Source organism: Enhydra lutris, unplaced genomic scaffold, assembly GCF_002288905.1.
Source record: "Enhydra lutris kenyoni isolate GAN:26980312 unplaced genomic scaffold, ASM228890v2 scaffoldscaffold30, whole genome shotgun sequence".
Classification (NCBI taxonomy): domain Eukaryota; kingdom Metazoa; phylum Chordata; class Mammalia; order Carnivora; family Mustelidae; genus Enhydra; species Enhydra lutris.
In genome coordinates this window covers 18,197,442-18,472,752 of record NW_019154114.1, presented here as the reverse complement: position 1 = coordinate 18,472,752, position 275,311 = coordinate 18,197,442, and the positions used below count along the sequence as shown (strand labels likewise).

Genomic DNA, 275,311 nt, shown 5'->3' with positions numbered 1-275,311 from the left:
TCGGAAAGCTGCAAAGCCCTGAGTTGTGTCCGTAGTGTCCTTCTACAGAAGGTTAACGTTGGAAATGGCTTTCTAGTTACATTTTGAAATGGTTTCATGCGCTATTAACCACTTTGTGGAGGCATGAATTTTCCCAGGGTACCGTTTTTGCCATGGGGACTGATGGCCTGCGAAGGGAAATGGGAACCTGGAGGCTGCAATGTCCCATAAAACCTGGGTTTCATGACCACGGAGAAGATTAAGCTCCTGGGAGCCTCACTGTTCATCTCAAGCGGCGGGGGCTAGGTGGGGGGGCCGGGGGGGGCTTTTAATCTCCAGGTGAAAGCTGCGATTCAAAGGGTGATAACAAGCAATCCTGTTCCAAATGGTCTAGAAAGGAAACACAGCCTGCCTTGATGACTCGTCTTTCTCTTTTTTCTTTTCTTTTTCTTTTTTTTTTTTTAATTCACCCTCTCATTGGAGGCATCTGATGAGGACTTAGTATAATTAAAGTGGTGGCAAGGGCCGGAAGATAAAACAGCTATTTGAGGGAGGGAATTTCTCCAGCTGAGCTTAAAGGATCAATGAAATCCCTGGGCTGAGATATCAAATCATTAGCACCTCCCTAATCCCAAAGCAGCTCAATGCTGCCAGGGAGTGTGGAGAAGGGGCACGGAGACCCTAGGGCTGGTGCTAACCCAGGGAGGTAGTCTGGGAGTGCAGACAAGGCAGGTGGGCCCCTGGGGTCAAAGTCCCAAAGCGTCTGTCTGTCCGGCCCTGGTGAACTCTGGGTGCCATGCCCATTGAACACGCTTACTGAGCCAAAGGTGCTCTGAGGCCAGATCCTTTCCCTATTTTGCCTGATTGTACATATCTCAGAAGGCCTCAGACCCCAAATCCCAGCCCCTGTCTTCTGACAGTGCATAAATGCCTGAGTTCACTTACCAGCTCCAAAATCCTGAAAGTGGTACCAGTCCCTCTGGTCGCTGTTTCCTCATCTGCAAAAAGAAAAAAAAATAATAAACCCCCATCCTACGCTAGCTGAGTGTACTCGTGAGCACGATGGCAAATCCCCGGTCTATGGCAGAGCTCGTCAGGCGTCATCTCTCTCCCTTAATCTTTCATCTGAATGGTGCCGTGTTTTATTTCTCTAAATTCACAGCAGGGGGAGAGCTTGGAGGTTAAAGGAGACTGGCTCTGCAGATTCATTCTTCCAAACCTTTCCAACGTGAACAATTTCTACCTCTCTCTACTCAAGCTGACATGGGGCCCATGCATACCAGAACAGCCATATAGGTGGTTAAACTATTGAACTCTTTCCATATCCATTAGCAAATATTCCATCCCCCTCCACCCCCAAGTGCCCCCCGACTCTAGGCTCCAGGAACCCACCCCTTGGACTCCCCCATGGAAACAGAAGGGCTCACCCTGGACAGAAGGAGCCTCTTCTGGGACCCTAGAGCCCACTGGATCCACTGAATTTTCAGTGCCGTGCTGTTGGGCTCACCATACTGTCAACGGGAATATGGGCTTGACCGTCACCACGTAGAGAATGGAAACTAACTGGGGGGCCGTCCTGGAGGGAACCAGCTTGAAGTCAGTCTTCCAAGGAGAGCCAGGACCTAAATACAGGAGCTACTGGACATGAGGTGGGAACATGCAGGGTGTTGTGGGAACCTATTAAATGCATCCCATGCCCTGCTCGTGGTGCCCACCGACCTTCACCTGGTCTAAATACTGACTCTGCCATTTACAAGCTACGTCACCAACAGCAAATGACTTAAGCCCTTTGGTGTTAAGTTCCTTATTTGTAACAAAACCAAACCCGGAGCTTTAATACGTCAGTACCACTGGCATTTGGACCCACATACTCCTTGTGCTACAGGCTGTGCTGCGCGTGTAGGACCTTCAGGAGCCTCCTGGACCTCCACGCACTGGGCATCCCCAGCGCACACCCCACCCTTCGGTCAGGACCATCAAAACTGACCCCAGGCGTTGGCTAATATCCCCTTGAGCCAAAACCATCCCCGACGGACAGTTCCTAGTTTATTAAGGTTATTCTGAACGTTAACAGTTTAGGGCCCAACAGAGAGGGTCCGATATACAGCTGGCGGCGGTCGCTCCCTCGTTCGTCAGTGAAGACCGGATTTGCCCTCAAAGAACCGTGGCTTGTGCCGGACGGCCGCTCGGTTCTCTTTCACACGAAAGGTCAAACGTTAGCAGTTCAGGGCTGCGTGGTGGCTCTGCTCCACTCCCCCATCCCTAACCTTCGACTTCGTCTTCAGGAACCAAGGTGACAGCTGCAAACAACAGTACGGAAAGAGGAAGAAAGGAGAAAGGGACAGGCAGAGGGCACTTGCCTGCTGGCTAGCTCTTAAAATAGATCCTCAGGTGTCGCCATGTTGACCTTCGACTGACATCCGATTGGCCAGAACTTGGTTACATGGCCACAGGTAGCTGCAAGGGAGGCTGGGAAACGTAGTTTTTATTCCACACGGCCACGTGCCCAGCAGACATTGCATTACTGGGCAAGAAGAGAGAATTGGCTGCCAGAGGTCAAGAAATCCTCGGGGCCTGCTGCACTCAGGAAGCTGATTAAAGCTAAAGGCTGTCAGCGCCACCAGGCCATGAGGGCGATATAATCCTTGCAACATCTGGTCCATTACATTCAATAAACCACAAGACAAGAAATATTGGCACAGCCCACGGGAAATCAACACACAGGCTACTGGTCTTTAAAAAGAAATATTGAGAAATGTGGTGGAGCCTGCACCCTTTGTAACCTACTCCCTCCCCTCACCCACCACCATGTTCCATGTGAACTGGAGGTGAGAGGGAGGGAACGTGGTACGCCGGCCCAGGACCTGCTAACATTTGACCTTCCACATGAAAGAGGTCTCTCCCTCTTCCCCTTATGTTGACCCTTTAAAAATGTCCCCTGTCCCACTCGTTAGGATGCTACTGTTTTTTTTTTTTAAAGCGAAAAACAGAAAATAAGAAGGGTTAGTGGGCACGTGGAGGAATTGGAACCCTGTGCGTGGCTGGAAGTAACCTCAAATGGGCCGGCTGCTATGGAAAACGGTAGCGCAGTTCCTCAAAAAATTAAAAATGGAACTATCACGTGATCCGGGAATCCCCCTTCTAGGTCCATCTCCAAAAGACCTGAAAGCAGGAACATGCACTGCTGTTTGCACACTGTGTTCATAGCCATGTTTCCCAGAGCAGCCAGAAGGTGCAAATAGCCCAGGTGGCCAGTGATAGATGAACAGAGAAACAACACGTGGCCTATAGGTACAGTGGGACACCAGTCGCCCTAAAAAAAGGCGAGAAATTCTGACTCCTGCTACGACATCGATAAACCTTGAGGCCATGACGTGAAGTGAAATAAGCCAGTCACAAAAAGACAAATCCTGTATAATTACACTCATAAGAGGTACCCAGAGTCATCAGATTCATAGAGACAGAAGGTAGAACAGTGGCTGCCAGGGGCTGGGGAATTTAACGGGGACAGAGTTTCAATTTTGCAAGTGAAAAAGCCTGGAGATGGATGGGGATGATGGTTGCACAACCCTGTGAATGCACCTAATGCCAAAGAACCACACGCTTAAAAATGGTGAAAATGGGGGCGCCTGGGTGGCTCAGTGGGTTAAAGCCTCTGTTTTCGGCTCAGGTCATGATCTCAGGGTCCTGGGATCAAGCCCCACATTGTGCTCTCTGCTTAGCAAGGAGCCTGCTTCCTCCTCTCTCTCTCTCTGCCTACTTGTGATCTCTGTCTGTCAAATAAATAAATAAGATCTTTTTAAAAAATGGTGAAAATGGTAAATTTTACATTATGCATATTTCTATTTATGTAGTTTGTAAATATGTATTTATAAATATATTTTATATGATTTTTTTAAAGCACCCCAAAGAACTCTGAAACTCATCAGCAGTAATGTAAAAATACCCGGTAACAGACTGGAGTGGGAGACCCTGGCCAGATCCAACAAGGTTGGAGGCGTCGGCACAAATCGCGGCAATGCGGGTGTCTGAGGAAGATTTAGGGGCACCAGGACCTTTCAGCGTCCCCGAAACACTCTGCACAGAAGCAGACCTGCAGAATGATGTCATCAACCACACTGAGCCCAGGAGCTAAAAACAGATGAACTGTTTCTAGAACAGGGACCTTTCTCATCTCCCCCTCGGCGCTCTTAAGGCTATAAAGTGGGTCTTCATGTTGAAATAAACAATGTTAAAACAAAAGCTCACCAGTCCTCAGGGTGATCTTGCCTGGACATGATGCTGGCCTGGAGATGTGGCTGTGGCAGAGACCACAGATACGGGCTGATTCGGAACCCGATGCTCAGACAGCTTTGTTTGGGACGTCAGGTCTTTCAATTTTCATTTGATTTAGCTGCCAGCATTTAAAAATGCAAAACTGCACATAAAAATCTGCCTCCAGTTCTCCTGAACAAACGAGAAAATCTGGCATGATAGAGCCTACTCTTCCATGTGGCAGCTCCGAGTGGTGGCGACCTGTTCAGCTGGGACTCACCCTCCTCCGTTTACCACAATCCCCACCCCTCCCTATCGCCTCCCAGTCTCCCACAGCCCATCTGTGTTTGTGACCAGCCCCTTCCCCACTGCTGAGGTTTTTGCCAACTATATGAGAGGTAACACGAATGGCAGACTCTAAGAATGTCTTATATAGACAAGAAACTTACAGATAATCTCAATTAAATCCATTTTATAGATGGGGAGATTGGAGACTAAAGAAGATAAACAAGGTGCCCAGGATTTCAGAGTCCACGATGAGCCACGCTGAAATGAGAAATCAGGTCTCTGGGATCCCATTCCTTATTTCTAGCTGTTTTCATGACTTTAAAACGCACGTGTGTGCAAGCATGTGGGCACACAAGCCAGTGCCCTTGGCAACAGTAGCAGCCACTGAGTGTTTACTGATCACCTGTTAGGAACTCAGGAGGCACCCATCAGGCCTCCCCCTACTACATCACTACCATCCTGAGGGGAAGACGGGGAGACGGAAGCTTAGCCTGGGAGTGAAGAGTCCTTCCTGAAGCCATACCTCCCGCAGGGGCTCAGTGGTGGTTTCTGTATGGGTCTGTCCAATTATCAGTTGCTAATCCTACCCCATTCAGAGACAGTTACCATCTCACCCTCTAAGAATTACATCAACCCCAGGAGTTTAATAGCTTCCAGGCTGGAAGACAATCCGGCTTGATGATTCTGAGCTCAGATGGGAATCTAGCTTCTCTGTGTACCCAGGATCAGAATTGGGCTGTGGGAAACCATTCGGTTGCCTCCTTATGGGGCTGCTATCATCATTTGACTCCATAACTAATAGCTTACGTTCTACCCAAAACAATAGTAAGTCTTCCATGCAAATCCTTAAGTGTCCCCATCAACATCCTGGGATATATCATGAATAGGAGAAGCCAGAGTCACGGCAACCCTCACTGGACACTTTCTGCAGTAACGAATGTATTTCTCCTATTGAACTGGCCTCAGAGCAAACGGGACCTTCGAACTTGGGTTCCATTTTTCTATTTTAGTCTTTTGAAGCTGTGTGACCTGGAGCCAGGCACTCAACCTCTCTGGGCCCGGACATCCTCATCTATCAGACTGGAGTGCTACCACCGTAACAGAGACCTGCTGAATCAGATAAGACTGAAACACCTCGTGCAAGTCTGTAAATTATAAAGCATCCTGCAAATGTCAGCTGCGACTCATCTCTCCTCAAGCATGAAGAGCGTGCTGCCAGTGTTTGACAATTTGGACCTCCTGGTTTTTAATCTAGGTTTATTCTGTCTCCAGTTCCAGGGCTTTTCCTTAAATAATTAATTTATCTTCATACTTTGATCTTCAAAGCTCTCAACACCTGCGGTCGGCGTGAGACAGTGCAACTTAACACAATTACATTCCTGCTACAGCTAAATTAATTCCCACCCTTGCGGCTTGGGAAACAGCCTCCGAAGGTAGCAAAATGATTACTGACCCTCTGGAAGGGAGCTCCGTCCAAATGACCGAGAGGACGGGCCGGACCTGGGGTTCAAGACTTAAGGAAGTGCCACTCCTCTGCCCTTTAGCCTCCTCAGCCAATGCCCCCAGGTGGACACCCTGCAGCACCTGGGCGGGCTGGGGAGGGCGTGGCTGCGGGGCACTAGGGGCGGGGCTGTGCGTGGGGCGGGGCGAGGGCAGGAGCAGGGCTGGGGATGGGGCGCGGGCTGGGGGCGGGGTTGGGCATTCCTGGGGAGCTCCAGCCGTGGGCTGAGCTGGAACCTTCCATTCTCGCTCTCCCCCTTGCCTGTTTAGCCACCGGAGAGGGCCCTGCCCAAGGGCATTCTGTGACATCATGTGCCTTTTGGTTGGAGGGCCCACAGCGTGCACCAGGAGCAAAGGAGGGCCTGGAGGGAGTTACTATGACATGTGACTCAGAGGTGACAAAGGACAGCCTGGAGTGCCAGGGAGAATAGGATATCTGGAGAGGGGGCCAACCTTCCCAGCCCCAAAGGGCCAGCAGTATGCTCATTTCTGTGCTTTCTCTGTTTTCCATGGTGAACATCAAGTCTAGTTCCAGGGTGTTCTGAAGGCCCCTTTGGGAAGGTGGTCTCACCACTGCCATTTTCAGCCACAAGAAAAGAAACCGTCAAGTCCTCTGCACCCATCAGCTGGCTCTAATCCTCACCTTTACTTGCAAAAAATAGACAAAAGCAAACACACAAATTCACCTTTTAAAACCTAAAAAAAAAAAAAAGGCATTTGCAAATTAATTTTGCTATGTTATGTTTACAAGGATGGAGCAGTATAGCGAGATATTTAAGGGCAAGGACTCAGGTGTCAGACCTGCCGCCACCCTGTGTGACCTCAGACAAGTTGCTCAACCTCTCTGAGCATGTTTCCTCATCTCTGAGATCATATCTCACAGCTGTTGGGAGGGCTGAGATCGTGACGAAAGGTGTGCAGCAAGCCCTCGAGCCTTTATTATGAAGTAGGTGTGTGCACATGGGTCTGAAGATATGCATGACAAGATGGGAATGGATTCTTTTCAGACAGGAGGGTGTGTATCTGGATTTTTTTACATAGCCATATTCTGTACAAATATATGAAAACAACATATGCTCGCTGTAGAAAATGTGGGAAATTACTTGGAAGAAAATAAACCTTATTTCCTGTAACCTCCACCACCGTCTCTCGAAGGGAGAGATGGGGGGCCGTTAAGTATCCTCATCATTAACCATGTAAGCCCTACATGGGATGCAGGAAAATGAACAAAAATTGTCCTTTCCTTCGGATTCCGGTCCTAGCATCTAAGCACGATCCCCTGGAGATGGAGGTCAAGGGTTTCCCCCACTCCATTCATTTCCCTCTGTAGATGCGCCTATCCAGGGCTTACTGTACCCCATCCCATGTCAGCCCCGGGCCGGGGGCATAACTGGCAGGCTTCCAGCTAGGGCCCAACTTTCCACTCCGCAACAGCACTAGATTTGAGTCTGACAGACCCAGGCCAGGCCAGCCCAGCCCCCGACAGACACAGTGCTGTGGGGGTCTCAGTCTCCCCTCGTGCTGGCGGAGGGGACCATCAGCCAGCCCTACTTCTGCACCACCAGACTTGCTCTAAATCAGCAACTGATGATGCTGTCTGTCCCTCCTATTTATTTAGCCTTGAAGGGCATTGAATGCAAACGCCAAAATTTCTGCTGACAGCAAGGCAAGTCGAAGAAACGTTTCCTTTTAGGGTAATAAATGTTTCTGTGTTCTAGCAGAGAACAAAGCCTTTGCACTTTTTAAAAAATCAGGTCAATTATTCTTTTGCTTTTAGCTTCTTAATCTTGCCTGATTGAGTGCTTCCTCTAGAATACTGAGGATCCTTAGGACAACTCACTTTTCTGGTGACCTTCTCCCTCCCTTCTAAGGAAAATCACTGCCCTAGATTTTTCAAAATCTTCATGAAAGCAGAATGTCTGGAGCAAATAGCCCTTAAAAGATGTGAAGGCAAATTATGAGATTTTTCCAGCAATACGGTGGGGTTTATGCTTCTGATAAAACATATGTACACACCCACACAAAATGCTGTTGTCAGGACATTAGAAATGATTACAACTCTATTTTCTTTCTGCTTTTTTTTTTTTAAGATTTATTTATTTATTTGACAGAGATCACAAGTAGGCAGAGATGCAGGCAGAGAGAGAGAGAGGAAGGGAAGCAGGCTCCTCGCTGAGCAGAGAGCCTGATGCGGGGCTCGATCCCAGGACCCTGAGATCATGCCCTGAGTCGAAGGCAGAGGCTTTAACCCACTGAGCCATCCAGGCACCCCCTTTTTCTGCTTTTAAAGGATTCTGGGTAATTCTATGGTTGTTTCCCTTTATTTTCTTGTGTAATTGTACAACCTTCCATCAGTCATCTCTTTACAAAGTTATTATGAATAATACCACCAAGGATAATGTCTAACCTTTGTTGCTCCCCTTCTGTTGGACACTATGTTTAGTGCTCTGGGTTCATTGTCTTGTGTATTCCTTACAATAATCCTCATTTGGAGGCAGGTACCATTGGGCTGTCCTTAACCCCATTTTATAGATGAGAAAACTGAGTTTCAGAGAGTCAAAGTAGCTCTCCCAAGCTTACAAAGTTGGGAATGGAAAGAACCGATCTATGAACACACGCCCTCTGATTCTAGAGCCAGCACACTGAATCCCCGCATGGTTCTTGAGCTTTGTGTAAAAAAGGGAAGAATTGTATATGCACCAACAAGGGAGAATTCATGTCTAAACCTTCTGTCCAGAGAGAACCACTTAGCGCCTTGATGATATTCTTCTATTTCATTTTTCCTTGGTTTTCTTCACTTACCAAATGCAGTATGAGCTTTCTCTCCCATCAGCACAGGCATGCTGTCTGCTGTGTGTGGAGGACCACGGGCCGATGTTACTGGAAGCTCCACGCCCCTCCCAAGATTGGAGGAACCAAGAAAAAAGGCATCAACAGAAATGACCAAAGAGGAAGGACATTGTAAAGGAGCCATAGTAGCCTTGACAGGACCACAAACTCTTTGACACTCCTCCCATTGGCAGGGGAGTTGTGGCTCCTCCCCAGTATGCAAGCCGGCTTCCGACTTCTTGGACCCAGAGAGCAGAGCAGACATGACACCCTGTGACTTTAAGGTTGGGTCATAAAAGACCATGGAGCTCCCACCTGGCTCCCAGGAGCACTGAGCCACCATGTTGGAGAAATCCAGCCACCCAATGCGACCACACAAGCAGGCCGAGCCCAGCCTTCTGCCAACCCCGCCATCTTGGAAGTGGCTCCTCCAGCCCCAGATGCTGGAGTCACCCCAGCTTCAGTCTTCCAGCAGAGGCCCTAGCCATCAAGGAGCTACAAGAATCTCTTCTTGTACCCTGCCCAAATTCCTGTTCCATTGTGAGGACCTATTTAGCCAGAGCAACTCCATCTTGGTTAAAAGCCATTTTGCTGTTTGTGCAGTAAAACTTAAACTGACCCTGCCCCCCAAGAGAAACTTACTTAGAAGCAAGTCTGGAAAACCAGTAAAATATGGTCGGCCAGTTCCTAATAACAGAGCCCAGAATACAAGGACGAGTCAGGCCAGGTGGAGACATCCAGCCAGTAAAAAGCACACATACGATCTCCCTGACCACCAAAGAATGTAAACCCCGCCTTTCGCGCGCCAAACTTGAGCGCCAATTCTGACCAGAGTAATAGGTTAGTTCAAACAGCTGTTAGAGGGTAAATTGTAATTCAATTAGCCACCTGCGTGTGGCCTAACATGACTATGCAAAGTTACAATCTCATTGGCCACCTCTGTGTGGCCAGGCTTTTGCTCTATAAAAGGTGACCTGTAAGCTGGGGGTGGTCGCTCTCTTAGGAGTCGGCCCTGGCCTGTCAGTCTGACTTCTAATACTTGGCATAAAGTAACGCTTTAAATAACTTTCACCTTGTCTCAGTCTCATTCCTTTGATAACGGACCCAACACCATGATTCTTCTTTCCGTCCGTATTAAGCGGGTTCAGGGTGGTTTGTTTAACAATAGACTCCTGGGCCAGAATTTGGTACCTGGACATGGGGAGTGACCCGAGCAAGCCTTGGGCTGCCGTCAGGGATTGGTCCGTTTGTCTCTGAGGCATCACAAGTGTCACGAGACTAAAAATGCCTCAGAAATACCAACGGCCCCATTGGCCTTCCCCACCTGGGCCTCCAGGAACAGGCTTGGCTAGGAACGGGCATGAAAATGTTATTTATTTATTTATTTATTTATTTTAGATTTTTTTATTTATTTGAGACAGAGAGACACAGCGAGAGAGGGAACACAAGCAGGGGGAGTGGGAGAAGGAGAAGCAGGCTTCCCATCGAGCACGGACCCTGATGCGGGGCTCAAACCCAGGACTGTGAGATCATGACCTGAGCCTAAGGCAGGCACTTAATGACTGAACCACCCAGGAGACCCAAAATGTTATTTTTAAAAAGTTTTTTTTTTTTAAATAAATGTCTCACACCGATATAGAATGAACATGAGCCTATTGTGTTCATGACAGAGGGAGAGGGGTGGGGGGGTCAAGGAGCACCTGAGGCCCCCCCCCAGCTTACAGGCACCCAGAAATGGGGGGAAGGGACTGAGTGAGACACAGAACCAGGGAGGGTCCTGCAGAGAGGGCAGGGGAAGCACAGCCTTTGGTTTCCTTTGCCAACAGACAGAAGTCACTGTCACCCCGGCCAGATGCGAGCTCGCCACTGAACACGCTCCCTTCAAAATCGGGACCTGATGAATAGTAAAAGGAGTTGAACAAAGGCATGATTCCTTGGAGGCTGAAATATAAATAACTCTCTGCCAGTGGGGCCGGTGTCACATTGAAAGGACACGCAGGCATCCGTTTGCCTTATTTTCTAGTTTTTCTCATCACTTTCCTGTTGAGAATCCTGGCAGCGGAGCCTTTTACCACCTTGTCCGCACACTGCCAGGTGGCTCCAGACCCTAGCACCTTCCTTAGGACATCCTGACCTTGGACAGGAGCCACAGGCCCAGAGACTTGGGCTCCCAATGCCTCCAGTCTGCCCCTGCCTCCCCTTCCTGCATTAGGCGCCTCTAACCCCCAAGGACCCGGGGACCCTCACTCTTCTCCCAGACCTAGTAAGAGATGGATGATTCTGGAGACAAAGCACCCAAAAGCGGAGAAAAAGCCAACTGCTATTAATAGGGGTAATGTATCCATTTGTTCATTGGTCAATTTCACAGCCAAAATAGTTCATTACATTTACAAACATTGTGTCACTTTATTGTTTCATTTTGAAGCAGACTGTCTGCAGCAGGTGCAGAGGGGCGGGAGGAAATGAATTCCTGAAGCCCAATAATACACATGTTGCCGCATCTTTGCAAAACAGAGCACTTGGGGGCGCCTGGGTGGCTCAGTGGGTTAAGCCGCTGCCTTCGGCTCAGGTCATGATCTCAGGGTCCTGGGATCGAGTCCCGCATCGGGCTCTCTGCTCAGCAGGGAGCCTGCTTCCCTCTCTCTCTCTCTCTCTCTGCCTGCCTCTCTGTCTACTTGTGATCTCTGTCAAATAAATAAATAAAATCTTAAAAAAAAAAAAAACAGAGCACTTGGACGTGGGCTGAGGGTGCAGCACAAGGTCGGATGTCACCTGAGATGAGACCTCCAAAGGCAAGACCGCTCAGCAACAGGCGTTTCTCCCTCCCTGTGCCCATCCCAGAGCCTCCCAGTGCCAAGAGTGCAGGAAGGCCTTGGGCCTCAACAGTCCCATTTCCTGCCATATGGCATTTTCACATCCTGTCACCTTCATCCCTGGACAGACCTTCGCCCGCCGAACGGTGTGTCCCAGGTGCTCCCCCCTCCAAATCCACGGTGAGCAGAGAGGGGACTGTCCCTAAGGGGGCATCCAGGAGGCTGCTGTGCAGGCACAGATGTTGCCTGGGCTGGGGAATGGAAAGGAGGGGGTGAGGAGGAGGGGACCCTCTAAGACCCCTTTCACCCTTTACAGGAAATCATTCATGACCTGAAACATGCTGTGACCCTGTGGGGTTTCACTGGCTGGTCCACAGACTCTCGGCCAGGCTGCTCTCAAGCGTCCCTAGGAAATCCTACCAGGAGGTCCTTCAAGGGGTCATTGTCACCTCCTCACGCTCCTTCAAGCCCTGCACCCCACCTTCCTCCCGTCCACATACAGACCCCACCTCTGCTCCTTCTGAACCATGCCCACCTCCCTCCCACTGCCTCCGTCCTGCCAGTCCTTACCTTCCCCGTCACACAGTCTTTCCCTGGCCTTGAGACCCCCAACCCGCCCTCCGTGTATCTGCCCTTAGGGGACATCATACTGGAACATTTTCTTCCAGAGTTCTTTTGAAGACTCTGTAATGTCTTTGGAATAAGATCCAATGCCCAGGGATGCCTGGATGGCTCAGTTGGTTGAGCGGCTGCCTTCGGCTCAGGTCATGATCCTGGCGTCCTGGGATCGAGTCCTTGCTCGGCAGGGAGCCTGCTTCTCTTACCGTCTCTGCCTACCACTCTGCCTGCCTGTGCTCTCTCTCTCTCTCTCTGACAAATAAATAAATAAAATCTTAAAAAAAAAAAAAATCCGAGTGCCCAGCCCATCATTCAAAGCCATTCTCCCTCTGATCCCTATTTCTTGTTCTAACCTAATCTTCGTATGTCCCTCCTTGCTGGGCACCCACCCAACTGCCCAGACATGCCTCTCCCTGTACACTTCAGCCCTCAATCTGGCACTCCCCCCAGCCCCCAAGAGGTCGGTGTCAGTGTCACGGAGCTCAAACTCCTACTCATACTTCTACCTCCAGCCCCAATGCCCCTGCCTGCAGAAACCTGCCTTGGATTCTCTCAGAATCAATCTCAAATTTCCTTGTACTCCCAAAACCCAAGTAAGTTGTGTCTGTCTCCCTGACATGCAGTCCTTAAGGCTGAGACTGTGTCTTACCCACCTCCCCTCCTCAGGATCCCTTATCTTCCACCTAGGGCTGAACTCGAATGGGCGGGAATATTGGCGAGAGCTGAAGGCCTCAAGAGGGTATGTGTGGACATCTCCGGGGCACCAGCCAACCGTCCTGATTGAAACACACATGAAACGTCACTTCATTTTACAGTCACCGGTATCTATTCTATGGGGTCAGTGTTAGCCTAAGAAGGTTTCATAGGGCGCCTGGGTGGCTCAGTGTGTTAAGCCTCTGCCTTTGGTTCAGGTCATGATCCCAGGGTTCTGGGATCGAGCCCCGAATCGGGCTCTCTGCTCAGCGGGGAACCTGCTTCCTCCTCTCTCTCTGCCTGCCTCTCTGCCTACTTGTGATCTCTGTCTGGCAAATAAATAAATAAAATCTTAAAAAAAAAAAAGTTTCAAAATGATACCCGAAGATTGACAATGGTTTAAGTGAATAGGATCAAAATGCACGATCTGAGTAAACTTAAGGCCTCATGGCGCATTTCTTTCTCAACCTTGGACCCCTCTCCTGGCCTCTGCCCTTCCGAGGCAGGGACACAGCCCCAGAAAAGTCATTCCGGGTGGAATGTGAAATGATAATGAGTTCTCCTAGAGCGGTTCGCACTAGACCGACCAGGTATGGAGTCCCGGATGCCAAGGGAAGTTTCCTTAACTTCTTCCAGCCTTGGTGTTCCCATCTCTGCAATGGGAGAATGATGATCTGCCCGGTCTCTGGGCTGTTAGAAGGTGAGGATGTGTATGTGGTTCAGTGTGGGGTACACAGAAAGGGTTTGGGGGTCAACGGCGGTGACGATGCTCTGCTCATTCTCGGCGCTCTAGCCTTGCCCTGTCTGAGCCTGGAAGGACATACCACCAGTCAAGCTAACTCTCGGCCGTGAAAATCGTGTCCGTGAGTGCCAAGAGCTCACATTTCAGAAACACAGAAATCTGATGATGGACAGGACATCAGCTGACATTAGGGAATTGTTCATTATTGTTAGTGGCGTTTGATGTGATAATGGTTTTGTGGTTCCATAGAAAATTACCTCTATTTTTCTGGATGTCTGTGCTGAAAAATTCAGGGTGAAATGTCACAGTGTCTAGTTTACTTGGAAACGCTTCAGGAAAAAAAAACCGTGCATTCATACATAAAGTCGACATGATAAAATGCTAGTAATTACGAGCCGGGACAGGACCCCTCTTGCAAATTATCCACCTGTGTGAAAGATGTGGTAACAAAAAGCGATCAGCACCTTGGCGGGGGTGGGGGGCTGAGGCCCCAGCTCTCCTTCCACTCTGTAACCTTGAAATACAGTGTTCCGGCTCGGGCGGGGGTGGTGGGGGGGTGGGTGGGGAGGCGGCAACCGCTCCTCCACCAGGAAGACCTCAGTGGCCAGAGCTCAGCAGCCTAGGGGGCATGCCCGGGTAGCAACAGCCCACAGCTTCCACAAACTTCCCCAGGACAGACTCATTCTCCAAAAGAGCTTGCAGCTTTTGCTGAGGATAATCATATCTTAAGCACATCTTTTAAACTCCTCCCTTCCGGAAAAGATACAGGGAGGTGGACGGTGGTACCGCTGACCTTCCCTGCTGACTTGTCTCCATCCCCAGGATATCCGGATTCCAGGAGTGAGGGAGGGAGGGAGGCCAGGGCAGGACGGTCCAGGTAAAGGAGCTGGCGGTAGCCCGGCCCCTTTCAAAGCCATTCTCTGTGACAGCCTGGTCATAACAGGGAGCCCGAGGCTGAATCCAGCCTGTCCACATGTCTCACCGGGTCCTCCACAGCCATGGGTGCTCAAAACAAAAACAAAACCAGGTTTTCCATTTAAACACAGTACACGTACTAGAGTGTCCGCGTCTCTTGCACAAATTCAACTCAATGTGTACTCATCCCCCGGGGGAAATGGATCAGGGGACACGAACAGCCCTCGGGACCCGCCTCACACCCCCAGAGATCATTGTGCGGACGCGGATCACCATAGGTTAGTTCTGCCCATTCTCGAATTTTCCATCAATAGAGTCATAGCTGGCCCTGCTCTTCCTGTGTCTTTCACACAATGTAATGACTATGAGATTCTTCGAGGGGTTGCCAAGGCTAGTAGTGTGTGCGTTCTCGCTGGGGTCTGGTATTCTGGTGTGGGAACCCACGCTTTACTTCCTCCTGGGGGTCGGCGTTGCGATCTGTGTCTGCTGCTAACGGGGTCGGGACCAGCCTTCCAGCTAGGCGTGCAGGTTTCTTGTGGGTATTTACTCCCGGGACAGGAACTGCTGGGTCGTCCCACAGGTGCGTGTTCAGCTGTGTGGTGGTTTATCAGCCTCTGAGTCGGCTGGTACCATTTAGAATTTGAGAGACTTAGCGTCAAAATCAGAATTGCAGCTCTTCTTTCAAAACGTAAAGATAGGGGTGCCTGGGTGGCTCAGTGGGTTAAAGCCTCTGCCTTTGGCTCAGGTCATGATCTCAGGGTCCTAGGATCGAGCCCCACATCGGGCTCTCTGCTTGGCAAGGAGCCTGCTTCCCTCTCTCTCTCTCTCTCTGCCTGCCTCTCTGCCTGCTTGTGATCTTTCTATGTCAAATAAGTAAAATCTTTTAAAAAAAGAAAAAAAAAACGTAAAGATACTTAGCACTGGGGCGCCTGGGTGGCTCAGTGGGGTAAGCCTCTGCCTTCGGCTCGGGTCGTGATCTCAGGGTCCTGGGATCGAGCCCCGCATCGGGCTCTCTGCTCAGTGGGGAGCCTGCTTCTCCCCCTTCCCCTGCTCATGCTTGTGTTCCCTCTCTCTCTGTCAAACACCTAAATAAAAATATTTTTAAAAAATAAATCAACACACGCTGTCGATCTAAAAAATTAAACAGTACAAAGTGATCTAGAGAGAAAAGGAATCTCCTCTCCTTCTCACCCTTTCTCCAGACTCTCAGTTTCCCTCCCCAGCAGCAATCCCAGTTTCCAGGCTTCTACCCGTTTGTGAGTAATACATATTCTACGCACACGCGCGGACCCCTTGTCTATTTTTACACAAACCAGCGCCTTCAGTAGGATCTGTTCTGCACCTTCCACTTTATGCATCTCGCAGGTCGGCTCACAGAGACCCCCGGGTTCTTTGTAACGTCAGCAGAGCTCTCTCTTGCCTTCACCAGCACCAACTACCTAACCAGTCTCTTAACGGGGGATGTTTTGGTCCTTTCCAATCCTTTACTACCATGAGCAATGCTGTAACCAATATCTTCATGCGCCTCTGTTTGCACGCACCTCTCTGCCGTATAAATTGTTGCTGTAGGTCACACGGCACCTGCATTTCTTATTTTGATCAAGAGTGCCAAACTGCCCTTGACGACGCTTATACCGATTCATTCTGCCTCTAGCAGCACCTGAGTGAGCACAAGTGCGTTCTGGAAAACGCACACCTGGTCGTGTCGCTCCTGACGTCAAGCACGCTTTCCCACCCCGGGCTACATGATTAAATCCCAGCGGGGAGCTTTCAAACCATCCTGTAAGTACGGCCCTGAACACTGACGATCAGATTTCACTGATCTGGATGTGAGTCAGTGGCCGGAGTTTAAGACGACCCCATCTTAATCCCCAGGAACCTGCAGATACGTGACTGACGTGGCACAAGGAACTTTAGCACAAGCGATTAAGTTAAGGACCTTAAAATCCAGAGATGATCCTGGATTAGCCAGTGCGCTCAATGTAATCACAAGGGTCCCTATCAGAGGGAGGCGGGAGGGTCAGAGAGGGAGACTTGAGGACAGAAGCAGAGGTCTGAGTGAGGCGACCACCAGCCGAGGAATGTGGGCAGCCCCTGGGGCTGGAGATGGATTCTCCCCCATTGCCCCCCTCCCTGGCAGGAATACGGTTCTGACAAGACATTGATTTTAGCCCCTGAAGACCCATATTGGACTTCTGGCCTTCAGAACTTCAAGATGATACATTTGTGTTATTTTAAGCCACAGTGCTTCTCTTTTCCGTTACAGCAGCCCTGGGAGACTCACTCACATGGGGTCATGGTGGGCCATCCCTTATCAGAAAAAAAATTGGCAGGTCGCAGTCCTTCAGAAGAGAGAGAGGATGGGCTGCCAGAGGCTGTCCTGTATCCAAAAGCTGGAGGATGTTGGAAAGGCCGAGGCCAGCCTACCTTCCCTATTCCACAGAAGGGAGGAACAAGGCAGGGAGAAGGCAGTGGCATTAAGTTAGAAGGTGATTAGAAATTGACTAAGCCACAGGGAAGGACTCCACAAGTGCTCTGGAAGCAGGGGCTGGTGGGCTTGGATATCAGGCTAAAGTCAAAGGTCCTCTTTGTCCACTTTGTCCTCAGGGCAAAGTGACAGCCCTGAGAGATGGCACTGGGGCTGTGGAAGGAGCACTGGACTATGAGTCCTAGCTGAGCCTGGCTATGCCATGGACTGGCTATGAGAGCTCAAACATTATCCCCTTGTCCTCCCTAGGAGACTTCAGGGGCCTGTACTGAATCAATCTGTCTCCATTTTTCTTTAAAAACAAACAAACAAAAAAACCTATTTAACATCAGTTTTTTTCCAACTCCTGTCTTCAAACAAAATCTTTCTTATGTGACATAGACATAAGTTAATACTCATAATAACAGCAAGAGCTTAAATGAGATTTCCTTCATGCTAGGCACTCTTGTGAACATCATAAGTGAAAATTCGTTTGTTCAGTTCTCACAACAAATCAGTAGGGGGGCTACCATTTTCATTTCAAAGATGAGGAAATTGAAGCACAGAGAGGTTAAGAAACTTACTCAAGTTCACCCAGGAGGGAAGTGTTAAGTTCTTGATTTGGAGGTGCCTGGGTGCCTCAGTCAGTTAAGCATCCGACTCTTGATTTTGGCTCAGGTCATGATCTCAGGGTTGTGTGATCGAGCCCCGTGTCTGACGATGCATTGGGCGTGGAGCCTGCTTAAGATTCTCTCGCTCCCTCTCCTCCCTCTCTCTCTCTTTCAAAATAATAATAATAATAATAATAATGAATACAATAAAAAGATTCTTGATTGGAACCCACCCACTCCAGACGCAAAGAGAGCTGAGAGGCTGGGGGCAATAAGCCAGAGGTTAAGGTGAGATCAATTGAGAGAGGAGGGGAAAAAACCAGCATGAACTGGAAAGATCACTTTGGAGTCTGATTTATGAGAAGTATGGGGGCAGCCCTGGAGTCCGAGAGAATTGGAGAGTCAGGGGAAGGGCGTAGAGCGTGTCTATCACTAACAGGTGCCCGGGAGCCTCCCTGAGTGGACGGAGTGTGAAGACTGGGCCATGGGGGGCCCAGGGATTTTTGGAATCACACTTAGACACACTCACTATGGGAAACCAGTCAGAAAGGAGCGGCCACATTGAAGAAGAGAGTCTCTCCCCCGTGTCCTACCCTTTGTCACCCTCACTCCAGGCCCTGTAGTCATTGCTGCAGAACGCCTGGGTTTCACACAATGCAATGTGAAAGCTACTACCCTCGACCACCTGTCTTTCTCTGGCCCCTCTGTTCCTGCCTGGCTTTATCCCCATGGCCCAGGCCGTGGAGAGCCCACTGAGGCCACCAGCTGCTGCCACCCCCCAGGTAGCTGTGAAAGGCCCACGCTTGGACCATCTCCACTCCCAAACCCTGGCATCAGAGCTCAAAGTCTCTGCCATGCGCAGATTCCAACTAGCAAGGTGACCTTGAGCAAACCTCTGGCCTGGACCTCCGGGCCTCATCTGCAAAACGGAATGGATGATAACTCACCTTCGGAAGCCAAGAGACCAGGCCCCAGAACCTCTTAAGAAAATTAAGTAGAGCCGAGGTACATCGAGCACCTACAGGGGAAGACGGCTCTGCACCAACACGGCTATGACTGTCCTCATCTGACCAGTGAGAAAACTGAGGCCCAGAGAGGTGAAGGGACTGACCAAGGACACACAGCAAGGTGGTGCAGAGCCGAGGCTAGGACCCAGGTCTCGAAACGGCGCCTCTTCCTCTTCACCAGCCGGGAAGCCGGACCCACAACAGGATCTCTCTGAACCCTTCTCATTCCCATACGTTTTCCAAACAAGGAAACTGAGGCTCAGAGGCACCAAGGGACCTGCCCAAGGTCACAGAGCCATTCACATGGGAGCAGGGGATGCGGGGGTGTGTGCCTCCACACTCACCCCTCCCCTCCTCCTCCGGAGCTCCCACCCAGCCCACTTGGTGGCTGGGCTTCTTGGACTGAGCCTATCCCCAGGCTGGTGAGAAGCAGGAGAGTTCCTCTGGCAGCCTTTCCCTGAGCACCTTCCCATCATCAGCACCCCCCACCCGGGGAGCTTCCAGGGTGCGGGGACAGGTAGCTGCAGACCTCCCGGTCCCAACTTGCCCTCTGCTCCCTCCGAGGGAGGCTCCTCCTTGGAGGGGAGGGAAGGACGCTCTCCTCACCTCCCAGGCAGTTGGCAGAGCCCGGCGGCTGCTGCTGCTCCCCGCAGCCTGGTGATGGAGAGATTATTTCTGAGCCATTCCCATTCCCCCCCACCCCCGCCCCCGCCTCTCTTGCTGGACCACGCCGGCTGTCCCTGTGGGGCTCTGAGCGCAGAGCCCAGCCCGCTGGCTCCCTCCCAGCACGAACCCCGCGGACTCTCACCTCTCCCGGGGAGAAGGGGCTTCCGGGTCCTTGTAAAAACCCCAGCCCGCTGCCCCAGGGCTGTTCCGCAGCTGCTGGAGAGAGATGCGGAATGAATGTACTTTCAGGAAGAGGCAAGGGAAGAGAGCTTGGAAACTAACTCTGCCAGAAACTGCCGTGTTTGGAATTTTTCTTTTCTTCTGCTGCATCTCCACCGCGAGCCCATCTCTCCCCTGGCCACCGAGACGCGGGCTCCCCCGGCCCGGCAGAGAAACAGCTGGAAAAGGGCTCCCTGAGACAGGAGGGTGAGTCAAACTTCGGGGGGAAGAAGTTCTAGTTTGCTGCAGGGCTGGGGGCTTGCGGGCCACTGTGAACAGCCTTGTCCGAAGGGCTGCTTTGAACGAGTACACTCCCTGAGCTCTGGACAGAGCTTTGAGTGTCGGTCGTTGGAGGGGGGCAGTGGATCGCAAAGTTGGGTTTGTGCAGTGAATGCAGACAGGGCAGAAGGATTTGCAGGGGCGGGGGGGCGGGAGAAGCGGTGTTCTAGAAGGAGCCCCGGGGCTGGGAGAGAGTCCTGGGTTGGACTCAGATTTGCCGTGTGACCTTGGATGAATCACTTCAGCTCCCTGGGTCTGGGGTTTGCTCTGGGAAGATGAGAACACTCAGGAAGGTCTCCCCAGATTTCAGAAGAGTGTTTGGTCTGCAGGCGGTTCCTCTTCCTCTGGCCATACGTTGTAAAGGAAGGAATGCATATGCGGAGTAACAGAACGCTGTGTGGTGAGCAAGTGTGAAACGCATGGGCTGTGATTCAACTCCTCGCTGCCTGCCGGAATCCAGCGGGCTCGGAATTGAGAAGAACTTTGATTTCCATTCAGCGGCCGAGTTCCTCCCTGGATCAGAGTGCCGATCGGCATGTAAGGTTATAGATGCCTTGGAAACAGCTCTGGCTGGAATGAAGAGTGTAGGAAGTGGTTGCAGGGTGACGAGGTTGCAGGGTGCCCAGGAGGACAAGGCTGGGGAGATGGTTTTTTAAATGCATGGGTTCAATCTAAACCTCGTATCCACAGTCAAGGGCCTCAAATAGTTCTGAAGTGGAGAGAGCATTAGAGGCCCCTTCACGGTGCAGATAATACGACCGAGGCCCAGAGAGGGGCAGTCGCTGGCTCGAGGTTACACAACAAGGGTGGCTGAGGCAAGCGCCCCGGAACACGGAGGAGGGCCAAGTCCTCCAAAGGAGGAAGGAAATACAATCACTGTGGTGGGGCGCCTGGGTGGCTCAGTGGGTTAAGCCTCTGCCTTCAGCTCAGGTCATGATCTCAGGGTCCTGGGATCGAGCCCCACATTGGGCTCTCTGCTCAGCGGGGAGCCTGCTTCCCCTTCTCTCTCTGCCTCTGCCTCTCTGCCTACTTGTGATCTCTCTCTCTGTCAAATAAATAGTCTTTTAAAAAGAGAAAAAAAAAAAAAAGATCACTGTGGAGCTGCTCCTGAGAGGCAGAGCTGTGCCAAACACCGTCACATTCTTTGTTGCTTAACCTCTCTGGGCCTCCGTTTCCTCATCTGTGAAATGGGGATGCTACTGTTTCCCTTGTGGAGGTGCTGGGGTGAGTTAGTATACAGGAAGCATGTGGATCGGTGCCTGGCACCTCAGAAGCATCTAGAAGTGTTCCGAATAAACGCTTCATGTGTATTACCACACGTAACCCTCCCCGTGCCCAGTGAGGTGGGTCGTCAGACTACCCCAGCCCCTGTACGGATGAGGCAAAGGGCTTAGAGGGGCTGAGTAGCCCACCTGTGCCCACCGTCCCTAAAGGGATCAGAACCTGGCCATGAACCCGAGACTCTGCCACGGGTAAGCTCTCTTTTACCAGCTGTACCTTCTAAGAGTGGTACAAGTCTTGTCCTTGGCATGAATGAAGCTGAGATCAGAGAGGTTAAGCCACAGGCCCAAGACCACAGAGCCTGGGAGTGGCACAGCTCTGACCAGGGAAGGGATGCTGTCATCTCCTTCCGGTCACAGGTAGACACCGGGTGCCTAATGGGTGCTCAGGAAGTCTGAGTTGGGTGGAAGATGGGAAAAAGGACAGATGCATTAGCAGCGTGCTGTCAAGGACCTGGCCCGAGGCTGATTTCTCCCCGTTGTCTTGCCTCCCTCCCTCCCCCGGGTGCAGGCCATCTCCGGCGATGCCCACCCCCTTCCGAGCCAGGGGCCTGCCTCCCGGACACCTGCGCCGGCTCCTGCCCGGCCGCCTGCCGCGGCCCGCCGCCAAGGGGCTGTACTACCGGAGGGCTCGCAGGGTGGGCGCCCTGGACGCGTCCCCGGCCGCCGACCTGAAGAAGGAGATCCTGGTCAACGTCGGGGGCAGGCGGTACGTGCTCCCCTGGAGCACCCTGGACGAGTTCCCGCTGAGCCGCCTGAGCAGGCTCCGGCTGTGCCGCAGCCACGAGGAGATCGCGCAGCTCTGCGACGACTACGACGAGGACAACCAGGAGTTCTTCTTCGACCGCAGCCCCAGCGCCTTCGGCATGATCGTGAGCTTCCTGGCGGCCGGCAGGCTGGCGCTGCTGCGGGAGACGTGCGTGCTGTCCTTCCGGGAGGAGCTGGCCTACTGGGGCATCGAGGAGGCGCGCCTGGAGAAGTGCTGCCTGCGCGAGCTGCTGCGCAGGCTGGAGGAGCTGGCCGAGCTGCGGCAGCAGGAGACGCTGCACCTGCGGCGGGAGGCGCGGCGCCCCGCGGGGGACCCCTCGCGCTGGGGGGTCTTCATGCACTGGCTGCGCGAGACAGTGGAAAACCCGCGCTCGGGGCTCCCGGGCAAGGTCTTCGCTTGTCTGTCCATCCTCTTCGTGGCCACCACCGCGGTCAGCCTGTGCGTCAGCACCATGCCCGAGCTGAGGGCGGAGGAGGACAAGGTGAGTGGTCCCTCACTGCGCCCCCCACGCCCACCCTGGGCCCCCGAGACTTAGGGCCCGCGTAAAACAACAGAGAAAGAGATTGTTGTCTAGCGAGCACTGGATGCATTTTTAGGTCTGTGCAGTTGTGAACATTTTTAATTTTAATTTTTTTTTGTGGGGGGTGGGGGGGGAGGCCTTGGGGCCCACAAAGGTCATGAAGTGGCTCTGCCTCTAGTGGACTTGGTATTCACAAAACTACCCCTGCCTGCTGTTGTGGGCCGCTCCCAGCTCTGTGCCCGCAGGCAAACTGCTTCACCTCTCTGAACCTGTTTCTTCCTCGGTAAAATGGGTAACATCGGGGTGAGGGTTCACACACGGGGTGCACTCATTTCGTGTTTATTGAGCAGCTACTCTGTGCCATGCCCTGTTCCTGGCCCGAATCCCTGCCTTCTTGAGCCAACCTTTTCATGGGCATCCCGGGGGACTTCAGCTTGGAGTTAGAGAGCAAAAATACAGACGAGGGCCAAGATTCCTGCTGGTTGCTTGGTTCCTGAGCCCCTGTCAGTCTCACTGCATGGGGGAACTCAGAGAAGAGTTAACTTCTAAGTGACTGCCCCAGGAGGCAACAGCAGAAAGGTGTTCTTGCCCACTCCTGCACTCTTTTTCCAGGAAGTTGTGGGAGACCCCCAGGGGCCACAGAGTCTGAGAAATGAGATAAGAGCTTAATATTTCATTGGGACGTTTACTGGAGAGTTTTGAACTGAGAATTGGATTTGTTTCCTGATTGAAACTGTTGCTCCTATCCTGCTCTACATTCCTCCATAGCTCCCCATTACCCTAATTATGGAATTTACAATGTGGCAGACTGAGGGAGCTGATAAAGAGAACACATATATAAGATAATGCATCCTTCATATGGCCCATAATCGTTGTCAGCCCACAGAAGTTCCCTTCCCTTAAAGGTATATCCCAGGGCAATATGGTAGGATCAGAGAACTTTCCAGAAAGAAAGGACTTAGATAGAGAACCTACCCCTTACATAGGGTAGGCTCTCAATAAATATTTAGTAAATAAAATGTATATCATGCAACCTATAAATGTTTTGTCCTAAAGCAAACCCAGCAAAACCTTTCCACTTTCAAATAGCTTTTTTTCCCCAAGGGAGAGGACTGTAGCTCCAAACAGAGACATTGTTTTATCCTTTAGCACCGAATCATGTGATTTAAGAGTCTTGTTCGCAGAAATATTTACACTTGGATACTACAGTAAAAAATTAGGACCAAATAAATAGCTTCCGTCCCCCGCCCCCAGGAGGATGCCCTTGATCCGAGCTGCTGAGAAAGGACCCCTCAATTTCCATAAACCTGTACCTCAGGGATTTCCTGGAAGCCAGGATTTAGACTGTGCAGAGGGACAAGGTCTTCTCAAAGCCTAATGCTTTGCAGATTACCCAAGGTCTAAACCCAGGCTTGGTTGGTGGGGAACTCAGGAGATCAAATCAGAGGTCACCAGGAGACCGGCAGGACCAGCAGCCCCAAGTTTGAGCCCAGGAGCTGGGCTGCTGTTTGCTCCTGGGATAAAAGGGCTGATGCCCACCCCCAGGATACATCTCTCCGTTTTCACCTTGCGGAAACCACCTTCGTGTGAGCTTGCTGCCTGGAGAGAGGCTAAGAGGTGCTACCCTCCAAAAATTGTATTTCCCTGTTTAGATGGTAATTTAGAGAAGCAGGAGGCTGGGAGGCGGTCTTTGTTTTTTCAAAACTGTGCCTTCCATTTACATAAAAAGACAATGTTCTCTCCGGCACCAAGTGTGTCCAATAATTCGTATTTGCCCTCAGGGATGTTCAGCTGGCCAGATGCTTCTGGGGGCAGGCCCAGCCAGGAGACCTGGGGGCTACGTCAGCCTGGAGGGCCCAGCAGCGTCTGCTCAGATGAATTAATGCCGCGTGGGTGGACAGACATGCCAGGGCTGGGACCCACAGACCTCCTCCGTCAGACACAGTGCCGTGCTGGGTGGAAGAGGCAGCTTTCCTTTGGTTTTTTTCTCCTACCTTCTTCCAGCGACCTCCCATGCGGTAAACTTGGCACTTGGGGAGAAGGGTCTGCACTGGAGGTTGGTAAAGTAAAACGGAGGAGTGGGGAGGTGGTGTGGACAAGAAGGACCGTGCCAAATGCTTAAGCACCTGCCAGGTGCTTCCAGCCTTTTCTGGTTTCCTCAGAAGAGCTTGTCCCCCAAGGGAAGAAAGAACTGATGCTTATTATGTGTCCTTCACGAGGCTGGCATTTGACCGATGGACTTAGTCCTTGCAACAGCTTGGGAAATGGGTACTACTACTGCCCCCATTTTACAGGCGAGGAAACTGAGGCTTGGCCAAGTTTTATCCCTTCACAAAGCTCACTGTTGGTTATGCAGTAGAGCCCGGATTTGAGCTCACGTACCAGTTGGTTCTAAAACCTGACTCCTTAGGACAGCACCAGCTTTCAGTGCTGGGCTTTTGGGGGGACCGGCTTCCGTCACCTGGCGTGGTGTGTGCAGCCTCTGTCCTTCTTAGGGCCCAGTAATAGTCCCCGGTCTCTACATCCATTATGTTTATCCCATCTTGCAGGGCGGTGTGCTGCCGTTTCCGTGTTTTCCTCTGCCTGCGTCCTCTGTCATGACCCTCACCCCTGCCATTCGTTCCCAGCACCTTTCCCACGTGGCCCCAGCCTGGCTGGGCAGCTCTGCCAGTCAGGGCGCTCCCCTCTCTCTGGGGGAGGCCGAAGGTCACTGCCGCTTGAATTGAACACCTGCTCCGTCTCTCTTGACCTCTCCCTCCGTCTCTGCTCCTCCCCAGGACCTCAAAATCTCTAGCTCCCTAGGGCAGAGTTAAAATCCCAGCACCGCCTCTCCGTGGCTCTGCCCTCCGCCCTCCGCCCTCCGCTGAGCCCCTCTCTTGCTCTGGGCCTCCGTTTCCTCACCTTACTCAGAAGCTGATGCTAAGGACCGAAAATTCCCATCCAGCATGCCCTGCCAGCACGAAGCCACCACCGGCCATGTTCACACACCCTTAGGGCCTCCGCTCACGCCCCTCCAACCCCTCCACCTGCTCTCTGCTTTGCTCATCAGCCTCTCCCGGCTCCGTGGAACCCAGACGGCAGTGGCAGGGCCGGCAGCCAGTGGCTCAGGTGTCTCTGTTGCGTTCTTCATTCATTCATTCTTGCATTCCGCAGACCTTTCCCAAGGGCCTCCTCTGCGCCAGACACCCCACGGGGGCCAGGACAGGCAGAAACCGCTCTCCACCTGCCGGCTCAGCCTTCACTCCTCCCTCCTCCACTTTAGATTCTAGTCCTGCCCCAGAGGTTTGCTGGGGCCGATTGGGGACCTCGCTGTGGGAGATGCACACTGATTACAGCTGCGCAAAGCGTTTTCCCTCCTGTCTGTCTGTGGTTTCAGCATCTCGCCAAGGCCCCGGGGAAGGGAGGCACAGGCAGATTTTTTAAAGATCAGGTGGAACTCATGGGCCCCTCGCTGGAGCATTGCCCTCCTTGTGTGGGTACGGCATGCCACCCTCGGGGGGTACAGTTTCAGGAAAAGCCTCACACTAGAGCCAGCCTGTCCTCCCCTGCCCCTTTCTTGGATCTTGAATCAGCTCCATAAAGAGCTGTCAGGCTCCCGGGAGCTTCCCTGTGTTGGGTGACATTTGATGATTGTTCTAGGGAATTCTTCTTAACCTGGTTTTTCAGTTTGGGGTTTTTTTTCCGCCTTCCAGCTTAGACTCCCTATATGCGGGCCAGCAGGAAGTAGTCCCCGTCTCCTGGACAGGACCCACTTTTCTTGACTCACGGTAGTTCTCCTGTTCTTCCTGCTTCGTCATGCTTCACTGTCTCCGTGTCCAACCCCTCCTGCCTACACTTCCAGAGCCTCTGTGTCCCAGGGCTGGGGAGCGGGGCGGCTGGGAGGGAGAGGATGGAGAGGGCCAGGAAGGGGCAGGACGGAGGGGAGAGAGGGCAGAGACGACCGGCTCCTGGGGAAAAGGAGAAGCCGGGAAGAGGAATGAGTCAGCAGGGCCAGGAGGCAGTCTGGACCAGAGGCCACTTGGATTGAACACCTGCTCTGTCTCTCTTGACCTCTCCCTCCCTCTCTGGGCATGAATTCACAGGCAGCAAAGAGAAGGCCCGAGCTGCTGAGTGGTTGGAGACCAGCACTGAGCTACCAGGCCATGGGAAGTGGCCAATTGGGTCCCTATTTCCAAGGTCCCAGGGTGTGAGAAAAGCTCCAAGGTCAAGACCTTGACCCCAAGTCTCTCCCAGATGGTGTTTCCGGAACTGGCCCTTCTTGTACCTGTAGCATCCATGGGACAGCCTGCCCATATGGGCCCCCGGGGCCAGTGGCCTTGCCCTCGGAAAGCCCTGTCCGTCCTCTGACCCTGGAGCCTTTATGAGTCACTCCACTCCCAAGCTTTGAGGAAAGGGTTGGGACAAAGTTGTGGGACCCCTCAGTGCCTCACCCAGCTGACCTGGTCAGCTCGGGCTTGGGCCCTAGCTTCTTATTAATGTATAATTCACATCCTAATAGGCACCCTTTTAAAGTGCTCACATCCATGGTTTTAGTGTACATTTGTGCGACCATCATTTCTGTCCCAGAGCATTTTCATCCTCCCACAAAGCAACTCTGCTCCCACTTCTAGGTGCTCCCCATTCTCCCCCATCCTTCCAGCCCCTGAAACCATCCATGTACTTCTGTCCCCACAGGTTGCCTTCTCTGGACATTCCCTATAAATGGAACCATGTGGCATCTGGCTTTTGGGGTCTGGCTTCTTTCATGGAGCAGAAGGTTGTCAAGGCTCACCCAGGCTCTAGCGCCTGTCAGGCCTTCCTTTTTAGGGCTGAGTAATATCCCATCATGTAGATAGAGCTCATTTTGGTCCTTCATTCATCAGCTGATGGGGATTTCCATTGATTCTGCTTTTGGCCGCTGGGAATGACGCAGCTGTGGACGTTCACGGACAAGTTTTTGGGTGGATGGATCTTTTCAGGCCCTCCTGGTATATACCCAAGTGTAGAATCATTGGGTCATATGGCCAACGTGTGTTTGACTTTAAAAAATGTTTTTTAAAGATTTATTTTATTGGGGAGGGCGGTTAGAGAGAGAGGACAAGAGAGTCATACGCAGACTCCGTGCCGAGACCATGACCTGAAGCTGAAACCCAGAGTCGGGCACTTAACCGACCACGCCACCCAGGCGCCCAACACATGTTCAGTTTGGGGAGAACCACCAACCTGTTTTCCTCAGCAGCTGCGCCATTTCCATTCCCACCAGAATGGTGGAGGTCACCGACACAGGACTTTCTGTCTTTACACTCCCGGCCTTCCCGGGGAGTGCGGAGTGGCAACTGATTTCTGACCCTGATTCATTTTTTTAAACTTTTCATGGTGGAAAATGCCGGGCATTCACAACATGAATGGAATAGTGTTGAACTTCTGAGGACCCATGACTCCATTTCCACAATGAGTCACTCTTGCTCTTTCTCGCCCGACTCCCTCCCCACCCCGATCACTTATTATTACTGTCGTTCATTTCTGTTTCATTTTACAGTGCGACAGGGGAAATGTACACACAATGAAATGCACAGATCTTAACTGGACAGCGGAACCACTTAGGCACCCGCGTCACCCACACCCTTGTTTGATGTAGGAAACTCCCATTCCCCCAGAAAGCTCTCTCATGTTCCTTCATGGCGGATCCCTACCCCACCCAGAGGTGGCCACTGTGACGGGGATTTGGTTCACCATCTCGAATGTCACACAGATGGAAACACAGAGCACATCTCCTGCGTCGGGCTGTTGTAGCCCCGCGTGCCATGTGGGAGCCCCACTGTGTGGCGTTGCTCACCCTCTGGTCCTCGTAGACCTGACTGGCGTCCTTCGCTGTGTATGAAGGAGTCAGAGCAGACCTCTTTCTGCCGGGACAAGACCCACCAGGAGGGGTGACACCGGTCCCTGTTTGCACAGGACCGAGGGGCTCTGGTGACTGGGACTTTACTTTCTGTACTCAAAGCAGGAAAGATGTGGGCAAACCAGAATTAGTTGTTCACCCTACCAACAAAATACCACCAGAAGCGTCCATTTTTAATTTCCCTCCTATTCTCCTCCAACCATGGCTGGCCTGGGAATTCTTTCCTGGGCTGGGGCCTCATCCATCCCTGCTGCGAACGGGGCATCTCTCTCGGAGGACCAGCACTGGGAGCGTGGCTGCAGGATTTGAGCGAGTGGTGCACGGTGGTGATGCGGGAGAGGGATTGCAGCAGTGCCGGGAGGAGGCCAGCAAGCCAGGCAGGAGGGACGTGGGTCGTGGGTTGTGCATGCCTTGAATAGCCAAATCCCCACTCGGAGGCACAGGGAGGACACACAGAGCCCTCCCTACCTCTCAGAGATCACTTTCTTGAGCTACTGGGTCACTGGTCTCCAAAGGTTATCCCCAGGCTACCAGGAATCCTTAAGCCAAGGGGGAAACTCCCAGAATGTCAGTGACAAGAGTGGCCTAGTAGGGACAGTCTGGCCCAGAGTCTGAAAAACCTCCAGGTGCCTTGGAGCCAGCCAGAAGGCTTGCCAAAATGCAGATTCCTTGGATTTTTTGATGAGAGCCCAACACTCTGCATTTGTAACAAGCACTCTGGGAGATTCTATGCGGGGTGTACCGAATCAGCTTTGAGAAATACAGGTTCTTGGGGCGCCTGGGTGGCTCAGTGGGTTAAGCCGCTGCCTTCGGCTCAGGTCATGATCCCAGGTCCTGGGTTCGAGCCCCACATTGGGCTTTCTGCTCAGCAGGGAGCCTGCTTCCTCCTCTCTCTCTGCTTGCTTCTCTGCCTACTTGTGATTTCTCTCTGTCAAATAAATAAATAGAGTCTTTAAAAAAAAAAAGAAAGAAAGAAATACAGGTTCTGTATTAGAAATACCTAATAGAAATACCTCTTCATTAGAAACTGAAGCACAGAGAGGGACAGTGACTGCTGCAAGGTCACACAGCAAGGATACAGCAGGAGTGGGAAGTCAGGGTCCAAAACTCCTGAGCACTTCCGGATGCTGAACCAAAACCCCAGGTGGTCGTGGCAAAGAGCTCTCATGTGTTGCAGAAGTTCCTCCCCTTCCTGTAAAATCCAGCAAGAGGAGAAGGGTATTGTCGCCCTTACCCTGACCAGTCAGACTCTGTCTGTAACCAGTGGATGAGTCTGCAGAGTAAGTGGAAGTGTGGGATTTGAAGCGGAGTCACAGACACAGACAGGCACGTTGAGATGGGGGTAGAACACCTGTTTCTCTTCCTCCAGCGGCCAGACATAAAGAGCATTTCATTTCAGTTCAGTATTCCCGTGGGCCCAGGCACGGGAAATAATTTCTTTTTCCACTTCAGAGGTTTTTAATCCAAAGAAAGTGGCAGTTGTCAACATCTTGCTTTTCAATCAGGCAACTGGCTTTGGTCATTCATTCACTCATCCATCGTGTGTGTGTGTATAATATTTGGAGTCAAGTTCTCAACCCTGGCTTTGGATTAGAACCATCATCTATGGGACTTCTGGAAAATTCTACTGCTCAGATTCAAACCTTGATCAACTAAATTAGAATTCTGAGGTCCTGGCCCAGATATTGGGGGTTTTTCAAAGCCCCCAGATGATTCTAATGTGCAGCCAAAGCTGAGAACTACTGCATTAGACCAGAGCTTCTCGAATTCGATGTGCACTTGAATCACTAGGGAGTCTTGTTAAGATCCAAATTCTTGTTCCTTAGGGATGGGGTACAGCCCAAGATTCTGTGTTTCTTAGATCTCAGGAGAGTCTGATGCTTTGGGTTCAAGGACCACACTTTGAGGGGCACAGGGGCTAGGGGAATTTTCTGTTGGGAGCCAAGCAGGGAGCATCAACAACGCCAACAGAGAATCCACAGCAGCCCTCCTCTAGCTGTGGTCCCTGGAGGGAAACAGACCCTGTGTGAACAAGTGTGGTCACACATCACAGCACTGTCCCAGGGACCCGGGAGCCCTCTCTGCCTTACCAGCCCCCACGCTCCCAGAAAGGACATCTGCTTCTCTATTACTTTTCCCCCAGACCCTAGGAGCCTGGCACAGGTGAGCCCTCCATGCTTTATTATTGGATGAATGAGTGAGGGAGGGCAGGAAGGAAGTTACAAAGTTACAAAGTAGCATACAGTGGCTAAGAGGCCATCAGCTCTGCATGTGAACTCAGGGAAGTCATTTTACTGCTGGGAACGATGTCCTGGGCACGAAATGGGGTCACATCGCCTGCTCACAGCATCACTGGGAGGCGTAAGTGACAGCGAGCAGGAACAGTACACAAAAGGGGCTTATATTAGTGAAGGCGAAGGTTGGCTGCTGTAACAAAGAGGCCCCAAGATAGAACGACTCACCCACTCTTGACTTCAGCTCAGGTTGTGATCTCAGGGGTGGGAGATGGAACCCTGTTGCAGACTCTGCATTGGATGTGGAGTCTCCTTCTGCCCCTCCCCCCGGAATAACCAACAACAAAAAAACAAAATAGATGTTGATTTCTCTTGCAAAGAGGGATCAAGTTGAGTTGGCAGCTCTTACCTGAGACCCAGGATCGTTTCCACCTTCCCGCTCCATCCTCCCGGGGGGCGTTGGTCCAGTCTGTAGGTTCTAAGCTGGGTTGCTGGGTCATGGGGGTGTCCGAGCAGACAGTGAAGAAGCAAGTGCAGGAACTCACGCCAGCATCCCAAGTCCAGGAACTTGGGGGTGGATTCTTAGTTATTTGCCTACACACCTCGCTGCCAGGGAGACTGGAAAGGGTGGTCCCTGGCTGAGCTAATGGGCCATAACTCGAGAGCTCTATAAGAAGGGGATTTGGGGGGACCGGTGAGAGTCTGCGGCACACAGAGCTCAATCGCAATGCATAGATAGTAGATAATAGATAATAGATAATATACAAATATAGAGAAAGCCCATGTAGTATATATAGAATAGATAGAATCCCTATTGATACAGATGGATATTGATGTGTGATGTTAATATCACTAGGGACCCCCGGAGTGGCTTCTGGGTGTGGCTACCCCCTCCCCCCCCCCCCCCCCCCCCCCCCCCCCCCCCCCCCCCGCCTTACCCAGCGCTGCGGCCCACCACTCTCCTCCTGCCTCTTGTCGCCTCCCCAGGGTGAGTGCTCGCAGAAGTGCTACTACATTTTCATTGTGGAGACGGTCTGCGTGGCCTGGTTCTCCCTGGAGTTCTGTCTGCGCTTCGTGCAGGCCCGGGACAAGTGCCAGTTCTTCCAGGGGCCCCTGAACATCATCGACATCCTGGCCATCTCCCCGTACTACGTGTCGCTGGCCGTGTCCGGCGAGCCCCGGGAGGACGGCGAGCGGCCCGGCGGGGGCTCGTACCTGGAGAAGGTGGGGCTGGCGCTCCGCGTGCTGCGGGCCCTGCGCATCCTCTACGTCATGCGGCTGGCGCGCCACTCGCTGGGGCTGCAGACGCTGGGCCTCACGGTGCGCCGCTGCACGCGCGAGTTCGGCCTCCTCCTCCTCTTCCTCTGCGTGGCCGTGACCCTCTTCTCCCCGCTGGTCTACGTGGCGGAGAACGAGTCCGGCCGGGTCCTGGAGTTCACCAGCATCCCGGCCTCCTACTGGTGGGCCGTCATCTCCATGACGACGGTGGGCTACGGGGACATGGTCCCGCGCAGCGTGCCGGGCCAGATGGTGGCCCTCAGCAGCATCCTGAGTGGGATCCTCATCATGGCCTTCCCGGCCACGTCCATCTTCCACACCTTCTCGCACTCCTACCTGGAGCTCAAGAAGGAGCAGGAGCGGCTCCGCGCGCGCCTCCGCCACCTGCAAACGGCCGCCTCCGCCAGCGAACACGAGCTTCTGAGTGACGTGGACGACCCGACCCCCGAGGGACCCGCCTTGCCCGCCAAATACGTTTAACTCAAAACCCGTGGTGAAAAGGGCAGGACCCGCAAACCACCACCCACGGGGCTGGAGAACACCACGGTGTAGACCACCCGCTGGGACGTTTCTAGGGCCCCAGGGGCACTTCCCAAGCTAGGAGGGGCTCGAGGCCGCCGGTGTTTGCTTGTTGGGATTCTTGACCCCACTGGCCACCACGGTTCCTGCTGACCTTACTGAGGCTCCTTGCTTTTTCCTCTCTCTGTGCCCATCACCCAGCACATCCACTCTTTCTGTTAGCTCAGCCGTCCTCCACTCTTCTTCCTCCCCTGAGGTCTCCCGCACCCCAGGCTGGGGTCCAGACACCCATAAAACTGAGCCTACAGAACTCCATTCCTCCCCGAGACTCTCTTTCCAGGGCCACCCTACCACCAGGAGCTGGAGGGGTGAGTCACTGCAAACCCTTCTGATCAGATCTCCCCACCCACATATCATGGGTTCCAACAGAGATCGGTATGTCCTCTTTCCACTCCCCATGGCCAATGGCATTTTCCTAATGCCGTTCCCTCCTCCCTAGCTCTGGAAGCTCTCAGCCAAGAAGGCAGAACTGACCTCTGTGTTAAACCCCACATCGGGAGCCCATGCCCATTCCTCCTAATGGGCCTGGGACCTGGGCAGGATTGCCCCTTGCCAGCACAACCGGCCCTCCTTGGCCAACTGGACTCTTGGTAGGAAACATTCTCCAGTTATCCAGTTCTTAGCCTTGACTGAGGCTAACCCTTGCAGGGCACTGCATCGGCCCTTGAGAGAACCGTTCCTGCGGATGGCTTCTCCAGCCCTGCCAAGACCTTGGCTTTCCGCCCTCAGCTAAGCCACCGCGGATGCAGGAGAGCTTCAATGCCGACGTGGGGGCGGCCTTGGGGTCTGCCCCTTGCTGCCTCTACAGACCAGTCCCTTGTCGCCAGAGGGTAATTCCTCCACTGACACTGAAATAGGTTTGTCTAGTATCTGTTGGTTCATGGACAGATTCAGCCCTTTGCCACCAATGAGGAAGCAGGTGCAGGACCAAGTTGTTCAAGATAAAGGCAGTGAGACCAGAGCAATGACTCCTGAGATGGAGACCCATGAGGAGGGATGTTTGGGGAGCTGAAGCTGGAAAGGAGGTAGGGATGGGAAGGTGGTGGGCTGTGCGGGCTGAGTGGAGGATCTGGGCATTCTGGTGGATGCTGGAAGACGCAGTGATGTGACCGGACTACAGATGATGCCTCCCTCAGCATACAGGGACACCAGCGTGAGGCAGAGACTGGGCAGCTCAGACAGGCTACAAGGGGCTCCCCCCTCGTATTACTAGAAATCCAGTACAGGAGGTGGCCTGGGTCACAGGTGCTGAGGCAGTCAGGGATGGGCAGATCTGATGTGGTTTGTTTGTGAGCATGTCAGCGTTTCATCCCTGGGGACCGCTTGCCCACTCTTCTTTCATTCCACCAGTATTTAGCACAGGCCTGCTAAGTGCCAGGTTCATGCCTCCCTCGGACTATAATACCAGGCAGCGTGCCAGCAGCTCTGGCCCCGGGGAGCAGCCCGTACCAGTGTCTAGCCGCAAGCTCGCCTTACCTTATGGGCAGCCCTCGTTCCCTTTCACTCCCCTGGGGACCCTCCCAGCCGAGGGGGGGGGGTACATGTCTCCATCCCCCAGCCCCCAAAATCAACAGACTGACCCCAGTCCTTCCCACGCTGACGTTTCACCAAGGAAGCTCTTTGCACAGTGGCCCGGTGGTCACACGCAAGGGAAGCCCTTACCCCTTATAAAATTCCCACTCCGTGCCACCTGCCCCGGGAAGTGAATAGCAGAGTCACTCTGAGCTTCGGTTGCTCGGGACCTACCACTCAGGCCCAGATTTTCACTCTCTGTGTGCCCTTGGCTCCTTTCCTTCTGTCAAGTGTGGGGCTTTGGCTAGTCGGTGATTTTCTGGCTGGGGCTCCAGCAAGACCTTCGGGGCTGCTCTGTGGGTAGAGGGCTCTGCACCGTAAGGTAAAACCTTTGCAAGCAATGCTTTTGAAAAGAATGTGAGAATTTCTAGACACTCTCCCACCTCCAGTCAGGGTCCCTTGGACAGAAGTGGAGATCTCACCCCAGAACCAAGGAACAAGCCTCGACGGCCAGTGGAAGACCCCACACCTGGCCCTCCCTCTTCTGATTGGAGGCCTTTTTCCCGTGCTGCGTGCCTGGTGCAACAATTCCTCGTTGCAGCTCTGCCCATCCTGTGATGGCTTCCGCCCAAGCATCTGCTTTCCCCTCTGGTTCACATCCCAGCCATCTGAACAACAGCAAGCCAGGACTGGAAGAAGCCTAGGTGAGCCCAGAGCCAATGTTATGAGACAATTGTGTCTTAATACACATCCGGTGGAAATTCTACCAAATAGAAGAGAAAAACTGGAATTGATTGCTTGAGTATGGGGCTTAATTAAACACTCAATTTTTTTTTCTTCTTCTGGATAATAGCCGCAGGGACTGGTCTAAGTAGAATTTGTCTAGCTGGCTTTCCAAACTTCATGCTGATTGGATAGGATAGGGACGACAAGCGAGTTGCCAGGCAGTCTCTTCATACCCATTGGCTGAAAGGAGTCTTGCCAGTCCCTGGAAGGTTTGTTTTCTCTGAGGTCCATGGGCAGGACTGCATCCAAAAGTCGAAATTTTCCAGCCGAAGGCAAAGAGTAAAGGACCCTTTGCTTCAAGCAATTTCATGTCGTGTCATGGAGGTGGCTCCCACAGACAACTTTATTATCGTTGTTGTTATTATTAAAGTGCAGTTGACACACAATGTTACGTTAGTTTCAGGTGTAAAACATAGTGATTGGACAAGTCTATACATTATGCTGTGCTCACCACAATTGTGGCTAACATCTGGATAACTTTTTTTTTTTTTTTAAGATTTTGTTTATTTATTTGACAGAGAGAGATCACAAGTAGGCAGAGAGGCAGGCAGAGAGAGGGGGGAAGCACGCTCCCTGCTGAGCAGAGAGCCTGACATGGGGCTTGATCTCAGGACCCTGAGATCATGACCTGAGCCGAAGGCAGAGGCTTAACCCTCTGAGCTACCCAGGTGCCCCATCTGGATAACTTTTAAGTGTTGGTTCACCATCTCTCTAAGCAGAGTTGAGCCCAAGAAGTGACTTGGGGATGGATGGTGCAAATGGGGGCTCCACCCGCTGACTCTAGTCTGATGGGTTACGGGATTTGAGAACTGGGTAACTGGACAGCTCATCAGAATACCAACTAAGCCAAGAGTTTCCATGAAGAGATTCTTGAACCTGGAGGTTATATGCGTCTCAAAGTGCCCAGCTTCGAAAAGAGGTCCAGCAATTTTTATCAGATCCTTAAAGGAATCCGTGGCCCCCTAAGAGAATAATAATTTATGTAATAAATCACCTCTCATATTTTAAGATGGGGGGACCAAGACTCAGAGAGGGAAAGCCACCTGCCCAAGGTCACACCGCCAGTTTACTTAGTTAGATCCAAGCATCTTGATTTCCCCAGAACACTCAGCTTCTAGGCTCATCTGAAACAGTTCTCAAAGAAAATATTCAAGACGACAGGATAACAAGAATATTACTTTGCCCTGATACCCTGAACACAGTAAGCAGACTTGTCTCGGGGTATCTCTGGCACCAGCTGTCACCATTCCTTTGTCATATGACAGTGGACAAGGAGACTGATTTCACTGGCGCTTCCTTTTCTCACTGATCCCATGGAGAGGCTGGACCCGATGGCTATTAAAGTCCCTCTGGGCTTGGACAGTATGTGATTCTGGGAAGCAGAGTTCACTGCTACAGTCTATGCCACGGAGGGGCAGGTAAGAAACCAGAAGAGAGGTCCAAAAAAATAAAATAAAATAAAATAAAAAAAATAAAAAACCGTGGTCCCTGACTATCCACAGAGCTGCTCCCTTAGCAAACATCATTAAGTCATTTCAGTTTGAATAGAAATTCACTGAGATCTCTGTCTACCAGCTGCCAGCCCCCTTCCTAGCCACCCATCTGGGATCCCCGACCCCACCAGAGGTCCGCAGGAGCCAGGCTAAGTCAGCGGCTGAGTCTGCCTCTCACCCAGGGGCACTGAACCTGCCCGCTCTTCCTCATATTGCTATGCTAACAGTGGGCCCCACTTACAGCATGACTCCTAGTCACCAGGCAACTGCTTTTTGTTTTTTGTTTTTTTAACATTTTATTTGGGAAACGTCAAACAAAAAAAAAAAAGTCGGGAGAACAAAAACAGCGCATACATACGATTACCTGAATACACTTTTTTTTTTTTTAACACATTTTGCCATTTGCTTTATCACTTACTGTTTATTATTATTATTATATATAAATAGTAGATTTTTCTGATCATTTGAGAGTAAGTTGACTACATCATGGTCCTTTTGGAGCTTTAGAATGGAGGGGCGCCCCAGTGGCTCGGTCAGTAAAGCGTCCTACCCTTGGTTCCGGTTCAGGTCGTGACATCGGAGTTGGGATTCCAGGGCCCTGGGACGGTGTTCAGCAGGGAGTCTGCTCCAGGATTCTCTACCTCTGCCCTTCCCACTGCTCATGCTCAATCTCTCTCTCAAATAAATAAATCTTAAAGAAAAAATCAGTAACTTTAGAATGTAGCCCTAGAAGGTATGTCAGAAAAATATCAGCCCAAGAATTCTTAGCAGCGAGTTTCCAAGAGGGCCTGGGAGTCTCCGGAGAGGATAGGTAACAAAGCATGTACCGTACGTGTGTTTCAGAGTGTCAGCTGTCAGCTGATTTCTTTAGATTCTCAACGGAATTCGTGATTCACCTAAAAAATGAAAGGAGAGGAAGCTCTAAGTTAAATTACCTCCTTCGTTTTACGGGGGAGTGCCAAGGAGACCCTGGAATATTTCAGGGAGGATTGGGGGGGGTCTCTCTCCTAAGAACAAGGATCTTCTCTTACAAAACCACACAGTACAGTCATCAACATCCCTACATTTAACATTGATGCAATATTTTAGTCTAATCTACTGTCTGTTCCAGTCTTGTCAGTTGACCTAATAATATCCTTTATGGCTTTCCGTTGTCAGGAGAGGCTGGAGAAGGCATTTCTGCAGCTGACCTCCTGAGTCTCTCATAGTCTGGACTGTTTCCACAGCCTTCTGTGAGGTTTCTGACCCCGAAATTTTGGACAAATTGAACCCTTCCTTTTTAATAGAAAGGCCCGTGGATTCTTTGAGCTAAAGAACCGTTTCACAAGTGTGGACGTGAGGGCTCAGGGAAGGGATGCGACGTGGCAAGTCACACAGCCTCAGTCGGCAAAGTCAGGGCTGGGGGCCTGGTGCCCTCAGCTCAGTGCCCCCCTGGTCCTGGGCTGGCACCCCATCCAGCATTTGACATCAAGCCAAGGGGCACCTCAGGAACAGAATGTCAGTTCAAAATAAAACAAAGGGGGGGCACCTGGGTGGCTCAGTGGGTTAAAGCCTCTGCCTTCGGCTCAGGTCATGATCCCAGGGTCCTGGGATCGAGCACCGCATCGGGCTCTCTGCTCAGCAGGGAGCCTGCTTCCCCCGCTCTCTCTCTCTGCCTGCCTCTCTGCCTAATTGTGATCTCTGTCTATCAAATAAATAAATAAAATCTTTAAAAATAAATAAATAAATAAATAAATAAATAAATAAATAAAACAAAGGGCTGTCCTCGAGAGCCCTGTGGCTTCCTGGTCATCCCAGGGCCCCTGGCTGAGGCTGTCCTCACCCAGCCCCGCTCCCGACGACACAAGAAAAATGTGACGTGACTTTCATAACTCACCTTTGCTCTACGCAGGACAAAACCAAGGGTGACTGGGAACAGAATGAATCTAGGTGCCTCACGCTAAAATTAGCCTATCTTGCTGTTCCAGAGGCTTCCACTGTACTTGGCCAGTGACCAGCTTAAAATCAGATCCTCTGAGAAGCTCAGCATTGTCACCTGGCTCCTTCCTAACCAGGCTTCGGGGCTCCCCTGTCCCCTGCAACTGCGAGAGAAACATTAAACAATGTTACAGTGTGATGTTGTGGCCTCTCTGCTGTATTGGGGCGGGTCTAGTCACGGAGCCCCTGGGTGAAGGGTGGCAGGGGTCAGGGGTCACCGCCAAGACCATTGAGAAGCTGGGAAGGACAACAGCTGGGTTCTGGGGCAGTATTTCTTATGTGTCTGCCATGTCCCGAGTGTTGTTCTAGAACATCGGAGAGGGAGGTTAGCACAACAGGTGCTGGTGTGGTCCTGAGTGGAGGGAAGGCAGGGAAGTAGGAAGTCAGAGTCCAGAAGGAAATGAACAGGACAAATGCAGCTTCTGGTAAGTCCTGGGAAGGAAAAGGGCAGCGTCCTGACACCAGTGATGTGGGGGCCCATGGGCGCCAAATGGGGACAGGCTTCTGAGGAGGTCTGACTCGGTTCTCCCAGATCTTTGGGTTCTCCCAGAAGCAAATCTTGATTCAGGGATTTAAATGCCGATGGTTTATTTGGGGCACGATCCTGACAAACACTGGCTGGAGAGAGAGAAGTGAGACAGAGAAGGGACAGCAGCCCAGGGTGTGGGATCAAGACCACAGGTGACTGGAGTTCAAGCTCATACATACTCCAGTTCTCTGGGCAACGCTGGACCCAGGAAAACACCAAGCACTTATTGTATGGAGGTCAATTTCCCTCCCATTCAGACTCCCGTTCCAGGATCCCCACAGGTACGCTGGAACGCTTCCTAGGGAACACCCATAAATACAGTTAGGATGGGCGCCTGGTGGCTCAGGTGGCTAAGCGTCCGGCTCTTGACTTCAGCTCAGGTCATGATCTCAGGGTTATGAGATCAAGCCCCTTGTTGGGCTCTATGCTGGGCGTGAGGTCTACTTGGGAATCTTTCCCTCCCTCTCCCTCTGCCCGTCCCCATCCCCCTCACTCTTGTGCACTCTCTCTTGCTCTCTATCATCTTAAAAAAAAAATCAGTTAGGAATGTTTCACTTCCAAATACAGTAAACCCTACTCAGACTTCCTTTAACAAGCAAGCAAACAAAAGGAGACTTACTGGCTCTGAAACTGAAAATCTAGGTGGAGTCAGGTATGGTTTGTTCCAGGTGTTCGACCTCTGTCATGAGTATCAAACAAGCTCAGATTCTCTGCATCCTCCCTCTGCCTCTCTGGGTGTGTCACCTTCACCCCCAGGCTCGCCTCATGGCCACAAGGTGGCTGCCCAAGCTCCAAGCCTCACACCCTCACTCCCCAAACCCATGGGAGAAAAAAGACTTTTGCTCCCCAGAATCCCAAGCATGTGGTTTCATTGAGTCTTACTGGCTGAGCCCCTTACGGCCACACTCCTGAAACAACCACTGTGGCTATGCTGATTGGTTTATGTGAGTTGAGGCTCACCCTGGAGCAGAAGATAGGCTCACCCAAGATAGTCCCACCCAAGCCCCATGGCTAAGAATGGGGAGGGTGAGTTTCCCCAGAAGAAAACCAGGGCACCCTTCCAAAAGAGGCAGAAGGAGGTGCTGGGCAGCAACCTCATCATTCAGGACAATCACAGCTCTGGGGGGTGTTGGCTGTATGCCACTTTCTGCCCCATCACTTCATGCACTGCTGGATGCTTATAACTCCCTCTGAGGAAGGTGCTAATGTCCCCATTTTACAGACAAAGCAACCAAGGCACAGGGAAGTTAGATGACTATCCCAAGGAAGACAGTAAGGGCAGAATTGACACTCAAACCCAGGTCTGCGGCTCCCGGGCCTGTCCCAGTGTTACCCACCATGCCAACATGCACCTTGAGGCTGTCCTTTCCCTTCTGGGAGGGCCCTGGGTCAGGGGCTGCCAGGGGCTTGCTGACATCTGGTTCCTCTCCCATGTTTCCGGCTTCCCTGCCTGTAAGGGAGCCACGGCCAAGGTTCTGGTCAGTGGAATGTGTTGGAAGGAGTGTGTGCTACTTCCCCTCCTGCCCCTCACTCCACAGGCCCTGCAGATTCAGACGAATATTCTAAGGTCTAAGGCAGGGGTTAATAAACTACATCGGCCCCCCCTCTTGCTTTTGTAAATAAAGTTTTATTGAAACACAGCCTGGCCTGTTCCTTGTCTGCAGTACTTTGGAGGCTGTGGCGGCAGAGTCAAGCACAAGGTGGAAATAGTGACTTTCTGGCTCTCTGTAGAAAGTTTGCTGGCTCTGCCCTGAGGGGTGGGGCCAGGAGACAGAAGCAGCGGTCCCCTGTACCAGGCAGTTGTACCAGCAAGAGAAGAGCTTCTTCCGAGTAACCCACTGAAACAGCAGGGCTCCTTGTCCCAGCATTCGGTCCACCCTGGACCCTGTGCCCTGCACCTGGACCCTGTGCCCTGCAGAAGCTTCTAAAGGTGTCCTCAGGCCAGACATCCACCCCAGACTCTGACTGCTGGCCCTAGTGGGGAAGGGAGCTTGTGTCTCCAGCCACGCTGGCTGCCTCTGGTGACCCACCACTCTGGGGGCAAGAACTTGCATGCAAAGTGCATCAGCCAATCCCCTGGGGAAAAACCCACGCCAACCTGGTCACCCAGAGCTCTGTCTTCTCAACCGGTATCGACGCTAGGCAATGAAATATTTTCACTCCTGATGCCCCCAGAACAGTTGCTCAGTCCTGGACCCATATCTTAGAGCCGCCCTCCTCTGGCCCGGGTCCCCTCTACCTACAGGAATGGCCTGGCAGCCAACGTGGGCATCCCCTCCTTCCCAGAGTCTGAGGCCTTCCCCTCACCCTTCCAAGCACCCTCGGCCCCAACCTGTGGGCCAGCCTCTGCACAGCCCCAGGGACAACCAGGTCCCAGACGTGCCAGAGTCCCGGGTCCCAGCCACCCCTGCCTACAGCAAGGCGTGGCGTGTAACTGCAATTGGACCCATGGGCACGGGAGCACAGGGGATGCCAGGAAAGCTGACTCAAGTCTTACGAGGGGAGGCTGCCCTCCCCTGAGGTCAGGATGGGGGACAGCCATTGGAGGACCTGTCACCTCCTTTCTGCTGAGAAGAATGAGCTCTGCTGAAAGCCCAAGGGAGTGGCTGTCTTTGTCACAGCATCTCAGGGCGTAAGTGGGGTTTTTAACCTGCCATCACACCACCGGGCTGGGGGGCGGGGCGGCTCTCACTAACGTTTCTCTGGCTTTTATTCACCCTCTGCAGGGCAGGGGGGAAAGGGCCACAACACAATGGAAAAATATCAAAATGTCATCTAAGACCCTATTTGAGAACGGGTCTCCATTCTCTCCCTGGAGCCAGCTCCTGTAAAGAGGACATCCTGTATAATCCATTCACTTCCCATTCAACACTTGTCCGTCAGGCACCTTCTCTGTGGGAGAGCCCCCACCCCTACACAGCCCCCCACCCCCGCAAGGAGATGGGGAGAAACAGACCAGGGGCCAGCTCCAGGAGCTGGGAGCAGACAGGCCTGACAACAGCCACTGCCTGAAGACCGCCAGGACCCAGGAACACCACTGCTCAGCCCCCTTCCCCGATTCACCACTGCCACCCCCCAGGAGACACGTCTGTGACTAACTCATTTGCCAGATGGGGATACTGAGGCTTGGGGAGGTGGAGCGGCCCCTGGGCCTCCAGGTCCGCCCTTGGGCTCCATGGTGAAGTCCATACCCATGGCGCAAGGGGGTGCTCAGGAAGGGTTTCTGGGGAGCACAGAGTGGCAGGAAGGAAGGAGGGGATGGCCCAGGCTTCCTGGAGGAGGCGGCCTTGTGACTCTTGCCCAGCTAGATGACATCACCTTGCAATTTATATATGCCAATGCCAGCAAAAACTATAGCCGCCTGCCCCGCAGGGGATTAGGCCAAGAAGACATTTACAGCCTCTCGTTTCAAAAGCAGTCTTCATCATTGTCCTTCAGCAGAAATTAGCTGAGTCAAAGGAACTGAGCAGGTTCTGTGTAATGAGGACTGTCTTGGGAGGAAGGATTGGACAGGCAGATTTATGTAAATATTCCTTACTTGGCAGAACACAGCAGAGTTAATGTCACTGTGAATAACTTGTTTACCCAGTGATTATGTGATGAATGAATATCAAAATCTCGCCGCAGACAACCGGTCTGGGAACGGCTCTTGTCACCACTGCGGCACAAATTATCTCCCAGGGACAACGACATGCAATAAATGGGCTAATTAATAGGTTTGGGTGTTTGAACAATCCTCTTGTCCCTGAAAAAAAAAAAAAACAACCAAGAGAAATCATAATTTCAAAGTTGGCTTGAGAAGTTTCTTACAGAGAAACTATACGTGAGCGTAAGTTACCCAGCGGTTGACTCAGATAAGACCAGCAGCCCTGGGGCGCATGGGTAGCTCAGTGGGTTAAGCCTCTGCCTTCGGCTCAGGGCTCAGGTCATGGTCTCAGGGTCCTGGAATCGAGCCCCGCATCTGGCTCTCTGCTCAGCAGGGAGCCTGCTTCCCCCTCTCTCTCTGCCTGCCTCTGCCTACTTGTGATCTCTCTCACTCTGTCAAATAAACAAATAAAATCTTAAAAACAAACAAACAAACAAACAAACCAGCAGCCCTGAGTGGGCCTTGGAGACCCTCCTTCTGGGTTCAAACTTCCCTCCCCCTAATCCTCCATCTGCCCTGCCAGTCTCCGGGGCATTCCTGAGCCCCTGCCCAGGGGCAGCTCCTCCTCTCTCCTCCCCCTCCCTCCCACTTCCCCTCCCTTCCCCCCTCTGCCTCCCTTCCTCTTCCCCTCCCTTCCCTCCTCCTCCCTTCCCCCATCTCTCCCTCCAGCTGGCCCCTCTCTCCCTGCCATCCATCCCCCAAGTACTGCGGCCAGAGCACCTTCTCCCAATGGCAAACGCCGCTCTCCCACCTCCCACCGTCCAGTTCTCATTTTCTAAAAGTTGTTGGGAGTTTTGTCCAAGGTCCCCAAGGGAGCAAATCCAGCAGCAGCAGCAGGAGCAGCCCCAGGGGTGGAAGGGCTGGGAAGGCCGCTCCACCCTGACCACCCACGTGTTCCTCTAGAAGTTACGCTCCCCAAGGAGGAGCATCCTTCCCTGTGAAATGGGGCCACGCTGGTGCCCACGGGGCTAGTCAGCAGCGGTACACGGAGCCATGACCGCGGCCCTCAAACCCCTCAGCGTGTCCTTCACCACCGCCTCCCTCCTCTTCCACCTTCCCCCTCCTTGGCAGTGGCCTTGGCTGAAGAGGAGGGAGCCCGGCCCCGCAGACAAGCAGAGGGAAGGCACAGGCCTGAAGGTGGGCAGGAAGCACTAGCTGTGATGTGGGAAACCAAGGCAGAAGACACATTATTACATTTCCTTACTCCCTACAGCCCACGGACAAGTCCTTGAGACAGGCAGAGGGACATTCCTTTAGGGACTCAACTGCCTCAATGTTGATATTTTGCTAAGGGCAGAAGGCAACCCTAGCCCCACCCCCTCCCACCCAGGATCCTCTAAGTCTACTTTAACATATCAAAATGCCTTTAGAAAGGCCCACCGATATACATCTGCAGGGTCTCATGACTCAGGTTTTATTAGACGGTAATAAATGGCCTTTTCCCATCAATAGCCCAAGGCCCTGGAAACCTTGCTTCTAAAATTCCCTGAGACTGATGCTATCCCTAACCCCCTCCCAACCTGAAAGTTTATCATGGGCCAGTCCTCATGACCCCGGGGCAGCTCTTTCTGCCCCCGGGCCCTGTCCCCGGGCTTTAATAAAACCACTTTTTGGCACCAAAGACATCTCAAGAATTCTTTCTGGGCCATAGGGCTCCAAATCTTAATGCTCTTTCTTGCATCAGCTCGAGGAGAACAGACCACCCAGGCAGGCCTTCTGATTATTTCTCTAGATGAATCAACTCATGTTCAAGTGGCTGGCCACGGCCATACACACCTGGGGGCACAGAGGTGGCGTGGGCAGAGGGGGTACCCTCCCAGGCTCCAGATCAGCACTGGCCTGCCCCTGAACGTTGACCCAGCTTCCCAAGGCCCACCTAGAGGAGCAGTCCGTAGTTCTCAATCTTAAGATGCTGGCGGTGGGGGGGGTTGTTGTGCAGGTAGCCTTGGGCCGCAGGGCATGGGACTGGGGGGCTGGCAGGATTTCAGCCACCCGTGGGCCCTGGGCTCCTGCTCCATGGACACCGCCCGGGCTGGTGGGGTGCCCAGGCATGCAGACATATGCAGTGTGTGTCCCTGTGCTAGTGTGAGTGGTCTCCCCACCCAAGACCCTCAGGGTGCCTGACAGCCCTGCTGATGGACGGCAGCCCCCTGGAGGAGCAGGAAGGCTATGCAAGAGCCGCCCGGGGAGGCAAGTGGCCTCAGGCAGACCCTTGAGTTACCCAGGGAGCAGCTGGAGAGGCACAGAAGGAGGATGGGGACCCCACTCTGTAGGGATCCCTCTGTCAGCTCCCCAGGGCCGCAGTAACGAAGGACCACAAACTTGGTGCCTTAAAACAGACATTTTAGAGTGGTTTAGAGATAGATAGAGATAGAGCTAGAGCTAGAGCTAGAGCTAGAGATAGAGTGGTTTAGGTGGTTTAGAGATAAAGGAAATTTCTAAAGGCATTTTGATATGTTAAAGTAGACTTAGAGGATCCTGGGTGGGAGGGGGTGGGCTAGGGTTGCCTTCTGCCCTTAGCAAAGTATGATCTAGGAGGCTTTTAAGTCCCTAGAGGAATGTCCCTCTGCCTGTCTCAAGGACACGTCTGTGGGCTGTAGGAAGTAAGAAAGTGTTATAATTTGTCTTTTGCCTTGGGTTCCCACATCACTGGAAAAGGAAGGGAGGCAGGAGCCCCCTTCACACCCAAGAAGGAATGCTCCCACACTCACTGTGCAGCCCAGCCCCAGGACGCACAGGGCCACGCCCTCACAGTGTGGCCAGTGACACAATAAAGTCATTCTGTGTTTTTAAAAAAGCACACTCCCCAAATGGTGTCACTTAGACTGAGTTCCCAAATCAGGGTTTAATATATAATCTAACTGCAGTTTCAAGGTTCCCAGAAAGGTAGTCTCAACCGGTCCATCAGGGATTTTCCAGCCGGGGCCAATGAGGCTGCCACCTGGGTCCTCCCCAAAGAAAGATGAGTGGATCTGCGTGATAAGACATTTTGCTTTTTCCCCTAGAAAGCTCTGTGCCCAGAACAGTTATTTTTTATTTTATTTTTTTGCCAAGAACTTTTTGCCGCTACCTTCCTAGAAAAACTTGCCGTCCTCTCCGGATCCTTCGATCACCACTCTGCTGGCTACATGGAGCTGCCCCACTCGTGAACCCTTCTACAGAAGGCTGCAGGTCCCCCGCCCCCCGCAACTAAGAGCCAAAGATATGCAGAAGCACCAAAAACTGCTCTTTATTTCAGTCCGAATATGCAACAGCCCCTACCCCCACCATGTAGGCCCCTCCCTGCAACCCCAACTTTACCCTGTGCATGTCCCATCCCCCCATGTGCCTCCCCACCCCTCTCCAGAAGCGACCCTCCTTCCGCAGGATCCAGCTCGGCCCAGGAGATGGGTTTCAGCCTCTGAATTTGCCCACCAGTGGTTTCGAGGGCCAAGCCCCCAGGCCCTGCTGGTCCAGGAGGAGGGACAGCTGCCTGCGAGCATCCTGGTAGGGTCCGGCCTAGGACAGGACAGGAGGAAGGTGGAGAGCACGTGCTTGCTGGGGGTGCAGGACAGAGCGGGCTGGAGGGGAGGCAAGGTGCTGACCTTGGCTGCCTCGTAGGTCTTCAAGGCCAGGAGGTGGGACTTCCCGAGAGCTCTGGCAGCCTGGCGGAAGGCCCGGAGAAAGGCTGCCTTGCAGAGGCGGGAGGGGGGCCCGAGGCCAGCACTGGAGATGGAGAGAGAAGCCTGGAGACAGAGCTAACACACCACACCACGCTGCTCATGCCATCTCCCTTCTCGCCGTGCAGGTTTTCTTTTTTTGGGGGGGGGGGTTTCATGGGTGTCAGAGGGTGGGTGATAGAAGCGCCAGCCCAGGTCACAGGTCACAGAGCTAGGATTAGAACCCAAGCTGGTCTCCCGATGCAGGCTTCTGACCCATGGGCAGGGAGACACGGGCCCCTCACCAGCATGCCACCCACAGGCCTTTCTTACTCGGCCTTCACACGCCCAGTGGCCACGTCCACGACCTCGACATCGGTGTCCCCCAGGCTCCAGTTGAGGCTCAGGCAATGGCAGGTGTTGGGGGTAGGATCCAAGGGGGCCACAGGGGGCCCCGCAAACAGGTGCAACGTGGTACGGGCGTAGGGGGGTGGCAGGCAGGGCCCCAAGACCCTGTCTAGGTCGGGCCGAGTGTGGATGGCCCTGCTCAGAGTTGGGGGGTCGTGGCAGGGGTCAGCTGGGGGGGAGCAGAGGGGCACAAGAAAAGGTCTCAGTTACCACCGCCCTGTCCCATACCCCCCGCAGATGCCACCTTCCACCCTCCCCCCAGCCGCACAGGGCCCTCACCCAGGACCAGGCTGGTGGCATAGAGGGGAGGCAGAAAGTGGGCGAGGAGGGCACCACCGAGGCCCAGCACAGCCCAGCGAGCCAGCTTGTCACTGGCCGAGAGGCAGCCCACATGGGTGTCCCGGAGCGCAGGGGCCACGTAGCACACAGGCTTCAGCTCCCCGCGGACGTGGGCCTGCAGGCGGGAGGGCGGGCTCTGCAGGAGGCTGCCCTCGGAGCTCGGTGGGAGGCTGCAGAGGTGGCAGAGGGAGCAAAGGCCCAGGACGCGAGAATGAGGGCTGCTCCTCTGGCACCCCCATACCGCCTGTCCCACGAGGAACCCCCACGTACTAGACGTCATGAGCAGCTCCCTTGGGGGTGTTGCTGACATAGAGATGCAGGAAGATCCGGGGCTTGAGGGCAAAGGGGGGCCCAGACCCAGGCTGGGGTGTCAGCACCGACCGTTCCTTGCCCTTGGGGCCACCCTGGGTCACCAACAGGAGCTGGCGGAACAAGAACCTGGGGGTGGGGAGGAGACAGGCGGAGGAGCGGTTCGGGCTGCGGGGTCCTGTGTGCCCCCCAGGGCCTGCAGCCAAGTGTCCCCCCGGCCTACCCCTCACCTGAGCAGCGCCCTGCGAGCCACGACCAGCCCGTGGCAGTCGTGGAGCTGCCGCCCGGAGAAGTCTAGCCAGCGGGCACAGCTACTGCTGCCTGTGCCCAGCGCCACCAGGTCATAGATCTCCTTGGCGTGGCCCCTGGCGCCTGGGACCTCTGTAAGGGAAGGGGGCAGAGCCATGCTGGAAAAGGCCAGGGGTCCATGGTGTAGAGGGGGGCGTGGGAGGGGTCCCAAAGTAGGGGCAGGGCAAGCCCTACCTCTCTCCAAGATGATGGCAGCCACAGTCCCCTTACAGGCCCTGTACGGTGAGGTCTGGTCCACCAGACGGTCAAAGCCAGCGCTGACCACGGCCGCACAGCGCTGCTCGTGGGTCAGGATGTTCTCTGCACAGTGGGGAGAGGGTGGAGGTGGGGACCCCGTAGACTGTACCCCTCCCTTCACACCAGGGCTTGGGACAACAGGGGCCCACCTACCTACACTCAGAGGGGTGACTGGAGGCTTGCTGGGGGTCTTTGGAGGCTCTGGAACAAAGACAAGGGGATCGGTTATCATGCATACCAGGGCCGGCCTGCCTGCCTGTCCTTTGTCCTACTGGAAGCCAAGAAGTTTCCTTGGTGGGAATGGCGGGGGGAATCATCTTCCAGCAACCCCAAATTCCTGGGCTGCCCCTCCAGCACTCCCTGCAACCCCTGGGTGGACAGCGGTCAGCTCACAGCACCCCCTCCCCAGCTCCCTGCAGGCGAGGTCCTGATGCCCAGATGGTCTCTGCGACAACCCAGCCCTGCACGTGCTCCCACTTGGGTCACCTTTCCGGCTTACCTGGGCTCCCCAGCTGACTCCGGATGTAGTGGAGGGCAGAGAGCGCCGCCTGCTGCCTGGCCTCGGACTTGCTGCCGGCATTGCCCGCGGGGCAGAGCAGCCCACCCAGCTCGGCGTGCACAGAGAAGGGAAGGCATGGGTCTGTGGAAGGAGGGGACCCTGAAGCAGCACCCTGCGCTCCGTCCCCGTCAGGGGCTCCCCCGAGCCCCAAACCCTCTCAGCCTGCTTCTCCTTACCCCACCCCTACGTGCACCGCCAAACTACAGTGGGCCATCAGGCAATTTCGCCATAAAAGAAAATCAGGAGAAACCAGAAGGATATTCATCAGAAAGGACACAATGACCCGTGAGAAATGAATGACAAAGCTAAAATGATGATCACAAAATACAAAATGCTTGAACGCATATCAAAACGTGTAGTGTGGGTTCATGGTAACACGGCACAACGAAGGAGTTTCACTTCGTGGACTGGACCGGAGGTCTTGTCTTCAAACCCTCTCGGTTCACACACAGTCTTACCCGTCTCCTTGCCTGACAGTGCACTTTTGCTTTTTTCGCTAAAATTTCTTTCTCTGTTAAGAAAGGAATCAGTTTCCGAATACGGAACTGCATATTTGGGACAGAGCTCTAGAGTACCGTGTTGTGGGAGCATCTACACTGTCATTACCTCGGGCAAATTGTCCCCCTTGTGTGGACAGTCCAGAATTCTCTGGGAAACGGGGCTTCAGACTCTGCATGGACCTCCGGGAGGGCTGCGATTTAGACAATATTAGAATGGGAATTCTGTCAGTGGAGAAATGAAACCCAACTGGCAACCGATTTGGTGAAACCAAACTGTCCCACAAAACTGTCAATCCGTTTTTTTAATCTTTCATGGCAAAACTGCCTTATGGCCAATGAGTTAAGAGGTGAAAAGGCTCGTGGCAAAGACGTGTGGCAAAGACGTCAAGAGCAAAGTTGCTTATGGCCAGAGTCCAGAGAACCCACCCCTCCCAGCACACACCGCTCTGTGACTCTCCTCGGTTGAAAGGTTCATCGACCAAATGCTCTCGTGTCCAGTGAAAGTGCGTGAGCCTATTTTGCTTCGTGGTTCTCGTTGGACTCACTGCTAACGTGTCTCCCAAAAGGACTGCCCTTCGAGAAGGGAGCCGGCATCTCAGCACTCCTCGCTAGCACCAGGATTTACTCCCTTTACAAGGGCATCCAGAATGCCAACAAGCAGGTGCAGGACCATCAGGGAAGTCCCTGGTGCCAGATTCACCACGGAGGGGAGAGTGAAGACCCCTGAGGGGCGTCCCCCCACTCCCGAGGCCCTCCCAGCTAATACCGCCAGTGGCAGGACAGACAGATCCCAGGCCTCCCGGGGATGCAGCCAAGGACGCGAGGTTACTGAGCACGCCCCCTGCCCCAAATCATAATCTGAACCGAGTCCCAAGGAAATAAACCCAAGTGGAGGGGCTTTCTACAAACCACCAGCCTTTACTCTCAAGAATATCAGTGTCCTGCACACAAAGGTGGGCCAAGGAACTGTGTCACGTGACAGAAGATTAGAGACGCGTGCAGCTACAGAACAGCTCATCCTTTGAGTTGGGGGGAGAGACAGAAGGAAGGGGAGAAATAAACTCCCTGCTGAGCAGGAAGCCCTATGCAGAGTTCCATCCCAGGACCCTGGGATCGTGACCTGAGCTGAGGGCAGATGCCCAACCAACTGAGCCATCCAGGTGCCCCGCCAACACACCTTTGGTTTAGAAACCAACCAGTCCAGGGGCACCCAGGTGGCTCTGTTGGTTGGCTGTCCAGCTCTTGATTTTGGCTCGGGACGCGGTCTCTGGGTCACGCAACTGAGTCCTTCATTGGGCTCCGAGCTCAGTGGGGGCGTCTGCTTCCCCTCTCCCTCTACCCCTACCCTGCTTGTGCATAAGCTTACTCTCAAAAAGAAAAAAAAAAAAAAAATCTTAAATAGGAAAAGAAACCAACCAATCCAGACCATCAATCCTAGATCACTGCAAGGCAGGTAATGGGCAAGTAGGGACACCCTCCTAACACCAAAACATACTCAATGACTTGCCTTACACAATCGTACGCTTACCCAGCATACTTACCCTGCCTCAACCATTCCTTCCCCAGAAACCCCAACAAAGGCTCTGCATTTTTCTCTACGAGCCCTTCTGCCTCCCGCCCAATCCCGGTTCTGTCCCCTGTGACCCTCTGTGGTGAGCCGTGCCACCTGTTCCTAGGGATCTGTCCTTAATTCTTCCACCATGACAATCCTCTCCATGCCTGCTCTCTTACCATCCCTAATTAAAACATGTTCCAGGGGTGCCTGGGTGGCTCAGTGGGTTAAGCCGCTAACTTCGGCTCAGGTCATGATCTCAGGGTCCTGGGATCAAGTCCCGCTTCGGGCTCTCTGCTCAGCGGGGAGCCTGCTTCCCTCTCTCTCTCTCTCTCTCTCTCTCTCTCTGCCTGCCTCTCTGCCTACTTGTGATCTCTGTCTGTCAAATAAATAAATAAAATCTTTAAAAGAAAAATGTTCCAGGTCCATTTTTAATACAGTCCCTTTTTTTGAGCTATTCATTTGGGGTTCTACTAGGCAGTCTTACCAGGTGCCCCGCAGCTGGACAGAATCTCTTACCTCCTTAGAAACTGGGAATGCTCTGCTTTAAGGTTGGGAACCTGAATGTGGGACCTGTGTGTGTCTGAGTGAGAGGTGGGGGGACACACGGAGGAAGAGGACATGCTATGGGTCACATCTCCTCCCGCTGCTGCCATTACCAAACCGTGCTTGTGAGGTCTATCGGTCAGGAGCTGGCCTTCACTAGGGTCGCTCCGGTGTTGCCATGGAAACTCTAATTGCATATAATTGGCCCTCAAAAAATCCCCGGGCTGAAGGGGTGGGTACTTAACCTTTCCAAGCTTCAGAGTGGTTATCCCTTCCCAGGCTGTGGCCTCTTGGGTCAGATGGCACAGGGCGGCTCCCAGCAGGTCGGCCTCAGCCCCCGGCTCAGGCCCAGCTCACAGTCCCTCCGACTTCATCTGAGGTTAGCCCAGGAAGCCCCGCGGTCCCAGGCCACCGGGCCTCACCTGCTGTCTGGTCCTCTCGGAAGATCAGGGAGACGCCCAGACTGGCTGCATACTGCGCGAGCGAGGCCACGGCCTGGCCCTGCGGCGGGTCCTTGAGCTGCAGGCCCAGCTGCCTGGCCGCCGTCGGGAGGTCCCCGGCAGGCCCTGCAGGCGGGACAGAGACCCTCGGGGACGTCCCCATCTGTTCCCCCAACTCTTCCCGGGCCCTGGCTGCCCCCAGATCCCCGAGTCCGGCCCCCTCCCCGGGCCCACCGTCCCCCGCTGCCGAGGCCTGGGGCTGCCCGCCCCCTTCGTCGTTCTCCGCGTTAGGGGTGACAGCGGGCTCCCAGGGATCTTGGCCCAGGCTGGCCGTGGGCCGCCAGGGTCTGGGCCTGGGGTTGATTTGTAACGACGCCGCCAGACGGGGCTTCCTGCGGCCACCGTCCTCCGCGCCTGAAGCGGTGCTGGATGCTGAAGCCATGGCCGGACGCGGGGACCAGAAAGGACTGCGGGACCAATCTCACGCTGCCTGCGCCCTTTTACACGTGCCCCTGCGTGCGGCTCAGCGCGAGGAGCACGTGGCTCAGCGGCCAGAGCAAGACAAGCTCCGCCTCTCCTTCACAGCTGGCCAATGAGGGCCTGCAGAGCTAGGTGGGACACTGTGCCCAGCCAATTGGAAGGCCAGTTTCCTAAGTAGCGGCTGCCGGGAGGTGGAGCGCAGATTGAGCGGGCTCCTGGCTAACCCCCACTTCCGGGGTGGGGTTTCAGGCCAGGAAGTGGGGAGGGGAGGAAGGCGGCCGCTCCCATGTCCGGCTTCTCCAGACTGGGATGGTCCTGGAAATGAAGACCTGGGAAGGGATTTGGGGGTGCGGGTCTGGCTCCGCCTTGTTCTCGCCCCGGGACGCCCCAAAATGCGCCCATCCTACCAGCCCACCCCCAACCGCTAAGCTTCGGCGGGGGGGGGGGGGCGGGGGGGGCGGTGAATGTCTGTGTTTGATACAGGCAGGTGTTCTCGACCGAAGCGGCCCCACAGCACCTTCAGGATCTACATTTAAAAAGTGTCCACTGCAGGCCTTCCTGAAGCCCAGATTATCCATTTAGCAGCCCCCCGCCCGGTTCTGTTGTTGTGCAGCAGGCATTTTAAGTTGGCTTATAGGAAACACCACAGAACGGCAGTTCTTTAAGATGAGGGACTAGGAACGAAGGGAAAATAAAAACAAGATGAGGTTAGGGGTGAAGACAATCACGTATGGCCTGTTATGATGCAGTACACAACGGTTCCAAGGGGCCACACCTTTCACGGAGTCCTACAGGAGCCAACAAACGGGAAAATACGACCCGTTACTCCATTCACAGTCCGTGAGGTTTGTCGCTGTTGCTGCCACCGCCGCCGCTGCTGGCGATCGCTCCCTTCGGATCTGACGACGCTCACCAGGAAGCGTGGCCTGATAGGAGCAGGTGGGGGAACCAGGAATATCTGACTTGGGAAGAGCGGGGCAGGGTGGAGTCACCTTCTCAAACGTTTCAAGGAATGGCATCAGGAAGAACAATTCTGGTTTCGGAGATAGCTCAGAGAGTAGAAGCAGGCCTCAGCAGACAGAGGGACGTCACAGCAGGTGCTCAGAAATGGAATGGCAGCTGCTTACAACCACGAAGAGACATGGACGGCGTTACTGAGCTCGGAAGCATCACCCACAGGAAACTGCATGGACAAACGGGCAAGAGTCATACCAGAGACTGTAACCCCACAGCAAGGAATTACTGTTAAATTCAAAACATGGGTGAATCTCCCAGGCATTTGAGCAAAAGGAACCAGGCTAAAAAGGGCACCTTCCCCATGATTATGTTGATAGACATTCCTTGAGGTGGCAAAATTAATCTATGATGATAAAAGTCAGAGTCATGGTTACCACTTGAAGGGGGTGTTGACTGGGAAGTAGCGCCAGGGAATTCTCAAGTGGCAGAAATGTTCTCTGTCTTGATCTGGGTGGTGGTTATTGGGGGGCACATGTATGTAAAAACTTGATAAGCTGGACACTTAAGACTTGTGCAGTTTACTGCACGGTAAGCGTATGTCAATTTAAAAAAAAAAAGGAAGAGCTTGTTTAGGGGAAGAAAAGAAGGAAGGAAGAAATGGAATTGGCCTCGCAATGCAGAAGCTAGATGGGTATGTCCTAAGAGGGATACAGAATAGTGGTGTGATAGGTAAAATAACAGTCCGCCAAAGATGTCCGTGTCCTCGTTCCCACTGCCTAGGATTCTGTTACATCATATGCCAAGAGGAGCATTATGGTTACCAAAGGAACTAGAGTTTCTAATCAGCTGAGTTTAGGATAGGAAGACTGGGCACACTTGGCTGACTCAGTGCCTGCAGCATGTGACTCAGGATCTCAGGGTTGTGAGTTCGAGCCCCACATTGGGTGGAGAGATTACTTAAAAGTAAAATCTTTAAAAAAGGTAGGGGGGGACTGCTTTAGGCTAATCAATCGCCAGGGTCCTTAAACAGGGAAGAGGGAGACAAAGGCAGAATCGGAAAGTTGGCATCTTGAGAAAGACTCAACTGGCCGTTGTTGCTGTGAAGATGGAAGGGGGCCATGAGTCAAGGAATGCAGGCAGCTTTTAGAAGACAGGACAGACAAGAAGGCAGATTCTCCCGAGAGCCTACAGAGAGAAATATAGCTCTGCTAAAATCTGTTTTAGCTCAGTGAGACCTATTTTCAGGCTTCTGACCTCTAAACCTGTACAATATTACATTGTTGTTGTTATTTTTAAGATTTATTGATTTCAGAGACAGAGAGTGGGGGGTTGGGTAGAGGGAGAGAGAGAATCTCAAGCAGACTTCCCACTGTGTGCAGAGCCTGAGATGGTGACCTGAGCCAACCAAGCACCCCCAATATTATGTTGTCTTAGGCCACTGGGCTCCTGGCAATCTGTTACAGCAGATGACTTTTTTTTTTATATAATATAAATGGCTAATATAAATGGCTTTCATTTTTTTTGGTATATATAACCTCAAAACAATTTTGAAAAACTATACACGCCCAAGTTTTTAGTTGCAAGTTTAAATAGTTACAAAAGCAGCAATTTCTAGTTTATTATGTATTACAATCATCTTTCCAATGTGTTTCCACCAAAACCATGGAGATGCAAGCTTCACTTATTCCATTTATGAAAAACACTCTCCAAATGACCTCATTGGCAAAGCCTACCCTTCTAATCAAACCAATCGGCTAAAACAGAATCAGTGTCTATCAAAAACAGTCTGACTTCATTTTTTTCAGTTTAAATAAAAGTGTTGGCATTTTCTCAGAAGAACCATCTCATTTCATTCCAATAATTCCCTTCCAATAACTCTAGTACTTACCAAGCATCCACTCTCCCAGGTGTTTTGGGGTATGGCAGTGACCAGCCCAGAAGAATTCCTGACCTCATAGGGTGACTTCTACATTCTAAGACAACTGAGAAGGTGCATTGAGAAGTTTCAGTGTGATAAAGCATCAGATTTTTTTTAAAAAAACTGCTTTACTGAAATATACCTCATGTACAGAAAAGTGTACAGATCATTTGGTGAATTTTCACACCCTGAACACATCCATGTAACCAGCACTGAGATGAACGCAGTCTTGTCAGCTCCCAGAAGGCCCCCTTCTGCATCTTTCCATCACTACTTCTTACTGAACCCACTTTTCTCAGTCTAGTGGGGACTCTCTCCTGTAGGAACTCTGCTTTTTGGAATTTCCTGCTCATTCAGCACCCAGCTCAGGCAATACTCCACAGTGTGGAAAGGCAAGTGTCTGATCTCAAACACCTCCCAGATTAAAAACTGTACAGAAGGATGCTGGGAATTTGGAAATTGATTTAAAAATTTTTTTAAATTTTTAAATAAACATATAATGTATCATTAGCCCCAGGGATACAGGTCTGTGAATCGCCAGGTTTACACACTTCACAGCACTCACCATAGCACATACCCCCCCGATGTCCATAAATAACCCCAGCACCCTCTCCCTACCCCTCTCCCTCCGGCAACCCTCAGTTTGTTTTGTGAGATTAAGAGTCTCTTATGGTTTGTCTCCCTCCTGATCCCATCTTGTTTCGTTTATTCTTTTCCTACCCCCCAAGCCTCCCCACGTTGCATCTCCACTTCCTCATATCAGGGAGATCATATGACAGTTGTCTTTCTCCGATTGACAGCATAATACCCTCTAGTTCCATCCATGTTGTTTCAAATGGCAAGATTTCATTTCTTTTGGTGGCTGCGTAGTATTCCATTGTATATATACCACATCTTTTTTATCCATTCATCTGTTGATGGACATCTAGGTTCTTTCCATAGTTTGGCTATTGTGGACATTGCTGCTATAAACATTCGGGTGCACATGCCCCTTCGGATCACTAAGTTTGTATCTTTACGGTAAATACCCAGTAGTGCAATTGCTGGTAGCTTTATTTTCAACTTTTTGAAGAACCTCCGTGCTGTTTTCCAGCTTGCATTCCCACCAACAGTGTAGGAGGGTTCCCCTTTCTCCGCATCCTCACCAGCATCTGTCATTTCCTGACTTGTTAATTTTAGCCATTCTGACTGGTGTGAGGTGGTATCTCATTGTGGTTTTGATTTGTATTTCCCTGATGCTGAGTGATGTGGAGCACTTTTTCATGTGTCTGTTGACCATCTAGATGTCTTCTTTGCAGAAATGTCTGTTCATGTCCTCTGCCCATTTCTTGATTGGATTATTTGTTCTTTGGGTGTTGAGTTTGCTAAGCTCTTTATAGATTTTGGATACTAGCCCTTTATCTGATATGTCATTTGCAAATATATCTTCTCCCATTCTGTCAGTTGTCTTTTGGTTTTGTTAACTGTTTCCTTTGCTGTGCAATTGGAAATTGATTTTTAAAAAATAACGTTTCTCAAAGTGGGGTGCCTGGACCAGCAGCATCAGTATCACCTGGGAACTCATTAGAAATGCAAATTCTTGGGCGCCTGGGTGGCTCAGTGGGTTAAGCCGCTGCCTTCGGCTCGGGTCATGATCTCAGGGTCCTGGGATCGAGTCCCGCATCGGGCTCTCTGCTCGGCAGGGAGCCTGCTTCCCTTCCTCTCTCTCTGCCTGCCTCTCTGCCTACTTGTGATCTCTGTCTGTCAAATAAATAAATAAAATCTTTAAAAAAAAAAAAAAAGAAATGCAAATTCTTGAATCACATCCCAGACCTACTGAACAGGAAATTCTGGGAGTGGGTCCCAGCAAACTAGCTTAATAAGCCCTTCAGGGGATTCTGTTGCATGCTTGAGTTTGAGAGCTATTGGGTTAAGATAATGGTAAGATTTTTGATTGCATATTTGTTCCTAAAAGCGTGTACTCCTGACAAGCACACTCAGCATCACCTGGGAATTTAGCAACGCAAATCAACAGGTCCCACCCCTTCCAGAAAGTCTTTTATACCCCATGCAGGTGATGCAATGAAAGCTAGAATTTGAGAAGCAATGCCTAGAGCCATACTTGCTTGACCATTGGGAGAGACTCTTGCACTCCAGGGTTTCCCGCACCCCTAGTTGTAAAGCCTGCTTCATAAGATATGAGGCCAATTAATTGGATTTTTACTCACTAATACAGTGCCTGGCTCATATTGGTGCTCAGTGTTTTCTGAATGAATTCGTTTAATACTCAAGAACAAGGCTGAGAAACAGGAAGTAGAGCAGACATAGGATTTGAACCCGCGTCAGACAGGCCTCAAGAGCACGCAGACTTCACTTCGCGGGACTATACTACTGCGCAAGGTTGCGGCTTCAAGCCCATTCCCCCTCCATCCAACAGGTGGCGCTCTAGGGCGCCCGCTGAGGGTACGCTAGGAGGCGGGACTTCCTATCTCCGAGTGAGCACTTCCGGTCCTGCCCGGAAGACCGTTAATTTGCCCTGTTCCATCCCCGGCCCTGGAGTCGGGGTGTAGTTGGCTAGCTCCCTCGTGGCTCGTGGCTCGTGGGTCGGCCGAGCGTCCCGTGGAGTTCCCAGTCCCCGACGAGCACCGCGGGGCCCGGGCCACGTAAGCGCGCGCGCCGTGGGGACGGCAGGGAGGGGGAGCCCCCAGGCGGGAGCGGAGCTCGGGCTTGGCCTGTGCGCGGGTCCGCGGGCTCCACGCTGTGTGACTTTGGCACGGGTCGCCCCACAGCTGGTTTATACACTGGTTTATACACCGCTGCACGGTGGGTCCTCAGCTCCTGCCTCACGCAGCGGGAGGCCCCCACAAGTGCAAAGCGTGGCGGCAGCTGTCGGGCACGCAGCGGTCCCCGCGGGTCCCCTGCGGTGGTCGGAGGTGAGGGCGGGAAGTGAGTCTGCTTCGCGGAGGGGCTTTTCGGGGGTCGGGAGCTCCACCGGCGCCCTCTGCCTGCCGGGCTTGGTTTGAGGCTCACTCACTTCTGGGTTTTTCCATTCGATGTGTAAGTACTGGTTGTTACTGTGGCGCAAACACCGAGGTGCTGGGAAGAGAAGAAGCCCCTTCCCCATGGGGACTGTTAGAGCCGTTTGGAGTCTCTCAGTATCGAATCGCACGCTGCCGTGCGTGCTCTGGGGGAAGGCGAAGGTGCTGGGGCGAGAACCCGCGGGAAGCCTGCTGTCTGGAAATCTGAAGGATGGGTAGGATTTTGTAGGTGGGTGGGAAGGGTGCTGGCATTCATTCGGAACCGAGAGAGGGTTTGCAGTGAAAAGTGTGATGAGGCAATCCCGGAGGAGGTCAGTGGGACTGGAGCCCAGGCCCAAGAGGGGAGGCGGAGGTGAGCTGGAGACGGGCGCACGCGGGTTGTCGGGGGTGCGGCCGCCGCCGGGTGGCGTGGGTGCTCCCGCGCTGCAATCGGGACCGGGCAGAAGGATTCACGGAGCGCCTCCTTGGTTCGTGCCACCGCCCTCTCCTGTTCCGTTATGGGAAAGAGTGAGGGCAGCAGTCCAACTTCAGAACTCAGGAATGAATCAGATACAGCCCCTGCCCTGGGAGAGCGCTCAGTCTCAGCGAAGAGATGAGGTTATACATAGAGACCGCCGTTAGGGTGAGGCTGGTGTGCCATGAGTTACGCATGTCCGTTCATTTGAGAAGTAGTTATTGGCTTTTACTGTGTGACGGGTGTCCTGCGTGGTGCTGACAGTACGTGGATGTACGGAATGAAATGATAAGTTTAGGGGCGCCTGGGTGGCTCAGTGGGTTAAAGCCTCTGCCTTCGGCTCCGGTCATGATCCCAGGGTCCTGGGATCGAGCCCAACATCGGGCTCTCTGCTCGGCAGGGAGCCTGCTTCCTCCTCTTATCTCTCTCTGCCTGCCTCTCTGCCTACTTGTGATCTCTGTCAGGTAAATAAATAAAATCTTTAAACAAAATTTAAGTTTATTTATCATAATAGATTGATAAAATGCAGTGGCAGTTCCCAGGGAAAGAGATTTTTGGTTTCCAACACTAATGCTAATGCTTGCTTCCTGTGGATGCATGGGAGCGGAGTGGTTCAGAACTTGGACTTTGAATTGGATGGGGGACCAAGCTGTTGGCCTTGGGGGGTTTGCTGTTCCCTGAGCTTCAGTTTCCAGAACTCCGAAACAGAGGCAACAGACAAATAAAACGGGTAGTCCGTCTCTGGCACCTGCTGGTGTTCAGGAAGTGACCATTGCTGTTACTTTTGTGGTTAATAAAAGAAGAGGGATGGCGCGGCTGCTTATTTTTCTTGAGCAGTTTGAATCTGGCACAACCCTTTGATGTAAATTTATTCTATTTTGTTTTCCTTTGACATAAATTTATTGTTATTCAACACAGGGTCAGTTGCATTTCCCACAAGGTACTATACTTGAACATGGGAAGACAGAGGAAGAAGACTCTGTCCTGGTTTGGAGGGAACTTGAGTTGCTCTTGGGGAGAGCAGCCTGGGGTGGAGGGTGCATCATTTCCCCACCAGTGGTTGTAATAGGGTAGCTACAAGCAGAGCTGAAAGCTACAATAGAAGCTGCCCCACACCACATCCCCTTCCATGCTCCTCCTCATTCATTCTGTTGGCTTCCCAGCTGTTTCTCACACACTTTTCTGCCCCAGGACTTTTGTACTTGCTGTTCATTCTGGCAGGACCCCTCGTTTCAGTTGTCTGCACCGTTCTTTTCTTCCTTAGGTTCAGGCTGTGCCAAATGTCCCCTTCTGAGTGAGGCTTTCCCTGGCTGCCGCTGCCTATCACATTGCCATCCCCTGCCTCCTGGTTGGCTGGTTTTATTTATTTATTTATTTATTTTTTAAAGATTTTATTTATTTGACAGAGATCACGATTTGGCAGAGAGGCAGGCAGAGAGAGAGAGAGAGGAGGAAGCAGGCTCCCTGCTGAGCAGAGAGCCTGATATGGGGCTCTATCCCAGGACTCTGGGATCATGACCTGAGCTGAAGGCAGAGGCTTTAACCTACTGAGCCACCCAGCCGCCCCTGGCTGGTTGGTTTTAATTGAGTACTTATTAGTATCTGGCAGTAGGCTGTGTATTTATTTATTCTTTATTATCTTTCTGAAATAAAATTCAAAATATAGCCCTGTTAGGGCAGTTCTTCCTCTCCCAGGAGCCCTGGAAGGCATGCTCAGGTTCAAGTCTCCGAGAAGATGTGCTGTGTGGTTCTTGTTTTCCAGGATGGACTTCCCCAGCTCCCTTCGACCCACGCTGTTCGTGGCTGGCCCCCTTGGTCTGAGTAATGTCCCTGACTTGTCCTTCATGTGTAGCTGGAGAGACGCCCTGATGCTGCCGGAGTCCCTGCCCGAGAACTCTGAGGTGAAGATCCGGGGGAGAGCCCTGGCTGTGGCCCCTCACTCCAGAGCACAGGCTGCTGCCTCTTCCTCGGTTTTCCTTTCCTGCCTTTGCTCAGCAGATGCTCACTATTGAGCCCCTGCAGTGCACGCGGAGAAGGGGGGGCCTCATTAGGCCTTGGAAATCCAGCATGAGTCAGAGGTATCCCTTGCCCTTAGGGGACTTAGGGTTAGGTCCAGTAGGACAAGCAACCAAAGGATAATATCTTCACCCCGTGTGACAAGAGCACTGCCCAAAACCCAGAGTGTGCTCATGGAGCAGCGTGGGGAGAAAGTGGTGAGGAGACAGGAGGGGAGAGAGACCTCCCCAGACAGGAGGGACAAGCGGCTTTCCCTGGAGGCCTAAGCCATCTGGCTCCCAACTTGGAGACAGGCTGCTTAAGGATGATGCCCGGCAGAGGGGAGGGTCCCCGATGAAGAAGGGTTTAATGTCCATTCGGTCCCCTCTGGGAGCCCAGCTCGCTGCCTCCTGTACCCGAGTGTCGGAGCTGAGTGGCCTTGGACGAGCCCAGCGCTGGGGAGAGCAGAGTGGCCTGTGGGCTCCCCTCAGTCAGTAACCATGAGGTCTCCTGAGTGGACGTGAGAATCAGGCGGTTCTGGGGCCAGCCAGTGATGGCACAGGGCTGGGGGGCGCTGCAGCTCAGAGGTAGGGACAGGCGCCAGGCTCCCAGCCCCTTCTCTTAACCAGTTGTTTCCTGGAGCGAGCCTCCCGGTGCCTCCATTTCTTCACCAGTAAAGCGGTGATGACTGTTGTACCGATGAGTTGGTAAGATATGTGCTTACACATTAAAAGTAAATGAAGAGGCACCTGGCTGGCTTAGTCGGTAGAAGATGCAACTCTTGACATCAGGGTCGTGAGTCAAGCCCCACGTTGGGCGTGGAGCCTACTTAAAGTAAAAATTTTTAAAAAATAAAAATAAATAAAAAAATTTTAAAAATTAAAATTAAAAAACAAAATTTTTTTAAAAGTGTGCACCCAGCCTGGGGCTGTGTTCACTGTGTTCCTTTCGGGCTTGTGTTTCCTCAGAATGGGGCGCCACACATGGCCACGCAGCTGCTCTGGGAGCCAGAGACCCCTGGACCCCTTCCTCTGCTGCCTCCTGGTCCTGGTAAGTGTCTTGGTTCCTGGGGCTCCTTTCAAGCTGTTCCCTGTATCCCTTCTGTCCCCCGCCTCCCCCCCCCCAAAGGCCTTCCCTCCCTGCTGGTGATCTTCGGTCACCTAGGACACCTGCCCCCACCTGTGAGCCCTCTCCGGTTCCTGAACAAACCCCTTCTCTGCCTCATTCTTCCGTCAGATCCCTGGGACCCTGGGGTGACTGCCCAGGACCTGCTTTTCCGGGGAGGCTTCACGTTCCGAAGGAAGCCCCAAGCCGTGCTGGACGTTACGGAACAGGTGGGTAGCCCCACAGCGGGCAGTGCTGGGTGGTGGGGGCTGTGCGTGGTGACCCAGCCCCCCTTCCCGCAGCTCAGCCGCTTCCTGTGGGACCATGGGGACATAGCCTTTGCACCCCTGGGGAAGCTGATGCTGGAGAATTTCAAACTGGAGGGAGCACGGGTGAGTAACCCCTGCCCAGCCAGGAGAGGGGGCGCCCCACTTCTTGTCAGGGTAACCTCGGGTGTGCGAGCTTGACAAGGCCTTTCCACACAGAGCCGTTCTAAGAAGAAGACAGTGGTCAGTGTGAAGAGCCTACTCCAGGACCTCGGTGGACACCAGCCCTGGGGGCAAGTGGCTAGTGAGAAAGGACGGGCTGGGAGGCCTAGCTGGGGTGATATGGAAGCAGCCAAGGGGGTCCAGGTTCCCCTCACAGTTGTTTCCTCTGCCCCATGTGGTCAGGGGCTCCAGTTCCTCGCACCAAACTCTAAATGGAAGAGGGAATTCAATTTATGAGCTGCAGGTATGGCTGCATCTAGGTGTTGGAATAACATTACTAAGGCTCTCTTTCTCTTTTCCTTCACTTGGCTTTGCTTGGCTCAATTCCTGGACGAACTATTCCTAAGTGGCAGTGAGATGGCTTATGACTTCAAGGAAGAAGCTAGTGTTTTTCTTGAGGCACTACCCAAACCCCTGGGAAAGGTGTGGTTGGCGTGGCCTGGGTGTCTGGCTCCTCCATGAGCCGATCACTGTGGCCAGGGGTGACCTAGGACCACTTTTGCAGCAGGGAATAAGGTGGAATCATTTCCCAAAGGAAGAAATTCTAGGTTAACTAAAACAAACAAATAAACGCACCTGCTGGCCTGGCCTCTCTCCGGATGGGACCCAGTCCTCCTCTTGGTCACTGTTGCCGCCTGATCCTCCTGCCATTGCCTCGTCCCCAGCTGCCCCTGGGCTTTCCTCAGCTACCGACAGCGCCGCTTCTCCATCCTCGGGGGCCCTGTCCTGGGCAAGTCAGTGGCCAGCCTCCTCGGGAAGCTGCTGCACGAGGAGCTGGCCGTGCGGTGGGAGCAGCTGCTCCTGGACGACGCGTTCACCGGGGGCGCTTTGGCCTGGGTGCCCGGGAGGACGCCCCAGGTGGGACAGTTGGTCTATCCGGCGGGAGGTGCTCTAGACAAGCTCTGTATCCTTTCTCAGGCGGGTGATGACGAGGTAGAGGCGGCTCTCTCTGGCGGAGGGGGTGCTCTCGGCCTGGTCCCGGAGACTGGCAGGATATTGGGGGACTTGCAGTGACCAGAGCTCATATACCTATCCTTAGCCAGAGGCCCAGGTTTCCAAGAGGTCAGTCTGACCTCAGGCAGTGATGCTCAGGCTCTCGGGGACCCTGGCCACATCCAGCTCCGAGGACCTGTCCGGCAGGTGGTGACCCGCACTGTGCAAGGGGAAAGTGAGTCCTTTGGACACCTCCCTCCCCGCCTGCCTCCCTCCCTCGCTGACTTGCTCCCTTATTCTGACCTTGTCCGTCCCTCAGCCCTGCTGGCTGTCCGCTCGGACTACCACTGCGCCCTGTGGAAGGTCAGCAAGCAGGGGCAGCCCGCCCCTCTCCAGGTGCTGCAGGCCGGGAAGGGGGCCACTGGGATCAGCCTCAGGTGAGGGGCTCGGCTGGGGTGGTGTGCACGGAGCTGGTGTAGGTAAAGGTTGGGGGCGCCAGCTGATCCTCCTTGTGCCCTACAGCCCGCACCTGCCCGGGGAGCTGGCCGTCTGCAGCCGTTCCGGAGCCGTCTGTCTGTGGACCCCCCAGGGCGGGTAATGCCCCTTTCCCGTGAAAACCCTCCACCGCAACACACAGCTCCCCCCGGACCACAGCCCGTGCTCCCTGTGCAATGTGTTCTGGACCCTGGGCCCCTCCGTGTCAGCCCATCACCCCACCCATGGCTGGCCTGTCTCCCCAAGGCTGCAGCAAGTCTACAAGGACCCTGAGACCCTTGTGTTCTGTGACCCTTCTCCCTGGCGCTGGGCAGACTTCACCGCTCATCCCCGGGTGCTGACTGTGGGGGACCGCACAGGAGTGAAAATTATTGACACTCAGGTGAGCGGAGGGGACCGGCACAGGCGCAGCTGTGGGGCAGAGCAGATATGGGGAGGGCTGGGGCCAGCATCTTCCCTAGAGAGCATGAAGAGTGGCAGGGCCATGAACCTTGCCCGCCCGGGGCGGGGACTGGTCGGAGTCTTGCCACAGCCCCAAGCTGCGGGAGGGCTGACCTGAGTTTCTCCCCCAGGGCCCACCCGGCTGTGGTCTGTTGCTTTTTCGTGGGGGCGCAGAGGCATCATGCCAGAAAGGAGAACGTGTCCTGCTGACCCAGTACCTGGGGGCGTGCAGCCCCGAGCCCCTGCTTCCTACACTCCATCTCATCTGTACGCAGGTGAGCCACACCTGCCCCCCGCGGCCCGGCGCACGGTGTCCGGGAGGACAGCTCCGGCAAAACAGGGATCGTGAGACTGTTGAGTCTGTGGCTGGCATGTGCTAACAGGCGGGTGGGAATGGCCTTGTGGGGAGGCCCCACGGTGCAGGAGGAAAGGCACGGGGTGTCAGGGGAGTAGTCTGTGCTATGTGGCACAGTTTCCCTGTGTGTTCAGGAGAAGGGGAGGTGGTCTGAGGGGCTGCCCCCCACCCACCCACCAGGACTCCAGGCTGTTAACCGGCGCGTCTGGAGCACAGGTCCCAGGGTTGGACGGCTTCAGGGAAGGCCTGGTAGCAGTCTGTGTGACAAGACTGCGCCTTTCCTGAGAGTCACTCCCGTGTGGCACTCCAAGTGATATGCCGGGGAGCTTCCCCCGTGTGGTGCTACTCGGTAGGGACGGGGTAGGGGGGCATCAGGGCGGTCACGCTGCTGGGACAACTCCGGGCCTTGAACTCCTCTTGAGAGCCACACGGAGCTGCTTGTCCCATCACACGCTTTCTCCTGCCTCGGACACGGCCCTCTGGGGTGTGCGGTCTTCACACTCAGGCACACACACAAACACACCCGACACACACACACGCACACGTGCACCCATCCCCATCGCCTTCCTTGGCTGCTGTTCCACCCCCCGCCCCGCAGTTGCGTTCCTCCCCCTTGCTCACGGCCCCCCTCAGTCCCAGTCGCCTTGTGCATAGCCTCCCCCCACAAGCCCCACTCATCCCCATTGTAGTGTCCTTCGGTCTGGCCTTGTCCCTCCCCCCAACGTCTCCCCATCACGTCCCTCCCCTGCCCTGTCTCATCCCCCTCTGTCAGGTTCTCCCTCGGTCACGCTTCTCATTTCCTATCGGCCCCCAGTTTTCGCTCTACCTGGTGGATGAGCGCCTCCCCTTGGTGCCCATGCTGAAGTGGAACCATGACCTCCCCTCGGCTCCCCTGTGGGCCCAGCTGCTGCCCCCGCCACGGCCCGGCTGCCCACGGCCGCTGCTCCTGGGCGCCCAGCACGGGCACCTGCGGCTGCTGCACCTTACAGGTAGGAGTCTGGGCTGGGGCAGGAGGCGGGCGGGACGATGGGCAGGGCCTCAGCTGTCTGGCTTTCCTCCAGGAGAGGGGGCCTCTGCACCCAGGCTGGCGGGGCCCCCCCAGTCTCTCCCTTCCAGCAGCGACTCCCTCTCCGCGTTTCCCCTGCTGGAGCCCAAGAGTCAGTGGCGGCTGCAGGAGCGTCTGAAAGCGCCGACCATCGGTGCGCTGGGGCCAGGGAGTGCATCTGGGAGTGGGGGGCATGGGGGCGCCCTGCTGGGCCTTGGCGTCACTGTCCCTCTCATGTCCAGGTCTGGCTGCCACCATCCCTTTCCCGGCTTCCGAGCCAGTCCTGTCGCTCTTCCAACTCTCGGCAGCCGGGGATGTCTTCCACCAGCGCCTCTGCCTCCAGGCAGACCCCGGGGCTACCCTCCATGCCCCCACGGCTTCCTGGACTCCCCAGGCCACTGCGTGCTGCAGCCGATGGCTGAAGGCCCTGCTGGCGGTGCCCCCACCTCCCCCTGTGTGGGCGGCACCCACCTTTTCCCACCGCCGTCTGCTGGGCTGCATGGAGCAGAGGACGGGGGAGCGCAAGGGGCCAGAGGGTCTCCGAGCGGCCATGGCTGGAGGGAGGCTGCTGCAGCAGAGGGACCTGGGCCCACTCCCCTCTGTGGAGCCGCCCCCTGCCCCCGAGCCGGGCCCTGAGGACGAGCTCAGCGCACGTTTGGAGGCGGCCTGGGAAGGCCAGATGGCCGTCTGGTGGGACAGGCAGCGGGGCCTGAGCTCTGGGCCCGGCAGGCAGCCCAAGCGGCACAAGCGCCGGACTCAACTGTCCAGCACTTTCTCCTCGCTCAGCGGCCGCCTGGACCTCTCAGATGCCACCAGCCCCCCTCGTAGCCCAGACCGGGCATCCCCCGAAGCCAAGCCTCGACCACCGGTGACCCCGCCCTCCCATGAGTCGACTCAGAAGCTGTGGGCTCGGGGTGTCCCCTCGGAGCGGCAGCAGACTCTCCGCGACTACATGGCGAAGCTGCCGCTCGGAGGGGACAGCCCGCGTGGGGTCTGCTCGCCCCTCTCCCAGAGCCCCAGCCTCCGGGCCACCCCCTCCAGGTCGCAGACCCCCCAGGAAGGCACAGCCGAGCTGCCGCCGCGAAGGGCCACCCTGAGAGGTGCTGCTGTGTCCTCCTCCCAGACCTCCAGCCTCCGGGCCACCCCCTCCAGGCAGCGGGCACCCGTCCCCTCTGGCTCTCAGCCCCAGCGGAAGAAGCCACGCATGGGCTTCTGAGGACCCCAGGGGAGCTGCTCCCCCTCCGGGGAGCCCTTCATCCCAGACCTGCTGTGCCTTCTGTGGTTGGAAGCTGGGAAGTGGGAAAAGAGAACAGTCCCCGGGGCACAGGCCTTCCTATTTCAGAGCAACGGGAACAGCAGGATAGTTGTTTCCTCTCCTTACACTTTTGCTAGAAGATCATTCCGGAGGCATGTTGAGTCGGTCCTTGTGGTCCTGTCCTGAAGGGCCGTGTCGTGGGGATTCCCTCCAGGAGACGGTGGGCCGCGCTGCCCAGGAGCTGGGGCTGTTGCCCCCTGCCCCCAAGACACCAGGGTCACGGAAGGGCGCCTGCTCCTCGCCGCGCTCGCGGGGAGCTGCTGGGCGGCCGCTCAGTCTGTGTCAGTTAAGCGGCGTCCGCTGTGATCAGACGTTTCACGGAGGGAGACACTTGGAACCCACGTTTAGGACCTGAATAAGCCTGGCAGCGGCCCCCACATCCCTTCCTCTGAAGCGTGTGGCTCTGTGGAAGGCTTTGCTCCCCTGTGGGGAAACCCGCCCTCAGAATGTCCCAAGACACCAGCGTTTGCTCTAGATTTCTCCTCGCACGTGTGAGTGCTGCTTTTCTCAGGGAACCTGGTGGAAGGAGTCGCACAGGACTCATGCGCATGTGAAACAACCCAGTAACACGGGGACTCACGCGGATACTAAAATGTCTGTAATGCTCGGTTACACAACTTCTGCCCCAGAGACCCTGGGACGTCGCGTTCTGCTTTGAGCACAGGAACACAGTGGTGCACGCTTGCATGGGGTCAGCAGATGGGGGGGTGCGCCGAGTGCTCTCAGGAACTGTGACTCTTTGGAAGGAAGGGGAGCCCAGCCAAGGGGGGTGACCTGCACCCATAGGGGGGCCTTTAGCTGTGGGCTCACTGTCCCCATTAGTCTAGGGACGGAAGGGCCACCTTGGGGTTCAGTCCAAGCCAAATTCAATGTCCTCCCGGTCTTCTCCCGCCTCGGGCTCAGCGAGCTCTGTCTCAGCCTGCACCTCGTTCTCCTCCGTGACCTCACCTGAGGAGGCAGGAGAGAAGGTAGCTGTGTTCTCGGGACCTGTGCTCGCCCTCGAGTCAGGCACCGACCCTGGCTGCCGGCTAGTGACGCGTTAGAACCGCCTGGGCTCAGCAGAGGCCCAGCGACAGAACTCCACACTGCCCTGCCCCGTTTGCCCATTACGTGTGAGCGCTACCCCACGTTCCCCATGTGCCTCTCCCTGGCCATGTGCCTGGGCCTCTAGTTCCTGGCCAGGCCGACTGGTCAGCTGGTGACTTGTCCCACCCAGCCGGGTGCTCTGGCCACCCTTCCCCACCAGCACCACCCCTCTCAGCATTCACCTGTACCCGCAGGCCAGCGGTCCCCCTCATTTTGTCCCACACTCCCTGTCATGTCACCAGAGCCTGCCCACCCTCAGAAGCCTGGGTCTGGAGAGGCTGAGGATCGGGTGGTGTGGACGGGGGGTGAAAACCCGGGTTCTCCAGACCCGCGTGGTGATTGGCAGCCCTGGTCAGGCCGACCAGAAGCAGGTCGGCTGTGCGGCTTCTCTGGCCGGGCCAGCAGCAGCCGTGGGCAGGGACACGATCCACAGTGGCCTCCGCGGTCTGTGGTGAGCGGCCTCCAGCCCAGCAGCTGCTCCCCCCACCAGGGTGGGTAGCAGGGGGCGTGGGCCCCTGTGGTCTTGAAGTTAGGGTGGCATTACCTGGGGGCGAGGCTGGAAGTAGGTCACTGTCCCTGTCCTCGCTGGGAGTGGGTGGTGGGGCGTCCTGATGGCAGGTTGGGGGCATTGCTGGCCGGCCTGAAGCTTGCTCGCCGGGGAGTTCCTGGATCAGCGGGCGTGGGGCCTTGGTGTCTCCTGTTGGTGTGTCCGAGTCCCTCTTGGCTGCTGCTTCACATATGGCGGTGAAGGGCGTCGCAGCCTTCCTCCACGTGTCCCTGGGGATGGCGAATATGTTTGAAAGGGCATCAGAGGTGTCTTCCGGCACTGGGAGTGAGGAGTGGTCCAGTTCAGGGTCACTGTCATCACTCAAGCTCGAGATGGCTGTGATCTTTGGAAAGCACATCTGTTAAGAAAGAGTGAAAATTGCTGCTTTCAGGATAGTCGCTATGAAATGTCCAGTGCCAGCGCTGCTTTTTTACTGACCGTAAAATACTCTTGTCACGTACAAGAAAGGCCTGAGGGAGCCCCACCCTCCACCCTTGGGACTTGAGGACACAGGACCGATGCCCCGTGGCCCCCTGTCTCCAAGCCCCTGAAGGGGTGGTGAGCCCTCCAGCAGGGCTCCTCTCCAGCCCTTCGTCGGGGCCAGCCACGCCATCATGCTCCTGGGGCCCTGAGTCAGCTGCACTCGGAGCTTGGGCCTTGGGCTGCCATACGCTCCACGAGGACATAGCCTCCTGGGAGAGGAGTTCCCCATGGGAACTGTGGGCTGGTGTGAACTTCCTCCCTTGGTGACGAGCTCCTGCCCAGAGATGGTGTCTCACCCTGTCCTTGCACCCAGGCCCTGACAGTGCCCATCCGTGCAGAACCACCCCTCCCAGTTCTGTCTCGTCCACTCCCCTTCCCTGTCACTACGGGGCAGGCACCCCGGAAACTAACACCAGCCACCTCAGGACAGAAAAGTTTTCCCCGGTGAGCACATACGAGGAGTTATTAAAAAATCAGTGCCAGTAGGTGTGTTCAGGAAGACCCAGGTGCTTCATCTGGGAGCGGGCAGCTCTGCACCTGCTTGGCAGAGGCAGACCCTGGGGTGCAGAGGTGTGGGGGCACCTGACGTGCATGGAGCTGCGCTTTCTAACAGGACCAGAGTGACAGTGACATTGGGCTGATGGTGGGGACACGGGGCTGATGACCTCATCATCCTGGCCCTCCAGAGGCTCGCCTGTGTCCACATCTTCCAAGTCAGGCAGGTCCTGGAAGAACAAATAAACTGTCAGCCAGCGGCAGGCACAAGGTCCCACGAGCCAGGGTCGTGTGCCAGTGGAGTGCGCAGGAGGGGCGGGAAGGGGCCGGAGCCCTCTGGTGAGCCGAGCACACTCAGCGCGGGTGTCCGGACTGTGGCGATGGAGGAGGTCGGGAGCAATGCCTTGGTCATCAAAGACTCCACCAGCACACCGTTGGGGAGACAACGGTGCCCAAACCACAGGCGTTTCCTAGGCCTCTGCGTGGCATCATGTGAGTGTGGTCCAGGCCTCCCCAGACGGGGTGGGGAGTGGTTGTGCTGTGACTGTGCGATTGTATCTTCCTCCACAGCTGCCACGCCAGCACGCGGGGTGGGCAGTGCATTAATTAATTATTATTAATTAGGCAGAGCGTTGCGCAGTTAGAGGGAGGACCTGTGGAGCCCCCTGCCCTGCTTGGTGTTCCTGCCCAACCGCAGTTTGGCCGTGCAGCCTTGGGCAACTCGCTTCACCTGTTTCTCAGTCTCCTCATCTGTGAAATGGGGATGATGATGGTACCTATCGCCTCTTAGAGTTACCGGAAGGTTCAGTCCATCAGGACCTGATCCGTCTAGAACAGTGCCAGGCAGAATAAGAACCATGAATTCTGTGGGTCCTCCCAGACATAGCTGGTTCGCTTGCCCCAGTGTTGTTTCTTAACGATACGCGTGTGGGTTCCGCAACTGGAAACCCGCTCTGAGCTCTGACAGTGTCTGTGTCTCCGGAACCACATGGAATTGCGCACTTTACCAGGGGAGTGGGTGGGGGTGGCAAGGCTGCGGGCGTCTTTCTGGGGGGCCCCTAGTGAGCCCTGGCTGCCCGCGGCCGTGAGGCTGAGGGGTGACAAATGTCTCCCCACTAGTCACACCCCACCCCCCCAGTACGCTTCCTGGGGGTCATGAGGAAATGTGTGAACTCCCATGGTACCTGCTCCTGCGACCGGTCCCAAGGCGGGAAAAGCTGGGAGGAGGGGTGTTCCCAAGGAAGCCTGGCGGCAGGAGGCCAGGCACTTGGTGGCGGAGGGAGGAGACCCTGCTGACAAGTGTCACGTTCTCAGCAATTGTGCAGAAAGCTCGCTGCACAGAGTTGCTTCGCTGTGTGACTTCGGGGAAAACAAGCTTTGTAGGGGGCTAGAGGGGAGACATTTGGCCCGGCACCTCTCGATCTCGAACGTGCACATGTATGAACCCGGGGGGATCGTGTTACAAGGCCGGTCTGGCCGGAGCGTCTGCAGTGCGTTCTGGCCAGCTCGGGAAGGTCGGCCCCGGGGCCACAGAACACTTCGCTTAGCGACCACTTGAGGGGTTGCCGGACCGGTACCAGCTGCGGAGCCCAGCCCTCTCTCCGGACGCTGCGCACGTACGTCCACGCAGAGCTCCTCCTCCGCCTCCCGTCTGATGGTCTCCAGATCTTCGTCTCCGCCCAGCTCTGTGCCTGCTGCACCCCCGGCGGCCGCGGTCTGGGGGTCTGGTTCTAAGGACAAGAACACAGGGTTACTCACCTTGGGGCGAGTTTTACGCGCAGTGGTCAGGCTGACAAGCTGAAGGGCGGAGGGAGGCCAGCCCCCAGCACAGAAGCCGCGAGAATCCAGGTTAGGACAGGGTTCTGTCTAAAGAGAAAGCAGAGGGGGAGGAGCGAGCCACCCTCCGGCTGGAACTTGGCCATGACTCCAAGATCAAAGTACAGCCAGGGAGCAGGTGTGGGAAAAGGCCTGATTGGTAGGTGAGGAGATAAAGGCCACCTGGGGAGGTGGAGGGGCAGGGGGCTGGAGAGTCCGGGGTCAAGGCCCTGCCCAGGAGGGGCTGCCCTGCAGCGGCCGAAGTGTCCGGGAGGCCCACTAAAGAATGAAAGGGTGGGGCGCCTGGGTGGCTCAGTCGGTTAAGTGTCTGCCTTCAGCTCAGGTGGTGATCCCAGTATTCTGGGATCAGGCTCCGCTTAGCGGGGAGTCTCTCCTTCCCGCTTGTGCTCTTGCAATCTCTGCCTCTCAGATAAATAAAACCATCAGAAAAATGAGCACAGGGTTGCCGGCGAACATGGAGTTGGGATGGGTTCCTCTCCCCACTCCAGGCTTCCAATTTTTGAGGTCCCCAAGGCCCTGTCCTGGGGTTCTGTTCTCCCTGCGGCTTCCGTCATTAGAGATCTATGGCCCAACTTTGCTCATCACAGGTAGGTCCAGTGTGTGCAGTTTGGCTCCGAGAGCCCCCAAGGGCTTCTGAGGCTGCTGTTGTGGGTGACCCCCTGCTGGGACCTCTAGACCTTCCCTCGCTAGGCCCAGCGGTCTGTCTCCACAGGCCATCCCCATGGCTTCTCCGATTCAGTGCTTTTAATCACTGCCCCAGTCTGCTTCGCCTCTGCCAGCCCTTCCTCCTGCACCCCTTGTCCTTGTCTTGCTCATGGCGCCGCGGTCCCCAGCTTCCCAGCCACTGGAAGATTATCAAGGCAGCGGCTGGGTCTCTTTGTTCCCCCCAAACCATCTGCAAGTTACTTCACTCCTCTGGGCCTCTGTTTCCACTCCCATAAGATGGGGGGGCCACACGAGAGCACCCCCATGCATGTCGGGTGAACAGAGCTGGCTGTCTTTCGTCTGCACTGCGGCCAACCAGCTCCTCTTCAGTTGTGCCCTCCACCCCTTCCAGACGGCAAAGGCTGGGGTCCCTCTCGGGCCACTCTGCTCCCATGCCAGCTGCAGCTCCCAAGCGAAGGCTCCGGGGGGGGGGGGGCAGGCGTGCAGGGGAGTGCACGGCGACACCTGCCCTGCAGCACGTGGTCAGGCCCCGCCACTGCGCCTTTTAAACAATACAGCCCGGCCTGTCTCTCTCCGTGGGAAGCCGGAGGGAAAACAGGACGCTTTCGGTAGACATTCTCTTCCAGGAACAAGGATGACCAGGCCCCGGGGCGGTTAGCAGCCCCATGCAGCGAAGCCTCGTGAGGGTACAGAGCAGCCCACGAGTGTTTCCAAAGGAAAAAGTCATTCAGAACAAGTCGTGCTTCTCAGAGATGCATTCCAGCCTCATGGTGGAGTCTGGAGAGCTTGAGATGAGCACCTGCAGGGGTGAGCCCAGCACCAGGGAGCACCGTTCTCTTCCCGTGACTGTGGCCGTGACCATTCACATGGGACATTGGCTCCTGCGGTGCCCGTGGGCTGGGCCTGCCCTACGAGCTTACTCGCCCCTCCTGGGGCTTCCTCCTTTCCTCCCACCGCCTCTCGCTCCCCTGGCCAGGATCCCTGGGGAATTGCTGGGGCTCATCCCTGGCACAACAGTGTCCCTGAGCTCCTGACAGGGTTGGGTCCATCCCTTCCTACATATGTCCCCTTCCTGATGTACATTTTTTTCTCTCCCACGCACAGCCTGTGCAAGAGCGGACTACAAGATCAGTTTTTCAGATGCTAATGAAGAAAAGGATGCGGCTCTAAATCCCTGTGGATAGTGTGGGGCACTATCTGGAGGTGGGGAGAGGGCAGGGCTCTGTTGGGTTAATTATTGAGGATGGTCTGCTCTGTCCAGATTCTCTGGCTGGAAAGAGAATTCAGCCATGCTGGCACCCTGGGGGTGTGGTATAGCCCTTGCCCCTCTGGCTGGTGTCCTTGGTGGTCAGCAGACAGCGTTACTCCTAGGTCTCTCCCAGACAGTGGGGAGCCTTCCTTCTGGGAACCTGTGTTTTGGGCCAGCCCAGCCAAACTCCTCAAACAGACCCCACATGCTGCTCAGGGGACAAAACGTTCCCCATCTCTCAAGATCCTATGGCTGGGCACGCTCCAGGTCCGGCTCACAGCATCCCGGGCAAGTGCTGGGTTTACACGTTAGTCAGCGGGACCCAAGGAGCGTGGCTGACCCTGCCAGGGGGCCTGCATTGCCTAGATCTACATCACCCCCTACGGCGGCCACGAAGCCACGGAGGGCTGGCTCCCGGGCACTAGACATGTCACCTGTGCTCCCGAGGCACTGAAGTTCTTATTTGGTTTTTTATTTTTAATTCATTTACACTTCACACCTGAAGCAGTGAAAAACAACTCCCTCTCCCTCGAACCACTGAACCTTGAACCATCGGCCCTGAGATATCAAATATGCTCTGGGCTTTGAGGACATGGGGCTGATCAAAGTATCTCACAGAGAATTTTACATTGAGTCACGTGAATATATTTCAGATCTATCAGGTTCGATTAAAACAGAATGTCGGTGTTTCACCCAACATTCTTTTTTACTCTGTTGACTAGAAAATGCGGTTCTGGCCCCACTGTATTTCCATCAGCAGTGCTGCGCTAGCAAATGAGACAAGTCTACTTTATCCTAAAGGCACAGTCGTTGAAAACCGTCCCCCAGGTGCACGTGGCCCTCAGCTCCTTACCTTTGCAGGCAGCTCCGGGGATGGCCGGCCTCACGGCCTCCTCCAGGTGTGGCCCCACTGGCTCCCGGCCTTCTGTCTCCCTGCTGACCTCCACCAGCAGCTCCTCCCCAAGATTCGATTTCTCCGGGAAGAGCTCATCCTTGGCCTCAAAGCTCTCCCTGACAAATAGCTCCATTTTCTGCCGCCTCTCCCCCTCCTCACGAGGCTCCTCCTTCCCTGGCACGCTGCCATCCACAAGCTTGCTCTCCTCTGGCTCCAGCTCGTCCCCTGAACAGGAGAAGTCCAAGAGTGAGCCACAGAACGGCCTGGGGGGGCAAGGGGGGTCTGGATGTCTCTTGGGGACATGCTGTGAGCTGCTGGGGGTGAGCTCAGGGGACTGTCAGGGACGCAGCGAAGGCATCTGTCAAAGTGCATGCTGAGCGTGGAGGAAGCAGAGCTCAGTGTCCTCGGTGGAGTGGGTGGCGCTCAGCACAGCTGTCTAGTGGCATGTGACACGCCTCAAGAGCACGCTGAGGGCTCTTAGGAGATGCACCGAAGCACTGGGCTTACCAGCCTTGATGTCTACCTTGACTTTGAAATGGCTCTGCAGAACGGGTGTGTGTGTGTGTGTGTGTGTGTGTGTGTGAGAGAGAGAGAGAGAGAGAGAGAGAGAGAAAATGTTGAACACCATCCATTCTAAGCAGGCACAATACAAGCTTTTCTGAAACTCTGAAAAATACCAAAATGAAAAGCTTGGACCAGGAAAACTGCTTTAGGAGAAGGTCTGCTTTATGGAAAATACATTATGCTAATTTGAAACAATAGGCAGAAAACAATAGAGTTATGCCATTGTTCTACAAAATCCATAAACGTTACATGCGTGGGGAAAAGCCGGGAAGTGCTCATGCGAAATCCTGAGTGGTTCTTGCTGCAATTATTACTGGTGCTTTCTTGTTTCCTATGTGTGGTTGGGTTCACGTTTTGTAATTAGGTGAGAAACAGTCAATTTCATTTAAAAACACGCATGGAGACTCCAGTTCCTCTACTGGGTACAGGATGAGGAAGAGGGTGCTTACTTATTAAGGTGGCCTGAGGACCGTCCCTAGGATCCTGCACTAGGCTTGGACCAGCGCAGACCCAGGATTCACTCTCTCCCTAGAAGCCTTTAACAAACACTGACAAATGCATCGGGTGTGGGCAGGTGACTCTGAGCCCTGGATTTGGGGCAATAGATTGGGGAGACGGGGGGTTCATTTACCATAACCTGGGAGCAGACAGATTCGTGAAACTGGGTGAGAGAGGGCAAGGCCGGGAAACAGGTTCTGAGATCCTGGAATAGACCAACCAGGGCCGAGAACATCTCCCAGCCCGCCGTGATCCTGCCAAGGGAGGAATCGGGGGATACCGAACCTTTCGAGGGTTTGGCAGGCTTCATACAACTGCCCAGACTGTTGGCTCTAGTCCGAGCTAATCAGAGGGAGCACGGTCTGTGCCACAGAGAAGGCATGCTGCCACCATTCCGAGTTCACAGAACTGAATGGTCGCGGTGGGCCATTACAAGGGACGAAGTTCGGATCACGCAGTCACCTGGAGGCACCCCAAAGCACCAGGCCAGGCGAGAGGAGCCAGACGCAAAGGTCACGTCTTACGGGAGTGCCATGTATACGTATACGAAGCACCCAGAAACGCAGGTGGTGGTCATCAGGGGCTGGTGGTGGACAGCATTGTGGTGATGGGGAGGCGTTACTGCTCACCGGCACAGGGTTTTATTCTTGGATGACGACAATGTTTTGGAAATAGACAGAGGTGCTGGGTGCCCCACACTGTGATCATACCAAATGCCCCGTCGGAAGGGTCAATTTTATGTTATGTGAATTTCACGTCAATGGAAAGAAAGGTCCGGGGCCTCCGTGTTTTTCCACGGTGATTCTCCGGAACCCGGGCTGCAGCTCCCTCCCTGGCCCCCCAGCACTGGGGCCACCTTGCCCCCACATGAGCCACCAAGCTGATGCCACTAGCATCCCCCCTTCATGCCCTACCACCTCCTGTCACCTGCCATGACAAGGCTGGTTTTCAGGGCCCTTCTAGATGTGATGTCGCCCAACACAGCTAACCTTATTTGATTTCCCAGTTTCCAACTGAATTCCAAGCACAGGCATCTGACTGTCCTCTGCAGCTCCCCAGGGGAGGCGTGGGCTCCTCAGGGGAGCGGAACCCCATGCTCTCCCTGTGGGCATCTGTGACAATGTCTGCATGCGAGAAAGCACGTGGGCCTGACATGTGGGTGCCAAAACCTATTTCTTTACTCCACTCCCAGCAGACAAATGGTGGATTTAAGGAAGCAGTAGTACGAATGTAAATCTTAATAACCACGTGACTGAGATTCGGAAAGCACAGACTGAGCCCTTGGTCTAGATGCTGGCTGGTGGTGTTGCTGTCCGTGGCCCTACCTGGGGTCAGCAGGAAATCAGTACACCGCCACACGGCTTTCATAAGAATTCACGATGTTCCTTTGCGGTAGACGAAATAATGGCCCCACAAAGGCATCGGCGTGCTAATCCCAGAACATGTCATTATGTGACCTCATGTAGTAAAAGGGACTTGGCAGATGAGATTAGGACCCTGAGATGGGGCGATGATCCTAGATTATTGCAGTGGGCTCGGTGTCACCACACCTTAAGAGAGGGGGGGTGGGAGGGGGCAGGGTGTCAGAGCTAGAGAGAGACTTGAAGGTCCTGCCTAGGAAGGCAGGGGAGGGGTCACAGGCCCAGGGATGAGGGCTCCTCTGGAAGCTGGAAAAGACTGAAGAACAGATTCCCCCTGGAGTTTCCAGAAGGAATGCAGCCCTGCCTGCACTTTGATTGTAGCCCCGTGAGACCCGCCATCAGACTTATGAGCTACACAGCTGTGATGATAAAATGGGTTGTTTTTCAAGTCCCTAAATTTACGGTAATTTCTTAGCATAGTCCAAGAACAGTAATATATTGCTTATTTGGGAAAACGGAGGCTATTTTAACACAACTGAGCTTCCATCCCTGAAAGTGGATTGAAACTGTCCGTTCATGCTAGGGCCCTTCCCCGCCCTTGGCAGGTGAGTGAGGCCGCAGGCACGTGGATCCGAACATGTGTATGAATCCAAGGTCAGAAATGAATCCCCAAGATGAAAGACCAAGTTCCCCAGCCCAGACTTGTAGTCTAAAGGGAGCCCTGGGTGCTGCTCCCATCCCACACTCGTACCTTCCTCCCAGCCGGCTTTCTGCCGCCTTCTCTCTTCCGCCCGCCGCTTGATCATCGCCAGCGCCTCGATGCTGTCCTCGATCTTCTTCCGCTCTCGGCTCTCCCACTGCTGTCTCTCCTCTTTCTCAGCGGCAAGCCCACCCCTGGCCCAGGCCTCCGCACAAGCTCTGTGGAGGAGGACAACCAAGAAACAGAAAGTGGGGAGATCTGAATCTTCACTGGTCGAAAGTAAATTCAAAACAGACTGTCTCACCAAACATGCTCATTTCCCCCAAACCAAACTGAAGGCACGCAGGACACGTGGCCACAAGGATACCAGTTCCTACTGCACATGTCTGTCCTTGGTGGTTTCCAGAGCCTTCTCCATGGGATGCCAACAGCACCAGCGATAAAAGGAAAAATAGAGAAGTCGGCCTCCATCAAAATTAAAAATGTTTGAGGGGTGCCTGAGTGACTCAGTGGGTTAAGCCTCTGCCCTCGGCTCAGGTCATGATCTCAGGGTCCTGGGATCGAGCACCACATCGGGCTCTCTTTTCAGTGGGGAGTCTGCTCCCCCCTCTCTCTCTACCTGCCTCTCTGCCTACTTGTGATCTCTCTCTCTGTGTCAAATAAATAAATATAATCTTTTTTTTAAAGATTTTATTTATTTATTTGGCAGACAGAGCATGTGGTATGAGTCCGCCAATATGAAGCATTCAGAATAGGAAAAATCCCCTAAAGACGGGGACTGGCAGAGGGAAGAATGAGGACTATCAGCTAACAAGTAAAGGTTATTCTTTGGGGGCAATAAAAATATTGTAGAATTGATGCGGTCTTAGTTGCCCAACTCTGCGAATGTACTAGAGACCGTTGAGTCACACACTTGAAGTGGGAGAACCGGTCCAGGGGCTGGGGATACAGCAGGGAACATAAGAGGTGACAATACCCGCTGCCTTTTTATGGGGACAGACAGACCCTAAAGGAGGAAACGAGTATGTGAGAGGCTGATGTATCCTAAGAAGCGAAATCTGGTTAAAGAGACACCAGGTGGGAAAGGTGCTCCTGAGATAGGGGCTGGGTCAGGGAGGGCTTCCTGAGGTGACGGGGGAGGGGACACACACAAACACCTGTGAGGAGCTCCCCAGGCAGGGAGAACAGTGAGTGGCTGGCGTGGGACCGCTAGGGATGGGAGGAATGAAGAGTCAAACCCAGGGGAGCCCGACCCCTGAACCGAGTGGCTCTACACACGGGGGCCAGTTTCTGTCCCCCTGGATGAGGCTCAGAGTCCTTAGTCGCAGCCACTCCCACTGGCTCACTCCTTCTGACCCCGCCTGTGCTTCTCAAATCTCACCTGTTACTCACAAGCACCCTGAGGTCATATTGTCCCCACTTTCCAGATGAGGAAGTGAGGCTGGGGAGATTAGCGAGCCCGTCTGAGGGGACAGAGCTCAGGGCTGCAGGGCTGGGCTCCAAAATCCTCACCCAGCCTCTGCTTGGTGTCTCCCCACTGTTGCCCCCAGGGCTGGGTGCCGCGGAACTGGGTGCGCCTCCTCTCTGCCGCCCTGACTTCCCAGAAGCAGGTGGTCTTGTTTTCTGACATGGTTGGCGTACAGGCTCTCCCTTCTCTTTGAGATATTTGTTACTTTAACTTTATGAATTCAAAAACATATTAGCAGCTGCATGGTTTCTGAAATGCTGTGTGCTTTGAAATTCAAACTGCCCTTCCCTTCGAGCAGCCCATGTTACTGAGGTTTTATTCTAAGGCGGAAGGAATAGTGACCTAAATTAAAAACGTAGGTATTGGGGCGCCTGGGTGGCTCAGTGGGTTAAGCCGCTGCCTTCGGCTCGGGTCATGATCTCGGGGTCCTGGGATCGAGCCCCGCATCGGGCTCTCTGCTGTCTAGGGGAGCCTGCTTCCTCCTCTCTCTCTGCCTGCCTCTCTGCCTGCTTGTGATCTCTCTGTCAAATAAATAAATAAAATCTTTAAAAAACAACAACAACAACAACAACAACAAAACGTAGATATTAAAGTAGCAACAACACACAGGGCAGTCTGTGCTCAATATTCTTAACATAAAAAAAGAGCTCCTACGAACCAATAACAAAAGGACTTCCAAAAGGATACTGAGAGGAAGTTACAAATGGAGGACTCCCAGAGGAAGAGATCCGCCTGCCCGACAAACACAGTAAGAGCGCCGGACCTCATTAGTTACCCCCAAAATAAGAGGAGACGCAATCTCTACTGATCAGTTCACCCGGTGAAGATTTCTTTTACACGGCTCTATTGGGTGAAGTCATGAGCGGTTACAAACTTTCTAGAAAACAGTTAGAAAATATTTACAAGCACCTTTAACAAGGCTCAAACCACAGTCTTTAATCCAATAATACGACTCTTAGAATCCCACCCTATGGAAATCAACATGGAGGTCAGAGACTTCTGTGCAAGGATGGTTAGCAGAGGATTATGAAGAAAAAAAATCTGTGCTCAGAAGTAGGGAATTTCTTGTTATGAACCATGATGTAACCCTGAAACTTGTTTCCAAAGAATATGTATTGATGTGTGAAAATGCTCACAAGTCAGAAACGTGTACAAGTTCACTCTTAAGTGTGCTCAACGATGCCATATAAAAATGTGGGAAAAAAAAAAAGGCTTCTCTCCTCCTTACCTGTCCTTGGGGAAAACTGGTCTGTCATCCAGGTACGTTAAATGTTTTAGTCGAACGGTGACGGTCTTTCGATAATTAGCGATGTGCCTGATAACGGGGTTTCCCATCAAATTCAGGACGCGCTGGAAGCACAGGCAGAACCAGACTGATTAGTAAACCATGGGTGTGATTCAAAGAGCTTACATGTGCTGCACTCTGAGAATCCATAAATACAACACCTGTGCCCCCGTCCCCTCCTGAGGACTTTATTAGGGAAGCCAGAAGGTTGTCCTTGCTTTCATGCCGTCAGGCCCGTCCTGATCATGGAGCAGCCCTTTCTTGTATTTGAATTCCAGACCTGAAATCTCAAGTGTCCTTCCAGAACAATCTTGGAAAACACATCCGAAGGCCTGTCCAACTCAGCGAGGACATTATTTTGCTCACCCAAGCTCTTTTGCTGACAGTAACCTCAGGCTGATTGATTGATTTCTCTCCTTCCCAGCCAGCACCGATTTTAAGAAAGCGTACACAGCAGCAGGGTGGGCGGGGGGTGGGGGGTGGGGGCAGGACGGGAAGCATGGATAGGGAAAGGATGGAGGGTGCCTGCTCGCCAGGCTCATGCATCTGCTGGATGTCTTTGGGACCCGTGTGGCATCACCTGTCCTTAAACCAATTTCTAACCCCCACACCTCAGACTGTGGCTGCATGTGAAGAAAGGGACTTTGGGCACCTGGGTGGCTCAGTTGGTTAAGCGACTGCCTTTGGCTCGGGTCATGATCCCGGCGTCCCGGGGTTGAGTCCCACATGCGGCTCCCGGCTCCATGGGGAGTCTGCTTCTCCCTCTGACCTTCTCCCCTCTCATGCTCTCTCTCACTCTCTCTCCCTCAAATAAATAAATAAAATCTTAAAAAAAAAAAAAGAAAGGGCCTTTAAAGGGGTGAATCAGATTATATGCGGTCCTTAGGGTAGGCCCTAGTCCAGCCTGATGGGTGTCCTTAGAACAGGGGACTGGGACACAGACACATAGAGGAGACAATGGGAGGACATGGGACATCAGGGGAGGCCTCGGGAGAAACCACTACCCCCCACCCCCTGACACTGGTCCTGGACCACTCCTACCCTCTAGAATCAGGAGAAAGTAAATTTCTCCAATAATAACAATTCTCCAAATAAACAATTTCTCCAAAATAACAATTTCTCCAAATAAACATATAAATTTGTTTAAGCCACCCAGTCTCTGGTACTTCATTACAGCAGTTAAACGAAAAGAAAATAAAAAAGTATTATATGATACAGCTTTATTTGATGGCTGTGTGCTGGCAATTCTAACTAGTCCTGCTCGATGATCTACTAGAAAGTTGTTCCCGAACTATGATTTCCCTGCTATTTTTCTTAAAATGGACTCATTTTTTCCTTACATAGTATGGACTCTGATCAGTAAACAGTGAACTCGGGGTTTTGCGGTTCTATTTTTAATACGTTCCCCTGAGCACGTGGCAATACCAGCACACGGGAAAGCAAGGAAGCCATCAAGGGGCCCACAGGACGGGGTTGGCCACAGGTCGGAGGATGGGACTGTTTAAATATCCAAAATTAAAATGACAGCAAGGGTTACATCCTATCAAATACGGCAGACATAAACCCGTGAGTTCATGACGACACCATGGAAGGAAAAACCGTCCCTTGTCACCATTCGTGGTTGCTAGGGCTTGGCTCCTTTCTCTGAAAATCCATGAATGAACAAGAAAGAACCAAGACTTCATCATGGCCCTTTCTGTATGAACTATATACTGGGGAACCACTAGGAGATGAGGGAGTTCCTCATGCGAGAAGCGCTCCAGCTAATAAAAGAGGCAGGAACAGGAGGGCTGGACCGTGGCCACTGCGTGGCTCCTGAAGGAAGGGCTCACGCTCCGAGAGTGGAGATGGAGGGAGGGGGCTCTATCTTGGCTGCAGCAGGGGGGCGACCCTGGAGCCCCATCTGGCTGTGTTCGAGTTACAAACGAGGGAGGCAGGCAGACTTCACAGGCCCTGTGAGGGGGCGCAGCGACCCCCCTCCCAGGAAAGCCCTGAAATGAACATGCCTCAGCTCCGCCGGCATCGCCTGAGAAATACGGGTCTGAGCAGAACGGGCTACGGGACGCCACGGGGAGTCCATCAACCAAATCCAGAGTGTGGCAGAGTTCTGAGAAAGGAACTGGATTCCTTGACAGATTAAGGGGAGGGGGACCCATCAGGAAAAGAAGTGCTTATGGGTCGAGATCTGTGAGCGGAATGACACAGTATCTGGCACGCACGGTACTCCAGCTAAAGACCCCGAGAGCACAGGCGGGATGAAGGACGAAGGGGAGAGAGGAGGGGAGCGGAAGGCCTCTAGAGATCGGGTCTCTAAAGAATGCACATTTTACCAAATCAGGCATGCTCTCCAGGATGCTCAGGATTTCCGGATCGCTCAGCTTATTGTGGGAAAGGTCAAGGACGCAGAGTTTCAAGCACTCCTTTAGATGCTGAATGTCTTCCACGGTCTCCAAGTGATTGTGGGCCATCTGGAGCGTGTTCAGGACCGGCAGACAGGCTACAAGGTGAGGTCAGTGGAAGTGAGCAATGGGGATCTACACACCTTTCAGAAGCCCCTCTCGCCCCCCCGGGGGGGAAGCGGTGGGCACAAGGGCATCCAGACCCCTTGCGTGGCATCTTACAGAGGTTTTCAATGGTCTTAATGTAATTGTTGCTCAGGTTAAGAGCATCCAGTTTCTGCAGAGGTTCTAAGTTCTCGATTTTATGCAGCAAATTCACTTGCAAGAAGAGGCAGCGCAGTTCGGTCTGGGCGTCCAGGTTCTCGATCTTCCGTATCCCGTTGCACTCCAGCCAGAGGCAGCGCAGCCCCGTGTACTCCTCCAGGTTCTCGATGCGATCAAAACCTAGGGAGGAGGAGTGGGGCGTCGGATTCGCTCCTCCACGCACGCACACGCGAGGCTCGGGGTCACTCTTGTGCTTGGCTGACTACCAGCCCTCCAGCCACACCTCCTTCCTCTAGTGACCCCACTGCTGCTTTTCTTTGGGGACCTGCCTTGGGCTCAGGTCGGTCATGACCCTGGGGTCCTGGGATCGAGCCCCAGGTCAGGCTCCCCCAGGTCTGCTGATACTGCCCCCCTGCCCATACACACGCACCATGGCTCCCTGGGCGGCCAATCAGAGTCACAGCAATCATTCTGCACTGGTCACACTTAGCCAAGCAAGGCCAACTTGGATGAACTCTGGGAGGTTTCGCTGACTCCAGTGGAGAGAGGGAGTCTTTCTGCTGGAATTGCCAGCTCCGCCGGGTGGAGCCTAGTGCTGCAGCGGCTACCTTCCCTTCTCGGCTGGGAGTAGGTGGAGGTGAGGGGCCACCTGCCTCAAATGATGCAAAGGAAAGCAGGGCCAAGCCCGGGAAAGAGACAGCCCGGAGGCTATGCCATGAGCATGGGGTCTGGCTAAGACCCAAGCGAGGACAAACTGTGGGGCTTTCCCTCTTTTTATTTTTCAGATTTTATTTATTTGACAGAGAGAGAGAGAGAGAGAGCACAAGCAGGGGGAGTGGCAGAAGGAGAGGGAGAAGCAGGATCCCTGCTGAGCAGGGATCCAGACCTGGGGGGGCCCCACCTGGGGCTCGATCCCAGGATCCCTGGGGTCAGGACCAACCTGCCCCCAAGGCAGACACTTGACCACTGAGCAATCCAGGTGCCCTCCAGCTGTGGGTTTTGTTTTATTTTTCAGTTTTAGGAGCCAAATTTAAGGTTAGGAAAACAAATGCTCTTTGCTTTGGTAACTCACCGTCAGTCTGTAATTCAGGATTCATCTATTACCAAAGCCTTCGAAAAGTTATTTTGTTGTCTGAAAAAGTTTTAATTAAAAAGTTACAGTATTGGGGCGCCTGGGTGGCTCAGTGGGTTAAGCCTCTGCCTTCGGCTCAGGTCATGATCTCAGGGTTCTGGGATTGAGTCCCGCAGCGGGCTCTCTGCTCAGCAGGGAGCCTGCTTCCTCCTCTCTCTCTCTCTGCCTGTCTCTCTGCCTGGTTGTGATCTCTGTCTGTCAAATAAATAAATAAAATCTTAAAAAAAAAAGTTACAGTATCCCTTGTGAGCCAGAATGACCCAGCTAAGCCACTCTCCGGGTCCTGGTCCTCAGAAACAGTACCAGATAATGAATCTGTTTCAGGTTACTAGCTTTGGGGACGATCTGGTCTGTGACAGCACAAGATTATATGGGCACATGTCCTTCCTAGTTTTCTACCTTCTTTCCACTTTGTCTGACCCGTGAGATCCTCTTCTTCCTACCTGTTAAATATTGGGTCCCCTGGGGTCCGCCCTGCTGTCATTTCAGGCACTGCGACACCTCCACGTTGGGTGCAGAATTTCGGAGGGGGCCGCGTGGAGGTGAGGAGACCAGTTAGGAGTCATTGCATTCCTCGCATTTCTTTAAGGCGTGTGTGCTGCCGGTGTCCTTCGTGGGCCTCACTGTGGCTGCCCCATCCCCCAGGACACCCAAGGCATCTTGGCCATCTGCGTCTCCGGATCTCCAGCACTGAGCACAGAGGATCTTGGTGAATGTGCAGTGACTGAATGAGGACCACACCTAGGGAGCAGGTCGGCCACCCTGCACGCAGAGGCAGCGGAAGCTGTCTCTCCTGTTCATCTTTGCTGGAACTAGCCGGGTCTGCGAACCCCAGATGAGGTTTACATGTGACCCTGCACGCCAAGCCTGGGTCCCCCTGGATGCCACTGGTCATGCTTCTCCGATCTGGGAGGCGCCGACCACTCTCTTCTTTCAAGACGCGTCCCCCCAAGCCCAATGTCCACCACTAGATTGCTGGCTTGAAAAAGGTGTAGGTCCTTCGGAAAATAAAAATTAAGGATATCAACATGCTCCCTTGCTATCCGCAGAGTCGGTGGCCCCCTTTATAAACTCCAGTCAGGGAAGACATGTCAAGGAAAGATGATTGTTTTTCTACAAATCTTCACTCAACTCTGAAATTTCTACTTCAGTGGATTTTGAAAACTCCAGAGGATCCCAGCAAGAAATTTTGTTGACGTCTAGAGCCTTCGCCCTGACACAACATACCTCTACTGGTCCTTACCTTTAAAGTGTAAATACAGTGTATCATTCAGTGCTGGGGTAATATAAAGCTTGTGTTGCTTGCAGAGTCTTTGCAGAAAACTTTTAGTCATTCTGTTAAGTGAACAAGAAATTGATTGCAATTTGTCAGTTGTGAAATATATTCCAAAACTTCTCTACACACCCATTTCTTCCTTAAATTTCAAAATAGCCTGCATGACTGATAACTTTTTTTTTTTTTTTGCCTGATAAACTATTTTAAATTCTTTTTTTGCATGCCTTTCAGGGCCTCATCCAATATCATTACTTTCAGCATTCTTAAAAATTGCAATGTATGTTCTAATAAAAATACTTTTAATAGTGTCATCAAGAACTACTGATGTTTCTCTCTCCAGGCCTGGCATTAAAGTTTAATAGCTTGTGGTTAGCTGTGTCAGAGAGGCAGAGCTGCTCTGACTCTGATACTGATTCTCAGACACTAGGGCAACTGTTTGATCTCTGGGAGCCTCAATTTCCTTGTCTATAGGAAGAGGTGAGGATACTACCTGCCTTCCTCGGTAAATGTGTGCTGTACTCGGCAGCAGCGTACCTGGGGCCACAGTCTTCCTTGTCATCTCTCTGGTGTGTGAAGTGACTGTCCGACCTGCTGTCACCGCTCTGTTTCTGCTCACTTGGGTACGACGTGGCAGAAGGACCCACACATATTTCCTTCGGATCATTAATTTCTATAAAAGAAGAGATTTGCTCTACAGAGATGAAGGGATGTATAGAAAGTTTGCCCATTTTCAACTTGATTAATAAATGTCTGCTTTTAGTATGGACCGGGAGTACTCTTGAAGCGTGGGGCAGTGTGTAAAGCATTGGTAAGGACCGTGGAAATGTCGGTTCTGCGCAGGTCCTCTCTGAACCCTCAGGTACTTGGGGGCACCTGGGTGGCTCATTCATTAAGCGCCTGCCTTCAGCTCGGGTCGTAGTCCCAGAGTCCTGGGATCGGGCCCCACATCGGGCTCCCTGCTCTGTTGGGAGGCCTGCTTCTCCCTCTCCCATTCCCACTGCTTGTGTTTCCTCTCTCGCTGTCTATCAAATAGATAGATCAATCAATCAATCAATCAATAAATATAAAAAATAAAATCTCGGGTACAGGGGCACAAGGACACGTGTACAAAGATATTCATCATTGCATCACTTTTAACAGCCAAAGACTGTCAACAGTGCAAACGTCTCCCCATTGTGACTGGTTAAACAGTGGGTTAGGATTCTGCCTTGGAGAAGAATGCATCAGAGCTACATTAATAAATGCAGAAATTCTCAGAAACATGTATGAGATGATAAAGCAAGTTTCATAATGAGCACAGGTACCTTTTATGTAAGTTAAAAACATACAAACCAATGCGTTATGTGTTGTTTAAGGACATATTATATATATATATATATATATATGTATGGGGGGAGAGCATGTGCAGGAGGGAGGGGGAGAGAAAGAGAGAGAGAGAGATATATAGATAGAGAGAGAGAGAGAGAGATGATTTAAAGAATCCACACAAAATTCCAAAGAAGAGAAGGGAAAAGGGAATGGGACTGAGAATTGGATCCAGAGGAGGGCAAAAGGAGCACCAACTTTATCTGAAATGTCTTATTTCTTCAATTAAAAAAAAAGACTTGGGGCACCTGGGTGGCTCAGTGGGTTGAGCTTCTGCCTTTGGCTTGGGTCATGATCCCAGGGTCCTGGGATGGAGCCCTGCATGGGGCTCCCTACTCAGCGGGGAGCCTGCTTCCCCCACACCCCAGGGCTGCCTGCCTCTCTGCCTACTTGTGATCCTTGTCTGTCAAATAAATAAAATCTAAAAAAAAAAAAGACTTAAAAATGATAAAATGTTCATCATTTTCAATTCTTAGTGATGACACATGGTGGTTGTTAAAATGTTCCCTCTTCCTTTTTAAAAGCGCCCAAAAGAAAAGCCACGGGAGAAGAAAGAAAAGTGGTGAAAATATCTTTGGTAAAAAGAGAAAGAGCACATTCAAAGTCACTTAGTTTTGTTTAAAGGTCAATCAAAATCAGCCAGTTCAAATGCACTTAATTTCTAAGAGCCGCTGGCTGCTGGGCGCTGTGTTCCTGTGGTCTATTGAACCAGACTAAATGCTCTGTGTGTGGGAGTGTGTCTTATACTCTTCCATTTCCCACTGCACACAATGCCCAGCCACAAGAGGCACCAGATAAGTGTCTGTGAAATAAATGAAGAGGAGGGACTCAATATACATCATGATTATCTGAATATGAGAACTAGCCTTGCTTAATTGCCCACTGTAACCCAGAAGCCTAACTGTAATGATCTCTGCCTATGGATGAGTAGGCCGCAGGCAGAGAGGTTAAACTCTGGGGTGACAGCCATAAAGCTGGCGAGTTGTGGAGCTGTAATCTGGATCCAGCGGGAGTGGCTCCAAAGCCTGTCTCTTTCCAGAGAGCTACATGGCTTCCCTACAGCTCTTCATACAGGGCGTGCCTGGATAGTTAAAGCTATGTTTGTTGAACCGGTTCAAAAAATGAAACACAGGGCGCCTGGGTGGCTCAGTGGGTTAAGCCTCTGCCCTCGGCTCAGGTCATGATCTCAGGGTCCTGGGATTGAGCCCCACATTGGGCTCTCTGCTCAGCAGGGAGCCTGCTTCCTCCTCTCTCTCTGCCTGCCTCTCTGCCTGCTTGTGATCTCTGTCAAATAAATAAAATCTTAAAAAAATAAATATTTAAAAAGTGAAACACAGATCAAGTAGTTTATCTAGTTGTTAAACAAGTTCCTTTAGGGCCTCAAAGTGGGAGCAGAGGCTGAAGTGTGTCTGGGAGACTGGTGAGGCGTCACCCAGTGACCCCAGAACCACCAGCTCCTCGTTCCCGCTCCACGGTGGGTCAGGCACTGGACCGGGCACTGCGGACTCAGCCAGGACGTCCTGCCCCAGCGCCTTTGCTCTTACAGGGAGATTGCAATGGAGGGATACATTCAAAACACGCCACGGGTGGGCGACGGGGAGACTGGCGTGCTGGGAAGGGCCCGCGCTTTGGGTCGGACTCTCCAGCGGGGTCTGTTCTACCGTGGACCGCACGAGGGGGACGTCTTTGGAGCAAGCTCCGGGACCGCTGCGGGTCTCGGTGACTTCGCCACACGAAGTAGGGGAGGAGCGCGCACCGCTGGGGGCAGGAGCACGGCTCCGGAGGTGTGGGCGCTCCTGCTGTCATGACTACCGTTACCGTCGGCTGACAAGGGTAGGGGTGGCTCTGGGTCAGCCCACCGCCCCCCTCGGCTCCCTCGGGCCGGCGGTCTGCACCTTCCTTGCGGCCCCGCGGGCCCGCGTCCCCGTGGTCTCCCGCCGACTCCTCCACGCCCGGCTCCTGCGCGCAGCCCTGCTCCCGCGGCCCGTCCACCACGGGCTCCGAGGCCTCGGGGTGCATGCTTACTCCGGATACACCGGACACCCGGTTCCGCGGGGTCGCGACCGCCCCCGGCCGGGTCGGGGAGCTCTGCTTTCCTTCCCCGCCGACCACTAGCGCCCTAGTCGTTGGCAGCCCAACGCTTGCCTGGTCTCCACGGCAACCGCCGCGCACGCGCACTCGGGGGAGGGCGCGCGTCGGGACGCCAGGGGCGGGCCACGCAACGGCTCCGCCCCCGGCGCGTGCGCGGGTCACGTGGGGCGCGGCCCGCTGCAACTGCGGCGGCGGTGGTGGTGACTGGGGTGTTGCTGGTGACGAGGGCGGCGGCCGCGCGGCTCTGGCGGGACCGGCTCCGAGACTGCGCTGCCTCTGCAGGTACCACGCCCCCACCTCACCCCGCTTCTCCCCGCGCCCGGCCCGGGGACCCGGGCCCACTTGCTGTCCCTCGGCCCGTGCCTCCCGGTGCGCCCCGCCACGCCCCCCGGGACCGTACCCCTCGGCGCCATCGGCACCCCGGACCCCCGGACCCCCTTCGTCTCTCCGTCCCCTCGGACCCCCGCCTCGGCACCCCTCCTTCCAGACTCGCCCCCCAGCCCCACGGCGCCCCTTCCCGGCTCCATCCCGGAGTCGCACCCCCGGAGGACCCTCTGTCCTGGGTCCGCCCCCTCCCCCAGGACTCGGCAGACCCGGGGCTCCACCCACCCGAGCGCGGCCCCTCTGCCGCAGACCCCAGCCCGGGGCTCCCTGCGAGGCTCCGAGACTCACCCCTTTCCGTGCTTCTTTATTCTCATTTCTGGAGGACTTGGTTGGAGTGGCATTTGTTGTCGTCTTTGTTCTGAATTAGGAGTAATTCGGAATCAGGGCGCTCTGGAAGGAAGGGCACCCGTGGCTCCCGAAGCGCGGGGGTTTGCTGGCGTTTGCTGGGCGCTGCCGGCTGCTGGAGAGGAAGGCTTGGGAGATGGATGAAGCCGTCCCCTGGTTCAGAGGAAGGTGCAGCCCGGCGGACCCAAGCAAGCCCTGGAGCCCTGGCGGTGATGCCCGCAGGATTCCCGCCCGGGGGTCTCACAATGGGGCGGCTAGCCAGGCCTCTGGACTTCGGTAGACCTCGATCCGAATTCCCGTGGGGGCTGGGTATGTCACTTGCATCTCTGTCGGCCTCAGTTTCCCCATCTGTAAACGGGTGATTGTAACTCAGCCACTTAAGGTTGGTGAGAGAACAGTGAGGTGTGAGGGACAGAGCTCTTTGCTTAGGGGCGTCTGGGTGTTTCAGTCGGTTAAATTGGCTGCCTGCAGATACGGTCATGATTCGGGGGTCCTGGGATCAGGCAGAGAGCCTGCTTCTCCCTCCCCTTTGCTGCTTCCCCTGGTCGTGCTCTCTCTTGCTCTATCTCAAATCTTTAAAAAACAAAAAAAAACCCAGTCCTTTGCTTAAAGCCAGCTCTGAGTTCTAACCCTGACCAGTGCTAGCTCACCTTGAACGCGAAGTTAGAGGAGCTAATAGCTAAGGTTTACTGAGCATTGAAGTTTGGGGACTGTTCTGTGTTTTACGTGTATGACTTCGTTTAATTCTTAAAATCTGAGGCTGGAACTCTTATCTCCGTGTTTCGGTAACATCGGGTAACGTAAGGAAAACGCGGAGGTGAAGTAACTTCAGCTTCATCCAGCACAGCTCTTGGGAGGGGGAGAGCCTTGATCCGACTCCAGGAAATCTATTTTCAGAGTCTGTGGTTTAGTCACTACAGTAACGTTCTAGGAGCAAAGAGTTCAACAAATCAGTATTTTTTAAGTAGATTTTAAAAATTGGCAGAAAATTCATAGGACATAAAATTCATTCCCTTAGCCATTTTAAAAGTGTGTTCTTCATAGCAGAGCATTCACTATGTGCCACAGCCTCCACTGTTTAATTCCAGAACATTCCCAGCATCTTCGAAAAAAATCCTACCCCTGTTAGCAGTCACTCCCCGTTCCTGCTGTGCCTTTGCTCTGGCCACCCTGATCTATTCTCTGTCTCTGGATTTGCCTTATCTGGACAGTTCATATAGATAATCAGACGGTATTTGGTCTTTCGCTGAGCGTGGTGTTTCTGGGGTCTGTGTTTTCGGGGTCTGTTTCAGCGGCACGCCCCGCTTCCTTCTTTTTATTGCTGTCTGATACTCCATTATGCGGACAGATCGCCTTTTGTTTACCTATTTGCCTGTTGATAGACATTTGGGTTATTCCCCTGTGTTATCTATTGGGAACGGAGCTGCTTACGGTAGGCTCTACAAGTTTTTTGTGTAAGTTATCTTGGGTGGATACCTAGGAATGGATGCCATTGTTATTTTAATTCCAAATGGAGCCCTGAAACCCAGGCCTATTGGATCTCGGATGAGAACTCCCATTTCTGCCCTTTCTGCCGAGCTCCCCATGAATTCAGGTTAGTGGTATCCCAAAAGTGGGCAAAGGAAAGAAAGGAAATTCCAGAATGTCATGATACACCAATAGTAACTTTGTGAGAGTACTGACACAAAGGTTGAGAAGCTCCTTACATTTTTTTTCTCCTCAAGAGTGAAATCTGAGCTTTGAACCCAAAGCTGTGTTTGCTTCTATTTATTAAACAGATGTTTTATACAGATTTATACCAGCTGCTGAGGAGGAATATTAATGGTGGGGGCGATCCCAGCCTCACACCACCACCGAGCCCTCGCAGGAGGGTTAAAGGCGTAAACCTGCAAAGCAAAATTGTGAAAAATTCGAGGAAAAGGTACTGGAAAATGCCTTTATGTCCTGGGACTAAGAGGGGATTTCTTACCTGAAACCCGACAAAGCACAAAGCATACGGGAAAAAGATTGATCTGTTTGCCGTACGATCAAGGTGTTAGTTCATCAAAAGCACTATAATGCGAGCAAACATAGAGAACCAGTATCTAGAACGTAGAGGGAGAAGGGAGACAACACAGTGGAAGGGCAAAAGCTAGGAACAGGCTCACAGATAGCAGAGAAGCTTCATAAAGATGCAGTCAACCTTATCAGTCACGAGGAAATGAAAGTTAAAGCCAGAGTGTCCCCCCCCCCCTTTCAAGGCCACCCTGGGGGCGGAAGGTGAACCTACTGGTGCAGCCCGTTGAGGAGGGACACTGTGAACTAACGCTGGCTGACTGTGCCGTGGGGATTGGCCCAGCAGCTGGAGCAGTGCCTGCCAGAATGCAGCGGGGCCCCGTGGCCCGGCAGCGTGACTCCGGTATGTCCCTTCAACGGACTTGGGCACCTGTGCGTTCGGCACCTCTCTTCCTAACTGTAGAGTAAAAGCCAGAAAAACTCCATCCCAGATGCCCGTCAGTGATAGAATGGCCGTGTGAATCCCCGTGCGCTTGTCCCGTGACCCTTGTGCACGGGGAAAGTATATCACAGGGACGAGACTCGAAGACAGCGTTGAGTGAAAAAACGTCACCAGAAATACACACGCTGTGATTCCTTTAGAGAAAGTTCCAAACCAGACAAAACAGAACACTTTTCTTTCAGAAAAGTTGCTGGGGTAACCGTACCACTATTTTTTTTTTTTTAGGGCAAGGGAACCGGGAGGTCAGAATCGAGGAGGGTGGTAACCCTCCTGGGGGGCCCAGAAGGTGATGGTAGGATCAGGGGAGAAGTTATGGGGCTTCTGAGTGGGGTGGCCTCGCGGGTGTTTGGTTATTCTTTGAAGTATGTGTAATAGGTTTTACAACTTCCCTGCGTATTTTTCAGTTTTTTCAAGTGGCAGCAAAATTAGTTTTGGATACACCTGCCCTTGAGAAGCTTGTGCTCTGGCTGGGGAACCAAGAGACAAGGGAAACAGCCGAACGGAACCCGGAGTGGTGAGGGGCCTTGTGGGTGAGACCGGGAGATGGGAACTCGGGGTCTCGGTGCAGTGGCCAAAGGAGGAGCGGGAAGCGGCACAGGGCTCCCCTTCACCCCACGCCTGGCGTGCGCTGGCGCTTATCGGTGAGCACTGGCACCGAGTGGAGGGTTGAGCTGGTCTTGGGAGGACAGACAGGATTTGAGTGTCTCCAGCAAGATAGATGCAGACTCCGGGTGAGAGAAGTAAGATCTCTGTGAAAAACCTTAACGAGAAATAAGCCCCCAGCCCTGGAGCCTTATTGAAAAGCCGGACGGTGGTGGCTGTGGGTGAGGGTGGGAAGGACCACCTCAGGCCTGCCCCACTCGGGGGAAGATCATAGGAATCTCTGAGGCTGTTCGTGGCTCCTGCGAACACGAGAAGCTTTTGGTTTAATGGATGTGCAGGATTTGCACCTTGTCTCTGTGCTATCCTAAAGACGAGACGGACGGTCTCCCTGTCCTTCCATCCATCGATCCGTCTTAATTTCCTATTGTTGCTATAACAAATTACCACAAACTTCTCACCGTTTTGGAGGTCAGAAGTCTGGCATCCGTCTCAGGCTAACACCAGGATGTCAGCAAGGCTGTGTCACTCCCAGAGGCTCTGGGGAGAACCTCTTTCCTGCCTTTGCCAGATGCTAGAGGTGCCTGCGTTCTAGAGGGTAACCCCTCTCCCCGTCATCAAGTCCAGTGGCCTCCTGTCTTTAATCCTGCCTGTCTCCTTGACCTCTGCTTCTTGATCCCATCTCCTTCTTGATTCCATCCCCTCAGACTTTGACCTGCCTCCTTCCTCCAAGGCCACGTGTGATCACAGTGGTCCCCACCCGGATCATCCAGGATCAGCTCTTCCTTTTAAGGTCCTTAGCTTAATCATATCTGCCAAGGCCTCTTTGCCACGTAAGGTGGGGCATTCGTGAGGTGCTGCGAGGATTAGGGCGTGGCCAGCTCCCAGGGCCACTGTCGGTGCCCCACGCTGCCTTTGGTGGGGCTTTCACGGTCTTCTCCCATCATGCTAGCTTGTTTCCGTGAAAGCATCTGGCCCGTCTGTCTGATGGCCTTTTACCATCAGGCCTCATTTGTTTAGGTAACTTGGTGATGTCAGTGGTGGAGCCCACTCGTGCCCCAGAACTCTTGCTTCATGAAGGTTTCATATGAGGTTTGCCGGCTCTTGTCACTGCTGGGGCTGAGCCCGCTAAACTCTGGGTCAGGAGAATGTTACATGTCACAGCAGGGCTTTGTTCTGTTCTGTTTTTAAATTTTACTTATTTTATTATCTCTACACCCAGCATAGGGCTTGAACGTGTGACTGGGAGATCAAGAGTCGCCTGTTCTACTGACTGAGCCAGCCAGGCACCCCCATAGCCGTCCTCTGAAGACGTGACTTTGCCCCTTGGAGTTTTGACTGTAATTATCCCATGACCCTTTTGTGTTTGCACTGTTTCCTTTAGGGTTTGTTTTAGGACCCTCTGGGAGCAATTTTAGGTTTACCTTAAAACAGAGAGAAAGGTACAGAGATGGCCCGCATACCCCTGATCCCACACACGCGGAGCATTCCCCCACTGTCGAGGTCACTCACCAGAATGGTGCCTTTTTTTTTTTTTTTAAAGTCAGGGAGGAACCTGCACGGACACGTCACCATCACCCGAAGTTCGTAGTTTACCTGGACGACCTTCACGTGTTTGATGCGTCAGCGCTGATGATTGTTGCCCTGTAGACGTGGAAAGTGCCTCAGACGATAGGGAATTGCTCTTTTCCTATTTGGGGGACAGCTCTCTTTTCCTCCACCTGTTTTTCTCCTACTTGGTTCACTGATGACTGAGTTTTCTGTAGCGGCGGGAAAACAAAGCTTTAGAACTTCTACAGGCAGATTGGGTGGGGGCCGGGGTTTTACTGTGGTGCAGTGCTGCTTTCTAAATAATGGGCTTCCCGACATTTTAGCCTGGTGCCTGTCTGCCGAGAAGTGGCCTGGTCAAACCCTCATAGCAGGGTAAATGCAGCGAGGTATCTTGGTAGGGTTCTGGGCTTAAATGCGTAATGAACTCCTTTAACCTGGATTTCTGTGAGATTTCCTGGATATTAGTGGCTTTGGGGGAAGTCTTGATTTCTTCTTTCATTAGGAAGACATTATTTTCCATCATGTACTCAAGGGTGGGGAGAAGACTGAGAGGATGTCTGGAATGTCTACATCCTGTCGTTTTCCATTTACGCTCCATCAGGTTGTGAGCAAATGTAGGAGAAGGCCTGGTCTGTCTGAGAAGCAGCACGAGTCTTCACAAAGCCATGTGGTCTCTGTTCAGCCTTGCCTTGTCCCCTTCTGGAAGGAAGAGGGTCCCAGACCCTTCACTTCCTGCCCGCATCCGCACAGCCGCCCCCCCCTGCTGCCAGCCACCTTTTACGACAAACCCGATTGGCTCCCTGCTTTGGCAGAAGGGACTTAACTCAGAGAGTCAGTCTACACGCTTCTGTTTGGCACAAAGACCTTTCACAATCTGGCCTTCCCTTCCAGCTGCCTTGGCACCCTTGGGTGCACTTCCTGTGCTGGGAGCCTGTTGAATTTGTCACTGTTTCCTGGCAGGCTGGTCCTTTTGTAGTGCTGTGCCCTTGGCCCCTCTCTGCTCATGAGGGTCTGGAAGCCCAGCAGTGCCCTCACCACTGTGCCCTGAGTCGCGCTGTTTATCTTGGTGAATTCTGCCTACACAGGTTATTTTTTGTAAGTAAATGGGGTGTTTGAATATGTCAGTCTTCTGTGAGTTTGGTGGCTGTGAGTCAGGTCTCCATCTTGAGCCATGTCTGGGGAGTGAGGAGATGGCATGCTGTCCCCCAAGGCTGTAGACCCGGCCTAGAACACTGGCAGCCCTCGGATTCTCCGTGATGGAAAACAGAGGTAGCCGTGACAGTCTGTTTAAGGTGCTTGCCTGCGGTGGAACTGCGATGTTGAATATCGTTCTGATCCCCCTGCGACAGGACGGCTGGAGGGGAGTGTGACTGGCAGAGCCAGGAAGCCAGGCCCCGCCAGGTCCAAGGCCCTTGAGACCGCTGTTCTCCATGTCTCTGAAATGGGTGCACCTTTCTGTTGCACCTGAGTAGGGGGTCGCTGGCGGGTTTTGCACGTGGGGTTTTCTTTCTGTAGGGGGGACTTTGGTGGTCCCCTTGCCAGCTGACGAATGAGAAAGTGCGCAGGCTGAGAGCTGAGCTAGAGTCCCGTAGTGTGGCTTCATGTAGTGGTCGCCTTGCCGTGGGCTACCTGTGGTGGAAGGGGCTGGAAGCACAGGGAGGAGTAAGGTTTGGCCTCAGCCCTGGAGCAGCCCAGCGTGCTGGGGGGGCTTCAGAAACAGAGTGTAGAAGGCAGCGTCCAGGGTGGGAAGAAGGGGCCAGAGGTTCCTTTCCTCTGTGCATTCTGAAAGTGCTAGAAGGGGCTGCTGCACATACCGAGGGACACGTCTTCCCGCCACCTCTGCCAGCTGATGAGACAGTGCGGGATGCCTGGGCTCCCGCGGCCAGCCGGAATCCACCAGGAATGTGGCATTGTGGGGCCGCAGCCCTGTGGGAGCCCAGGGGCCCTGCAGGCAGAGCCGTGGAAGGCGGCTCGCCAAGAGAGCCGTGAGGCAGGCCGGCCCCAGGAGTGAGGATGGCCCGGTCTGTTCCCCCTCCCCGCCCCACCTGCTCCCGGGCTTTGTGTCCTGAGCTCCCAGTGTCTATGCAGAGCACCACCTCCCTCCCAGCTGTTGGAACTGGTTTCGTTCCATTTGATGAACTGTTCCTTAAGAGAGAAGGTGCGGGAAAAGCGGGCGCGTTCCAGCTGAGGCTTTCTTCAGACGCCGTTGGTGTCTTCCTTTTTCTGCTGTGAGGAAGGGCTTTGCCGTCTGCACAGGGGATTCGTGGCATAAGAATTTGTGTTTCCTTAATTTTGAAAAACTTTGGCTTATGTTTCTATCAAGCTTTCTCAGCTGAGGCGTGAGGGCGAAAGAAAGGACTTTGTTTCAGGTCGGTGTTTGTTCACAGGTTGGCCTGAAGACTCCAGCTTCCTCCTGAACACCCAGAACCGGCAGAGGGAAGGTCAGAGAAAACCAAGGTGGGTCAGGACCCCAGCAGAAGAATCAGGAATCGTCTGTGTGTCAGGCCCCTTTTGATTGTTTTTCCTTCCAAATGTTCAGACTCTTGGAAAGAATTGTGTTTGAGGGGGAAGAAGTGCCCCTTCCACAGCTTGCCATCAGCATGAGGCCGTGACGTGAGCTGTGTCTGACCTGCTCCTGTTTAGCGAGACCCTTGTAGACCCTGCAGTTACCTTCCCCACAAGGACGGCTTTGCTGGCAGCCCCGTAGATCTTCATACACGGGGTGTAAATTTTCATTGAAAACGGTATTTCAGTAGCTTAAATATACACCCGTAATTTTTTTTTTAAAGATTTATTTATTTATTTATTAGAGAGAGAGTAGGAGCAGGGAGGAGAGGCAGAGGGAGAAGCAGACTCCCCACTGAGCAGGAGCCCGACGCAGGACTCAATCCCAGGACCCGGAGATCACGACCTGAGCCGAAGGCAGAGGCTTAACCGACTGAGCCACCCAGGTGCCCCCACCCACCTGTTATTAGGAGAACAGATTGAATATTCTAAGAATCCAGATTTTTTTGTTGTAGTTTTGTTATTCTTAATTTTATTACACTGTATTGGAAAAGGACTAGTACCCACAAATACTATATTTTTTTGCTTTTACTTTCCTTGTGGCTTCGTATTAGATTAGTTACAGCAGAAGGCACGTGCACACTTCGAAGGTATTATTTCAGGAACTCCCCAAAGTGAAGGTTTAACATGGGATTTCGTTTTTCTGTCCTTTCTTGGAAGAAATTACTGTTTTGGTCATTTGTTTGGAGGCTGCTGCCGTTGCAGACACGTTGGGAGCATGCCAGGTCAAGGGCATGCCCAGGCTGCCGGCTCCCTCCGCAGGGACTTGCTGTGTACTGAGCTGCAGAGCAAGGGCCCTTGAGAAGGGTCACACGACATTCCTCCTCCTCTCTAGTGGCTGGAAGCTTGGAGGGGCATTCCTGCACCGCAGGAAGAGAATGGACGTATTTGAGACATGATGCTAACTGGGAATGTATTTCCGGGGGTCTGGGAGCAGCCCTCCCAGTGTTGTTGCCTTCTGTAGGGCGGACTGATCAGGACAAGAAGGGCCTCTTCAGCCCACACTCCGTTGATGCTGATAACTTCAGACCTCAGAAAATCTCAGCCAGTGTGGTCCTTGAAGACAAATTACCCCAAAGGAGCATTTAATTGTTGTTATATTATTACATATTTGGCTTGTGGCGTTCATAAAGTTTACAGTGTTTTCTTTGCCTGATCAGTCTTGGCATTCTTGTGGGGGGTACGTCTCTGTGAGCAGAACAGACAGGAACTGAGATGGCCCAACTTCCATTGTTCTCTCTGCCATTTGGGGAAAACATTTCTTTAAAGTCATGCGACGTCAACTCAGTTAGTAATATGGTAGCCGTGTGCCTCTTCTGGCTTGAGCAATTGTGTCCTTGTTGTGGGGCATTTGGGAATCCTACTGCCTGCTCCTGTCTCCAGTTTTCTGTCCCGATTCCATGTGTCCTTTCTTGGTTTGTAATTTGGATTACACTTTGATGTATATATTCCTGTGTGTATATATATACATTCACATACCCCTCTCTGTGGTCAACAGGTTTTCCATTATCTTAGGCCTTTTATCGCAGGACGCTGCTGCTCTTAGAATGTGTTCCATTTCAGTGGCTGGTTGGTTTTCTCCTGCTTTGCGCATTTTCACTCTGCAGAACCTCTTCCGGCCTGCATCGCACTTCTGTGGCGCCTTCCCTCATTCTTCCTTCAGCTTAGGCCTATTTTTGCTGCTATCGTTGGGAATTCTCTTAGTTTCACGATTTTTTTTTCTGTTTCAAGGGGACTTTGAAGAGAGGCCATTCCCAGAAGTGTTACGTATATATTTTGGATTAAAGTCAACTTTTCCTTCATGTAATAAATAAATCTTTGAGTTCGTGCGTATCAGAGCTCCCCATAATGTAATTGCAGGCTCTTGTGATCCCTTCGCTATCTCGTCCCTCGCGGACAGCACGCAGCTGGATCCCGCCTCAGTGGTTCCCAGGTCTGGGCTAGGACCCAAGTTCATGAGCTGTGGTGGCACCAGGCCTTTGCCTCTGCAGGGTCGTCTCCCACCACAGGGACACATAAAGCCATTCATATGGCATTTAAAATAGTTTCGTTAAGTGTCCTTCTGTTCTCCTGGGCACAGTTTAACTCACACTTGAATCCTTTGCATCAGTCATGGTCCATGGAACGTAGTAGGCGCTTTGTAAATGTTGGCCGCGTGGGTACGTACAGGAGTCGTACGGGACTCTTTCCTTAGCTGTAAGGTGCAGGGCAGAGATGGGGTGCCCGTGACAGCAGTAAGACGGAGGAGTGCTCGCTTTCTTCTTGTTTCAGAAAACCCATTCCTCGGGGTGCTTGGGTGGCTCAGTCGATGAAGCGTCTGCCTTCAGCTCAGGTCATGATCCCGGGGTCCTGGGATCGAGCCCTGCGTCGGGCTCCCTGTTCAGCCGGGGAGTCTGGTTCTCCCTCTCCCACTCCTCATGCTTGTGTTCCCTCTCTCGCTGTGTCTCTGTCAAAGAAATAAATAAAATCTTTAAAAAAAAGAAAGAAAAAGAAAAGCAATTCCTCAAGCTTGGGGAGTATTTCTTTGTAAATCAACGTTTATGCATATTACGTATACATAACATGATTTATGTGAAAGTTCACTGCAGGTTAGTTTTACCTCAAACGGACTGTGAGCTCTTTTTGGCCAAGGCGCCGTCTTGGTGCTGCTGCTCCTCCGGCTTTGTCTCCACGTGGGCGGGCGGCCCTCCGCGGGCTGATGATGGAGGAGCAGACACGTAAACACACCTCTGAGCTGTTACAGGAACTGGAAGTCTGTGTCTGTCACTGCCGGGCGAGGAGCTTTTTTAGGGCACAGAGCATATTGTGTTTATCTCTGTATCTACAACACGCCCCGTGGTGCCTGGGTATTCGTAGGAATCTCAAAGCTCTCGGTAGTTACACGTTGACTGATCTCCTTGGAAGGAAAGGACTTCCGGAGCTGCAGATGGTAAAGAGACTATACATTGAGCAGGTCCCTGGGGTACGTGCATTTGAACGCTACCGTTCATCGAGTGCCTCACTGATAAGCTCTGACGTCCTTGGATGTCTGTCTTCATTCCGACTCCGTGTGTTCCTTTGACACAATTAAGCAAAGAACACCTCTCTCTTTCCCCTTCCCTGCAGGCCGCCATGGCTGCTGTTGACAGCTTCTACCTCTTGTATAGGGAGATCGCCAGGTCCTGCAATTGCTACATGGAAGCTCTGGCCTTGGTCGGAGCCTGGTACACGGCTAGGAAAAGCATCACGGTCATCTGTGATTTCTACAGTCTGGTCAGACTGCATTTCATCCCGCGCCTGGTGAGCAGAGCAGATCTGATCAAGCAGTACGGAAGATGGGCAGTCGTGAGTGGTAAGGAAGGAGATGCGGTCGTGGCCCGCTTTCAGAACACAGTCATCTCTCCTGTTGAGGCTGCGTTCTCAATGGGGTGCCTTATTCGAGGAGTCACTGAATTCACCATGATGTGTTCTTGGGAACACAGCTCTGTCGTGATGCCGGTCACTGTTTCTTAGCGCCCTCCTCTTAGAATGATGTTTGTCCTTCTTGCTCTGTCCTCCTGTTCCTGGTCCTGCCTTAGCCCACCTTCGCTCCCTTTTGAGATTGTCCTTAGAAATTGTCACCGTCCGTTCCCTTATTTTAAATTTCATTTTGATTTATCATTATTTCCCAGGAAGGTACCTCCCTAGCACTCATGTAAGCCAGATACAAGTTTGAAAACCATTTCCTGCTGTGTCTCCACCCAGCTCGGTGAACGTGAAGCTCCCTCCCCTGCTTGTCAGGGTGTCTGCGAGAGTGTTTGACCAAAGGTGTCAGTGATACGTGGATGCGACACTGTACCTGACACAGTGATCCGTGTGAGAACTGGGTTTATTTCTAGTGTGACCCTTTCTCAGCTGAAACCCAGAAACAGGAGATTTAAGGTTTGCTCTGAAGGTCCCACTGTGAGATGAGCCCACTCACCTTCCCTGGCCTGTACCGCAGGTGCGACCGATGGGATCGGAAGAGCCTATGCAGAGGAGCTGGCAAGCCGGGGCCTCAACATTGTCCTGATCAGCCGCAGCCGAGAGGAGCTGCAGACGGTGGCGAAAGACATAGCCGACACCCACAGCGTGGAAACCGAGGCCATAGTTGCGGACTTCAGCAGCGGCCGCGACATCTACGACCCAATTCGAGAAGCTCTGAAAGACAAAGACATCGGCATCTTGGTGAATAACGTAGGCGTGTTTTATCCCTACCCCCAGTATTTTACTCAGGTCTCCGAGGACAAACTCTGGGACATCATCAATGTGAACATTGCTGCGGCTAGTTTGATGGTCCATATAGTGCTACCAGGGATGGTGGAGAGAAAGAAGGGTGCTGTTGTCACCATCTCTTCCGGCTCCTGCTGCAAGCCGACGCCCCAGCTGGCTGCTTATTCTGCTTCTAAGGTAATGTATTCCCGATTGGAAGCGAAGTCATAAAGCAGGAGGACATTGCTTATGTGGTTCGGTCCAGTGTGCGGAGCTCTTTGTGTCCAGCTCGTGTCTATTTCTGCTGTACTTTTACCTGACATGGTAATAATTGCAAGGCTGTTCTCTTCCGAATTTTCTTCCACGTCCCCCCCCCCAGCCCCCGCCCCTTAAGTCTTTACCCCTGCTCTGTCTCAACAGGCTTATTTAGACCACTTCAGCAGAGCCCTGCAGTATGAGTACGCTTCTAAAGGCATCTTTGTACAGAGTCTCATCCCCTTCTACGTGGCAACCAACGTGACCACACCTGGCAGCTTTCTGCACAAGTGCCCGTGGCTGGCGCCTTCGCCCAAAGTGTACGCGCACCATGCCGTTTCTACCCTTGGCATCTCGAAAAGGACCCCAGGATACTGGTCCCATTCTATCCAGGTAACAGAACGCGCTCAACTCTTACAGTTAGGCTAATGCGGCCTCAGCCTTTCGGAATGATACGTGGCAATCTGATCGGAGCCCGCTGCTGGAATGGGGGAATTGCACGTTCTGATTCTTAAACCTGACACTCATAGTGGTTCTGGTGAAGTCCCTCAAATTCTCCGTGCTGCTCTTACTGATAGTTTGATTTGTGTGGCCCCGTAGAGATGGAAGAATGCTGCTTTACTCTAGGAAGTGGCAGGAGTGTATATTACTCAGGATTCATGGGGGCTCTTTGCATAAAGATTATTAAATTTGCCATCCATAGATAAGAAAAGCAGCAGTTAGTTTTTCCTTTTATCGAAAGATTTGGCTGAAAGTTTCTTAGTAAGAAGGAGCTCGATTTATTCACTCCTCTGTTAATGTTTAGCCCATAAGGAGTTCGCTGGAGGAAGTTTGATGTGCCAGACACACCGTGTAAAGAAATGTCTGTGCTCATCCTGATCAGTCTTCCATGTTAGGGCCTGAGTGAAGAGGGCAAGCGGGCCTGTGTTGGCTCTAGGAGCTGGAGAATGCTCAGTGTCTTGCATGAAGGCAGTTTTGGGAGCCCTTCAGGGAGCTGTGGACGGCAGTGGGCAGGTGAGGGGGGAGGGCTGGGGAACCGCATGCTCTGTAAACAAGGCTGTGGGCTGCGGCAGGCAGGTGGACTGGGATGGAGGAAGCAGCTGTATTTGTTAATCCGTTTACAGCAGCGGAGACGTGGCTGGGAGCAAGTGCTGGCGGGAAGGGGATGTGCAGGGGAATGGCCTGAAGATAGGGGAGAGAAGTTGTGCTTCCCGGCAGCGCAGGCAGGACCCAGAGCACATGGAGGGGGTGACAGGGAAGCCACAGTGGCGAGCAGGGGCTGTCGTCTGCTGACTCCCGGGAGGTGGGGGCTTGCGGAGCGAGGAGGTTTGAAGTGAGAGTGTCGGGGGGGTGGGGTGGAGAGCAGGGCGCTGCTCCTGTGCCAGTGACCCTTTCGGGAGCTCCTGCCGGGATGGGCTCTAGACTGGTTTCATAGCCTTTTACTGATGTGGATCGGTGCTCAGTCTGTGTCAGTGGTTCTTTGTGATGAGCTTGCTCAGAGGTCGTGGGGAGGAGCCCTCACTCCTTCCTGGGCCCCAGCCCTTACGGATGTCTGCACAACCCCGTTCCCATGCAGGAGCTGTATGAGTTGGCCTTTTGTACTTCCTTGGGATACATGGAGTTAGACGATGGCATCTTCTCTGTGTTGTGCGAGTTGACTTAACGATTTGTGAGAGAAAACAGAAAAAAATGCTTTGGACTTAAAGCAGCTATAAAGCAGTTGGATGTCTTGGCTTTAATTGTTAACCATTTATCAGTGTTGTTTTGGGAGCCTTTCTTCCCATTTTCAGAATTGCATGAGGCCGAGTTTTCAGCTCTGGAACATAGAGTAAGGCTGACAGAAAAGCCTGTGGCCTTCTGTTTGGGTTACTTGACGTGGAGGCCAGAAACACGTGCGTATGTGTTAGGTTGATAAGCCATTAACTTGACAACTTGACCAGTCTTGCTTATAACTCCGGGGGCTGTGTTCCTGGTGTAGGAAGACAGAGAAAGCCACAGGGACTGGCAAGAGGGCTGGGGGCAGCTGAGCTCTAGACTGGCCTGCAGTCTGCTCTGAATTCCTACCCACTTTAGTTAGGCATATCTGTTCCCATGTAGTGTGTCTGTGTTGCTCTTGGAGAAAGACGATGTGGCATTTAGAGGAGAGGGGAGCTACTTGGCCTTGAGAAGGCCCTGGGGATGCAGGTCCAGGAGAGGCAGGCCAGCAGCTGAGGTCCAGGCCCTCCTGCACAGCCCAGGTTCCCATGCCAGCGGCCAGCCAGGAAGGGAGCCTCAAACCACATACCGGCACTGTAGCTTTGTCTCCACCTTTGGAATAACTCTGGCTTGAGGATCCAGCCCAAGTTCTTGGGGATCTTTTCCTTCCTTCCCATCCCCATTTCTTACCTAGGTCCTTCCTTCCCATCCCAGTCTCTGGGAGACGTTAAAGCATTGGCATTTTCATTGCCAGTGCAGATTTCCATCCGGTTGTCCATGTGTATCGGCCATTGACGTCCTCTTCTGGCTCTGGGTCCCCACAGGGGCTGTCAGTTACTGTGGGCTTTTGTCGCAGGGGAGGACAGCTCCTTTCTTTGGCCTGGACTGGTGAGTCAGGTCTCTGAACATGCACAGAGCCTTCCAGAGACAAAGACCCAGCCCTCCCTCTGCTCTCCACTCTCACTCACTCCCCCTCTAAACAAGTGGATGAGTCAGCCCTTTAGTTTCTAATCTGTCAGTACACAGAGGATGTAGTTCTCTCCTCTTCCATTAGCTCTTTCCATCCTGCTCCCTGGGGTGCTAAGACCCCATTAGGATCAGGCAGAAGTGGTGTGCCAGCGGTGGCTCCAGGCGTAGCCCTGTAGGAACCTGGCAGGGTGTGTCCTGCTGCTGGTCCCCCGTGACAGACAGTGGCCATGTTGAGCGGAAATCAAGAACAAACAGATTTCTGGTTGTTGATACCTTCTCCACTAAATAAATGCTGAAAAAAATGCGTGGTAGTCTCCCCTTATCAGTGCGGATATGTTCCACGGCGCCCAGTGGCCGCCTGGAGCCGTAGGTAGTGTTGGACCCTATAAGGACTGCTTTTCCCTGTTCGGGCAGACCTGTGGTAAAGTCTACTGTATCAGTGAGGCACAGTGAGAGGTTAACACCGATTCCTGGTAATAAGATAGAGCAGTCACAATGGTGTCCTGTAATCAAAGCTACGTGAATGTGGTCTCTCTGGAAATACCTGTACAGTACGTGGCCTTCTTGTTGAGATGAACGTGAGATGATCAGATGCCTGCGTGATGACAGGGAGTAAGGGGACGTCGCGTTAGGCGGCTGTTGACAGGGTGCTGGGTCAGGAGGATCATCTGCTTCTGGACCACAGTTGACCTTGGCCGTGGGTAACTGAAACTGTGGAAAGCAAAACCAGGACAGCGGGGGCACCGGTGTACTCGGAAGAGGCGGTCCAGCTCTGCAGTCTGTCCCAGGTGCCTGTGCGTTTGAGTACGTCCCTACTTCAGGGTGCTCCTAAGCGACCCGGAGCTGACTTCTTTTATCTCCTTACACTTAGAATCTTTCGCTTTAAAATAGCAGCTCCAAGGAAGGTACCCCGGTATTTTCCTCACAAAATCCTGGCTCTTTAACGAGGTCCAGAGAGATGTTAGTCATGTCCCCAGAATGTTTCCCGTGGCTCCTGGCCAGATACAGATATAGGGCTCCTGTCTCCGAGGAGGTCAGCGGAGCTTCTCTGGAATCCGTGGTGGCCGGCTGCGGCTGGCCCTGATCCTGGGACCTCGTCCAGTTCAGTGCGGCTTCCCTGGGTCTGGGGTGACCTCTGTTATTTTATTTCTGTTCAAGGCTAGCATTTTAGCGCTTGCCAGTGGCCTGTTCATCTCCCTTCTTTCCTTTTTTTTTTTTTTTTTAAAGTAAGCTCTATGCGCATTATGGGGCTTGAACTCACAACCCCAAGATCCAGTGTTGTACGCTGCAACGACTGAGTCAGGCCGCCCATTCATCTCCCTTCCTTTCCGTGCAAGCAGAGCTCGTGCTCAGCTCCGTCTTGGGCAGACCTGGCAGCACAGTGCAGGGCTCCCCGCGTCGGCGCTGTTGGCCTTTGGTGTCGGACAATCCCTCGTGGGGAGGCTCTCCTGGGCACTCTAGAATGTTCAGCAGCGTTCCCGACCTCTGCCCACTGAATGCCAGTAGCAGCAGCATCCACGTGTGATAACCAGGAACGTCTCTGGACGTTGCCATATGTTCCCCTGGGGGCGGGGGTGGGGGAAGGGCCCTGCAGAGAAGCCTCGGAGCGGAGCTCCGTCAGCAGGACCGTCTCCCTGCGTGCCCAGGCCGTCCCCATCACGTCTCAGGACCGCAGCCCAGCATCCCAGCGTTTTTTATTTCTTTTTGTCACACCGTTTTTGACTAATTTCAGCCCAGTGTGCCCCTCACAGCCCAGTTTTCTCACAGTGCACTGATCACGGATGCATTGATCCATTTCACCTGCCTTTTATTCCCGGAGTGGTTTTTGTCATTCTTAACCAAGTGGATATGTTACTGGTACCTGCTTAAGTAAGGATGGGATTGTAGTGCTGCGCCTGAGTTTGTCCCCCTCATTGGAGAGGGGTGGGCGGGCGGTGGTCCTGTTTCCTGTACTTCCATGGGTTCTAGCATGGGTTCTTAGGCCAAAGTAGGTGCTTGGTATAAGAGCACCTGAGGACTTTTTCTTTTTTCTTTTTTTGTATTTAATTCGGTGGTATTTGTTGCATTGAGTCATACATTGACAGTTAAGGTCTGTGCTTTGGGTTCTAACCTTCTAACCTTTTTCTCTTTCATTTTTAGTTTCTTTTTGCACAGTATATGCCTGAATGGCTCTGGGTGTGGGGAGCAAATGTTCTCAATCGTTCTTTACGTAAGGAGGCCTTATCCTGCCAAGCGTGAAACTGCCTGATGGTTTGGGAATTTTCGCCACCTCCTGGGAACCTGCAGTGTTCTGATGTTTGGAAGAACACACTTAATTTGTCTTCAGTATTTTCTTCTATCACTGGTTATGTAGCATACTGTGGACTCATCATTTGCAAAGCACACATAATACTTTTAGAGAACGCTGTGGAAAAACCACGAGGGCCACATCACGTGGATGGCACAGGGCACACAGTGACTGAGGCACAAGAACGTTATCGAGGGAACCTAAATTGTGATGCTTTTTTTTTTTCCTCTACACTCTCTCCAAGCCGTGTGATTTATGTTGTTCTAGGAGCTACAGCAATCTGTTACTGAAATATATAGGACTTGTTAGCTCTCGAACTTTCAAATGTTGTTTATGGGAAATTATTTCTGTAGATGAATTCCACTATTGTTTTTTGAATGTTCATCAGGAAAGAGTATTTAAAAGTGTTATTTTATAAGTAAGATTGCTAATTAGTAGTAATTAGCAGTAGAAATCCACGTGTGTCCTATTGTATAGCTCTGTTTGACTCTGTGTATGAAAATGCTGCTCTTCAAGCGATATTCCACTAGAGAACTGTGTGTGTGTATGTTCTGTACATCTGGGCAAGTTCATTTATGGGGCAGTTATTGTAAAAAAGATGTCTTGCTAAGGTGGCTTAATGTGGAACCTTACGGGGTCTTGAAATTCTAGCTTATTCCTCTTCATACTAAACATGCCTACCTGATTTTGGGCTATAAGTTTGCCGTGTGTAATATTATACATTCTGTTGGTTGTTGTTTTTTTTAATCTCCTGTGGAATTAATTCATCCTTAGAATCGAACCTACGATGGTCGACCCTTGGTCATCTCTTGATTTATAATTGTTGTGGTTAAGTGGTGATTTCTCAGCCTGTGACCCATTTTATAACTGAAATTTAGCCCTTCAGAGCTTGTTATATCTGGTTTTCATACACTTTTCTATGTAATATTCTCTTATAGTAGCGTTATGGGAGTAAACATCAGTTACTTAGGGAATAGTGGTTAAAATATGGACTAATGATGTGTGTGATATGATGTATGTGTTAAAATAAGTTAGAAACGCATTCTTGGTTTGTGTAACAAATCTACGCATTACAGTGAATGCTTTTGTTGGTGTGAAGATCATTGTGTGCAACCCTCCCACGATAGGGGTTAGCTTTGATACCTACTGTGAAATAAATGTTTTTGGCTCAGACCTCACAAAGCCAGACATTTTTGGGGACCGCTCTCTAGTGCTTCAGCCATGATAAATCACCATATGACTGTGACACCGATGCAGAAACTAGTAAATTGGCTGAAATCAGGAATTGTTGGAATTGTCTTCTTCTGAGTATAGTATTCCATTAGGAGTTAGACCTGGGCATGCCTTTATGGCACACCCACGATTTTGCCACTGCCATTGCCTCAGTATTTCCCGATCTCACTTGGGACTCAGAAGCTCAGTGGTTGAGTTCAGAAGCTCTTGCATGTATAGACCAGGCCCTCATGACACAAAAGAAGACCTTTCAGATGTGAAAACTTGCTAGCAGTGTTATGCAGCACAGAAGGTGTTGATGGAGTCTACTTGGAGGCCTGCCTTTTGTCACATTCGGCAATTTCCCCTCCCCTCATAGTCAACCTATGGTCATTAAGACTAGAGAAAATTTGACTTCCTGCCACATCGACCTGAATTGTAATTGACATGTAGAAAGCAGCTGCAGCTGTACCTGTTCAAGCACCGTGGTTCCCCCCAGGAGTTACGGGGCTCAGCCGTGTCTTCTACTTATAAGTGATGTAGGGAGTCACTGCCACATGATGAGAATAAGTAAATCATGTCGGTGATGTTTGCAGATTCTCTGCTTGGCAGGACATGTGCAAAAGCTGTTGGGTGCAAAGCTAGTGAAAGATCAAAACCAAGAATCTTCCTTAGGTTTCCTCTGATAATACACCTTTTCCCAGAACCCATTTGAGAATCATCATTGGGCCACTGGAGATGGGGTTTCTTACTAAGAATATGGGAAATCAAGAACCTTTAAAACAATCTGCGAACTGAAAATTTAACAGTAAAAACTGCTGCTTCTGCTTCCTGCAGAAGAGGTCTTGTTCCATGTGTCTGTATTTGGGACGAGAGAGATTTTTTCCCCATAGAAACAATTACTTTAAAATTACTGAAAAGTTAATCAATGAACACCTGCGGTAGTAATTCATTAAAAGCTTGTAATTCAGCAAGAAACTTGTGCCCAACATGTGTCTGTTAAGTCTTTCGAAACGACTAACTGGATTTCTTGATCTCATTCCCCTGATAGGTTGAGTAGATGAAAGTAGATCTTGATCATTGACTTCAGCACCCTGTACATCGCTGCTGGTGTTCCATGAGCCATTTTACCTCATGGTGGGGATGAAAGGTTGATTGTGGTGGGTTGGAGGAAGAGTGGAAAGGGAGTCAGCAAAGAGAGAGCTCTTTGGAGGAGTCTTTCTGTTTTAATCTCCATTACTCAGAATCTTACTGCATTTCGCACCCAGGGGCTTTGGGCGGTGTCGTCAGTCTGGACACCGCGTGCCCTCTTCAACCAAGTCCAGTCTGTCTGTGTGTCTCTCACTACTGGCTCAGCTGTTATTCTTTCAAATAGTACTTAGTTTGAATAAAGATTTACCTTCCCATGGAATTTGCAAATTCTTTATTATACACATAAAGCATACAGTGATTTCAGAACCTGGAGTGGTGGAAGACCGACAGACCAGGATCCTGTGGCTCTCATCCTTTCTTTGGATTTCCAAACCCCCGTTGCTCATCCCACACCCCTTCAGTTTAAAGGGTCCTGGGGGCTGGCCGCAGTGTGCTTTTCCCAGCTTTGGGGCTTCACTATCCCATGACAAGGGTGTTTGCAGCTCACTAGCCTACGTCAGTCCGTGACAGTTGGGTTGTGTATTCAGTGGCACAGTGACTTCAAGGCCTGTTAAAACAACCGTGGCTTAGACCAATTTACCCCACATTATAACACCACAGTTGAGTTTAAGATCCAAGTGTATTACATGGTGGCAGCAGGCACTGCTTAACTTCGAGGATTTACCATGCCAGAGAGACCAGAATTCTCTGAAGTCCCCAACATCGGCGCGATCTCAGAATGGGGAGAACTTCATCAGGAGCCAACGGGTCTAAATGTACCGAACGCTTGTTTCATTAAACCCTCACCCTGGGAGTGGGTACGAATACCGCTTTCGGGTAGGGCAGGTGAGGTAGAAGAGCCGCGCTGCGACTTGCCGGAGATGAAAGCCAGTGAGTGACGGGGTGCTAACCCAGTGTGAAGCCGGTCTGGTTAGAGAACGACCCAGGGAACACCGAGTGCCCCGCGGTGCTGTCAGGCCGGCGCCCCTCTGCGTTACCGCGGGGCTGCGGGGAGTTCGGTGTTACTCGGCCGTGCAGCACATCACCTTCCAACAGCACGACCAAAATCACGCTTCCTGCCCCCCACCCGTGCCCAGCGCCAAGCGCGGCCCCTCCTACACGTGGGCGGAGGAGGGCCTGCGATCCGTCTGGGGGAGGCCAGCGTTTCCGAGTCGAGCGCACCGAGCCTCGTTTCGTCCACTAGGGTAGCCGCCGGGCATCAGGGTCCCGGCCACGCGCGGAATGGGGCGGAGCAAGCGCGGTTGCGGCGGGGGTTTCGCCTTCCAGTGCGGGTCCCCGGGCCGGAGCCGGCCGCGTCGGGCAAATGGGCAGAGGCCTGCAGAGGGTCATGCCTGGGGGTGCCGTGCCGCCCGAGCCCGGCCCCGGCCCCCGTCGGGCCCCAAGGACAGGGCGCTGCGCTCGGAGCTCTCGGGAGTTTACGGCAAACGTTGGCGGCTCCGCCAGGACCGTCATCCGTGGGCCCGGGCCGCGCGCGGCCGCCTTCGATCCCAAAGCCCAGGGCCCACCCCCCACCTCCCACCAGCGCAGCCACGGACCTGGGCGGAAGGCTCGCCACACCCCTTTTCCCCCTCCTGCCCCGCCCGGTCCCGGGCCGCAGGTGTCGCGAGACCTTCGTCCGTCAGCCAGCCTCGGGCCCGGCGGCCGGAGCGCGCACGCAGGCCGGCGCCGGGCACGCAGGGGACGCACGGCCGGCGGGGCTGGCGCTCCCGGCGCTCTCCGCCGTCCGTCTCCCCGCCCCGGTCGCGCAGTCTCGCGAGACTTGGGAGTAAACAGCCCCGAATGGAGATGCGAGGCGTGTTCGCCGCGGAGGCGCCGTTATCCCGGGCCCGCAGGACCCGAGCCTGAGGCGGCCGCAGGTAGGTTCGGTGGCGGCTCGCTGCCCGGAGCGCCGCTCCCCGACCCGCCGGCCTGTGCAGCCCCCCGCGCACCCGAGGCTGAGGGTGTGCGCCGGCGGCGGCCGGGGCCTCCCTGCGCCCCTGGACCCTCCGGGAGCCGCACCGGAGCGCGGGGCGGGGGACGGGACGTTTTCCCGCACCCGCGACAGCCGGTGCGGGGCCCTGTCTCCGGGCTCTCGCGGGGTGCTAGCTTGCTCAGCCTCACCGTTTCCTCCCGTGAGATAAACTTGAGCGCAGTGAAGCCGCGCGCCCGGCGCACCCACGGTTCCGGGCCGGCTCCCGCAGGGGCCGCGATCACGTTTCCAGCGACCTCGGTTCTTCGCGAGCCCGGGTCTGAGCTCACTGCCCAGCGTGCCGATTTTCAGGAGTGCAGTGCGGGAAGCTGCTGGGCAAGGTGGGCCCGAGAGACTCCTGCCTTGCCCTGTCATGTCTTTGCTCCCCACGACCGGGATAGTGTATGACAGATTTTCCACATCATTTTTATTAAGATGCTTACCCTTCGTTTTGGTGAGAGCCCCTGGGAATGGTGGCCAGTTTGTCTGTGCAAATTAAGTTAAATACTTTAGGTTCTGAGCGACGCTTCCAAGTGAAGCAGAGTGGCTGGGATCGCAGAGCTGAACTCCGTAGAATCTGTCTTCCTGGGGCCCTTCATTAGCCTCAGCTGTGCTGTAAGCAGCCCACCTGCAGGGTCTCCGTTTGCATTTGTCTCGGAGTGAGGAGCTTGCGCAACTGATTCTTGCCATTTTTTTTTTTTTTTTAATTTACAGCACACGTTCTCTCACTATTTTATAATTAAAATTTTTTTTTAAATTAACATATAATGTATTATTAGCCCCAGGGGTACTGTCTGTGAATCACCAGGTTTACAAACTTCACAGCACTCACCATAGCACATACCTTCCCCAGTGTCCATAACCCCACTCTCTCTCTATTTTAAGTGGGAGCTTTGTTCAGGTCAAATTTACATACCATAAAATTCACCTCTTTTAAGTGTACTTATTCAGTGACCGCCCTCCAACCCCCCCCCCCCCCCGACCCCTGCATAAATGCCGGAGTTGTGCGGTCCTCACCACAACGCACTTTTAGAACATTTTCGTCACCCCTGAAAGATCCCGGTGCCCGTGTTCAGTCACTACCCATTTCTGACCCTAGCCCCAGGTAATCACTAATCTGCTCTCTAACTCCCTGGACTTGTCTCTCTTGAATATTTCACTGAGGTGGGATCATCTGTGGCCTTTGTGTCTGGGAGTGGCCTCAGTCAGTGGGACTCGTGCCCGTTAGGCCTCTGCATTGCACTCCGCGTGCATCTCTCATATTCAAGAGGTGGTTGTATCCGTGAAAAAAGAGAAATTCTCATTTAGTGCTTGCAGAACCTTCGAAACACCTGGGGCCCCGTGGGATCAAGCTGGAGCTCTTCTGGTTAAGTTTTTAGCATTCCCTTCAAATTCACATGTTGTTTGATTCTGTCTTCTATCATTCTCAGGGTGGATAGTTACTGCTCTGTCCTGCCCACTGCCTCTTCGGTGTGGCAGCCACAGTTAAGCGTCACAGATGGAATAACAGAAGCTAGGAGGGGGATCACGCAGGTGAACTGCGCCTGGGCTTCCACCTGTGTCCCGTGTGGGGTTTTTAGGGGGAGATTTGCAACTGCCTCTTTGCACCAGGAGAGAGTTGAGATACTATTTGTATTTCATTGGAAAAACGACAACTCTCCAACCCTTCGTGATCTGAAATCTTAATTAGGGATGGGAAGCTAGACCTTGCATTTGGTGGTTGGGTGGGGTGCTTGGTATCCTTCAGCATCTCGCCTGAGACAGGCCAAGGAGGTGGTAAAAACAGGTCGATTTTTCCTCCTCCGTGGCCTAATCAGTTTTGACATGCTGCAGAGATCTGGATTACCTGGAGTTACTAATCCTGATGGTGTCTTTGCTTTAGGAAATGAGTTTCAAGTAAAATGAGAGTACTGGCTTTGGAGGTGCCTGCCTCCTGCGGCTCGCTAGTACTGGATGACTGAAGGATCCGCAGAATAAGGAGATGGGCTCAGCACCTGTGGAAGAATAAAGGACAGTGTAGACAAGCACCTCTTCATCCTGGCATTGTTGACTCTTTGGGCCAAATTGCTTGTTTTGTCCCCTTACGAAAGCTAATGGACAGAATGTGCCAGAAGGAATGGTTCAGTCAGCCTGAAGAACACACCTTTATTTCAAGATAGTGCTGTCTGGCATCGTTTGAATGTTAGCTGGTTAAATAATGGTAGTACAGCCAAGGACGCAGTTAGTTATGAAAGTGGTACTTCTACAGCCAAAGTTGAACTGAGCTGAATACTACTCTTTTGTGGCCTAAACACAATTCCGTTTTCTCTGGAGCTATTTCAGTAAAGGTTCATTAGAAAAAGCTGGTGTGTCTGCGTAACTAGATGACTGTCAGGTGATACCAGTGATTTCCTCTGCCCTGAATTGTGTTCTTATGTGCAAAGAAATGATTTCAGATATACTTTAGCCATACCCAGAATTATAATCTGAGTGATGCTCTTTTGTAATGCAAAGTTGAAGCACCTGAGCTGCAGGGAATGTTAGCTGTCAGACCAGTGGTTTGCCCAGGTAACACATTTCCTCTCCTTGGTCTCGTTTTTGCTCATAGCTCGTTAAATCATCTTCCTGGCATGTATTGTTCGAACTGTTTATTTTCCATTTAGTATTTGATGTCAAATATGTTTTGGATTACACCTGTCTTAGAGGCATACTTACTAACAGAAAATCCATAATTGTGCAAATACCATCTTACAGGGCGTACCTTTGTTTGGAAAGATCACCAGGTCACCTACGTAAAGAATTTATAGGAATTAAATCCAGTAAACCGTGGATCCAGTAACAGCTCTAAGCATGCCCTCTGAGTAGGTGATACAGCCCATGATAAGCCTGTTCAGAATGAATGAGCAAAAAGCTTGGCCTGGAGCTCTAGGGTAGACACAGACAGATTTTTTAACACAACTCCTAGGAAATGGATCCCTTTTAAGCTCTGTGTGTATAGATAAAACCAAATCTTTGGGTGCCTGGCTGGCTCAGTTAGTGGAGGGTGTGACTCACTCTCAGGGTCATGAATTTGAGCCCCATGTTAGGCATCTTAGAGATTACTTAAAGATAAACAATTTATAAAAAAAAAACACCTAACCTTTATTTTGAATCTCTGTGCTGCTGACTTAACCAGAAAATTTGTTTTTCTATAAAATTTATTTTAAAAGCTTTAGTAAAGTACCTAAGTAGTTATTTTACCTAATTATGGAAGTGTAACAGCCTCTTTGTAAAATTGTAAATACTAGAACTAAGACCCTGACTCCTTGGACTGCTGGCATGGACAGGGAGGACCATGTTACCCTGTGGCAGAGATCTTCTCCTGTTCCTTTTCTCCTGTGCATATAGATACATTATTTAAAAATAGAAATTTGGGTCATTGTGAGCTGTTTTACTTAATATTGCATTACCCTTCCCCCATATTCTTTGGGAAGTATATTCGAGACCTGTGGCTGTGCTAACAAATTTCTACAAACTTTGTGTTTTAAAACAACACCAGTTTATTATCTTACGGTTCTGGAGGTCAGTTGTCCACAATCAGTGTCGCTGGGCTGATGTTAGGGTGTCGGGAGGGCTTCAGTCCTTCTGGAGGCTCCAGGAGAGATTGTTTCCTTCCCTTTTTGGGTTTCTAGGGGCACCTGCGGTCCTTAGCTCCTGGCCTCTTCCTACCTCAGCCTCCGGTTTCCATCATCTCTTCTGCTGTCGGCGGAAAAGTAGCTTATAAAGACTCTTGCAATTACATTGGTCCTGCTTGGATAATCCAGAATGCACTTCCTGTTTTAAGATCCTTAGTTTAATCATACGTGCAGAATCTCTTTGGCCGTATAAAGTAACATTTATGGGTTCTGGGGATGAGGATGTGGATAGCTTTGGGGACCGTTATGCAGCCTTCCAGAGGAACGTCATTTGCCGTTGCTGCACAGCATTCCAGAGTCCCGGTTAATTAATCAGTTAGCTGGTCTCCTGTTGCACATTTGGATACTCTCTAGCTTTTCCTGGTTGTAATCTTTGAGTGTAAATCATTGTATGCTTTCAGATTCACACTTCTGTGGAATGAATTTCTAGGGGAGATTTTATTTAGTTTTATTCTTTAAAAAAATTTTTTTAAAAGATTTTATTTATTTATTTGACAGATCACAAGCAGGCGGAGAGGCAGGCAGAGAGAAAGGGGGAAGCAGGCTCCCCCCCGCTGAGCAGAGAGTCCGACAGGGGGCTCGATCCCAGGACCCCAAGATCATGACCTGAGCCGAAGGCAGAGGTCCTACCCACTTAGCCACCCAGGCACCCCTTTTAAAAAGATTTTAAAGAGAGAGTATGTGCATGCGTGCACTTTTGAGCTGAGGGGGGGAGCAGAGGGAGACGGAGAGAGTATCAAGCAGACTTGGCCTGAGTGCGGAGCCCCACGCAGAGCTTGGTCCTGTGACCCTGAGATCTGGACCAGCATTGAAACCAAGAGTCGGACACTCAACCAAGTGTGCCACCAGAGCGCCTTTGCAGGGGAGGTTTTAGAAAAGCAGGGTAACCTACCTTCTAAGAGGGTGGCCTCCATGCCAGGCTAGTCGAGTTCCAGCCTGGCTTTCCCACTCACTGCCACTTGGCTCTAGGCACAGTGATGAGCCACTGTGGGCGCCTCCGTGCTCTCATCTGGAAGCGGGGGGTTAGTAACAGGTTGTGAGGGTTGCTTAGGATAGTGTCTGCTGCAGAATAAATGCACTGTGAGTTAAGTTTTTTTTGTTTTTGTTTTTTTTTAAAGATTTTTTTTTTTTTTAATTTATTTGACAGAGAGAGATCACAAGCAGTCAGAGAGGCAGGCAGAGAGAGAGGAGGAAGCAGGCTCCCTGCTGAGCAGAGAGCCCGATGCAGGGCTCGATCCCAGGACCCTGAGACCACGACCTGAGCCGAAGGCAGTGGCTTAACCCACTGAGCCCACCCAGGCGCCCCTGAGTTAAGTTTTTATCGTTATTTCTGGATTTATTAGGAAAGGGTTTTTCATTGTTAAGGCTTTTTTTTTTTTTTTTTAAGATTTTATTTATTTATTTGACAGAGATCACAAGCAGGCAGAGAGGCAGACAGAGAGAGGGAGAAACAGGCTCCCTGCTGAGCAGAGAGCCCGATGTGAGGCTCGATCCCAGGACCCTGAGATCATGACCTGACCGAAGGCAGAGGCTTTAGCCCACTGAGCCACCCAGGCGCCCCCCATTGTTAAGGCTTTTAATACATATTGGTAAATGTTCTAAAAGGTAACAGTTTTGTTTTTTTTTTTTTTACGTTCACTCACAACATATGAGAGTCCTCCTTTTATTGGCTTGACTTCTTTTTTTTTTTTTTTAAAGATTTTATTTATTTATTTGTCAGAGAGAGAGAGGGAGAGAGAGCGAGCACAGGCAGACAGAATGGCAGGCAGAGGCAGAGGGAGAAGCAGGCTCCCTGCAGAGCAAGGAGCCCTATGTGGGACTCGATCCCAGGACGCTGGGATCATGACCTGAGCCAAAGGCAGCTGCTTAACCAACTGAGCCACCCAGGCGTCCCGGCTTGACTTCTTAAACATGATTTGTGTTTTATCCTGGTGTCTCAGTTTATGTCTCTGACAATGTTACTTGATTTTTATGAACAAACAAAACAAATAGTGACTGATAAGTTCAGGGAACTGTTGGTTACCAGAGCGGGGAGGGGTTGGGGGGCAGGAGAAATAGGTGAAGGGGAGTGGGAGGTACGGACCTGCGGTTATAAGTAAGTCGGATGTCAGGCACAGCCTGCACTGCAGTAACTCCGTGTGTGATAGGTGCTAGCCAGACTTCGGGGGATCACTTCCAGTGTGTGAGAATATCAGAGCACTAACTGATGAGCCCTGAAAAGTACTAGGATAGTCTGTGTCAATTACACTTCAGTTTTCAAGAAGTTTCTTGATCTAATGTAAATAGTGGGAACACTGGAGTCAGGTTTTTTTTTTTTTTTTAAGATTTTATTTATTTATTTGACAGACAGAGATCACAAGCAGGCAGAGAGGGAGAGGAGGAAGCAGGCTCCCTGCAGAGCAGAGAGCCCGATGTGGGGCTCGGTCCCAGGACCCCGGGATCACGACCTGAGCTGAAAGCAGAAGCTTTAACCCACTGAGCCACTGGAGTCAGTTTTAACAAATTTACTTTGCTATGAAACTTTTCAGGGGTTCTTTCAATTTGTTAGAAGGGGAATGAGTTTGAGTTTCCCTTTGACTAGCTCGGTCGCATCCGTTGGGCTGTTAGGATGGCATTCCGTGTGGTGGTTGACGCGCGCGAGTCTGTCTGACGTGGTGTGCAGTCTGCTCGTGCAGTGGGCGGCTCAGACGGAGTACCAGAAGAGAGCCTAAATTGCCCTCTCCACCTTTTTAAAATTTAATACTCCCATCCTTCTCATTGATTCCTATCAGCTGAGACTAAATATAAGACTTCTTTTTCTTCTTCTTCTTCTTCTTTTTTTTTTTTTTTTTTGCATATTTTGGAAACAATTTCAATCTACCAGAAAGGTTCCAAGAACAGCACCGAGCCTTTTCCCTCTCTGAACCATTTGTAAAAGCAAGTTGCAGACCTGATACCCATTATCCCCAGATACTCCACGGGGCATTTCCTGCACACACAGTCCTGACGCAATCAAAGCGAAGCCTTCATGTGCAGGAAATGAGTCCCGATACCCCCCCCACTGTGTCGTCCCAGGCGGGCCCCCGTCCAGGTTTGCCAGCTGTTCCGAGAGTGCCTTCACGGCCGAGGGACCTAGTTGAGAACCTCAGGTTTAGTTACCAGTCAAGTCTCCTGAGTCTCCTTCAATCTACAGCTGTGTCTCAGCATTCCTTGGCTCTCCTTACCTTCCTTGGTAATTTTGAGAATTCCAGGCGTTGGCTTTGAAGACTGTCCTTGGTTGGCTTCTGCTCCTTCTTCCTGATGTGACTCAGGTTGTGCGTCTTTGGCAGGACCCGCCCAGGCGGTGCCGGCCTCTTCAGTCACTGGCTCCATGTACCTGGGTCCGTTTGTACCCTGGCTGGCCAAGTTGGTGAAGCTTCTCTGCTGTAGGAGAAGCAGCTTGTCCCTTTGGAAATCAGGATGTTGGGAGGCATGCTGGGACTCTGTGAATACCTCATTCTTCAGGCTTCCAGCTTGCTTATAAATGTTACTGTGGATGCTTGTTTTGTATTTTCTGCAGTGGCTTAACATCTGTTACTTTCATTGTTTATTTTGATGCTCCGGCTGTCCCTCGCTGGCCTCTCTGGTCCTCAGACACACTCCCGTTACTCTCGGAGCGCTTCCTCACTCCATGGCCCACAATGTTCCAGACTCCGATGGCCACTCGCCTGGAATCAGGAGCCTGGTTTCTTGCAATGGAGAATGACATTTAGAAAACCAGTTCTGGGGGGCCTGGGTGGTGCCGTCAGTGTCTGACTCTTGGTTTCGGCTCAGGTCTGACCTTGGGGTCACAGGATGGAGCACCAACGTGGGGATCTGTAGTCAGCACAGTGTCTACTTGAGTTTCTCTCCTCCTCTCCTCCTCTCTCCTCGTGCGAGTGTGTTCTCTCTCCCTCTCTCAAATAAATGAATCTTAAAAAGAGAAAAAGAAAAGGAAACCAGTTCTGGGTACTACTAGATGGGCTCCCTCCTGTTGGGCTGCCACTTTTCCCATGCCCTTGCATAGACAGAGCTAGGGAATGTACACACACACACACATACTCACATATGTTCATTTCCACGTCTGTCTGTCCGTGTAATGAGAACCCAGAGTACACACCGGTGCTTCAGCTTCAGTCTGATCCTGTGTGGGTCTTTCAGGTTTTTCCCTTATTCGTACCTGTGCCTTTCTTCTCTGCCAGTAGAAAGCTGCTTCCCATTATCTGTAAATATTTATTTGATCAGATGAGTTTCCCACTTTCACGGCCATCACCCCAGTCAGGCTCCGACCCCCTCTCCTGGTGCCTCTGCCCCGCACACCTTCCTTGTCTCTCAAGACGCCATCCCCCCCCCCCCCCCCCCCCCTCCGGCCACCAGGCCACCATGGCTCTCCATCAGCATCTCACCTTCTTGCCCTCGGCAGGATTATGCAGAAAGGAAGAAAAGGAAGGACAGAACTCTTGTTAAAAAGTGTGTCTTTTCCTGCGTATGTATGTCTGCGCCTGTGTTTATGTGCCGCGTAGCTGCTGCCATGCTTGTGGCTAGGCGGTGAGGCCAGCTCGGGGATGGTGCTCCGTAGGTTTGCCTCGCGTCGTGAGAGCCGGTGGGATGACTGCTCGTCGGCACAGGAGAGTCCATGTTTCGGATGCGGGAGCTGCGGTCTGCGCCCTTGATGCCCCTGTGGGACAGTGTGTGGGGAACAGGCCAGCAGTGCGGTGGCAGGCCCTGCAACCTCGGGGCCGGTGGCATTGTTTGCCAGCCTCTGTGCCCCTGGTGGCAGTTTTGTTTTCTTAAAAGCAAATTTATATTTTGAAGCCCTCTTATTCTGGGATTGGGAAACCCCAGAAACCTCAGTATCTGTTGTCAGAATTTGTTTTTTTAAAGACTTTTTATTTATTTGACAGAGAGGTCACAAGCAGGCAGAGAGGCAGGCAGAGAGAGGGAAGGAAGCAGGCTCCCCACCGAGCAGGGAGCTCAACGTGGGGCTCGATCCCAGGACCCTGAGACCAGGACCTGGGCCGAAGGCAGAGGCTCAACCCGCTGAGCCACCCAGGCGCCCCTGTTGTCAGAATTTTTTAGGAGCCATGGGTCTTTGACAAGAATGTCTTCTTAGAACCTAGGTTTTCGCTCACCTTGAAAGAATGAAGGCGGGTCAGCCATATCCAAACCGAAGAGAGGTGTGTCCTTGTCTCGCTGCTTCCAGCCTGAGCCCCTTGGCACTGTTCCGCCCGAGGGCGTCTTCCTGCTGTGGTGGCTTTGGAGTTAGGGGCGGGCAGCTGTTCACCCTTTTGCGTGTGGCCCTTTCAGCTGGCCAAGATGAGTCATGGAAATCCTCTCCCACAGATTTTGGGGTTTTTTCCACCTCCCTGTTCCTTTCTACCTGGAGCCACGCCTTCCCGGCGCTCATGCTTCCCCTGATTTCCACATGGTCAGAGCTCAGCGCCTGCCGTCTTCCCCAGACCAGCTTTCCCGGCACCTTCTCCATCTCCGCCAGGAGCAGATGCCCGCCTGTGCTTGGACGGAAGACCTCCGTGTTGTCCTCGGCTCCTCGGGTGCGCACCCCCAATCTGGCTGTCCGCGGATGGTCTCACTGCGGTCGCCTCCGTCACGTGCCCCCCTTCATTGCTCCTTCTGCCCCGGCCTGAGCCAGCGTCATCATGGGAGTCGTCCAGTCCTGTGTCTGCCTGTGCCCGGCTCCTTACAGAAGCCAGAGTGAACCAGTTCACGGGCGGACCAGCTGGGGTGGCTTCTCTGCTCAGATCCTGCTTTCCCTCCCGTTCGGAATGAAAGCTGAGGTCCTTTCTCTGACCTACAGGGCCCTCCCCGGTTTGTCTCCCCATCAGTCCCATCTCCCGTTTTGTCTGATTTCCGCCTCCTCTCCCTGCTGCAGCCACGCTGGCCACTTCGCTTTCCTTACACAAAGCAGGCATGTTCCTTGCCTCGGGCCTTTGGGCTCGCCGTGCCCAGTGCCGCCAGTACTCTGCGCAGCTGGCCTGGCCAGCTTCCTGCTTCCGCTGGGTCCTTCCTCAGAGGCCCCCTCCCAGGCTGGCACGTGCACGCGTGCGCGTGCGCGCGCGCGCGCACACACACACACACACACACACACACACACACACACTCTGGGTCAGCGCCGTGAGCTCGGAGGCTTGGGTTGGGTTTTGTTGGCTGCTGTGTCCCTGCCGCCTGCTCAGTGGCTCTGTGACTCGCACCTTAAAGGAGCCGGGTGGGTGAGCGGAGCTGCTCAGCAGCCCCAGCCGGCTCTGCGCACCCCAGTCCCGTTGCTTCCTGCCTGAGCTGCTCAGAGGCCGCATCCGCTTGCCCTGCCTGCTTCCCACCGTCTTTCCGCGCTCAGACTGGCACGCTGTGGCCTCTTTCCTCGTGCGATGACTCGCTGATCCTTTGCACATCCCGTGTTTCTCTGGTCTGTGACGTAGCTTCGCTCAGGCTGCTCCCCTTCTCCCTCCTCATTTCCATGCTTGCGGCTCTGCTGGCTCAGGTTCTGCCAGGTGCCCCCCAGCTCGTCCGCAGGAGCTCCTGTGTCACCCAGAGGAGCTCTTGGTGCAGCATCCTGGCCCTGTGCGGCCTCCTCTCCGGTGTCTTCCTGCTCTTTGTTTAGCTGTTTGCGCTCATTGTCAGCCACTTTGCCGGATCCCACCTTGATCTTGGTAAGCACGGTATACGATTGTGGAATTTAATTGCATAGATTAAGGTAGAACATCTTATTAAGATATTGCGGTGTCTTATTTTCGAAAACCTAGAAAGTTTTCTCTTTGGGAGAGAGCTGATTATCTTAGGGATTTTTTTTTTTAAAGATTTTGTTTATTTATTTGAGAGAGAGACAGTGAGAGAGAGCATGAGCGAGGAGAAGGTCAGAGAGAGAAGCAGACTCCCCGTGGAGCTGGGAGCCCGATTTGGGACTCGATCCCGGGACTCCGGGATCACGACCTGAGCCGAAGGCAGTCGTCCAACCAACTGAGCCACCCAGGCGTCCCATCTTAGGGATTTTTAAAGTTTAAAACCCCTCAAACCTTTTCTTCCTGTTTCTTTGTCTTGTGAAGTCGGTCTCCTGGCCCAATTGTGGGATGCCAGCCGTTGCTTCCACACGGGCTGCGCTGTGCAGTATCTGTCTATTGTGTAAATTAAGAGTAGGTTTAATGGCATTTGATCTGACACAATTAGATAAGATGGGCTTACTAGTGTCACTCACTAATACTTGTTACGTGTAGCCCAGGTATGTCGTAGATTCTTCAGCTCGAGGCAGGAGAGATCAAGAGATTTATTTTTATAATTTTTTTTTTTTAAGATTTTCATTTATTTGACAGAGCACAAGTAGGCAGAGAGGCAGGCAGAGAGAGAGAGGAGGAAGAGGCAGGCTCCCTGCCGAGCAGAGAGCCCGATGTGAGGCTCGATCCCAGGACCCTGGGATCATGACCTGAGCCGAAGGCAGAGGCTTTAACCACTGAGCCACCCAGGCGCCCCAGAGATTTATTTTTTAAAAACTTCCCTTCATTGAGAGACCTATTTAAATCGTTTGCACTGTAAGTTCATGTAACATGACATGAGAAGTCTCACCGGTGCTGAGCTCTGTCTTCACTGACCACTCGTCCTGTAACAGACGCATGTGCCTCCTGTGGCTCTGTGCCGTGTTGGGCCATTGCTGCAGATACCAAGTATAAGCCGAAAAAATTGGGGCTCGCTCCCAAGCGGATGGCCACGAAGTATGTTGGAGTGGCTTTTTCGGCGTCCCCTGTTGCCTTTCTTTACCCTTTCTGTTCTGATCTTTGGTGTTAATTACTTTGTTCTTGTGGTTGGCATTTTTATTGTTGTTCTTCGTGTTGATGCGGAAATAACTTCTAGAATTTCGTTTTCGTCTGATGAGCTTCCTTCACCCGCCTTAGCCTTTAGTGCCGGAGAAGGCTCTTCAGGGTTGTGCGGTCCTCCAGCGGTGAAGTCCTAGAGAGTAGCCTACAGGCTGTTTTAGAAACTCTAACCGTGAGTGTTTTCCTGTGAATAGATGCACGATGAATAATTCCAGAAGCCACAAAGTCCTCGTTACTCCAAAGTACCCGTTGCTGCCAGAAGAAAGGGTTTTAATTCCGTGCCTCTGTTTAAAGAAGGCTGACTCCTGGTCCCGAGTGTTTTCTTTTTAGAAACAAGTTAGCAGTATAAGGCCTGTCCTGTTCAATTGATTGTGTTCCCCTTGCTGGGTTGTTTATGTTTCTGGTAGGATCAGTGCAACAGATCTTTCTGGACGTGCTGCAGCCGGCATCGTTTTCTTTCTTATTTTTTTCTTAATTGCCGGTCTGTTTTTCATTGTGAAGAATGATCATTTTTCTGCCTTTCAGATACTTGAAAGGTATCTGTGCCCGTGTGTAATTTAACACTCAGATAACACTTTCTTTGGCAGCGGTGTACCTCACGACATTTTCTCTTGTATTACTTCCGAGAAAGAGGTAACCTGGTTTTACAACCTATCTGGCAGGTTAGATCCCTTTAAGGTGAGGCTTCATGTAAAATACACTGGATGACTGCGTGAATCCTTCTGTGCCCTCTTCATGAAATTGGCAGGAGGGGCGCCTGGGTGGCTCAGTGGGTTAAAGCCTCTGCCTTCAGCTCAGGTCATGATCCCAGGGTCCTGGGATCGAGCCCCGCATCAGGCTCTCTGCTCAGCAGAAGGCCTGCTTCTCCCTCTCTCTCTGCCTGCCTGTCTGCCTACTTGTGATCTGTGTCTGTCAAATAAATAAATAAAATCTTAAAAAAAAAAAAAGTTTTAAAATTGGCAGGAAATATTTCAAAATCTGAAAGGTAATAATAGTTCGAATAATTTTAAAACATAGTTTCTCTGAAAGAAAGTGGTAAGGATTTGACTTGGATGCAAATTAGTTTGTCCTTAGGAATTATTTTATGGTAGAAGGTGAGGATGTATCTACCAAGCTCTTGCCGGAAGAGCTGGCAAAATGTATGGGGAATTAAACTGCTGTTCCTGCGTGCCTGGGTGGCTCCGTCCGTTCAGTGTCCAACTCTCTCAGCTCAAGTCTTGATCCCAGGGTCATGAGTTCAAGCCCCACGTTGGGCTTCACGCTCTGTGTGGAGCCTACTTATGAAATAAATAAAATGCTGTGGGGGAAGAGCCCTGGAGACAGAGGGTTGCACAGGGTGAGACCGGAGAGTCTGAGGTGGAGGCAGAGCGGAGGGACGATGTGGGACCGAGATCCCCTCTCAGGCTGCGAGGGGCTCAGCGTTCCTGGCATTGTTTGTTATGCTCAGTTTGCTCGTTTTTCTCGTTTGTTTTAACCTTTCTGAGTTTTGAAGCTGCCTTAAAACTTTTTTTCCCCCCGAGAGAAGTGAGGAGTGACTCAAGAAATGATAAGGTGTTCAGTGCCCGAGCCCTCCCTGTCTGCTCTCCTCCCTGCGTGTCTCTGTGGCGCTCTGGCCTGGGTGCGTGTGGGACTGACTCCGCCCGCTTGCTCTGTTCCGTTCCGTTCCGCAGGCCGCCCAGAGCTGCCGGAGTGACTGCTCGCCGCGCCGGACTGTGCTTCTGTGCTGCAGATGGAGGGGAGGACTCAGTTGTCTGGGCCGGAGTGAGAGGAGCCTGAGGCCCAAGATGGAGAAGAAACGAAGAAAGAAATGAAAGCCTCTTTCCAGGCCAAACCACAAAAGGCCATGAAATTTAACTTCTTTTTATGTTGGACAAGACTGTAAAATGGCTGATCAATAATGTTTCAGCTTTTTGCCGAAACAAAAATTAACTTATAATCAAGGAAGAAAAAAGTGTGATTTGAATTTATGTGATTTTACGACCATATTCACTTTTGACCATGAAGCTTGTGAACATCTGGCTGCTTCTGCTCGTGGTTTTGCTCTGCGGGAGGAAACATCTGGGGGACAGGTTGGAGAAGAAGTCTTTCGAAAAGGCCCCGTGCCCTGGCTGTTCCCACCTGACGTTGAAGGTGGAATTCTCCTCAACGGTTGTGGAATATGGTAATGATACTATTTTAGTCCCCTCCCCATTTAAAAAAAAAAAACTTAACTCTAAATAATTAGCTTTTGCCAAAAAAGTCATTTCCCTCTTTTCTATGATTTGACATGAGGTGAGTGCACAGTACTTAGATGTTCTCTCTGCTGAAGTTGGCTTTCCCGGGATACATTGGCACTGGGAATTTCTTCCCTAAAACCTGACTCTGCGGAACAGGTGCCATTGTAGCCGCTGAGGGTGGGGAGTTGGGAGATGCCAAATGCTCAGGAAAATAAAACCGAGCCTTTCCTTCCGAATCCCTTTCTCCTGTTTGAAAAAGTTACACGCGTTTCTTTGCCATATATTCAGAATTCTCTTGATCTTTGCTTTTTGAAAAACAGCACAGGGATCTGATATTAAGGGGTGGATTCTGTGATCGGGGGCTCATACAGATCGCTTGACCTCAGAGCCTGGAGGACTGCTCTGTAGGGCATTTAGACCAGTCTTGGTTTACTGCTCCTCCTACTGTCAGTTTTAGGATCTGTAGGTTTTCTTTTGCCAGGGAACTCTGAGAGTAGGTGCACTCTTACGTAACAATACAGGGACATAAATTCTTATTTTTATTTGTGGTCATTGATTTCAGAATACATCGTGGCTTTCAATGGATACTTTACAGCCAAAGCTAGAAATTCTTTTATTTCAAGTGCCCTGAAGAGCAGTGAAATAGACAACTGGAGAATCATTCCTCGAAACAACCCATCCAGTGACTACCCTAGTGATTTTGAGGTGATTCAGATCAAAGAGAAACAGAAAGCGGGGCTGCTGACCCTTGAAGACCATCCCAACATCAAACGGGTGACGCCCCAGCGCAAAGTCTTCCGTTCGCTCAAGTACGCGGAGTGTGAGTACCGTGGGCTTGGGCTCCGCGCGGCCGCATCTGCTGCGGCCCGTGCTCAGCTGCGGCGCGGGGACAGAGTGTGCGTGTCCTGTGGGCCGGCCAGAGTGGTCCAGGAAGGCCCCGAGTCCCTTCATCCAGTTTCGTCCGTGGTGAACATTTTCTTGCCAGGCATCTGAAACACTAGAAACAGATGTCCTGCTGTTTGGTGGGAAAAAAATCTGCAGGTTTGCAGGAGGACGATGGTGATGCTCGTGTCGGCCGGTGCCCAGCCGGAGCCTGGAGTCCCCTGCGCCCCGTACATCCCCAAGTGAAAGGCGTGTCTTCGGGTCTCCCTCTTGGTTGCGCTGTGCTTGTCAGTGTGTGTTTTTAGTTTTAAGGCGTCTCGGAAAACACCCTTTCCGTGGGGTTCGTTTTGTTTTTCTGAGAGCCTTCTCTCCACGCACGGCGGCGCGGCCTGTTTCAGTCGCAGGCTGCGCAGGGGTGAGGACGGAGGGAACTTGATGATTCTCCTTTCAGCCCCAGGGCTTATTCTGTCCCGCTTCTATACAGCTTGGGCTCGTCAGGGTAGAGCTTACCCTTAAATAATAAATTACATATTTATTACTTAACATTTTCTGAAGCATATTTACTACCAAAAAAAGGGCTTTTTTCCCATTTGTGATAAAGTAGGGTAACAGATTGCCAGCTCTGTTATCATTTACTGTCATTTATTTCCCTGGAGGAAAGAGAAGGAAAGTTCTCTTTTTCTCCCTTTGTCTGTCAGGTAGTAGGCATGAGAGCCTGAGGTTCAGGAAGGGACAGGGGGAAGCCGCGTGAATTTGCATAGTGGGACAAGCCAGCTCTCGGGCGCCCCAGAGGTCAGCTGTCCGGCTTCCTCAGCGCTTTGTGCCAGGCCAGATGTTGTGTGATGCTTTTTCTCTTTGAAAAGCAGTAGCCTCAGAGCAATCCAGTAAGTAAAAGCAAACCAGACCTTGTCCACTTAGCCAGATAAGTGGCTTACATGAGCTTTTCTGTTTTACTTTTTTACCATAAAGAGCCCCAGGACATTGTAAGAAGCACGGAAATGCCTGACTTTAGCAGAGCAGTCCTGGCCTCTCAGGGCCGGGTTCCTTTCTCTGCTTCTCCGCCATGATTGTCAGACACAGAGCTTGACGCCCCCTGAGGCCGTGCTGCGCTGCTGGCAGTCCCAGTCGGCCTTGTCGCCATCTGCTGCCTCGCGTGGTGAGCCGCTTTCCTGTGGGCTCCAGCTTTTCCTGTCCAAAAATGGGAGATAATGCTACCTACCTCCAAGGGTTCTCACGAAGATGAAATAAAATAGTGCAAGTGTGAGAGCTTAGCAGAGTTTTTAGGATGTAAATAGACGTTAAATACTGCTTGTTTCTCTGGCTGTGTTGTGAGCAGGCTCTGCTTTATTTTAGCTGGAGCCTGTCCCACCCTGGCTCCCGTCCCTGGCCCTATCCATGGGCTGGAAGACAGAGCCAACCTGTTTGCCGCAAGACAGTGTTTAAAGATATTTTCAAGATATCTGTGGTGTCCTTGATGGATTCTCCTCTCCAGATCCTTCAGCTTGTCCCTCACCTGACACGGGTTCAATCCCTCTTACCATTTTAACTGCTTTCCTTCCAGTACTCTCCAGGCTCTCTGAATTGCTCTTACAGAGCCAAGTTCATTACTCAGGTGTAGTCTGGTCCGCCTCATGCCGACAGAGCAGATCCTCGTGTGCTATCAACACCCGTCTTCCGTCAACACCTCCAGTATTGTCCCCCACTGTTGACTTTTTTTTTTATTAGACAGAGAGAGTTCATAAATAGGCAGAGGCAGGCAGAGGGAGAGAGGAGGAAGCAGGCTCCCCACCGAGCAGAGAACCCGACATGGGGCTTGATCCCAGGACCCCAAGACCATGACCTGAGCGAAGGCAGAGGCTCAACCCACTGAGCCACTCAGGCGCCCCCCCCCCACCCCTCCACACTGTTGACTTAAAGAGCAGAGTCAACACGGCGAGTTCAGTGCAGAATAATTTCAGTTGGTCTGTGCAAATAATTACTTAATGGAGTTGACACAACTACATGTTTTCCCAGGTCCCTGTACCCTTTCGTGGGGAGCCTGGTAAGACTGGACGGCACGGTAGGCATTAGCTCTAGAGACACAATGTCAGTCGCAGCAGCATAGCTGTGTTCTGCTGAAAGCCGATCTGAGATGCAGGTTTTCGCATGATAGCACGGTCCTGAAAGGTAAGGACCCCTCCTGTGGCGGTTCTTTTGCTTTTTTCTTCCATTTTTTCACCAAGTAGGGTCCTTACAGATAGCGGAACCCGTGGACTCAGTGCCACGGGGCGGGTGCTGATGCGCACAGGGCTGGTTCGCCTGCAGGATCGAGAGGAGACACGGTTCGTCGCCTTGCGAACCCCCAACTCCTTTTCTAGCGCATCTGCTTTGGAACGGGGACACTGTAGGCGGCGTGTTGAGAGTAGCGAGCAGTGCGCGGTTGGCAGAAGGTCCCGCTGCTGTCAGACCAGAGACAGGTGTGGTGGCTTAACACGGGCCCCTCCTCCTGTGCCAGGAGCCCAGTGCTGAGAAGCTTCGCCATCGCGGGGGGCCGTTCGCTTCCTTGTTGTTTTGTTGTTGTCGTCGTTGTCTTCAACCCTTCTGGCCCAGGGAGAGCAAGTTGCACGAAAGCTCGGGAATTTCTGGGTCCTTCAGCTGCAGCCACGGCTGGCTATTTGTTTCAACGCAGCGGTTTGCCAGTCTGCCTTCCGCCAGTTAGAAAAGGCCAAGTAGAGGACTCTTGGGGAACAATGATGTCAGCTAAGTGATGTCCTGTGGGTGTGACTGCATGGAGAAAGCCCTCTGGTGGGGGTAGAGGACTCCCCCTCTGGTCACCTGGGCTTTCAGGGCTGGTCGCCGCCCTTCTCAGAGTGGGTGTTCTCCCCACCGGCTCGGGCTGTCCCCGTGCCGCTCCGCGTCTCATCTCTCTCTCTCCTTGGCTCTAGCTGACCCCGTCGCACCCTGTAACGAAACCCGGTGGAGCCAGAAGTGGCAGTCGTCGCGCCCGCTGCGAAGAGCCAGTCTCTCCCTGGGCTCTGGGTTTTGGCACGCTACAGGGAGACACTCGAGTAGACGGCTGCTGAGAGCCATCCCGCGCCAGGTCGCCCAGACCCTGCAGGCGGACGTGCTCTGGCAGATGGGCTACACAGGTGTGTGCTGTTCGCCCGGGACCCGAGTGGGGCTGGTGGCCAGCGCGCCCTCCGTCTCAGGCACCTGGCGCAGCCACAGCCTCGGGCCTCGGCCCTTCCACTGTGTGTGGAGTCACACACGTCCGGCAGCCCTGCCTTTGACCTCTGCTGTGCTGGGCATCTGGCTCTGCCTTTTTAGGTCGTTGAATCCTCTGTTCCTTCGGTGTGTTTCTGTACCATTTCTGAGGTTGGGGGTAGATGGTGGAGCATTTCTCTCCTGTTGACGTGCAGGTGAACGCACAGCAGCTGTTCAGGGAATGAGATCCAGTGCAAACATGGTTATTGTGAAGGGATAACATGAAAATGAACTTATCCCTTGAGAGTGGAGCTCTGTGCAGAGTGGCTGAGTTATAGTCCGTGCACCCGTTGCTTAGTTTCAAAGCAAGAGATGGCATTAGTGACCATATCCTAGGAAATAGAACAGCCACTACAGTATTTCTCCCGTGCATCACGGCAGAAAATCGCTGTCATAACTAACTGTGAAGGTTTGAACCCCCGCTCAAATGGAAGCCCCCTCTAGCTCCCCTTCCCCCCCCATCTCAGCTGGTCTTGGCGTCCTCACCTGTGTCCTCTAGCCTTGGAGACCCTGACCTCTCCCTTGATTCCCCCAGCCCCTGCCCTGCAGTGGATCTGAGACCGTTTAACTCTTCAGGCCTGGTGGACTGGAGTTTCAGTAAAACGATTGTCACCTCGTGGTTTTATCTCTTCAGGATGAGAACTCTTCACAAAGCAAATTCTCTAAACAGAAAAGTGTTTTCTGTCCCCCCAAACCAAGTGGTTTTTGAGGTCATGTGCATTATTTAAATGTAAGCAGTATGTTTTGCTAGTTCTCTCAGTGTAATTGATGGTTTAACATAGTATGGACATGTCAGCACAGCTCTCACACCAGAAAGACCCCACCTCTATGACACCTGTTAGCTGTTAAACAATACGAGTGTCTTAGGTTTTTCTACCTGTTTTCTAGAATTTCCTCATCTGGCAATATCAGTCTTAACACTGGTGCATGTACCTTTTGGCCCGTATCTGAAATAGGCTCCTTGTTATAGCGAGGTGTACCGCGTAGTGGTTTTCCTTACTGTGCCCTCAGCCCCGCGTGTCGCTGGCAGCCCCGTGTGCAGAGGGGGTTAATGAGCAGTGTCTGAGGGGAGGCACGGGAATCGTCTCCTGTCCCCCGAGGGTGTGCTCTTACTTGGTGCCCCTCGTTCCATAGTGCCTCTCTAAGGAGATGAGGGGAGGGAGACCCGGGGAAGTCATCAGAAGCAGAGACTTCTGCTTCCTTCGTGTGGAGGACTGAGCCCTGGTGACAGTGGAGGGATGGGCCAAGAGATTTCCCCTGAAACCTCGAGTCTCACTTAGCAGCACGTGATGGCATCTCTCCCAGTCTCCCCTTCTCGTCTTGGCTCAGCCAGGGCCCATGGGGCACCTGACCTAATGCGCAGACGTTGGGTGGTCTCTGGCTTCTGTGACAGGTCCCAAGGAGGAACATGCGTGTTTTTTAAAAATTATTTTTATTAACATATAATGTATTATTTGCCTCAGGGGTACAGGTCTGTGCATCCTCAGGCTCACACAATTCACAGCACTCACCATAGCACGCACCCTCCCCAGTGTCCATCACCCAGTCACCCTCAGGACTGTTTTTTATAGACAAGATCCACAAAGGTGATTTTTCTAAACATGATTGTGCTTGGTTGTATTTTTCGGAATAAGGTGCTAACGTAAGGGTTGCTGTTTTTGACACTGGGCTGAGTGAGAAGCACCCCCACTTCAAAAATGTGAAGGAGAGAACCAACTGGACCAATGAGCGGACGCTGGATGACGGTGGGTGGCACTGCTGTGGTGTGACCTGGTCTCTGACCCTTGCTCCTGTCCCCGGTTGTATGGGTTAAGAGTGCGGTTTTCTGGATGCCTGTGACGACACAGTCGTGGGTAGCCGTTACCGAGACAGACCCATGTTGTTCATGTGCCTTTGGGCAGAAGTTTGTCGGACTGTCCTGGGACGTCAGGAAGTAGTGTCGGAGGCAAGAGGGCTGCCTGGTGGAGGCGCACGGACCTCCCAGTTTGGGTGGCGGTGGGGGTGCGAGGCCCAGAATCGGGGCAGCCAGGGCGTGGGCCCCGGCTGGGGGAGCATTCCGGGGCAGTGCAGCCTCTTCGTCTGCGGCTCAGAGAAGGGCGTCTTTTGAGTTGGTGGCCTTTTTCAGCTGGGTTTCACACCCAGTATCAGCCGTGTTCTGGGACTTTTCTCCTTGTGGTCTGCAGGGCTGGGCCACGGCACCTTCGTGGCAGGTGTGATAGCCAGCATGCGGGAGTGCCAAGGCTTTGCTCCAGATGCGGAACTCCATATTTTCAGGGTCTTTACCAATAACCAGGTAGGTGTTTTGAGGACCCCCAAGGCTTACGGAGTTGACATCAGAACATAAATGAAACTTGGGGGAACCTGTTCATTTAGAAGCAGCACACCTCCTCGATGCTGAGCTGCTTCTGGCATCCTGCATGTGCCACACTGTCCCTCCGTAGCCCCTGTGTGGCTTCGCCCCTTCGCTGCCCACCCCCCTTCATTGGCCTCACTTGGATCCTGAAGACCCCACCCCAAGGGCACTGAACAGGAGGGACTCCCTGTGTCTCCTTCCTTCCTGTTCTCCGGGCCTGCCCGGGGCTCCTGCGCCCCCACGTCATGGACACGGTTCTGGTGCTTTCACACGAGGGAGGAATCACGAGTTGGTGTGGTTGTTGCCCCTCCTGGGCTGTGACGGGCTCGAGGCTGCCTCTGTACCATTTGGTGTCACGTTGGGTCCTGTGGGGTCCCGGCGCTGTCCCTGTGCTTTTCAGAACTAGTCATAGAAAAGGGGAGGACCCTGTTCCTTATTTTTTAAATTTAATTTTGTACAGATTGTGCACAGTTCAGAAATATCTAAAGACAATGCAGGGAAAATTCCCGCAATGCTGTCCCTGTCCAGCAGGGGCTTACCTTACTTCCTCGTGTCTCCCATGTGATGGTTTCTTAATTTCTTGTACTCCCGCCTCCTGTGTTTGCCTATATGAGCAAATATAAACCGGTCTTATTTATGAAAGCCTTTAAGAAACATAATTCTTAAATATTGCATTAATCCCATTTCTACTGTAAGTTTAATTGTATTTTTTATAAAAATGTCTTGAGTGGTGGTACACAAGGCGATTCAGCTCTGTCCGAGAAATAATTCTGTGAGGTAACTTTGATTGATGCCGTTTCCCCTCCAGTCTGGTTAGGAATGAGGAACATTAGACGAGTCCATTAAACTGTGTAGAAATGCTCAGACGAAAGGGACGTATCTTGTGATAAGTCCTTTCAAGGAGGCACTGAGAGCTGTGGGGTTCAGCTCACCCTGGAAGGTGTACTGGAGGGTGAGGCGCTGGACGGCTGGCTGGGAGAGCGCGGCCGCCCCCACAGCACAGCTGTCCCTGGAGTCCGGCTGCCGGGACCTAGAATTTCCGGTGTCTGCTTCACATTTTGGAGCATCATTTGTTCTTGGTTTTCGTTTCTGACATTGAAGTTAATACGTCATGCTGCTTAAGGGTCTGTAGGGACACTTCGAAACAAACTCTGTTGTCGCCCTTGGAGACTTCCACTAAAACCCCTAAAGTCGTGTCTGGCGGTTGACTAGGTGTCCTACACCTCCTGGTTCCTGGACGCCTTCAATTACGCCATCCTGAAGAAGATGGATGTGCTGAACCTCAGCATCGGCGGCCCCGACTTCATGGACCACCCCTTCGTCGACAAGGTTGGTTGTGTCCCCGCATGAAGGACGGTGGTGCCTGGTGACAGCTTCTGCTCTGAGCGCTTTATCTCTGGTGCGCTGGTGGCCTGTCACCCACAGTGTGCCTGCCTCGTGAGGACGGCGGGTGGTGGCGCGAGCTTTGGCAACTTGCAGTGGGAGCGGCACACCTGCCGGCTCGGTTCCTTCTCCGAACGGCGCGTTCCTGAGCCTGCCCGGAGAGCGGGCTCTGCTCTGTGTGGCGGAAGGCCCCGTGCCCTGGGTCTCGTCAGCGCTCACGCACGTGCTGGTTGGCAAACGTCCATGTCCATGGGGGTCTAGAGTTACATTTTTAAGGTCAGCCTTCTTCCTTGAGGAGGACAGTTTGGACAGTTGTGTGCTGATCGAGACTGGCCTGCTTACTAAATAAATGTCTGCTAATCCCGTAGGTGTGGGAGTTAACGGCTAACAACGTGATAATGGTTTCTGCTATTGGCAATGACGGGCCTCTTTATGGGTAAGTACTCCCCCAGCGATGACTTGGAGGTGTTTCCCCCGAAAGAACTCCAGATCTGTTGTTCGTCTGTCTCTGTTTTTTCCTTTTTGTATCTGTCTCGAACTGTATCACGGGGACGTTCCCTGCACAACCGGCCAGGCTGTGAAATGAGCCAGTGCCCACCGCCTCCTGGGTCAGCTCAGGCTGGCCTCTTTTTGTTTAATTTTTTATTTATTATTTTCTTGTTTGCTGTTAGCAGTTTGGAGTCCTGCAGTTTTTACTCTACTTTTTTTTTCCTAAAATCAGTCAGGGAAGTAAACCTGCTAGAAACTAGTGGATTGCACGGTATTTATGGAGACCTGCTCTGTGCAAAGCCCGGGCATGAGAAGGTAGACGGGACGAGGGGCCTGTCGTCTTGGGAAGGACCGGGCGCAGCCGCCACAGAGCTGGCGGAGAGGGAGAGTGTGGGTCGCGATGCAGACCCGGCCAGCGTCTGCGGGTTGACGAGTGGGGTCACACGGAGGGAGGCAGAGAGAACACTGTCCCAGAAATGCCCCTTTGTGCTGGGTCGCTGTGAACTAACGCAGCGTGAGATGCGGAACATCGGTCACTGTGGTCCAGGCCCTGAGTTCTTGTCGAGTCTTTCACATCCGGCTCCTATTTTCCTGCAGGCGACACGTGTAAGTCCTCTCTCGTGCTGAAATACCGGCCTCCTTGTGGGTCGTCCTCCCGTGTGCGGTTTGGTGCCGTGACGGGGTGAGGTGGCCATGGGGGCGGAAGAAAACAGAGTGCGCCCACTGCTCTGCAGCCCAGTGGGGAGAGGCGAGCGTGTGTGCGCGTGCGTGTGCCCTCCCAGTCGCTCCCTGCACCGTGCGCCGACACCTCCGGGCGTGCACGCCGGGGTCCCGAGGACTGGCGCACTGACGCGAGGGGCCCCGGGCGCAGGGCCCGGCTCTGGGAGATGATTGTTGGTACAGGTCAGGGGCTGTACGTGCCGGCAGCCGTGGTTCCAGCCTGATTGTTGTTGGTGGTCCTGTCTCCTTGGAAGGGCCCCCGGTCCTGGTTTGCTGTGTCGCCTGCCATGTGTGTCCGGCTCCACTGTGGGACGCCCCGGTACTGCGTAGTCCCCTCCGGTTGTCTCGTTGCCCCTATCGTGTTTCTCTCCTCGGCCGCTTCTCCCATTTCTGGTCCCCCTCACTCCAGAGTCCCCAGACTGTCCATCCGCTTTCCAGCCTGTCTCCCTGCCTGGACAGTGTAAGGTCACTACTGTGGGAAGAGCGCAGGCCGTGGGGCCCTCTCGTCGCTGGGCCTCGGCCTCTCTGTCCGTCGCGGTGGGCGTGAGGCCACCCTGGGTGGCTCTTGCGAGGGGCGCTTGTGAGGGACACCTTCGACCTGCAGGGAAGGCTCTGCCAATACTGAGCCCTTGGAAGTGGTGGCTGGTCTTGTTCCTTGTTTTCTGTTCTTCTCAGACACGTTCTGGCAATTTTCTTATTTAAGACTCTGCTGTAGGTCATCATTGCCTAATCAGATACACTTTTCTGTTGTTTTTTAAGGTCCTCACTACTCTATCCTGGAACTGGCAAATCTTTCCTGTGAAGGCTCGCATAGTAAATACTTGAGGGTTTGCAGGCCGTGCGGAGCTCACTGTCAGCGCCCACCCGCCCCTGTAACGGGAAAGCGGCCCTGGATGTGTGTGGACGAGTGGGCGTGGCTGTTCCAGGGAAACGTGACGCGCACGGACAGACGGTGGGCCCGCTCGGGTCTGCAGCCCCGGTCGGGGAACTGGAGCCTGCAGGTGCTAGGTCTGCTCAGCCCCCCGGGCCCCCTGCGCACTCCCCAGGCCTGGTCCCCTCCTGGGTCTCCCTGCAGTAGCCCCATTCATCTGCCCCCATCACCTGTTCTTGCAGCTCAGCCTCCTCGCTTGTCTTTCCGTCTGTCCGCACCCCTCTCGCCAGCTCTGCACGCGCCATCTGACTGCTCTGCCCCACGCTGGTCACTCTTCTGAAATCCTGTGACTTCGGTGGGCTGTCATACTCTTACAGGCCAAGAGTTGTGCATTTCCCGTGTATCAGAGGAGCACCCTGGAAAGGGCCCTGCGTCAGACTCCCGTGTCACTTGTGGAGCCGCATGGGGCTCGTGCTGGGAAAGGCCCGGGCCCGCGCTGTGATGCTTTCCTGCTTGGGCGTCGGGGCGCTCGGCGGAGGACGGGGCTGTGCTCAGAGAGCTGTTGTCTGTCACAGGCGGGGCTCTGCCCGCGCCTCTGCAAGTAATGCATCCCCACAGATGCCCCGCCTGCCAGCCCCCCTCGGTGTCCTGCACCCTTGGCACACTTGGACTTCATTTTTGTCACAAGCCAATAAAAAAATCCCCGTTGGGGCCTCTGAGCAACCCGCTGGGAGCATGTCAGTGGTCGGTGGCCGGTGAGCTAAGAAGGCCATGCCGGGATTGAGTCCTGGTGCTTCATAATAGTTGGGTGAAAGCACATGCCCCGGAGTCTTGCTTCTAGAACCCCTTCCGCCCCTGCGAGTCACTTGTGGTTATTGAATTGTCACAGTTCCGGTTTGGGTGATGGAGCTGTAGCAGGTTAAGTTCAGAAATGGAGTTTCACGCATTAAAACTGGTACTTTCCAGCAGTTCGCTTTTATCTTAACCTCTTGTCTTTAGAATTAAAACCTTTTGTTGTGATTCGCTCCACTGTGATTCCTGCGCAGATCCAGCCCACTTGAGGTATCGAGGAGAATCGCATGGTCCTTCTTTATGTCCGCGCCGTGAGGGGTCCCGAGGAGGGTGGAGGGGTCGGTCCTCTGTCTGCCCTGAGGCAGGCCAGTTGAGAACCCTGACTTCATGGCGGTGGCAGGTGCCAGTGTGTGGCTGTCGCTGCTTCCCAGAGAAGTGTGCGATCTCGTGGGGGCGGCGGGCGTGCCCTGGGCGCGGTGTGCGAGTGATATGAGAGCATGTGAGCGGGTGACTGTCGTGGGCTCATGGACTCTTGCCATTCGGAGAGAGGACTCTGGGCCTGGAAGCACGATGGAGAAGAGTGTCTTGGGAGAAAACGAGGAGGTGCTCCACGTACGAGATAACAGCCTTAGCCCGGTGTGTGGGCAGCAGAGAGCGTGGCCTTTGGACAGCTATGAGGAGCCATATGAGAACCTAATGCCATCTCGGGTTTCTCTGGGAGTATTGGCCCTTACCTGAATTACCCTTTTTTTTTTTTTTTTTTTTTAAAGATTTTATTTATGAGAGAGAGACGGGGAGCTGGGTGAGGAGCCATGGGAGAGGAGCTGACTGTGCTCAGTGCAGAGTCTGACCCGGGGCTCGATCTCGGGACCCTGCGATCCTGACCTGAGCCGAAATCACTAGTCACATGCTTAGTCGATGGAGCCACCCAGGCACCCCCTGAATTACTCATGTAAACTGACTTCTCTTCCCTTGTGTTTTTGTGCCTTGCTCTAGCACGCTGAACAACCCTGCTGACCAGATGGATGTGATTGGAGTGGGCGGCATTGACTTTGAGGACAACATCGCCCGCTTCTCTTCGAGGGGCATGACTACCTGGGTAGGCTTTTCTTCACTAGCAGGATGTGCTGCACAGGACGTGTGTGTCCGAGCTGTGGGTGTGCATATAGGTGTGCCTGTGGAGGAGAGCTGGGGAGGGGCCGGGGCTGCGGGGGCTCGCCTGGCCACCAGGATGAGCGATCGGGCGCCATGGACATCTGCCGTCTCATCGTGGCGCACAGGTGAAGGTGAGCAGTCCTTCCTCCATGCTGGGGAAGAGGATATTTCTTGTCTTAGGAGGCCGGAGCGGCCAGTGAGAACAGCTCTTCCTCAGCTCTGCTGCCCTGGAGATAGTCCTGTTTAGCTGGAGTAGCGCCAGCACATTCATCATTTGGGCTCCTTGGGGTTCATGGTGCCGCTGAGTCGTCCTCCTTCACCCCCAGAGCGGAGCTGCTCGTGGGTAGCGCTCGGGTACTCCCGTCTGCCCCTCCTGGTGCTCTGATTCACGGTTCGTGTCCTTGGCCTTCACCAGGGCCTTGTGCTGTGGCGGCATTTTGAGCTGCTTGGTCTGGAAGGCACCTTCACGCGGTGCCCCACGCTGAGTCTGCATCCCATACCTAGTCATGTTTGAGAGCCGGGAAATACTCGCTCAGTTCAGACTGGCGTGCTTCTTTCTGACACAGTGTAAGATCTTGTCAATCTCGTTTTGCCTCAGTTTCCGGGACACTTAAGAGAGTACTCTGTTGGGGGCGCCTGGGTGGCTCAGCGGGCTAATAAGCCTCTGCCTTCAGCCCAGGTCATGATCTCAGGGTCCTGGGATCGAGCCCCGCATCGGGCTCTCTGCTCAGCGGGGAGCCTGCTTCCTCCTCTCTCTCTGCCTGCCTCTCTGCCTGCTTGTGATCTCTGTCAAGTAAATAAAAATTTTTAAAAAAGAGCGAGAACTCAGTCAAAATCTTGTTGCTCGTGCAGTTACGTTTATCATTCTGGGTGTTTTCTTTCCCCTCTGCTGACAGACGGACTGAAATCTCTAGCTGTGTCGTGTTATCCTTTCCTTGTAAAGAAACACTTTTCCTTAATTTTTAATTCTAATTTTCTGATATTTTTAATGTAATTCTAACGCATAAATTCCTTAGAGCAATCTCCAGGTTCTGGTCTTTTAGATACTCACTTTCAGTTGCTTTGTGGCATTACTCTTATACTGGCTATTATAAAGCACACCCCAAATAATTTCATTTTCTATATGGCCATTTTAGCGTGAGTTCTAGCGTGGTGAATTTCAGATAAAACCAGTGCATGGCTAAGGTTACGTCGTGTGGAAATACCCGTGTCCTCCCCGAACTGCGGTAGCCGCGTGCCAGCGCTGTGTTTTGGGGGTAACCAAGCTTCTCTCCTCCGTAGGAACTCCCGGGAGGCTATGGCCGCGTGAAGCCCGATATCGTCACCTATGGTGCTGGAGTGAGGGGCTCCGGTGTGAAGGGGGGCTGCCGGGCCCTGTCAGGGACCAGCGTGGCTTCTCCGGTGGTCGCCGGCGCCGTCACCTTGCTGGTGAGGTGAGTGCCACTCAGCAGAGAGGATGTGGTGCCCGCGGACCGGGACCTGGGTCCTGCTTGTCCCCAATCAGGCAGGAGGGTCGAGGAGCGTGCCGGGAACCTCGCTCCCTCCCTCTGCGCGCCTCCACCCCGTCTCGTGTGCGGGGGATTTGCGTGCGTGAGCACATGCTGACTCTGGCTGGAAAGCACTATGTGAGGGGACAGTACCTGCCACGGTTCCAGTGTCTGCTTTTGTTCCAGTTGGTTTATGGTAAATACCTAAAAAAAAAAAAAAAAAAAAAAAAAAAGATTTATTTATTTGAGTTGGGGGGAGAGGCAGAGGGAGAGGAAAAGAGAGAATCCTAAGCAGGTTCCATGCTTGGCACAGAGCCTGACCCGGGCCTTGTTCTCAGGACCCTGTGATGATGACCTGAGCCGAAATCAAGGGGCAGGGGCTTAACCGGCTGAGCCACCCAGAGGCCCCTTAAAGAGTCCGTTGTTTAAGGGGTGCTTTCAGCTTGGGTCATGATCTCAGGGTCCTGCATTGAGCCGCGTGTCCTCAGGCTCCCTGCTCCGCGGGGAGTCTGCTCCTCCCCCTGACCACCCCCCAATTCATGCGTGTGCGCGCGCTCTCTTTCTGTCTCAAATAAAGCTTTTTAAATAAAAAGCGGTTATAGTTCACAGCAATATTGAGGAAGGTGTGGGATTCGCCATGGACCCTGTGCCTCCATTTTATTTTGTTTAACATGCCGATTTTGTGCTATAGTTGTTAAGTCCAAGCAAGTGTGTATATCAGGCAGGGCACAAAAAGTCTGATGTTTTCCTTCCTTTCCTTAGGGAGTCCCCTTTCTTCATTTCCTTAGGGAGTCCCCTTTTTTCATTTCCTTAGGGAGTCCCCTTTTCGTGTGCTCTCTTAGCCGCGGAGCTGTGGTCAGGTTGCGGGACGGACCGTCTCAGTGTAATTTATCAGTCCGTCTCATTGAATCCCTTGTACGCTTGGAACAGAGCTTGGTGACTGGCCCTTACTTCTGCAGAGAGTGAGGTTGGAGGATGTTCTCAGAGGCATTTGGCCAGAAGTGACGCTCACGGGCTGTGACTTAGTTGGATGGGCCGTGTGCCTCAGTCCGAAGGTTACAGAGAGGTCTTCGGAGTTCGTGCTCGTTTGGTGTTTTCCCCCAAATCGCTCTCTACTGGGGTGAGGTGTCGGTTGAGCTTTTGTGTTGGGCTCACATAAACTCGTGTAGTGGAAAGTTAATGTAGTCCGTGTTAATTTTAAAAGTAAGAGGGAAATGATAGTAGATGTTTTTATATCTGAAGTTCTTTTTTAAAGCAAGTAAGTTTATGTTGATTTTAGCTTCTGAGGCCTGGGCTGTTTTTTAATTAGTAATCTTTGATAAAGGTAGCTGTCTATCTCTGTCCTCCTTTTCCCATCCTTCCCTTAGTGTTCAGAGCCATAGTCTTGAAAATACAGACCCTGGCTGGGGTGGTCTCTGGAGAAGAACCCTGTCTTTTTTCTTCCATTAGTTTTCCTTACCCCATGTTCTGTGTGGAGAGGCGGCGGCGAGGGCCCGCAGAACGTGGAGTCGCCTGGCGCACACAGGCTTTCATACTCGGGAGCAGGGGGGAGCACGCTCGACTAGGGTTCAGCTACGCTCTTGCTTACAGGGCACAGAGACCCTGGCTCCTTCCCCACCGACTGTGACTGTGGGCCGGGCTGAGGTTCAGCTGCACTCCTGAGCCCAGTGGACCTCTCCCCATTGGGCGAGCGGGGAGGAGAGGAGGCTTTCGTTTCCAGGAGCTTCTCTAAGTACAGCTGCTTCCAGTGTCATGGAAGGCTTTGACCTTCCTGTCTCCCTGCAGCTCAGAAGTGCGCCCAGGGCGAGTCTGCTCGCCTCCAGCCTGGCAGCCCTCCTGAGGAGGCCGGGCCTGGCCTTTGGTCTGGCCTGTCGGCGCGGGGGTGGGCGTGTGCGGCTGTGGCCAAGCTCCTGGTGGCTCTTCTGGTCTCAGTCCCGCTGGACCACCTCGGCCTCCCCTGACACTGGATGGCCCACCCAGACGAGTGGAAACCCCGCGCACCCTTCCAAGACCAGCCACACTCATAGATACTCGGGACCTGTGCAGAGTCTGTGTCTCTTTTTCATTTTCTGGGTTTTGTTCCCCACGTTGAGGGGTTGACACTTGCATTTATGATTTGTGAGCACAGAGAAACTGCGTGTTTGTGCTGGCATTCTCCAGCGCCGATGGCACCTGCGCATCCCGGGCCTCCTGGCCAGGTAGAGCCGTGTGTTCGTTTGTCCGGTGCGTTCTGATGGGGCTGCGGCCCAGGCGTGTGCGTGCTGTTGGCCCTTCCCCGCAGGGAGGCGGCGCAGCAGGTGGAGGCCGTGGGGGTCACTTGGCCCTGTGGCTCTCGCCTGTCCCAACGGGAGGTCCTCCGCGGCCCCGTCTGGTGTCCGCTCCTTCCGCTGCAGGGTGCTGTCGCGGCTGGTCCACTTCCTTCTGCCAGCCGGCTTCCCTGCCCCTCAGGAGCCAGGCGCTCTGACCTCTTCTGCCTCCTGCCGCCTCTGCGGTCTGTTGAGTCACGTCACTAGGAAAATAAGTGTTTCTAATAGACTCAGTACAAACAGGCAGAAGCTCCCTGAGTCACGTGGCTAAGAAGTCGTCCTGAGACAGGTGCAAAAATGGCACGTTCCTTCTAAGCCTGCTTGGGCTTGACCGGAGCAGCCCCCGGGAGATGTGACGCCAGATCGGAGGTCACAGGTCTGCGCGTCCACAGGGATAGTCCAATTTTCCTCCTTCCACCGAGAGGTAATGAGCAAATCCGTGATTTTCTCTCCAGCACAGTGCAGAAGCGTGAACTGGTGAACCCGGCCAGCATGAAGCAGGCGCTCATTGCGTCCGCCCGGAGGCTTCCTGGTGTGAATATGTTTGAGCAGGGCCATGGCAAGCTGGATCTCCTCAGGGCCTATCAGATCCTCAACAGCTACAAGCCGCAGGCCAGGTTGGTACGCTTCCTCTACATCGGCCTCCCTCCCGCCCTGGCCTCTGAGGGTGGTGCCCCCACTCCCTGCACGGGATCCTGGCCTCGGGGCCGGAGCTGGACACTGATCGCACTGCGCTGGACCCTCGGGGAGGGCGGACGCCGCTGCTGAGGGGACGATGCCGCCAAAGTGCGGTTCAGCTCACGTTTCGCTGCTTGGAACACACGTAGCTTAAGATACTGATTTGGTTTCTTTATACTCTTTTTTTTTTTTTTTGGTTAAAGATTTATTTTGGAGAGAGTCCTCAAGCAGACTCCCTGCTAAGCACGGAGCCCAGCGTAGGGCTCGATTCCAGGACCCTGAGAGCATGACCTGAACTGAAATCAAGAGTCGGTCGCTTAACTGACTGAGCCATGCAAGGCACCCCAGAACTTTCTTTTAAAATAATCTTAGGTTTGCAGAAATTTGCAAAGGTAGTGTCGCTGTTGTCACTTATCCTTTACCCAGCTTCCCCGATGCCAGCACCTTTGCTGACAGTACTTGAACGCTTGGAGCCAGCCAGGGAGCCCTGACACTCTGCTGTGATGAAGCCATAGGCTAGGCTCACAGGCACCCGGGCCCCGGTGCGCTGTGTCCATCTGGCCGGGATTCAGGCCTGAGCTCTTGCCCTGCCTTACCAGTCCCTCCAGCCTTTTGTAGCTCATCTGTCTTTTGCTACGTGACCACGACTCGTTTGGGAGTGCTGGTTACTTACATAGTGGGCAGTAAGTAGACTGACTCTCGATGTGAGTTTACCTGATGTTTTCTCATGGTTAGTTTGAGGTTATGTATTTTTAGTCAGAGTTGGTTTTGTTTTTTATTTTGAAATTTTTATTTGAAATAATTAGATTTACAGTGAAGTCACAAAGAGTACGTTGAGGACTACAGCTTAGGGAACGCGGTGCCAGTCTCAAAGCCTGGAAATTTAACACTGCTTTGTTACCATGGGCTTATCTCCAGACTCTACTCATGTCACCCGCTGTGTGTCCCATCCTTTTCCGGGTCCAGGATGCAGCCACCATCCTGCAGTACACCGGGTGGGCCCATATGTCTGGTCTCCTGCGAGGACACTTCCTCAGTTCCTGTTCCTCTTACGGCTGGTGGTGTCCATTCACCTCGTGTGATTGAGGTGGTGCGTCCCTCTGTGTCCTCCAGGAGGCAGGCACCGAGGAGGAGGGCATGTCTGTGAGATCAGCTACAGGGAAGGGACCTAGGAAGGACAATGGGAAGGAGACAGGAAGAGTCTGAGGGCTGCCACGGCACAGGTCCCAGAGTGTGTCCACTGATGAGGAGCTCTTGAACCAGAGTGGCCCATTTGAGGAGCCTGTGTCTCGGGCTGGGACTGCTCTGGTTCCCCCCATGCTCAGCTTTGGCCGGGGGGCAGCAGGGGGCGGCTTGCCCCAGCACAGACATGGCAGAGGGTCCATTGGCCGTGCTCCTGCAGCAGATCTGAGCAGCAGGGCTCCTGGCTCCATAGGTGGCACCTGCCAGGTCCCTCCCCCGTCCCCTGTGATTGCTAAGTGTATTGTGTGGGCGCACTTGGAGATGATCCTGTTTCTTCTCTTTTTCTGTTTTTTTTTTTTTTTTTTTTTTTTAATTTCTTTTAAAAAAATTTTTATTTGCGGCAGCGAGAGAGTGAGTGAGCATAAGCAGAGGGGAGGAACAGAGGGAGATGGAGAAGGAGGCTCTGCTCTGGACAGGGAGCCTGATGCCGGGCTTGATCCTAGGAGCCTGGGATCATGACCTGAGCCAGAGGCAGATGCTGAACTGACTGAGCCACGCAGGCGCCCGGAGATCCTGTTTCTAACGTCTTTTGACTCACGGGTTCCACATCCATTGCTGGTTCTTGCCTGTAACAGTGTTAATTTAGAGGTTGCGCTCTGCTGACTTTGTTTCTCTCGTTCCTCCTGTGTTTATTAGTTGAAATTCTCTAAGGAAGAGCTGTCCCTTTTCTCTCCTGTATTTGCTTACCCACTGGTTTATATCAGAGAGGGCATGGGGGGGTTTGTTTTCCTCTGGATTGGAGCCATCGATACCATTGTTGATTTTGTTGCTCGGATCGTCCCAGATTTGGGACCCGTTGGAGGCTCCTTCTAGTTGGCTGCTGTCTCTTTGCGGCGCTCCTCACTTGTGTTTTGAACACGTTCTCACTGTTGCAGCCCGGGCTGAGCACCCGTTTCCAGCCCCGGCCGGGGTGTTCCTTGTTTCCGCTCGCAGCCCCACCCTGCCATGGGAGGGGGTGTCCGGAAGCAGCGCCCCGCAGCAGTGCGCCCCCGGCCGCTGGGCTTGTGGCTTTGCCGGCCCTTGTAGCAGACGGCTGGGCAGTGCGTGCTCATGGTGTCCACACTGGTGTCTGTCTGTCTGTCGCTGTGGGTAGGAGCTCACGGATCCATCGCTCCCCGGCCCCGCCCAGGCGGCGGTTCTCCGGCGCGTCTCTCCTTACGGGGGCCGCGCTTCTCCCCCGCGCCGGCACGGAGCGTTCGCCTGCTCGCTCAGTCCTCACGGTCTGTGCCGCAGAGTTCTGGAATGGCTGCGCCCTCCCGTCATGAAACACAGCTGTCCTGACTGGAGTGCAGGGTCTCTGTCTCTTCGGCTGTGTGGCACGTGGCCCTGCTGTGCCCCCGAGGACTCCAGCCGCCTCTGTGGTGCTTCCTGGTGCTTCGCTGCTCATCCCACCCCTCCCTCCCGCTCAGTTTTGATCCAGTTGGTTAGTTTGTGTCTCTTTGTGGATCCCCCCACGTCGAGGTGCACAGGGGAGCCCCCCCCGCCCCGTTCCTGCTCCCACTCCCCCATCTCTCCACCCGGTCCCCACCCACCCCGTGTGGGTACCAGTCTCATTAGTTTGGGTTTATCCTTCTTGTGTTTCTTTTTGCACAAATGAGCAGATACACGTGTACGTTCCTCCCTTTTCCTCTGTTAAGAACAACATCACTGCACATGTTTTTTTGCTTTTTGTTTTTTTCACTTAACAGCATCCTGGAAATCACTCCGTGTCAGCTCGCCGAGACCGGGCCTTGTCTCTTCAGCTGCTTCCTTCTCTGTGGGCGTTCGGATGACTCGCGGCGCGTGCTGATGGCCTGCCGCAGGGAGCGCCGCCGCGCCCGCGCACTGTAGCTGCACAGGGGGGCTGTCCTCGGGAGGGGCAGAGCCGGGGGGGCTGGGTCCACGGTAAGACAGTGCGGGGGTTTGTTAGGTCCCGCCCTGCCCCCGCTGCAGAAGGGTTGTGCCTGGCGGCGGGCCTCAGCCACAGGCGCGTGCGGGCCTGCTTCCCGGAGCCCCCGCCGCAGGACGCCCTCCGTGCTTAACTAGCGGCCGGTCTGATAGTCTGATGGGGGACAGAGCGGCACTCAGCGCTGCTTTCATCCGTGTCTGGTTCTGAGTGAGGTGGCGCACTTCGTACTGAAGGGCTGTTTTTATCCCTTTCTTGGGAAGGATCTGCTTATTCTTTGATTTTCTGTGTGGTTTTGTTCCTCAGTTTTGAAGACTTCTTTACAGAGCAGGGTCACTGAGCCTCTGTCAGCGATACGCGCTGCAGATCTTTCTCTCCGTGTGTCGGTTTTTTGACTTGCTGTGAAGTGTTTGTTGTGTTCAGTGTGTTTCTCCAGTAGCCACATTTGTTAGGTTCTTGCTGGTGTTGCCAGCCTGGATTTTGAGTCACAGAAAGCTTTTCTCTGCACGAAAGTACAAGGAATTCACCCACGTTTTCTTCTAATTTGTGTTTGCGTCCTTCTGTATCCTCAAGTTTCTCTGGTGTGTGGAGTTTATTCTTGTGTCCATGTGAAACCGGGATCTTACTGTGTCTTTGCCACACGGCCACCCATCTGTGAGCTCCCGTTCCAAAACGTCTGTCTTTGCCCCAGGGATGCGACGTGCTGTCCTTCGAGACTCTGGGTCCTGGGTATTCCCTGGGGGTGGTTCTGTGCCAGCCAGGGCCTCCAGAGTTCCAGAATCGTGGAAGGAAAGAGGTGCTTCCCGCTCACCGTGCCACACACGAGCAGTCTGGGCAGGCCGGCCTGGTGGCCTCTGAGCATAGGGAGTGTTGCGAAGTAGGTCCCTGGGTGTCAGCCCAGGGCGGCCCTATGAGCAGCTGTCTCTGGCTCGGGTCCCCACACAGATGTGCTTCTGCAGCTCTAGTGCCTTTTTGTCCTTTTCTGACCCAGTGTTCTTTGTTTCAGCCTGAGCCCCAGCTACATCGATCTGACCGAGTGTCCCTACATGTGGCCGTACTGCTCCCAGCCCATCTACTACGGAGGGATGCCAACGATCGTCAACGTCACCGTCCTGAATGGCATGGGCGTCACGGGAAGGATTGTGGATAAGGTGGCACCGCTCTCGGGCTTGTAGCGAACCCAGACATGGCCCAGCCTTTGTGCCTTGTCTCCCTCTCTCGCCTGTTAAAGCAGGGCAGGTTTCCTCCTGTCCTGGGTGCTAGGGTGTGGAAGCGGTGACTTCTTTTCTCCTGAGTCTGAAACTGATAAGCTCAGAATAAATTCATGGAGCCAACTTGGTACTTTTTGACTTTGGCATCTCAAACTTGGCTCCTGAATGGACTAATTATATTTGATTCTTCATTATATGATTTCCCACCTGTAATTAAATGGCCACCTGTCATTACTGTGTTCTTGAGTGAGCACGAATGGGCCCTCTAGTTGAAAAGGGGTGTTCTTGTTTTTAGTCTTGTTTTTGTAATTTTTCTTTTACCTCCCGCATAAGCGTTATCATGATAGTAAAGGACTAGGAAAAGAGAGCAGGGAAATCACTTCCAGCCCCCCAGCACACTAACCTGACCACTGTTTTCAAATTATTATTTTCCAGCCTTTATCTCAGGTATGTGTTTTTGTTCTCTGTAAGGCCCAAGTTTTGTCTCATCTTCTCTGTTCTCATTATGTTGTCAGATGTAACTCCGCACAGCCTCGGGGCCCTTGCTCACACCTATTTGATATCACAGAGCTGTGCTAAATCATAATTTACCTACTGTCGTTTTTTTTTTTTTTAACCCAAAACCCTTCTTTTAGCCTTCAGGGAATAAGCTGTTCTTTTCAAGATAATTGTGATGAGCGTACAAAAATGGGCGTTTACAGTGCAGGTTTACATAATCCAGACATTAAATTAAAAGAGATTTCTACTTTGTTGTCCGTAAAAGACAAAACAGAACTCTCTTCACTCTCAGGCCTCGTCCTCTGTTGGCGGAGTATTTCCACTGAGCACGGATCCGAGTGTCCTTCCTTGGGGTGTGATTTGAAATATCGTCACCAGAGCTCAGAAACTTGCCAACGGTTTCCGTATCACACTTCTTCACAGTATGAATTCTTGATGTCACATCTGTCCACACGCAGAGGCTGCACCTGTGACTGCTTAGTGTCACGTTAGCTGCCTGGGCCCTGTGGGAAATGGCCTGCATCCGGGGCTTGGACAGCTGGGGGTTTCCGGCTGTAAATGTCTCACTGAGCATCTTTGCATACGCGGTTTCCTTTTCTTCTGAAATACGTTTCTGACGGGAACTCCCTGGAGTGGAATCCCGAGTCAGAGAGCGTGGACATTACTGTGGCCCTTGGTACACTCTACTGAACTCTTGCCAGGGGTTAGGTCCGTGCACGCTGCTGTCAGCAGACCTGCCAGCACTCTGCAGAGGGCTCCATTGTCTGCACGGGCCGGGACAGCTCTTAATTTTAATTCCATGAGGCTGTTAAAAATCGAAATAAAATCCACATACCATAAAATGAAGCCTTTTAAATCAAGTGATTCAGGAGCTCCTAGTATATTCACAACTATTGATGTTCTGTAATTCCTGAACGTTCTCATCGCCGGAAAAGGAAAAGCCCCGTTAGCAGTCGCTCCCCATTCTCCCTCCTCCCAGCCCTGGGCAGCTCCTGAGGGCCTTTTGTCTCTGCAGCTGCTGCTTGTGGACAGCCCGTACACATGGGGTCACACCCGGTGTGGCCCGTCGTGACTGGCCTTTCGCGCAGCATCTTTGTGGTTCATCTGTGTTCTAGGTCGTCGGTGCTTCGTTCCTCTTCGGAGCTGAGTGATAGCTGTTGTGTGGTTGGGCCACGTTTGTGTATGCATCAGTTGGTGGACGTTTGGTTTGTTTGAAGGTGGTTCATCTTTTAACTTTAAATTCAGAGGGGAGGAAAGGCATGTTTTGCTTCTGAGGTCTTCTCCGGTTATCTGGGAGGTGGCGGTCTCCAGGTTGGTTCCCCGGTTATATGGCCCCTTGTGTGAGGTAGCTTTTCATTCCCGTGACCTGTTCTTCCTGCTGGAATTCAGGGTTTTTCTGTCGATCTGAACCTCTCTCTGTCCTAGAAGAATTAACCATTGTTGCGTTATACGTAACAGTTTCTCCCAGATGAGTGTCTTTCTCTTTGACGCTAGTGGTAGTGTTATTTACATAGTTCTTTTTGGTTTCGTACAAGTTCCACACTTTGCTATTGCTTGAATTTTCATCTTTCATAATTTCTCGTTTCAAAAATTAGAAACTTTTTTCTCCACAGTAGGACAAAAATCTTGATTTTATTTTGTATTACTATTCCTTTTATGCTTGTAAGATGCTTACTTTTCTCTTCACTGTTGAATTCATTTGATACATGTCATAAGAGATAAAAACTAACTTTTTTCTGTTGTTAACCAGTGATCCCTGGAGCATTTGTCACAAATCCCTTTCCTTCCTCAATGTTTGTGGTGCCGTATCCTACAAACACCATCTTTTTCAGATTTTTTTTTTTTTTAAATATGCTGACTTGGGAGAATATTACTCTCTGACTTGTGAGGGAAATGAGTAATTTAGGTTGGTTTGAAATACTGGTCCATTTCGTAGGAGCGAGTCTCTGTTTCTTCCAGATGCCTCCTCACATGGTCCCCTCTGCCTGGCCACAGGCCCCCTCTCCCTCCGGGCACCCTGCAGAGACCTGCCTGCCCGGCCACTGGCTGTGTGGTCTGAGTTTGGACAGTCAATCCACACCATTTTAGTATTTTCTTACTTTATATTGCTGTGATTTTTAAAGCATACAAATAATTAAAAATTGTTCTCAAATTGGAGAGTTTTTGTTTATTTATGTTCTTTATCAGATAAAAGTTCTTTGCCAAACCATTGTCTTTTTTTTTTTTTTAAGCTTGGCAAAAAATCCTCTTTACCATCGGAGACTGTCCAAATTAGTTGTTTCTAGACTGTTCTAATGGATGCTGTTCCAGACTTGAGCTAGTCTGCTCCGGTTGTAGGTAGTTTAGGATCGGAACATAAGTGTCCTTCGGCGCTGCTGAGAGGAGCAGGGGTCTGAGGCCGAGATGGGGAAGGCTGCAGGTGAGCGTCTCACTGAAGCCTCTGCATGGTTCTCTCTGCAGCCTGACTGGCAGCCCTACTTACCGCAGAATGGCGACAACATAGAAGTTGCTTTCTCATACTCCTCCGTGTTATGGCCGTGGTCCGGCTACCTGGCCATCTCTATCTCTGTCACCAAGAAGGCAGCTTCGTGGGAGGGCGTTGCGCAGGGCCACGTCACGGTCACCGTGGCTTCACCGGCGGAGGGGGGGGGGGGCGCGGGGGGGGGGGGGGGGCCTGCCCTTGACCTTCCACCGGCTCCTGCCAGGAAGTGGGGGGTGGTGCTGGGAGGTGCAGGCCGAGTGCCTGGGGTCTGGGATTTGAAGCCGGCTGACGGGTGTGATGAGGCTTGCAGGCCGTGGTCGGGGCTGCCCGGGCCTGTGCAGCAGCTGGAGTTTCAGAGCCCACTCAGCAGTGAGTAGGGCTGCCTCCATGGTCTTGTGAGCCACAGCAGATCAGAGTATCTCATGCAGGAGTTCAAGTTCAGAATGATTGCACAAATACTCGTGCTCTACAGGGGGCTGTGGGGCCAAACCCGTGTAGTCCGGTAGGTTTTAGAAACAAGGGGCCTTGGGGCACCTGGGTGGCTCAGTGGGTTAAAGCCTCTGCCTTCGGCTCAGGTCATGATCTCAGGGTCCTGGGATCGAGCCCCGCATTGGGCTCTCTGCTCGGCGGGGAGCCTGCTTCCCCCTCTCTCTCTGCCTCTCTGCCTACTTGTGATCTCTCTCTCTCTCTCTCTCTGTCAAATAAATAAATAGATGTCTTTAAAAAAAAAAAAAGAAAAGAAACAAGGGGCCTTAAATCTTACATCTTAAATTCTGAAAGGAAGGATTTAATGGGATGAACTGTGACATGTGAATATTTCTTCCCACATTTGTCATTAGGAATGCTTGTGTTCAAATTATTTGCATAAATTGATACCTAGAAGTGATTTTTTTAAACCCAGAAGCCTGACAGTTTCTTCTGAGCAAAAGGGGCAGTTTGAATGCCTGTTACTTATTTCAGTCGAAAAATGGCGCAGAACAGACTTCCACCGTGAAGCTCCCGATTAAGGTGAAGATCATTCCCGCTCCTCCGCGGAGCAAGAGAGTTCTCTGGGACCAGTACCACAACCTCCGCTACCCACCCGGCTACTTCCCCAGGGATAACCTGAGGATGAAGAATGACCCTCTGGACTGGTGAGCAGCCACCAGCTGTCATGCTTACCTCCTGTCTTCCCACAACAGGCGAGCCTGACCTTAGCCCCCCCCACCCCCCGAGCTCGTCCTCAGTTGCTGTCTTTCCTTACTCCGCCGGGTCAGTCAGCACGCTTTCTCAGTCCTGCCTTCTCAGCGTGTCCCCGAGTCCTGCCCGGCCGGCTGCTGTGCCTCTGCTCCCCGCCCCGTCCGCACCCAGGTCATTGTCCTTGCCTGCCTGGACGGCAGCCTCCTGGCCAGTCTCACTCTTCCCCTAAAGTCCGTTCCCCATGCAGCAGCCCTGGTAATCTTAAAAAGCAGGGATTCGAGCACTCTTGGCCTCAAACTCTCCAGACTCGTTCACATGCCAGACTCCCTGCTATGTCTTGCTCCACTGTCCAGACCCTGCCCCATGCCAGCCCTCGGCCAGCCCTCCAGGGCAGCTGGCTTGGCTTCCTTGTGGCCCGTACGCCAGGCCCACGGTGGCTCTCTGTAAGTACTGGAGTTTGGACTTAATGCTGGAAGTGGGGGAGGAGGGAGCCTTGAAAGATGGGGGCAGGGCACTCACAGGTGTGATGGGCTTTTCATGAAGATGTCTCTGGAAGGCTCGGCCCAGAGGTGGGGGCGCAGGAGTGGTGAGAAGTTGGTGGGCCAAGGTAGGGGCCACGTCATAGAGAAGATGGGTTCGTGCTGTGGGTGAGCTGGCTCTGGAGGGCTCAGGGAGGCCCCGGAGCTTCCATGGGGCGCTTGGCTCGGGGCTTATGGAGAGGGCACAGTGGGAACACGAGTGAGCTCTGGGCAAAGGGATGGGGAGGTGATCCACATTGGTGCTGCCCAGTTAATGTCACTAGGCTCTGCGTTCCCGTGCCGGTCTGGCGGTGGCTCTCCATGCTTGCCGCCGCCAGCATGACGCGTCAGGGCACTTGGCAGAGCAGCTCTTCGGTCAGTCCGAGCTCATGCCATATACGAGATTGCCTGGTACCACCCGCTTCACGTGCCAGCCCAGAGCGCACTGGTCTGCGGAGGCTGAGCTCCGTGTGGTCGGCGGGAGCCCCCAGGCCCCTCTGGCGGCGAGCCGCGGGGTGTGAGGCGCCCGGCGTGGGAAGCCAGCTGTGTGGCCGGCTAAGCCCTTGTCACCAGCAGGGACGGGGCCATCTAGTGCGGGGCGTGTTGTCTTTCAGGAACGGCGACCACATCCACACCAACTTCAGGGACATGTACCAGCACTTGAGGAGCATGGGCTACTTCGTCGAAGTCCTCGGCTCCCCTTTCACGTGCTTTGACGCGAGTCAGTATGGTGAGTCGCCGCGGGCGCCGGCCCCGTGTCCTTCCCACTGGGTCGCGGTGTGGGGAAGGACGGACTGCGGGCTGAGCGAGAGGGGGCGGGTGCGGGGCCTGCCGTCCTCGGGGAGGCTGCAGCTGGACTCTGCGGCAGAGTGACATGCCTTCCCTCCGGCGGTGACAGTGGTAACCTTTGGGGAAAGGGGACACTGGCAAACTCGGGACAAGGATATTTGTGTGTTTTATGTATTCATTTTAATTGAAAGAAATTAGTGCTGAATTTTGCTGCTTCTCCATCGAGTGACATCTGTGTACCTGGGCGTCACACACGAAGGAGGCCAGCGTTGTTAGTAGGTGACTGTGCTTTGAACCCTTGTCCTCTGTTTTTAACCCCTTTTAGTGGGGTATGGGGGCTTCAGACCAAAATATTAGAAGCTGGAGCTTGAGACGCGGACGCCAGGGAAATGAGTGTGTTTCTGAAGCCACGAGTCCCACGGTTCAGAGGCACAGAGTCTCACCACCCGCAATCCGTCCCTCAGGAACTCTGCTTATGGTGGACAGCGAGGAGGAGTACTTCCCTGAGGAGGTCGCCAAGCTGAGACGGGACGTGGACAATGGCCTTTCACTCATTGTCTTCAGTGATTGGTACAACACGTCTGTCATGAGGAAAGTCAAGTTTTACGACGAAAACACAAGGTACTGATGGGAGTTGGTATTTGATAAGAAATTTGGCCTTTTGAGGATTAAATTCTGTCCAGCATGTACTTAAGAGGACTGGTCTGAAGGCAGTCCTTCCGTGGCCAGAGACAGGCTCAGACGCGGGGCTGGAGCAGGCTCCCCGGCCCCCACAGCGATGCTGCTGAGATTAGTTACCGATCAGGTATTCCCAGTGTTTTATGAATGTTTCATTAGAACAGGTTTTTCTTCAGAGTCTGTGACTTCAGCTTTAAAGACTTCTTTCTCATCTCTTCACGAACCCGCTTGTGGTCCACGCTCTGGAGTGGTGTGTTTGTGCACACGTGGTGCGTGGCGTCCAGTGCGTTTAACTTTCATTTACTCTGTGCACTGGCTGAAGCGTTTATGTTCCATTGTCGCTCAAGCCCAGACGGGGGGTTTCAGCTGAAACCTTAGTGTGCCCAGGCTGGATCCTGGCAGCTACATTTAGTCTCATCATGAAAAGACCGAGAGTGAGTGAGTGAGTGAGTGTGTGTGTGTGTGTGTGTGTGGTGGGAGAGTGGTTGCAACCCCTCACAGCCCGAGCCCCCTGTTTGTTCCCTAGGCAGTGGTGGATGCCGGACACTGGAGGGGCGAATGTCCCCGCTCTGAACGAACTTCTCTCCGTCTGGAACATGGGGTTCAGCGATGGCCTATACGAAGGGGATTTTACTTTAGCAAACCATGACAGTAAGGTTTCGTTTGTTCTTTAAAAGGGGCCATGATCTCAGGGTGCGAGAGCATAAGCCACATGTCTTTGAAGACACGGTTTCAGAGGGAGAGGACGGTGTGATTCCTGAAGAAGGAGGGTCTGTAGGCAGAACGGGTCAGTGTCTTCAAAGAGGACATCTGCAGTAAAGCTGTCACTTTATCCAGATTCTTCAAATGCGAGTCTTGTCTGCAGGCCTTCCTGATCTTGGTGCCACTGGTCAGGTTCTTGACCTCACTGACGTCTGTTCCTGGAGAGGGAAGCCCTCAGGGGTCCCTGATTTATAAAATTCTGTTCAGGAAATCACTTTGCATGTCTCTCTGAAGAGGTTTCCCCGCAGGTTAGTTTTGGTAACTTGTCTCTAGAACAGTATCCTAAGCATTACTGTTACCCCCCGCTCGTCCTGACTGAATGCCTGGACTTCCGAATTCTAGCCCGAGACCTCATGTTAGTAGCATTTTTTTCAGCTTGAATTTGGGGGTTAAACCTGTTGTTTAAATGTGAACAGGCGGTAGCAGCAGCCTCTTAGAATTAAAAACAATGTTCGAAAAACCGTCTGATAGAAAGACTGCATTTGAGGTGAACGTGTAGCTGTTGATAAAGTGTGCGCGTCCCTACCTTCTCGTAACTCTGGATACCGCTCTCTCCCCAGTGTATTACGCATCAGGGTGCAGCATCGCTAAGTTTCCAGAAGATGGCATAGTGATAACACAGACTTTTAAAGACCAAGGTAAGGAATGCTATTTTAGTTTCCTTTTTTTTTTTTTTTAAATAAGCACTTTATTTGCATAAAACTCACACTGACTTTAAAAAAAAATTTTTTTTTCCCACATTTACTCTTTTGAGTTGTATAATTCTGTGGCTTTCGTATTCACAGAGATGTATAGGCATCGCTCTTACCTGCTTCTAGAACATTTTCGTTATCCTATATCTCTTAGCAGTTTTGTGTTTTTAAAAAGCTTATTGTAATATTTTTTGTATGCTACCTGCTTTAGGCAGGATTTCCGGATGGTGGCTCTGGGGGCTGCAGAGATTGTGAATTTGAACAGTTGTGGGCAGTGATCATTGCAAGATAAATAGAACTCCTTCAGGAGGGCAGTTGAATATGTGTGACTTTTTTTTTTTTTTTTAAAGATTTTATTTATTTGTCAGGGAGAGAGAGTGAGCACAGGCAGACAGAATGGCAGGCAGAGGCAGAGGGAGAAGCAGGCTCCCTGCCGAGCAAGGAGCCCGATGCGGGACTCGATCCCAGGACGCTGGGATCATGACTTGAGCCGAAGGCAGCCGCTTAACCAACTGAGCCACCCAGGCGTCCCTATGTGTGACTTTTTAACAACCTTCAAAGTTGCTTAAAATTTGTTACTATTTGTGAATTGTTCTGTCTCTGTGATTGCCAGATCACTAAAATTTTAGAAAACTGCTGACCATGTTTTAAAGTTCTTAGCTGTGTGAAGAATATTAATTACAGAGTCATCTTTTAAAATTCTCTTAAAAATTTGAAGGGCAGCGGGACGCTTGGCTGGCTCAGCCGGGGGAGCAGCGGGTCTTGATCTGGGGCTCGGGAGTTCCAGCTCCACGCTGGATGTAGAGATGACTTAAAATCTTAAGAAGAAGGGGAAAACAAGGAATTTGAAGGAAAGAAAGTTCTTCCCTTGCAGTTTTGCTGCTAATGAATGTCGCTATTACCTATAATTAGAAGTTAGGGACAGTTTCTTTGGTTAAAAGTGACAAGGAAGCAGGATTTCCCTGTCCTCCGTTTGCATTTGTACAGTAGAATGTATTTTTTAATTACCTAGAGTGATTTTCCTCCCTTCATCAAGGCAAGGTCAGTCAGTAAATAGATCTGTGTTCATAAGATTTCTACTTTAACTTCAGGCACGTCAATGATTCTGTGTTCCCAGTTGCTAGGCAGAGTTTACCATGGGCTGGTGATTCTTTTTGGAATCTGTTTCTCCCAGGGCAGCGTGGTTTCTGGTGCGGGCGTGAGTAGTGGTCACGTTGCTGGCTTGTCGCTGCCTGGTTCGGGGGTGGGAGGGTGGGGGGAATCACTGTAGATTTCAGGGTGTGTGTTTTGCTGTTCTGGTGGTGAAAATAAAAATTAATTACCTTGAAGTGCTTTCTAAGGGGCTTTTTATTTCCAAGTAGCCTGTAAGTTGAATAATCTTTTGGGTACGAAATAAGAATGTGGAAATCTGGGTTATACCGAATCAGGGGGGACCCTTTGTCAGAAAGAAACCTCTGACTTACCACGAGGCCGCATGGCAACGCAGTATGCACTTGCCCCGTTTCATCTGTTTTCCTGCTCTGTCTTTCCCTCCAGAAAGGGAAGAGAATCTTGTTTTCTCTTCCAGTTAGTTCCTTGTGGGATTATCCACAGAGACCAAGATATGTCATATTTTTATAGCCACAGACTGGTTTTAGGTGTTACCAGCACAGTAAACACCACGCAGAAGGTGTGCGTCTGTGCGGTGCAGAGGGACGTTTTGGCTTCAGGGCTAGCCTTGTAGGGTGTGCAGTGAGGTCCCGGGCACTTGCTGCCCATGGCACTGATGCGTTTTTGACTTCTTGGTTCGTTGGCCACTGTAAACTGTGAAATCTGATTGGGCAGAGGTAAGAAGGCTCTGCTGTTGGAACATTTGTAATTGTGGGGCGGATATAACAAGTGCCTTCAATCTGAATTTAAAATAGGTGGGCATCTGTTCTAAAAATCAGTTATATTTGGCCTTGCTTTTAATAATAAAATGCAAAACCTAAGGATATGTAACGGAAGCCACAGAGATGCCTCTGTGTGCCAAGAGCTGCCTGGCCAGCGACCCCTTGTGAATGCAGCCCCAGGATGTAGGCCTTTCGTCAGAATCAGAGGGGACATAAATGTGTGTTTTCAGGATTACGAATACTGTGTTCCACCGTTTCAAGTGAAGATGTGAGAGAATGGCAGGGAAATGTGTATACACATAGAAGTGAGTTTCGCTGAAACCAAATTAGTGGCACTAAAGATGTTTTTCTGTTGTAAAAGTTTGCACTGTTGAGATTGAATATGAGATTTTGCTATGATTTTTTTCTTTTTCATTCTTTATTTTCTTCGTTGTGTGGATTAAATGTCAAGTAGCGATTGGAAAATCATTTCATTCTTCAGCAACAAAAAAATAATTCATTCCTCAGCATTTTTGTTTTTGTTGTGATATTATTTTAGGATTGGAGGTTTTGAAGCAGGAGACAGCAGTTGTTGAAAACGTGCCCATTTTGGGACTCTATCAGATTCCCACTGAGGGCGGAGGCCGCATCGTGCTGTACGGAGACTCCAACTGCCTGGACGACAGTCACCGACAGAAGGGTGAGGACCGGGGGTGCGGCCGCGAAGCAGCATGGGCTTCCCAACTGGTGGCCAAACCTTTTGTCCCCCTGGGCCCTGTAAAGGCACCGATAAGGGGCTGGGAGATCTGGGGGCATGCACACCTGGTGTGGCCGGGCAGCTCCCAGCTGCCTTGGTGATGGGGCTCGCTCGCTGGGTGTCTGAGTCTAGACACGCAGAGTAAGCCAGACCCGCGTGTGTAGGCCCTGCTGCCTTCCCTGCCGCGCTGCTGTCCTCGGGAGGACGGACGCTGGGACCGTCGTGTGTCCGCGGAGAGGCTCTCTGCCTGGCTCTGCCCTTCCCACCTGCTGCGCCCCCCTCTGGAGTCTGTACGTCCCAGGCGCTGCACGTGTGGTGCCCTTCCCAGGTCGGACCCACTCTTCTGGGAGGGCCAGCGCCCAGCTCTCCTCCCAGACTTGGGATTTGGCTGTTGGGAGCCTTCATTAGTGGGGGGGCGTTCGGTACCCTCCTCAGTTGGGGGAGCTAGCGAGGGGGGCCTGGTCCTTGGCGTTCGTCAGCTTTTTCTGTATCTGTGCATCCTCCACATTGGGGGTTTCGTGCCCGGACGCAGACTGTTTATTTCTCGCTGGGAAGGAGGAAACGGGAGGTGAAAGTGTTGCGTGTCTTGGCCCGGTGAGGTGCCGACACAGCCAGGTCTGAAGCTCGCCTTCGGGCTCCCTGGACGATGGGGCTGGGGAGGGGGCCGGAGCCTCACGTTTGCAAATAAGAGCCCGGCCGGAGCAGAGGGCCAAGCCCCTGGAGCGTGAGCTGGTGTGCGTGCATCTCTGAGTGAAGTTGAACTTAACTGATTCCTAGCGTTTTGTGTAAATCCTTAGAATATGGTTGCTCTTTTTAAAAAAGGTTAAGGTCACAGTTGAAAGAAGATTAATGTTCTATTTCCATAAAGATTTCCTTTTAAGACTGGAGATCTCCTGGTAAGAGTCTTTATTAAAATTTTAAATGCCTGAGAGGACTGTCCTGGTTCGAAGTCTGCCAGCGGCCGCACTTCACACACACAGCCAGAGCGCCCTTGAGGGAGTGAAGCTCTTGCTAGCCTCGCCTGTTGGCGGCCTGTCCAGCCCCTCCCTGCTGGTGGCACCGGGTCTGCGGTGGCAGGCGTGGGCCTAACCTGCATGGAGGCAGCGGGGCCCGGTTTACAGACACCGCAGCATCTCTGTGTCCTGACCCAAGGACCCTCGTGTGGGTCTGTGATGAGCCGTCGGCTGCAGCCCAGCGCCTGGACTCCCTGCTGGGTCCCTCAGAATGACTGTTTCCTGTTCCCCTGTGTTGTGTGTGGGGTCCAGCGGCCCAGATTACTAGACTCAGCCCTTGTGTTGACCTTGAACTCACTTCCAGTGGCGTGCACACGGTGGTCCCGGCTCACCCCCCAAAGTGTAGATCCCGATAGTTCCCCCAGGACAGCCTCTGGGAACTGGCAGCAGCTTTGGTGCGGGTCCGGCCGTCCCTGGGTGGGATTTCTGTCCTCATGGCGAGGGGCCCAGAGCCAGGTGGCACTCGGGCAGCCTGTCCAGCCCAGTGCCCAGTGGCCCTGACCCGCGTGAGCCCCGGGGCTAGGAGTGAAGCCCACGGTCAGGTCCTGTCCGTCGTGCTGGTGTTTGTGGGCTGGCGCTGACCGCAGAAGGTGTGGGCTTCTCAGGAATAGGTGATCTCCTCTCGTCCTGTTTCTCCTCACTTGGGGGGCTTTTAATTTCCTATAGGCATTCCTTGAAAACACTCTAATCCCTAAACGACATGCCCATTGAACCCACAGACTGCTTTTGGCTCCTCGATGCACTCCTTCAGTACACGTCTTACGGGGTGACCCCTCCCAGCCTCAGTCATTCCGGGAACCGGCAGCGCCCTCCCCGCGGAGCCGGCTCGGCCACTCCAGAGAGGATGGAAGGTGAGTGCGTGTGGGCCATTGCGCCTGCGAGAAAGAGCCTGGTGGCGAGCCCCCGGCTGTCGCCAGCGTTCGCAGGCAGGCTGTTGTGGGATTAGAAAGGACGCGAACTCCGAGGTTCTCGTGCTTCCCCAAGTTAGCATGTATCATGCCCTCTCCCAGATGGAGCCGTGGCTCCTGGGGTTCTGTGGGAAGAAAGGCCAGCGTTTCTGAGCACTCACTGAGTGCCAGGTACACGGATCACCTGCCCCAGGCCTCTCAGAGCTCTGGGAGAATAGATGAAGAGACAGGAGTTGAGAGATGTAACTGGTCGAGGTCACTGGCTGGTGAGCCATGGCAACCTGTGGCTTTGCCCACTGTGTGTCGGGCATGGCTGGCCTGTGTGTGCACCAGGCCAGAGTGTTCAGGTCCTCACCGCTGGGACCACCAGAAGCGTAGCGTGAGCTGCAGATAAAATTGTAAATCTTCCAGTGGCCGCGCTAAAAAAGTAAAAGGAAAAGGGTGAAATTCATTTTAGTGAAGTTCTTTGGCCCAGTACACCAAAACCATTGGAATGTGACACGCCATTTCAGGTGCTCAGTACCCACACACACGGCTACAGTACTGGACAGCACAGGTCTGAGAAATAGGAGAAATTCTGAAATTTAAAGATGCGCATTTTTTTTTTGTTTTGCCTGAGAAGTAAACACTCCAAAAGAGAAAGCTTTTCTTCCAGAAGCATATCTACAGGTGTGTGGAAGTGTGGTCAGTAAAGGTCGCCCGGCCACGGCCTTGCGTGTGGCGTGGCCACTTGAAAGGGACTGGCCCTTCTGCTCTATTCACTTGCTGTGAGCAGTGAGCATGCGTCCCCCGGGGGCACTGGTCAGCGTCTGGGAGCCAGGTTGCCAGGGTACGTGGTGGGCCTGTTGGCAGGCAGACAGACAGGCTAAGGCCCCTCACTTGTCTCCTGGCGTCTTCCTAACAATCATGGTTTTGTGTCGCTGGTGTTGCTGCCGCCCCAGGGAACCACCTGCACCGGTACTCCAAGGTCCTTGAGGCCCGTTTGGGAGGCCCAGAGCCTCGGGCTCTGCCGGCCTGTCCGCACCTGTCGTGGGCCAAGCCACAGCCTCTAAACGAGACGGCTCCCAGGTTAGTGCCTTCCTCTGCTTTTCCACTCCTTCTGCGGGGTTTGTGATTCATTACTCTTTTTTTGTAAGAGAGGATGGAATTTTACTGACATCATTATCGAATCATCCGATCTTCTAGCTTGCCATTTTGTGATGTTATTTAATTGGTGAGCCCCCATATCGACCTTTACAGTTACGCTGTCTGGTGGTGTCCTGCCTAAGGAAGTGCTTTGGGTAATTAGCATTGTGTTAGGTTTGCTTGATTCTTACTTAAAAAGCTGAGGTCTGACAGTGCTGTCACTTGAACAGAAGCTCTGACTTTTCTGGTTTGGGGTTCGGGAGGCGAGTGCTCCCTGTTTGTGGTGCGGATTCTGAAATGCTGACAGGTTCTTCTGTCAGTCCAGGGGGCCGAGACTGCTCAGGGGAGGTGTGCGTTCCTGCTTGTGGCCTGGCCTGGAGTGCGTGTCTGCGCCCTTCCCCCAGTCCCTGTCGCCCTGCGTGTGTGGTGCCCAGATGCTGCGGGTCTGCCTGCTGCTTTGTCTTACGGACGCCATCGACTCCTTTCTCTGCTCCCTTCGCTTTCAGAAGCCACAGCGAGAGTTCCTCCTGCTGTTTCTCTCTGGGCACCGCAGCCGCTGAGCACTGCTTCCCTTGTTTTCTCCCCCTCACTCCTCCTCCCTGTTTCTGGACAGAAGAATGGGGGCTTGTCCTGATTTGGGGTCCTGGCACAGTGAGGCGGGGCCTGTGTCCCAGGACAGCTGGGGGCGGTCCTCCCACGCCTCTCCTTCGCGCAGTGCTGCGGGCAGCCGTCCGCCTCACCGGCAGCACGGCTCCTGCCTCCTGGCCGCCGGGGCTCCCCCTACCAAGCTGCCCACTTAGCTTGGGTCTTGGTGTGTACAGGCTTTGGTGGGCGGGGGCTGGGGGTGGCAGGGGACAGAGGCCCACCATCGACGCGGTGAGCCACTGGGGGGAAGAAGCCCGGACGTCGTGAACAGACTGCTCAGTGCACCAGTCACGGGCCGTGTGTCCTCTGGAGAACATGCTCGGCAGAAGACAGTGGATTGTGCAGTGTTCACGTCATCTTCTCATCAGCTGTTTCTGCCGGAGACTTTAATTACAGAGTAGTTTTCCATTCTAGTTAATATCTCGTCATTTAAAAATTTCTGATAAGATCTCATTTTTACATCCATTTTTTCATAACCTCCCATTATCGTAGCATTCAGGCCACACTTCGTTCCAGCTGTCATCGGCAGTTCCTAGTCGGGGCAGCCTGTGTTGGCCGGAATTGCCAAAGCCCCGTTTCTCCCCCCAGTGCTGCTGGGGACTCAGAAGCAGATAAGGCTGTCCTGCGTCCTTAGGCGCGCCCACGTCGGGCCTCTGGCCGCCACCAGCCAGTTGTCAAGGACGCCGTGCAACGCCCGGGATTGGCGTCCGCCAGCACTCACGGGAATTGCTTCTTAACTGCCCGTCAGGCTCCCCCTTATCTCACATGAAACATTTTGCTGAAAATTATTTTCAGTCCCCAGAGATCTACATCTGGGTCTCAGTTCTGGAGCTGAGAGATCTGAGACCACATCAGACGGCTCTGGACAGCCCTGGAAAGGCCTGGTGTCCGTCAGTCCGGTGCTGAGCACAAGTTTCTGTCTGTTTCTGAAATGACCCCTTTCTGAGTTTCGTTGTTGGGCACTGGGTGTCCTTACTTAGAGCGGTTGCAGGAAGGTCACACCGGAGAGGAACCTGTGGGCCCAGTGACCCCTCTGTCCTTGGTTGGAAGACTACAACGCAGTGAGCTGTTTTCCACCATTGTTAACTAGAAGGTGCCATCTCCGGATAATTACATTCCAGAGCCGAGTCTCCCGTCAGAATTACAGCACAGCCCGCATCTGTTCAGCCACAGGGTCGTATCTGGCCTGGATTCCATAACTTGACCTCATCAGTTTGATTTTCAGAGGATGGAACCTGAACGGTAAAGTCGAGTCCTGCGAGGCAGGATAGGTTGTCGTGCCCACCGGCATTTTCCAAGCAGCTGCCCAGCTGCAGGTAGCTGAGGAGCTTCTGCCTTTCCTGCGCATAAAGCCCCTTCCCGGACCCGGGCACCCCTGGCGCCCCTTCCCCCAGGTGTCCAGAGAGTGGAGTATCTTTGCCTCAGTCGGCCGAAGTAGAAGGCCAGCGACCCGCTTCCAGAAGAGTGAGAAGCAGAAAAACGGGGAGTTCGTAACCAGCAGACACACTGTATTCCTTTCTCCCGAGTCGGCCAGAGCCGCCTCCACGTGGCCCACTGACCGCGCGCTGCTCTTATCTGGGCGCCCCCACCCCCGCCGGCTTGCTGCTGCTCTGTGCAGCGTGTCAGCCTCTCTGTGCGTCAGGTGTGACCCCAAAATGTTGCTGGGTCTCAGCATCAGGAACCAGACTAGCGGTGCATCTACCATAGTGAGGCCATTGTGTTTACAGAGTGGACACGTCGCCCTTCTTCCTCGTCCTGGCCCAGCGGGCAAGGCCAGCGTGTATTCCCACAGTTGGCTCTTCTTGATGGCTCCACCGTTGTGTGTCTGCCTCATTCTCCCTTGTGGTGACATCTTTGAGGACAGAGGCTGGCTGGTTCCCAGCACCCATGGAGCCTCCTAGGCCGCACTGGTCTGGGTTCCTCGGAAAGCAGGCTCTGCTGGCTGGGCTGCCCCGTGGCAGAGACGTCCACGCACCTTCCCGCCAACCCCGCCAGCTCCTGCCAACCTGGAGCCCTGGCTTCAGACTCCTTTCAGAGGTTCGTGGGTGGTTTCATCTCCCACTGCGCGGCCATGTGTCCAGTTTAAGCAGAGGCAGACCGTTTGGGGCCTATTAGGAACCCAGGAGGACATGTACAGATTCGATTTGACATTTCTGTCTTGGGACCTGGGAGCTGTCACTAGTGTGCTACGCACTTGGGCTTAGGTCGGTGTCGGTGGGACATGGCTTCATCTTTCTCCTTAAATCACTTTTTACTTCTCAGGTGTTGGCTAAGCTTCATAAGCTAGTGCGATTGCTTATTTTCACTCTGTTTTGATCCGTTTTCATGAAGTAATCTTTGGAAACACCAGAAGCTGCTCTCCATTGACCTGGACAAAGTGGTGTTACCCAACTTCCGATCGAACCGCCCTCAAGTGAGGCCATTGTCTCCCGGAGAGAGCGGTGCCTGGGACATTCCTGGAGGTCAGTTCTTAGGGGCTTCGGTGTGCTAGACCCTACTCGCTTTGTTCCGGTTCTCCCCAACCCCCTCATGGCGGGCCTGGTAGGCCTGCCTTCACCTTCCTGGGAGCATCTGGTCTATGCTTTGTTTTTTTGTTTTTTTGTTTTTTTTTAGAAGATTTTATTTATTTATTTGACAGAGAAAGATCACAAGTAGGCAGAGAGAGAGAGAAGCAGGCTCCCCTCTGAGGAAAGAGCCTGATGTGGGGCTCGATCCCGGGACCCTGAGATCATGACCTGAGCCGAAGGCAGCGGCTTAACCCACTGAGCCACCCAGGCTCCCCCATGCCTTCTCTGTGGTGTGAATCAGCACGGCCAGAAGTGGGCCTAAGAGATTACATACTGTGTTCCCTTCAGAACTTTCTACCGTGATTTTCAAATTCAGAAGGACAAAGTACTTTTGTGATAGCCAGGTGTTACACCTGAAATTCTTCTGTAGAGTAATTTGCACACTCTTGTCAAAGTTCTGTAGGCCAATGTGTCTGATGCGGGGAACACCTCTGTCCTGGGGTGGTTTGGGTCCCAGCCAGTGGATGAGCCACCCTGGCTTCTAAACCCTCAGCCTAGAGGTCTCCGCTGATTCTCCGTTCTGGCCCACCTGGGCTGGACGCTCTCCTGAAAGCGTGTTTCTGTCCCTCAGCTGATCGGATTGTGCCCCCTCATCCCAAATGACAGAATATCCCCTCCACGGGCAGTGGCTTTTGGCCTGACTAGACCGTTTGGGACAGGTCATCTTTTACCTGGAGCCACCAGGATCCAGTCATTCTGGCAAAGCGTGGGCAGCAGTTTTTTTTCTGGAGAGCTCTGTGCTCTTCCGAGAGGTTACAGCTCCCCGTGGGATTCCTGGTTCCAGGAACGGGCGCCACGGCCATGTGTTCTGACCCCGGGGCCTTGTGTGGTGACGCCCACCTCCTGAGGGCCTCGCCTGCAGTCCGGTGGTTGTACCGATGGTGGTTCGTTCTGGAACCAGGCGTCCTCCAGGTGCCACTCTTGACTTCTGACCGCATGTCCCGTCTGTGGTCGGCTTTCCCAGGAGGGTCGGGGTGTGGCCAGCCATCCTTCCGCCCTGCCCAGCCTCCCTCCTCGTCCTCCCACTCAGCTAGTCCGACACCAGCAGCTCGTCTCCTGCCCAGCGTCCAGACTCCTCCATCTTCCCATGCACTTAGGGAAACCGGAAGCAGCTCTTCGCACCCCTTTGTGTAGGTTGTGTGTGACAGAAGAAGGCCCAGTCCTGGGCTCCCGTCTAAGGTGGGCATAGGGAGAGGAAGGAGCAAAAACCTCACCTAAGGACACCTCTGCCCACTCCACCCCTCCACTCCCAAAGCGGCTAATCTGAGAATCTCTCATTTGTTCTCTGCACATGACCCGCGTCCCTTCACCTAAGGTTTCAAAATTCGTTTGCCCCGTGAGCCTCACTGCTGCATTTCGTTTCTTTTCTGATGCGTCTGCCTCCGCGGCAGAGAGGCGGTGGCCGGACGCTCGGGTGCCCCTGACCGTTGCCGCTGTGCTCTTGCAGGGATCATGCCCGGTCGCTACAACCAGGAGGTGGGCCAGACCATCCCCGTGTTTGCCTTCCTGGGAGCCATGGTGGTCCTGGCCTTCTTCGTGGTACAAATCAACAAGGCCAGGAGCCGGCCGAAGCGCAGGAAGCCCAGGGTGAAGCGCCCCCAGCTCGTGCAGCAGGCCCACCCGCCGAAGACCCCCTCCGTGTGACCCCAGACCTGCTGGCCCTGAGAGCCAAAGAGAGCCTTCGAGGACGGCCGTGAGGGGCAGCCCGCCAGGAAGGGTTCACATCTCCAGCTGCGGTCGAGTACAGTCTGTCCTCAGCGGGCCTCCCGGGGCCTGCGGGAGGGGCTGGCGGGTCAGCCTCAGGGGAGACCACCCAGAGGGCCTCGGGCACGCTGGCTGGAGGCTCCCGACCCACAGGGGTGCGCCGCCTTACACCAGCGGAAGCTCTGACCAAGCTGAACTGTGCTCATCAAAGGCTATTTTCTATATTTATTGTTGGGAAAAGTCACTTTAAAGACTTGAGCTATTTGGAAGCAAAGCTATTTTTTTTGTCAGTGGAATGCGGTTTTTTTACTATGACATCATGAGAAATAACACAGATTCCGTGATCTCCTTTTTGATGAAAGGACAGACTGAGATTTGAAGGAAATTTGCACAGATCTGTGAAACATAGATCTTCGCTTTATTTTTCTAAGTCTCGACTGCCATCATGTTTTGTAATTCGGGGTCTTGATTTCACCATTGTCGGTGAAGAAAATTTTCAATAAATATGCATTACCTGTATGAAGCTGAAAAGAAGGTGTAACAGGCTCTTCTTCCATCCGCCCCAGTTCTCCCTGATGACCGCCTGGAGCAGGGTCCCCGTCAGCCTGCTGGGCGGCAGGGGGAGGTGGGGTGGAGAGTGTGGTTTGAGCTCTAATTCACGTCCCATAAAATTCTCCGACGTGTCCCATTCAGTGGTTTTTAGGATATTCACAAGGTTGTGTAATTATCACCCTTGTGATTCCAGAACTACTTCTTCACCCCAAAACAGACTGTCCCATCAAGAAGTCTAGCTGTGTCCGTTCCCTTCCAGCCCACGGCAGCTCCTCCTGTGCCCGGATATATCTGGCCTGAACATTTCACACGCGTGGAATCACGTGATGTGTGGCCCGTTTTTTCTGCGTAGCACGTTTGTAAGACGCGCTCGTGTGGTGGCTTGGCCAGCACGGCCCGGGCACCGGCGTGGCGTGCGGATGGGCTCGCCTTGTATATCCATTCCTCCATCGGTGGACGCTGGGACTCTTACTTTTTGGCTCCTAGGAGAACTGATGCGAAGAGTGAGTACAAGTTTTTGCGTGGACATTAGTTTTCATCTCTGTTGGGCGTAAATAGCCAGGAGTAAGATCTTAGAGCACCACGTTTACCTTTCTGAGGAACTGCTAAGCTTTTCTTGTCCAAAGCGAGGGTGCCATTTTGAGTTCCCAGGAGCGGGCTCCAAGGGTCCCAGCCTCTCCGTGCCCTCACCCAGGCCCCTGACCGCCCCGTCCTTCTAGCACAACATGGGTGTCAAGTGCTGTCTTCGTTGTGGTTGGGATTTGCGTTTTCCTAAAGACGAACGATGTTGAACATCTTTTCCTGTTTGTGGGCTGTCTGTATGTCTTCTCTGGAGACGTGTCTGTCTGGAGTTAGTTTGTAATTGGGTTTTCCTTATCACAGCGTAAGACTTGTTTTTGTATTCTAGGTGCAGGTTCCTTATCAGGTATGTGAATTGCAAATGTTTTTTCTCGTTCTGTTAGTTGGCTTTTCACTTTCCTGATTGTCTCCTTTGAAGCGTGAAAGTGTCTAATTTTGATGAAGGCCATTTTATCTCTCAGGTGCCATTCATAGGAAACCATGGCCTCATCCAAGGGAGCCCATTAATACTTAACCCCTGCCCGTCCAGTCTGTTTCCGTATGCCAACTAGCTGACCTCAGCCTTCGTGTCACAGGTGAGGACAGACTGACCCTAGGGGCAGAGACCCGAGGGATCAGAGTGCTGCTGAGGTCCTGGGAAGAAGAAGGCCCAGGCCACGGGATGAGGGAGAAGTCATTAAGGCCCACCTCTCCCTGCGACAGGCCATCCTCAGAGGTCATGTTCGTGACTTTGCAGGCATCCCTTAGGTCCCCACAGAGCTCTCTGTGCCCCAAGCAGCTCGGAGGACGTCAGCACTTGGCATATGGTAGCCCTGTGGTCGTCAGGTGGGCCGCGCGTCCGAGGGTAGCTTGGGTGTGTCAGAGCCCAGGGCTCGGGCACCGTCTGTTGTGGGGCCTTCTGGTCTCACTGCCTGTCCCCCACAGGTGTGGACAGCTCACCACCTGCTCCTCAGCACTGCGGAAGTCGGGGTCCCAGCCTGTGCTCCTGCACAGGCCCAGGCAGGTCCTGGGAGTGAGGAGACCGGCTGGGCACAGGACCGCAGGCTGTGGGAGCTGGGACTGGCTGGAATGCCCAGACCTTGCCTCGGGGACAGCACGTCTTTAGATTATTCCAGAAAAGCCTGAAACCCGGAGTATGATGGTGAGTGACGGAATTAGAGACATTTTATGTGACTTAGGTTGTCTCTCCAGCTCTGCTGTGGAGTTCCTCTAACACAGTACGCCATGTGATTGTGGAACGAAGTGCTAGACCGCAGAGTCCATGCCTGCTGAAAGCCGGGGGTGTGCCTGTTTGTCTGCAGACTTGGGCATCTCCTCCCTGGTAGACCTCCCCTGTCCCTGCCTGCTGGGAGACTCCCTCACCTGGCCCTCCAGGTCGGTGTCCACGTGTGTCCCTTGCCTTCGGGACTGGCTCTCCTGTTTAGGCGGGGTGGACTGTGCCAGCCGGGGTGCACACGTGTATGGCTTAGGCTTGGGCGTAGGGTCTGTAGGGTTGCAGAGTTGGGACAGGACGAGAATTGGAGAGTTGTTAGTGTAGCAGGATTTTTAGGGACCTGTGGTTACTGTGGCTCCGTGACGGGAAACCGCATGGGGGGTGATGTAGCAGGGTGAAGTTCACTAGCGGCCGTGTGAAGATCCTAGTGGGCCTCTGAGGACGGGGCAGCTTCACAGCCATCCTGGAGGCCTGGGGGTGGGTAGGGGTGTGCCCAGGAGCTGGCAGCCTGTGCTGTGATTTGCCCGCACGAAGGTGTCGTGTTAAGAGAGGCATAACGTAGGAGAAAAGAGGTGGATCCTCTCCTGTGTGCTAGCCCGAGGGCCGCCGGCAGGAGCTGTGCGGCAGACTGACCGCACCCAGCAGACTCTGTGCACTGAGTCTCCGTGCACGGCTGGGGTCGGGGTGGGGGACAGTAGCTGTCCCAGAGCCGCACCTCTGGTGCAGGCAGGATTGGAACTGAGCCTGAGTGCCTCACTTTCGGGACAGTGACATGCTAGGAGGATGACTGGACGCGGAGGCCTTGGACAGAACCGTGGGAGGATGGAGGGGACAGTGGAGTGGGTGAGGCTGAGCTGAGAGGTCTTCAGTGGGGGGCACTTCCTCAGAAGGGGAGAAGGTCTCCGAAGAGAACCGGTGGATGCTGGGGTCTGGGAAACAGATGCCCTCTCCCAGAAGAGACCCCTGGTCAGCGGTTGCACCGGCATATTCTGGAGAGGATGTCCCCATCCCAGGGTGGGCCAACTCCCTGCTTATAGGGGATTCTTTTTTGCCCTGGTGTGAGCTCTCATCATCCTAGAGCACAACTACATCTTTAAAAAAAAAAAACAAAATAGGGCAGTCAACCCACCACAACCACAGGTACATCCCTGGGGTCCCTGCGGGGCCAGGTTGGGCATGGAGATTGGGCCCCAAAGCTTGTCCCTAGTGCTGCTCTCTCGGGAGCCAGGCAGGGGTCCTGTCGGCAGAAACCCGGAAGGTGCTGAAGGGAGGCGAGCTGGAAACAGGTATGGCTGGGTGCCCCGTCACCACCCTCAGCCCTGCCTGTGTAAGAGGACATGAGGGTCTGAGGTCTTCTTGAATGTGCCCGTGTACATCCTCTGCCTCCATAGGCGGGGGCCCCATGCACGGTGCCCCAGTGGTGAGTGCACGCACCTTGTCTGCACAGCGCCTCCCACCCACCTGGCGTTGGCCCGGGTCTTGTTTGTGTGATGCCACCTGGATGTCCCAGCCACCTGTGATGCTCTCACATCCATTTCCCAGGTGAGAAAACCAAGGTGAGACCGGAGTTCCAGCCCATCTCTGGCCTGGGTCTGGACCCCTCAACGCCAGGCTTCCCTTTTCCCCATGGCAGGAAGGATGCCCACTTACTGGTAGTAATGGGGATCCCACTTAGATTTGCTGGACACAGAATGGAGTTGAGGACCCATCGATAGATGAGATAGAAGTTTCTAGAGAAATAGTAAGATTCCTGATTTTTTTTTTCTTTTTCACGGTTGGTACTGCCTTCATAAGCGGGTGGTGACGCACAGGATGCTGGTTTCATTTGCTGGTGACAGGGCACTACAGGTGACTAGCTTAGACATACACATTCCCGGGCCTGGCCCCAGGCTTACTAAGTTATAGGCTCTTTGGGAAGAGCTTTGAAATCTGTTTTCAGAGCTCCCCAAGGTAAACAAGGACCATACAGCCCAGCTACTCCACTGCTAGGCGTAGACCCAGCACATTGAAAACAGGTGTTTGAGCAGAATCTGTAGGTGACCGTTCACAGCCACACTGTTCACAGTAGCCAAAAGCTGAAAACTACCCAGACGTGTGTGTCCTCAGATGAGCGGATGAGCAGAAAGTGACACATCCAGACACTGGGGCATTTGTCAGCCACTAGAGGATGAAGTTCTGGTCATGAACCTGGAAAATGTCCTGCCGAGGGCAGGAAGCCAGACACAGAAGGCCACAGAATGTGTGCTCGCGTGTATGTGCAATGTCCCGGATAGACCGCTGAGAGACAGACAGCTGGCTAGTGTGCTGGGCAGGGATGGCTAGTGACCGCTGACAGACAAAGAGCTTTCCTTTGGGAGATGAAATGCTCTGGAAACGACGTGGCGGCAGTGGTTGCACAATATTGTGAATGTGCTATACGTCCCTGGACTCTGCTTTTCAGGGGCTAAAAATGGTGGGTTTTATGTTACAGGATTTATACCCAAAGCCCCAGATCTCCCCAGGTGTGGGGGCAGGGCGAGGAGGAGGGGCCCGGGGTCAGGACCCAGGTGACAGAGCCTGCTGAGGCCGGGCGCCGTCCTCACCGTTCTGCCATCCGCCTGCTCTCTGGCTGCTGAAACAGCCTCCGCCTTTGGGTGCGAGGGTACAATGCCCTCCGTCGCCCAGAGCTGGGTTCTGGGCCCTAACTTGGGCACCAGCCTCTCATTAGAAGGAGGGCACAGCAGCACTTGGCATGGCCCATGCCCTTGGGCTCTGTATCACCCGGAGGCCCAGTCTCTGCCCTGCAGTTGAGTGTGGGCTGGGGCAGGTGGGGGGTCCACAGACCTCCAGCCTCTCTGAGGGGCCCAACCATCAGAACCCAGGGTGCTGGCTGAACCCATTTCGTGTTGAACTGTGACAAGTCTCTGCGAAGTTGGCGCTGAAAACATACATACTCTCTACTTCTGGTGGTTGGAAAGCCAGAATCAGCCTCTTGGGCTGAAATCAGGTGTGGGTGGCGCTGGTTCTGTTCGGAGGCCCCCCCGGGGGAGAACCTGTCTCAGGCCTTTTCCAGCCACTAGAGGGGCCTGTGTTCCTCCCCCTTCTCCACCTTCAAAGTCCTGACCCCGCTTTCTCCCCTCTGACCTCTGACCCCTCCTGTGTCCCTGTGGTAAGGATGCTGGGAGGATATTGAGGGCCTGCCCGGCTCATGCAGGACACTCGTGCCATCCCAAGGTCCTTCATTGTCACCGGCAGAGCCCCTTTTGCTGTGTCCGTCCCTGCATTCACAGGTCTGGGGTCCGGACGAGGACATCTTCACAGGCCGCCACTCGGACAAGCGCGCTGGGTCCCTCTGTCCCCAAGCTGTGGTGAGTTTGCGTAGGAGAACTTTGGGCCCGTGGTTAGCTGCTGTGGATGGGGCTGCCCGTGACAGGCCACGGCTCCTGGTTTGCCCCAGGCGGCTTCTGCTAAGCTGCCTGAGGCCCCGGGGAAGCCGTGGGAAACGGGGGGCCGTGGGCCCAGGAGTACAGGTGAGGCAGGGTCCTTGCCTGCCCAGAACCGTGCGCCTCCTCCACAGTGTCAGCGGCTCTCGGAGCTTTGTGGAGATCCGGAGGCCTGCACTGCCCCTGCACCCCGTCACCTGAAGCTCTGGGGGTGAGTCTGGCTCTCGTTCCTCCAGAAGCATTCCTCCACGATTCTTGGGCAGCCAGTGTTCAGAACACTGTTCTGGAAGCTCAGAATCAGACCGAGGGAAAGACACAAACCAGTAACAGAGTCTGACATGCGCTATTCCAAATGACACCCGCTGCTCACTTCTGTGCCAAGAGCACGTTCTCCTGATCCTGCCAACAGCCCTGTAGGGCGGAAACCGTTGTGATCCTATTTCCCAAGTGCTCCCAGCGAGGCCCAGGCCTAGACCAGACCACAGAGCCAGTGCACAAGGGGAGCCGAGGACTGGCTCCTGGGACCTGCCCTCATTCATGTTCCAGAACTTTCTAACGGGTGGGTGAGCACAGAGGTCTGGGGAAACAAGATCTTTCTCCCTGTAGTTCTGAACCTGTCAGACCCATACTCTGTGGAGAAGGGAAGGAGCTGGACCCTGAAGAAGAACCGTTGATGACAGGTGCTCCCCTGTTGGGATGACACGGAAGGGGGTTGGTCCCGCGTCCCTGCAGGCACTGGGCCGACCACCCCCTACCTGGTCCACCGAGGCCCAGTGTGCACGCTACCTGAGCCGCCCGCCCACACGGATGGGGCACCCAGGGCGCGTCCAGGCAGCCTGGAAAGGTCACACGGCCCTGGGAGGCCGGCAGGGAGTGCATATCAAAGCCTCTCAGAACTAAGAGGTTTTCCTCACTGAGTGGAATTTCACAGCCCAGTGGCCAATTTCTAAGTCATGCACGTTAATGGGCAGCTAATGAGGTGTCCAGGCAGGGACCTGGAGGGGCCCCTGGCTCCAGAGCCCAGATTAAGAAGAACAAAGCCAGCCGCTGGTGAGGCTCTTGATCTCCTGTCACTGCCTCGGGCTGGATGTGGGGGTGGATGTGGGGGGAGCCGGTCAGAGCTGTGCAGCTTTTCAGCCTTCATCCTGGGCTTGGTCTGTGCCCTCCAGCTGCCTGGGCTGCTGTCCGGGCTCCACCTGCCACCCCCAGGTGCCACTCCTCAGGGGGCCGACCTCACTGCGTTCCTGGAAAACCTCTGCAAGGAAGAGGTGAGGTTTCAATGTCCAGTACAGCCAGAAAGGCCTTTCCTAGGTATCTGATCCGGCTCTCTAACCTGGGGGGCCACAGAATTTGGAGGCCTTCTCCAGGACCCCTGGCTGAGCCTTCACGGGGCCTCCCCTGCTCCCTTCGCTAAGGGCGCACAGCCTTGTCACCTTCCTCCCGGGAGCTCCTCCAGATGCCCCAGCTGCTGGAGCCTTGAGGACACTCCCCCTCCCTTTGGACCGTGGCTTTTTGTCTAGTCTTGGTATCCTCGCAGGTAGCCCTGTCCTCCAGAGTGGAGACCTCTTTCCCCCATGACTCGCTCTGAGTCAGTGTTTGTTGAATGACTGACAGAATGACTGAGAACACACTCAGGTGCCAGATAGGGGGGGAGCCGGGTGCTCAGTAGCGCGCCCTAGAGCTCGTGGGTGTGACACGGCATGGAAAAGCGGGGGTCTCTTCAGGGGCGGTGAAGGTAAGGATCTGCAGATGAGGCCATCTTGGCTGGGGTGGCCTGGGAGGATGGAGCCTGGAACCCCGAGGAGCTGGACGAGACAGGAGGGGTCCCCCCCCGGAGCCTTCGGAGGGAGCGTGGCCCTGCCGATAGCTGGCTTCAGGCTTCCAGCACCCGAACTGTGAGAGAACGAAGCTCCGTTGGTTTTAGCCCCCCATTTCATTGCAGTTTGTCAGGACAGCCTCGGAGACTCCTCCATGGGGGAAGTCAAGACCTCTGCTTCTCTTCGGACGTCTGTCCATCCTGCCATCTGTCATGCACACAATCACTTCTTCACTTGGGACCCCAGGGCTGGGCTCTGCTGGTCGGGCAGGCCGTGGGGGGGAATGCAGGTTTGGGGATAATAGACCCGGGCCTGAGTCCCAGGCCTGTCACTTGCCAGTGGTCTTGTGCTGAGCCCAAGGCCTGCCCCGCGTGGAGCACAATGGTGACATCTCCTTGGGATTCGACGTGCGGGCTCAGACACCTGGCACCAGCTGCGGGCCCAGGCTCCCAGCCCTGCTTAGCTGGTGGCAGCCCGAGTGCCACGCGAGATGTCCAGCTGGGCACTCCTGGGCCACCCGCCCAGACCCCTTTCCCTGTCCCTGCTAACAGGCTGGCCACCCGGCAGCCCCGTGTTTACTGAGCATGCTCTGTGTGGAGCCTGCAAAGGTATAATCAATCTGCTGGTGACACGGGATTGAGACCGTTCGAAACCACACGGAGGAAAACGCTTGGCACCGATCTTGTGTCCGCCAGGTGAGGACTGATCAGGCGAGGCCCTGGGGCCCTGGAGATGTTTAACTTAAAGCCACAGCCCTCGAGAGGCGGTCCTGGGACCAGCTCCGTGGGCATCAATGGGGAACTGGGTAGAAATGCAGATTCCCAGACCCAGTGAATCAGAAACGCTGGGTTGTGATACAGTCCTCCATCTGTGTCGTAACATGCCCTCAGGGGGACCTGAAGCTGGGTGGCGGGAACGAGCTGGTTCACATTGGAATTTGAGGTGTGACGTTCGTGGACCTGTGTTTTCCAGAACGTACAGTTTTCTGTGCTCTGTCTGCCATCTTCACTGACAGGGTCTCACGTTGGAGACGCGGTGTCTGCCAGAGTGTGGTCCGGACCACTGCGCCTGCCCTGGACCACAACACCCGCCCCACCCCCTGGAGCCTGTGAGTCATGAGGGATCTTGGCTCCTCCCGAGGTACTGAGAATTAGACTCTGCCTTTAACGAGACTGCAGGTGATGCGTGTGCACGGTCGTTTCAGGGGTATCTCGAGGAAGCACCTGCTGGCTGCCCGGGGCCTTTGCACGCGCTTGAGTCCATAGCGGCCCCTCAGCCCACTGCAAGCGGCAAGGTGGGCAGACAGACCCCTTCGCAGATGGGAAACTAGGCTCGGAGAGATCACACGCTCCTAGCAAGTGCAGACACTGAGCTCCAGGCTCTCCCTGGTCCCACTTCCTCAGACTGGGGTCCTGGAGAGGGACCCTTTGCCCAGGTCAGTGGGGGAGATGAGGTTCAGGCCTGCCCCTTGAGCGCACCGGGCTGCACTCCCTCTGACCCTCAGGCCACCAGAAAAGATCCGCCTCCTGGGAGGGGCCTTCACCCCAGTGGGGGAGGGGAGGGAGTCTTAAGACCCCTCCTCAGGCTGGGAGTCTCAGAAGCTGCAAGCTCTTGGGACAGATGGCTCTGACCTCTCGTCCTTGTGCCAGTAGGGGTGGGGACGTGACCCCAACACATGCTTTCTAAGGCTCCCTTAATTACTGATTGCTTTACCATCCCTTGGCAGAGCTAGAATCTTCCTTCTTCCACCCGCAGGGCCCAGGAAATGCAGCTGTACCGCCGGAGCAAGCCTGAGCTCTGTCCGTGATGGCTGAGGACCATGTGACCTTGAAGTCTGGGTTTGGGGGTAAAGGTGAGGGGCTGGGGCAGGCAGGGAGGAGTGGAGGCTGGCAGAGCAGGGCGAGGGGCTGGGTCTGCTCTCGGGCTTTGGTGGGAGGGCCCGAGTGATGATGAAGGCTGGGCAGTCGAGGGTAGGAGGGGTGAGGACCAAGGCCGTGGGGCCAGCCAGGGAACAGGTAACTTAACGGGGCAGCATGAGGTAGACCGTGGCATGGGGACATGGGGGCAGATGCATTTCTCTGACTGGTTTGGGGAGCAGGACGTGTCACTGCTGGGAAGGCAGTGTGAAGACTGCCTCTCTCCCCACCCCGCTGCTGCTTCTAGCCATGGAGGGAGCCACAGGCAGCCGCCCAGGCCTCCTGGAGAAGCCAGTTCCCACGGCCGCCAGCCCCACTCTGTCCTCGCTGGGTGCCGTCTTCATCCTCCTGAAGTCTGCGCTGGGGGCCGGCCTGCTCAGCTTCCCCTGGGCCTTCTACAAGGCGGGTGGGGTGACCCCTGCCTTCTTGGTGGAGCTGGTAAGCCCCTGCAGAGCATTTTGGGGGTTCTCCTGGGGAGTGAGCCAGCCGGGATCCTCGGCATGGCTTCTGGAGCACTGGCCTAGAATCCGACACCTTTGAGGCTGGCCCCTCTCTCTGCTGCTTGGGGAGGGGATCATCCTGCTGTAGGCTCCGGGGGAGAAGGCCCCTGGTCTGCTGCGGGTGGGGAGGTGGAGGCCGTGGGAAGCCGGTCGCTCTCCGGCACCTGCAGCGAGTAGAGCCGCCAGGCGGCTGTAAGGCGCCATGTCTACGGCCTCACCTGGCGCGTCGGTGGCGCTCCCCTGCTGGGTGCCGCTCGGTAATGGAAGTGGGATCCCGCGGGCAGTCGGGTCACACGTAGGATGCTGTGAGCCCCTCACACCCACATGCCGCCAGGCCCGGGCCGCTGCCGTGTCGCGGAGATCCAGCCCGAGCTCCTTCCCCACAAAGCCGGGGGCTGAACGTCCGTCATGGAGAAGGGCTGCTAATAGCACAGCTTCATTTTATTTGCAAGGACAACCCCCCCACCCCGCCCTGAGCTGATAGCGAGCGCCGGGAGTCTCGTGGTAAGCTCTCCCACAGACGTTATCCCACGTGCTTCTTCACGGCAACCAGCTGATAACGGCCGCGGGGCCTCTGAAGTCCTGGAAAGTGTTCTGTCCTGCCCGTGTAGGGTAACCGGTGCCATCCCCGGCGCCGGCCGAGGGCCTGTCCTGCTGTGGGCTCCCTGCAGCCGTGCAGGCTCTGTCCCCTGGAAGCTCGTTCCAAGAGGGGACACAGAGCGATGCAGGAAGGGAAATAATACTGTGTGGGGCGGTGGTCTTGCTCGAAGGGTCATGTGACAGAGGGTGGGATGACGCAGCGCACAGTGGTCAGAGAAGGCCTCCCGGCAGAGGTGGTGGTAAGCGGAGCCCCAGCAGAAACGGAAGAGCATGTCCAGGTGCCTGTGAGGGGAAACCTGCTGTGTTTGGACGTGTGATGGCGAAAGACCACCTTCAGAACGATGAAGAGGCCTGACGTCCAGCCGTAGGGAGAACAGTGAAGCGGGGGGTCAGGACGGTTGTGGCCAGTGCCCTGTGAGCAGGGCTGCGGGGTCCCCCTCATCACACTCTGTGCCGTCTGCCGGGTGCCTCGCTGAGCTGGAGGTGTCGATTGGGCAGTTCTGGGGGGGCCGGAGGGTGTGCATTTCGGAGGCGCTTCCAGGGGCCAGGGCTCCTGCTGGTGACTCGCACTTGGGGCGGGATGGTCTAAAGATGCCTGAGCGGACCTGAGTCCGAGACCTGAGGGGATGTCGAGCGCGAGTAAACGCAAAGTCCCAACAAGTAAGGAATGAGGCTGGTGGTCCCCCACGCCCACCTCCAGGCAGCAGCCTCCCCCACTTCTCCTGGCCAGTGAGCCGCCATCTCCCCTCATGAGCGTTTGGACACCCCACGGCTGAGAGCTTACTGGCGCGAGGCTCTAGGTCTCTAGATACGGGTCAGCCTTGGAGCTTTCACGAAATGTAACGAACCTGGACCCTCTCTGGGGCCTCAGGGAGGCAGGCCCGGGCTCAGGGTAAGGGCTCTGCTGTCCCGCCGTGTGGAGGCTCAGGGTCACTGTTGCGGGGTGCCCTATCCCACATGCAAGCGGTCCCTCGCTGCTTGGCAGAGAGGCGCTCCCGGGCAGAGGCTCCGTCTGACCCCACCGACCCCCCTTCCAAGTGCCGGCCGCTTGCTGGGCGTGTTTCTGGGGCTAAACGATAGGCAGAAGAGACAGTCCCCGCCTTCGTGGGGCTCAGAGTGTGGTGGGTAAAGAAGGCTGAGGACCCCGGGAGACGTGGACACTCGTAAATATCTGTGTCCTCAGGCCGCTGGACCAACCACAGGACCACAAACGGGGCTTAAAACAAAAGAAATTCTTTCTCAGGGTCCCAGACACCAAAAGTCTAGATCCGGTGTGGGCAGGGCCATGCTCCGTCTTCCTGTCTCTTCCAGCAGTGGCGGCAGGGGTGAGGGGGAGAGGGGGCACGTCCCTCCAATCTCTGCCGCACCGTCCTATGGCCTCCTTTCTCGGGAGTCCTGCTGCTTGTCCCGTAGCATGAACAGTGTCTGAAGACAGACACTCCAGCTTCCCTCCGGCATTGTGGCTGTGTCTCCCTACTCCTGTAGCGCTCTCCTTCCTGGGAACGTGGAAACCAGTCCCGCTTGGGGACAGGTAGCCTTAAACTGGAGCAAGCAGGGCCTGTGTGCCTCTCTGGGGGTGGGGGTGGGGATGGGCGGATGGGGACCCAGCAGCAGCACCGCGGTGGAGAACAGTTTGGCACATTTTTGCAGAGTTAGACCCACACGTTCTCTGGGATCTAGCAGCCCTCCTAGCTGTGTATCCAGGAGAACGAAGGCTACATCCTTCAGGTGGCCTCTTTCCCAGTAGCCCAGGAGGGAGAACCACCCTGAAGCCTGTCCTCAGGGCCTGCATGGACTGATCGTGTTCTATGCAGGGGATGAAGTCGCACTCAGAAATGGGGGTGAGCTGCTGGTGCCCCCAGGAGGCTGGGGCATCTCGTGCATGTCGCTCCAGCTGGGAGAAGCCAGGCGTGAGGAGAGGTTTCTTGGGATGGGACAGAGCAGAACAGTACGGGAAGGGGCAGGAGAAAGCTCCAGGCTATGGTAGCATGTTCTGTCAGGATGGGCATGGGTGGCACACGTGCATTTGTTGGACCTTGGCCAATGATACGTATTTGTGACCTGCAACCCATGGAATTTTATGAGAGGGATTTAGACTCTCAGGGTTTCCGATGCCTCTTTTGCTCAACTGGGACTAGGAAGCATGAGACTTACATACTGCCAGAGAGCACACGGCTGTTCCTGCTTCGTAGCTCCGGTCTTGGGGCAGAGGAGGGCCTGGTGGCCCGTCGGGGAGAGTTCGCTGGGCGGCAGGTGGCCTCTGTGGGTGACAGGCCCTGTGGAGAGGGGCGTCCGAGTTCAAGGGACATCGGGCTTGGGCAGGAAGCTGGGGATGCACCCGGGCCCCTTGGTCCTGCCCTGCAGGTCTCCCTGGTCTTCCTCATCAGCGGGCTGGTCATCCTGGGCTACGCTGCTTCCGTCAGCGGCCAGGCCACCTACCAGGGCGTGGTTGGAGACCTGTGCGGCCCCACCATTGGGAAGCTGTGTGAGGCCTGCTTCATTGTCAACCTGCTCATGATCTCTGTGGCCTTCCTCAGGGTGATTGGGGACCAGCTGGAGAAGCGTAAGTACTGGCATTGGAGTTGGGGGGGTTCCCCAGGGCTTCCAGTTGATGAGCGGGATGTAGGTGCTGGGCAGGGCCCTGGGGGGGGCAGCAGTGGCCAAGGCCACCTCTAAGCTCGTCCCATTGTGGCAGAAGGAGACCCGGAGTAGTAGTTACGGGCACACTGAGGGTCACGGAGCGAGAGGGGCTGTGCTGGACGTTTGGCGGGGACAACCCCATGCATGGCGGGGGGAGCCGAGCCAGCTGCAGAGAAGCCCCTTTGAAGAGAGAGTTCGGGGGCCTCCAAGACTGAGCCCAGACCCCTTTGGCGTGTCATCCCCCATCGGCCATTTCCCTGCAAACACCGCAGGAGCTGTCCTCCGCCCCCCGAAGCACCACTAGGTTCTCCTCATTGTTCCACTCGGCACACTTGCTGACGTCCGCTGTGGTTTTTTCCTTGACCCGTGGGAGGCTTGGACTCCTGTGGTTCAGTGTCCAGTTCCTCGGGAGTCTCCTGGACGCCCTCTTGGTTTCTGCCTTCGTGTGCCCTGTCGGAGGACGCACTGCGCATGGCTTCCGTCTTGGGTGTTGGAGGCTTGCGTTGGGTGCCCCGCGGTCCGTCTCGGTGGGCACCCCACGCGCTCCCAAGGGCCATGCCTTCTGCTGTTGGGCGCTGTGTTCGGGGACACGCGGCTCGAGGTGGCCCGCGGCTTTGGTCTGGTCCTCCGTAGCCTCACTGTTTGTTTGTTTTCCAAAGCTCGTCATTCTCTCAGTTCCTGGAAGAGGGCAGTTAAAGTCTGCTGTGATTGTAGGCTTGTCTGTTTGCCCTTTTAGAGACTTTGTTTATTTAGAGAGAGCGTGAGTTGGGGGAGAGGCAGGGAGAGGAGAGGGAGACTCTCAAGCCTGGGTGGCGAGCTCCATCTCACAACTCTGAGACGTGACCTGAGCCGAAATCAGGAGTCAGACATGTACTGGACGGGGCCACCCATGCGCCCCATTTGCCTTTTTAATTCTGTCCATTCTTGCCTCCTGGTGTTGGAAGCTCTGTTACCAGGCTCACACCCATGAGCCATCCCCCTCTGTTACCACGAAATACCCCCCCCCTTTTTTTTAAAGATTTTATTTATTTATTTGACAGAGATCACAAGTAGGCAGAGAAGCAGGCAGAGAGAGCAGCCCCAAGTGGGCCACGGGACACCTATGGTTGGTGGGCGCTGGGGGTGGGGTAGGGTGGGGGGAGTCTGTCCCCTCGCCCTTAACTCGGAGTGGGCTCCCAGACACCTCGGCGCAGTAGTGTGGCCGATGGGATGTGGCCAGTTCCAGACCTAGCGTTTGAGGACGGGTAGTTTCCACTGGGTCTTGCGGAGCCCCTGGCTGCCCCAATCTAGACCGCTGGAGGGTTCTTGTGGAGAGACCCTGGGGTTGCAGGGAGGCCCAGTGGAGCCCAGGTACTCCCGCAGGCCCCCAGTGTGGGCCTATCAGGGGTCCTCTAGCCCAGCCCTCTGCTCAGCCAGGTGCCCCCAGCTGGCCCACATGGAGCCGATTGGGGCACCTCAGCTCTGCCCTAATTCTCCTCCGGTGTCTGGTGTGCAAGAAAGTGGTCACTTTGGGCTGCTTGGCTTGGTCTCCCAGTTCTGGGTCCAGAAGGCCATTCCAGGCCCCCACCCCACACACCCACTGGGCTTCTGCACAAACCAAAACATGTTCGCAAGAACTTGAGGGCCGGGTGGCTTGAGGGCGGGCCATTTTGCCTTTGATTTGTTGCTGGATCCCAGCACTTAGGGCAGTGTCTGGCTGGCTTCCTTCCCGCGTGGTGGCACGGGATGGGGTCCCCATCCTCTCCCTTTAGGCTCACAGCTGACTTAGTGTCCGTGGCCAAGCCCTCCCAGACCTGGAGCAGGGAGCCTCATGGCCGAAGCCACTGGCGGAGGGCGTGCAGCGCTCTTAGTGGGCCCTGTCCCCCTGCCCGCCAGTGTGCGACTTCCTGCTGCCCAGCGCCCCGCCGGCCCTGCAGCCCTGGTACACCGAGCAGCGCTTCACCCTGCCCCTGCTCTCCGCACTGGTCATCCTGCCGCTGTCCGCCCCACGGGAGATCGGGTTCCAGAAATACACGAGGTACGGGCCTGCAGACATTTCCTGGCGGGCAGGGGTCTGGGGGGGCTTCTTTCTGCCTGGGGTTAGGGGAGCTGGCAGCCTCGGTCCCGCCATTTGGACAAGAGAAAAGGGCTGGAAAAGTGCACAAGTAATGTGTACGCGTGGTGGAAAACAGAAGAACGAGAACGCTGTCGGTGCGGACGTGACCTGCGGCCGAGCTCTTGTTCTTTGGTTAAGAACGGAGAGACCCCAGACACACTTCTGATTCCATCTGACGCTCTGAGGCTTTATATACACACTCGAGAAGATAGAGTCCGGCAGAAGAGTTCGTCTGAGTGCACAGTCTGCCCTTGCCTGCTGTGCGTGACGATAGACGTTTCGCTTTGGAACTAGAACCGAGAAGCAGCCGTCTTCCCCCGTCCCCATGGCACAGAGAGGAAAGCAAAGCTGATAGCAGCGAGGACTTGGCCCAGCACCTTGCTAGCGTGGGCAGAGCTGGCACTCGGCCCCCACTCTGTGCGGGAGCCCAGGCTCTAGCTGGCAGGGCTGGTGGGCCCAGCACGGAGGCCCCTGACGCTGCGCCTCTGACGCCGCGCCTCTGTCAGCATCCTAGGCTCCCTGGCCGCCTGCTACCTGGCCCTGGTCATCATGGTGCAGTACTACCTCGGGCCCCCAGGCCTCGTCCATGAGCCCCACCCTGCAGCGAGGTGAGTTTGGGAGGTGGGGTGTAGCCTCATGGCTCCCGGGGGTGCTGCACTGGGATCCTTGGAAGAGGGACCCAGAGTCCCCGCACCTCCCTGTGAAATCCTTCATGTCTCTGATGCAGCAGAGCCCTGCCGAGTCCCCTGTCCTCCTTCAGGATGGACTTTGGCAAGTAAGGGCCAGGGACAGGTGGAGGGACACATACACACACTGAACGCCCCACCCACCTGGGGCCCCAGGGCTGTTGTAGACAGACATCCCCCACGGCACAGAGGCAGCAGAGCTGGCCGGCAAGGCTTGGGTTCCTGGCGGAGGGAACAGGAGTGCGTGCAGGCTGGCGTGGCCGGACTGGCCTTAGGAAGGCCGGGACTCGGTGGAGGGGTGTCCTTTGGGGCTGCCACGCTGTGGTGAGGACTTCAGTTTGGGCCAGGAAGCCCATGCAGGAGTTTGAGCACAGCAGGGCTTGAAGTCAGTTCTTGTGGCCGGGCCTGCGCTGTGGGGATGTGACCAGGACAGTCACCAGGGCCGTGTGCCTAGAAGGTCCCTGCACTTGGTTTCATAAGTTCTGCTCTTGCCGCCCTGAGAGCCTCCGATCGACAAGAGGCTAGCACGTGCAGTTTGCACCAGGCTTCACGAATTACGGGGCCCCTCCTGGCCCCTGGATTCGAAGTGGCACATCAGGAGGAGAAGAGGGCAGGACGACTCTGAGCTTTGAGCTTGAGCTCTGGGAAGGGTGCTATTTCCTGGGCTGGAGAAGACAGGAGCAGGTGGCTGGGGGAGGAGGTCACATGGGGACATATTACGTTGGAGGCAGCTCTGAGACCGCTAATGAAGGCGTCAGGTGGCCAGTTGGACCCATGTGTGTGGAGGTCGGAGAGGGGGGTCTGGACTGGAGAGGGAAACGTGGTTATTGTTGGCCCAGAAGTGGCATTCGAGGCCACCGGGCTGGGTTGAGACGTGCCCCTGAGCCGGTGGCGCTCAGTCCGGGACCAGGAGGTCAGAGGGCAGAGCCTGTGGAAGGGGAGCGAGAAGGCGAAGCAGGAGGACGGGTTCGCCTCCTGGGGTGCTGGGCCGAGCAGGAATGCCTCTCGGAATCTGCAAGTCCAGAGGTCAGGTGCGGCCGGGCCTGCTCCCTCTAGCACCTCTGGGCGGTTCCTTCCTGCCCCGTGCAGCTTCCGGTGGCCCCAGCCATCCTTGGCCTCCCTTGGCACGTGGGCGCCTCCCTCCCATCTCCGGCCCTGTCCTCGCAGGACCTTCTCCCCTTGTCTGTTTCCCCTTCCGGTAAGGACACCAGTCTGTCGATGAGCCCCCCTGCTCCGGTGGGACCTCGTCTAAGCTTAGCCAGTTACATGTACAAAACCCAACTCTAAATGAGTCTTTGTTGCGAGGTTCCCAGGGGATGTAAATCTGGGGAGATGTTATTCAACCCAGGATAGTGGAGGCTAGAAGGTGCATCTCAGAAGTCAGTGAACAAAATTTCAAGAAGGCCAGGGTGATTGCTGCCAGATCCTGCTGCTGGGTCACGTGGGACTGAGCCCTGCCATTGGATTTAGCTATGGAGGCTGCTGGTGATGGGACGAGCTCCATCAGGGCGGGAGAAGGGGGTGAGTGCCCAGGGGGATTGGGTCCAGGGGAGAGGGAGAGAGGCAGGGAAGAACGTTCTTCTGAGGAGGGGAGGACTGGAATGGGCAGGAGCTGCTGGGGGACCAAGGCCAGCAGGTGTTGCTTGTGCCTCTGTGTCATCCAAGGTGCCAGAGGCTCACACCCAGAGCTTCTTCTCAAAGGAAGCTAGGGGGCCCTTGTCTGGGGACCCCGGAGAGGGCTGGGCCTGGAGGTTCTGCCTTGTGCACACCTCCGCTCTTGTAGGCAGCGTGGGTGGCGGTCCGGCCGTCCTCGCACTGCTGGATCCGGGGGTGCTGCCTGCGCCCCCGCCCCTAATCCTGGTGGGAGCAGGAGGCCTCAGCAGAAGTTGGGAATTCCTTCGAGCCCCGTCCTCCCCGAGTTCTGCGTGCACACAGAATGGCAAGCAAACAGACGTCAGTGCAGGTAGACCTAGAAGGTGTAGCATTGAACACGCCTCGTTTTCCTGGTGATTAAGAATCTGTCTCCTAGGCTTTAGGTACGTTTTCCTGCGATCGTTGAAAACTCCTCCTCAAGTTGAGCCTGTTTCGAGTTGTGCTTTTTGTGGTGAACACTTGTCCGCATCCCTTTGTAGGCCCTCCTCCTGGACCTCCGTGTTCAGTGTCTTCCCGACCATCTGCTTCGGATTCCAGGTAATGTCTGCGGGCGTGTGGAGGCATTGCCGGCGACGTCCTGCTCCCTCCCGAGAGTGTGGGCCTGTCAGGAAAGGTTAAGGCCTTGCCGGGGGACGAGACGGGCTGTCTCTCTGGGAGACCGCGCGTGTCGGTGGGCATCTGGGCTCAGTGAAGTATGTGTTGTCATTGAACTCGGGAACCTGGGCCTGCCAGCGCTAGCAGCACATTTGTCGGGTGTGGGGTGGTGTGGGGATCCGGAATTTGTTCCGTCCGCTGTAGAATTCTCACAGGACTGGCGCTGTGACTGGAGACCTAGAGCCGCCTGCTTCTAGAGCACACGTCATGCAGGGCGATCCTGCCCCGGAAGGCTTGCAGCGGGGAGGGCTGGACGGCATCCCGGTGGCCGTGGGGTGGGGTGCACGGGGCATAGACAGAATCTCGGACCGGGTGTCACGGAGAGAGGATGGCTTGTGTGTGCAGAATCCGGCGGAGGGCCTTCAGAGGTAGCCCTGCCTGGGGCAGGTTCAGAGACAGCTTTTCCACGCACCGATGCCTGAAAGTGACCTTGAAGCACAGGTGGGAGGCCGCCAGGTGAAGGGGAGGGCAGCTGGAGAGATCGGCCCCATGAGCCCGGGAGGGCAGAGGATCTCAGGCGAGGTGGGAGAGCGGCAGGGGGCGAGCCAGGCTCCCCACGCGGTGCTGGAGGGGTGCGGTGGAGGGCACGGCCCCACTCCCTGCCTTCTGGTCCTTCTCGGGTCTTCCAGTCTCTCAGCGGGCGGCAGCGGACTCCGTTCCTTGAGTGTTTATTTTAGGAAAGATGTGCCTCCCTCCTAAAAACAGCCCCTCCCTCCCCAGCACACCAGCGCCACCAAAGCCACCCCAGAGTAGAATCCTGCTCGCAAGGGCAGGGGGTCTGGCCGCGTCTCTCTCAGCCAGCTCCTGCTTCTCTCCTTCGTCTTGCCTTTTCTTTGAGAACCATGTTTGGAAAAAAAAAAAAGTCCTGGAACATTTCCATTTATCTTCCTTATAAATCCATCGATAGATCGCTTCTGGGGCTTAGCAAGCCGCTCGCAGGAATTTCTCACTTTTCTTCTTGCGCATCCAATATTTTGAAAGATGGAAGCGATGATTTTGCTGTCAGTGGTCTTTCTGGCTGTGGTTCGCATCCCTCCCTCCTGTGCCCAGGCACCATGTGGTGTGGCAGGCTCGCGCTGCGGGGGCGGCCTTCCAGATGCTTACACGGGGTGCCCCCCTCACCTTTGCCTCGGCTCCTCAACCGGTTCTCCTAGCAACCGGGGCCCGGGCTGCGGTTTCCAGGGACACGGGATGCAGTGATGGGGGGCTGGGAGAAGATGTGCATTGCAGGGTCGGGGTGCGGGTGGGGCTCAGGCCCAGGCAGGGCTGCCAGCATCTGGGCTTGGAGCTTCCGGGGACCTGGGGGGTGGGGGCAGAGCAGCTGGAGGTGGGGATGGTCGGAGGTAGGCTGAGGGGGCAGCCAGGCGGAGGGGCGTGGCAGGAAGGGAGCTCTGACCTGGTCAGACAGCTCTCCTCCCCCCACACTGAGCAGTGGGGCTCCGCGTCCAGCCTGCACAGAGTCCGAGGGCCCGCATGGGGCAGTCGGGCTACAGCCTCTGCTCCCAGCCCCCTCGGAGTGCTCTGCTGGACGGATCAAGCACGGCTTGTGAATCCGTTCCTCGGGGGTGGACATGTGGCCGCTTTCTGCTTCTCAGTGTCTGTGCTCCTCTGCCTGGCCTTCTGTCACCAGGAGAGCAGAGAGCCAGCCCTGGCCCAGCCCCATCCTACACACTGTCCCGGCCACTGTCCTGGCTTAGCAGCTCTTCCCTCGTGGGACGTGCTTCAGTTCCCTGCACGAGACCAGGTGGAACAGGGCCTGGGAGTCGGGGGAACAACTGAAAGGAGGGCTGGGTGGCATCCTGCCTCCACCAGGCATCTTGTCCTGACCGCTGTGCTCTGCTTCTCCTCTAGGCACAGAGCCTCTGAGACCCTCCCCACCCCCAGTGTGGCATCCTGTGCAGTCCCGCAGAGCCTGTGGGATTGCGGCTGCCATGGGCTTGGGAGCAGGGACAGGGAAATGGAAGGCACATTGGGGAGGCCCCCCATCACGGGTACTGGGCCATCCTGGAAAGCGTGTGGGATGTCCCTCAGAAATGCCATAGGAGTGCGGGAGGTGGGAGCGTAGGTTTTCTGGGTCCCCCTGGTGGAGGTTCCCTGCGAGGAACCTCCTGAGCCAGCTTGTGGCCAGCGGACTCCTGCAAGGTCAGGGAGGCCTGGGGCAGAAAGCCCAAGATCACGTGTCCTGAGGCTGGTCTCGGGGGGGGGGGGGGGGTGTGCTTGAGCTCACCCTGGGCTGGGTGCTGTTATGGCAGCTGGAGTCTGGAGGACCCAGTGTGTCCCCTCTGAACCTCCTCCCCGCCCCCCGCCAATGTGTGCTCCAGCGGGGAGGGGATTGCGTCCGGCTGGTTTCTGTGGTTTCCCAGATTGGCACGAGGGGGAGTGTTCCACATCGGAGTGCTGGGGCGGCTTCCTGGTTGCTGTTGGGTTACGGGGTGGGTAAATGAGTCACCCGTGGAGTGTTCCTGAGCTTTGTACCAGGCCCCATGTTTGGCCTGAGCTCAGAGGCATAAGTGAGGCAGATGTGGTCCTTGTTACCATGTAGCCAAAGATGCTGAACATGCAATCCCAAACATACTCACGTGGGGGGCGGGGACACAGGGAGGATCTCGGTCCTGCTGGGGAGCGCTTTCTGGAAGGGTGGACCAAGAGAGAATCCCAGGTAGAGAACCCAGCACAAACAAAGGCCCTGAGGCAGTGAGGAGGAATGGAGGTGAACTGAGCCCAGTGGGTGAGGGAAGCATGGCTCCTCGGAGCCTGGAGAGTGGGCAGGAGGAGGGGATCAGCATGTTTGATTTTGATCACAAGTGAGTGAAGAGGCTGACGTGTGGTGGGAACCCTGTCCTAGGAGCCTGTGACAGTCCTGGAGGCCCCAGGGGGGCATGGAGATAGAGCCGTGCCTCTCAACCCTGAATGCAAGTCCGGGGTTCCCGGGCTGCTCGTGAAATGCCACTGCCCAGGACCTGCCCCAACTAAGCCAATTCCTTGATGTTGACTACAGGTGGTTTGTGCTTAAGTCTTGTTGTGATGTCAGAGAGTCCCTGTGAAGTTTATTGGTCACGGGTATGTGTACTCCCACGTGAGCCTCAGCCCAGGCAGGATCTAGAGCATTGCCAGTCCCCCGAGAGCTCCCCCGTGACCTTCCCCACTCACCAGCACCCTCCACCCTCTCTTCTGCCCTTTGTCACCGAAAGTGGTGGTTCCCAGCTACAGCAGTTCTGTTCCCCAGAGCCCATTTGGCAACGTCCAGAGACCTGATTGTCAGGACTGGGGTGTTCCTGGCATCCAGGGAGCTCGAGGCCAAGGACTCCGCCCAGCATCCTGCAGTGCACAGAGCCATCCTCAGATGTCGGTGGTGCTGCCATCGAGACCCCTTGCCCTGGCTTAGCTTGTAACTTCACGTCCATGGAAACATGTTTCCACGTTTTGCGCAGCGTCACGGCTGTTAGGCTCTCCTGTGCGTGGGCACACGGTTGTGTTCTTCCTTCTTCGGTGCTGCGTGATATTCCACGTGCGACTACTGATTTCCTCAGCCCTTCGACTGTCGGGAGTGTTTGGGTGGTTCTGTGTCCCGCCGGCCCCGCCCTCCTGAGCCCCGCCCCTGCCTTCCAGTGTCACGAGGCCGCGGTGTCCGTCTACTGCAGCATGCGCCACCAGAGCCTTTCCCGCTGGGCCCTGGTCTCCGTGCTGTCCCTGCTGGCCTGCTGCCTCATCTACTCGCTCACAGGTAAGGCCTGCCGGGGCACCGCGGAGCTGGGTAGGGGGCCAGAGACCCCGAATGGCATCTGCTTCTGGAGTCCTTCCCATGCGCTCAGTGTGCTGTGCCGGGAGCAGGCCCTGCCGTGTGGGAGCCTCGGCCCATTTAGCCCGAACCCCTTAGGGAAGTCCCCGTTTCCTAGACGAGGGAACGGAGGCTCAGAGGGCTCCCGTGGCTTGTTCAGGATCCCCCGACTAGACGTGCAGAGCTGAGAGTCAGACCCAGGGCCCGGCCGTCCCCAGAGGCCTTGCTCTTACACACTGCCCACTCCCCCATCCCCTGCTGGCAGACGGGACCGTGACGCTGGCTATCCTCGCCTCACAGCCAGGGAGAGCAGTGTACAAAACCTCTCGTGTGATTTGGGTGCTCACAGACCTGGGCTGCAGGCAGAAGGGTCTCCAGAGGTGACAGAGTGTGGCTCAGGGAGGCCTGTGACATGCTCAAGGTCACGCGGCACACCCCAGGTCTCAGGCCCAGGCTGACTTCCGACCAGCCGCATTCCTCCAGCACTGGGGCCCGTTCTTGCCTCTGGCTTTGGCACCCCTGACTCGGGAAGCCCGTGGGCTGCCACAGATGTCTCGGGCTCCTTGGAGCCTCATGGTCATCTGAGAAACTTGCTGGATGACCCCTCCCTGGCGGGGGTGAGGGGGTGGGCGTGGTCACTGTTAGTCTGTGTCCCCTGGGTCGGGGGCCCAAGACCTGGGGATGGAGAGCCACCTCTAGGCCAGCAGATTTGTGGGACCTTCTGGAAAGGGCTGAGAGAGAAGCAAACACAGGCACAGCTCAGCCAGGAGGGACAGACTCGGGACAGGGCAGGTGACCAGGATGCCAAGGGGTGAGGATGGGAGAGGGGCATGGAACTGTGTGATTCCGGAACGGTTGACACCCTGGGTCAGAACGGGTGCACGGGCAGGAGGGGGACGGACCGCGCATGAGGCGTCGTTGGGGTTCTGAGTGCCGGCCGCCTCCGTGAGTGGCCCTCACCGGCGCTGGGCGCTGGGAAAAGGAGAAGCAACCTTTGGGCAGCAGGAGTTTTGACTGAGGAGCGCGGAGTTCTGTGTCGGCCAAGGACAGGAAAGCCTTGCGAAACCGCAGAACCCTTCTAGAACCTTCTGTGCGCTCCCAGGGAGCTCCTTCAGGGTGGTAGGAGCTGGACGCTGTCCGTGTGTCCGAGTGGGGGGGGGCTGTGACGGGAAGAATATTTTCTGTGTCGAGCGCACACACGAGGTTGTGTTGGTGTCAGGTGTGCAGCACAGTGGTTGGGCTCCTGTGTGAGGCCGCACTCGCGGCAAGTGCGGCTGCCGGCCTTGCCTGGACGTGCTGGTGCAGCGCCGCTGACCGCGGGCCCTGTGCTGTGCCTTCCGTCCGGTCTCTGCCTCCAGCACGGAGTCTCCCCACTCAGCTCTCTGGACTTCCACCCTCTCGGCCCCCCAGGGGTTTATGGCTTCCTGACCTTTGGGACGGATGTTTCTGCCGACATCTTGATGTCCTACCCTGGCAACGACGTCATCATCATCGTGGCCCGGGCTCTCTTCGGGGTCTCCATCGTGACTGTCTATCCCATCGTGCTCTTCCTGGGGAGGTGAGGCCCGGCCCACGGGGGCTCCGCTCGGGGCAGGGCGCTAACCTCTATCAGGGTTCAGGTCATGCCCAGCACCACGCGGGCTTGGGTGTTGGGGGAACTTCTGTAGAGACCACGGAGGCAGGGAGCTGGGGTCACAACCGGAGTTTGGTGCCCCAGCCCCCCCAAGACTGCACCCCGCCTGGTCCTTCTGTGGGGCGGCCTGCCGTGGACCGAGCTGCGTGAGGGTTGGCGCAGTCCTTGGAGAACGGTGGCTGGCGAGGAGCGGGGAGCCTGCTGGGCAGGGCAGTCGGGAGGGGTTCCGGGGGCCCCGTGGGGGGCGGGGCTGGAGCCCCTGCGCTGCTGTGGCCTCCAGGTCGGTGATGCAGGATTTCTGGAGGAGGAGCTGCTGCCTGGCAGGTGGGCTCGGGGCCCTGGCGGAGCCCTCGGGGCCGTGGGTCCGGGGGCTGCTGACCGTGCTGTGGGTGGCCATGACGCTGGCCATGGCCCTGTTCCTGCCCGACCTCAGCGAGATCATCGGCATCATCGGGGGCATCAGTTCCTTCTTCATCTTCATCTTCCCAGGTGGGCCACCTGCTCTGCTCTGCACTGGAGCTCAGGGGCTGGGTTGGGCGGGGGGGCCCGTAGAGGGAGGATGGCACCCAGCTCAGGTCACGGAGCCTGACATAGGCTGGGGACTGTGTACACCTTGAGTGGATCATCTCCGTGGCTGACGATGGACACACCTGCCGGGAGTGCTGCTGTTATCCCATCCTGCTGGCAGGAAGACCGAGGCCTGGAGGCCTCCTGGGAGGCACAGTCTGCGTCACCCTCGGCAATGCCCACTCTCCCCTTGCTGCCGCTCACTGTGGAGTCTCCTCTTAAATTTTAAAAAATGTTTGCAGTTACATGACGTCCACGTGGTTCCAAGGTATCCTGCCAGCATCCTCTTACCTTGTCCCTGACCTGGGAGGCAAACACAGTTTCTTACAAAACCTTCCCAGTGTGAGCGCGTGAAGGTCCAGTCAAGGTGGCCAGAGGCTGAACCCAGCCTGGGAAGCCTGGGGAGGGCCCTCCCGGAGAAGCAGACGTGCTGGGCACCCGCTGCCCCTCAGGCAGGAACCCCAGATCCGTGCAGCTCTGGCTCCGGGAAGTGCTTTCAGATGCGAGGGCCGTGGGCATGTGGCCGGCGCCGCGGGCCGCCGCAGGTCTGCTGGCCTCCCCATGCTTACCGGGAGTCTGAGACATCTGGTGTGTTGGGCTCGGTGCCCTTGTCCTGGGGGGGCCTTTTCGCTCCAGCTGTTTCCCACTTTCTGGGAACGACCAGCCAGGACGGGTTCAGTGGGGGAGATGCCGTGGGAGCTTTAGGCAGAATGTCTGGCTTCAGATCCCAGGAGAATTCTTAGAAACAAAAATCTGCTGTGCAGGTGCCTGCGGTGAAGGCGTCCCAGTGTCCGGCCTGGAGTCTGGCCCCGACGGGTCATCCCAGAGAGGCTGGCACGGAGGGCAGGCTGTCCTTGCTGTCTGAAAGGGAGGCTCAGAGCAGCCAAGGTGTGAGGGGGACGCTGAGCTGGGCCCCCAGGACCAGGCCCTCCGCCAGCTCGCTGTGCCAGGAACAGAGGGAGCCCGGGGGGCCACGCTGGGCACAGGCCTCGCTGGCGTCCCGGGTCCCAGAGGATGGCTGGGTGCCTGTCTAGCTCTCGAGCTCAGGGCTGCTCTGGGCCTGGGCGTGTGGAGCTGCAGTGGCCCGTGTCTCCTTGGCAGGCCTGTGCCTCATTTGTGCTGTTGGTGTCGAGCCCGTGACTCCACGTGTCAAGTAAGTGTCCCCAAACAAGGGTGGCAGTGTGGGCACTTGAGGGCTCTGAGAGCAGAACAGGAACGTGGCAGGGACTACGGCGGGCCCATTGTCCTGCATACGGGCCGACCGCCGGCCCCGGAACTCGACTTCACCACACAGTGAGGGGGTGTCCGTGCCAGGAGCCGGCCCCCGGCCCCCACACCAGCAGTCTGGGCACAGCCCTCCTTCCCACTCAGAGGGATCGTGCACACTGGGAGCTGTAAGTGGGCGGAGGGGGTCCCTAGCTGAGCGTGCTTCCTGCTCCTGCACTCAGACCCCCGGCAGCGTGGGGCCGGGGCCGGTCCTGCTGCACGGAGCCCTGCCTTCCTGGAGGCCGTGTGGGCAGGAGGGTACACGTTCCCTCAGCAAGGCAGCAGCCCTGTCTGGACCTTCCTCGGTGCCAGGCCCTCGCCCAGCTCCTTACGATACTGGGTCGTCCATCCTACAGACAAGGGTGCACGGCATGTCAGGTCAGAGCTGAGACTGCAGCTGGGCCCACCTGGTCTGGGTCTCACACGTGCCTCCTCCCTGCTCGCTGCGGCGGGGTAGACAGGAGAATTTGGGATGTCCCTTTTTCCAGCAGAAAGTCCTCCTTCTCCTGCGTGGCCTGTGATGGGACCGGAACCATGCCCTTCCTCTGAGGGGCCCAGGCTGTCCCCACTGAGAAAGAGGCCGCGTGCCGCTGATGGAGCATAGCTTAGCCAGAGCCCCTGTGGCTCTTAGTCCCAGCCCACGGGCAGGGAGACGGGCCGAGACTTGCCGAGAGACGCTGTGTTAGGTTTGCTGGGCACTCACCGCAATAGAAACCTGTTCTCGCCCCGCTCGGGAGGCCCCAAGTCCTCAGTCACGCCACAAGCAGGACCAGGCTCCCTCTGAAAGTTCTAGAAGCCTGTTCTGTCCCTCCACATCTCCTGCCGTCACCCGGTGGCTCCAGGTGCCCCTGGCTTGCGGCTGCATCACCCGTCTCGGCCTCCAGCCTCGCTCGGCCTCTCTGTGTGTCTCTGCCTCAGATCTCTTGAGTCTCTCCCTCAGACGGACGCCTGTCACTGGGTTGAGGGCCCAGCCCCGTCCCAGGGGATCTCCTCTCCAGGTTTTTAACTTCATCACGTCTGCAAAGACCCTATTTCCAGGTTTGGGGTGGACATGAATTCTGGGGACCACGCTACAGCCCTGGTCCCACCTGCCGGCCGGCATCTCTATCTCCCCTCGCCTCCGGCCCCTCAAGCCCAGGCTTGGTTTCCCCCCCGCAGCCGGCTGGCTTCGTCCCCTTCCAGCTGGAGAAGAGCTTTTCTGGATGTCTCTGAGCCTGACTTGGGCTGGGGGCTGGCCTGATTGTCTGGGGCCCCTCAGTGGTCTTTGAGGTCTTGCTGCTTCTGTTTCGTGCCTTGGTCCCAGCTCACAACGGTTTTGACTGGGGAGCTTTGAAGCTACTTTGAATCCTGGCACTGCTGTGGGGCCTTCTGATCCCTCCGCGCTGCTCGACGAGCCCCCGGCTCCGGGCACGTTGACCACGCTCTCCGCTTCCGACGCGGGGGCGTTCGTGGCTGCTCCGCTGGACAGTCTTTCCGTGCCAGCGGCTCCTGGGGCCTTTGTTGATGGGGCCAGAAACGTCTCTGGCAGCCCTGCCGTTCCTGGGAATCCTGGCTCCTTGTCGATGCGGTGTTGGCTGGTACATGATGAAGCTCCCAGACGTGTCCTCGGGTCACTGGGGCCGAACACCCCCGTCTCCTGTCCCCTCGTGCCCCACCCACTGTCCCCATCGCGGGTGACTTTGGGGTGGCTTCTCCTTCATTTCCAGGGGTCTTCATCCCCCTCTTCCCTTGCTCCCAAAGGGAAAGGAGTGGAAAGGGCTCTCCCTCCCCCATTTCTTTGGCTTTGATAAAACGCTAGGGAGGAATGGAGTCATCAGTTAACAGTTGCAGTGTGAGGTTTTAATTGCCTGGGGCCATTATCCCCCATTGCCTTGGAAACCCACTCCAGCAGGTGAGGGAGAATACTGTGGAGTCCGCCCGCGCCCACCCCGCACTGGTGACTCGGCGGGCTTCCTGTGATGAGCTTTCTGCCGAGTGCTCGGCCTGTCTGTGCGGAGGTCCAGGGAAGAGCGCGTTGACGTGTGTGTGTACTGACCTGGCAGGTGCTGCTTGGAGGTGTGGGGAGTGGTCTCCGTGCTCGTGGGCACCTTCATCTTCGGGCAGAGCACGGTGGCCACGGCCTTGGAACTCTTCTGAGCGGGAGGGGTCGGCCCGGCCTCCACGCGGCGCTGGTGCGGCACCCCTGTCCTTCCATCATAAAGATGCTGCAGAAACGGATGCGTCCTGTCTTCTGAGGGTGCTCATTTGGGCTTCTGTGGGTTCGGAGGATTTCAGGTGCGGTGCCGAGGAGGGTGTATTGATGTCCTGGGACTCCCCTAACAGAAGGCCACGTGCTGGGGGCCTCAGACAGCAGCCATCGATCCCCGCAGTCCCGGGGCCTGGGGTCTGAGATCGAGGCCTGGGCAAGGCCGTGCTCCCTCTGAGGGCTCTCGGTGAGCCCTCCCGCCTCCAGCCTCCTCCAGCCGCTGGTGTTGCTGGCCATCCTGGGCATGTCTTGGCCTGTAGGTACACCCCGTTCGCCTCGGCTCCCCGCCCCCGACATGGTATCCGCCCTGCGTGTCTGTCCAGAGTTCTCTCCTCTGACAAGGACACCAGTCACTGGCTCTGAACCACCCTAGTGCAGGGTGACCTCTCCTGAACTTAGGGGCTGCAAAGAAGTCACGGTCACAAGTCCCCAGAGTCGGGACTTCCACTCACCATCTCCAGGGGATACAGTTCAGACCAGAAGTTGGGGCTGAGGCCCAGGGACCTCAGCTTTGGCCCCCACTCTGATGGGAGGACCCCGAGGAGAGCCCCCTTTCCCTTCCGGCTGGACCTGAAGAGCCTGGGAGCCCAGTGGACTGTTGGCTCTGTCCTTCCTTCCCAACCCCAGCCAGTCCTGGGGTCAGGGTTATACCTGCAGCTGGGGACAAGGGGCCCTGGGGGTCAGCCCTGGGCCCAGGGTAGGGGAGAGGGTGGGGAGGGAGGCAGCCAGGGGCTCAGCTGCTCCTGTCACTGTGCTCATTGGCACTGACCCTGCATGGGACCTGGGGTGTCTGGGCTGTCACTGGATCTGGGCCACTCTTCCTCTGCCTTGGGACGTCGGCCGGAAGCAGCGGTGCTGGAGCCAGGAGATGGTGGTGGTGAGTAATGTGTTCCTGCCCGTGTGGCTAGTGGGGATACAACTGGATTTTTTTTTTTTTTTTTTTTCCATACCGCCTACTTGCATTCACTTTTTTGTGGTAGAACTCACACACCATAAGGTTCAGCCTCGTGGAGTGTACTGTTCAGTGGAAGCTGGTGCCTGGGGTCGTACCACTGTCGCCAGCGTCGAATTCCGGTGTATCTCATCCCCCCCAGAGAAACCTGTGCCACCAGCAGTCCCTGCCTGGCCCCGGGGAGCATGAGGCTGCCGTCTCCATGGACCTGCTGCTTCCGGACACTCTGTGAGCAGCCTTCGTGTCTGGCTCCTTTGACTTCAGTGTGTTTTCAAATTCGTCCATTTTACAGGTGAGGCACTGAGGCTCGGCAGAGTCCCGGCTCCCCTCTGCCCTCCTCTGCCCTGGCCATGGGTGTAGACTCTGACCCAGTGAGGGGGGCTAGCTCCACACCCTGCCATACCCTCTGTCCGGTGGCTGCAGCGCCCCCCCCCGCCCCCCACCCCAGATGAGGGCCTCAGAGCCAGGCCGTGGACTGCGGCAGAGCCGCCCCCCATAGGCACCAGCCAGTGGAGTCCTTGATCCTCTGTCCCACGTGCTTCTAGAAATGCTGCGGTCGGGCTTAAGCCCTCCAGGGTTCATGGAGTCCCCAGGAAGGACAGAGTGTGGTAGGGAAAGGGTAGGGCCATTGAAGGGGGCACCGTGAGGCCTGGCTTTGGGCTCGGAATGTTGCTTTTGAACACTGGCTCCTGCCGTTTGCTCACTCAGATCTGGGGAGTTTATGAACCGCCTGTGGGAGTCTGATTCCCCACTGGCCACATTGAGCAGCCCGGCGGGCTCCCCGTGAGATTCAGAGGTGATGGTGTGTCTACAGCAGCGGTAGGGGGACCTGAGCCACGGTCGCTTTATTTCCAGAGAACCTAGGTTGAGAGGAGGTGAACACAGAGCTTCCTGGCAGCCGAGCAGAAAGGGAAGTAGGGTGCTAGGGCCCACCCAAAGCAGGACGGCACGTCAGGGGGCAGCGGACTGGTACTGCATGCTGGGGGAGAGGAGAGTGGGAGAGGGTAGGACCCTTGAAGGGTGATGCCCACCCAACAGGGGATAGGGCAGAAGCCGTGTCCTCAAGGTCATGGTGGCATCATGTAGGGCTTTGGGTGGGCTCTGGGTCGGAAAGATCTGAGCCCGTCCTGCCTGCCGTCGAGCAGCGGTGGCAGCCTTGGCTAGCCCGTGGCCTCAGGTCGCTATCCCAGGCAAACATCCGCTGTGCCATTGTCAGCCACGGCGTCCTTTCTCTGTAGGTCAGCAGCCACCGCCTCTCTTCTCCCTTGTGGTCCGCAGTTTGCTTCCTTGCTGTCCTCTAAAACCAAACTAAGAACGGCCCCTCTCCCACCCCAGGTTAGCGGGGAGTGTGCGCTGAGACCTCCCCGTAACGCCGTCGGCACAGAGGCTGGCCTGTCACGGGCCACGGTAACTGCTGTGCATGAGGGTAGACACATGTCTCAAATAATCCTGCAGACGTGGCCAAGGGAGGTTTTCTGTCACAGGTGATGAGTTCTGCTCCGAGTGGCGTGGGCGGCAGGGGGCTCTGAGAACAGTGTTTCCCCGGCTCAGGTGCGCCCCCATAGCTGGGCAGGGACACCAGCCCCAGGTGCTACCAGGGCCTGAGCAGCTCCCCTCCTTCCACACAGGCTGGCCTCCACACACCCCCAACGGGAGGCTCGGGTGTGGAACTGGACACGGTGAGAACGTGGATCGGCCACTGAACGCAGGTGGGGACCTTCTTGATGTGGACACGTGAGCTGATGGGGGTTTGGGGAGGGGCGGCGCGGAGGTCAGCTTGATGTCACACCGAAGGAACCGCCGTAGGTGTACGATTCAGTTACTGCAGTGATGGGTAGACACCTCCGCCTGGTTCCCAAACACTCCTGTCACCCCAGCAGGAAACCCCGTCACTCCCTCCTCCCTCGGACCCCAGCCCAGAAACCCCTAATCTCCTCTCCGTGCCTATAGACGACACTATTCTAGATGTTCCGCGTGAATGGGATCACACGCTAGATCCCTCCGTGGCTGGTCCCGTGCATGTGGCTTTGTGTTTTCACGGGTTATTTGTGATGTGCAGGGGTCCATACTGTGTTCCTTTCTGTGGCTGAAGCCCACGTGGTCTGTCCACCCGCTGACGGCCTTCGGAGCTCACATGTGTCTCCTTAGTCGTCTGGGGGCGTAGGGTAGACCTAGGAATGGGCTGGCCAGCTCCTAGAGTAACCTGATCGATGTCTTAATGACCCAGCCTAGAGCTGTTCCCACGTGTCTGTGCTGAGTGGCACAGGGGCTTGGGCACCAGGCTGGGGACAGGTAGCTCTGGGTTGGGATGTAAGTGGTGCCCTTAGCTTGCTGTGTGACCTCTGGTGAGTTGCTTGCCCTCTCTGTTTACATGCTCCCCACCCCCCGCCGGGAGCCTGCCGATCCTAGGATGGCCCAGGCGGCATTAAGGGAGATGGTGTCTGCGTGCCTGGCCGTGAAGTGTAAATTCAGTGGGTGCTCTGGTAACTTTCAGGGTTGAAATCTGTTCTCCCCGGAGCCTGTTCCCACCTACTCAGAATCCACTGAGGCTCCGCGAGCTCAAGCTGCCGTCAGCAGAGATGCTACAGTCTGGGCGCAGTGCTCGGGCCAGCGGGCAGGACGAGGGGAGCGCCCAGCTCGTGGGATTCCTCAGCTGTACCCCAAGGAGCCTCAGCCCCGAGAATCTTTGTAAAACCGCGGAGCTGATGGGAGCAGCACTGGCTTTGGGGGTGCTTGTGGATGCTGTGGGCGGGACCCCGTTACATGCCACTCTCAGGAGTAGCAGTTCCGGTCCTCAAGGAAGGGTATTCTCCCGCTTCACGGATGAGGAAACGGGGGCTCAGGGAGGCTGGCTGCAGGGAAGTGCTGCTGGGAGGTACGTAGCCGGGGTTGGAACTTGCTTTTTACGTTTCCCGGAAGCCCACCTTGTGGGTCACTGGGTGTGCCTGAAGGGCCAGCATCCACCCCTGTCAGGAGGTGGCAGGACCCAAGGGGGGAGGGAGCAGGGGCCTTACGGCTCCCAGCAGCCCCACGTGGCAGTGACCACTGTCCTCTCGTCGCCATGTCCCAGGCTGGCCGCTCTGGGCGCCTCCGTGGCCCCAGAACTCCCACCAGGCCCCACCGACACACAGTTGCCCTGGCTGAGGACCTCTCTTTCCTGGTCCCTTGGGGTTCCTGTGTCTGACTGCTCCCAGGACAGGGACACAGAGTGGGGGCGTTAAAGAGGTTCCAGAACAGGACTTGAAATAATGTAAGTCTCGAGTCTTGTTGGAATAGCTCTCTTACAGGTGTGCAGTGAAGGGTCCACGGCGCCCGGAGCCACGTGCCCTCGGACTTCGGCTGCTGGGAGGGGAGCTCTAGAATGTCCTGATCTCAAACCTTGGTTTACTTGGCGGCCTCCGACCTGGAGGTTTCCGCTTGACTGCAGGAGGCTGGAGGCGAAGTCAGCACGCGGCAGGGCTGGGCCCCCATCGCCCAGGCTCTGGAGAGCAGGACTGTGCCCGTCGTCACAGGTCAGTGCGGGGAGACAGCGGGCGGAGGCTTGTGAGCTCTGGGCCCGGTCCTCCTGCTGCTGACTTTAGTCTGTCTGTCCCCTTGTGTCGTGCCGGAATCCGCAGCGGAGTGAACTGGCTCCGCTGAGTTCCACGAGTCCTTGTCGTGAACCCCTAGGCCCGAGGGGAGCGCCCGGGGCCTCCCAGGACTTCGGAGCGGGCACGGCCTTGTCCGTCAGACGCACCTCAAATCGATCAGCTCCGTGTTCCAGGTAAGGAAACAGACTTTGGGGTGATGGGGTCAAGGTTTCACGGTTCGCAAGGGACCCCACGCACCATGACTGCTTTGTGCATCCCGCGGCTGTCCGCTAGAAGATTCGAAAGAAAACCAGCACACCGCCGTTCCCAGCCAGCGTTTATTGGTGCCGGACTGCCGAGCAGGCACTGGCTACGGGGGCGCTCCAGTCTGACGCGGCAGGGCCCAGGCCGAGTGGGGCACTACAGGGGCGCGGCTCCTACCTGGGCAGGGTGTCCCCCAGGCCCATGAGGCTGGGGGTTGGGTGGGGGGTCATGCGTGGCCACTGGGCCGGGCTGGGGGAGGTGCTGGTCCCAGGACGCCTCCCTGTGCCTGCTGTTCCCCAGCCACGGCAGCCGCTAAGGGAGGGCGGGGATTTGGGGAAGGGGCTGCTCTTTCACGGCAAACAGGGAGAATACATTCTTGTCTGAAGTACAGTGAAAAGACAACTTGTGTACCAAAGTTTCTAGAAAAGAGTGGGCAGAGGGGCAGGCGGATCCAAAGGCCTCAGGGACGTGGTCAGTCGCGGCCCACAGTACACCAAGCAGCTGTGAGGCGGGACAGAGACAAGGAGCAAAGCAGGGGGTCGGGAAGGGCAGCCCAGTCGTCCTGGGCCCGGAGGGCTGGGAAGCACCTCCCCGCCTCCAGGCCCTGCCCCTGCTACAGCGCCCTCTGGGGTCAAGAGGCTGCACGGTTCTTTCCGTCTCCGGCGGCCCAGTCCCCTCTCAGGGGCTAGCCTAACTCTCACACCCCTGGGCTCCGGCTTCTAGGACCCGCTGCACACCCCCTTCCGTCTACCTGGCACCAGGATCCTGGAGAGGGCCTCAGGCTGACTCAGCGTGTCCACCTTGACGTGCCGGAACGCCTTGCACACGGGGCTCTGCAGGTGCCTGCGGGACGAGGACAGGGGGTGGGCTGGGGGAGCCTCCAGCCCGGGAGTGGGGGCGCAGATCTCTAATCCTGGCTCTGCGGGGTTGGGGGGCTTTCCTCCTCCTCAGCCACACTAGGTGCTTAAAGAAACAAGGCCCAGCCTCAGGGCCGCCGAATGCTACGGCCTTGGAGCAGGGAGGGGCAGGCTGGGCTCCGGCCTCCCGCGGGGCGTCCTTAACTAGCTGAGCCACCCAGGTTCCCACCGGGTGTTCTTAATCCAAGAACTTGCTGGGGTTTGAGTCCCTGGAGTCACAGTTCTCAGACGGCAACAGACTTCACCTCGGCTTCCAGGCTGGCCAGGGACCTGGGTTCGGAGCCCAGCTGGTTAGGGCAGTTAGGGCCCCAGTCGGCCCAGTAAAGCCAGCACCCTGTGGGCCGATGCCACATGGACGGGTGCTCATCAAGACCCTGCCTTCCCCTCCAGGGGCGCTGAGGGTGGGGGACTGCCTGGGCTCGAGGCCTGCTCACCTCCTCCACTCCTCCTCCGTCTCCCAGAACTCATAGACCACGAAGGTGAAGCCATCAGCCAGCCTCACGGCCGCAATGCTAAAAGAGAAGCACCAGTTAGGGGGCTGTCCGACTGTCCCCCTCAAGGCAGGCCCCCCCCCCGCCCCGCGACTGGCAGGAGGTGGGAGGGGCCCCCAGCACCTGCTCTCCCGACTGTTTGGTTCAGGGGTGTCCCTCCGCCCCCACCACAGGGCCCAGCCCTTCAGAGACCAAGGATACTCACCAGATGCATTACCAAACAATGATGCTTTAAAAGGGTTTCTATTCATTTAAAAACCTTACCTTTAAAAATAAAAGCATCTTTCTCTGGCCACGCTCTCCTCTAGAATGGTTTCACTTAATCCTTAAAACACTCTTGTGAGTTGGAATGGGCCCAACAGTGGCTGGGGGAAGGCCTGCGTGGGGTCCAGGGCCTGCCAGGCCTCCTTCCTCCCCTTCAGCAGGGCTGATTGTACCTGGGGCCAGGGGCAGAGGCAGGGGGCTGCCTCCCGGAGTGTGGCTGACCCAGCAGGGAGGGGGCGAGGTGCTCAGATTCCGCCAGATTCCGCCCTCTCCAGCCCCATCCTGATCTGGCCCCCCTCCCAGCTGCTCTCTGGCTCCGCAGAACAGAACCCCAAGCATCCCCCAGGAGGAGTTCTCTGTCAGGGGTGGCATTCCCTGTACAGTTCCCAGCAATCCCAGGATAGAAGCAGGGAAAGAGGCTGCTCCCCGGTGGGCACGAGACCAGGCATGTGAGAGCCCGGGGACCCGGGCCGCAGCCCTCACACAGTGCCACCAGCAAAGCCAAGGCTGCAGCAGGGAGCAGAGGGTGAGGCCCCAGGGGGTGGCCACGCGCTCGGAGGGAATACAGGCTGCCCCGGCCACTGGCCCAGTAAGCCCCGCACATCCCCTCCTCCACTGTCCCCTCCAGCAACCCCAGGGACAACGACGAAGTGGAAGCCTAGGAGCCGGAGTCCCAGCTACTTTATGCGTTGGGGCAAAGCCGGAAGCCCAGGGGCCTCCCTGGGGCACGGTCTGACCTCGGGGGAGCCCGGCCCTCCAGCCCCAGCCCCACTCACTGGAAGCAGCTCCCGGCCCCAGCAGTGCCGCGGAGGTACTGGCGCAGGGAGTCCACGAACTCGCTCAGCTGTTCGGGGCACACGGCCATCTCCTGCCGGACCAGCTGCAGGTGCTGGGGGCCACAGAGAGGGGTGAGGGTGGGTGCCCGCAGGCCAGCTGGGCCCCTCGGCCCCTCTGTTCCCCCGGGACCCCTCCTGCCCCCGGGGCACAGCCCAAGACCTGGCCTCCCCAGACCCTCCCGCAGAGAGCTCAGACAACTCGGCCAACGTAAAACCAGAGAAACCTCACAGGTACACACGCGCCCTTCGCGCTTACACAGGAAAACGGGCTAACGGGAGCGAGGACTGAAGAGCCCCAAGCTGACAGCAGCCCCGCCAATGTGGGATGCCTGAGAAGGGTGTTCACAGAGGCTCTAGGGACGTCAGGAGCCGCCTGCAAGGCACTCTGGTCCGAGAGGCAACATCCACAGGCCCGGCACAATTCATGCCTGCTCAGTCCGTCACTGTGATTGTCACTTTGCTCTGAGCCAAACTGTTTCTGAACAAAAAAACACCCCTGGGAGGGCTGGGTGACCAGGAGCTGGGGCCGCATCTCCCCTGGTGGCGGTGCCGGGGCAGGGGTGTCAAGGACACGGAGCCGCCAGCATCGAGGCCGGGCTCCGGCAGGGATGGGGCCGCAGGAGGGGGCGGGAAGGGACCAGGCCTCACCATGTTGGTGCCTTCTTCATCCGAGAGGCGCTGCTGAAGATCAAACCAAAGGGTCTGAAACCAAAACATACAAAGATGTGTTGGAGACAAAGGGCACCTCCCCTAAGGAGGCCTCCAGGACTACCACAGTGAGAGCCATCCAAGAGCTCCAGCTTCCCCACCCCATGGTTCCAGGGGCTCTGGAGTCCCCAGGCGGCTAGATGGAGCTCGGTCCATACACAGTGCTGGCTCTGAGGGAAGCTGGGAAGCCAGGCTGGGCGACAGGCTGCACAGCGGCCGAGAGCCCTTTGTCCTTGGCATGTGGGAGCACTAGGAGGCACAGAGGGCAACCAGATCTACCCAGGGGGCATTCTGCCAGCAGGGGAGGGTCCTTTGGGGACATGCAGCCATGGGGGCTTGAAACTCAATCCAGGATGCTGGGTTTTTGCCACAGCTGCTGGCAAAGCCCTGAGGTTCCCCATCAACATACCAATCACCCCGAGTCCTAACCCCCGGCGCCTCGTGAAACTAACGCTCTCCATGGGCTGGTCTATCACCCTGGCCTCCCACAGGCCTTGAACTAGATGCTTTACAAACACATCTTGCTGAACCGTCCAGACTGTCTGAGGAAGACACTGCCCCCGCCCCCACGAGCCCCAAGAAAGCAGGAACCGCGAGCACACGGCTCACGATCCTGTGCCCGGGTCTAGAACACAGAACCCGAAGCATGTTCCCGCTGTCTCAGAGCCAAGAACCCTGGCTCCGAAGGCCACGAAACCTGCGTGACTGGTAGAAACTGGGTTCGAAGCCAGGGTCTCTCACCTCCCGACCCACAGACTCCTGATTCCTCTCCAACTTGCGCACCCCACTAAGGCCATCTCTGCGCCTGCTCTCGTCCATCCTCCAAGGACAGCCCGTGTCTCCCGCAGTGTCACAGACACGGGGTCCTTCCTCTTGTGTGGAGGACACACAACTGTGAGACATATCAGCTACTCAGGAGAACAGCCAGTGGTAGTCGGGCCTGTGATCTGTGCGGTCACCACCTCCGAAATTCTCCAGGATGTCCCCTTAGGCCTGTGCCCCAAATGGCCTCATTTCTGCAGCCGGTCCTGCAGAAGGTGCGACTTCTCAGAAACGCGGGGCTGCAAGGAGCTTTACAGGTGCCCAAGGTGTGCCTGGCCCCTCACCTTACAACGCCGAGGCGGGCTCCTGGAGGCGGGGGTGCGGGGGCACCACGTCTGCCCCTCCCCCTCCAGCACCCCATCAGTCCCACCCAGGCACAGAGGCCAGGCGCAGGCGGAACGCGGAGGGCGGGGCGCCCTGCCGACCCCGGATTGGCTCCTGCTGGCGGCCTGGACCAATCAGGGGCCGGCAGGAGGGGCCCCGCCCCGTCTCCAGGACACCCAGGTGCTCCGAGGTCTCCAGCCAGCTGGTTGTTAAGGCGACCGGGTGCTAAAAATAAGCTTCAAACCACCTCCCTCCGGAGGCGCCGCCGAGTTGTTATGGCAACCGGGCCTCAGGGTCCTGCCGAGCCGTTCCCACCGCGCCCACTCGGCAGGCTTTCCGGGGAGGGGATCCCACCTCGGCCTCCGCCCTCAGGCTCCCCTCCGGCGGGTCTGGCCTCCGCCTCCCTCTGCGCGGGGAGCTCCGGCCCCGCGGATTCCTCCTCACCCCAAAACACAGCAAAGTACTTTTTTGCCCATTTGCCAAAGATGTGAAAAATCCAGAGACTCAGGAGACACGTACAATGGCTGTAACCACTGAGCTCGCGGGGAGCGGCTACCCGGGGTCCCCCAAGCAGACACGTGCGTCTGGGTTTTGGTGTCAGAACATCCAGTAACGACGAAAAACAACCGCTCAGAGTAGATGCTCACCGCACGGCAGGCTCCGGGGGAGGCGCTCGGGGGAGGCGTTAAGACCTCATTTTCTTTCATCCTCACAACAAGGCTGGGGGGAGGACTACTCTGAATACTTCTGAGTCTGGGGCTCAGAGAGGGTACGTCACTGGCCCAGGGTCACACAGCTGCTAAGTGGCCTCAGAGGACATCAGCCTCGCCCACAGCCTCACATGAGACTTGCAGGCTCAAAGCCCTGCCTGCGGTACCCGTGACGGCTCCTGTGGGTTGTACTGTGAGGACCTACTGAGCGGTGAAATGTTCTTGGAAGACAGGATTCTGTAGATTGCGCTTTTTTTTTTTTTTTTTATTACCCGTGGATGTACTGAACCATATTTGAAAGAGGTCATGAATGCCTTGGGTCATTGGAATGTTTCTAATCGCCTCTGGGATGTTGCCGTCCCTCACCTACCGCCTTTTGCCATCACCTGCCCAGGCCAGGCCCACCTTCCAGCAAAGCCACAGGAAGCCTTGTTGCCTGGCCATCCAGGCCCCTGCTGACTCCTTCCTGCTCCCTGAGACGCCCCTCCCGGCTGCCCCCAGCCCTGTGACAGCTCCCCCTCACCCCTAGCACCTCTCCTCGGGCCGGTACAAGGGACACCTTTCCCCTAGTCTTGTTCTCTGTTCCCCCATCCCCCTTGGCCCAAGGTCCCTGGCTCCTGTCTGAACTCCAGGCCTGACCCTACACTCACTGGATGCAGGGGAGAGGGTGACGGCAGGGTGGGCTTACCTTACTCTCCAGCCGTCCTATCAGCTCTGCCAAGCGGCTAATCTGGGCTTCCAGGCCCTCCTCCTTGGGGTCTGCAGAGACTAAGGAAAAGAAACAGAGAGGCTGATTGTGGGAAGTGTGAGGCGCTCTCAGCCCTCCCAGTCCCGTCTGGAGGCCCAGGCTGTATCTGGGCCACCGCCGGAGTCCCCCACCCCAGGGCGCCACTCTCTCACCAGATGGAAGACTCTTCCCTTGTTCTGTGGCCCCCAGCTTGGCGCTGGGGGCGTGGGGGGGCGCCGCGCTTCCGGACCAGGTCTCCACCACGCCGTGGCTGGCTTTGCTGTGGTTCTGTCTGCAGCTGGAGTGGAGGAAACACACTGATGACGGAGGCTGCAGGACCCTGGCCACTTGGACAAACACTAAGCACCCGTTGTGAGCAGAAATGCGCACAGGTGACCCGGTGGGGTCCCATTCCCGTGAAGCTGCCATAATGGCCTTGGTTTCCTGAGGAGTAAAGGAGGCCCGCAGACAGGTGCCTTCTGGAAGACCACACAGCTGGCAGGCATTCTGGATGACCCAGCCCTGGTCTGCGCCCAGGGAAGCCGGGGTCCATTCCACGGCTGACACTGAGCCAGGATCCCACCCCACAGCAGAAGTGACAGCTTCTTCTCCCTGCTTCACTGGGGTCGGGCGGAGGGAGCCTGGGTCTGTACCAGCTCGACAGGCCCCCTCTCTGAAAACGGGGGCCCTAAGACAGAGTCCGGAGAGGGCACAGACCAGCACAGAAAAATCAGTGCTCCTGCCCTCAGCCAGGCCCCACGTCCCGTCCCTGTCTACCGCCCCATGCACAACGATGCACACAGGCACAGAGGCACAGAGCCCTGGCATACCCTGATGGGCACACGCAGCTCATCACCAACAGTGTCTGGCCCAGGAGTGGGGGCTTGACCAATGCTCGGGGAGTGGCCAAACACCCACGTGCGGAGACTCCAGGACACTCACCCCACACCCGCAAATACACCGAGATGCACACACACCCCGGGGCACGCGGCCAACACGCCCTGTCCCGGGCCTCCTCCTGCCTTGGGACATTCCAAACTTTGTCTCCTGTGATCCCGAGAGTTCCGCAAGCCACGCCCCCGTAACGCAGGGCCACCCCAAGTCTTCCGGGAGGGGAAAGGCGGACGGAGTCTTTGAGGTGTCCATCCTGACGCTCCACAAACCAGCAGCAAATTCAGCGTGGCCGTCACACCACAAATGCGCACCAGGGGAGTCCCGCAGGGCCCCGGGCTGGGAACCGGTAGCTGGCACCCGCACAGGGGAGCCGAAGGGGACCTGCCTCACGGGGGCGAATTAGCGGAGATTCGGGATGGTTCGAGGTGGGGGAGTGCATGTGGAGATGTGCCTCCCCAGATGCGAGATGAACCTCACAAACGGTTCCCTCTGCCACCAAGGTCCCAAAGGAAGTCCCAGCATGGGGCTGGTGACACAAGATGGGACATGCACAGAGCAGGGAATCAGCCCGCGGCAGCACCCACCAACACCTGTCCTACCGCGGGAGACAACACGCAGCTTTGAATCCAGACCCAGAAATGAAGGGAAGCTCCGTGTCAGCCTCCAGAGCTCTGGGGACCCATCCAGTCACAGGGCTGAGCACAGACGGAGGCAGAGCGGTGGGCTCAGCAACCCCGGACTCCAATCCAGCAGGCATGGGCAGGGGCCATGGGCAGGGGCCACGGGTGGGGGCCGGGCACTTGCACTTGACATTTCCCAGGTGCTGTGCCCACAGGTGCCCAGAGCACACACATTGGGGGAACAGCGTCCCTGAGCGGCTCTTGCAATCCTATCTAGCTGGGACCAGCCCTCACCAGCCACACATCACGTTGCTCGAAGCCCCCACAGGACAGCCACTGACAGCCTGGCCCCGGTGAGCCACTGTGGCTCCTCTCCACTGTTTGTCTTTATGTCTCCTCCACACCAGATGCATCGGCTGTTCTGGAAAGGGGGGTGTGTCTCAACTTGGGACGGCAAATGTGAGGGCTCCTGGCCCCCAGGGGAAGGAGAGTGACTCCTCTCTGGACCCTGGGCCACCTTCCCCACACAGACGCTCATCCTTGACTTTGACATGAAAACGCAGCCTGAAATCACTGCACTTCTCTTCCCTTAAAGAAAGTCGGGGGGTTTGGGGCTGCTACTCTTTCTCTGAGGCCTCTGAGACCCCAGTCTCCCCTTCTAACAGACAGAGGGGAGGGCAGGCCTCGGGCTTCCCCGCATCTCAGGGGCCTGGTTTTCGAGCCCCGTCACCGACGGCTCATGGAAGCTTCTCAGTGATGGCAACCATGTAGTTTCCGGAATTTACTTCCGGGTTTCAAAAACGAGGCAAATCATAGAACAGTCCTAGGGAACAACCTGAGTGAGGGGTCCAGGGACGTGGCACACTGGTCAGGCTCTCGGAAACGGTCTTAACTCCGCGCGCGTGTACACAGCGCGTGCGGGTCCCGCACGCAAACCCCGTGCTCTGCGCGGACAGCGCCTCATTCCACGCTCATGTCGCTGAAGAGGCAGGGATCGAATCGCCCCCACTTTCCAGGTGGGGAAATAGAGGCACAGAGAGGTGCAGCCCCTTGCCCAAGGCCCCCCAGCCCCCAAGCACACACGTGGCCCCAGCAAGCAGCAGATGCCGTGGCCATGGGCGACACGGCCCCAGGGGACCCGGGGAGGCCCGGGACACACCGGATCTGGCTGGTCTGCTCCTCGATGGCCTCCACGGCGCTCTCCACAGAGCTCAGCAGCGACTGGATCTGATTGGCCGTCTCCTTCAGAAGGAAGCGCGTCACAAACTGGTCCACGTTGCTCCCGCCCTCGTACACCTGTGGAGGGAAGGGGCACAGATGGGAGAGGGGTTACTGAAGGAACTTGGGGTGGGGTCTGGCACAGAGCTGGGGGGGGGCCCCTGGGGTTGGTGTCTGCCTCGCAGGAGGAAATGGGGACCCCAGGGCCACCTGCATCTGGGGGACAGTAGAGCTCCTGCGTCAGGACACAGGCTATGGACTTAGAGATGAGGTCGGAGCCCTGGCTTCACCATGCACTGGCTCCTCCCCTCTGGGACGATGACAGGAGTCACCCTAGCATCTATCTCACAAGGTCATCTGGAGGACTGAAGGACAACACGCTCAGGGCCGTGCCTGTCCCAAAGCAAGTGCTCAGTGACCAGCAGCTGCTGTGATAAAGATGAAGCTGACGCCGGTAACACGGATGGTAGTGACGGTACTGTGTCACGGTGAAGACAGGGATGTTGGTGGTGCTGGTGGAGACGAAGACGGCAGTGACAACGGCGGTGGTGGCGGTGGTAACGACGGTGGTGATGGTCGTGATGATGGTGGTGGAGACGGTGGTGGTGCGGATGGTGATGAAGATGATGGCAGTGACCACATGGTGGCAGTAGTGGCGGTGATGACGGTGGTGGTGGTGGCAGTGATGGTGATAAGAGCACGAGGACAGTGTCGTGAAGATGACGCTGTGCGGGCCAGCAGGGATGAGTGTGCTCACTGCCGGTGGTGTTCCTGATGTTCTTGCTGAGAGGGAAGAATAATGCCCGGAGAACACACAACCCATCCCCCTCCCTCCTCCGAGGACGATTCCTTGGGCTCCCGGGCCTCCGTGTGCTCCTCAGAGAAACGGAAGAAGACTCAAGAGCGACCAGAGAGGTTCAATAGGCCCCTCTCAGGGAAAGGCCGGAGACTCCATCTCAGAAGGAGGGGGCGGCAGGGAGTATGGGGGGAACCGGGAGACGGAGACTCCGAGGCCACGAGCAGAGCACTGTGGGGAGAGGAGGAGGAAGAGGGTTTCCACAGATTTTGCTCTGTGGCGGGAGGCGCAATTGCCCCTTCTGTCAAGAGTCGGCCGCAAGGACATTTCTCAAGGCTCCTGGATGCAGAGGAGAGCCCCCTGGCTTCCTGGGCTGACGGTGGAACTGAGAAGGTTCTGGCTTAGCCAGGTCACTCAAGGATGATAAGGGATCAAAGGGCACCGGGTTGGGGACGCTGGTCCCCGGAACGCTGTGCGCCTCTCCCGCCTCCTCAGCCAAGACCCACCCTCCGGAGGCAGCTGCCCGCACCGCGGAATTCCGCCCAGTCCCCGCAAGGCGAGGGACGACAGGGCTCTCAAGGACAGCAAATTAAGCCATCTGTCACTCTGACTGCAAATCAATTAGCAATGAGTGCACAAGGGAAGCATGGCTAGAGACAGAGAGGGAAACAGAGGCAGGCGTGGGGTGTGAGGGGAGCAGGGGCAGGCACACGCAGGGAGGTGTGTGGAGGGGGATGGCCTGTGCCAACACCGGCGACCAGCCCTGACAGAGAATGACTCTGTGGCAGAAGGTAGATAAGGCTCTCTCTGGTCCCCTAAAGCGTTTCAGTGACTGATTACCTTCTCCTGCAACGGCGGAAAGCGCTCTCAATCCAGGGATCAGCGGGCCCCGGATGAAGATATAATGGGGTAAGAACTTACATGCAAAGACAGAAAACCCGCTAGAAACCATCAGGCAGAAAAATGAGCTGCAGCAAGTGTGTTAGAAGCACCTAGATCTGTGGCTGAGGTTGCAAAGATCCAGGAGTGGAAGTGGCTAGCTGAATTCCAGAAAGACCAGTTATCTTCCAAAGGGGTGAAAATGCAGCCTTTCAGATCTCTCCTCCACCACCACTGATGCCTCAGCCAAGACACCAAATCCACAGATTCCAGAAGGAAAGGATCAGATCTGAAGATTCTGTACCGGGCGGACACATGACACAGAAATCGGCATATCTCTGAAATGCTTCCAGATGAGCGCCTTTCCAGCCAGCCACGCCTCGGAATTTCCCCTCGAAATACCCAGGGTCGAATCAGAGAAAGAACTCGTGATCGGGGAAGTCGTGAGAAGTAGCAGCAGTGATGGTCCAATTAAATTTAAAGTTAGAGAGGCCAGGAAATAAAAATATTCATCATCACTTCATTTTGATCCCCCTGCATTATGTCAATAAAGAGGGCACAAGTGGGGCACCTGGGTGGCTCAGTGGGTTAAAGCCTCTGCCTTCGGCTCAGGTCATGATCCCAGGGGCCTGGGATCGAGCCCCACGTCGGGCTCTCTGCTCAGCGGGGAGCCTGCTTCCTCCCTCTTTCTCTCTGCCTGCCTCTCTGCCTGCTTGTGATCTCTGTCAAATAAATAAATAAAATCTTAAAAAAAAAAAAAAAAAGAAAGCACCCTGAGTTCCCTCTTGTAAGCACACAGTCCCAGACTTGAAATGAGAGCCACACGGAGGCACTTCTGAACCAAAACGGCAGCAGAAGATGAACGATGTCAAGCCTGTGCAAAAAAATCCTGCCACCAAATTTGGTCAGATGAGCAGGACAAGTCGTGGTATGACTCGAGGATGGGATTTAGAGACACGGTATTCCACAGGTTAGGAGGGTCAGGATATAACGGCAAAATCTAGCAGAGCAAGGGCAGGGCTCTACTGAACCTTCATGCAATGGGTGAGAAAATGGCTATTAGCACGGCCGTGGAGGGGTGCTGCGGGGCTCAGTCAGTTGAGCATCTGTCTGCCGCTAGGGTCACAATCCCAGGGTCCTGGGATGGAGTCCTGCATCGGGCTCCCTGCTCAGCAGGGACCCTGCTTCTCCCTCTGCGTGCTGCTCCCCCTGCTTGTGCTTTCTTTCTCTCTCTCACAAATAAATAAAATCTTAAAAACAAACAAACAAACAAACAAACAAACACGGCAATGGGGTCTCAGAGGGACGCAGCCACTTCCTAAAGCAATTCTGCTCTATACCCAAGCCGGGGACTGCTCATAAGTTTTGACCCAGTCATTTCACTTTTGATCACCCATCCTTAAGAAATCCTGCAAAATGTGCGTAAATGTTTATGTCCCAAGGTTACAGTACTATTTGTAATAGAAAAACCTGGTAATACTCTAATATGCCCCAAAGAGCAGAACAGTAAGTACCTTTAAATATGAATATTTAAAAAGATGCTCCTGGACAGTTTTAATAACGTGGGGAAAGTATTTGCTAAAATATTAGATGGAAAAAAGGCAAAAAAAGTTTTTGTGCACGGAACGATATTAAGTATATTGAAGAAAGTCACAGGGGAACAAAAAAGGCTCAGAGGTAATAAGGCAATAAACTAACATGATTAACAGTGGTGAGGACAGTGTGAATCAGAAACGATTTGAAATTCTTCTTCATACTTTTCTGTATTTCCTAAATTTTGGACATTGAACCTGTACCACTTACATAATGAAAACATAACAGAAATCTATATGCGTCAAACAACACAGCTAAAAATATAGTAAGGGAACACATTAAAAATACAGAGATTAAATCATTCGGCGTGACAAATTAGCTCATCACTGTCTCAGAGGACAGATAAATTAGACAATAAGAACCAGGAATGGAGGGGTGCCTAGGGGGCTCCGTGGGTTAAGCCTGTGCCTTTGGCTCAGGTCATGATCTCAGGGTCCTCGGATTGAGCCCCGCATAGGGCTCTCTGCTCAGTGGGGAGCCTGGTTCCCCCGAGCTCTCTGCCTGCCTCTCTGCCTACTTGTGATCTATCAAATAAGTAAATAAAATCTTAAAAAAAAAAAGAAAAAGAAATAGGAATGGAAAGAGCATTGTCAGGAAAGTGTGAAAGTGTTCACATTGGACAAGAAAGCTTCTTACTGGGTCTCCTGTCTAGTACCTCTGTGCTAAGTCTTCCTTTGTTTTAGAGTGACTCTTGAAACTCTGTAGAACGTAGAATAGAGACGATATTGCAAAGAATTCTCATCTACAGAAGCACACATGAATTCTGTCTGGCAGAGTGCAAGGGACTCTGCATTTATTCACAAAGTCATTCCAGAATTCCTGGTCGTTTCTCTACATGGTGTGTGCTCTCTGAATTTTCCTTTGAGCTAGCTGTGACCTCTTACCGGTTCTCACCTTAATGCCTGAGTCCTTTTAATATTCATACTAATGATACAGAAAGTAGGAAGCTAAGACGAGTAACAAAAATAATTCTTAATTTTGATTATTCACAGTCACTACTTTGAGGTAGCTCAAAGTTAAATTATGAGTACCCTCTTAATTAAATAGAGACAACACGGTAAATCATATAAAGATTTGGTATGAAAAACTGTATATGTGACCCAAGTAATTGTAAATGAGAGATATGAATTCTGTATTTCTGAGATTAAAATTATTGAAGAAAATTCCTATTTGGAGACCCAAAAAAAAAGCCTTATGGCTTTAAGTGATTTTCTCAACTTTGAAACCAAAACTTAAGGAGTGACTGGTGAGGGGAGGCCTGGGTGGCTCAGCTATTAAGCGTCTGCCTTTAGCTCAGGTCGTGTGCCCCGGATCCTGGGATCGAGTCCCGAGCTGGGCTCCTTGCTCAGTGGAGAGCCTGCTTCTCCCTCTCCCTTTCTCCCCACTCATTCAGTCTCTCTCACTGTCAAATAAATAAATAATAATATCTTAAAAAAAAAAAAAAAAGGAGGGGCGCCTGGGTGGCTCAGTGGGTTGAGCCTCTGCCTTCGGCTCAGGTCATGGTCCCAGGGTCCTGGGATCGAGCCCCGCATCGGGCTCTCTGCTCAACGGGGAGCCTGCTTCCTCCTCTCTCTGTCTGCCTCTCTGCCTACTTGTGATCTCTGTGTCGAATAAATAAAATCTCAAAAAAAAAAAAAAAAAGAGTGGTACAGTGATGTTATTAGCATCTCTAATATAAATAAAAATCTTGGGGTTGACCAAAATGAGGGACTGCATGCATTTTTCATTTGTACGAGAGACACGGTTTCCCCTCTTTACAACGAGTCTTAGTAACACACATGTCCTAACACAGAAGGGACAGCCGTTTTCCGATTTCCTGTTCTGGAAAGGATGATCCCCATCTTCCACTTGAGCACCCACGAGGTCATTATCAAAACAGCTCAAGCACCGTATCACTTGGAAATCACACGGTGTGAGAGCAGCAGGGAAACTGGGGCTGCTCACTTCCATCCCGCACGGTGACCGCACGGGGGAGCCCGGGATGAGCAGGGATGCGGCAGAGGCCCGGGGAGAGTCAGGGAGGAGGTGCCTCCCCACGAGAGAATCCCGAATCCCAAATCCCGAGAATCCCAGCTGCAGGGAAAACATCCAAGGTCAAGGTTTAAGACGTCCAGCCGGATCGTCAGAAGAACGGAAGCCCTGCTCTTCCCCCACCAGCCTATGGACACAGGATGGAGGAGAGAAGGCTGGAAACCGTAGCTACAGCAGGAACCGTATCGGGAAATGGAAAAACATGTGTCGAGGGGCTGGGCATCTGGGGCAAAGCTGGGGGCGCCGGGGTGGCCCAGGTGGTTGAGAGTCTGACTCTTGATTTTGGCTCAGGTCGTGATCTCAGGGTGGTGGGATCGGGAAGGAGCCCCAAGTCAGGCTCTGTGCTCCGTGGGGAGTTTGCTGGAGTTTCTCTTTCCTTCTCCCTCTGCCTCTCCCCCACTGGTTGCTCACATGCTCTCTTTCTAAAATAACTAATAAAATGTTTAAAAAAAAAAAAAACAACAGGTAAACCTGGCGAACAGAAGTTTTTAAAACGTAGCCAAACAGGACAAACATTAAAATAAGACTAGAGCTACAGAAGCATATGTGTTGTTGAATTCAATCTCCATCAACTTCCTGTTTGGGGTCAAAGAAGATTTTAGATTTTTTAAAAAAATCATCAACATGATATGATACTTTATGTGGAAAATTGAAAAGACTCCCCTCAAATCTGCTAGAACTCATATAGGAATTCAGTAAAGTGTCAGGATATAAAATCAATACACAGCATCAGTTGCATTTCTGTACACCAACAACAAGACAGAAGAAAGAGAAATTAAGGAGTCAATCCCATTTACAGTTGCACCCAAAACCATAAGATACTTAGAAATAAACCTAATCAAAGAGGCAAAGAACCTGTACTCAGAAAACTATAAAGTACTCATGAAAGAAATTGAGGAAGACACAAAGAAATGGAAACACGTTCCATGATCACGGACTGGAGGAACAAATATTTGGAAAATGTCTATGCTACCTAGAGCAATCTACATATTTATGCCATTCCTATCAAAATATCATCAATTTTTTCAAAGAAATGGAACCAATAATCCTAAAATTTATATGGAACCAGAAAAGACCCGAATAGCCAGAGGAATGTTGAAAAAGAAAGCCAAAGTTGGTGGCATCACAATTCCGGACCTCAAGCTCTATTACAAAGCTGTTATCATCAAGACAGCATGGTACTGGCACAAAAACAGACACACAGATCAATGGAACAGAAGAGAGAGTCCAGAAATAGACCCTCAACTCCATGGTCAACTAATCTTCGGCAAGGCAGGAAAGAATATCCAATGGAAAAAAAGTCTCTTCAACAAATGGCGTTGGGAAAATTGGACAGTCACATGCAGAAGAACGAAACTGGACCATTTCCTGACACCACACATAAAAATAGACTCAAAATGGATGAAAGACCTTAATGTGAGACAGGAATCCATCAAAATCCTTGAGGAGAACACAGGCAGCAACCTCTTCGACCTCAGCCATAGCAACTTCTTCCTAGAAACATCGCCAAAGGCAAGGGAAGCAAGGGCAAAATGAACATTGGGACTTCATCAAGATCAAAAGCTTCTGCACAGCAAAGGAAACAGTTAACAAAACCAAAAGACAACTGACACAATGGGAGAAGATATTTGCAAACGACCTATCAGATGAAGGGCTAGTATCCAAAATCTCTAAAGAACTTCTTAAACTCTGGGGCGCCTGGGTGGCTCAGTGGGTTAAAGCCTCTGCCTTCGGCCTAGGTCATGATCCCAGGGTCCTGGGATCGAGCCCCGCATCGGGCTCTCTGCTCAGTGGGGAGCCTGCTTCCTCCTCTCTCTCTGCCTGCCTCTCTGCCTACTTGTGATCTTTGTCTGTCAAGTAAATAAATAAAATCTTAAAAAAAAAAAAGAGTTAAAAAAAAAAAAGAACTTCTCAAACTCAACACCCAAAGAACAAATAATCCAATCAAGAAATGGGCAGAGGACATGAACAGACATTTCTGCAAAGAAGACACCCAGAAGACACCCAGATGGCCAACAGACACATGAAAAAGTGCTCCACGTTGCTCGGCATCAGGGAAATACAAATTAAAACCACAGTGAGATCCCACCTCACACCGGTCAGAACGGCTAAAATTAACAAGTCAGGAAATAGCAGAAGTTGGCAAGGATGTGGAGAAAGGGGGACCCTCCTACACTGTTGGTGGGAATGCAAGCTGGTACAGCCACTCTGGAAAACAGCATGGAGGTTCCTCAAAATGTTAAAAATAGAACTACCCTACGACCCAGCAATCGCACTACTGGGTATTTACCCTAAAGATACAAACGTAGGGATCGGAAGGGGCACGTGCTCCCGAATGTTTATAGCAGCAATGTCCACAATAGCCAAACTATGGAGAGAACCTAGATGTCCATCAACAGACGAATGGATAAAGAAGATGTGGTATATATACACAATGGAATACTATGCAGCCATCAAAAGAAAGGAAATCTTGCCATTTGCGACGATGTGGATGGAACTAGAGGGTATTATGCTGAGTGAAGTAAGTCCATCAGAGAAAGACAATTATCATATGATCTCCCTGATATACAGAATTTGAGAGGCAGAATTGGGGGTGTGGAGGATAGGGAGGGAATAAAAGAGACAAAATGGGATCGGGAGGGAGACAAACCATAAGAGACTCTTAATCTCAGGAAACAAACTGAGGGTTGCAGGGGGTTGGGGGTGAGGGATGGGGTGACTGGGTGGTGGACACTGGGGGCAGCGTGTGCTGTGGTGAGTGCTATGAACTGTGTAAGACTGATGACTCGCAGACCTGTACCCCTGAAGCAAATAATACATTGTATATTAAAAAAAAAATCATCAATGTACTATGCATGACTGATCGCGAAGCTGAACGTGTCCGTGACAGTTTTATTTGAAACGGCACTAAAAGGGACACAAAAAGTCAAATGTTTCACTGGAACCAGGATGACCTCAAAGGTCTATGAATATACTCCCCCCTCCCCTCCCCCGAGTCGGACCTTGACCCCAGCCTCCTGGATAAGTTCCTCCTATTTTTGAATAAAAAAAGGATTCCATGGTGGAGAAGCCGATTCACACACAAGATCTTCCAAACCCACAATTCATCCCCAGATCAATGTCCAGCCGCAATTTCCAAGGGAGACCAAGCGAGAGCTCAGTGCTGCGACAGAGGGTCTGGGCGCCCGCTGGGGTTTCTCCCAGGGAGTGAAGGAATGTTCAGCAGAAGACACTCCAAGAATAGAATCCACCCCGCCAAGAGCTGAAGGAGACTCACACCATCCGAAGGAAATTTAAAAGACTCACTACGACCTCCTAAGACGAAATGTAACGAAGGGAAGGCAAAAATACATATAAATTTTTTAACAAACTGAAGAGGATTCTAAAAACAGAGCTGGTATTAATATTGTCATTAGTGGAGAAATACTGGAGAAACACACTTGAAAATCATGAGCCACAGGAGGAAGCCTGACGCGGTCACTGAATCGGAGGGAAGGAAAGGCAGCAGGACGCACCCCAGAAATCAGAGGGCTGCGCGCCCCAGGAACCGAGAAGCCAAGTGCACTGGGTCCCACCCCGCAGCCCCGGAAGCCAGAGGTCCACGCGGATCGACACGGACGCAGGGGAGGCATCCCAGAGGACCACGAGCTGCACGGCTATCAGCAAAAATTGGTTCAAAAACCAGCCAGAAAAGGAAATGCCCGCTGCTCCTGCCACCACCAGCCGTCACGGGCCCCGCTGGAAACGCCCAGAAGGGCCCCCCGAGCATCCCGTGTGCCTGGCTTCCCAGACCAGACTCTCGAGAACCGGTCCAAGTCCTACTGGTAGATGCTCAAGTCCTCTCCTTGACAGAGACTGAGGTCCCCGTGGCAGAGTTAGGGGCAGACCCAGAAGGAAGCGAGCACGTGGGTGACACCTGAGGCGGCCTCGCCGGGAGGCGGCTCCATCCCCGAGGGGTCCCATGGGGGCACGTGGGGCGCGTCTCCCGGCCCATCAGGCGCGGAGCTGGGCAGCTACCCCCGGTCCGGGCAGGGATCCCAGGGTCTGGGCTCTTTCCACGCTCCCCTGCAAACCCACTGCCCACCCACTACATTCAGAATGTGCACCCCAAATCCAGGCGACGACAGGCAACGGCTCCTACACGGTATTTACGACAGGCTCTAAGACCAGACTCAGCAGGGCGGGAGGAGAGGCGCGCGACGTGGGTACATGGAGGCTCAGGACCAGGCCTGGCTTTTCTGAGACGGAGAGGAAGAAAGGGATTCTCCGATACACAGGGCAGTAACCGAGAACCACTGGGAAAAAACGTACAGAATTCGTCTTGCTTCTGTCCGGGCAGATGACAGGAGCCTTAATGCTAGGACAGTCACCTCTGCTCTGTGCCAGGCCCCATGCTAAGCGGCTGGGAGACCTTACTTCATTCAACCCCCTGAAGACTGGAAGGGGAACACTGCATTCCACAGATGGAGAAACTGAGGCTCGCGGGGGGAAGGGACTGGCCTGGGCATCTTTCAGTCTGGTCTACGTGTCCCTTACCACATCCCACTCCCCACTCCCTCCCTGCACACCTCGCTCAGTGGGCTGCACCCCCTCGGGACCAACTGGCCCTCCTGTCACCCCCTAGGTGGGCCCGGAGTCCAGGGCCGTGCTCCGTACCTCCCACCAGGTCCCTGCCTCAGCAACCCCCTCGCTGAGCCCGCAGCTACGGCCATCTGGCGGACTCTGCAGGGTTCCCTCTTCAGAGCCCGTTTGCAGAGCTACGAGATGGGACTGGTGACCGTGTGACAGTGGCCACCCCAGGGCTTGCCAGTGTGGGTCCTCGACAAGCCCAGGGCACCCCTTCTCTGATGCCTGCCCTTCCAGCAGCCCCCGGCCCAGTGGGGTGCAGACCCCGAGGCTGGGGGACGGGCTGCTTCTGCCCCTGAGCTTCAACAGCACGACGCCCAGCCCCCAACCCGGCCCCTGCTCCCTGCCTCCTGTCCTCCTCCAGGGCACGCGAGGAGGTGACAGCACTGTGGGCAGAGCTGCTGGAGAGACCACTCTCTGGGACATGCAGGGGTCCCTGCACTGGGCTTGCTCCCAACACTCTGAGCGATCCTGCCGCCCGGACAGGGTGCTCACACTGGACACTGCGCAAGCCCTCAGCCAAGCGCAGATGCAGGAACCTGTGCCTTTCCCTCCCCTGCCATCCCATAACCCTGCTGCAGGAGGGCGGGAGACTTTCAGGTCCCTCTCCTGTCCGAGGGCGCTGGAGGGCTCGGGGAGGCTGCTGCTCCCTTTCTAGCGCCGCGTGCCCAGACCACGCGCAACTCCAGGAAACGGCCTCCTGCTCCACTCCAGACACCGCAGGACCGGGCCGTTCACCACACCGCGCCACCCACCTCCACCAGCTCCCTCTGGGAGCCCCCAAGAAAGCCCATCCCAGAGCCAGACCCACCCAGTGCTCAGCATCCCAAGTCCAGGCCCCTTGGCTGAGGATGCTCTGCAGGAAATCCCAGACCCCGGAGCCCCAGGAGCCGCCCACACCCCATGACCTTCTTGGTGTAGCCCATCGCCTTCAGGACAGAGTGGTTCAAGGTCTCCAAGGAGGCCAAGACGTCCTCATAATCGCCCATGTGGTCCACAAAGTAATCTGAAGGAAGGCAAAGCAAAGGTCAGGGTAGGAGGACCCTACCCTCGCGGGGCCTCCCATGCATCCCACCTGTGCCCTCAGTGCTCCCCAGAGTCCCATCCTGCCACCCCAGTCCTGGTCCCTGCAGAGCTGGGCACCTACCACATAGCTCCTTGGTGTCCACGTGGCTGCAGAGAGAAGGAGGGAGACTCAGGTCAGGCCTGTCCCCGTCCCATCCGCCCTCCCCCTCCGCAGCGTGCATGGCCCCGGGCTGCCCGCTGTGCCTTGTCCGTCATCATCCACGCAGGCCCTGCCAGCCCTGCTTCACGCATGAGGTCAAGGACGCTTCCCTCCCAAGGATGGAGCAGGGAACCCCACCGGCAACTCTTCTGACCTCACCACCGCTCACTCCCTCTCCCCCACTCTGCTGCCCATGTCATGAGCATACGGGACACGGACTGGGCCTAGGCCAGGGGCTGGGAGAAGGGAGGGAATGGGACAGAAGAGAGGGGGCCCATAACTAGTATGGGCTTCCCCCAGGGCATGCCTGCCTGCCGGGTCCTGGAGCTCTCAGGAGTCCTGGGACAGCCCTCCGTGTCCCCACCCTCGCCCTGGGGTCCCGCATCCCGATGCCTACAATGTGGAGAGGACTATGTCCTTCCTCGGAGGAGACTAAGCCCCAGAATGCCACCCACGCTGGGGAAGGTGCAGGCAGCAGCCTCCGAACGGAGACGCGGTGGTGGGCGGTGCTGGGGGCACATGCCAAGGGACCCTTTCCGGGCCCTGGTTCCCTCACTGAGAGAGGAGGGACTGCCCTGGGCTGGAGAGCTCCTGGAATCCCAGTTCCGTAAGATGCATCTGGGAGAAGGCTCCTATGGCCAAAGAAATCTAGGTTCAAGGCTCTGGAAGCCCTGTCTTGGAGATTCCTCCAATTCACATCCCATATTAAATGTTCTGACAAGTCCTGCAGAGAGGAAACCTGTTTAACTGTACTCAAATGAGGATTTCAGCCAAAGCCTCCTTCCCCCTACCCAGCTGGCCCAACACAAAAGGCCCCATGACAATGAGTAAAGCAGAAGCCACCTACAGACCCCTTTCAAAGCTCCCTGGGGGACTGCAGGAAGTGCTCGGAAACCGCCATCTGTTTGCAGAAACCAAGCCCTTCTCGGGGGCTGCAGCAGGAAGCTGTTTCCAGTGGCCTTTCCCAGATAAGGACACCTGCCCACCCCGGTCCCCAGCCTATGCCTCCCAGGGCACTCGCAGCCCCAACCTCTGGTCCAGGTCAGCACGGTGCTGGGTCCCCTGCAGGCACGCCTGGTGGCTGCTCCTTGTGCGGGATACCTCCAGCCTGTCCCAGGGGACCCCGGCTCAGCAAACCTGCTCCAAGCAGCACCCCCGGAACTCTGGTCCCCATGACCTGGGTGGGCCCGAGGAGGGGGATGGGCCGCGGGGCCCAAGAAAGGGGCCGGGCCTCATCTTGCCTGGGGTCCCAGGGAAAGAGTGAGTTGGTGGGGTCGGGTGTGTATGAGCAGAACGTACACTTTGCACTTGACTTAGGGATGGGTCAGGCCAGAGGTTTTGGCTGGTTCTGAGATGCAAGTGCGGGGAGTTATGACAGGGTTTATGAGGTGGGGAGGAGCAGGGCTCAAGTCAGAGCTACAACTGGTACCTGGTCAGTTTGGTTTAAGACAGGACCAGTGAAGATCAAGGTCACGGAGGTCCCCTAGAACGGGGCTGAGTTAGCAGGAGGCGGAGGTCACTGCCAACGTCCCCTTTTTGTTACTGTGTGGGCATGCTGTAGTGTCGAGGGTCTGTTCCTTCTTAGCCACATGTGCCCAGGACAGACAAACCGGCCAATGCGATGTCCCCGTGCCACACCCCAGTCACCCCGGCCAGCGGGGGCCACCAGACCTGACCTGTGGGTTGGCAGGTGCGGGGATGTTTTGGGTCTCCTGCCCCTCCAGGGGAGTGGGACACAGAGACTGATCGCCTCGCCAGGACGGAAGACGGGTCCCCCCAGACTCACGGGAGGCCGCCCCAGCCCAGCAGCGGGGGGCCTGGCTCACTTGGTGTTGTCGGAGTCGATCGTGTGGAAGAGGCCCTCCAGCTCCTTCTCGTCGAGGACGCCATCTGCAAAGAAGAGCTGGAACTCCTCCAGCGACAGCTTCCCGTCGTCTGCAGGGGAGGGAGGAGGGAGGGAGGGCAGCTGGCGTCTGAGAGATTAGACAGCCCGGAGGCCAGACAATCCCCCAATCTACAGATCAGCTCCAGCCGGAGAACCTCCGCTGCCCAGCGAACGGCCAGATGAACTAGTAAACTCCAGGTCGCAGAAAAATCACTGCCTCGTCTAATTCCCAAACGAGCACATCAGCGCCCACTTCCAGGGAGTCCCCGAGCCAACAGAGTCGGCAAGTGGTTGGCTGGGCTCAGGTCAACGACCAGCACCTGCTCTGGGCCAGGCCCTCTTCTCCCCAGAAACGCTGGCCGCTGGGGGTGGTACCCTCCAAGGGAGCACCGTGCCGAAGCCGGGGGTCTGACCACCCTCCTCTCTTGCTTCCAAACGCCCACACAACCCCCTGACACCGGCACCATCTCCCACTGCAGCCCCGGTCCCGACCCAGGGGAGGGAACGCTTCCTCTCCACGCCGCACCAGCCACGCGGCAAACTTGGGGCCCGAACCTTCACGCCGGCCGACGTGAGACGGGGGCCCACGGTGGGCAGGTGGTTCTCAGTCCACCAGAGAACAGCCGTGAGGATGCCGAACCGTAGGAAAAGGAGGCCCCGGGCGGGCACTGCCCAGCCTGTGTGTGCCTGGGACGGCTGGGGCCCCACAGCCCCAGGTCCCACCCACCCACCCTCTGTCTCACCTCTTCTCCCTCTGCCCGCAGCCCCCCCGGGGCACTGGCAGGTCTCGTGGGCTGGGAGCGAGCGGTCACAGAGGAGGGAGTTCGCGGCAGACGCCAGTGACTCTGGGAGAGGCAGGGGCCCAGCTCCCCCTTCCCAAACTTCCTTCCACCTAGGCACACCTGTGGAGCAAACTCCCCGGTGGCTGATCCCCATCCCCTCCCCATGATCTCAGACCAGTTCCAGCTGCTCCTTAAAGGAGCCACGCCTGTGGGTGTCTGTGAAGTCGGGGAGAGGGAAGCCCCAGCCCCTTGGCACAGACCCCCTGCCGTGACTTCCAGCTAGTCTGCAGTCAGAGTCCCCTACAAGCCCACGTGGCACCTGGGTGAGAAGATGCCCCTTCGGGGTCGGGAGGGAGACCACCTCCAGCAGACCCCCCATGGAGCAGGCCTCAATCCCAGGACCCCGAGATCACGACCCGAGCTAAAATCAAGAGTCAGACGCTTAACCGACAGAACCACCCAGGCGCTCCCATTCCTGTATTTTAAAGGCCTGGAACGATCTCTCTTTGCTCCCACAAACTCTGCAGGGGCTCAAAGTAGGGGCCCAGAAACCAGCTGGGCAGAGGGAGACCCTCGCACCTTGCCACGGCTTCCCTCCACCTGTCTTCCTTCCGGCCCCTCAGGCCTGCAAGGGCAGGAGACGGGAGAGAGGGAGCAAATGCCTGTGCGGGAGGGAGGGCAGCGCTAAGGGCAACCTCCCAGCTGGCCCTCTGACTTCCAGGCTCAAGTTTCAGCGTCACAGAGGGAAATGACTTTGTAGCTTTCAAAAACAAGAGCTCCTCCCTAAACAAAGCAGACAAGCCCCAGCCCACCCCCTTACACACACACACACACACACACACACACACACACACACACACACGCAACCATAAAAAGGCCTTCACGCTACCAGCTGTAAACGATGCACGGCCCACAGAGGCTCTTTCCAGTCTGTGAAAAAGAGGAGACTTTCCAAGTTTCCTCTGGCACCAGAGCTGATACAAACAAGGAGGCCCCGAGCAGAACTGCGGCCAACACGCGGGCCATTTGGTCTTCACGAGACTCCCATTTTCCAGAGCGGTATACCGAGACCCAGAGCCGCTAAGGGATCCACAGCTGGAGCTAGAGCCTCAGCCAACTGGCCCCCAAGTCCATGCCTCCCCCCAGGCCAGGGGCAGAGTCTTCTGGTGAGAGCCCCCGCCCCCCAGGGGCAAGGCCAAGTCTGCACTGCGGGGGAGGGGAAGCGTGCGGGGATTGACTACTCATGGCTGCCACGGGTGCGGCCCTGGGGGCGTGGGGGGCATCTCCCTGCCTTCCCCTCCTTCTGCCTGTCCAGGCTCAGGCACAGACTTCTCGGGTGACATTTACCTTGAACGTCCTGCCACAGCCCTAATGAGCCCAGCTCCGCTAATGAGGGAAGGAACAGCTCCTGGCTCCTGCCCGGGGCCTCTGTACCATCAGAGGAGAGGGCCTGGCACCCCCTCCCAGCAAGGACGCTGAGCAGGCCGTTTGCAGGTGTCTTCGCTAACGAGCATGAGCTCAGCCTCTGTCACCGTGACCTTTCAAATGCCAGGACTCTGCCTGTGTCCACGTCCCTGGAAGGCACGCAGTCTGGCGCTGCTGGACACCATCTGCCACCCTCCCAGGCTTCGTGCCCGGGCTGCGGGGCAGACCCCTGACCCTCGGCCTCCGCGCAGGAGCCACGATCGGTCTGTCTCAACAAAGAAGCGTCCGCCCTGGGAGACACCGGCACAGGCTGGCCCCGAGCACCTGGCCCTGGGGTTCCGGAGGCTTCTCCCGGGAGACCATACCCCACCCTGCACCTCTGGGCATCACTCCTGCGGATGTCCGGGGCAGGGCCAGCACCCACCTGTGCGTCCCGTCTGCAGCTCTGGCCGCCCCTGCGGGTTCATCCCGGTCCCCCCACCCAGACGTGTTCTCAGTCCCCGCTGCTCACGCTGCTCCCCAGCCCGGGATCGGCAGTCCCGCACCCGCGTGCTCTGGGTCGAGCTTTGGGCATCGCTAAAAAGACGGTGATGCTTCTCATCCCAGCAGAAGCGCAGTGAAGCCCCGGTGAGGTCGAGGAACAGGGGGTGCTGGGTGGCTGCCGGCAGCCCCCCGGGCGGTAAGCTCCTGGGGTAGCGTGGGTAGGAACCAAACACCTGTTGGCAAACCACGGCGTCCACGCCCACGGATGGCGTCGGCCGCACGGTTCCCCATGGCCTGGGCACCCGGACCCGGCAACAGCACCACCGGGGCCCTCGGAGGGCTGTCCCGGTGTCATCAGGCCCACTTACAGATGGGGAAACCGAGGCCCCAAGCATTTGCTGACTGGCCTGGGGTCACTAGAGCCAGGACTGTGACAGAGAAGGGACTCCACCTCCTCACAGCCCCCGAAGCTCCTCTGGGACCAACATCAAACCGGCGACAACCCCTCAGTGTGGAGGCCGGGAAGACCTGAGGCTCCCGGAGGGGAATGGGCTCCGCCTCCGTGGGGGCCCCGGAGCCATGTCGAGGGACCCCTCCACTGTGCTCAGGGGGCGGAAACACGGTCTCCCACAGGGCATCAGGCGACTAGGAGGAGACCCGACGTGGGCCTCTAGGGAGGCTGGCGTGCCGAACCCCCACCAGGCAGGTGCACACACACGGGTCTGCGCACACTCGGTGTGTCCAGCGGTCATCACAGAAGCAGGCAAGGCCACGCAGAGCCACGGCCGCCCGCAGGGAGACCGGCAGCCAGACTCCTGCTGTGCCCCATGGCCGTGCACAGCCGCACTTGGCAGGGAACAGACCCGTGACCTCGAAGCCTTCAGACCTTTGCAAAGACTGACTGTGTGCCCACGGCAGGGACAAGCCCACATTCCTACTAGCCAGGGACTCACGATGGGCGAAGGTGACCACGTGGCCCCAGGCCACGGCACACTGAAGACGCCAGAGAGACACCTGCATCCAGGTCTGGGATCGAGCCTCTCGACCCCTGATGAACCTCGAAGGCTGTCTGGGCCCAGGTGCCACAAGCGCTTTTGGAGGTCACTGCAGGGCCCCCGCATCCCTATCTATCCCCCCTGCTCCAGATGGAACTTGGGAGTCCCGTGTCCCAAGAGGCCTGGGAGGGACCATCATCATGCCAAGGGGCAGGGGATGGAGACCCCTGGGCCCTGGCTTCTAGTCCAGGCCTGGGCAAGGCCCTCCCCCAAGGCCTCTCATTCCACCCCAATACCATGGAGGGGTGGGTCAGGGAGAGAGGGGGTGCAGGGCCCTGGGCCAGAGCGGCCACCTGCAATTCCAGCCCACGCAGGAGAGGCGCTGGGGCCCGAGGACCCCCTGCTCCCCACCCTGCGCACATCTCCTCCCTGCACTTTCCCAACAGCCAAGGCTGCAGGCTAGTTAAGAGTAACCGATCAGCCCGCTTTAGAGATGTGGAAGCTGAGGCCTGCAGAGGGACTATGTGTTACCTAAAGGCCACGGAGCGTGGCGCTGGCCCTGGGAATAAGGACGAAGGTGTTTATGTGAAGTTGTGCTGCTCCTGGGTGCAGCTGTGAGGCTCAGGTGTCCCTTGGGAAACCTGGTCCTTTTCAGACCCCCACCTCCGTCATATACTGGAAAGACTTTCTGAGAAGTCAGGAGAAGTGCAGTGTCACCATCCACGGCCCCGACAATGTGCCCCTCACATCGCTGGGGAGGACACCCGACGTTGGGAAAAGTCCCGGTGTCGCAGCACAAGCTGGACTGTCTTCAGGCAGCTGGGTGACCCTGAGCAGGTCACTTAACCTCTCTGGGCCGCTACGGAATTGTCAGAATAGGAGCAATAGCACCAAGGGCACCAGATCGTGGCAAGGAAGACGTGCCAGGGCCTGGAGTGAGGCTAGGGGCCCCCTTAAAGGGTGGTCGCTGGGCACCCCCTCCCTGGGCTGCTCTGGTCCCTCCCAGCTGTCTGAGGGCTGACGTTCCCCAAGCACCTACAATACGCAGAACACCAGGGCATCACAGACACCAACTCCCTGAATCCCTGTGGCACCCCTACTAAGTATGAACCACGGGAATTCCACTGTATAGACAGGGAAACTGAGGCACGGGCAGAGCTGGGTTGTGGCCTTCTCACTTCAGCATCCTGTACTTTGAACCTTTAGGTGCAAGGCTGTTCATGCCCCCACCCGAGGTCCCTTTTCCTGAAGCATCAGGACAGAAAGAGCCAGGGCCTCACTCAGGGGACAGTCTGGGAGGGAAACTCACCGTTTTTGTCGGCCCGGCGGAAAATCTGCAGAGAAGAGAAGTACAGTCAGCTGGGGCCCCAGAGGGGCAGACGCCCTCCGGTGGCCTCTGACTCATCCTGGGATCCCACTCCCGGGGGTGCGGGGGGTGGGGTGCTGGGAAGCAGAGCAGCCCCTCCCCCAGGAGAAGACCCCAGCTGGGATCCGGGGCGGGAGGGACGCTCGAGGCAGAGCCCTCCCAGCCTCCCTTGAGGAAGCAGCGCCCACTCTTCTTCTGGGCCGCCAGCCTGCCCACGGCCACACCGGCAGCCATGCGCGCACACACGTGGACACACAGGCTCACACCCAGCCACACGCTTGCGGGTGTGCCTCCAGAGAGGGCCGTCCACGCGGCCGCACCCACCGAGCTACGCGCAGTCCCACACTCGGCATCCGTGGCCCGGGGACGCAGCCGCTGCGCCCCTCCCGGAGCCCCGTCAGTTAGGTCCCAACAGAGATGTCTGCTAAGGAAACCTCGAGGACCAGCCGGGGGCGGGCACTGGATTGTTTTCCGGGTGGGGGAGTGGGTGGAGGCAGGCCACCCAGAGCTCGGCACCCGGGCTGCAGATGCGAGGGTGTGGCTGCAGGGGGAGGGGCGGGGGGAGCTGACAGCCACCCACCCCTCCAAGGGTGAGCTGAGACCTGGTATTTGCAAGATGAGGTGAGCCATGCTGGTAAGAAGGAGCAGGGGGAAGCATCACCGCTTCTGACCATCCATTCCCACCTCTGCTTCTGGTCCTGGGGCCAAGGACAGATGTCACTGCCCCCCCAAGCACCTGAGACTGTGACACACTGAAGCCGCAGCTCAGGAAGGCTTCTCAGACATCACCCCCTTCCCTCAGCTGAAACCCTGCTCTGGGGTACCTAGGCAGGAGTCCCCGTGGCTGGGGCGGGAGTGGGGGGGCAAGGACCAGAGCCCCGCCCCTACTCATAACAGCAAAGTTTCCCCGAGGCCAGGGTCCCACCCCCAGCGGCCCAGGATGGCCACGACAACCAAGCAACAGAAGCAGACCACATGATGGGGCTCCAGGACTCCGCTCCCCACCCCCACGCACCACTCCCTCTCCCAGATGAAGAAATGGAGGCTCAGAGCCCACACACACCAGCATGATGAGGACCCCGGAGCCCGCTGCCTGTACACTTAGGAACGGGAAGGGTCTGGACAGGGCTTTCCCCGAACTACGCTGGGGTCTGGAGAGAGGGCGGCTACGCAAGTGTGTGTGTGTGCACATGTGCGCTTGTGCAAGCACACGCGTGTCCACAGACAACCACAAGCACCCACAGGACAGCTCCCCCTGCCCTGCCCAGCCCCCTCTGCACAGAGCCAACTGGGTTCCAGGAGAGAAGAAGGGAAGAGGAGAGGAGATCCACGCTCCCCCCAAGGATCCAACACACAGACACAACTCTCCCCCAAACCCACCGGGTACAGGACCCTCAGGAGCACAGGCACAACCTACCACTGTGCTGTTAGGAGGTGGGGGTGGTTCAGTGAACCAAGCCCTCTCCGCCTCTCCCTGGCTCTACAGAGCAGGTCTCCCACCCCACCCCCAGCAGTCCCTCCCGTAGATTCTTCCTCCCACTCCTGGGGAGTGGGTGGGAGGGTGAGGTGGGCTTCCCAGAGGTGGGTGCGTTGAATCAGGGAGGGGATGGGGGGGGAGGTTTGAGTCGAGGGTATGGAAGGAATGGAGAACAGAGGGGGCTCCTGGTGGGGGTGGGGGCTGGAGGGGAGCCCAGAGGGGTCCAGGCTCAGACAGAACAGATGGGGGTGGCACCAGCTCTCCTGAAGGAGAGAAGACAGGTGGGGAGGGGGCTTCACTGTCACAGAGCCGCCGGTGCCTGGGGTGGACAGGGGCTTTGGGGATGAGAAAACCCGGGCTCATGGTCTATGACCGGGATGAGAGAAGGGGCACCGGAGCCTGGAAGGGGAGGGGGATTTCAGAAAAGTATGGATTCAGGCAGGCGTCGGGATGGAGAGGAGGGGGCCGGAGGCGGCAGGGGCTCGCGTCCCGACAGGGTTGAAGGTACAGGGTGAGGTACAGGGCTGGAGAAAGGGTAAGGGTTTAGCCAGCACAAAAGTAGGGGGGCGGTGGCCGGGTCCAAGGACTCCAGGGTCCCGGCTCCGGCTCCAAGAAGGTGGGGATCCCCAGAAATGGAGGGAGGGGGGTGGGAAGAGGAGGACCGTCGTGGTCCGGGGAGGAGGCTAGACTGGGATGGAGACCGTCTGGAACTCGGAGGGGCTGGGGTCGCGCTCTGGGACTCGGGAGGGGCCGGGTGCGGGTCCCGCTCCGGGGGGCCGAGGGGGAAAGGGCCGGGGGTCCCCCGCCCGGGGAGGAGGGGGCCTCGCGGGTCCCGGCGGGGGCGCAGGAGGGCGGCGTCGGGAGCGCCCGGCGGTGGGGGGAGGAGGGGGCTGGGGTCCCGGCCGGCGCGTACTCACGTCCAGGATGACGGCGGTGCCCCCGCGCGGCGAGCCGGGCCCGGGGCCGGGGCCGGGGTCCGCAGCGGGGGCGTCGGGGGCGTCGGGGGCGTCGGGGGCCAGTGGCGCCCGGGGCTCGCCCATCCTGGCGCCCACCCAGCGCAGCAGCCCGCCTAGCGCCCGGCCCTGCGGCGGCGGCTCCCGGAGCAGCCTGTGCGCGCCGGCCCTGCACAGGCGCGCCGCCCGCTCGCACATCGCGCCGCGCCCGCCGCCGCCGCCGCCCGGGAAGCCCGCCGACCCCCGCCCGGCCCGCGGCCCGCCCCCGCGCGACCCCTCCCCGCCGCCGCCGCCGCCCGCGCCGCCCCGCCCTCCCTCCCTCTGCCCCGCGGCCGCGGCCACCGCGGGGACCGGCCGGCGCCGGGGGACCGGGGAAGGGGGGGCGCTCCGCCTGGACCCCGAGCCACGTGCTTCGTGTCCACCGCTCCCCCCCACCCCGCCCCCGGCAGCCGGGCGCGGCGGCGGGGGGGCGAACCGCGGGGGCGCGGTGCTGGGGGCTGGACCCCAGCCTGGCCACCGCAGGGGCTGCCCAGGAGGCGTGGGGTGTGGGCGTCCGGCCGCGCAGCCGGGGGCTCCCTGGGGGCCGCCCCCCGAAAGTCTCCCGCTGCCCCCCTCCCGAAGGTTCCCCCACCCCACCCGTGGCGCCGACGCAAGGGCCGGAGCGCAGGTGTCCGGCGAGCCCGGAGCGCCCTCTGCTGGCTGCAGCTCCGGGGACCCGTGCCCACGCGCTGGGCCTCCCCCACCACTCCTGCGGGCCCGCGGGCCCCCTCAAACCTCCCCCACCAGCGCCCAGACTGGTGGCCCAGGACACCCTCTTCCCCTCGCACCCTATCCACCCATCGTCCATCTGTCCAAAGGACGTGTTAAGGCCCGTGATAGGCGATGGGCTGCACTAATGGGACTGAGGTGGGGGTGGGGGAGTCCTTGGCCTCCTGGCACCTCGATCCAAGCGGGCAGAGACAGATACTGGAGTGATCGCACAGATACACGAGCCATTAATAGCCATGAACCTTGGGTCCCGGAACAGGGGGTTGCCCTGGGGGTAATGGAGGGGCTCCTGGTAGGGGAGACCGCCGGCACTAAGTGACCCTTAAGTTGAGAGAGTGGAAGGAGCAGGGCAGGGACTAGGCTGGAGCGGTGGGCAGGCGCTGTGGAAACACCCCCCCCACACACCCTCCCCTCAGTTCCTAACACAGCTGTGCCCCGACTTAGGGCACCGTCCCTTATCACACAGCTCCCCAGCCCAAGGCTCTCCCACATGGCCCTGTGCTCTGCGCCCCCCCCCGGGGGGCACCCAGCCCCCTCCCCATGCACAGAATCCGCAGACACAGGAGTGGAGGCAGGTACTGGGTTTAATTGGGACCCGATTCTGGAAGGAGTAGGGCCTGGAGTCCTCTTGGCTCAGTGCTCAGCTGGCGTACCAGCAGCTTTCTCCCCAAATCACAGCCTACCCTGGCCTGCGGCCTCTGTTCCCATTCTGGGCACTAGTCCCAGTCCAGGCAGCCTGGGTTCCCTGCTCGTCTTCATCCGAGAGGCTGCTGCCTGGGCTCAGGGTCCCTCCTGTCTCCTGCCAGGAGAGGCCCCGTTCCTTGCTGGGGTGTCCAGTGGGGCTGTAGGAACCTCCCTTCCTCGTTAGGGCCTGGGTACAAGGAGGCCAGGCCAGGCGCTAGGGTGGCTTCCTGGCCTCCTTCCTCAGCAGGGAGTTGGCCACAGCCAGGGCCCCACCCTGCACGAAACGCACAAAATTGTCCCCTGCCAGCGGCCCCACAGCGTACAGGCCCTCCTGGTGGGTGCTCTGGTACGTGAAAGGGTCCACATCGATGGGGTTCCTTTTGGCGCTCAGGGGCTGGTCAGGGTCCATGGCCAGATTCGCGCCCCCCGCGGGGAGGAAGGAGAGGTCGGGGTGGGAGCCGATGAGCACCAGCACCAGGGCAACTCCGAAGACCTTCTGGAGCCCCCCAGGGTCCTGCAGCACGGCCTGGCAGTCCTCCTTGAGGAGCACCAGCCGGTGCTCAGGGAGGCTGCGGTAGCCCTCGTAGGGTCCAGGCGACAGGACGGACCGCTCCCGCAGCATCTGGTACACCTTGTGGTACTCGGGGTACAGCATCTTGGGCAGCTGGTTGAAGACCAGGCCGGGGTCGTCCACGGCCCGGCGGAAGGCGTGGATCACGGGGATGTTGTAGTGGCGGGCGTAGAGGACCGCGTCAGCGGCCGACAGCCCCGCGCCCACGATGAGGACGGGGTCCGAGGCTGGGCTCACTGTGCCCGCCCGCGTGGCTGCCTCCAGGGCCGAGAGCTCGTAGTGGACGAAGGGCAGGGCCTCCCCGGGGATGCCCAGCCGGGCCGGGCTGTCCGACGAGCCTGTGGCCAGCACCACGTTGCGGGCGCACAGGGAGAAAGGCTGCTGGCTCCGGTCCTCGGTGGTCAGGAAGCCGCTCACCTGGAAGAGGGGGCCGGGCTCCCGGACCCCGGAGCCGCTGGACTCAGGCATCCCCCACTCCACGGCTGTGACTACGGCACCCGACACGAAGTTGTGGCCCAGGCCCTTCTTGGTCACGTAGTCCCTGTAGTAGTGAGCGATGTCCCCGGCCGTGGCCCGGCTGTTGCGAAGACCTCTGGAAGGGAGGATGGGGGATGGAGGGTGTCAGACAGCTGACGGGGGTGTGGGAGCCGTCAGGTGCGACAGCGTGACCAGGCCGGCAGTGGGCCCCTGAGCTGGACGGTGGCTCTGCCTCCCCCGCTGTGGGATTCGGTTTACCCCTCGGAGCCTCCAGCTCCTCATGTGTAAAACGGAGCTAGTTCGGGTACCTCATCAGGGTGGGGCGGGGGAGAGTGTGGCCTCCAGAACTGGGTGGCCTGGGTTCAAATCCTGACTCCGCTGCCGGTGAGCTGTGTGCCTGAAATGATCCAGGCCTCAGTTTCCTCATTTGTGCAGCGGGGATGATGGCGGCGATGGAACTACTTCCTGTGGTGGCTGAGAGGGTCGGACGGTGTTGTGAACGGGGACCTCAGGACAGAACCTGCCCAGTGGTGAGCGGCAGGGGACAGTCACCCCTGCTCCCAGGGCTGAACACTGAGCTACGGAAAGCTGAGAGGATCCTGTTCCTGTCAAGTCCAGGAAGCTGGTGCGAGGAGTTAGAGGTGACAAAGTGGCCGGCCTCAGGCGGGAGGAAGGGGTTTGTGCTGGGGGCGGGTGCGAGGGGGGCTCCTGGGGCTGAGGGCATCTGGCTCTTGGTTCTGGGCAGCTGCCGTGCAGGTGTGAGCTCCTGCAGATGTTCTACCCGCCTGCTGGAGTGGGGCGCGCTTCCTGGACTTCACTAAGCACATTAATTTAAAAGCAGCCCCTGCAAAGCCCGTGGCAGAGTCTACCCGGCCCGCAAGGGCAAAGGCTGTTTTACTGCCAGTGTTGTTCCTCTTGCTTTTGCTCTCAGTGCCTCCCGGCCTGGGCAAGGACCGCACGGCCAGTGTCGCCGGGCACCTGAGCTAAAGGCTTGGGCGCCATCCCAGCTCCGCCGTCTGCCTGTGTGACCGCAGGTGGGTTACGTCCTCCAGCTCAGGAGGAACTCACTAAAGGAGAATCCTACGAGGGGCGCCTGGGGGGCGCAGCTGGTTGAGGGTCTGACTCTTGGTTTTGGCTCAGGTCCTGCTCTCGATGGTGAGATGGAGCCTCACGTTGGACTCTGCACTCTGCGCCGAGTCTGCTTGTCCCTCTGCCTCTGCTCCTCCCCCCTCCCCCCCAAAACAAAATAATGGAGGATCCTAGGTGACACCTACCAAGTCCTATGGTAGTGCCAGCTCACACGGCATCCCCACAGCCCCGAGCTCCCCAGCTCGCCCATCTGCTTCTGAAACTGGAACTCTGGGGTCTGTGTCTGTGGGTTTGTCACTTCCCCTTCTCTGAGTAAAAACTGTTCCGGAGAATGGTCCTAAGATGCTACAGACTGTTCTTTCTAAGGGCAGGTCGGAAAGGAGGAAAGCCCCAGGAGTGGGCGGGGCTTGAGAGCCCCGGAGGGCAGGGGGCGTGGCCCTTGTGGGCGTGGCCCTGCCCCTAGGAAGAGACAGGTGAGATCTGCTGAATGGGGAATATGAAGCAGTCACGTAAAAGGAGGATGGCAAACACAGCCGTCACCACCTGACATCCTATGCCGTATCCTGTCCTTAAAAGTAGAATACAAAAGGGTATGTCTGGAGTTAAAACCGAAGTCCTTGTCCCTCTCTGGATATCTTTGTACCAGATCTGCAGGAACACAGAGACTTTCTCAAACTGAGTTGCAGCGTGGGGACAACAGGCCCGTCGTGGCCCTTGGGGGTCGGAGAGAACAGGGCGTCACACAAGGTCAGCCAGCACCCGAGTGGCGGTCCCCTGTTTGCCACCCCCCACCCCCCGGAGCAATGGCAATGTGGTGCCTCGATTCCCGGGATGAGCGGGGCTGGAATTCATCTGCTCGGTGACTGAGCTGTCCCCCAAGGACGGTCAGATGGGTGGGAGTCGTGGGGCCATGATGGAGCTAGAAACAAGACGGGGGAAGCACCCCCGAATGGAAGAGCAATGGAGAGATGTCGGGTTGGGCTGAGCTGTCTTCCTTGTCTATGTGTGGTCAAGTTTCTCTTACAAGAGCATTTCAAAAAGGAAGTGCATCCTCCTCGCTGACCTTGAAGTAAAGAAATTATTGCAGGCCAGGCTTGAGTGGTGGGAAGGGCCAGCTGTCATGTCAGTATCTCTTAGAGGCTGAGATGCTCCCAGGGGCCATGTCGGGGCGGGGGTGGTTTGTCCATCAGGTGGCAGGAGCACTGGCAGGGGGTCGTGGGGTGAGCCCAGACCCCTGTGGTCCTGGGCAAGTCTTTCCCCATCCAAACCTCAGTTTCCCGTCCTGAAGTAAGAGGAGGGGCAGGCTAGCGGAAACGCAGAGCCCTTATACCTCTGGCTACTGGGCTCGACGTCCGGGGGAGGCCCAGTCACCCCCGCCCTCCCCGGGCTCTCTCGAGCCGCCTCACCTTCGCCTCCTACGCATCCACTCCTTCACCGGCAGGTCCGGGAGCCCCATCCACTGGCCTTGGCTAAGCGTCACCATGGAGCCTTCAATGGACTGTGTGCGAAAGGAGTCCTTTGGTCCAGGCCTCTCCGAGCCCCCAAGCTGATAGGGAGGGAGGGCATGGGAGGCCTTCGCTGGGGTGGGCGCAGGAAGGCAGGTGGGGAGGAGGGAGAGGAGGGCCGGGAGAGCAGGAACGTGAGGGAAGGGAGAGGCTGGGAAGGGGAGAGCCCTAACTTTCGGGAGGGAGTCTCTCCAAGACCTCGGGCAGATTCGGCCCAAAGCCCTTCTCACCCTCTCCCAGCTCCCACTCACATGCCAGGCTCCCCCGGGCAGGTTCCGGCCGAGGACCACATGGGGGATGGCTCGCTCCTTCTGGTGCTTCCAGGTGAGAACGGACTCCATGTTTCCCCCAAAGTCTGTGTCTGGGCGCAGGAGGGCATCAAAGAGCAGGGCCACAGGGCTTTGGCTCCGGCCTTCAAGGCCTTCAGACAGGTAATCCAGGTCCTGGAGGGGGTGCATAGGTCAGAGTGGCACTGGAGGAAGGCTGCCCAGGCCTGCATTCCCACCCTCATATCAGGGCGGTCACACAGGCTTGGAAAATGCTGCGTCACAGAAGGAGATAATGCACATCAACACGGTAGAGGCTCTGACAAGTCCCGCAGCTGCATTTACCTATTTAGTTCTGCCAAACCCAGTATCTCTCAGACTTCCTGGAGTAGGAATATTTTCTCTGAGGAACTAATGTCCTGTAGAAGGTGTTCTGAGAAATGCTGATCTAGACCCAATTACTTCCTCATCAGCCAGCTTTTGAGGGGGAGGGAGCTAGGAGGATGGCTGATGCCAGAAGTGGGGGGGGCGGGCAACGGGCGGCCTTCCGGAAGGCGAGGGGCATGGGTGAAGGTCTGGTGTGCCCTCTTGGGCAGGGGCTAGTGAGCCAAATGCTTCCGGCAGGATTTCTCAACTTCGGTACTGCTGCTGTTTGGGGGGGCTTGTGCTTCGGTGGGGGCGGGGGGGGGGCCGCTGTCCTGTGTACTGTAGGCGGTTAAATGGCCTCCCTGGCGGCGACCCTGGGAGCCAGGAGTGCCACTGCTTCAGTTGTGACAGCTGATGTCATGGCTGACTCTGCAGCCCCTCATGTGACTAACAGGTGCATCTTTCTATTTTTGCCCCAGTTCCCTGGGGGGCGGGGGGGTGTCCCCTGCCCCGTGCCCAGAGCTCTGACCCACCTGGTCCAGGAGGGAGACCCCCGGGGCCTCGGCGAGCTTCCTCTGCAGGAGTGGGTGTGGGTGCTCGGTGTCCGGTTTCACGTAGGGAGTGTAGCCCGACAGCAGGTAGGACAGACAGATGCCTGAGGGACCATTGCCTGAGGAGGGAGGGTGGGGGCAGAGGACAGGGCTCTTAGGGGCAGCAGACCACTGGCTCGGAGGGCTTTGGTCTTGACCTGTCTGATTCATTGATTTGCTCTTTATTCATAAACATAAAACAGTGAGTCCTTAGCACGGGCCAGGCGCTGTGCATACTAACAGTGACAAAGTAAGGGACCATTGCTGAGAGCCTCCTGGGTGCTCCTTTAACAACAGGGCGATGCAGGTGACAACCACGGACGTTTACAGGGTGCCTGCTAGGTGTCGGGGGATCTTAAGAACGAAACAGTAAGACGTGGCAGATGCTGCTGCCGGACCAGGCCATGCACGAAGCCCTGATGTGCGATAGCCCCGCGCGTCCCCCAGTAACATTAGCAGGGTGCTGGCTATCCGTTTTCCCCTTTCACACTGGAGGAAGCTGGGGCTCAGAGTTTAAGTAACTTGCTTGTGGTCACACAGCAACACGACAGATTCTAAGATCACTAAGAACTCGCCCTGTCCTCCCAGAGCTGTGTGGTTGGTCAGACAGACAAGAAAGATCTTAACAGGATAGATTCCTGTGCTCTGGGTGGGGGTGGGTGGGGTGAGCTGGGCAGGGAGGCTAAGGAGGAGTACGGCGCCCCCGCAGGGCTTCCAGTCCCCAAGCCTGGATGAGTTACACTGCTCGTGTGTGGCCCTTCTTGGGCATTTTCCCCTGTGACACTGCTTCTCTCCTTATCTGTCTCTCCCCCCTTCTTATCGTGTGCCGTGCAGAGTATCACCCATATGCGCCGTGCCCTTAGCACAAACCATATGCAGTCACCGATGTTCAGCTGTTTCTGATTTACAGAGGTGGCCTTTGAATTGGGGAGGGGCCGTCTGTCCCCATTTTGCAGACTGGAGGACAGGAAGCGCGTGCTTCGGCCACGTCTGCCTCACGTGGCCCTGAGCACCGTGCCGGGTACAAGGGAAACATAGTAGCCCTTGCAGGCTTAGGGCCGGGCCCCCTCGGCCTTGCTGGGCAGCCTCAGTGGACAGTTCCGGCTTCAGGGGTTCTTGGAGGGGTCACGGGGAGTGACATTTTGTAAATTGCTAGGCCTAGCACCAGGCACGTCCTGAATGCTCAACGGCCAATTGTAAAGACAACTTTTGTAAAGAAATGCCTGGCCTGGGCCTGCCTGGCTCCCGACCCTCACCCCAGGGGTTCAGCACAGCCCATCCTCCCGGATGCACTCACCGATGATGACGACCGTGAAGGGCTCTGAGCTGCCGCCGCCAAGGGGGTCCTTTCTCCAGCTGCTCATGGCTGTGGCTGGTGGGGAGCTCGCAGCTGGCAGCTGACCTGGGGGCAAGTGGGGAGGAAGGGCTACTCCGTGAGCCTGGGGTGTCATGCACTCCCTTCCCGGCTATGGGCTGTTGTCCTGCGGCCCTCAGGGTCAAGTCCAAGGTCCTCGCTGAGGCCTATCGAGATGACATTCCCCTGTTCCTTCTCTCCTTCCCACACCTGTCCCAGTCCAAACAAACCACCTCCCCTCCCAGTGACCTCCAGGTCTGAGCCTCGCCCCTTTCTCCCCATTTCACCAGCAGACAGTAACAACACCCCCAGCTTATGGGCCATCTTCTGTAAGACCTCCCTTGCCCCACGGCAATCCCTGCCCAGCACTTCTGTGTCCCCCACAGTCCCCACCCCACAATCCAGCCCTCAGGTCTCCGGTGCAGCCAGTGGCCTTTGGAGCCATTGCCCAGCAAGATGCTTCCTAGCTGGTGACCAAAGACCCATTCTTGGAACTCTCTGTGTCTGATTCCTCATCTAGAAAATGGGAATAATAATAGTTTCTACGCTGTTGGTGGGACACAGGGAGGTGATCGCCGTGAAGCATTGGCTGGAGCGAATATGCCACTGGGCAAGGACTGGAGCCCACTGCCAGCTCCAGCGGCTCAGGCGGAACAGGTGGCCTTGAAGCTTGGCAAGCCAGAGTCACTCTGGTTGGGGAAAATGCCTGTAAACTTGCCGGTTTCTGGAACACCTACGCCCCCTGCTGGCCACAGGCCTGCAGCGCATCACCCATAGGGACCTAAACCCAGTTCTTGGGGGGGCAGGTACCAGAGGGAGGGAGGGTCCAGACCCACCTGCTCCACCTCCCCCAGACCCAGCTAAGGGGGCCTCCGACCTCACCCGCTGCCCACACACTGCTGTCCTGGGGGCCACAAGACAACGGAGCATTGAGGAGCGTGTGGCCTTTAGCATGGGCCTAGCTACTTCCCACGCGGCCGCACGCAGGAAGCCGTCGGTTACGACCCCAGGTCACAGACGTGTCACCTGGAGCCCAGAGAGGGCGCACAGTCGCTCAGTGTCACAAAGTTGGCTTTGAAACCGGTGCCGAGGCTTTCCCTGTGTGTGAACCCTGCATGCCCCTGGCCTGCCCCAGTGAGACCCGGGGCTCACACGCACGCGTAAAGAGTGAGTGGGCTGGCACGTGCCCCCCCACCCCTGAGCAGCCAGGGATGGGGGCCCAGGGTCACTGCCCGCAGGAGTCTACTGGACGAGGCGGAAATCTGGGTTTTGATGTGCATTCTCCGATTTGGAAAAGTGGGCAACCAATTCACACTCGGAAGAAAAAATCTTGACTGGTGACCAAACGTGACGGAGGCCAGGATACGACCTGCACATGTGCAGAGGGGCGGGAACACCAGCATCCACCTGGAGCAGATGGAAAGGAAGATCCCCTCCCCAGCAACGGGCGGGTGCGAAGACCCGGTGTCGCTCCCCTGGGGACAACAACAGACCTTCTCCCGCACTTTAGCGAATGGCTTGCACCTAAGTGATGGCACTGGGTCTGATGACCTTGAGAGGGGAGCCGTGTCACCTCAGCCGGCGGATGAGGAAAGGGGGGCTCGGCGGCGAAGGACCCATGGCAGGAAGTGTCATGTCACGTGGCATGTCAAGGACACCCTCATCCTGGGAACAGTCCCCCTGCCGCTGGTCCCCGGGGCCCCAGGGGATGAAAGATGGCAGCAGGGACTGCGCAGCCTTCTCCACACAGGGTTCCCTGCAGGCGCCGAGCTGTCTGCCCCAGGAGAGGGTCTGGGGGGCGCCCCCCACCATTACCACCACCTCCAACACAAATGGCTAATGTTTGTGCACGTCTGTGACGAGCTGGCTAGGTGCCAAGCGTGTTCTAACCACTTTATACACGTTAACTCATTTAATCCTTATTTAACTGTGTACCCTTCCACTCTCTCCCATATCAGAGCAGCTGAGGTCATGGAACCAGGCTCCAGAGTGCAGAGTGACAGGGTGTGACAGCTTCTGCCAGAGGCCCTGGGGAGCAGGACGGCAGTGTCCCAGCACACTCTCCTAGAACCTCCCTGCAGCCCTCATCTCTTCTGTCCCTAGGAATAACAGTAATGGGGACCCATGCGATGCCCTTGCTGAGAGCTCCATATGCCTTACAACTTTAATTCTCATGGCAACCCACTTCACTGATGTGAAGACTGAGGCTCAAGGTGGTGAAGCCATGCCCCCGAGGTCATAGAGCCAGTGGGTGACAGATCTAGAGTTTGACCCCGGGGGTTTGTGGACTCCCCATGGCCCCCCAGAATGAGCACGCCCACGCTGAGCCATGCCCTTCACCCCTCTTGTCCCTTTGACCTTCTCCTCCCCCATCCACAGGGGCAAGAGGCACTCCTAGGAGCCCTTGGTTCGCCTCTTATCCTGCTTCCCGGAAGGTGGAGGGACCCATTTCCCATCAGAGCTTTTGGGCTCCAAGTTCAGTGCTCCCTTCTAGAAGCCTCCAGATGCCACATACATGAGGTCACCACCCCGAGGTCACTTCCTGTGCCGCGGCCCCAAGCAGCTGAGAACTCTCATTACCTTGGAAGACCGCACACGCTGCCACGGGACAGCAGACGTTCTGAAACTATTTTCATTTTCATTTACGCGTTTTAGTTTTGTGGCGCTGGAACGGCCAACTTTTAATGTTCACTTTTTGTTCGAGTCCCTCCTGAAGACAGCGAGTGCCAACTGCAAACAGCTCCCGGGAGAGTCTGTCATTCACAGAAGCAAATAAGCAAAGAAAAAACGGGAACATCGGCCGCCTTCAACGACGGATGTTTCCTTGAAGTCTGCAGCACCGGCGTTTCTAGCGTTCCTGGGGCTGAAACTGCTCTGAGCCTCCGGGACACCTGCCCGGCCGCATTTACTGGGCACTGCTGGTGGCCCTTTGCTCACTTGACTTTGGATCTCCCCCACGCCCAGCCCACGCAGAGGGTGTTCTTAACCCTGGGGCGGGAGAGGGAGACCAGGGTCGGGGCGGAGGCGGCTTCTCGCCCAGGAACGTCCCAGACGCTGCCAACGAGTTCAAGTCCTGCCGGCCGCCGACCGTCGGAAGGTGGGCAAGGTCCCCCGGAGGAACAGACCGTGGGAACAGTGCCACCAAGAAAGGGACGTGAGGCTGAAGCAGGGCGAGGGAGAGGAGGGTCCGTGGACGCGAGCGCTACCTGCCCGCAGCCCCGGGGCCCAGCGGGGTGCGCCCCTCCCTCCGGAGCCTCCCCCACCTGGAGCAGCCCCGCCCCGTGCTCAGCACCCCAAGCCTGCCAGGCGCCAAGTGCCCGGGACGCAGGGTGCGGGGACGAGAGGCGCTCCAAGCCCGGCTGCAGGACCTAGTGGCCGGGCGGCGGGCAGCGCGCCGGGGCGGCCACACCTCCCTTCCCTGCGGCGAGCGGCGTCACGTGGGCGGGGGCGGCGGCGGCCGAGGGGGCCGGGCACCTGGGGACGGCGGCCGCGGAGCGCGGCGGAAGAGCGTCCGGCCCGGCCCGCGGGGCCCCCCGCCCCCCGTTTCTCCCCCACCGCGCCCGCCCTGCTCAGGCCACTCACCTGACCGGCGCGGGGGGCGCGGGGGCCGCGGCGAGCCTGGCTGGCGCACGCCGGGAGGGCCGGCTTTCGGGGCCACCGCGGAGCAAGTGGCCGTCTCCCCGAGGGGACCGAGGAGGCTGTGTGAGGCGGGGAGGCCGGGGTATTTCACGGCCCCGGAGGAGGCGGGCGGGGGCGGGGCCAGGAAAACCACTTTCATAAGCGTGAGTCAGCAGGGGCCCCTGGATGAATGAACTTGCACCAGACCCACGGCCGGCCTTAAAGGGGCCCCGCCGCGGTGGGGGGGGGGGGTGTCCGGCGCTCCACTCCCCGGGCGCGGGGGCTCAGTCAGTAAATAGAGGACCCAAAGGCCCCGATCCAGCCAACGCGGCCTTTTCTCCTAGGCAGGTGGCCCTTGAAGTGCAGAAGGACACCCTCGGGGCACTTGGTGCCGCCCCCTTCTCCACTCGGACTCGCCCCACCCCGTATAAAGCCCTCGGGCATCAGCCTGCCCAGGGTGAGAGTCTGGCTTTGAACGTCCTGGGCAAGCTGCCTCAGTTTTCTCATCTGAAAAATGGGGCCAGCGAACAGGCTGTCCCTCCTGGGGGGTGTGGCAGTTAGGGGATGCCATTCTTGGCTCCCACGCCTAAAACATGAAGCCGGCCCCCTGAGTCGGTTCCCCAGTTATTTTCTCTGCACACTTGCTGATCCTTCCTTATTACTTCATTATCTCTCCCCAGACCAGGTTGTGGGTTCTGCGTGGGCAGGAAGTGTTTCCGTGACCGCTTCATCCCGAATCTGGAGTGGTGCTCAGGGCGGAAGGGAGGGAGGGAGGGAGGGAAGAGGGCTAGAGTTGGAGCGGTGTCTGGCCCGGTAGACCTCAGCGCACATCAGCCAGGATTTTCATCACTGATGTGACTGGTAACCAGGCCGTCCTTTCCTGTCTGGGGACTTCCCCGTAGTTGGGGGGCCTGTGGGAGGCCAGGGAGGTGCTTACCTTGCACGCAAAGGTTGAAGGGGGCACCCAAAACACTCAGTGATGAAGAACATGGTGTTTTCGTGCAACATTTTTTTGAAAATCAAAATTAGGGGCGCCTGCCTGGATCAGTCGGAGTGTGTGACTCCTGATCATGGGTTGTGAGTTTAAGCCCCATGTTGGGTGTAGAGATCACGTAATAAACAAACAAATAAACAAACTTCTAAAAACTCAACAGTAGTGCAAGAAGTGGAAGATGAACCGATTATTAAAATTTCAGGACTCAACGGGACCTGTAACGGTGCCGTGCTGAGCCATCCTGGAGCCTGACGCTAAAGGAAAAATCAGAATACTGATACGGTCTTTATTCGAAACTTTGCTATTTTCTTCATCCTGCATTTTTGGCACTACTCTCAAGTTTTAAAAATATCATGGGATCGCAACACTGTGAGTCTCGATCGATTATGGAACGCTTCTGTGCCCCTCTGGTTTGTGTGGTCCCCCTCCTGGGGCTGATGGCCACAGGGATGGGGTTAGAATGCACACACTGTAGACTATGCACAAGAAGGGACGAGGGGGGATGGGGAGGGCAAGGACCAGGTCGGACCGCGGGGCTCTTTTGGGGACAGGGTCTGGTGTCCCACCAATGAAAGATACCTCTGAGGAGGCAGAGTCCTGCTGGGACAGACAGAGACAGAGGTGAGCTGGCTGGTGCAGGGAGGGGCTGGAGGGAACTGAGGGATTGGGGGGGGGCAGCATAAAGAGCAGGGCCGAGAAGGGAGACCCTGGGCTTAGGGAGACTAGGGGACGGGAGCCTGGGAAGGGCTGCATCAGGCCAGGTGTGAGGGGAGCGCGTCCCTCCTGCCTCCGCTCTCCTCCTGCTGGGGGGCTCATGGGTATCCATCCTGTGCCCACGACCCCACTCTCAGAAGGGCCCTGCGCTGGGTGTCACACTCTGCTGTTCCCACTCTAAAATCCTTATTAATTGATGAATGAGGAGGTCCCTTGTTTTCATGTTGCACGGGGGCCCACAAATCACGTGATGGGGGCACACTGCCTGTGGTGAGCTGGGTGAGAGGGGCTCTGGGCGGGGGTAGTTCTGGTAAGGCACTGCCCAGGGGAAAGTGGCCTTCCTCGTCCTTTTCTCCTGGGGTCCTGGGCAGCAGTGCCGTGTGGGGTCACGTGACACTGTCCGTGGCATGTGGCAGGGGCAGCCGGAAGCCCAGAGTACAGCTCTCCAGCTGGCTTCTAGCCCCTTGTAGGTACGCTGTGTGACCTCAGCTGTGGCCTACCTCTCTGGGCTTCTGTTCCAACATTCCTGGACACTTGGGATGGGTACCCCTTGCGACCCCCATCCCCCGCCCACGCCAGGAGCCCAGGACGGTCCCAGCACGGGGAGGGCAGCTTCCCTCTGACCTACCTCACGTACGGGCTGTATCTTTCCCCGGCAGCCACCTGGCTGTGTCCACTTCCCCATCCCAGGCTCTGGACTGCAACTTCCCAGTGTGTTTGGATGTGTAAACTGAGGCAGAGAGAGACAACCCCAAGTCAGAGACTCCCACCTGAAGTGTCTCAGCCCCTGTGGGGCAAGGCTGAGGCTCAGAGTCAGAGAGGAAGGCCTGGGAAGGAGGCAAGCCCCCAGGTTCCCCATCTCTGGCTCTGGCCCATCCTCCCTCCAGACCTGCCCCACCACCCCCGCTGGCCCTGACCCGTTTTCTGGATTTGGAAAATTTGCTGATACAGAGAATTGTGGGCGAGATGTGGACTTTCTTCCCTGTTGCCTGTTTTTTCTGCCAGGAGATTGTGGGAAATAGAAAGTGTTGAGCGGCTTCCAAAAAGCTCGACCAAGACAAAGACCGATAATGTCACGGGCCACACAGGGATGATGGTTGGGGGGCCACGGAGAAGGAAGAAGCAAGGCAGGTAGACTTGGGGTGACTGGCTTTCTCGCACTCTGCTGGGCGCCCCAATCCTTCCACACCTGCCTGTCCCCTTCTCGCCCACGAGTTCGGGTGGCTGGGATGCCTCTGGATCCAGAAGTACTGAAACTAGGGTTGGAAGATGTTGCAAATAAAAATTACAGGCACACTGGGGTGCCTGGGAGGCTCAGGTCATGATCCTGGGGTCCTGGGATGGAGCCCCACATTGGGCTACCTGCTGGGCAGAAAGCCTGCTTTTCCCTCTCCCACTTCCCCTACTTCTGTTCCCTCTCTTATGGTCTCTCTCTGTCAAATAAATACATAAAATCTTTAAAATAAACAAATAAATAAAATTGTGGGCACACAGGCCACTGAAATTCAAATAAGAAAGAAGAGCCCAGGGGCGCCTGGGTGGCTCAGTGGGTTAAAGCCTCTGCCTTCGGCTCAGGTCATGATCCCAGGGTCCTGGGATCGAGCCCCACGTCGGGCTCTCTGCTCAGCAGGGAGCCTGCTTCCTCCTCTCTCTCTGCCTGTCTCTCTGCCTACTTGTGATCTGTCAAATAAGTAAATAAAACCTTAAAAAAAAAGAAAAGAGCCTAAATGTGTCCCATGCAATATTTAGGATATACTTACACTAAAAAAAATTTTTTTTCATGGTGTATCTGAAATTCAGTTATGTGGGCAGCCTGTAAACTGTAAAAGTAAAATACCGTAGGTTTGGAGAGTTAGGATTAAAAAAAAAAGGTAAAACGTCTCATTAATAACGTTTATGTGGATTACGTGTCCAAGTGAAAATATTGTGGACATCTGGGGTTAAATAAGGTCTATTATTAAAATTAATTTCACCTGTTTCTTTTTTACGCCTTTAATGTGGCGACTGGAAAATTTACACATGTGGTTGTCGTTAGGCTTCTGCAGGACGTGGGCACCTGTTGCTTCTGCCAACAGTGATGTTCCCGGATTTGACAGCGAAAGCCCCGCCGTGTTCCAGGAACACTTTCGGTCCCTGGGAAACCACACTGGTTGGGCACCTGCACCATTCACTACAAGAAGCTGGGCAGTGTGCCCTGGGAGAGGTGCTTCCCTTCTGGGCCTCAGTTTCCCTATCAGGGCACTGGACTTGCAAGATGGTGACAGCTGCGGCAGGGGCCCAGCCCTAAGGAGGGGCTCAGACACAGAAGCCCATACCCTACCCCCCAGGCCTCCCCCAAACTCCCTGCACGTGCTTGGGCGCTGGGGAACCAGCGGAGGCAGAATAGGGTAGCGTCAGGGTGCTTCCCTGGGGTCCCAGAAATTAAAGGATTCCTCATGCCCCCATACCAAAACCACCAGTTCTCTCCCCCTACAAAATCCTAGGACTATTCCCAGGGCTGCTTCCGGCCCATGCCTCCTCCCTCCTCCCTTGTGGCAGCTCCCATAGCACTGCCACTTGCCGGACACCTCCAGGCTGTAGACAGAATGTTCTTTACACACCGCTGAGGCTCAGAGAGGCCGGTCTGGAGCCTGAGGTCACACAGCTTGAGCGACAGCACTGGGGCTTGAACTGGACACTTCCAGGGAAAAGGGAGACCGTGAACGAGCAAAGGAACAAAGCCTCCTTCCCGCCTGGAGCACAGAGGCACCACAGCCTGCAGAACTCTCCAGAAGGGCCCGCCTACCACCCTGGTCGTCCTCCGGTCTGTATGCATTTTGGGGACTGGTGCGTTTGATCTGTGCGCTAGTGCGGTGAGGACAGGCTGCACGGGCTGCTGTGCTCCCATTCTACAGGTGAGGAAGCTGAGGCCCCGTTAAGCGTGGCCCCAAGTCACAGCCAGCGGTACAGCGGGACTGCGCCCAGAAGCCCTGGCTGGACGAGACCAGGCGCTTCCGGCATGCGACACCAGAGCTAACATTTGCCTTTGCCGTCTACAAAGCCTCGTCACCACCTTATCTCATCTACTCCCCCCAGGCAGGGGTGGGCAAATATTTTCAGTAACAAGTGGAGTTGACGGATGAAGAAACGGGGTGGGAGTGGGGGTGGGGCTGTGGGCACTTGCCCAAGGCCACTCTTCCCCAAGAAGTGGCGGAGGGAACTTGGGCTTAAGACTGCGCTGGGACGGGTGTGAGCTGCTGGGGCCTGGCCCAGACTGGGTTCATGACCCCGGGAGCTGCTGCAGATCCCTGGGGAAATGAGGTCAGAACTGGAGGAGCCCCCCCTCCCCCGCTCAACGGAGAGACCGGGAGGTCAGATGCCACAGGCGGAGGAGGGGGGGGTGTTGGGCCCCAGGGGAAAGTCTGCCCTGGGACTGGGGGCGAGTCTGGTGGGGGCTCAGCCCCATCCTGCAGCCACATTCTTTGCTTTTGGATTCACCCATCTCCTCCTTCAAAACTAGGGGGAAAGTTCTGGCAGGAGAGCGCCTGCCCCGTGGTCAGGGAGGCTGGGGCTCCGGCCCAGGGGTCAGACCCACAGGGACTCTGACTCCCTCACCTCCAGCTGTGTGGCTTGGGGCAAGTGTCTTAACCCCTCTGAGCTTCCCTTGCCTTGTGCGGAGACACAGATAGCCGAGCAGCCTTCTCATCCCTGGTGCTCACGGGAATCGCCTGGTGAGAGTTTAAAGCCACCTGGACACACAGGCCGCTGGCCTGGAGATTCCGACCTGGCTGGGCCTGGGTGCGGCTGGCCCCGGGGAGTTTCACCCACAATTTGCTCGTGGGGAGTGGCTGGCTCCCTCTGTCCTTGGTGCGGCTGGGGGATGAGCAGAATCAACACAGCCTAAACCCCGCTGGCCCAGGGAGGGCCCCCCCACGCGAGCGCCCCTCCCAGCCTGCGGTCTGACCTCCGTGAGCCACACTCCTTGTGTAGTTGTGGGAAGAATCATGAGGTCTGAAAAGAGGAAATGTCTTCCGAGGAGCCAAAACACCAGGACGGCAGGGGCTAGCTGGTGACCCCAGTGGGGGGGGGGGGGTCTCACCGGAGCCGCAAAGCACCACCGACTCAACCGCTGAGGAACCTCCATGTCACCTCGCTCATTTACCGTGATTCAGTTTCCCCAACTCGGTTCTATGCCACTGACTTTTGAACTCGGGAGGACTTGGCCTTGTGCCGTACCATGAGATAGTCCAGTCCCAGTGCAACCCCCACATGGGAAACAGCTCTGCTCGACTGGGAGACCCCCTCCCCACTATCCCCAACGGCTCTGATATTACCAGCAGTGGCTGTGAGCGACCTCCGGGGCCACTGCTGACCGCGAGTCAGCAAGGGGCGGCGAAGGCCCAGATGGAAAGACTCTGCAGCCAGAGCTGATGTGGAAGCCTTGGGAATGCCAGAAGCAGGAGCAGCGGCCCGGAAACTGGGGGGGTGCCCACTTGCCTCGTGGGCCCTGGAGGCCGGAACCCAACCAGGCAGGGGCCAGGCAGAGAGAGGAAGTAAGGCCAGTGGGACTTTCTGGGTTTTGTTCTGCTGATGGACTGTGGGCATCTAGTGCCGGAGACACAGCGCTGGGTCCGACTGTGTGCTGTCCTGGCCCTGGGGCCAGAAGCGCCCAAGGCAGCCATCTGTTTTCCCTCTGGCCTCTGTGGCTGTTGCCCCTTGGTCCTGGGGAGCGGGGGCATCACTGTCTTTGTTGCTTTTGGCTCGCGCGCTGCTGAAAAATGTCATGTTTGCCACTGTTACCGGTCTTACCAGCCCTCGGGGCCTTGCCTTCTCGGGCAGGCGGGGTCAGGGCCCGGGCGATCTAACCTAGGGTCAGGTGCCTGGATCTTTCCCAGCGACGGGACAGGAGGGAAGAACAGCCCTGAGAGCATTCTGCACGATTCTTCCCTGAACAGCGAACAGTGCTTGTGCCCAGCGTGGAAGTCCTAAGAAGTGGGCTTCGGGGCTCCAGGGTCAACACGGGAGGCAGGATTCCAGAGCCCTGTCCTCGCCCACGGAGGCCCCACATGGCTGGAGGGTCTCTTACAAGCTTACAAATGGCAAATGGGAGCCTGCACTCCCCTGCTGGACCACCTCCAGGGCTCCCCGCAGTCCCCAGGCCCACCCAGGCCCCTGCAGAAGCTGACCTGGAAAGACCTCCCCGCCCGTCCCTGCCCTCTTCCCAGGCCCCGAGGGAGAGTGCTCCCTGCTCTGCCCACCATGCCCTGCTTTGCCTTCCTCTGGTTCTGGGCAAACCTCTCTAGCTCTATCTCGACTCCTGGAGCTCAGACCAAGGTGGGGGGACTGGTGCTTGCACTTCCCCGGCCCTACTGTGTGCTGGCTACCAACGTGCCCGCAGCGCCCCGTGGCGGTGAGCAAGGATACAGAGGCGCCAAGAACATTTTCCTCGTGGCAGGGCACTGGCTGCTCGGAGAAGCCTGGGAGGGACACAGGGAGGGAGGTGGTGGTCAAGCTCTGTCGTACCACCCGAGGCGCCTGGGGACCCGTCCAGCTGGGCATAGAGGGCTGGAGTGTGGGGGCCAAGGCGTCTGGGCTGGGGTGCAAGTGTGGGTGCTGTTGGCAAAGAGAAGACGTCACAGTCTGGGGGTCAGAGGAGCTCCTGGAGAGAGAAAGGAGGCCAGGACGGAGAGGGCCCCGTCCCCATGGCCTGCTCAGGTGCACGGACCCCCACCACCTCGGGGGGATGCTGTCGGGCCCCGAGGTGGAGCCCAGCAATGCTCAGAAGATGCATCTTCACGGGGCCGGTGACGTCCCCGCTTTGGTTGTGACTATGGAGCCCCCGGACCTCAGGCAGATCCCGTGAGGATCTTGCAAAGCAGCTTAGAGGCTTAGAGTCCTGCCTGGCTCTGGGCTGAGGTGACGGTGATGGGGAGGAAGGGGCAAGGGGAGGGACGGAGGGGGACAGAGGGGGATGGGACTGCCCGCAGAGAGAAGGCCAAGACCAACGTGAGGACGAAAAGAGCCACCGCCCAGTCCGTCCTAGCTGGACCCCGGCCGGGGCTCCAGGCGGAAGCTCTCATCAGCCACAGTCACAGACGGGGAGACCAAGCGGCAGCGAGGGGCTGAGCCTGGCGGCCTGTGTCCCCGGCGCCCAGTTCCTTCTCAGTGAGTGGGCTGTGGTTTCTGAGGAACCACCCAGAGTTGAGACCAAACGGAACCACAGCCGGCTTCCAGCTGGGGGTCCTCGTCCCCACCGCGTTCTTCACCATCACCATTACCAACACCTTCGTCACCACCACGGTCACGATCACGCCCCGCAGAGCCGCAGCTGCAGCCTGGACGGGGGGTGGGGGGTGGGGCGGGCACAAGACTGCTTCTTGTCTGCACATTGGAGTGGGGTGGGGTCCAACAGTGGGATGTGGGCACTGGGACCAGTGCTGGGGAAGGATGGGGCTGGGACCTAGGTGCTTCCCTGAGGAGACAGGAGCCCCCCCTGCTCAGGGGCTGTGTACAGCAGGACACGACAGGCCCCAGGCCCCTTGGACTGATTTCTCCCCGCACGCCGGGCAGCCCGCCGCCTGAGCGCCCCGCCGCCTGCTCTCTGTGGCGCTGGGCTGCTGCCAGAGGGCACAGTCAGGTCCGGGCAGGCGCTGGAGGCTCTGCATGTTTGCTGCACGGCTGGAGGTGGAGGAGAGGCCCGGCTGTTTTGGCTTCGGGAGGTTTGCCCAGATGTCGACTGCACAAGCGAGTGTGGTGGGGAGGAGGGGGGACGGCAGGCAGCCTCACCTCCAGACGATTCCTGCATCGAGCAGATGCGGTGCTGCTCGAACGGTGGAACGGGGGGCATGGAGGCTAAAAATGCCGTCGGGCCGGGCCTGGCTCCACTCCCCTCACAAGTCCGTGCAAGGACAGGCCTGTCTACCTCTGGCTGTCAAGGACTGCGGACCTGAGTCCAGGCCCCCGCGGCCTTTCCTCTGGAACCACCCCTGCGTCCCCCGCCGGCCTCCACCTTCCATTTGAGCAGGCTGCCCGTCACTGTGTCACCAGCCGGGAGGCAGGGACAGATCTGTGTCTGCTCCTGTGCCCTCCTCACTCTGAGATCGGTGGCCCTCTGAGGGCCTAGATGGTTCCTTCACCTGCACGGTCAGGCACAGGATCCTGGGTGCAAGGACGTCTGGGCTCAGAGGGTGCTGTCCCACGAGCCCAGCGCCCCCCTCTCCAGGTGGACAAGTTCAGGGTAGTGAAGGGAAGTGGTCCCTCCAGGCTCACCCAGCGGGAACAGCCTTGGAGATCCACCTAGTGCTGCCTCCCCCTCCAGATGCCTGTGGCCCCCGGGAGGGAGCCCGGACACCCCCGCCTTCCAGTGACGCACCCAGCAGGCATTTATCACCGGGCCCTGTGCTGAGAAGTGGGCATACAACAAGGGAGAAAGACCCCGATCTTCCTGTTCTCAAGGAGATGATTGCCTGGGGCCAGGGGAGGTAAGTGCTTAGGTGTGCTATCACGAACTGACCTCTCTGGGGATATCAGGAAAAGCTGCCCCAGGACAAGAAAGCCGGGCTAGCAATGGAGTGGTGGGTAAGGATTGACCAGGGGAGAAGGCTTGTGGGTGAGGGCAGCAGCAGGTACAAAGGCCCTGAGGTTGCAAGATTTCTGAGAAACTGAGGTGTCTGAGTGAGGACAGCCGGGGCTCACAGAAGCCAGATCCTATAGGGCTGGTGGCCATGGAAGGAATTTGGTCCCCGCCCCCACACTGAGAGCAAAAGGAAGACACCCCCCCCCCCCCCCGGAGAAGGGTGACAGGATCAGGCCTGCGGTGTGAAAAGGTGGTGGGGAGGATGAGGGCAAGCATGGGTCAGGGGCTATGGCAGCTGTCCCAGGAAAGCATCAAGGTTCTAGCCACTTCCTGTTCCCACAGGGGACCCGCCAGATTCCAGGATGGTGTGTGTATGTGTGTGTGTACACACGTGTGAGTGTGTGTGTGTTGTGGGGATGGGAGGGGCAGAGAGGTCAAAGTGACAGCAGGCGGGGCTTGCTGTGGTGAGAAAGGTCAGAGGGGATGTGGGTATGGTCTCTCCTCCTTCCCAAAGGTCCAGACTAATGGGGGTACAGAATCCCATCATGCCCTCTCCCTTCACCTCCCTCCACCTGGCCCTCAGCCCAGGCCCCCTGCAGCTCTGCCCCCCCCGCAGTATCAGTATTTTCTACATATATAAATACATACACACGTATGTTATAACCTGCACACAGTGTCCCACACACCGAGGACTGCAGATATGCTTTCTACGTGACCAGCCGGGTCAAGACAGGAGCCATGCCCAGCACCCCAGAAGCCTCCCTGGGGGCCTCTCCGTCAACCCCTTTCTTGACTTTTTCCCGACGCATCAGTGCTGTCTGCTCTCGATCTTGACATCAGTGGAATCTTACAGAATGTCCTCGCGTGTGTCTGGATCTTTCTCTCCACTCTGTGGCTCTGGGGTTCACTCGCATGGACGTGCGGGCCAGTGGTTCCCTTTTTTATTACTGAGCCCAGTTCCACTGTCTGCGTACACCACAGCTGGCTTATCCATGCCCAGCTTTTTCCTGTGACGGTTCCCAGGCAAGCCTCGGTGGGGACATCTGCTTTCGTTTATTTGGGGTGAAGTCGGACGGCCGGGTCATAGGGAGGGCAAGTGTGCAAGCTTATTAGAAACCACACATGGCTTTCTAGAAGCTGTGCCCCCTGTTCTAGGGGACTGGTGCCGCCCCTGCGCTGGACCCCACCAGCCCCAACACCCAGCGGCCTGGCCCATCAGTGCTTTGCAGGTGGCCTCTGCCCTAAGGGGAGAAAGGCCCTGCCCCAGCAGCCCTGCTGGTCTCCCCAGCCGAGTCTTGGGCTCGCTCCCACCTCCGGCCTCACACTGTACCCAGCCCGGAGGCTCACAGTTCCCTGAACACGTGTCACTTCTGTCCTCCCAGACGAACTGTCCTTTCTGCCTGGAGCACACGTCCCTCCACTGCCGTCCTGGGGACAGCCTCCTGGGCCTCTCAAATCTCCCTAGAGCATCTTGGTGACCCACTGGTGTGCCCTAGGCCCTGGCCAGCATCTCTGGCCCCACGTTCTCTCATCTCCTGTAAGCCACACTTGCTCAGGCTCTCCTGAGCACCCCGAGTTTGCCTTGGGGTGGGGACGGCAGCTGCTGCTCTCAGCCAGGGTCTCGGGGGCAGGAGGCCGCTGTAACCACGAAATTACTGAATCAGCGAGGCCGAGGCTGGGTGGACACGCAGGCAGGTGTGACCCCCGGCTGGTGAAGCACGCACACGGCTCACCTGTGCAGCTCGACGGTGTTTGGTAGACGCGGACGCCCGTGGGGCCGCCACGGAGACCGAGGCATGCGACACACCCAGCTCCGCCTCCGAATTTTCTCCCCACAGGTTAGTGCTGCCTGTTCTTGGACTTGCTGTAAAAGGAATCACACAGGCTGTTCCCTCTGGTCTCTGCCTTCCCTGGCTTGTTCCAGACTCCTCCTCCCTGTCTCCTGGGCCTTGCTGGGTCCCCTCTCGAGGCCACCTGGCCTTTTGATCAAGGCAAACCCTGGCTCCCGAATGTCCCCCTGGTCCACCAGGCCACACATCTGGGCTTGGTGCGATAACACGGCGAGCCACTTCCTATTTGTGGGGGAAGCCTTAGAGGTGGGCCCCCTCGGGGCAGTGTGTTTTCATGCATCAGCACCTGGAGCTCAGGAAGGTCTCGGACCCCATCCCAGACGCACTGTCTAGGAAACCTGCCTCTTTCCTTTACTTCAAACCCCCGCTGCTCCTGACACCAGATGTGTGGGTGTTTCCTGCACCGACCAATTCTCCTCTGCCACAGCTCAACCCGTTCTGACACCAGCTGGAGCTGGCCCAGACCCCGCGGGGGAGGGGCTCAGCCCCAGACACGCTGACCCACACTCTGACTTGGCTGCAATCACAGGTTCCCACGACCCCTCGTCGGGCTCACTAGTTTGCTCGCGTGGCTCCCAGAACACCGGGGAACGGTGCAACTAACCATTACTGGTTCATTACAATGGCTGTGGCCCTGGACGCAGGGTGAGGTCCGGGAGGGTCCCGAGCACAGGAGCTCCTGTCCCTGTGGAGCCCAGGTGTGTCCACCCCCTGGCACGTGGGTGTGCTCACAGCCTGGAAGCCCTCCAAGCCCTACACCTTAGGGACTTTAAGCGATGCTTCGTCACACAGGCAGGATGGACCATGAGCCCGGTGTCCTGCCCCTACCGCCCCTCCCAGGAGGATGGGGGGGTGGGGCTGCTGTGCCGGAGCCACTCTGGGTCACCTCAGTGGGACAAAAGGCACTCCCCCCACCCAAGAAAGATTGCAGGAGGACGTCTGTGTCGGAACTGAGGTCAAAGATCAACTATCACCATAAAAGATGCTTCAGGATCCTTTATGGGTCAGAAAGCTACAAAGGTTGGAAGAGCTCTGGCCGGAAGCCAGGAGAAAGACCAAACTATGCATTCCTTCACGGCAATGCCCCATTAGCTAGGGCAGAACGTCGTTGGCAGGGTGGGTTGGCCTGGCAGCCTCTGCTCTCACGAGCCCTCCAGGGGTTCTGGTGCAGCTCGGGTGTGAGGAGCCCTGACTCCCGGCGCATGAGCGCGCTGGCGATGAATCAGACACAATGGGAACACCGCTTTCTTTGAGTAAGACGACACTATCGTCCTTCTAAAGAACGTGGAAGGTTCTGCTACACGGGCCTGACGTCTTCTGATCCGTAATCAGAGCACGGGCTCGAGCCTCCCCAGCAGACCGGCTAGTTCCCAGCTGCCTGCCTGGCTCAGCGCTGATGGGGGGTAGAGACGGTGCCCAAACGTCCGTCCCACACGGAGGGAGCTGGGGGGTCCCAAGGTGTCTGTAGTCACCCTGTCGGTAGGGGCCCCCCATGCCAACTCTTTTCCACTGGCTTCTCACACATCTGTTCTCTAGCTTCTCTGTCCTGCTCTGAGCCCCGGGAACCTGGTGCCCTGACCGGCCGGCTTCTGCTCGGGTTCCATCAAGGACAGACTGGAGCAGGACGGCAGAGGGCAGAAGGCAGAGGGGAGAGGAGAGGGCATGGTAGAGTGCTGGCCAACCTGAACAGCCAGCCTCGGGGGCATGGTGGAAAGCCCTCAGTCACAGTGCTGGTCACTCTCTGTGGTGTAAATGTTGCCACCAGCATCAGTTTCAAGCTACTGCGTCGAGCTGCGACGGCTCCGCATGCTAAGTCGGGGACAGGCGCGCGGGAGGACTGCCGCGGGCATAGATGACATCGTGATCACAGCTTGTGGCAAAATGCCGCAAAATCATCAGGAAGTGAGGAGTTCCAAGGATGGATTATCTTTGTTTGGAATATGATTCATATAATTTTTAAACATGGGGGTGTTTCATAACCGGCTCACAAAACTCCTGAAAAGGTCACAATCAGCTCTGGCAAGTGAGTGGGCACGAGCGGGTCTGGGTGCAGTGTCGGCCTGGTGACACGTCGTCGGCCGTAGCCACCCGGAGAAGACACTGCGGCCAGTGTCAGCCTGATTCCTCTCCCCAGGTCTCCCTCCGCTCCAGTGACACTCTTCTCCCCTTGTCCCTTCCTGCTCTGCTATCCCCAGGATGCCCCAATGCTTCTTGTTCCCTTCCTGGCTCCCCTAAAGGGCGTCCTGGGAGTGGCAGACAACGGAGGAGACACCCACCCCTGTTCGCACCACAGCCTACCTGCCCCCTCTTTCTTTTACTTCTCAACCTTCTGCACAAGATGTCATTGGAAGAAATGATTCCGACACCAGAAACCAGAAAACCCTGGGGGCGTGGGGAGTTTTTCTAGGACAGAAAGGCATTCCTTATAAAAGGGACTGCACCCCTCGGGCATCCTCGTGGGCGGCTGTGGCAGCTGGAATGACCGTCTCTCGGGGTAACAATGCCCATGGCCATGAACCCGACCATCCCTTGTGAGGGGTTTGTCTTAGACATGGATTTGCACCCATCTGAAGTGATGTCTGTCTAGACTGATTCGTTGCAGCATTGTTGAGAAGAGCTGAAAACGGGACGGGACCAAATGCCAATCGTTAAGAGACTCGTTTAATAGGTTCTGGCACATTCTTACAATGGAGCATTTTGCAGCCATGCTTTCTGGAACGACATGAGAGGTGCCCTGTGATTGTGAGGGAAAACAGGTCTGCCCCCGTGTGTACAAGACAGGGGAAGGGAAGAACGCAGAGTAGAGGCAGGAGGGAGAAAAGGAAGGCGGAGTGGGGGGTGGGGGGAGGAAGGATGCGCAAGGGGCAGGACAGGGAGGCTCTCTCCCAGGTGGCGAGCTGGGTGCCTGGGGACACACTGCTCTCTCCACACCCACTTGCACTTTGAGGACCGTACTGTTTCCACGGAGCACGCCTGGTCAGCACGTAGGTAAAATTCAAACATAAAAAAGCAAATGCTTATGGAGTTTCATGGAGGCCTCCCCACCACTTGGGTCCCCAGAACTCGAGCTAGGGCCTTGCCCCTCCTGCCAGCTGACCAGGGCAGAGGCACCCCTCCAAGCCCTCCATGGCCTCCGCTTGGCTCCGTGGGGACAGGACACCTGTGTTACACCCTCCCCCCTCCCCCTCCTCAGCTCAGCGCCCACCTGAGCGAAAGAGTGAGCTGGGAGCTGGGGTATGGAGTGGCGAGCCCAGCCGCACCGAGGGTGGCACCGTGGTCCAGGGCCTGGCTCAGGGCGTGCTGGCGGTATCTATGGATTGACTGACTGCTGGACAAGGGCCCATACGCTCTCCTGGAACAGACCTTCTGGTTAGTTCTACAGGAAGCTTGATTTCAGGTGTTTTGCCTTCCCCTGTGACTCATCGGATGACCTCGTGCAGGGGGTGGCTTTAGAGCAACAGTTCTCAAACTCGCCGCCCACACACCCGTTCTTCTTGCAGAACCAGTGTTTCCTGGGACACACTTTGGGAACCCTTGGCTAGACATTTACCTAAGCAATGACTGTCACCCTTGAGGCCTGGAGAGAACAGGGATTCAGTGAGTCAAATACAGTGGTTGGGGCTGGGAGGACTGCAAGGCCCGGGATACCAGCCTGGTCTCCCACTCCAAAGACACTTGCTGATTGAATTGGTGTGGGGTGTGGCTCAGGCGCTGGGAGTTTGAAGGACTCCCCGGGTGCTCCCCATGGTCAGCCAGAGTTGAGAACCGTTTTTCTAGATCTGGGATTGGTGGGAGGGGCAAGAGGGGGAACTTTGTGTTGCAATCTGGGGTCACATTACTAGGGGCATCACCCATAGAAGGTGGAGGTGAAGGTACTGTTTGGGCACTGATCAATATTTGGTTCTGAGCCCGCATCTTAACAGAAAATTGGAAAATGTCTGGAAAAGAGGAACCCATATGGCCAGAAGGTTCCAGATTGGGTCTTCAGGGGCTCACACTAGGCCTGCTCTTCCTGGAGAATTCCTGCCATAGACTGAGAGGAGGCAGGCACTCCTTGGAGAGTGGCTCCATGGGTCACAGCTGCCCTCAGCTCTGTCAATTTAGGGCTCGTCATTGAAGCCATTCTGGTTTCACAAGTGCCCTGTGGGGCGGTCACTCCAGGAAAGGCTCCCTGAGGATGGGCTGAAGATGCTGGTGAGGCTGAGAGAGGCCCAAGTCTTTCAACCAGACCAGTGACCCCTGAGGTGCGGGTGGGGGTGAGACCAGCTAGCTTGAGGCACAGTTCAAGGAGATCATGCATATTCAAGAGGTGGGAGAGAGGTGAGGGGTCAGGACAATCCTGTGGGCCGAAGCTGGTGGCAGGGGCTGGGTCCCCCAGGCAAGGCCGCAGGGAGGACCTTGGTCTCGGGGCTCACCATTGTATTCCGAGCTGCACGGGGGAGCAAGACAATGCCTGGATGTGGGGGAAGGTGAGTGGTCAGGGAATGTCTCTAAGGAAGTGACATTTCCACTGATACCCACAAGGCATGGGCGGAGAGTCAGCCACAGGAAGAGCACTCTAGGCAGAGAACAGCACAGGCAAAGGCCCTGGGGCTGGCAGGTTTGGTGTGAGGACTGCAGTGGGACTGGGGCTGGGGAACGGGGCATGACGGTGTGGTGGGTGGAGGCCGGCCACATGGGGCTTTGAGAGGCCGTGTGGTGAGCAACACGCTTCAGGGGCCGGTTCCTAACGGAGTGACCTGGGGCAAGCAACTTAACGGCTCTGGGCCTCAGTTTCCTCACTGGTAAAATGGGGACAAAAATAGCGACCATTGCACAGGACTGGGAAGGGCACAGCGTATGGACAACAAAGCCTGGCATACAGTAAGCTCGCAGAAATGTCCCCCTCCCTTGCCCTCCTCCCCTCCTCCTCACCCTCCTTCTCCATGGAGGAGCCCAGGAGACAGAGCTGGGCCTAGAAACCAGGTCAACCGGCTTGGGGTTCTGGGTCTTTTCCATTCTGACTGCTCCCTCCCACATCTCCCTTGTATACACACCCTAATCTGGAAGAGTCTGCAGCTGGCAGAGGCCCAGGGTTTTTGGATCCTCTCCAGGCCCCTAATTGGGAGTTTCTGCGTCCCTACCACTGTGACCACATCCCTGGAAGGAGGATTTGGCCAGCGTGCACGCCGCCCCCCACCGGCCCCGCAGGTTGTGTGTGCCCTGGCAGACTTGCTGCCTCCTGCCAGGTGGGAAGGAGCTGGAGTGTCCCTCAGCATGATCTCGGGCTCTGGTGGGGACAGGAAGGGGCAGGCAGCGACTGGTGGGGGGAAGCTACAGCCAGGGGGGAAGGGAGACTCAGAGGCCAGACCTCCCCATCCTTAGTTCCCTGTGGGGCCCAGGACGGCTCCCCGGAAGTGCCCTTCCTTCCCTCCAGCTGCTCGGAGTCAAGGCTGACTCCTCCATTCACACCCAAGTCATCAGCAACCCCCTGCCCGCAAAACCGTCTGGAGTTTGACCACCTTGAACAACGTCTGCAGCCACCAAGTCTCCACCACATGGCCTCCCAACTGAACGGAGCATGTGGCACCTGGTCTTGCTCAGACCACAGCCTGTCCTCCACCCAGCCACTGGGATGACCACACCACCCAAAGCCAGGCAGTGTCCCTAGCCCTCTGATGACCTCCCTCTTGCCAGGGGTCCAAACCAGTCTTCTCTGACCTGCCCTCCTCACCTGTCTGACGTCTCCCACTGCCCTGCCCTTCCGGCTGCTTTCAGCACAACCGCGCCACAGGCCCTTTGCCCCTGCTGTTCCCTGGACTGAGAATGCCCTTCTCTCAGACATCCACGGGACTTGTTCCCTTAGTTCATTCAAGTCTCTGCTCAAATGTCTTCCCAGTGAGACCAGAACACCCTGTATAAAAGAGTAACTCCCACCCTCCTTATCCAGTTGTGTTTCTCTATATGCCCTCACCACCACTTCATGTACTTCATGCTTACTTATTCATTTGTTTGTCTGGACACCCACACTGGGATGCAATTTTCCCAAAGCCAGGGTGTTTTCTGTTCTGTTCCCACTTAAGGGCTTGCGCACAGCAGGTGCTCAATAAATATCATTATATAAGCTGAGCCTATGGGTGACCTTTATGCAAGAGATCACCAGGACAGCTCTCTCCTGGGCTCCTTCCTCTGGGACTGACCTTTCTGTCACTGGAGGCACAGCATCAGAGAAGTCAGCTCCTACATGGTGCCTTAAGGCCCCTGGCACTCTGGGAGTGGTCACGTGGCTTTCCTGCCAGTGGAGGCTAAGAACACCAGCGTGGGAGCCATGGAATTGGGGTAGGTCACATTCCATTCATTCAGCCAGGGTGGGGCTGGTGCTCTGTGTGGGCAAGGGCCAGGAGCATGGGGGACAGACCATGCTGCCTGCTCCTGGTGGGGCTCAGAGATCAGAGGAGGGGACGGTGAGCCAGCAAAGACCAAACGCGAAACTGACGATGGGTGTGGGGGAGAGGGCGGGCACAGACACCTTGATCCCCTGTCACGGGAGGTTTTTGGTAAGGGCAGGGAAGAAAGGCTGAAGGCATCAGCCGGAGGACGCTGGGTGAGAGGGAGACTGCCTGCAGGGGTGGAGGTGGGAAAGGCAGAAGCCAGAGGGGCTTGAGGTGCACAGAGCAGAGAAGGGAGTCTCGGGAGAGTGGCAGAGGGCTCCTGGGGGAGGGATGGCCCCTGTGGGGATTGCAGAACAGAGACGGCCCAAAGGACCAAGACTAGAGGCTGTTGTGACGGTCAGCGAGGGTCCCGGAAGTGGCAGGGTGCGGGGGTGAAGGGCGGGAGCGGAGAAGCTTCCAGGCAAAGCCAGGGTGTCAGGGTTCTCATCTGTAAAGGGTCAGTCCGGGTGCCCTCTGCAGGACTTTCTGTCACAGATGCCCAGAGTCTGCTAGGCCAGCTCTGCTCCCGCCATCTCCCGGCAAGTGGCTTGGGGAGCGGCAGGAGGGGGCAGCAGGCATGGCTAGTGGGGAGCACGAGCTAGTCCAGCACACGTTGAATGCAAACCCCACACTCTCTCCGGGGCAGCGCTGAGACCCCATCCCACCGCGGACAGAGAGGATACAGGAGTGCGGGCCGAAGGGTAGTTCCCCCAAAGACACACCCAAGTCCTAACCCCAGGAACCTGTATGTGACCGGTATTCGGAAAAAGGATCTTTGCAGATATAATCCATTAAGGATCTAGAGATGAGACCCTCACAGATTCAGCACAGGCCCTGTCCAAAGACAGGTGTTCTTTTAAGAGAGAAGGCGAGGGGCGCCTGGGGGGCTCAGTCATTAAGCGGCTGCCTTCGGCTCAGGTCATGGTCCCAGGGTCCCAGGACAGAGCCCTGCATCGGGCTCCCTGCTCAGCGGGGGGTCTGCTTCTCCCTCTGCCTCTGCCTACTGCTCCCCCTGCTTGTGTTCCTTCTCTCTGCTGTCTCTGTCTGTCAAACAAATAAAATCTTAAAAACCAAAAAAAAAGAAAGAGGGGGAAAAAAAAAAGGGACGCCTGGGTGGCTCAGTTGGCTAAGCGGCTGCCTTCGGCTCAGGTCATGATCCCAGCGTCCTGGGATCGAGTCCCACATCGGGCTCCTTGCTCAGCGGGGAGCCTGCTTCTCCCTCTGCCTCTGCCTCTGCCTGCCACTCTGTCTGCCTGTGCTCGCTCTCTCTGACAAAAAAAAAAAAAGATGCTTCAGGATCCTTTATGGGTCAGAAAGCTACAAAGGTTGGAAGAGCTCTGGCCGGAAGCCAGGAGAAAGACCAAACTATGCATTCCTTCACGGCAATGCCCCATTAGCTAGGGCAGAACGTCGTTGGCAGGGTGGGTTGGCCTGGCAGCCTCTGCTCTCACGAGCCCTCCAGGGGTTCTGGTGCAGCTCGGGTGTGAGGAGCCCTGACTCCCGGCGCATGAGCGCGCTGGCGATGAATCAGACACAATGGGAACACCGCTTTCTTTGAGTAAGACGACACTATCGTCCTTCTAAAGAACGTGGAAGGTTCTGCTACACGGGCCTGACGTCTTCTGATCCGTAATCAGAGCACGGGCTCGAGCCTCCCCAGCAGACCGGCTAGTTCCCAGCTGCCTGCCTGGCTCAGCGCTGATGGGGGGTAGAGACGGTGCCCAAACGTCCGTCCCACACGGAGGGAGCTGGGGGGTCCCAAGGTGTCTGTAGTCACCCTGTCGGTAGGGGCCCCCCATGCCAACTCTTTTCCACTGGCTTCTCACACATCTGTTCTCTAGCTTCTCTGTCCTGCTCTGAGCCCCGGGAACCTGGTGCCCTGACCGGCCGGCTTCTGCTCGGGTTCCATCAAGGACAGACTGGAGCAGGACGGCAGAGGGCAGAAGGCAGAGGGGAGAGGAGAGGGCATGGTAGAGTGCTGGCCAACCTGAACAGCCAGCCTCGGGGGCATGGTGGAAAGCCCTCAGTCACAGTGCTGGTCACTCTCTGTGGTGTAAATGTTGCCACCAGCATCAGTTTCAAGCTACTGCGTCGAGCTGCGACGGCTCCGCATGCTAAGTCGGGGACAGGCGCGCGGGAGGACTGCCGCGGGCATAGATGACATCGTGATCACAGCTTGTGGCAAAATGCCGCAAAATCATCAGGAAGTGAGGAGTTCCAAGGATGGATTATCTTTGTTTGGAATATGATTCATATAATTTTTAAACATGGGGGTGTTTCATAACCGGCTCACAAAACTCCTGAAAAGGTCACAATCAGCTCTGGCAAGTGAGTGGGCACGAGCGGGTCTGGGTGCAGTGTCGGCCTGGTGACACGTCGTCGGCCGTAGCCACCCGGAGAAGACACTGCGGCCAGTGTCAGCCTGATTCCTCTCCCCAGGTCTCCCTCCGCTCCAGTGACACTCTTCTCCCCTTGTCCCTTCCTGCTCTGCTATCCCCAGGATGCCCCAATGCTTCTTGTTCCCTTCCTGGCTCCCCTAAAGGGCGTCCTGGGAGTGGCAGACAACGGAGGAGACACCCACCCCTGTTCGCACCACAGCCTACCTGCCCCCTCTTTCTTTTACTTCTCAACCTTCTGCACAAGATGTCATTGGAAGAAATGATTCCGACACCAGAAACCAGAAAACCCTGGGGGCGTGGGGAGTTTTTCTAGGACAGAAAGGCATTCCTTATAAAAGGGACTGCACCCCTCGGGCATCCTCGTGGGCGGCTGTGGCAGCTGGAATGACCGTCTCTCGGGGTAACAATGCCCATGGCCATGAACCCGACCATCCCTTGTGAGGGGTTTGTCTTAGACATGGATTTGCACCCATCTGAAGTGATGTCTGTCTAGACTGATTCGTTGCAGCATTGTTGAGAAGAGCTGAAAACGGGACGGGACCAAATGCCAATCGTTAAGAGACTCGTTTAATAGGTTCTGGCACATTCTTACAATGGAGCATTTTGCAGCCATGCTTTCTGGAACGACATGAGAGGTGCCCTGTGATTGTGAGGGAAAACAGGTCTGCCCCCGTGTGTACAAGACAGGGGAAGGGAAGAACGCAGAGTAGAGGCAGGAGGGAGAAAAGGAAGGCGGAGTGGGGGGTGGGGGGAGGAAGGATGCGCAAGGGGCAGGACAGGGAGGCTCTCTCCCAGGTGGCGAGCTGGGTGCCTGGGGACACACTGCTCTCTCCACACCCACTTGCACTTTGAGGACCGTACTGTTTCCACGGAGCACGCCTGGTCAGCACGTAGGTAAAATTCAAACATAAAAAAGCAAATGCTTATGGAGTTTCATGGAGGCCTCCCCACCACTTGGGTCCCCAGAACTCGAGCTAGGGCCTTGCCCCTCCTGCCAGCTGACCAGGGCAGAGGCACCCCTCCAAGCCCTCCATGGCCTCCGCTTGGCTCCGTGGGGACAGGACACCTGTGTTACACCCTCCCCCCTCCCCCTCCTCAGCTCAGCGCCCACCTGAGCGAAAGAGTGAGCTGGGAGCTGGGGTATGGAGTGGCGAGCCCAGCCGCACCGAGGGTGGCACCGTGGTCCAGGGCCTGGCTCAGGGCGTGCTGGCGGTATCTATGGATTGACTGACTGCTGGACAAGGGCCCATACGCTCTCCTGGAACAGACCTTCTGGTTAGTTCTACAGGAAGCTTGATTTCAGGTGTTTTGCCTTCCCCTGTGACTCATCGGATGACCTCGTGCAGGGGGTGGCTTTAGAGCAACAGTTCTCAAACTCGCCGCCCACACACCCGTTCTTCTTGCAGAACCAGTGTTTCCTGGGACACACTTTGGGAACCCTTGGCTAGACATTTACCTAAGCAATGACTGTCACCCTTGAGGCCTGGAGAGAACAGGGATTCAGTGAGTCAAATACAGTGGTTGGGGCTGGGAGGACTGCAAGGCCCGGGATACCAGCCTGGTCTCCCACTCCAAAGACACTTGCTGATTGAATTGGTGTGGGGTGTGGCTCAGGCGCTGGGAGTTTGAAGGACTCCCCGGGTGCTCCCCATGGTCAGCCAGAGTTGAGAACCGTTTTTCTAGATCTGGGATTGGTGGGAGGGGCAAGAGGGGGAACTTTGTGTTGCAATCTGGGGTCACATTACTAGGGGCATCACCCATAGAAGGTGGAGGTGAAGGTACTGTTTGGGCACTGATCAATGATATTTGGTTCTGAGCCCGCATCTTAACAGAAAATTGGAAAATGTCTGGAAAAGAGGAACCCATATGGCCAGAAGGTTCCAGATTGGGTCTTCAGGGGCTCACACTAGGCCTGCTCTTCCTGGAGAATTCCTGCCATAGACTGAGAGGAGGCAGGCACTCCTTGGAGAGTGGCTCCATGGGTCACAGCTGCCCTCAGCTCTGTCAATTTAGGGCTCGTCATTGAAGCCATTCTGGTTTCACAAGTGCCCTGTGGGGCGGTCACTCCAGGAAAGGCTCCCTGAGGATGGGCTGAAGATGCTGGTGAGGCTGAGAGAGGCCCAAGTCTTTCAACCAGACCAGTGACCCCTGAGGTGCAGGTGGGGGTGAGACCAGCTAGCTTGAGGCACAGTTCAAGGAGATCATGCATATTCAAGAGGTGGGAGAGAGGTGAGGGGTCAGGACAATCCTGTGGGCCGAAGCTGGTGGCAGGGGCTGGGTCCCCCAGGCAAGGCCGCAGGGAGGACCTTGGTCTCGGGGCTCACCATTGTATTCCGAGCTGCACGGGGGAGCAAGACAATGCCTGGATGTGGGGGAAGGTGAGTGGTCAGGGAATGTCTCTAAGGAAGTGACATTTCCACTGATACCCACAAGGCATGGGCGGAGAGTCAGCCACAGGAAGAGCACTCTAGGCAGAGAACAGCACAGGCAAAGGCCCTGGGGCTGGCAGGTTTGGTGTGAGGACTGCAGTGGGACTGGGGCTGGGGAACGGGGCATGACGGTGTGGTGGGTGGAGGCCGGCCACATGGGGCTTTGAGAGGCCGTGTGGTGAGCAACACGCTTCAGGGGCCGGTTCCTAACGGAGTGACCTGGGGCAAGCAACTTAACGGCTCTGGGCCTCAGTTTCCTCACTGGTAAAATGGGGACAAAAATAGCGACCATTGCACAGGACTGGGAAGGGCACAGCGTATGGACAACAAAGCCTGGCATACAGTAAGCTCGCAGAAATGTCCCCCTCCCTTGCCCTCCTCCCCTCCTCCTCACCCTCCTTCTCCATGGAGGAGCCCAGGAGACAGAGCTGGGCCTAGAAACCAGGTCAACCGGCTTGGGGTTCTGGGTCTTTTCCATTCTGACTGCTCCCTCCCACATCTCCCTTGTATACACACCCTAATCTGGAAGAGTCTGCAGCTGGCAGAGGCCCAGGGTTTTTGGATCCTCTCCAGGCCCCTAATTGGGAGTTTCTGCGTCCCTACCACTGTGACCACATCCCTGGAAGGAGGATTTGGCCAGCGTGCACGCCGCCCCCCACCGGCCCCGCAGGTTGTGTGTGCCCTGGCAGACTTGCTGCCTCCTGCCAGGTGGGAAGGAGCTGGAGTGTCCCTCAGCATGATCTCGGGCTCTGGTGGGGACAGGAAGGGGCAGGCAGCGACTGGTGGGGGGAAGCTACAGCCAGGGGGGAAGGGAGACTCAGAGGCCAGACCTCCCCATCCTTAGTTCCCTGTGGGGCCCAGGACGGCTCCCCGGAAGTGCCCTTCCTTCCCTCCAGCTGCTCGGAGTCAAGGCTGACTCCTCCATTCACACCCAAGTCATCAGCAACCCCCTGCCCGCAAAACCGTCTGGAGTTTGACCACCTTGAACAACGTCTGCAGCCACCAAGTCTCCACCACATGGCCTCCCAACTGAACGGAGCATGTGGCACCTGGTCTTGCTCAGACCACAGCCTGTCCTCCACCCAGCCACTGGGATGACCACACCACCCAAAGCCAGGCAGTGTCCCTAGCCCTCTGATGACCTCCCTCTTGCCAGGGGTCCAAACCAGTCTTCTCTGACCTGCCCTCCTCACCTGTCTGACGTCTCCCACTGCCCTGCCCTTCCGGCTGCTTTCAGCACAACCGCGCCACAGGCCCTTTGCCCCTGCTGTTCCCTGGACTGAGAATGCCCTTCTCTCAGACATCCACGGGACTTGTTCCCTTAGTTCATTCAAGTCTCTGCTCAAATGTCTTCCCAGTGAGACCAGAACACCCTGTATAAAAGAGTAACTCCCACCCTCCTTATCCAGTTGTGTTTCTCTATATGCCCTCACCACCACTTCATGTACTTCATGCTTACTTATTCATTTGTTTGTCTGGACACCCACACTGGGATGCACTTTTCCCAAAGCCAGGGTGTTTTCTGTTCTGTTCCCACTTAAGGGCTTGCGCACAGCAGGTGCTCAATAAATATCATTATATAAGCTGAGCCTATGGGTGACCTTTATGCAAGAGATCACCAGGACAGCTCTCTCCTGGGCTCCTTCCTCTGGGACTGACCTTTCTGTCACTGGAGGCACAGCATCAGAGAAGTCAGCTCCTACATGGTGCCTTAAGGCCCCTGGCACTCTGGGAGTGGTCACGTGGCTTTCCTGCCAGTGGAGGCTAAGAACACCAGCGTGGGAGCCATGGAATTGGGGTAGGTCACATTCCATTCATTCAGCCAGGGTGGGGCTGGTGCTCTGTGTGGGCAAGGGCCAGGAGCATGGGGGACAGACCATGCTGCCTGCTCCTGGTGGGGCTCAGAGATCAGAGGAGGGGACGGTGAGCCAGCAAAGACCAAACGCGAAACTGACGATGGGTGTGGGGGAGAGGGCGGGCACAGACACCTTGATCCCCTGTCACGGGAGGTTTTTGGTAAGGGCAGGGAAGAAAGGCTGAAGGCATCAGCCGGAGGACGCTGGGTGAGAGGGAGACTGCCTGCAGGGGTGGAGGTGGGAAAGGCAGAAGCCAGAGGGGCTTGAGGTGCACAGAGCAGAGAAGGGAGTCTCGGGAGAGTGGCAGAGGGCTCCTGGGGGAGGGATGGCCCCTGTGGGGATTGCAGAACAGAGACGGCCCAAAGGACCAAGACTAGAGGCTGTTGTGACGGTCAGCGAGGGTCCCGGAAGTGGCAGGGTGCGGGGGTGAAGGGCGGGAGCGGAGAAGCTTCCAGGCAAAGCCAGGGTGTCAGGGTTCTCATCTGTAAAGGGTCAGTCCGGGTGCCCTCTGCAGGACTTTCTGTCACAGATGCCCAGAGTCTGCTAGGCCAGCTCTGCTCCCGCCATCTCCCGGCAAGTGGCTTGGGGAGCGGCAGGAGGGGGCAGCAGGCATGGCTAGTGGGGAGCACGAGCTAGTCCAGCACACGTTGAATGCAAACCCCACACTCTCTCCGGGGCAGCGCTGAGACCCCATCCCACCGCGGACAGAGAGGATACAGGAGTGCGGGCCGAAGGGTAGTTCCCCCAAAGACACACCCAAGTCCTAACCCCAGGAACCTGTATGTGACCGGTATTCGGAAAAAGGATCTTTGCAGATATAATCCATTAAGGATCTAGAGATGAGACCCTCACAGATTCAGCACAGGCCCTGTCCAAAGACAGGTGTTCTTTTAAGAGAGAAGGCGAGGGGCGCCTGGGGGGCTCAGTCATTAAGCGGCTGCCTTCGGCTCAGGTCATGGTCCCAGGGTCCCAGGACAGAGCCCTGCATCGGGCTCCCTGCTCAGCGGGGGGTCTGCTTCTCCCTCTGCCTCTGCCTACTGCTCCCCCTGCTTGTGTTCCTTCTCTCTGCTGTCTCTGTCTGTCAAACAAATAAAATCTTAAAAACCAAAAAAAAAGAAAGAGGGGGAAAAAAAAAAGGGACGCCTGGGTGGCTCAGTTGGCTAAGCGGCTGCCTTCGGCTCAGGTCATGATCCCAGCGTCCTGGGATCGAGTCCCACATCGGGCTCCTTGCTCAGCGGGGAGCCTGCTTCTCCCTCTGCCTCTGCCTCTGCCTGCCACTCTGTCTGCCTGTGCTCGCTCTCTCTGACAAAAAAAAAAAAAAAAAAAAAAAAAAGAGAGAGAACGAGAAGGCAACTTGACAGACACAGGGAAGCCATGGGTCCACGGAGGCAGAGCTTGGAGGATGAGGCCATAGGCCAGGGAAGCCCGGGGCCCCCAGAGTTGGGAGAGGCAGGAGGGGGCCTCCCCCATACTGTGGGGTATGGTCCTGCCCATACTGTGATCTTAGGTTCTGGCCTCCAGACCTGGGAGAAGATAGGTTTCTGCTGCTCTAAGCCCCCCGCTTGTGTCTCCATGGTACCACTGCCCCGGCCACTCACACAGAAGGGACTGCAGGCACGTGAACGTTTGACCTAAAGGTGATTTTGTCCAGGACCACTTTTCCTCCAGAGCTTCAGGCTCCCGCCCAGCGGTACACCTGCTCTCTGTCTTGGGAGCTGGAGAGGCAGGGAAGGTGGTTCTGGGGGACATGGTAGGTGGGGCCTTGGCCCCCGCCCCCAGGACCACCTTCCCAGCTTCTTGTCTGCCCAAGACGGAGTTGTCAGAAGTTGGGGACAAGGGGAGTGGGTGCGGGGTGTGGCCTGGCTGTGCTCAGCCTCATTGGCCCGGGGCAGCAGCCTCCAAGCCCCCGCGCTAGGCTGTCAACCTTGGAGGCTGCTTCAAACGGGAAAAGGGATTGCAGAGGAGCCCACGTTCTCCCAATCGCGGGCGAGGCCCCCCCCCGTGTGAGTGCAGTGATGCAGAGCCAGGCTGATCCCCAGAACACCCAAGGCCAGGGTTGGGAAGGGTGGCGCCGTTTATGCTCCGCTCACCCCACCAGGAGGCTCAGTGCGTCCCTTGCATTACAGCACAATGCGCCGCAGCTTCCCCTCCTGGGAGCTGCCATTACAGGATTTTACAGACAAGGAAACTGAGGCACATGACCTTCCCACGGTCACGCCCCCTTCAGTAAACGGCAAGGCTGGGTCAGAAACCAGAAGAGCCCAATCTCGGCGGAGCAGCTGAAAGGCATAAACGAGGGGCCTCTGACCAAGGCGAGGGCCTGGGGAAGCAGAGGCCGAGAACTCGAGTAGAGCCGGGCTGGGGCTGCCGGCAGAGCCCAGGGCTAACTGAGGTCTGGACACTGCCCAGCCCAGCTGTGTGTTCTCTGGGGCGGTACCGGAGGCTGTGGAGGGGCGGGACCCTGGCCTGGGACTTGGGTTTGCGCGGGGGTGTTCAGGGATCTCCGGCTGACTCTTGTGGGCGGCCAGGACTCGCAGAGGAAGGACGGGAGGGGGGTCAGATCGTAGCCTGCGTCTCCAGGCAGGAAGGGGGAGGCAGTGCCCGGGCCGAGTCTCCGACGGGGTTAACTGGACAGAGAAACCCCGGCCAGGGGAAAAGCGCAAGTGAAAGTCAAGCCAGAACCTTCTGAGAACAGTCAGGAGCCCGAGAGGCCACAGCGTTCCTGGCTGTGGGGAGGGTGCGGAGGTGGGATGGGGTGACCTTGCCGGATCTGTGGTCCCTCCGCCGGACTTGAGGTTCAGGCAGTGGAGCGCGGGGTCCCCTGGGGAACTTGCTCACCACATGTGAGGCTCCAGTCTGATTTCAGAGACTCTGAGTCAGGAAACCGGAGCCGAGGTGAGAGGCCCAAGATCCAGACAGACGGAGGCTTGAGGGCTGACCTGCCCCTGTCCGCCTCTGCCGGGCCCCAGCGTGGCCGGTGGAGGAGGGTGTGGTGCTGGGAGTTGGGAGGGGTGAGTGCCCTGAGGAGAGCCCTTGTCTAGCTGCGACAGGGCCTGACCACCAAGGTCAACGTCTTGCTGCGAGCAGCTTGGGCATGTATGTGTCATGTGTCATTATGTGCCGGGGCCACCCATGGCCGAACTCCATGCGGGTGGGACCAGAGTTCGCCCATTTTACTGCTGGGGAGACTGAGGCTCAGGGGTCATGGAGCTTTCCCAAGATGGTACAACAGCAGGTTGTACAGCAGGCGGGGGCTCACGCACGCGTCCTTGCTCCAGAGGGCCTCGCTGCCCCCTCTCGGGAGCCTCATCCTCCTCTCTGGCCAGGCGAGGCCCCCATACCAGACCCCCAGCTCCCCCAGAGACACTCTGCCTCTCCCTGCCGAAGTCCCCTCCTTACCTGGTGACACACAGGCTGGGTGCTGCAGGGTGACAGGTGACCAGGGCTGGCTGGGGAGGAGCGGGCACAGTGCGGCTGGTCCTCCTTCAGGGGACACCCCTGCCCCAACTTGAATGTAGCAACAGGAGAGCAGGGGCACAAGAGTCCACGCTGTCCTGTTTGTCGCATCACAAAGTCCTACCCTGTGCTGGCTGGGGGTCGGGGGAGGGAGTCTCAGAGCAGTGCTGCCCCGGGGGCCCTGGCCTGGCTCAGTTCCCCCCGTCTGCAGAGACTCTACTGGGGCACCCGCAGCCTTAGGGGAACACCAAGTAAATGGGCACATCTTGTCAAGGTGAGTCCCGGGCAGGAGGGAGCTGGGTGAGAGGCACGGGTTTGCTTCCGAGCTCTGGTCTGGGGACTGGGGACGGGGGCCATTGCTGTCAGCCCAGCACCACGACCCGAGAACCTGCCGCAGGTGCGGCTGGCAGCCAAGGTCTGAGCCTCCGGAAGACTAGGTGTCCCCATCTGTGGTGTGGGAGCGGACCCGGTGCATCAGGGCTGTGGGCATCTGGGGCATCTCTGACAGATGACCACCCCCCATCCCCCGCCCCTCTACTGGGGCCCAGGACGGGGCAGATGTCCTTCTCTACGTACCGGAATCTTCTGGACGGAGCTGCAGAAAGAGAAGCGAACCACAGCTCTGAAACAGAGGCACTGGAGCCGGCAGAACCCGGAGGCGTCACCAGCATAGGAGTAGCAGAGGGAGGACGCTGCCCAGAGTCCAGGCTCGCCATGGCCTTTCCGAAGGACCCACGAATCATCGCGTCCGACATTTCCAAACGTTTTCTCCCTGCAGCCACAGAGGCTTTTAAAACACACACAAGAAAAATCTCATGTGGAGGGCCAACATGGAAAATTCCAGAATGAAAGAACTCGTTTGCTAGCTTCCATCTGTTTTATAAATTAAAACGGATGCATTCATGCTGCGTCCACTCAGTAACGGCCACACAGCTCCCAAGGGATGACGTCCAGATTGGGAACCCGTATCTGGGTTCAAACGAAGCATGTCCCAGCCTCTGTGGTCACCAGCGGTCCTCAGCAGTGACAGAAGTGGAAGAGGACGCCCGTGTAAAGCTATGGTTTGCTTGTGTGTGGAGGTCACAGGTAGAACAATGATGCCTGAACACAGTCACGTCTGGGGGGGCCCAGGCACGACACCTGGATCTCTGTGTCACCCATAAATTCCACCAGCCCTGCGGGAAGCTATACTTGGTCCTGGGAGAATCTCCCAGATTTCCGTGGCCGGAAGGGAAGGACTTGATGATGGAGAGAATGTGTCACCCTCACCTAATCTCTGCCTGCACCCAGCCCTCCCTCCGCTCTCCAGCAGCAGCGGCCGCCCCTCCTGCCGCACCCCGGCCCTTACGGGGCTTTCTGGTGCAGGGACTTGAAGCCAAAGATCCGGACCGTTTCTCTGGTCTTGGCTGGTGCCGGTGCAGGAGTAGGGCTGCGGCTGGAAGGGGCAGAGGCGCGGCGTGTTGCCTGATCAATGTCTCTTGCGTGCTGGGGGTCCGGGAGGCCCTCCAAGGGGCTCCCCCTGCCCGGGGCTGTCCCTGGTTCTTCACATCCCCCCTGCGGAAGGTCAGCCACCAGCTGCTTCCCTGGACGGGGCTGGCTGCATGATCCCGAGGTCTCGGGCTACACTCTTCACTTTGAGCGACGAGGCTGCTGTGAGGATCACAGATATTGGGAACAAGGGGTTTGGGATGTCCGAGGCCTGTTTCGACAAGCAGGCGCATTTCTGCGGCGGCACAGTACCGCGGGAGAACTGACTCATGCAGAGAAAAGGCTGCAGAGCGGACCGTTCTCCCGGTGTGGCTCAGATGAGCGGAGAGAGGGCCAGCTTGGGTCTGCTCGGGGCTTAGCAGGGCTGAGAGTCCCCCGTCCCACAGGTGGAACAGGTTGGTGGCCCCAGTGTGCTAAGATTTGATACATCACATTTATGGATAGACTGGTTTTGCAGCAGTAAAGATGTTACAAATATGATTAAAAAATAAATCCAACTACTTAATCAAGAATTTGTGGCACTCGGAGGGTGCAGAGAGCCTGGACAGTGCCCTGAACATCACCGCGACCGGGGGCCACTGGGTCGCACTGGGGAGCTGCCCACCTCCTGTCCACCGAGGGCACTTCCTCTGGCCGGGACGCCTGGTTCGGAGTCCTTCCTGCCCGTGGCTCTCCTTCGGGTCCTCGTATTTAAGGACACATATGGAGAACCTGCCTTTGACAAACCCGGAGGAGAAGTTGACTTTGTGTCTGGAGACATGATCCCCCGAAGCATTTCTCAAAGTGTGAGATGAGGGCTCATCTGCTGGCTCCTAGACAGAGCAAGGACCTCACTGAATCCTTTCCCAATTCTTATTCCTTCAAAAGTCTTTTGGGGGCTTTGTGAGTCTGCTTGGTACCCAGCCCAGTTGGTACTTACTCACCTCTTCCTTGGGAGGGGAGGGAGGGGGAGGGAAGGCAGCCGGATCTAACTAGGATTTAAGGGTGCTGCTTTGTTTTTATCCTATTATTTGTACTCTGCCTTCTACTTGTGGACAAGAAATACTGCATTTTTATTTATGGCAATGATATAAAAAGTCACGATGGTCCCCAAATGACCATGGTTTGGGGCCGCGGCTCCTGTATTTGGCAGGATTTGTGATCTGGGCTCCGTGCCTGAACCAGAAAGTCACGTCCTCAGTTAGCCCAAGTGGAGACTCCCCTAAGGGACTGGAGGGGGGTCCTCTGGGACAAATGGCCCCACTCCTCCTCCACGGTCAATCATCTTGATTCTGCCTTGGGACCCAAGGAGTTTGCAGTGGACCTGAGTGTTGCTGCTCAGGCCCTATGGGAGAAAGCGGGGCTCGCTGTGTGGGATCTGGATGCAGGTCTACTGCCTGGGTCACTGTCACCAGTTAAGAGCGGAGATGGGAGTGCCCAAGTGCTGGAAGGGAAGAGGCAGCACTGCCATCTAGTGGCAAACACAGTGGACAGCACCCAAGACCCACTGATTCAGGCCTAGTCGATCCCCGCATGGAAGCATTTTTAGCACCCGAAGGGGTCTCTGATCTCGAGCTCAAGGCAGAATAGGGATCTGCAGCTCCTGTCCTCTCCAGCCATGGCCTGTCACCATCCCAGGGGCCGCCACATCTCTGAGGAGCTGGCCGTGCGGCAGGCACTGTGCTGGGCTCCAGACCTGCTCCTTTTGTCCAGCCTCTCGGGCAGCCCCAGGCGGACCCACGAGGCATCAGCATGGAGTGCGGATGTGCCTTGAGAGCCAGGTGGCCGGATCTGGGGACTCCGTCTGGCCCGGGAGAGGTGGGACTATGGAAGAGAAGTGTCTTTAATTTCCCTGTGTTCAAGAGAGGTCTCAGTGAGCACAGTGGTCCCGGAAGAGCAGGAGCTTCCGAGCTGGCCCCTCACCCTCTGTCCTCCTCAGCGTCTTCAGCTCTAAGACAGGGACAGTGGTGCTCCTTCACGGGCTGCCCCAGGCTCTCCATTCCTCACTGCAAGCCAAGGACCAGGTCCCCCCCTGGCAGGGAAGGGCACTCAGCAAGGGCGGCTGGGATTATGGTCCCTGGGCAGGAACTGGATTTGGAGGAGTGGGCTCTCATGGGTTCCAGTGGGAGGGAGGGCTGTGCCCCAGTGTCACACAGTGCCTTGGGGCAGGACTCTGTGGGGAGAGCTAGGGCGGAGGGCCCAGTCCGGCCAGAAAGACCCTGCCTGTATGGAGATGTGACGCTCTGGGCCAGGAGTGTGGCATGGTGATGAGCACGGTCAAGGCCAGGCGTCCCTCTGCAGGTGCCGGGACTGGAGGAGGCCCTGGGAGCCGAGTGGGACGTGCAGCCCAGGCCAGTCTGGACCACTGCCCACAGGGCACCTGCTGGACTCAGGACCCCGAGGGGCATGCAGGACGCGGGCCAGCGCCGGCCGCACCCTCTCGGAACGGTCTGACCCTCCTGGCAGCGTGGGAGGCTCCTGAAGGCAGTGGTCCAGTCACCTTCCTCCCCACCAGCGTGACCAGGAAGGGCTGAATCCCTGTAGGCCATGAGGTCTGTGTGCGTCTCTGACAGGCGGCCAGTCTGTACTGAGCCCTACTGCGTCAGGCGCTGCAAAAAGGCGGATGAGCTGGGGCTCCTGCCTCCGCCACTGACGCACACTAGGCTTGCTCCCGGCTCCTCCTCTAGGAGCTCCTCTGGGGTCTCACTGCCGTGACGAGGGGCGGCCAGGTTGCACCAGGGAGCGGACCGGCCTCCAGCTGAACCCACCAGAGGGCCCGTGTCCCGACTCCAAGCTGGCCATCATTGTCCTGTGCTGGCCACGGTGCAGTGTGGGCTGATCAGCAACCCAGGGAGGCGGTGTCTGGGGCGGCGAAGAAGCCATCAGAGGTGGGCCTCCAGGACCAGTCAGAGCCAGAGCTGGGGGGGGCCCAGCGCCGCGGGCGGGGCTCCTCCACATCTGGCTGGTCCACACGGGAGCCCTGTCTTGGTCGGGAGTTTCGGAGCCCACGCTCCCTGTTTGTCCAGAACCGGCTGGTGCCGGGCACCCAGCCCTGACGCACAAACACCGACTGCTCACATTTTAGAAAATGTCACCAAGCCCTCTAGTTCAACTGCAGACCCCAACAGTTAAAGCCAGAAATAGATAGGACTGCTTAACTCATGCTTTAACCAAAACCACTGTTCTCATTTCTTACAGCACTTTCTTGAGGCACTGAGAGGTTTTACACGACTAGACCATTCCAATCGCCAGGCCGAGAGCCCGGATTATCAACAGAATGCCTGGAAGACCACACCCCACGTGCCCCCTTTCTGGCCCCCGATCATGCTGAACACACACCGCCCCCACCCCTGACCTCGGGCTCCCTGCCTGTTCTGCCCGTGCCCCACCTCCCCAAACCTCTCTCTAAAACCCTGGGTGCCCGTCTTGCGGGTGGAGGAGTGAGTTGTTAAGGCCGGAGCCCACCAGCTGCGGCTGGCACCGAGATACACGTCTGGAGTTAGTGGCTTCTCTTGCGAGTTTGTTTCGCAATAGTGTGGACAAACCCAGACCAGGGCTCTGCCTCTGATTCGCCCAGGCCCCCAGGATCCCCGGGGCTAGAGCAGCCGGCCGCGGCAGCACCAGGCCTGGCCTGTTGGTTAGAAGCTGGGATAGATGGGTAACAAGACGCTTGCTTTCCGCCTCGGGAGAGTCCTGCTCAGGACCAGGCCCCCTCGGTAGAGCCTCTGTGTCCCTACGTGCTCTGTCCTTCGTTGCCTCACCTGCCTGGCCGCCCTTCTGACTTTGTCCCCATTCACTCCTGCCAGGTGGCTGGGCGCCTCCTCCCTGAGCCTCTGCTTGGGCTGTCGGCCCAGGGATCGGTCAGTACCGGGGGAAGAAGGGGTAGCAGAGTCTGGCCCTGGCCGGCCCAGGCAGTCCCAGCTCCTCTCTGGCCAGCTGCACAATCCTTCCCGGAGCTCAGTTTCCTTGTCTGTAAGTCAGAAACACCCTCGGGTTGGGAGGTAAGGAGAACACCAGCCCGGAGCAGAGATAAATGCTCTTTCTCCCTCCTCCTCTGGATGACAGGAAATTGGCTAGGTGAGAAATGCAAATGCCACTTGGAAAAACACAAAGTACAAAGGCAAGAAAGCGCCATAGGGTCCCCTCTATCAATTTTGCTAAGTTGCAAAAAATGCAGAAACCATCTGTGATGGGTGGAAATCAGCGGGCAGCTGTCTGTTCTAAGAATAGATCAAAAAGGACTTCCTATTCCAACGAGCGCTTTAGAATCCAATTAAAAATCAGTGAGATGTTCACTCCATTTAAATTTTAAATATACCTTATGCTTAATTTCAAACAAAACCCAGGAAAAGCTGATCTTTACAAAAATGTTAGACAACTTCTCCTCTCCCCACATTTTAAGCCACAGAGTATGGAGAAACTAGTCTCTCTGGCCAGAGTGTTAAGGTCCTCTGGGATCCCCTGATGCCCACGGGAGGACAGGGCTGTGCAGCCCTTAGTGGTTCCCAGTCCGGAGGGCAGTGAAAGTCTAGCCCTCCCAGAGGGCGAACAGGAGAGAGGCGAGGGAGAGGGAGGGATGGAGGAGCGGGGTAGGGGGTGGGGGCGAGCAGGCAGGCATCATGATTCTGGGCCTGTGCAACGCAGAGGGCAAGTTCCTGCCCTTTCTCCCCGGGAACAAACTACCTCACTTAGTCACCTTTAGAAACTGTGAACACAAGCCAGAAGACCGCTGAACACGGGGAGGAGAGGATGGAGAACCTACTCTGTGCAGGTGAACATGATGGTGGCCATTCCTTTGGGCTTCTCAGCAGCCCCGACATGCCTGTGTGCTGTTGTTATCCCATTTACAGACGGGGCGACTGAGGCAAAGTGACGGTAGGTGGCTCCAACTGTTGGGCCCTGTGCTGCCTTTCAGAACAGAAAAGGCCCATGAGGAAGGCAGAGCAGGTCTGTCCCAAGTCCATGAGCACGTGGGAATCGTAATTAATCCCATTTCCAGCAGAGCCCAGGCCTGAGGGAGTGAGGAAACCCTTGTAGACAGGATTGAGATGGGGGGGGGTGTCCGAATCACCAACCCCGAAGTGGGGAGGCCACAGGAGGGGAGTTTGGACCAGCGGTTGGAGGGGGACCGGAGCAGACCCTCTCCTGAGATGGGGTCTGAAGGGTGGGTCGGGGGACAGGGGCAAGGAGCAGGCTCTGTGGTTGGGGGGCACGGAGCACAGCCTTCAGCCCTCAGTCCTGAACCCGGCACCCTACGGTGATGAAGGACGACAATCTACCAAGCACCTACTGTGAGCAGCTCCACTGTGGGCACTTTACAGAGAAAGACACTGTGGTCCAAGTGGTTCCCTGGGGCCCCCGAGAGCACGTGGGAGGAGCCCAGGTCCGGGAGACAGCACCTACACCTGCAGCCACCGTGTCCCCCTTGCAGTGATGTCCCCCGGACAGTGGGTGCCCTCCGGTGGGCTGTCAACTCAACGATGCCAGGATCCAGTAACCCGCCGCTGCCTCCCAGACCCGCTCTTGCCACGGTCCTTCTGCAAGGGATGCTGGGTGTACACCTGGGCAGTGTGACCATCACTCAGAGGAAGTGGGGAGCCAGACCGTGTCAGCGCCCCTGCCCTGCCGGGAGCCGTGCAGAAGTGTGCAAGTGCACGGACAACAGCGTTTTGTGTAACCTAAGTGGTGTGAGGGAGTGTCCGCTCAGTGCAGCACGAGGCAGCCCAGCTCGCTCCCTCCGGCGACCTGCACTGACACGAGGAGATGAGTTACCCTCTCCGGCTACTGTGACAGAACACCTCCGACTGGGCGACCTATAGACAGCAGAAATCCGTTTGCAGCTCTGCAGGCTGGAAATCCAAGCTCAGGGCGCCAGCGCGGGCGGCTGAGGGCGCTCCTCGGGGCACAGGTGCTTTGTAGCCTCCCAGGGTGGAAGGGGCCGCGGACTCTGTGGGGCCGCTTGTTGAGGGCACTCAGCCCACTCACGAGGACCCCACTCTCATGCCCTAACCACCCCCAAGTCCTCACGTCCTAACGTCATCACCTTTGGGGGTCAGGGCTCCGAGGTACGAATTTCAGGGGGCGGAATGCAGCTTTCAGACCACATCCCCGCCCCATCCGCATCCCGGGCCACCTTACAGGGCACCTGCTAAGCCACCGTGAGAAGCCACGAGATGAGGTCTGGCAGGAAAGCAAGCTCGCTGAGCGTGGTGGGAGCCGGGTGACGGGCACACAGGCTCGTCTGACCATCTGTCCGCTTCTGTGTCTCTGGTTTGAGACGAAGCGTGAAGCGTGTGTGCGTGTGTGTGTGCACGTGTGCAGTGGGGGGTGGTGGTGTCCAGGGTGGCGGTCTCACGGCACACCTGCCACAAAGCAGCTCAGGCGTGACCTCTTTCCCGGTCCCTTGACGGCAGCACCTCCCCGGGGCCCCCTTGGAGCTCCAAGCTCGAGCGTGGTCACCAGGAGCCCAGAGCCCTGCCGAGCAGCTGCGGACTGCTTCACCGGGATTTAAAGCCAGAGCTATTTCCGGGAGGACCACCACCCCAACACTGGTCGCCAGGCAACGAGCCCCACGCAACAGGGGACGCAGAAGGAGCAGGGGTTCGGTCTGGAAGACAAAGAATGCGGAAGGCCAGGGGACCGGTCTGTGGGAGTGACAACAGCGAGACCAGGCCACAGACACCCCAGGGGGCCTCCTACAGCCACAGGCGAGGCCTCTGCCTGCCTTGCTGCTCTCAGCAGACCTGGTACATCACAGCGCATCATGGACCACGAGCCTCGTCAACCCGAGGCCACCGCCACTGCGCGGCCCCCAGTGGTTCACGGCTTCACCCGACAAGCTCACGCGGTCCCGTTAGGTTCATTAGGAACCTGCGTCTCTGCAATCATAACGCCCACCGTCGTCCAATTCAAGCCCAAGTGACACCGCCTTGTGTGATGCTCAAAGATTTAATTTAGTCAACTCTGGGCAGTCATGAACATTTCCCTACGCCCGGGGGCTCCAAAACACGGGTGCCACGTAGCACACGGAGCCCTCTGTCCCTCTGTGGTGAGTGGAGAGAAACGGCTAAGACAACCGCGGCTGACTACGTTCTAAGCTTGGAGGAAAGCGCTCTCACCTGGGCCACCTGCCCGGGGCCTGGTGAAGCTGGCCGGTCCACCCAGGGACGACACCCAGCAGAGGTTCTAGAGCTTTCTGAAGATGGAGGCACCACAGCACCGACTCCGGCAGGGACCCTGGCCACTCTCCTGGATGGGGCGGGGGGGTTGGAAGGGGTGGGAACAGCAACCCCACCCCGTCCCCGTCCAGCCCCCCACCCTCTGGCGTCAGGCACAGCCCCTGCGCTCCCACAGTGGAAGTCAGGCCACAGCCTCCCCTTCCGACCTTGCTGTGGGTCAGAGAAAACACGCTCTAACCCTGCTCGACTTAAAAAAAAAAAAGCTCCTTTTGATGCATAAGCCTCCCTGACCCATCCCAAAAATCATCCTTCTGGGGGTCAGGGACGTCTGCTTTGGGACAGGCTTAAAGTTTGCTGTTCTTCTGAAACTGGGCCACGAGGTTGAGGACCTGCTCGGAAGCTTTGATGCTCTTGGAGCAGAGGTAGCTGGTGCTGTTGGTGGCCGTCTCCCCCGGGTAGTACCGGTAGTTGGCCATCAGGCCGCAGGAGCTGGCGATGCCCTTGAGGCTCTCATCGGCCATCCAGTTGATGCGCCACATCACGGCCCCGTTCTGCAGGTGGAAGTTTGCCACGGGGTTCAGGGCGAAGCCCCGGTGCTTCTCTCCATACAAGTACCAGGCGCAGAGCCGCATCAAGGGGGCCTGGAGCGCCCGGACCAGCTTCTCAGACTTGACCCATTCACTGCTGCTGAGAAAGACCTTGAGGGTCTCGTTAATGGGACCACCTGTGATCTCAGAGATTTCTTGACACTCCGAATCCGTAAAGAGTTCATTCCTCCCGTGTTCCTTTGCTTGTGAGTTCAGGAGTCCCAGAAGCCACTTGGTGAATCCAGGTATAGGAGACAGACTTGAAAATGTCCCAAGATGAGGAAACTCTTTCTGTAAGGCACAGTTGGTTGGGAAAGGAAGGTGGAGAAAACGCATAAAAGAAGTTCAGCAGGTTGGTCACTGAAACGGAAACACCCCTCCATTTACCACTTAGGCCTCCTTAAGCCCTGCACGCTGCTGTCTCATTTACACCATGGTATCTGATGTGCGTTCATTCTCTCCTTTCAAGGCACATTTATTATGAATCTGACACACACTAGGCCCCGGAGGCATCCTGAGTCCCCGAGAGGGGCCCGTGTGGTGGCTCCTCTGTCTGCACTGTGTGTCACAGTGGCAAGTCGGGCTGGGCCCGAAATGAGAAGTGGGGGCTGTGGTAACACAGGGCTTGATGTGCAGTCTTCTGACCACAGCTCCTGTCTGTGCGGCACACCGCGCCCCTCCCAGGGACTTCTCTGCGGCCACAGAGCCTGGTTTGGCACTTGGCATGCAAGGACCCAAGGGCTGTGTCGTGAGCGAGTAACTGTTGTCCCACGACTCCACAGCACGTGCGAGGATGGGCTAGAAGGGGAGGCCACGGCTGATGCCCTTTCTCAGAGAGTTCGGTTCGTCAGACGATATGGTGCAGGGCCCACTGACAGATCTCAAGGACCGTTTTGTAAAACTCTAGCATTTTCTGAACAAAAGTATACTGTGTGCTCACTACAGAAGAATTTTTTTTTCAACTCAGGATGGCAGCAGAAACAGACCAACAAACCTATCACACTCCAGGACTCTGAGACAGCCGCTCTCCGGGCCTGCTTAAGCGTAACTCCTCTGGTCTTTCCCGAGTGAGGCGTGTAGCTCGCGCCCCTGCTTTATGAGCTCATGAATCATGAGCATTTTCTCGTTTCTCATTCAAAATTCAAAAACGTAACTTTAACAACAGAATAATATTAAAAGATGAGACTATACCATGATTTTCCTAACCATGGTCTTTTCACTGGGCACTTCGGGCGGCTCTCAAGAGTCTGCCTTCATAAACCGCGACGCACACCTCTGTGCAGGACAGCGAGAGGGCCTTTTCTCGGGGTTCTCCCTGGTGACCGTCAGGCTCACAGCCAAGTGTGGGACCAGGGATCCCCGCTTTCTCCTCCCGAGGATGGCTACCGGGCTGAGGGGCCAACTCTGACCCATCCGGAAGTAGAGTTGGGGGGTGAGTTACCCAGAACCCCGCATTCTGCCCTCCTTCTGAAGGCCTTTCTCACTCTGACATGCCCCCTGCTCCCTCTCCCTGCTCCATTCATCAACATCGTCAGCAAAAAAAGAAGGAAAGAAGAAGAAACTTCTATTAATTAGAAATGGCTCCCATCACCTCCGGGGAAGAGGAGGCAAGAGAGTGATTCTAATGAAGCCGATATCCAGCTGAATCCTGAGTTCTGAGGTTTAAGGTTGATTATGAATTTAATACAAAGCACGTCAGTGTTTTAATTCCACTGTGTCATTCTCCATGGAAGGGCTTCTGCTGTCGGTGCCTTGTGGAACCACCCAAAGCAGAGAGTGCCGCTCTCAGAACCAATTATTAGCAATCTAATTATTTTACCTAATAATTACATTCTGCTCAGTGTAGTTCACTCAAGCCCCTTATGAGACCGTTTCAGAAAGCTAGACCTGGAGTGAATGTGAACATTTCGCTTGTAGGATGGTGAAGTGTTTTTCCCAGAGCAACAGAGGGAAGTTATTAAAAAAAATTGCCGGAGTGTTTACCTTCGAGCTGCCCACGCTGAGGGGGTGTCGTGGCCAGAGCCCAGAGGGTGTGGGGGCCGGTCAGGCACGGCCACAAAGTGTGCCGTCCAAACTGGGACAGGAGAGTGAAGGGGCTGGTGGTGACGGAGCCAGGACAGCACATGCAAGCCAGGAAAGGCCCCAGCTGCCAGACGAAGGTTCCCCGGAGAGGCTGATGTCCTCGGAAAACATCTGAGAACCCAGTTTCCAGATGCCCCTTTCTCGGCACTGCCTCCTTCTCCTGAGTCTCTCGGGGCACCTGGGACAGGCCAAGGGCCATCTGGTTCTTTCTCTCCGCCCCCAACCCAGGTCCTCTTTCGTCCGCTGTCCCAGAGGCCATGTGCCACACCCACCTGCAGCTCCTTGAGGACTCGCTTGACGAGGACGGTGCCCAGCTCGACCCCCTGCAGGCCGGGCTGCGTCAGGCTGATGGAGTAGAAGATGGCCGCGGAGATCTCACTCCTCTCCTCCGTCTCCGACGGGGGGCGCTCCTTCACTATGGCCTGGAAGACACAACGATGGTGGGCCTGCGGGCCCCTCACTTCCCATGCCTGCCCGACCTCCTGGGGGGGGGGTGGGGAGAAGCTGGGGAGGGTGGGAGCCTGGAAACCCTCACCCCTGTTCACGGACGTGACTCTGGAGACCAAAGGCTTGCTCCGATCAGAGATCTCTTTGGAGGTGGCGACTGCGCAGCCTCCCTGTGCCATGTTGATTGCTTTGAACTTCGCAAAAAACAAAGTGTGTCCACTTTGTCTTTTCTCTCCCAGGCCTCTGTGCTGTGGGAGCCAGTGACAACTCTCCTCCCAGCCCGCCTGCGACACCCAGACCAAACCCACCCTGCTTTGTCTCCCCATCCCTAGGCTGCCCCATGCAGGCCTGCTGGTTGCTAGTTATTTTCGTTTCTGCTCTCCAAGCTCTAGGTTTCTAGATTTCTCAGTATGCCATACATGACCCTATACAGTTTTCCTTTTAGGAAATGTACTTTTCTGTGTACCTTTTTGATTTTGTGCTACATCCTTGTTTTTCCTCTGGGAACACACACACACACACACACACACACACACACACACACACCCACCCCCCCCCCCCCCCCCCCCCCCCCGGAAAGACTCTGCAGGCAAGAGCTGATCCTATGAGCACCGAGTTCTGAAGGCAGGGTGCTCTGAACCTCGCTGTCTAAAGGTCGCCTGACAACGGGCAAGAGCAGGGGGCTACCCTGAGTTCGCGGCAATGCAGGCACACAGTTTGCTGCTGCAGAACCTATTTAAGCTACTCTGACCTCCACCAGCTGCATCAGACTCCTGCGGTAGCGGGGTTCAGCCCGGAGTCCTCAGGCTTTCTGAAACTCAGTATGGAAGGTGCGTGTGTGCACGTCCCCTGGGGGGAAAATGACCTCCAGCTTTCA

At 55.8% G+C, this 275,311-nt stretch overlaps 10 protein-coding genes across 31 annotated transcripts in view; 5 read left to right on the top strand and 5 right to left on the bottom strand.

Moving 5' to 3' along the window:
- Positions 1–19,608: 19,608 nt before the first annotated feature.
- Positions 19,609–32,319, top strand: LOC111153030 (potassium voltage-gated channel modifier subfamily G member 4). The gene is made up of 3 exons (XM_022511835.1): positions 19,609–19,808; positions 21,672–22,410; positions 31,549–32,319. Exons 1-3 carry the CDS (start codon positions 19,609–19,611, stop codon positions 32,317–32,319), a joined length of 1,710 nt encoding a protein of 569 aa, XP_022367543.1.
- Positions 32,320–45,754: 13,435 nt separating this feature from the next.
- On the bottom strand, positions 45,755–51,640 carry LOC111153058 (adenosine deaminase domain containing 2). The gene is made up of 10 exons (XM_022511860.1): positions 51,181–51,640; positions 48,101–48,241; positions 47,755–47,802; positions 47,539–47,664; positions 47,286–47,436; positions 47,017–47,184; positions 46,687–46,916; positions 46,333–46,576; positions 45,946–46,066; positions 45,755–45,859 (listed from the first exon to the last, which is right to left on the bottom strand). Exons 1-10 carry the CDS (start codon positions 51,638–51,640, stop codon positions 45,755–45,757), a joined length of 1,794 nt encoding a protein of 597 aa, XP_022367568.1.
- Positions 51,641–57,062: 5,422 nt separating this feature from the next.
- LOC111152909 (TATA-box binding protein associated factor, RNA polymerase I subunit C) lies at positions 57,063–66,991 on the top strand. Of its 5 annotated transcripts, none has more exons than XM_022511645.1 (15): positions 57,063–57,195; positions 59,787–59,925; positions 60,988–61,069; positions 61,256–61,353; positions 61,426–61,515; positions 61,609–61,682; positions 62,277–62,515; positions 62,663–62,779; positions 62,864–62,981; positions 63,067–63,138; positions 63,286–63,421; positions 63,612–63,755; positions 64,650–64,824; positions 64,900–65,034; positions 65,123–66,990. In XM_022511645.1, the coding sequence occupies exons 2-15, from the start codon at positions 59,788–59,790 to the stop codon at positions 66,094–66,096; spliced, it is 2,592 nt and encodes an 863-aa protein (XP_022367353.1). In that variant the 5' UTR covers positions 57,063–57,195; position 59,787; the 3' UTR covers positions 66,097–66,990. The 5 variants fall into 5 exon arrangements, with proteins under 5 accessions (XP_022367353.1, XP_022367352.1, XP_022367350.1 ...); XM_022511644.1 differs by having other exon boundaries at positions 64,897–65,034; positions 65,123–66,096; XM_022511642.1 differs by having other exon boundaries at positions 64,650–65,034; positions 65,123–66,991.
- A 43-nt stretch (positions 66,992–67,034) lies between these two features.
- Positions 67,035–87,860, bottom strand: LOC111152910 (dynein axonemal assembly factor 1). The gene is made up of 12 exons (XM_022511647.1): positions 87,660–87,860; positions 84,934–85,069; positions 84,367–84,458; positions 81,950–82,171; positions 81,659–81,825; positions 79,272–79,393; positions 76,627–76,793; positions 73,411–73,677; positions 70,427–70,536; positions 68,977–69,036; positions 67,821–68,186; positions 67,035–67,138 (listed from the first exon to the last, which is right to left on the bottom strand). The coding sequence occupies exons 1-12, from the start codon at positions 87,781–87,783 to the stop codon at positions 67,046–67,048; spliced, it is 1,926 nt and encodes a 641-aa protein (XP_022367355.1). The 5' UTR covers positions 87,784–87,860; the 3' UTR covers positions 67,035–67,045.
- A 183-nt stretch (positions 87,861–88,043) lies between these two features.
- On the top strand, positions 88,044–106,385 carry LOC111152877 (hydroxysteroid dehydrogenase like 1). 10 transcript variants are annotated; one of them, XM_022511578.1, is made up of 8 exons: positions 88,431–88,893; positions 91,486–91,595; positions 92,904–93,021; positions 95,620–95,689; positions 98,903–99,128; positions 99,759–100,204; positions 100,427–100,654; positions 105,065–106,385. In XM_022511578.1, the coding sequence occupies exons 5-8, from the start codon at positions 98,909–98,911 to the stop codon at positions 105,161–105,163; spliced, it is 993 nt and encodes a 330-aa protein (XP_022367286.1). In that variant the 5' UTR covers positions 88,431–88,893; positions 91,486–91,595; positions 92,904–93,021; positions 95,620–95,689; positions 98,903–98,908; the 3' UTR covers positions 105,164–106,385. The 10 variants fall into 10 exon arrangements, with proteins under 10 accessions (XP_022367292.1, XP_022367289.1, XP_022367286.1 ...); XM_022511582.1 differs by lacking the exon at positions 88,431–88,893 and adding an exon at positions 90,288–90,505 and having other exon boundaries at positions 98,944–99,128; XM_022511577.1 differs by lacking the exon at positions 88,431–88,893 and adding an exon at positions 90,288–90,505.
- Positions 106,386–109,345: 2,960 nt separating this feature from the next.
- Positions 109,346–162,602, top strand: LOC111153024 (membrane bound transcription factor peptidase, site 1). Of its 4 annotated transcripts, XM_022511828.1 has the most exons (24): positions 109,346–109,432; positions 122,665–123,155; positions 123,773–124,030; positions 127,017–127,220; positions 128,970–129,080; positions 129,519–129,628; positions 130,901–131,017; positions 131,440–131,507; positions 134,940–135,042; positions 136,380–136,531; positions 139,347–139,508; positions 142,500–142,589; positions 143,703–143,847; positions 146,866–147,044; positions 147,844–148,020; positions 149,199–149,314; positions 149,838–149,994; positions 150,578–150,702; positions 151,374–151,451; positions 153,915–154,055; positions 155,845–155,976; positions 156,975–157,101; positions 160,135–160,265; positions 161,818–162,602. In XM_022511828.1, exons 2-24 carry the CDS (start codon positions 122,993–122,995, stop codon positions 162,012–162,014), a joined length of 3,243 nt encoding a protein of 1,080 aa, XP_022367536.1. In that variant the 5' UTR covers positions 109,346–109,432; positions 122,665–122,992; the 3' UTR covers positions 162,015–162,602. The 4 variants fall into 4 exon arrangements, 3 of the variants coding, with proteins under 3 accessions (XP_022367536.1, XP_022367537.1, XP_022367538.1); XM_022511829.1 differs by lacking the exon at positions 142,500–142,589; XM_022511830.1 differs by lacking the exon at positions 142,500–142,589 and having other exon boundaries at positions 146,866–147,052; positions 147,846–148,020.
- Positions 162,603–171,027: 8,425 nt separating this feature from the next.
- LOC111152911 (solute carrier family 38 member 8) lies at positions 171,028–195,453 on the top strand. Of its 3 annotated transcripts, none has more exons than XR_002640970.1 (17): positions 171,028–171,092; positions 171,413–171,509; positions 171,821–172,011; positions 175,038–175,236; positions 177,189–177,330; positions 177,915–178,016; positions 180,227–180,284; positions 184,011–184,125; positions 185,590–185,737; positions 186,093–186,301; positions 187,481–187,532; positions 189,688–190,767; positions 190,985–191,134; positions 192,471–192,551; positions 193,337–194,354; positions 194,512–194,605; positions 195,399–195,453. XR_002640970.1 is itself a non-coding variant. In XM_022511648.1 (12 exons), exons 2-12 carry the CDS (start codon positions 171,464–171,466, stop codon positions 189,779–189,781), a joined length of 1,356 nt encoding a protein of 451 aa, XP_022367356.1. In that variant the 5' UTR covers positions 171,028–171,092; positions 171,413–171,463; the 3' UTR covers positions 189,782–190,809. The 3 variants fall into 3 exon arrangements, 1 of the variants encoding a protein (XP_022367356.1); XR_002640969.1 differs by having other exon boundaries at positions 194,460–194,605; XM_022511648.1 differs by lacking the exons at positions 190,985–191,134; positions 192,471–192,551; positions 193,337–194,354; positions 194,512–194,605; positions 195,399–195,453 and having other exon boundaries at positions 189,688–190,809.
- LOC111152913 (N-terminal EF-hand calcium binding protein 2) lies at positions 194,732–223,920 on the bottom strand. 3 transcript variants are annotated; one of them, XM_022511649.1, is made up of 13 exons: positions 223,687–223,920; positions 221,236–221,260; positions 216,183–216,291; positions 214,279–214,304; positions 214,040–214,137; positions 203,148–203,284; positions 200,648–200,766; positions 200,436–200,515; positions 197,832–197,885; positions 197,124–197,236; positions 196,027–196,104; positions 195,427–195,518; positions 194,732–195,176 (listed from the first exon to the last, which is right to left on the bottom strand). In XM_022511649.1, the coding sequence occupies exons 1-13, from the start codon at positions 223,918–223,920 to the stop codon at positions 195,148–195,150; spliced, it is 1,194 nt and encodes a 397-aa protein (XP_022367357.1). In that variant the 3' UTR covers positions 194,732–195,147. The 3 variants fall into 3 exon arrangements, with proteins under 3 accessions (XP_022367357.1, XP_022367359.1, XP_022367358.1); XM_022511651.1 differs by lacking the exon at positions 223,687–223,920 and adding an exon at positions 221,895–222,134 and having other exon boundaries at positions 200,648–200,772; XM_022511650.1 differs by lacking the exon at positions 197,832–197,885.
- Positions 223,921–225,056: 1,136 nt separating this feature from the next.
- On the bottom strand, positions 225,057–234,767 carry LOC111153025 (oxidative stress induced growth inhibitor 1). 2 transcript variants are annotated; one of them, XM_022511832.1, is made up of 6 exons: positions 233,973–234,767; positions 231,336–231,440; positions 229,982–230,118; positions 229,068–229,259; positions 228,718–228,809; positions 225,057–226,337 (listed from the first exon to the last, which is right to left on the bottom strand). In XM_022511832.1, the coding sequence occupies exons 2-6, from the start codon at positions 231,400–231,402 to the stop codon at positions 225,389–225,391; spliced, it is 1,437 nt and encodes a 478-aa protein (XP_022367540.1). In that variant the 5' UTR covers positions 231,403–231,440; positions 233,973–234,767; the 3' UTR covers positions 225,057–225,388. The 2 variants fall into 2 exon arrangements, with proteins under 2 accessions (XP_022367540.1, XP_022367539.1); XM_022511831.1 differs by lacking the exon at positions 233,973–234,767 and having other exon boundaries at positions 231,336–233,052.
- Positions 234,768–271,072: 36,305 nt separating this feature from the next.
- The window catches only part of LOC111152738 (malonyl-CoA decarboxylase), a 15,036-nt gene continuing 10,797 nt past the window's right edge, over positions 271,073–275,311 (bottom strand). The window contains exons 4-5 of the mRNA XM_022511334.1: positions 274,260–274,409; positions 271,073–272,196 (exon numbers count right to left, since the gene is read on the bottom strand). Coding sequence (XP_022367042.1) covers positions 271,663–272,196; positions 274,260–274,409 — 684 coding nt within the window. The 3' untranslated portion in view covers positions 271,073–271,662. The remainder of the gene's footprint in view (positions 272,197–274,259; positions 274,410–275,311) is intronic.

Coding starts and splice junctions, on each gene's coding strand:
- LOC111153030 (XM_022511835.1), top strand. CDS start 19,609: ATGCGGAATGAATGTACTTTCAGGAAGAGGCAAGGGAAGAGAGCTTGG. Junction 19,809..21,671: donor GGGCTCCCTGAGACAGGAGG/GTGAGTCAAACT, acceptor CCCCGGGTGCAG/GCCATCTCCGGCGATGCCCA. Junction 22,411..31,548: donor TGAGGGCGGAGGAGGACAAG/GTGAGTGGTCCC, acceptor TCGCCTCCCCAG/GGTGAGTGCTCGCAGAAGTG.
- LOC111153058 (XM_022511860.1), bottom strand. CDS start 51,640: ATGGCTTCAGCATCCAGCACCGCTTCAGGCGCGGAGGACGGTGGCCGC. Junction 47,185..47,285: donor GCTCGCAGGGCGCTGCTCAG/GTGAGGGGTAGG, acceptor CCCCACCCCCAG/GTTCTTGTTCCGCCAGCTCC. Junction 46,917..47,016: donor GGAGCTGCTCATGACGTCTA/GTACGTGGGGGT, acceptor CCACCTCTGCAG/CCTCCCACCGAGCTCCGAGG.
- LOC111152909 (XM_022511642.1), top strand. CDS start 59,788: ATGGACTTCCCCAGCTCCCTTCGACCCACGCTGTTCGTGGCTGGCCCC. Junction 61,354..61,425: donor TGCTGGACGTTACGGAACAG/GTGGGTAGCCCC, acceptor CCCTTCCCGCAG/CTCAGCCGCTTCCTGTGGGA. Junction 63,756..64,649: donor TCCATCTCATCTGTACGCAG/GTGAGCCACACC, acceptor ATCGGCCCCCAG/TTTTCGCTCTACCTGGTGGA.
- LOC111152910 (XM_022511647.1), bottom strand. CDS start 87,783: ATGCACCCCGAGGCCTCGGAGCCCGTGGTGGACGGGCCGCGGGAGCAG. Junction 76,794..79,271: donor CCAGTTTTCCCCAAGGACAG/GTAAGGAGGAGA, acceptor CCTCCTCCACAG/AGCTTGTGCGGAGGCCTGGG. Junction 73,678..76,626: donor GAAAGCCGGCTGGGAGGAAG/GTACGAGTGTGG, acceptor TCTCCTGTTCAG/GGGACGAGCTGGAGCCAGAG.
- LOC111152877 (XM_022511576.1), top strand. CDS start 98,822: ATGTCTGTCTTCATTCCGACTCCGTGTGTTCCTTTGACACAATTAAGC. Junction 99,129..99,758: donor AAGATGGGCAGTCGTGAGTG/GTAAGGAAGGAG, acceptor CCTGTACCGCAG/GTGCGACCGATGGGATCGGA. Junction 100,655..105,064: donor ACTGGTCCCATTCTATCCAG/GTAACAGAACGC, acceptor TTTCATTTTTAG/TTTCTTTTTGCACAGTATAT.
- LOC111153024 (XM_022511828.1), top strand. CDS start 122,993: ATGAAGCTTGTGAACATCTGGCTGCTTCTGCTCGTGGTTTTGCTCTGC. Junction 124,031..127,016: donor TTCGCTCAAGTACGCGGAGT/GTGAGTACCGTG, acceptor CCTTGGCTCTAG/CTGACCCCGTCGCACCCTGT. Junction 129,081..129,518: donor TGAGCGGACGCTGGATGACG/GTGGGTGGCACT, acceptor TGTGGTCTGCAG/GGCTGGGCCACGGCACCTTC.
- LOC111152911 (XM_022511648.1), top strand. CDS start 171,464: ATGGCTGAGGACCATGTGACCTTGAAGTCTGGGTTTGGGGGTAAAG. Junction 171,510..171,820: donor GTCTGGGTTTGGGGGTAAAG/GTGAGGGGCTGG, acceptor TGCTGCTTCTAG/CCATGGAGGGAGCCACAGGC. Junction 172,012..175,037: donor CTGCCTTCTTGGTGGAGCTG/GTAAGCCCCTGC, acceptor CCTGCCCTGCAG/GTCTCCCTGGTCTTCCTCAT.
- LOC111152913 (XM_022511649.1), bottom strand. CDS start 223,920: ATGTGCGAGCGGGCGGCGCGCCTGTGCAGGGCCGGCGCGCACAGGCTG. Junction 203,285..214,039: donor CGATGGGCTACACCAAGAAG/GTCATGGGGTGT, acceptor TTCCCTCCACAG/GTGTACGAGGGCGGGAGCAA. Junction 197,886..200,435: donor TAGGACGGCTGGAGAGTAAG/GTAAGCCCACCC, acceptor TTTTGGTTTCAG/ACCCTTTGGTTTGATCTTCA.
- LOC111153025 (XM_022511831.1), bottom strand. CDS start 231,489: ATGACACCCCAGGCTCACGGAGTAGCCCTTCCTCCCCACTTGCCCCCA. Junction 229,260..229,981: donor GGGTCTCCCTCCTGGACCAG/GTGGGTCAGAGC, acceptor CACCCCCTCCAG/GACCTGGATTACCTGTCTGA. Junction 228,810..229,067: donor TGCCCGGGGGAGCCTGGCAT/GTGAGTGGGAGC, acceptor TTTCGCACACAG/TCCATTGAAGGCTCCATGGT.